Source organism: Canis lupus, chromosome 18 (genome assembly GCF_011100685.1).
Source record: "Canis lupus familiaris isolate Mischka breed German Shepherd chromosome 18, alternate assembly UU_Cfam_GSD_1.0, whole genome shotgun sequence".
Lineage (NCBI taxonomy): Eukaryota > Metazoa > Chordata > Mammalia > Carnivora > Canidae > Canis > Canis lupus.
Window position 1 is genome coordinate 51,947,823 of NC_049239.1, and position 261,512 is coordinate 52,209,334.

At 52.4% G+C, this 261,512-nt stretch overlaps 15 protein-coding genes, 3 long non-coding RNA genes and 1 other non-coding gene across 54 annotated transcripts; 8 read left to right on the plus strand and 11 right to left on the minus strand.

Moving 5' to 3' along the window:
* Window positions 1–6,978: 6,978 nt before the first annotated feature.
* OVOL1 (ovo like transcriptional repressor 1) lies at window positions 6,979–18,764 on the minus strand. The gene is made up of 4 exons (XM_038563904.1): window positions 18,374–18,764; window positions 11,292–11,509; window positions 9,237–9,426; window positions 6,979–9,023 (listed from the first exon to the last, which is right to left on the minus strand). Exons 1-4 carry the CDS (start codon window positions 18,471–18,473, stop codon window positions 8,728–8,730), a joined length of 804 nt encoding a protein of 267 aa, XP_038419832.1. The 5' UTR covers window positions 18,474–18,764; the 3' UTR covers window positions 6,979–8,727.
* Window positions 16,957–29,860, plus strand: AP5B1 (adaptor related protein complex 5 subunit beta 1). 2 transcript variants are annotated; one of them, XM_038563902.1, is made up of 3 exons: window positions 16,957–16,979; window positions 26,992–27,159; window positions 27,263–29,860. In XM_038563902.1, the coding sequence occupies exons 2-3, from the start codon at window positions 27,010–27,012 to the stop codon at window positions 29,741–29,743; spliced, it is 2,631 nt and encodes an 876-aa protein (XP_038419830.1). In that variant the 5' UTR covers window positions 16,957–16,979; window positions 26,992–27,009; the 3' UTR covers window positions 29,744–29,860. The 2 variants fall into 2 exon arrangements, with proteins under 2 accessions (XP_038419830.1, XP_038419829.1); XM_038563901.1 differs by lacking the exon at window positions 16,957–16,979 and adding an exon at window positions 26,595–26,649.
* Window positions 29,861–30,003: 143 nt separating this feature from the next.
* Window positions 30,004–32,637, plus strand: LOC611989 (histone H2B type 2-E1). Its single transcript, XM_038563905.1, has one exon. It carries the CDS (start codon window positions 31,610–31,612, stop codon window positions 31,859–31,861), a length of 252 nt encoding a protein of 83 aa, XP_038419833.1. The 5' UTR covers window positions 30,004–31,609; the 3' UTR covers window positions 31,862–32,637.
* Window positions 32,638–52,181: 19,544 nt separating this feature from the next.
* RNASEH2C (ribonuclease H2 subunit C) lies at window positions 52,182–55,749 on the plus strand. Of its 3 annotated transcripts, XM_038563912.1 has the most exons (5): window positions 52,182–52,427; window positions 52,616–52,803; window positions 52,889–53,008; window positions 54,679–54,797; window positions 55,299–55,749. In XM_038563912.1, exons 1-4 carry the CDS (start codon window positions 52,256–52,258, stop codon window positions 54,787–54,789), a joined length of 591 nt encoding a protein of 196 aa, XP_038419840.1. In that variant the 5' UTR covers window positions 52,182–52,255; the 3' UTR covers window positions 54,790–54,797; window positions 55,299–55,749. The 3 variants fall into 3 exon arrangements, with proteins under 3 accessions (XP_038419840.1, XP_038419839.1, XP_038419841.1); XM_038563911.1 differs by having other exon boundaries at window positions 54,679–55,749; XM_038563913.1 differs by lacking the exons at window positions 54,679–54,797; window positions 55,299–55,749 and adding an exon at window positions 53,309–53,443 and having other exon boundaries at window positions 52,187–52,427.
* On the minus strand, window positions 53,517–61,315 carry KAT5 (lysine acetyltransferase 5). Of its 5 annotated transcripts, none has more exons than XM_038563908.1 (14): window positions 61,060–61,314; window positions 60,894–60,960; window positions 60,505–60,573; window positions 60,278–60,414; window positions 59,843–59,998; window positions 59,679–59,753; window positions 59,498–59,572; window positions 58,377–58,625; window positions 58,210–58,299; window positions 56,697–56,837; window positions 56,525–56,618; window positions 54,357–54,516; window positions 54,151–54,232; window positions 53,517–54,059 (listed from the first exon to the last, which is right to left on the minus strand). In XM_038563908.1, exons 1-14 carry the CDS (start codon window positions 61,069–61,071, stop codon window positions 53,925–53,927), a joined length of 1,542 nt encoding a protein of 513 aa, XP_038419836.1. In that variant the 5' UTR covers window positions 61,072–61,314; the 3' UTR covers window positions 53,517–53,924. The 5 variants fall into 5 exon arrangements, with proteins under 5 accessions (XP_038419836.1, XP_038419835.1, XP_038419834.1 ...); XM_038563907.1 differs by having other exon boundaries at window positions 59,843–60,025; XM_038563906.1 differs by having other exon boundaries at window positions 60,894–61,315.
* Window positions 61,316–95,211: 33,896 nt separating this feature from the next.
* On the minus strand, window positions 95,212–103,734 carry LOC111090998. Its single transcript, XR_005373623.1, has 4 exons — window positions 102,542–103,734; window positions 100,525–100,610; window positions 95,443–95,544; window positions 95,212–95,264 (listed from the first exon to the last, which is right to left on the minus strand). It is a non-coding gene; the product is annotated as an uncharacterized LOC111090998 (long non-coding RNA).
* Window positions 103,735–103,792: 58 nt separating this feature from the next.
* Window positions 103,793–112,659, plus strand: RELA (RELA proto-oncogene, NF-kB subunit). 6 transcript variants are annotated; one of them, XM_038563918.1, is made up of 11 exons: window positions 103,793–103,930; window positions 104,546–104,572; window positions 104,677–104,828; window positions 104,969–105,117; window positions 105,742–105,833; window positions 106,399–106,530; window positions 107,588–107,692; window positions 107,908–108,120; window positions 110,257–110,337; window positions 110,431–110,505; window positions 111,278–112,659. In XM_038563918.1, the coding sequence occupies exons 1-11, from the start codon at window positions 103,924–103,926 to the stop codon at window positions 111,871–111,873; spliced, it is 1,629 nt and encodes a 542-aa protein (XP_038419846.1). In that variant the 5' UTR covers window positions 103,793–103,923; the 3' UTR covers window positions 111,874–112,659. The 6 variants fall into 6 exon arrangements, with proteins under 6 accessions (XP_038419846.1, XP_038419845.1, XP_038419847.1 ...); XM_038563917.1 differs by having other exon boundaries at window positions 103,816–103,930; window positions 104,656–104,828; XM_038563919.1 differs by lacking the exon at window positions 103,793–103,930 and adding an exon at window positions 104,058–104,188.
* On the minus strand, window positions 109,299–113,671 carry LOC111090999. Its single transcript, XR_005373624.1, has 2 exons — window positions 112,893–113,671; window positions 109,299–110,252 (listed from the first exon to the last, which is right to left on the minus strand). It is a non-coding gene; the product is annotated as an uncharacterized LOC111090999 (long non-coding RNA).
* A 677-nt stretch (window positions 113,672–114,348) lies between these two features.
* On the minus strand, window positions 114,349–125,087 carry SIPA1 (signal-induced proliferation-associated 1). Its single transcript, XM_038563914.1, has 16 exons — window positions 124,993–125,087; window positions 121,921–122,681; window positions 121,082–121,209; window positions 120,819–120,995; window positions 119,571–119,745; window positions 118,798–118,901; window positions 118,381–118,538; window positions 117,685–118,300; window positions 117,227–117,501; window positions 115,865–116,086; window positions 115,639–115,750; window positions 115,435–115,543; window positions 115,242–115,343; window positions 115,094–115,148; window positions 114,818–114,896; window positions 114,349–114,727 (listed from the first exon to the last, which is right to left on the minus strand). The coding sequence occupies exons 2-16, from the start codon at window positions 122,591–122,593 to the stop codon at window positions 114,581–114,583; spliced, it is 3,132 nt and encodes a 1,043-aa protein (XP_038419842.1). The 5' UTR covers window positions 122,594–122,681; window positions 124,993–125,087; the 3' UTR covers window positions 114,349–114,580.
* A 711-nt stretch (window positions 125,088–125,798) lies between these two features.
* Window positions 125,799–145,937, minus strand: PCNX3 (pecanex 3). Of its 6 annotated transcripts, none has more exons than XM_038563924.1 (35): window positions 145,737–145,937; window positions 145,194–145,381; window positions 144,867–144,966; window positions 144,712–144,751; window positions 144,517–144,612; window positions 143,146–144,273; window positions 142,519–142,639; window positions 142,257–142,432; window positions 141,716–141,806; window positions 141,246–141,381; window positions 139,866–140,026; window positions 138,699–138,852; window positions 138,380–138,412; window positions 137,940–138,111; window positions 137,721–137,831; window positions 137,291–137,382; window positions 137,022–137,131; window positions 136,738–136,843; window positions 136,542–136,634; window positions 136,211–136,361; window positions 135,317–135,461; window positions 134,822–134,999; window positions 133,757–133,865; window positions 133,465–133,594; window positions 133,017–133,075; window positions 132,697–132,912; window positions 131,855–132,108; window positions 128,815–129,045; window positions 128,561–128,664; window positions 128,114–128,261; window positions 127,788–128,018; window positions 127,428–127,702; window positions 126,911–127,044; window positions 126,529–126,827; window positions 125,799–126,452 (listed from the first exon to the last, which is right to left on the minus strand). In XM_038563924.1, the coding sequence occupies exons 1-35, from the start codon at window positions 145,887–145,889 to the stop codon at window positions 126,255–126,257; spliced, it is 6,123 nt and encodes a 2,040-aa protein (XP_038419852.1). In that variant the 5' UTR covers window positions 145,890–145,937; the 3' UTR covers window positions 125,799–126,254. The 6 variants fall into 6 exon arrangements, with proteins under 6 accessions (XP_038419852.1, XP_038419850.1, XP_038419851.1 ...); XM_038563922.1 differs by having other exon boundaries at window positions 142,257–142,435; XM_038563923.1 differs by having other exon boundaries at window positions 142,519–142,642.
* A 765-nt stretch (window positions 145,938–146,702) lies between these two features.
* Window positions 146,703–162,904, plus strand: MAP3K11 (mitogen-activated protein kinase kinase kinase 11). Its single transcript, XM_038563935.1, has 10 exons — window positions 146,703–148,797; window positions 153,440–153,620; window positions 153,815–153,963; window positions 154,070–154,245; window positions 154,379–154,622; window positions 155,085–155,198; window positions 155,716–155,851; window positions 155,938–156,029; window positions 160,957–161,367; window positions 162,016–162,904. The coding sequence occupies exons 1-10, from the start codon at window positions 148,059–148,061 to the stop codon at window positions 162,351–162,353; spliced, it is 2,580 nt and encodes an 859-aa protein (XP_038419863.1). The 5' UTR covers window positions 146,703–148,058; the 3' UTR covers window positions 162,354–162,904.
* Window positions 162,905–163,051: 147 nt separating this feature from the next.
* Window positions 163,052–167,464, plus strand: KCNK7 (potassium two pore domain channel subfamily K member 7). The gene is made up of 3 exons (XM_038563936.1): window positions 163,052–164,721; window positions 166,452–166,850; window positions 167,129–167,464. Exons 1-3 carry the CDS (start codon window positions 164,403–164,405, stop codon window positions 167,332–167,334), a joined length of 924 nt encoding a protein of 307 aa, XP_038419864.1. The 5' UTR covers window positions 163,052–164,402; the 3' UTR covers window positions 167,335–167,464.
* Window positions 166,120–184,172, minus strand: EHBP1L1 (EH domain binding protein 1 like 1). 9 transcript variants are annotated; one of them, XR_005373625.1, is made up of 22 exons: window positions 183,840–184,170; window positions 181,146–181,203; window positions 180,821–180,916; window positions 180,487–180,540; window positions 180,215–180,393; window positions 179,993–180,135; window positions 179,487–179,522; window positions 179,333–179,401; window positions 179,079–179,241; window positions 176,903–178,910; window positions 176,289–176,446; window positions 176,152–176,200; window positions 175,060–175,722; window positions 170,353–170,422; window positions 170,187–170,242; window positions 169,968–170,091; window positions 169,602–169,701; window positions 168,569–168,642; window positions 168,357–168,471; window positions 167,916–168,226; window positions 167,126–167,259; window positions 166,120–166,860 (listed from the first exon to the last, which is right to left on the minus strand). XR_005373625.1 is itself a non-coding variant. In XM_038563931.1 (20 exons), the coding sequence occupies exons 1-20, from the start codon at window positions 183,941–183,943 to the stop codon at window positions 168,127–168,129; spliced, it is 2,658 nt and encodes an 885-aa protein (XP_038419859.1). In that variant the 5' UTR covers window positions 183,944–184,172; the 3' UTR covers window positions 167,707–168,126. The 9 variants fall into 9 exon arrangements, 8 of the variants coding, with proteins under 8 accessions (XP_038419859.1, XP_038419858.1, XP_038419857.1 ...); XM_038563931.1 differs by lacking the exons at window positions 166,120–166,860; window positions 167,126–167,259 and having other exon boundaries at window positions 167,707–168,226; window positions 178,664–178,910; window positions 183,840–184,172; XM_038563930.1 differs by lacking the exons at window positions 166,120–166,860; window positions 167,126–167,259 and having other exon boundaries at window positions 167,707–168,226; window positions 178,484–178,910; window positions 183,840–184,172.
* A 124-nt stretch (window positions 184,173–184,296) lies between these two features.
* Window positions 184,297–191,206, plus strand: LOC111091000. The gene is made up of 4 exons (XR_005373626.1): window positions 184,297–184,471; window positions 184,841–184,936; window positions 187,026–187,074; window positions 190,820–191,206. It is a non-coding gene; the product is annotated as an uncharacterized LOC111091000 (long non-coding RNA).
* On the minus strand, window positions 186,130–187,675 carry FAM89B (family with sequence similarity 89 member B). The gene is made up of 2 exons (XM_038563939.1): window positions 187,356–187,675; window positions 186,130–186,946 (listed from the first exon to the last, which is right to left on the minus strand). The coding sequence occupies exons 1-2, from the start codon at window positions 187,653–187,655 to the stop codon at window positions 186,668–186,670; spliced, it is 579 nt and encodes a 192-aa protein (XP_038419867.1). The 5' UTR covers window positions 187,656–187,675; the 3' UTR covers window positions 186,130–186,667.
* Window positions 188,570–189,954, minus strand: ZNRD2 (zinc ribbon domain containing 2). 2 transcript variants are annotated; one of them, XM_038563938.1, is made up of 4 exons: window positions 189,799–189,954; window positions 189,551–189,702; window positions 189,336–189,420; window positions 188,570–188,949 (listed from the first exon to the last, which is right to left on the minus strand). In XM_038563938.1, exons 1-4 carry the CDS (start codon window positions 189,815–189,817, stop codon window positions 188,606–188,608), a joined length of 600 nt encoding a protein of 199 aa, XP_038419866.1. In that variant the 5' UTR covers window positions 189,818–189,954; the 3' UTR covers window positions 188,570–188,605. The 2 variants fall into 2 exon arrangements, with proteins under 2 accessions (XP_038419866.1, XP_038419865.1); XM_038563937.1 differs by having other exon boundaries at window positions 189,551–189,860.
* A 12,611-nt stretch (window positions 191,207–203,817) lies between the features above and the next one.
* Window positions 203,818–221,270, plus strand: LTBP3 (latent transforming growth factor beta binding protein 3). 5 transcript variants are annotated; one of them, XM_038563940.1, is made up of 28 exons: window positions 203,818–204,492; window positions 207,419–207,748; window positions 207,889–208,091; window positions 208,243–208,348; window positions 208,571–208,663; window positions 208,840–208,962; window positions 209,465–209,623; window positions 209,707–209,892; window positions 210,441–210,457; window positions 210,537–210,609; window positions 210,773–210,871; window positions 212,730–212,855; window positions 212,938–213,069; window positions 213,198–213,326; window positions 213,559–213,681; window positions 213,924–214,046; window positions 216,720–216,842; window positions 217,086–217,205; window positions 218,075–218,203; window positions 218,476–218,643; window positions 218,803–218,886; window positions 219,151–219,279; window positions 219,367–219,504; window positions 219,603–219,743; window positions 219,882–220,043; window positions 220,131–220,211; window positions 220,318–220,449; window positions 220,604–221,270. In XM_038563940.1, exons 1-28 carry the CDS (start codon window positions 204,165–204,167, stop codon window positions 220,753–220,755), a joined length of 3,909 nt encoding a protein of 1,302 aa, XP_038419868.1. In that variant the 5' UTR covers window positions 203,818–204,164; the 3' UTR covers window positions 220,756–221,270. The 5 variants fall into 5 exon arrangements, with proteins under 5 accessions (XP_038419868.1, XP_038419869.1, XP_038419870.1 ...); XM_038563942.1 differs by having other exon boundaries at window positions 204,292–204,492; window positions 209,468–209,623; XM_038563941.1 differs by lacking the exon at window positions 219,603–219,743 and having other exon boundaries at window positions 203,819–204,492.
* SCYL1 (SCY1 like pseudokinase 1) lies at window positions 221,119–234,434 on the minus strand. Of its 6 annotated transcripts, none has more exons than XM_038563948.1 (18): window positions 234,258–234,434; window positions 233,770–233,910; window positions 233,473–233,595; window positions 233,167–233,393; window positions 232,670–232,760; window positions 232,438–232,593; window positions 229,984–230,142; window positions 227,152–227,259; window positions 226,271–226,384; window positions 224,388–224,543; window positions 223,676–223,864; window positions 223,480–223,555; window positions 223,022–223,186; window positions 222,674–222,816; window positions 221,985–222,053; window positions 221,687–221,899; window positions 221,544–221,598; window positions 221,119–221,387 (listed from the first exon to the last, which is right to left on the minus strand). In XM_038563948.1, exons 1-18 carry the CDS (start codon window positions 234,366–234,368, stop codon window positions 221,263–221,265), a joined length of 2,421 nt encoding a protein of 806 aa, XP_038419876.1. In that variant the 5' UTR covers window positions 234,369–234,434; the 3' UTR covers window positions 221,119–221,262. The 6 variants fall into 6 exon arrangements, with proteins under 6 accessions (XP_038419876.1, XP_038419874.1, XP_038419875.1 ...); XM_038563946.1 differs by having other exon boundaries at window positions 221,687–221,920; XM_038563947.1 differs by having other exon boundaries at window positions 221,985–222,056.
* Window positions 234,435–260,502: 26,068 nt separating this feature from the next.
* Window positions 260,503–260,641, minus strand: MIR8858 (microRNA mir-8858). The gene has a single exon (NR_128809.1). It is a non-coding gene; the product is annotated as a microRNA mir-8858 (primary transcript).
* Between the last annotated feature and the right edge of the window lie 871 nt (window positions 260,642–261,512).

Consider the following 261,512-nt stretch of genomic DNA (forward strand, 5'->3'; position numbering starts at 1 on the left):
CTGGTAGACCTAAGATCCCTTCTCATTCTCTAACTATAAATCCTCTGGCCTCTCTCTACAAGGTCATGGGCCCCTAGAGATCTCAGAGTTAACATAAAAATTGCAATTCCTATCAAAAAGAACACCCCCCACCCCAGTTCTGCAGCCTGAGTGACCTCCAACATCAGCCATCCTCAAACCCATTCATATCCTACCCCTATTTCCACAGTCACCAGGTGGGAGAGACTTGCCGCTTCTTGGAGAAGAGTTCATAGAAACATAATGATTCGTACATTTCCTCTGTCAAAGACTCTTTCAAAGTTACCAAAAAAAATTTTTTTCCAAAAAATTTTCATTGCAAAATCAAAATGGGATCATCGTAGGAAAAGTACAAAATATAGAAAAATAAACAAGACAATAAAATCATAATTCTACCCTTGAGTAATGACTTAGTACTATGAACGCTTCGTTTAGTCTTCTGTAAATTTTATGATGTACACGTGGACTTACTTGTGTTTACCAAAATGTAAAATGCTCCTACCCATAACACTGTTTTGGAATCTGCTTTTTAAACTTAATATACTGCAAACATTTTCCTGTTAGTAAATATTTTTATAACATATTTATGGATATGTAATATTTCATTATAGTTCTTAATGGTACTCTAGAGTTATATATTTAGATTGTTCCTATTTTTTCATTATTATGACCAGTTTTATGATAGACTCCTGGATCTAATTTTAATTTTCATTTCTTTGATTATGAATGAAGTTGAATTTTTTCATATGATTTTTATCATTTGAAGCTCATTCATGAATAGTCCATCCATACTATTTACAGGTTTCAATGGTGTGCATTTATTTTTTTTTACTTTTTTACTGATTTGTAAGAACTCTTTATATTGAGGCTGAAATTGTATCTGCTAAAAACTCATTTACATCATATTTCAATGCACCATTTTGAATTCGAGTACATACTGACTTTCCCTGACAATCCCAACCAGACCATGGACGCTTTGCTCTTTTTCCTCTACTTTTTCTTTAACAAGTTCCTTCCAAAGTATATTTGGTAAAGGGCTCCTCTTCTTGTGCCCATCCCCACAAGCACCCCCCCCCCAACCGCCATTCCTCTGCGTAGGACCGGTAAGGGTGGCTCCCATCCCTCCTGCCCTGACCTCCAAAACCTTACTGCCTCCTCCTCTTACCCAGGCCTCTGGCTGGGGGGTCGTGGTGAACCCCCCACCTCCGCTGTTGCTTAATGCTTCAGAAAACCCTGACACGGGCCTCTCAGAACCCCCAGGGAAAAGGGTGACAGAGAGCACTTAGGGAGGAGCAGAGGAGGGTGCGCATTAGGGAGTATTAGTAGTAGAAGGGGATCGTCTTGCGGGGGAGGAAGTATTAGTAGGTCTGCTGTGGCAAGAATGAAGAGAAACCCACTCTCCAAGGACCCCTCTTGCTTCTGAGCAAGGCCCTCATGGCAGGGGTGCCTTGGCCGGGAGCCTGCAGTCCTCCTCCAGAGTCCCAGGCGGTCCGCTCCTTTGCCCTGTTATTACCGCTGGCAGGTTTGTTTGTGCCTCTGGCAACAGGGACGCAAGTCCTACCAGTTCTCCTGGTGTCCTGCCACACAGCCTCCTGCTTGGGGAGGAGGAGGGGCCCAGGCCTATTACCTGGAGTACCCCCTCCACCCAGAGCAGAGAGAGCAGAGGCGGGGGAGGCCCTAGGCAGGAGCCGGCTGGACAGGACAAGCCCAGGTGGTGAGGACAGGAGGAGTTTCTTCCCTGCCGAGATCAGTACCTTGGAAAACTGGGGCTGCAGGGAGGAGGTCAGGGTACACACGGGGGCGGGCAGATGTTGGGAGTTCACATCAGAGCTCCCTTGGGTTTGGACCGCCCTGACCTGCTCTCACTCCCCTGAGTGTCTCCCCTCCAACCCTTTCTCCTGGTTTGGCATGTTTGGGAGATGGCTGTGGCTGTGACTTGAACGGGAACAAGACACCTGGCATGTCTGTGGTAGGAGCTGGATTCTCACACCCTTGGCCTCTGTGGTCTCTGCAGAGGACTTGGGCTTTTTCCCCCTGCAGCTGGGCTTAGGAGTTTCCAGACCTCCTTCATTTTACATTTCCACACACTTTCTGGGAAGACAGTGTGATGCTCGGCATGGGAAGCTGGGGGTTCTAGCCAGGTGTCCGGTGGCCATGGTGACCTTGACAGCACATGACCTCTTTAGGGTTTACTTTCCTCATCTGGACAGACAGCAACAGTGCTGGCCTTGGGGCTGGTGCCTAGTACACCAGACGGGTGGTAGGTGGGTGCTCAACTGTGTCAGGTTTTCTCCCTTCTTCCCTTTTCTCAACCTACTGATGTGGGTGACATTGGGGAGCTTCAGAGATCTCTGCTTGAGGATGAGACCCTCGGGCAGCCTGGCTCCTTTCCTGCTGTCCTCAGTGCTCACGCACTCCTTCACCTGTCACTTCCCCCTACACGGACCTACCTGCCAGTTCCGTTTCCCCCAGCAGAAGCTGACCCCTGGAGCCCAGGTCCCATGCCTCACTCATCCTAGCAAAGCCAATGCATCAGCACAGTGCTTGACACAAAGTAGGTGCTCAGGATCCAGAGAAGGAATAAAGAACTGAAGGGAAAGGATCTCCCATTTCATAATCATTGAGAATCAGAGAGACAAGAAAGAGCTCAACTTGAAAGTCCAGCAGACCTCGGGTGGAGCCTGGCCTCATCGCTCACCATCCACATGACCTTGAGCAAGATATTTATTCCCCCTGAGCCTCAATTTCTTTGTCTAAAAATAGAACAGTAATAGCTACCTCCTAGGGTCGTTGTGGGGATTGGTGATGATGTCAGAGGGAAGCGAAGCTCGTTGCTGCCTGGTGCATAGTAGGAGCTCATTCAGTGGAAGCAGTGATTAGCTGCTATTACAGGACTGTTGACGTGTATGCCTGAAGCAAACTCGCTTCGAGAGTTCTGGGGTTAGCAGTGAGTAACATCGGAGCCCTGGGGAGCCTCCCTCAGTTTGGTCTCCCACCCGGAATGCCGTGGTCCTTCTCTCAGGAGTGATGAACCAATTGATGCCAGTGGGCAATGTGGCCTGGCAGCCTGGGCACAGAATAGCTCACCTGGTAGCACTTGCTGGCTCGGATTTCTTCTTCATAGGGGTTGAGGGCACTGACCCTAGGGTCTGAAGTCTGAGGAGAAGTCTGAGGGCTGGTGGTGCCCTCCGTTTGCTACTGAGGCAGGTCACATACATCACAACTGGCTCCCTGCCTCTCTCCTGTGAGCACGTTGTAAGAAACCCTGATCTGTGCTTTACTCTACTCTGAAAGATTGATCAAGGTAGAAGTTCTCACCCAGTTGATATAGAGAGAATAAGTGAGGAATAAGTGAGGAATAGAGGAAATCAGTCACTTGATACCCAGCTTTTATATTCAGGAAACAGAACCTGGAAGATCTCATTCTCAATGCACTGCCCTGGCCCAGGACCCAAATCTGCACATCTGCTGGCCTCCTCGCCAGCACTGGCCCCTCGGGGTGGGGGTGGGGGGCAGGGCATGAGCACCACGTGCCATCATCAAGCCCACCACCCAGGAGGAGAGCTGCCAGACAAGAAGGGTGGTCTCAGGGGGAGCACTAAGAGGAGTGGACCTCCTAGTACAGGAACTCAAAAAGGCTAGCAGGTGCTAGCCTGCAGGATGAGGGATGGAATATCAAAACAGACTCTAGAGGGATCCCTGGGTGGCTCAGCAGTTAGGTGACTGCTTTCGGCCCAGGGCGTGATCCTGGAGGCCCGGGATCGAGTCCCACATCGGGGTCCCTGCATGGAGCCTGTTTCTGTCTCTGCCTGTGTCTCTGCCTCTCTCTCTCTGTGTCTCTCTCTGTGTGTCTCTCATGAATAAGTAAGTAAAATCTTAAAAAAAAAACAAAACAAACAGGCTCTAGAAACTCAGGAAGGGGGCTGGCATAAGGAGCAGAGGAGGGTGCGCATTGGTCTGGACATGAAGAGGGTGGAACACCCTGGGTCAGGTCCCGAGGGCAATGTGGCCAGGGCCAGAGGCAGGGAGAAGGGGTCTGCTTCCCCTGGCAAATCCAGGTCTCCATCCAGCCCCCCAGCTCATCTCTTTCCAGGGTTGTCTTTCCCGTTTTGTTCTGTTCAGTAACATTTCACTCTGGCTCTGCTTTGTTGGGAATGGTAAACTGGCCTGGGAGTCATAACCACTGCACTTTGGCCTGACATTTTAGAAAGGTGAGTAGAAAGAGTCTTGAAGGTTGTTTTGTCCAGCTTTTGGTTCCATGACAGAGTCCTCTTAGAAATTGCTAACAGGGCACCTGGGTGGCTCAGTTGGTTGAGCACCTGCCTTTGGCTCAGGTCATGATCCCAGAGTTCCAGAATCAAGTTCTGCATCAGGCTCCCTGCTCAGTGGGGGACTCTGCTTCTCCCCCTGCCCCTCACTCCACTCATTTTCTCTCTCTCTCTCTTTTTTAAAAGATTTTATTTATTTATTCATGAGAGACACAGAGAGAAAGAGAGGTAGAGACGCAGGCAGAGGGAGAAGCAGGCTCCATGCAGGGAGTCGGATGCGGGACTGGATCCCAGGTCTCCAGGGTCACGCCCTGGGCTGAAGGCAGCGTTAAACCGCTGAGCCACCGGGGCTGCCCTCTCCCTCTCTCTTTGTGTCTCTCAAGTAAATAAATAAAATCTTTGAAAGAAAGAAATTGCCAACATATGGTTTTCCAGCCCTAGCTCTCTAGTGACAGTGCCCGGGGCTCCCCTCCACGCCCCCACCCCCATGTAGCCGTCCCATGGGTAAGCCATGCTGGAGCTTAGAGTCTTCTCCCCACAGTGGGCTCTGCTCCTGTCTAAACCTCACCCCTGGGCCCAGGTTATACCAGCTGGAATGACCTGGGCTAAGCCTTTCCCTCTGCTTCAAGCCAGGAGCCCTGTAGTTGGTCTTTGCCACCTACTAAGCAGCTTCTCAGCCTTCGGTCCCTCCCCATCTCCCCTGCAAGGTGTTAGTGAGTCTCTTCAAAGGCCTTCTCAAGATGGGGGCCTAGAGACCTGAAGTCCTGATACCAGAGAGGGACTTTCAAACTCGGGAACCCACCTCATTTTATAGCTGAAGTAACCAGAAAGTGAGGTCATTTGCCCAAGGCCACGCAGACAGCATGAGACAGGGCTGGGGCTCAAAGCCATTGACTGGTGACCAGCCCATCATGCAAGGAGGTGATACCAGCTCTCTTGTCAGAATCTTGTCTCATCAGCTCTGACTGGCACCTGGGCAGGGTTCAAAGCATGCCTCTGGTGTGCTGAGTGAACCAATCAAGCATCCAGATTGCTGATGGAAATAGTGAGACCCCCTGCCCATACCTCCTCTCTGGGCCTGATCCCACTCTTCCCTCCCCAAAACACCTTCCCCCTGCTCTGTTCTATTCAGAACCCCCGTTTTTCTCACCCGGCTCAGCTTGGGCTCCACTTTTTCCAAGAAGTCTTTACTCTTTCAGATGCAAAAGACTCCTTTTTGGGTTCCACTGCAGTTGTAGTGTGGTCACAGGTGTGTCCTTGGTTATATATTGACTTCCATTCCTCTCTTCTCCCTGCCTGGCCCAGGTGCATTTTCCCAGTCAGTGGAGGCCTCTCTACCTTTCCTTTTTCTCTCATGGCACCCATGCTATAGGGGCTGGAGATCATCGTGGGCCCTTGAAATGGGACTGTCTGGCCTGATGCTGCTAGAGAAGGGCTCCTTGGAGAGGTGGCCCATGCTGGACTCCTTCTAAAGAGTGGGAGAGAGAGTAAAAGTTCCCAGGGAGCCCCAGGAACATTCCCCTGCTTCCCCCCGCCTGCCTTTCTAGAAGCTTCTCCCCGGTTCCTAGCTCCTCCTGTTTATACAGCAGTTAATCATTTGGGTTCCCAACAATGGTTTCTGCTCACCTAGGGACAGGTAAAAATAGGATTTGGTTGGCTTGTCATATTGAGAGGCTACTAGAGATAAAAATCCTCTATGCCTGCCTATTTCGAGACATAAGGAGGGGTAGTGGCCCTTTTCAATCATCTGGGCTTCTCACAGGGAGCCTTACAGGTCAGACTCGTGTTTTCCTTTCTCTTCACAGCACTGGGGCACTAACCCTTTTCACACCTCCTGGAACCTCACATCCCAAGCCTGGCAACCACCTCTTCCTCATCCATCTGGAAGGGGCACATTGGAAGAACAGTGAGCTGAGCCTTGGGTATCACAGTACCCAGAGTGATCAGATCTCCCCAGGTGATCCTAGGTAGGTGATAGTGAAGGCCAGTAAATCTCTAAATTCTTGTCTAGTTTGAATTGCCTAGAGGTACATGCTGCCCCCTGGTCTCTGTAGCAACAGAGCACAAGGTGCTTGGAGCATAGTCCCCGAGCCAGGCTGTCTGGTTCACATCCCAGTTCCACCAGTCAGTCAGGAGGCCTTGGGCCCACTACCTAACATCTCTCTGCCAGCAATGATGGCAGCATCTTCCAGACGGTGGCTGAAAGATCAAGTGAGCTAATGTGGGTGAATAAGTGCGCCCTGGCACAGAACAAGTGCTCTGCAAATGTGGCCATCCCTAGAGCTAGGTGTCTGACTTGGAAGCGATGAGACCTTTGTGTCATCATTTGGGATCACAGTCTTCCTTCTATGGCCCTGGCAGGATGGTGGGAAGAGAAACTAAAACTGGAGCCCGAGTGACTACATTGGCCTGGTGGAGAGCCATGTCTGGGTATGAGAGCTTCGGGCCGGTGAAGCAAGCTCAGGGGAGGCCCTGCTGCCACGGCCACAGCAAAGCTATGGCCCAAGGGTCAGCAGGCATTGACTGCCGAGACCACGGGCAGGCTGCTTCATCTCTGCTGGTCAGATTCTTGTCTTGACTCAAGGCTCACTGGTAACTGTACAAGGGTAAAGCTTTGACTAGAATGCAACAACTGTTTTGATTAATTTCCCTGCAGGTGGAAAAAGAGGCCTATGAGACAAAAAAGCAGAAATGCAGAAAACAATAATTCTCTGATTTTAATAGTTGAGGGGAAAGTTATAAAATAAAATAGACAACACAGAGCGTTGGAACCCCCTCAGATTGCAATAACACAGGGATACAGAAATGTAAACGAAACAGAGCCTCCAGATAATGTTATAGAACTTCCAGAATACAGCAGCTCCCAGACACTCTAAAGTAAAATAAGACAGGAGTCTTCCAAAACAATCTATACACCGTCAGAGGGCTGTCCGAGAAAGCGACCCGATTCCTCCTCAGCAGCAGCCTCTGGGCTGGTTCTGCCTCGGGCTCAGCTCCACTGCCCAGTCCAGCCCACTGCGTCCTGTGGACCTCTTTTGAGAGTTCGCCTTCTCATTCTTCAGCCGGCTGCCTCCAGCCCTGCCCCTCTCTCCCTTTTGACCCACACCCCTTTCCTGTTTTTAGCAGAAAATACAGCCAAGCCAGTAGAGCCTGGCCGATTTCCTCAGATGGAGCCAACCAGCCCCGGGGTGGCTCTCCTTGAAGGCTCACAACCCAGCCTAGCTGTTTGAAAAACAGTCCGCAGATAGGCTACAAATAGAACTTGTCAGCCCTCTAATATCGTCCTCCTGAGAGGCTTCTGATGGGTCTGGTTATTATTCTGTCCCAATTTTTTGCTGCGGCCCTAGGGTTTTCCACTCAAGAAGGAAAAGGACAGGCCTTGCAGCCTGGCCCTGTCCTCTCAGTGTCTCAAATGGTGGACTCTGGACGTATCAGACTCATCACCCTGTGGGCTTTCTCCCGCAGCTGCAGCTGGACAAACTCTTGGCCTTCGCAATGGTGAGTTGCTCCACAAAAGGTCTGTTATTAGGAGGCAAGCAAGCTCTTGGTAACCCCCAGGCATGCCTTGAAAGGATGTGGGAGGGAGGCAGCCCTGAGGGTCAAGGAAGAGCCACTGTGGCATGGACCCCAGTGGAAGGGGAAGGAGAGAAAGCACAGCATATCCCTCAGGCAGGGCTGGAGGAGGGTCTTCAGTTAAATATCTCAGGAGGTATGAAGGGTAGGGGTGGCTCGGGGCAGCCCCCTACTCCCCAGAGTCAAGGCACAGAGAAAGTATGAAATGTCCAGGATAAATAGAACTGCATGGAGAGGGAGAAAAGCCAGCTCCGTCCTCTCTTAAAAATAGCCACCATTGGCACCAAAAATATATTAATATCTGTACATTTGTCATCTTTAAAAAAAGGAAATAAGACTTCCTTGGCACCTTGTAGTCAATTTCCTAAAAATGAGGTGATGTATGGAAAGGCCTCCTGTGTGCGCGCACTCGTCCATGTGTGTCTCCCTGTCGGAAGGGTGGACCCTGCCCCAGCAGCCCTGAACGTGAGACACACCGCTGCGCAGGCAGGGGCCAGCTCCCCCAGCACCTAGGTTTGCTGGGCTGCCCTTTCCTCTGCTGTCCACAGGGCACCAGTGGTCCCCACCCCTGGGCTCCAGAGGAAGATGGCCACAGGAGCATCTTCATGTACCTCCTCTGGGAAGGGAGGCCTGTCTCTGTAGGTGTGCCACCTCAAACTGAAGGCAGCCTGGGCCCGGCTCCTGCCACACACTCACACACATCGGCCCAGGCTTGGAGAGACCCCTGCCCACGAGACAAAAATGCAAACGTGAGCAGAGTTCAGCACGGGGGCTGAGTGAGCAAGTGTGCCTGGGGGCTCCAGTCCTGGTCACCACATCCCGCGAGGGGCAGCAGGAGGGGGGATCGGGCCAGGCCGGGCCAGGCCACTTAGAGATGGTGGTTGCTCTGTAACAGAGAGGTGACAGTATTCTGCAAGGCCACAGCCACCTTCTTGGAGGTCTTACGCAGCAGTGGGCTGTCGGGGTGGTGCTCCTTCAGGTGGAGGACATGGCCCTCCTGGCTCTCGGATGTACAGCCACACTCTTCACACACGTACAGCTTGGCCCGCCGCTCCTTGTACGCGTACTTCTGCTGCACGCCGTGGATCTTCTTGAGGTGTGACTCCAGAGAGCAGCGCTGTGTGAAGGCCTTGTCACACAGGCTGCATTTGTAGGGCCGCACGCCTGCAGGGAGGAGGGGGCTGGGTGTCAGGGACTTGACACTGAAAGGCCAGGCCTCCTGACTAGGGGGAAAGAAGAACGGAGGAGGCCTTTCCCGTGTCCCGTGTCCAGCTCCCTAAGTGACAGAACTGATGAGCTGAGGAGGGCTTGTGCCCTGAGCTCCAAGGTGCCTCTTGAGGCTGCCTGTTATCGAAGCCAGGCTGGAGCCCCTCTTACCGGTGTGGGTGCGGACGTGTCTCTTCAGGTCGAACGTGTCATTGAAGCCCTTCCCACAGTAGGTGCACAGGTGCCTCTTGACATCATTGTGACACTTCATGTGGCGATTGAGCATGCGCTGGTAGGTGAAGGCCTTCTGACAAATGTGGCAGGTGAAGAGGTCTCCACTGGGCCCATCCCCCAGGGTCACCTGCAAGTGAGGAGGAGGAGCTGTGGCTGCAGGTGGGCATCTTGGGAGGATACAGCCCCCAGCCCCTCGGGGAGAACCGAGCTCGCCCTGCAGAGGCCACACCTCTGCACCGCAGGCTCACAGATCAGCGGTACTGGGGCTGGAAGGAACCTTTGGGTCCATCGTCCAGCCTCCTGTGGTCCCCAAATCCCCTTTCAAGGCTGCCAGCCAGCTCCTTTACAATCTCTAGAGATGGGCAACTGACTATACCTGTAGAAACAGCCGGGGTCACATCACCTGTTAGAAAGGGCTCCCTTCACTGAGTGAGCAGTGAGCTTGCTGCTGTCGCCCTGTCTGTTCTCATTCTATGCAGTAGGACAGGGGGATGCCCGGGACATGGCCTCTGTGGCAGCCCTCCTAGGCCAAGGCCATTGCTCTGAGCCTGGAGTCCCAGTGCAGGCCAGCTCAGCCCCTTGCTTTTTCTTGAGCCAGGCGTGACAGGGTAGGATGTGAGGACCCTTGCCATCCTCACCACCATCTTGCTTATAAATACCTTCTTCCATTTCTTTTCTAACTACAGAAAATCTCCAATCTTTTCAGATGTGGAGATGAGTACCACGAGTACTGAGACCCCCTAAAGGGCCAATCTTGTTTTATCTTTCCCTCCCAACCTCCCCCTGGCCCTGGATCATTTGGAAGAAAATCTCTGGCCACCCTCTGCCCCTCAAGAAGGATGCTGCTCAGAGTGTCAGGTGTTTGGCCGACACAGGGAGACATGGTCCTGACCCTCCACGTCCATTAATGTCCAGAGGCTGCCTGTGCTCTGTGGGTGGCCCTGTTGCTGGAAACTCCTCTTGAGCTCCCTAGGCTTCCTAGGTCACACCACCCCTCCTCCTCTACTGCTTCTGGCCCCTGGGGAATGCCCCTTGTTGCTGACTAGTCAAGACCTTTCGAGTCAGGACTCACTCCTCAGGCACATCCGCCATCCTGGGCCCTCTGCTCTCTCTCCATGTCCTCCCTATGGACCAGGGTCCAAGGGATGAGAGGAAGGCCACAGGGGTTCAAGGGCATGTGCTGGCTCTCTGGCCAACCAATGAGCACACGTCTGAGTGGTTCCCCTCTAGTTACCACACACGCTTGTCCTACACAGGGCAGAGAGGAAGGAACAGCATTCACTGCCAGCTTTCTTCAGGCCTTTGGCACACAGAAGAGCACTACAAGAACTCTTCCACTAGATCACTGCTGCCAGGTGCTTCCAGATCCTAGACCTTTTAGGAATGCAGGCCTAGCCAGGGACAGCCTTGCTGTCTGTATGCTCCTCGAGAGCAGGAAGTTTCCTTTGCCTCAGACACTCGGGACTGTTCCCACTGCTGAGGCTGAGTACAGTGGGTAGCTCCCCAGACTTTGCCCTAGATTCCATGCAGCTGGAAGTTGCACACCTGGGTTAGGTGGAGACCACTAGGCATGTGCCTCAATGGGTGGTTAACCCCAAGTGCACTCCAGAATTCACTCTGGATACAGCATGGATGGGAACCCAGGAGAAGGTGCTGAGCTGGGCTCACGTCTCCTGCTTTTCTAGGACTTGCAAAGAGGTGGCTCCCCTTAAGGCCAGAAACAAATGGAAACAAGACCTAGAATGGACTCCAAAGGGTGAAATGTCTCTGGAACCCTGCTGCTTCTTCCCAATGCAGGACATTGTTGCTTTAGAGCCACTTCTCTTATTTTCTACCCCCATCTGTGCCCTGCTGGGGTCACTTCTCTACAGAAGCCTGGACCTCGATCCAAGGCGAGCCCTCTGCCTAGCTCTCATTGTGCCTGGTCTTGTGGGCTGGGCACAGGTCTAGAGACACGCTCCTAGTCCCCAGAAACAATGTGAGGCTCAGTACCTTCATCTTGGTGCGTAGGAAGCCATGGTCTCTGTTCTGGGGCTCTGCCAAATGACTGATGTCTTCAGAGGGCAGCTGGGCTACCACACAGGGCCCAGGGACCACACCATAGCTGGAGTCCCGGAGGCTCATGTCCAAAACCAGGGGGCAAGATGAGGGTTCAGCCACTGACGGCTCTGGCTCCTGGTAGGGCTGAGGCGGACAGAAGCCCAGGCTGACTACAGAGAAAAGAAACAGCCAGGTGAGGGGCTAGGTGGGGGGAGAACAGGACTCAGTGGGCTCTCAGGATGGTTGCCTGGCAGTGGGCTGCCTGGATCCCGGAGCCTTCATGCCCTTTGCAGGCACATGGCAGAGAGGACTGCCCCCCACCCATATGTGCTGCCCCTCCCTCCTGCCCCATTAAGGTAATTACAGGTGACGCCCGCCAAGCACCACAGCCCACAGGCCTGCCCGCTGAGTAATTTGTGTCTTAGCGGAACTGGGAGGACTGAACCTGCCCTGCCAATTATCCGTCCGGAGCTGTCTGCCTGCCCCACCTGGGCCAGTCCCTCTGGATTCCAGGCCTCATCCATGCTCCTGCACAGACAAGGGGCAGCATTGGAGGCCCTGTGCCCAGGGATTCATCCCTGCTCCTGAAGGGTCCCTGGTGGCCTACGCCAGCCTAGGCTGCTTCTTCAGGCCGATTTAGCTGCTGGCCTTAGGGGGACTGGGTGGTCCTCCACACTGGCTGGCGTCTTTGGCTGCAGCTCATCAGGGTTCTAGGCTCCCCACTCCCACTGGCCAAGCTTGGCAGCCAAACAGGCCAGGTGAGGTGGAGCAGGGAGGAGGTCAGGGAGCAGCAGGTGGATGCGGTGTAACAGTCTCCTGGGCGTTGTGCCCAGCTATTATGCAACCCTCCCCCACAGCAGGGACCGCTTGCTCGATGTGGCACAGTGAGGGCTGGGCTCCCAACCTCCGCCCTCCAAAGCACCGATACCTGGCAGCCCCTTGACGCAGCCGCTCCCCACGACAGACACCAGACACCTCACACTAAACGGGGCCAGAAAAGCCTGGTCCCAGTTGCAGAGTAGAGAAGAGGAAGAGCTGCCTGAGTGACACAGAGGGGAGAGGTCTCAAAGCTGACCAAAGCTGGGCAAACTAGCTAATGTTTTAATTTATTGGTATTTTTCTTCCCAAAAGGCTAAACTCTATACAGCTGACCCTTTAACAAGGCTGGGGTTAGGGTGCTGACCACCCCCCCCAGGTAAAAAATCCGAATATAACTTTTGACTCCCCCCAGACTTAACTACTCAGAGCCTACTGTTACCCAGAAGCCTTATCGAGGACAGAAACAGTCGAATAACACATATTTTGCATGTTCTGTGTATTATTACAATAAAGTAAGCTAGAAAATATATTAAGAAAATCCTAAAAGAAAGTACATTTACAGTATTGTGCTTTATTTATCAAAAAAACAACAACAACAACAACAACAACAACAACAACCCACGTGTAAGTGGACCTGTGTGCGGACTTGTGTTGTTGTTCAGGGGTCAGCCATACTTAAAACCCATAAGAAAGGAACATTTTTCAAGCTTTGAAAGGAAAAATCAAGAGGGGAATAGGAAAGAATGAATGTGCTTCAGGAGGCCGAAGACAGGTCTCAGACCTGTGAACTAGGCCCGGTGCACCCTGTGCCTCAGAGTCTGGAACCCAGGGAAGGGCGGCCCCAGGACTGCTCCTGGGACCCCCCAGGTGAGGCTGGAGGCAGAAGGAACTACTAATGGAAGAAGCATGAATATGAAAGCACCTAAGTTTCGAAGTTTCCTTTGGGGAGAGGCCCTGGCTCTCGCCCCCTCAAAACACAACAAAGGTCTGACAAGGGAAGAATGCGCCCGTCTGCCGCCCAGAACCCGTTCTGCTGGCACTGGCGTCCGTCTGTCCGGGGGACTTTAATGAGCCACCTCATTCTGGGAGTTGATTCACCAGTGCCTGGCCCTGGCCCGGCCTTGGAGCTGGAGCTGGCTTGGTGCCTCTCTCCAAACCCTGGGAGGCTGGACGTCAGGCCCGAGCTCTGGGGGTCCCTCTGGCCTTCCCGCAGTGATGGCTGGGAGAGGGCAGGGGTGTGTCAGAGTGTTGGCAGCTTCTGATGCCAGTTTACCAGCTACTGGAGATCTTGGACAAGAATTCAAAGCTGAGTGACAATTTCCATTTGTCAATCCAGGTCGGGACACACAAAAACCTCTACCCTCTTCTGTCTTTCAGGCTTGGGTAGCGTGAGTGAAGCTCCTGAAAGCTGGAGCCTGGCCATACCACCAGCACAGGGAGCAGCAGAGGGAAGAGTGGCAGCAGGTGAGGGCTAACCAGTTTGTGCTCAAAATGAGTTGTCACTCTTTGCTCCCATGCTCCACTAATGGGTGGCTGTGTTCCCAGTGAGGGTTCTGAGGATCCAGGCCAGTCTGGGAGAAGACCTATTTCCTGCGCCTGCCTCTCCCCTTCCACAGGAACCTGGACATGATGGTGCGAAGGAGCTGGGGACCGGGAGGGAGCCTGCCCAGTCTGGCCTCTGAACTGCCTCTACTCTGAGCCAGGGGCGGGTGAGGTTGCATGGGCAGCCACAGGGTGCCAGGGTGGGGATATTTGCCTCATCCCATCCACCCCGCCAAACCTGTCTTCCTGCCACCCCCGTGAGCATGCCCCTGCTGCCACCGCACGCACGGGGGATTGCTCTTCGGCATGCTGCTCCTGTCACCGGGTATCACTGGGTGGTAGGAGGCAGGAAGCAGAACTGGTTGGGTCCTGCTGGTGCTGCTCTCTGTCCCCTAATTAGATGTTTCCGGCCAGGCGGGTGGCTGTGGCTACGCATCACCTGCCCACGGCTGTGGAACAGGGCCAGGCCACGCCAGCCTGGCCCTCTCCCTACTCCCTCAGGGGTTCCCGGGTTCCCCTTCTGGCAGTCCAGCTCACCTCTACTGGAGGACACGCAGGCCTGGGCCCAGGGCAGCTTTCTCCCCAAGGGCTGCTACCCCAAGCAGGGCCTCAGGTCAGGGCTGGGCACAAGGCCTGGTGCTGGCTCTCTAGGGGGAGCAGGTGAAGCAGACAGGAGGACGCCTAACCTCTGACCACATGGGGGTGGTGCTGGTGCTGACCTGGTGGGGGGTACGTGTAACTCAGCTCTGAATGGGGGGCCACAGTGGAGACCCACGCTGCTGTTAGATGGCCTTGCCCCCTTATCAGGAAAGGCAGGGGTCCCCTGCGCCTGCCTCCCCTGCCCCAGCAGGTCACCCAGCAACACCTGAAAGGCAGCTAGTGCCAGCCAACTGGTGGAGGCGGGCAGCCCTGGAAACACAACGGGCCTGTTTCTCAGCCTGTTGCTTCTGTGCTGCGGATGCCAAGTTTCTCTCTCAGGCCATCTTTGTCTCCCTTTCCTGACTGCCTTTCACAGCGGGTCCATGTGAAGTCGACGCTGTGCTCCTCAGCCCTCAGCCTCGTGCCAGAGGGGGTGGCCCTGACCAGCCGCAGCCTGCCCTTCCATTTGTGTCTGTTTCCGGCCAGCACAGGGCTGGGCACCCCTGTGCAACCCCAGACCTGCTGAAGGTGGACATCCGCAGTGGCCACGCTTGGCTCTAGCCTTGCCCTGTGCCCGGAGGGCTTGCCCTCTCCTGCTTTCTTTCTGGGACCAGCGGTCTGCAGGGAGTCCATCCAGGGGCACCCCGGTCTGGAGCGAACCACTTGGCAGCTTCTGGGACAGAGCCCTATGGGATAGGCAGGAGCCCCATCCAGGCCACTGCCCAGGCCCAAGTTGTTCTTCTGTCCCCATCCATGGTCTGGCTTTCTGTGCTCCCAGCCTTGCTCCCTGGAGAGTATGGCAGACATGTCCTTTGCTGCCAGCACTTCCCAGGAATGAGAAGAGCGACCCTCAGGCGAGTCCTCATCCTCCGCAGCACCCACTCCCTGCCACCTGCACACCTGTGCTCTGCGGCCCAGAGCCGACTGAGGAGCCTGTCCCACCTTGGCCTGGCCCAAAAGCAGCTCCGGCTCCTGCACTGCCTAATCAGAGCCGGGCTGAGCAGCTCCAGTGTCCCATACCTTGGCCTGGCTGCCTCCCCGGGGTAGGCAGGTGGTCGTGAAGTGGGAGGACAGGCTACAGAGGCCCCAATGCCAGGGGGCCTGGAAGAGGCCCTGGGATGTCCACATCTGGAAGTGCATCATTTCTGCTTCCAGGCTGCTCCCAGGCTCCTCTACCCTCAAGTACCTTACTGGCTTTTGGTGGTGGCTCAGCCAAGGGCTTGGGAGCATGGGGCTTCATCTGTTTCTTCAGCCTCCCCTTCAGTCCAAAAGATGGAATTTAGCCCCTGGGCCCAGGTGCTTAGGTCCCTCCCCAAGAAGCCAGCATTACTCCCTGCACATTAATATTGACATAACAAAGGAGAAATGCCTTGGGAGATGAGGGGCGGGGAGTGCAGGGCTCAGGCCAGGCTCTTGGGCCCAGATGGGATATCCCAGGATAGCCTGCAATCTCCCTTCCACTACGACCTTTCAGCCCCATGTGCCCACTTCTGGGCTTTTCCCTTGGCTTTGACAGGAGAGTGAGGCCAGGAAAAGGTTCTATCCTGGGGGTGGGAACTTCTTGAATTGTGCCCCAGGGAGAGAGGCTGGAGTGCTGGTCAGACTGGAGCCCTGAGCTTCAGTCGGTAAAAATGTCTCCTTCCAGGGCCTCTCAGATGCTTTAAGGGTCTCAGAGGGCCCTGTCAGGGAGGTCAGACTGCTAACGCTTCTCTGTTCCCCAGCTCCCCCAGGGCTTCTCCCAGTGGGAACGGGGTCAATGCTTAGCCGGTCACAACGTGCTGAGTCTGTGAGGTGGGGTGAAGGAAACGTGCCCAGCCAGCTCCTGGGGTCATGGTCGGCTAGTGATGGAATGGCTCAGTCAGGGGACAAGCCACCACAAAACACACTCCCCACTCTCCAGCCATCTGAGGCACCCAAGCGTGGCCCGAGAACATTCCCTTTCTCACTTCCAAAACCTGTGGGAAAACTCTCCAGTGGGCCACATGGCTTTGAGAGGTTAAATTAGTGCTTTGTCTTCTACCCTTTGCTTCACTCCATAGGACTATCCCTCTGCAGAATGACGGGGGCAGATTCTCACCTGCGCCCTCCGCATTTCAACCCCTACCCCGACCGGGGCCCATCCTGTGGAGTGAGAGGCCGGCACAGCTCTGGTCACTTGGACAGCAGCAGCCGGGGGCACAGACCACCCAGAAGCCCTCCTCCGGGTCACCTGATGAGACAGCCCCTGGGGGGTAGGCTTCCCCCACCACTCCCACTAGCTGCTGCCACCAGAACTGTGTTGGGATGCTAGGAAGTCAATGATTTGAACAAACGGAATTTCTTTGTCCTTTGTAAGAGTCAACACATGATCTGTTACTGATTGGGATGTGAAATAAAACTAAAAATAACAGCACACGGAGTCTCCCGCAAGGCTCGGCTCACCTTTCACACAGTGCAAGTTCGGTTTATCAGATCCGAAGGAGTAGCTAAGCAGCAAGACAAACACAGGTGAGGGAGGAGACTGGAGCCGAGGGGGGCTCCGTTCCTCTCCTGGTGCTTCTGGAGGTAGAGCACCCATCAACCCCAACCCTCCTGCCAGCGAACTTGGTCAGGCAGGAAACTACAAACAGAATCCTGCGCCCACACCCTAATCCACCTCAGGTAAGCAGGCAGCTCACCTGCCTTTTGGTCTCAGTTTCCCCTTGTTTTAAGGAGGCTGTAGAGGCAGCGCCAAGGCGCCTGAGATAAAGTTAAGCTGTGAAACATCCCATCAGCTCCACAGGCCATTGGATCCTGGCGGATCAGGCCACAGAGATCTCACCACTACTTCCACTATCTCCACCAATTTATTCAGGGGAGAAACTGAGGCAAGGGCCCTTACAGGGCCCCTCACTGCCCTCATTTCACCGCTTTTCTACAAGGCCTGGGGCGGTGCCACGGAGCCTGCGGATCAAGGGTCAAAGTCGGTTGGTTAATTACAACCTCCCCCCCCACCCCTTGGAGGCGCTGGGCAGGGTGTGCTGCGCAGCCCCCGCCCCACCCCCAAGGCGAGGGGAGGGGGAGTTCCGAGGGAAGCTGGCTTTCTCCTGACTCAAGATTTTCTGGTTGGTGGGGGACAGAAGGCACTAAAGTGTTCTCAGGACCTCCAGGGAAAGATGCCACTGGAGAGGGAAACAACTCGGGTTACTCATTCAAAGGTGACCCGGGCGCTGTCAAGGCGTCCTCCAAAAACAAGCTGGGTGCACCAGCCGCCCCGGGGGCCTGGTCCCCAGGCTGTGGGCCGGGCTCCTTAAAAACACTTTCCACTCAACTGTGTCCTCTGCAACCACGTCCTCTGCAAGTAGGCGCGTTTCTACCAGTGGTGAGACCTGATCCCACCTCGGTCCTCCGGACAAGCCGGGGTAGAGCCGGGCGCCTTCCCCACTATCTCAGCTCACTCTGTGGGGCGGCTGGCCGGGCACCCCTCCCCCCAACACGACCTTCTGGCCACCAGAGTGTGGGAAAATGGAGAGATCAGTGAAGGTGACTTAAATGAGTCTTCTCTTACATTTTGCACCAATTGAGGCCGAAACTTTAGCTCGCTCCCTGCCCCCCCCAAGTGGCATCGCTCCAGTGCCCTCCTCCCGCCTCATAAAAGTCCCAGCTTTCTGGATTTACGACGTGAGAGTGGAGGGTCGCCTGAGCGGTGACACACCCCGTTGCCTCCCCTGCGCCGCGGCTCCGGCCGGTGCAGGGGAGGGCGGCACCGCGCGGGCCGGTGCGCCACGGACCCGCCTGCCCCCAGCCCCGCCGCGCGGCCTGGGAACCGCTCTCGCCCCCTCCCGGCGGCCCCCGCCCCCAGCCGGCGCCTCTCCCGCCGCCAGGCTCCGCTCCCCTCCTCCAGCGCCGCGGGCTAACGGGGCCGCGGCCGCTTAAACATTAAATCGGGCGCCCCGGCCGCGCTCGCCGCCTGACTCGCGCCGCTGCGCTCTGCGCTCCCGCCGCCCGGACGGGCCCCCGCCGCTCGCGCCGCGCACCAGGCAGTGGAGGGCTCGCGGCCGCGGGCTTGGCCTCACCTGGCACGTAGATCTCGCCGCGCTCCTCGTCGGGGAGCTCGCTCCAGTTCCTCTTGCACGTGGAGACGCACGGCTTCTTGACCAGAAACGCGCGGGGCATTTTCGAATCCTCCTGGCCCGGAACCGTCCGCTTCCGTAACTGGAGCCGGGAGCGGTCGCACCTTTCCCGGGCCGACTGGGGCGGGGGAGGGGAGCGTGCGGGTCAGGGAAGGAGTCGCCGAAGTGCCCGCACGTTCTGCGGGGAGACCGTGCCCGGGACGGCGCGCGCCCGTTGGCAACTCCGCGGGGCCGTCGCCGCCCGCCCTCCGAGCGGAGGCCTTGCAGCCAGGTGCGCCGGGCGGCGGGGAGGCGGCAGGTAAGCGTCTCCCGGCTCGACTGGCGTCCCCCGCGGCCGCTCGGGAAGTCTTAAAGTGCGAGCCGGACGGACGGGTTCACGCTTTATTGGCTCGCGGCGGTGTGTGTCGGTGGCTGGGGCGGGGTGGGGGGGTGATCTGAGCTAATTAGCTTGGAGCGTCCGGGGGAGCGACGGCGCATGCGTTGGGAAATAACGGTGACAACCCACCTATTTGTTACCTGTCGAACCGGTTTCCATTCCGCTGCGGGTGAGGTGGCCTCGCGGCCTGGGCGGGGTGGCCGGGCGAGGGCGGGGACGGCGACGGGGGAGTGCGTGCCGGCGCGGGGTACCCAGCACCCGGCTGCCCCGCCGGCCGGGCCGCCGCCCTCCCGGGACCTCCCAACCCGGAGCGCTAGCGTTGGCAAACGGAAGCTTCGGAGTTTCAGAGAGCCGAGGAGCGGCGGGGGCAACGTTATGTGCACCCGCGCTCGCACGCTCTGCAGGTGATGAAATGAAACTCGCCCGACGGGGCCGGCCCGATTCTGCGGGTCCCGGGCGCCTGGGGAGGCACGGAGCCGTCGGGCGGGAGCCGGCGGCCCGCCCACACTTGCTGAACCGGGCCTGGGCCCGGGCGGCCCGGATCCCCAAGGCCCGGCTGAGCAATTCGTGGTTCAGCCCAGAAGTATTTGCTGGGCTCTGGCTCCGTGCGGGAAGGCACGCGAGGCTCCAGGGGCGCGTAGGCCGGTGGGCGGGCCCGCGGGGACAAGGCGGCCACAGTACAAAGCGGAGAGCTGATCCCTGATCACTGCCCAGAGCCGCTCTCTGACCAGGGAAGTGTGGAAGGCTTCGTGGAGGAAGGGGCATTTAAACCTGAGTCCACTGAGATCCGAAAGACCGCAGTGCCTTAGTCCTACACACCCGCAAACACCCTCATCCTGGCCCCGAATGTCCAGATTTCAAGTGCGGCGAGGCCGAGGCCCTCTGAAGTCAGGCCCAACCTCGTTTGCCGTTGGAGCCACTGCAGGCAGAGGGCTCCCGTCTGCTCCACCCCCCCCCCCCCCCAGCCCACCTTTGGCTGAGGTTCAGCCTGGGACACACACACCCTCCCCCTTACCCCCAGACCTTCAGCATGCTCTGCCCAGCCCCCAGGCTTAGCTGGAGGGAGGCCCAACCTCCATCCGAGGGCTTGTTGCCTTCCAAATTACTGTGACACTTTGGCATCTGGGCTTCTCTTACCAGCTGGCCTACTGAAGTCTGGAATGGGACCCCTTCCTCTTTTTAGCTCTCCTCCTTCCCACATATAAAATAAACATTTCGGGATCTCCACCACACAGATACCTTTCCCACCTGTTAAATGTTTCCTGGAACCGATTAAGAGCAAATGAGTCCTATTCACAAAATCACAAAATTCCAAAGTCAGGAGTCAAAGAGGAGCAGAAGGCTCCTGACCGAATTTGGGGCAGGCCCTTGCCATCCCCCCTAGGGGGTCTCACAGGACCCCCCCCTGGGTGGGTGGGCAGAGTCTGCACTTCCGGGGCAGTTGGGCCTCCTCCTACACTCCCTCCTGGGGCCTGTGAGTTTAGCTAAGGGGCTTTCCTCTCCAACCTGTTTCCTAGTCTAGCACCTAAGAATCCTGTCACCTACCTCCTGGGGTCACTGTGGGATCCAGTGACAGTGGTGGCGGTGGGGCTGCTTGCCTCTTCCTCTCCCAGGGCTCTACCTTCCTGCGGCCCAAATGTATTTTATCGGTTCTCCATTTTTTTTTCCTTAAAGATTTTATTTATTTATTCATGAGAGAGAGAGAGAGGCAGGCTCCATGCAGGAAGCCCCATGTGGGACTCCACCCGGGGATCCAGGATCACGCCTCGGGCTGAAGGCAGGCACTAAACCCGAGCCACCCAGGATCCCCTCAGTTCTCCATTCTTACCTGCACCCTTTTATTCAGCTGGCATGAAGTGAGCACCTACTATGTACTTACCTTTTGAATTTTGAATAAATCCTGGAGAAACAACATTGACCAATAGTCTGTCTAGAAGGTAAATTTGGTTAATCAATTCAACAAATATTTATTGAACGTTTCATTATACCAGACCCTGACAGGGGCGTGTTACACAGTAGGTGCTTAGTGGAAATTAAGTCTTCACAGATGACCTTGGACAAGAAGGAATCTTTCTTGTTGGGGGAGTAGGTGGGTGAGAAACAACTCAAATGTCTCCAATTGTGGAAAGAATGTTACACAATGTTCAGAGAGAGGGATAGTCCCATGCTGTCCAGAGGCTGTGTCTCCAGTATCTACAGCTATACCTGGCACTAGTGGATTATCGATAAATATTTGTTGCATGAATGAATATCTCTTTTTCTTGACTCATGTGACCCATTCAGCCTTTTCTGTTCTGACTTTTTGGTAGAGGCATGGATACAGAGTAAATTTATTATAAGGAAAGCAACGGGGCAGGGCTGGTGATAAAAGGCAACTGACACTGGCTGTCAGGAAGAGATAGAGTAGTGGGGATGGTGGAGAATGTGTCTATCTAAAGGGGCAGTGACAATCATGTCATTTGAGCACAGAAACCCAATGTGGCCACATCTGTCCATTTTCAAAAAGAAGCCAAAAATCCAGATTTGTATGTGAAATCTACCAAGTTTTAACCAATGAGCCACCCAGGCGTCCCTGAAATCTACCAATTTTTAAAAGTTGGCTCAAATTAAAACAAACAAACATGGAAGGAAGCTGTCTTGTGACCAGGTGAAACGTGACAAGCCTTGGACCAGGGCGGCATCTGCGGGAATGGAGGTGTGGGCAGAGGCCGGATGATTTGGGAGCTCCCGGGACTTGGCCGTGGGTGAGTCAAAATACCATTATGGGTCAGATTTGCCCCATAGACTGCTGGTGTGTAGTCTGTGGTTCACTAGCAGCTCTGGAACGAGACAATGTGCATGAACTTGGATAAACACCAAGCTAACCTGTGAGCCTCATGGATGAGGGCAGGCACCTTCTGCTCTGTTCACAGAGTGTCAGACATCATCCATTAGGTCCTTAATTCTGTCAACAAATATCGAAAGCCTACCATTTGCCTGGCACTGATGATTCTGTGATGCAAGGCAGAAAGAGAAAGAAGGAAACTCTTAGGGGCACCTACGTGGCTCAGTTGGTCAGGCATCTGGCTTCAGCTCAGGTCATGATACCAGGGTCCTGGGGTTGAGCCCTGCATGGGGCTCCCTGCTCAGTGGGGAGTCTGCTTCTCCCTCTCCCTCTGCCTGCTGCTCCCCCTGCTTATGCACATGCCCTCTGTGTGTGTCAGATAAATAAAATCTTAAAAAAAAAAAAAAAAAAGGAAACTCTTAGTGAGATCCATGACTTTGGTGATGGGATGGTGACAGGTGGGGATGCTGAGATCTGAACAAAAGGTAGGAGCCAGAGTGAGAGTGAGCCTTGTGCATGTGAGATGAACCAAAAGACGAGGTGGTGATATTGGGAGGAGATAGGAGGGTGTGGGAACTGAGGTTGAAGAGGCCGTGTGCCATGTCATGTGAGGCTCAGTGTGGTAGGAAGCCTTGGGGTCGGCTGTGGTAGAACAGAGTAGTAGAGAGACCAGCAAGGAGGCTACTGCAACTGTCCAAGCAGGAGGTGCTGGTAGCCTGGGCCATCTGCAGACAGAGCCACGAGCTCTGATTCTAGGTGTTCTGTGTGGACCTCTCTTGTTGGCATAGTGGACGGGGGTGTAAAGGAAGGCAGAACTCCAGCAAGTGAGCAAGGACCACGCTCCCCAAGAGTGGTGGCCGACTCCAGTGGTGCTGCGCTCTGGCCTGAGAAGCCCAGAGAGAGCTGGGGCAGAAGTTAGATGGAGAAGGCTTGGAATAACCCCTTCCTGTTCTCAGAGAAAGCTTAGTAGGGGAGCCCTGAGGGGGTGAAGGTGGAGCAGGGGCTGGGTGGCAGGGAGGCTAGAGAGGCTGAAGGCAGAAGTTCTTCTGGGCATGAGATGTGCTGAGAGGACAAGCAGGAAAGGGCTGCCCCATACTTTTAGTGTCTGGGGACTCAAGCCAAGCCATCTAACCTATCAGGGCCTCAGTTTAAGCATCTGTAAAGTCAGGCTCCTAGTTCCAGCTCTGTTCCTCACAGCAGTCCAGAGATGTTGATTTGCTTTTGCCCGGAAGTCTAGCAGCCTTTGAAAATGGATTCAGCCTTAAAGCAGGCTGATTGTGCCCTGGCCACCAAGGCTTCTGAGTGGCTCAAACAGTGGCCCTTCCAGCCCTGTTTAACAACAGCCTCCGGAGCTGCAAAGCCCCTGAGAAACCATGAGTGCTGTGAGGACACCAACTCCTCCACCTCTGCTAAGTTCGGCTTGTGGGCCTCCCAACCCTCCCGCTGTCAGGGTGGGCAGAAGGCTCCTTAGGCGCAGCTGGGGGGCAGTAGCCCGAGGAGGAAGTCTCCAGGGCCATCTGGAGCCTCTGGGTCAGTGCAGGGAGAAGCAAAAGGTTCCTGCTGGAGGAGGCCAAGGAGCCAGGTGAGGCTCTCCACAGTGGCCGCCAGACTTTATTCCATCCTCATCGCAGAGACTGGAACCATCAGCTCCCAAGTACTCAGGGCCAAAGACCAGAGTCATCTGTCCCCCTCTTCCCTTACCCTCCACATCAACCCACTGCCAACTCCTGGGAGCACCCAAATCATCCGGCCTCTGCCCACACCTCCATCCCTGCAGCTGCTGCCCTGGTCCAAGACCCGTCCGTCACATTTCACCTGGCCGCAAGACAGCCTCCTGAGCAACCTTAGCCCCCTTCCCACACCCCCAGTCAGCTGTCTCCCCTCAGCTGAAGCCCTGCAGTGGCTCCCTGGCAGGTGGAATAGGGTCTTGGAGGCCTGGTGCGCTCTGGTCCCCACTGAGTTCCTGGCTGCGCGCCTCTCCCTTTCTACTGGTTCTGTGCGTTGTAGCCATGCCGCTTGCCCATCATCCACCCAGCCTGACAGAGCCTGGCCCTGCTCAGGCCTCTCCTCCGTTGTGGCTTCCACGCGGAATGCTTTCCCCCACTTGATGACTGGTTACCTCTTGTCATTCAGGTTCCAGGCAAGTGTCCCCTCTTCTGAGAGGCCTCTCTGAGCACCCCAGCTAAATCCTTGTCCCCAGCCACCTCCAGCCCATTACCCTATTCTGTTGTCCTTGCAGCATCTTTTAGTCTGTGAAATTTTGGTTGGTCCCGTTTGTTGTCTGTTGTCCCCTGTCCCCCTCCCCCCCACCCAGTGTAAATCCTATATACAAGGGACCTCTTTCTTTTAACACCATTTTAATAGCTTTATTTAGATATAATTCACATACTATAAAATTCACCTTTTTAAGGTATACAATTCAAGGGGTTTGATATCTTCACAGAGTCATGAAGCCATCACCACCGTCTTCCAGAACATTCTCATCACCCAAAAGAAACTCTGTACACAGCAGTTGTTCCCCATCCCTCCCTTCCTCTCACCCCTGACATCCATGACTCTGCTTTCTCTCTCTAGATTTGCCTATTGATGTTTTCATTTTAAACCATCCCTATATCTCCAGTGAGCAACCAGTGCTGGGAAGATGGGTTGGTTATGTCCCCATTTTACAAATGAGAAAACTGAGGCTCAAGACCCCTCCGGAAACTGACTTTCCCTTTTTCAAGCCTGGTGTCTGGCATCCCCCTCAGAGCTGGGCTACACTGGGGAAGCTGGAAACTCATCAGAAAGAGAAGGAATGAGGTGTGAACATGGAGTGGGGAGGTCCCTGCTCAGCCATCTGGCTGCAGCCCATACTTGGGCCCTCTCGGGCCAGGAGGTCACTTTCCTGGGCAGGCTCACTGACTGCAGATTCAGGGAGTCTTCCTGCCCTCAGTGCTGGTGGGCTGAGCTTAACTCTGTCTGGCCTGTGCTGGAGACAGACCAGTGCCACCCTCCCACAGGAGAACAGCACAGGGACATGGGGGCAGGCAGGTAAGGGGAAGGCCTATCCCAGTACTTGGACACCCAAGAGGGCTGAGGGTAGCTGGTGCAAGAAGGACGGCCCAGTCAGGGGCAGTGGGGGGCTGTTTGTTGAAGTTAGGAGCTCTGTGACTTTGGGCAGTGACTGCATTTCTCTGGACCTTTGTTGCCTCATCTGTGAATGGTACCCATCCCTGGGGTACACCAGGTTGCTCTGAGCCTGGAAGTCCATGTGGATGCACCCACCACCACATTGGGAACCAACACAGGTTCCCTCCCTCCAGACCCCTCACCCCAAGGAGCCAAGGCTCAGAAAGGCTGGCGACTTGTCAGAGGCTGAATGAGGGCCAAAGCCAATGGTAGATTTCCTGACCCTTTGAAGCCTGTCTCCTCAGCTGTAAAAGAGGTTTAATAATCATTCCTCCCTCCCTGTGAGTGGTGAGGGCTAGGGGTGTGTAGTTATCAGCACCCTCTGGGCCTCAGACAGGGAAACCAGACAGGCTCCTTGTTACCCTCAAGCTGCCTTCCCTCCCAGGGCTGCTCTCATCCTGGCCTCTTTCATCTTAGGTTTAATTAGCCAGGCTGCCCCACCCTGAAGTCCCTTGGGCGGGAGTCATCACTCCCATTTTATAGATGGGGAAACTGAGGCACCTAGAGGGAAGTGGTTTGGGGCTGCCGCCTGTGAGTCAACTATGGAGCCAGGGCCCAGAGGAATTGGGACTGGGCTTTCCAGCTGGACTTGTCCCTCGGGGTGGATCCCTGTCTCCATCCCCCTGGCATCCCCAGCACTGTGGGCACCCAGACAGCCTCATTTCCAGCTCTCTCTGCCCCACCACTCCCTACCACCTCCTATCTGGAGGACAACAGGATGGGGTAGGGAGGGGCCCGCGAAGCCTGGAGAAAGGAGAGAAACTGGTTGGCAGCGCTAACATGGGGGCTCAGGTCTGTTTCATCTTCAAAGCCGCCTAATTATAGCCAAAGGTGTTACTGTAGCCCGTGTGGCCTGCACCCCGCAGTTCTGGGTCCTGGAAGCCTGTCAATGGGGCATCTGCGGCGCAGTCCAGAGCTCAGGAGCCCCAGGCAAGCCCCCCTTAGTGTCCCCAGACAGCTCCGATCCAGCCCTCTGGAATTCAAGAATGCTGGGTCGATGCCCTGCTTGGCCCTAGGTCTTCAGTGGTGAGGTCGCGGTTTCCAGGTCTGGGCTCGCAGGCGTGAGCCCCGTGACCTCCCGGGCCCTGCCACTCTGCACGTCTGCGTCCCGTTGCTTCCCGCCTTCACCCAGGATTAGGGCCTTGCCCTGCCCAGCTGCCCTCCCAGCTGTACCCTGGCGCGGCTGCCGGTGCGGCCTAAGGCAAAGGTCACCAGCTTCCGCCCGCCGTGACCCCGGCGCCGCCGGCTCCGCGCCCCCAAGCCCAGCCGGTGGGGGACCGGGGCTGGCGTCAGAGAAGCGAAGCCAAGCCCTGAGGCGCCCGCCCGACCGGTTCTGCCGGGGCCGCGAGCAGCGCTTCCTGCGGGCGCCCCGGGACCGCACCTGGCACACCCCGCAGCGGGCACCCCGGGAGCCCAAAGACCCGCACCCCACTCCCCCCGCAGGGTGCGCCGCGCCGCGCCCGGACGCCCGCGGGGATGGGGGCGCGCTGGTCGTCATCCTCGCGGGCCCGGCGGGCGCCGAGCCGTGGGAGGCCCTGGGATCGCAGGGCGCGCGCGGACGGGACCCCGGCAGCCGGAGCGCGGGCCCACCAGCCCCACCAGCTCTGCCCGGGCCTGCGGCGGTTTCGGGGAAGGGGCGCTGCGCGCAGCGGGACAGTTACTCAGCCCCGGCGAAACCGGCGAGTCGGCACCTGTCGGCGGGGCGGGAGGGGGAGCGGCCCCGTTACGGCCCCGCCCCTGCCGCCCACGCGCCGCGCGCCCCGCCCCGCCCCTGCCGCCCCGCCCCGCCGCGCGCCGCCGCCCGGAAGGAGCCGGCCGGCCCGAGCGCCCGCGGCGGCTGAGTCAGACGCGGTGAGAGCGCCGGGCCCGTTACCGCGGGCGCCGGGGGCCGGGGCGGCGCTGTGGTTTCGGTGCCGGCAGCGGGCGGGCGGCCTAATGAGCTCTCGGCACGCACCGCGCGCCGGCGGCCCTGCCCCGCGGGGACCCTTGGCTGCCCGCCCTGGAGTCGCCCCCGAAACCTCTCGGTTTCGTCTTGGGGTTCAGGCGCGGGGTCCCCCTGGCGTCTGCGCGGGGCAGGGGGCAGCTGGGATTCGAGAAGCGGCCCTGGGGTGTCGGTGGCCCCTTCGGGGTGCGCGCAGGTGCTCGGGCGCCCTCTGGCGGCCACGGGCCTGACCTTCCCTCGCTTCTTTGCAGGGCCCGGGGTGCGGGACCATGGGACCCCGGAGCAGGGAAACCTGGGCCCAGCGCCTGGGCGCCTTCCGGGCCAGCCCGTCCGCCTTCATGGCCGGTCCCGAGGGTGAAGATCTGGGTTGTGACCTGCTGAGCGAACTGAGGAGTGAGAAGCTGAGCGAACAGACCAAGGTAGGCTCTGCGTGCACCCCCTGCCCTGGCCCATCTGGTCAGCTCCGTCCACCGCGCCCTGAGCCTCATTTCCGTGATTCCCACCCAAATCTCCCATCCCCAGGTTTCCTTGCTGGCCCTGAGCCTGGAGTACCCAGCCCAGCTCTGGCCGGACACCGCTGCGGCCGAGGCAGCCGCCACCTCCCTGTTGGACACCCTGGTCCTTCTGCCCCCACGGCCCTCGGCCCTGCGGCGGCCCCTGCTGCTGGCGGCCACCACGGCCTTGGCGGCGGGAGATGCGCTGGGCCCCACCTCTGCAGCCTCCCTCCGGCTCCTGCCCCTGCTTCTCGGCTTGGCCTCCGGCAGCGATCTGGGGCGAGGCTTTGGCCCCGCCTCGGAGCAGCGCTCCCTGCAGGCCACAGCGTGCGAGTGCCTGCGGGAGCTGGAGAGCTGCAAGCCTGGGCTGCTGGGTGGCCGCCTGGGGCTGCTACGGGGCCTGCTTGGGCAGGAAGGCCCGGTCCAGCCGCTCAGCCTGCTGCTGGCGCTTGCCCTGCGCAACGCCTTGCTGATACAGGCCAGAGCCAGGGCTGGCCTACAGGGCCTGCTCGTGGCCGGGGATGCTCCCGCTGTGGGCATTCCCTGGAACTGGGCATTAGCTGAGGAGGGGGCTGCCCACCTGCAGCCCCAGGCACCTGGCTGGCCGGCCGCTGAGGTGCAGGAGTGTGGCCTTGCTGTACTGGAGCCCAGTCCTGAGGAGGCCCGGGAGCTGCGGGCTGCCGTGGCCCAGCTCCTGGACACCTCCTACCTGCTCACTCCTGTGGCTCAGGCCCAGCTCCTGTGGCTGCTGGGCTGGGCTCTGCGGGGTCTTCGGGGACAGCCTCCAGTGCTCTTCAAGCCACAGCTGGTACGGCTGCTGGGCACGGCACAGTTGACGCTGCTGCATGCCATTCTGGCACTCAAGGCAGCCTTTGGTGAAGCACTGTTCACGGCTCAGGACGAGGCCTTGCTGCTCCGTCGGCTCACCTTGGCTGCCCAGCACCCAGCCCTGCCCCTGTCCGCCCATCTCTTCTACCTGCACTGCCTGCTGAGCTTCCCGGAGAACTGGCCTCTAGGCCCCACAGGTGAGGAGGCCGCTCCACTGCTGCTCGGGCCCCGGCTATGCCGTGGCCTCCTGCCCAGCCTCCTGCATGACCCGATGGCCCTCCTGGCCCGCTTGCATCTGCTTTGCCTGCTCTGTGCGGACGATGAAGAAAAGGAGGAGAAAGCCCAAGATTGGAGCCCCCAGCATTACCTGGAGGAGCTACTGGCTGGCCTGCGGCAGAGGGCAGCCCTGGATGGGGGCCCTCGGGCGTTGGCCACTCTCTGCTTCCAGGCCTCATACCTGGTTGTTCGCTGCCTAGCCATGCAGCCTGCTGTGCTGACACCCTTGACCCGTGGACTGGCCCAGCTGTACCAGTCCCGGCCTGCGCTGGCTCCCCATTTTGTGGATCTCTTGGACAGGGTGGGCCCTGAGCTGGGGGAGCCCCTGAGAGTGGTATTACGGCAGGAGGTGGTGGCCAGGCCAGGCAAGGACGAGGCTCTTTGTTGGCACCTGCAGATACTGGCAAAAGTGGCAGATGGGAATGCTCAGAGTGCCACCCTAGGCTTCCTGCGAGCTGCGGCTGCTCGCTGCACGGACTGGGACCTCCAGCAGGCCCTGCTACAGGTCTGCCGGGCCTTGCTGCGGGCGGGTGTTGGGAAAGGCTTGGCCGATTTGCTGCAGGCACTGGCCAGGCAGTTGGAGGACCCTGACGGGCGGGACCGTGCACGCCTCTACTACATCCTCCTGGCCCACCTTGCGGGGCCCAAGCTGGGGGTGGCCCTGGGACCCTCGCTGGCCGCACCCGCGGCCTCCTCATTGGTGGCCGAGAACCAGGGCTTTGCTGCTGCGCTGATGGTGCAGGAGGCCCCAGCCCCAATTCGGCTAAGCGTGGGGCCCCGCAGAGCCGAGGGCCCAGTCCCCGTGCTACAGCTCCAGGTGGAAGTGCTAGAGCCAGTGTACTCTCTGGAGCTACGCTTCCGTGTGGAAGGACAGCTCTACGCACCCCTGGAGGCCGTCCATGTGCCCTGCCTGTACCCTGGCCGCCCTTGCCGTCCCCTGCTCTTGCCTCTGCAGCCCCGGCGCCCGGCTCCCACGCATCTGGATGTGCGTGCCCTGTACACCACACCCAGCGGCCTCACACGCCACGCCCACCTGCCACCTCTGCTTGTGACCTTTGCTGACCTTTTTCTGCCTTTCCCTCAGTCCCCTGAGGGGGACAAGCAGGGCTTCTTTGAGGAGCTCTGGGACTCCTGCCTTCCCAAGGGCGCTGAGAGTAGCCTCTGGTGCCCTCTTGGACCACAGGGGCTGGAGGCCTTGGTGTCCCACCACCTGGAGCCCTTTGTGGTGGTGGCCCAGCCCCCCACCAGCTACCATGTGGCCATCCACCTGCCCCCCAACTCAAGACTGCTGCTGCGACTGGAGGCGGCCCAGGTGGACGGGGTGCCGGTGGCCCTGCGGACAGATGACTGGGCTGTGCTGCCCTTGGCTGGGGACTACCTCCGTGGGCTGTCAGCCACTGTCTGAACATGGATGCCAGCTCAGGTCCTCAGAGGGGCTTGCCCAAGGAGGGCACAGAGGCCCAGAACACAGTCCTGTGGTTTCTTTCCTAAAAAAACAAGCAACTTAAGTTCACTGATGACATTCACTGGTTTGTTTTCTTTTGAGCCCTGGTTGGGGGCATGCACACTGGGGCGGGGGAGGAGAGGCTCCAGGAGTACTTCTAGACTAGGAACCTCCATACCCCCCTAGTGCAGGGTTCCAGAGTTTCTTCCTGCCCAGCAGGTAGGAGAAAAAATACCCTTATCTCTGCCTCCCTGAGAGAGTTGGGCCTTGGCCCAAAGCCCTGCAGTAGCTTAGGAACTCGAGCCTCCTGGACTTGGGCCTCTTCACCGAGTGGCCAGTGCTTTTCAGTTCCAGAGGCTTGTAGGGTCCCTGCCCCAGGGAGCTCAGGCTGGCTAGGACGGCAGCGGCCCCTTTCCTTGGTGGGGGCTCTCCACACTGTTGACGGGACCCAGATCTAGGAGGGCCCATCAGTAGAGTTTGGGAGCTAAGAGAGAGTAGCCCCATGATGTGGGCTAACTATGAGCTGACATTTCCTCACCCCAACACAACCTGCAGACCTAAGAATCTTCCTGGTGAGAAACGAGTCCCCCTCATCCTCTTTCCAAACATGTCAGATAGTTTGGGCTCAAGTATTTTGAGGCCGACTCTGCTACCAGGCACTGAGCTGGTATTTTCCACATTCACTGCCTTTCTTCGTGCTTGCAACAGCTAGCAGGGCCCCACAGATGAGGAAATCTGTAGGCCAGAGGGGTTGAATGATTTTCCTGTGGTCACCCAGCTGGTTAGCAATCGTATTTTGTCATCTCGGACCAGGTTTCTATTGCCACATCGTCAAAGCGCAACCTGTACGGACCAGAGGGCCACCGAGTCCCCAGGCCTCCCTGCCCTGGGCCAGCCCTCGGGAGCTTGCAGGAGCGGCCATTTGCAGTGCTGGGCGGAAAAGGACCGAGGGCTGGGGCCTAATTGTTCTACTGGCGAAGGGTCTGTTCTGTGGCCCCTGCCTCAGACTCCCAGCCCACAGGTTCCTGGAAGCCATTCCTTCCCCTCTTGATGGTGGCAGGATGGGAACGGGAAGCAGGGCCTGGGACAAGCAGGGCTGGTGCAGGTCAGGTCAGGAGGTCTGTCAAAGGGCTGAGGTACGGCAGTAACTCATGTGATCTGAGGCACATGTGAATCAGGAAGGGGTTGGTTCTAGGAAACAAGCTTGTCCAGCTGTTTGCAGCAGACAGGGATTTAAGATAATTGACTACTTCCAAGGTGTCTGGGAAGGCCAGAGAAGGGGTGCCTCCGGGAGCCAGCCTCGGCACTGCCAAGTTCCAGAATAGACCACCCTGCCTGCAGTCCAGTTCCTCTCAGTGCCCAGATGCTGGGCCTGGACCCCGGAACGTGGGTGGGCCTGCCAGTACCGCCCCTTGACACCCACGAAACCTGAGCGTGCTGGCACTGCTACAGAAGGGCTGAGCTCCCAAAGCTGCCAAATGGCCCCGGCCTGGTTTCCTCTGCCCACATCATTCAGAGGGCATCCAGTGAGTAGGCCATATGTCTCCCACAGACCTCAAGCACAGGGAAGTCTAGAAAATGTCCTCAGATGTAGGAGGTAGTGTTAATCCTTAGTGTAAGATTGAGGTAAAGGGCCTGTGTAAGGGCCCCAGATGGCCTCTGACTCTCCCACCCCCACCACAAATATGCCACAGTGGACCTCCTATTAGGAGGAGCAGGAGGGTGGGCGCTGAGCATGGGCAGCAGCCGCAGTCCAGGGGCTGCAGGGGCCGTGGTTCTGGCGATAAGAAGTGCAAAAAGCGTAGCCGGTGCAAGGAAACCTACTTGATGTATATCTACAAGGTGCACCCGGACATCGGCATCTCTTCCAAGGCCATGAGCATCATGAACTCATTTGTGAACGATGTGTTTGAACGGCTGGCTGGCGAGGCTGCCCGGCTGGCCCAGTACTCGGGCCGGACCACACTGACATCCCGGGAGGTCCAGACGGCGGTGCGTCTGCTGCTGCCCGGAGAGCTGGCCAAGCATGCTGTATCTGAGGGCACCAAGGCCATCACCAAGTACACCAGCTCCAAGTGACCCAGGGCCTTCCATTAATAAAGAGTGAGCTGCTCCAAAAAAAAAAAAAAAAAAAAAACCAACAACAACAAAAAAAACATCGTACTGTAGGTCTTCATAGCCACCTTTTCTTTTTTCCCAGTCACTTCGTTTTTACTACTTCACATTTTCAGCAAACAAATAAAGGTGCAAACAGGGTTTATTTCACATTAATATATTAACTGTTTTTTTTTTGTTTTTTGTTTTTTTGTCAAATAAATAGGGAATTCTCTTTTAAATAACCATCTCCTCCCTTCTCGGCCAGTCCAGAAGCGAATGAAAGCAAATTTTAGTACATCCAGGAGGCATATCACCAATTATGTATGAAGCTTAAATGGACAAGTTTTTTTTGTTTTTTGTTTTGTATAAATACCAGAAGAGGGAAAGTTTATTTGAGATGCAGGATTTGGAAAGGCAAGCCTGGGCTTTTATTGGGAGTTGAAGCATAAACATTTTTGAGTTCCCCTAAGATGTCTGGACTAACGTAACAGACTTCTTTGTTCACAGCCATGACTTCTAATCTTAGATTTGTGACACCCCCGGGGGTCTCCACATATCTCCGGAGGTCCTGTAAAATTACCTCCTCAGAATGCCAAGTAAAATAATTTAAATTCACTTAAAAAATATGCCACACATGTCTGCAGGCAAAGAAGGCTGTCCTGGAGTCACAAGAACACTTCTAAGTATTAGAAAAGCTTGATCCCTGTCGATTCCATTTTAGTCTCAACCAACTGATGAATAAAGGACATTGAGCAAGAGGAGACTGTGCGACTTCTGTTTTTTTTTTAAGGGTTTTTTGTTTGTTTAATACATCTGAAAAGAATGCATATACAAAGAATTGAGACATGAGAAAGCATTGGTTCAACACTAATGAATCTACAAGAATTAGGATTTGGGGAAGGGGGAGAAGATTACCTAAATATTTTTAAAAATTGGAAACTGCGACCAAAATAAGTGGATAATATCCCTATTAACACTTATGAAGAGTCTTCATAAGACTCCATGATTTTTTTATTAAACCAGAGAGCCTTAACGGGCTACTCTAGGGTTCCTCATATGCAAAACAGACATAAGGGGATTCCCCTGACTGGTCCCTATGTTGTTAAATGTTCTCCCCACCCCCACCCGCACCTCCAGCTTCTTCATGAAGCAGGTCTCCATTCTCCCAACTTAAAAGAGGATGTGCATCATTCCATAGACATCTGTCTCCGAGTACCACCTCTCACATTTCTTCAATTCACCAGGTCTTCAGTTGTGTTCTAGGAACACTGTTATCATACACTATTAAGCTGGACATCTATGCTAAGCATATAAGACAATGACTGACAGGGAAAAAATGTTTTTTAAGTACGTACTCAATCCATTTGGTGTATTTCAAAAGGTGCAATACTTTTCTTCATTTATCAGTGAAAGAAGTTAGAAATTAACTTCAAAAAAATTCAGTAAATGGCAAACAAATTTCCCCTCATGTGTCTGTGTGACACTTCCCCTGGGGTACACACTAGGAGCAGAATTACTGAATCCTAAGGCATGCATGTACTTAAATTTGACTAAGAGATATCCAAGTAATTCAAGTGTTTAGTTTCGCCTCCTCTCAGCATGCCTAGGAGGGTAGGGACAGACATGAGTGAGCCAGCCCATGACATCCACCACAGTCTACCCCTTTGCATGCTCGGTGTCCATGTACCTCTGCTCATATTTAAACTTCTTGAAGGTCATAGCAACAGCAACATGCTCCTCCACCAACCCCTCTTACAACCAAGACTTCTTTGCCAAGAGGGAAGAACCCCAAATTCCATCAGCCACTGGCCACCCATCTGGATGTCACCAATGCTCACCAGTTACTGGTTCTCCACTTCCAGGTACATCCATACCCTTCCCTACCTCCCTGAGGTTAGGCCTGGCCAGGAGTTCAGCTCTGGCTAATGGAATGTAGAGTGTTGATTCTGGGGCAGAACACTCACTGCTAGCACTCAGCGTCTGGCCCTCTCTCGCCCTGGCATGGCAGTTGTGGAAGTGTTCATTGATGTGGAGGTGCTGGATAGTTGAGTCACAATCACATCTCAATCTACTGTAACAAACACTGGATTATGAAGGCAATCATCAATAACGTACTTTATATGACACTGGGGAAAGGCATGGGAAAGAATATTGGTTAAGCTATATTTTACTTGCAAGGAAGAAAGTATGGTGGAATGGGCTACAAGGCCATAATGGGGGCTTTAGCAAATAAGAATATTGTACAGCACGTCCCGTTAACTTCAAAGAAACAACAAATAATTTTTTAGTATCAGTATGTCCCAAACATTAGGACAAACTTCTTCCAAAAGAAAAGAGTTTCTAAGAAATTCAGATGTAATTGGGCATCTTGTATTTTATCTCTCAGTCCTAGACGTATTTATAACTTGTTTCTCCTACAATCCACTCTATTTTTTTTTAACCTTCAAGGCTCTTTATCTAGTAAAGTGGCCTTCATCCCTGAGAGACGTGAGTCCTTGGTAAGTCTGCTTGTACTGAGTGTCTTTAGTTTGTTGAGTGAATGTTATCGCTGGGTCTGGCAGTCCTGGGATTCTGCTTCCATTGTGTGGCAGCAACAGTTTCTTCACTGATCACCAGGACCAATCATCCTTCTGGAGCTGTTGTTTCCAAGGCACGAAAAAGGCAAAACGACAAGGTAGCAGTCTTCCCTTCCAGTTCAAAAGAACTACTGCTGTGTCCATCAGCATTCATGCTTGGGTACCAAGGACTCCAAACTAGCAAGGCCCAGAGCTGGAGGGATGAGAAGCAGATATTTTGAGAGAGACTTCAGATTGCTTGATACAATAATGGTAGCAGTGCAGGTTCCCATCTCTCCCCCTCCCCAAAATAATATGGAATAAAGAGAAGAGCAAGATACATTTACATAAAACCAAGTAACCCTTAGTATAACTTGAAGATACAATGCTCAAACTTAAAAGTACCAGTAAGTAAAAACAAACAGAAACAAGTGACAGCGCACCATCTCCCACATCCTTGCCCAGCCTCACCCTGCAGGGCCCTGGGCAGACTGGCAGAGAAACCAGAAGAGAAGAGGGGAGCTAGTGATGGCCTATGCTTGATGGAAGACCTCATAGAAAGACGGAGTCCACCTGAAGTCTGAAAATGTGAAAACATGTCTGGAGAGGTCAGAGCTTTGACTACAAGGGATGGATTTCAAAGTACATGGTGATTTGAGCAATGGTCTTTGAAACACACAGATTTGGGGAGAGCACCAGGCAAAAAGGAAGAAAGAAGTATCTTAGATATTTGGCTGTCAAAGGGGAAGCAAATGGAGAAATGTCATGGCTCTGCTAGACAAAGGACAAAATCAAAGGACACACAACTCTTTCCCCACTCTCCAAACAAATCCATGAAAGCATCTGGACTTCGCAGTATTGGCAGAAGAGGGATCAGTAAAGTAAGGATAAAACACCCAGCACCACAGAAATTAGCAAGAAAAGATTAGCAAGTTCATACGGAGTTATTGCAAAATATCAAAAAATGTATTTCATTACATATCAACCAAGGAAATTTTACACACACCCCCGAATAAACAGCCTCAAAGCAGAAAAAAGCTGAACACAGCACTCTAAACATAACTAAATATACTCAAAACAAGTGTTTGAAGATATACAAAATTTACGATGAGAAAATTTTTAAATAGAAATAGATAAGACCTAGGAAAGAATGAAGGAGGTTGATTGAACTCAGGAGAGAAACGGAAGAAACAGACTATTATCTAGAAATACAGATTACATTATAAGATGCCCAAGGGAAAATGGACTCAAATAAATGTATAATAAGGGGCACTGAAGAAAGACAGAGAAACAAAGAAGAGAATAAAAATGAGATAAAGAAGTAGAAGTCAGAACAAAATAATGGTAGCAGAAGATTGTCAAAGAAGAAATTCTATTTGTATTATTGGAGTCCCAGAAGAAAAACCAAACAATGAACCAGAGCTGATATTTAACATATAAGAAAACTTTCCAAGAGCAACAGATTTGCAAATTGAAAGGAACTGCTGGGAACCTTGAAAAATTAACCCATAACAACCAATGTTGAGACATATCCTCATAAAACTATTAGATTTCAAAATATTTTTTAAAGATTTTATTTATTCATTCATGAGAGACACACAGAGGCAGAGACACAGGCAGAGGGAGGAGCCCAATGGGGCTGGGGAGGAGACACGACTCAATCCCAGGATCCCAGGACCCCAGGATCACACCCTGAGCTGAAGGCAGATGCTTAACCGCTGAGCCACCCAGACATCCCAATTTCAAAATATTTTTTAAAAAGAATTCTCAAAAAAAAAAAAAAAAGAATTCTCAAAGGGATGCCTGGGTGGCTCAATTGGTTAAGCATCCAACTCTTGATTTCAACTCAGGTCATGATCTCGGTGAGGTCAGGCTCTGGACTGGGCATGGCGCATGCTTAAAATTCTCTTTCTCTCCCTCTGCCCCTTCCCATGCTGGCTCCCGTGCCCTCTCTCTCTCTCTCTCTCTCTCTCTCTCTAACAAACAACTCAAGATCTTCAGGAAGAAAGAACAAATAACTTACAAAGGCAAAATAATCATAATGGCATCAGATTTTAAAAAGCCAACCGACATATAATACAGCAATGGGACAGCATTTTTTTTTAACGTTCTATTTTCTAAAGTGTGAACCAAGGATTTTATATTCAAAAAGTTGTTCTTCAAGTATCAAGGTCATATGAAACAGTTTTCTGTTTTTTAACAAGTAATTCTATAATTCTGCACCGATGAGCCAATCTGATAGAAAATGCACTTCATCCAACCAAGAGCTGAAGAATATATATATAAAGGACCTAAGGTGGGCACCCCGGTGGCTTGGCGGTTTGGCACCGCCTTTGGTCCAGGCCCAGCCTGGAGACCTGGGATCAAGTCCCACGTCGGGCTCCCTGCATGGAGCCTGCTTCTCCCTCTACCTCTGTCTCTGCCTCTCTCTCTCTCTCTCTCTCTCTGTCTCTCATGAATAAATAAATAAAATCTTAAAAAAAAAAGGCCTAAGGCTAAAACAAAGGTGGCATGAGGGTAAATAAGTAGAAATATTATATATTGCGATAATTAATGTAATTAAAAGCATGGGAGAAGAAGAGAGGAAGAGAGGAAAAGAGGGTAAAGCTCACTAATGGTTGTATGAGTGACTCTCAGCTCTTGAGTCACTCTTATGGGCTGCTCTGTGAAAATAAATCTGGGCCCTTTAAATATTGGGCTTTGCTTCTGGCTCATTACTAAGCTTTGTCAGCAGAGGGCGCAGAGGAGCCATTGCAGAAGGGAGTTTTCCTTCCACCTTTGATGGACTCACTAGATTATCTCCGGAAGCTTCTCCAGTACCCAAGGCCACAGGCATCAAGCAGCTCTAGCACCCAAGGCTTTGCCAGCACCAGCCTCCTATAGTGCATGACAGTCAGCAGCCGCCAGCAGCCAGCAGCTTCCCAGCACCTTTCCTTGGACAGTTTTGCAGCAGAGTATCTGCAGTGAGACCCCTCCCCATAAACAGCCTTCCCTGGCCCCCTACAGAATGGTTTTCCAGCAAATTCTACCAGCACAGCCCACAGAAACTTCTCTTCACACTGTGAACCACAGGCATGCTTTGTCCAACTGGATCTGGATCTCAGACTTGTGGTTAGGAAGGGAGGTGCTCCTCCAGGTACGGCCTTGCCGTAAATGGGGGGTGAGGAGAGCTACTTCTTATATCTGGTATTTCTGTACTCTTCTATGCTCTTTGCAGTTCTCTTTTCCTATTACTGGGCAATGCCTTGCTACTTCAGTCCCCTGTTAAAGTTGATAATTCTTTATATTAAACTTCTCCTATTCAAATTACTGTGTGATTTCTCTCCTGGTTGGACCCTTACCGATAAATAGGAAGGCTTATATTTTTGTTGTAGTGTTTGCTTTTTCTATTTATACCTTTAAAAATCCTCAATTTTGGGATCCCCGGGTGGCACAGCGGTTTGGCGCCTGCCTTTGGCCCAGGGCGCGATCCTGGAGATTCGGGATCGAATCCCACGTCGGGCTCCCTCCCGGTGCATGGAGCCTGCTTCTCCCTCTGCCTATGTCTCTGCCTCTGTGTGTGTGTGTGTGTGACTATCATAAATAAATAAAAATTAAAAAAAAATAAAAATCCTCAATTTCAAAACCATTTTCAAAACAGATAAGCCACATAGAGTTTTGAAACTGAAGTTTTTTAAAAAGGTATAAATATAACAGTAAACACTAGAACAAAAATATAAGCCTTCCTATTTATCTTATAAAATAAAGATCAGACAATATTTTTGTTTTTTAAAGATTTTTATTTATTTATTCATACAGATGCAGAAAGAGAGAGAGAGAGGCAGAGAGAGAAGCAGGCTCCATGCAGAGAGCCCAACGCGGGACTCGATCCAGGGTCTCCAGGATCATGCCCTGGGCTACAGGCAGCACTAAATCACTGGGCCACTGGGGCTGCCCATAAAATAAAGATCAAAGAAGAGGTGCCTGGGTGGCTCAGTTGGTTGAGCATTCAATTCTTGATTTTAGCTCAGGTCATGATCTCAAGGTCATGAGAGCAAGCTTCATGGTGGGCTCCATGCTCATTGTGGAGTCTACTTGAGATTTTCTCTCCCCCACTGCCTCTACCCCTTCCCCCCACTTGCACTTTCACTTTCTAAATAAATATATAAATAAGTTCTTTTAAAAATATATCAGGGGATCCCTGGGTGGCTCAGCAGTTTAGCGCCTGCCTTTGGCCCAGGGCGTGATCCTGGAGTCCTGGGATCGAGTTCCGCGTCGGGCTCCCTGCATGGAGCCTGCTTCTCCCTCTGCCTGTGTCTCTGCCTCTCTCTCTCTCTCTCTCTCTCTCTCTGTCCCTCATGAATAAATAAATAAAATATTTTTAAAAATAAAAATATACCAAAGAATATACAGATCATAGAGAAATTTCAGAACCAGAAAAGATCCTGAATAACCAAAGTGATGTTGAAAAAGAAAACCAAAGCTGAAGACATCATAATCCTATACTTTAAGCTGTATTACAAAGCTTCAGTCCTCAAGACAGTATGGTACTGGCACAAAAGCAGACACATAGATCAGTGGAACAGAATAGACAACTCAGAAACAGCCCCAGAACTATAAGGTCAAGTAATCTTTGACAAAGTAGGAAAGAATGTTCAATGGATAAAGGACAGTCTCTTCAACAAATGGTGTTGGGAAAATTGGACAGCAACATGCAAAAGAATGAAGCTACTGAATGAAATGCAAAATTGAACTACTGGAACTTCATCAAGATAAAAAGGGGAACCCTGGGTGGGTTGGCACTTTAGTGCCTGCCTTTAGCCCAGGATGTGATTCTGGAGGAGTCCTTGGATCAAGTTCTGCATCAGGCTCCCTGCATGGAACCTGCTTCTCCTCTGCCTCTGTCTCTGCCTCTGTGTGTGTGTGTGTCTCTCATGAATAAATAAATAAATAAAATTTAAAAAGATAAAACGCTTCTGCACAGTTATGGAAATAATCAACAAGACTAAAAGGCAACCAACAGAATGGGAGAATACATTTGCAAATGACCATCAGATAAATGGCTAGTATACAAAATCTATAAAGAACTTATCAAACTCAACATCCAAAAAATAAATAGTCCAGTTAAGAAATGGGCAGAAGACATGAAAAGACATTTCTCCAAAGAAGACATAGAGATGGGGCACCTCGATGGTTCCGTGGTTGAGCATCTGCCTTCTGCTCAGGTCATGATCCCAGGGTCCTAGGATCAAGTCCCACATTGGGCTCCCCGCAGGAAGCCTGCTTCTCCCTCTGCCTATGTCTCTGCCTCTCTCTCTGTGTCTCTCATGAATAAATAAATAAAAATTAAAAAAAAAGAAGACATACAGATGGCCAACAGACATAAAAAAATGCTCCACATCACTTGGCATCAGGGAAATACAAATCAAAACCACAATAAGATACCACCTCCTACCAGTTAGAATGGCTGAAAATAACAACTCAGGAAACAATAGATGTTGGCGAGGATGTGGAGAAAGAGGAACCTTCCTGCACTGTTTGTGAGAATGAAAGCTGGTGCAGTCACTCTGAAAAACAGAATGGTGGTTCCCCAAAAAGTTAAAAATACAACTATCCAGGGTGCCTGGGAGGCTCAGTTAGTTAAGTGTCCGACTCTTGATTTTGGCTCAAGTCATGATCTTGGGGTTGTGAAATTGAGCCCCACATCAGACTCCATGCTTAGCAGGGAGTTTGCTTGAGATTCTCTCTCTCCCTCTCCCTTTGCCCCTCCTCCTGCTCTCTCTCAAATAAATAAATAAATAAATAAATAAATAAATAAATAAATATTTAAAAAATGGAACTACCCTATGACCCAGCAATTGCACTTCCAGGTATTTATCCAAAGGATACATAAATACTGATTTGAAGAGGCACCTGCACCCCAATGTTTATAGCAGCATTATTAATAATAGCCAAAGTATGGAAAGAGCTGAAATGTCCACTGGCTGAGGAGTGGATAAAGAAGATGTGGTAGATATATACAATGAAATATTACTCAGCCATTAAAAAAATGAACTATTGCCATTTGCAAGTTGGGGTGTGGCTGTGGGGAGAATGACCACTTCACCTTGACCACATCATTGCAACAGGTAGGCGATAACCTTCCAAGTACCTATGTTTGTGTGTAACTTACTGGGTGGCACAAAAGCAGGCTTGGGTGGCCAAGCCTGGTAAAACTGTCAGGATGAACATGTGATTCTTTTAAATGTTAAAGATTTTTGTATAGGAAAAAAAAATCCATGATGTGGATGAAACTAGAATACATTACTCTTTTTTTTTTTTTTTAAAGATTTTATTTATTTATTCATGAGAGACAGAGACAGAGAAAAAGAGGCAGAGGGAGAAGCAGGCTCCATGCAGGGAGCCTGACGTGGACTCGATCCCGGGTCTCCAAGATCATGCCCTGGACTGAAGGCGGCGCTAAACCACTGAGCCACTGGGGCTGCCCAGAACACATTATTCTAAGCGAAATAAGTCAGTCAGAGAAAGTCAAATACCATATAATTTCACTTGTATGTATGTAGAATTTAAGAAACAAAAGAGATGAACACAGGGGAAGGGAAAGAAAAATCAGATAAAAACAGAGAGTGAGGCAAATCCCAAGAGACTCTTAACTGTAGAAAATAAACTGAAGGTTGCTGGAGGGGAGACAGGTGGGGGATGGGCTAAAGGTGATGGGAATTAAAGGAGGGCACTTGTTGTGATGAGCACTGGAGTTATATGTAAGTGATGAGTCACTAGATTCTACTCTGAAACTACTACTACACCATATGCTAACTAATTTGAGTTTTAAAAAATCTTGGCGGAAAAAAAAAATCAAATATAACAAACATAATATAAAATATTATGACAGAGAGTTAAGACCAAACATGCCTATTATATTGAGAAATGTAAATGTAAGGCTTAACTCACCTATTCTTAGAAAGTTCTTAACTTGGTTCAAATAGCAAGACCCAACAATACGTTATCTATAAGAGAAACACTTAGAGCAACATGATTCAGAGAAACTAAAGATAAGAGGACAAACAAAGGTATACAGGCACATGGAAACAATAAAAAATCAGAAGTAATGCCCCTGATATAAAACAAAGTAGAATTCAATTTGCAAAGTATTAGACATGACAAAAGAAGCACTTTTAAACATTATAAGCCATAATTTACAACCAAGCTGTGACATTTATCAATATTTATGCACCAAATAGCACAGCAAACTTTCTCTTTTTAAGTAATCTCTCCACCCAATGTGGGGCTTAAACTCACAAACCTAAAATCAAATTCACACACTCTTCTAACTGAGCCAGACAACCCAGTAAACACTTTTAAGATATAAAAACTACAGAGGATGCAAATAAATATAGATGGAAATACACTAATTACAGGAGATTTTAATTCATCACACTTGGTGTAAGACAAATGAAGAAGAGGGACAAAAATAAGGAATGAAAATAAGACATAAACAACATAATAATCAGTATAGTAGATCTCAAGGATGTCTGTTGAACTCTATACACTAGCAATGAACAATCCATAAATGGAATTAAGAAAAAATTCCATTTATGGTAGCATCAGAAAGAATAAAATACTTCAAAATAAATCTGATAAAGAAAATGCAGGAGTTGCACATTGAAAATATAACACATTTCTGAAAGAAATGAACGAAGATGTAAATAATGGGAAGGCAATCCATGTTTATGGATTGAAAGACTGAATTTTATTTTTTTAAGGATTTTATTTATTTATTCATGAGAGAGGCAGAGGGAGAAGCAGGCTACCTGTGGGGAGTCCGATGTGAGACTCCATCCAGAGACTCTGGGATCACACCCTGAGCCAAAGGCAAGCGCTCAGCCACTGAGCCACCCAGGTGTCCCTTGGCAATGGTTTCTTAGATATGACACTAAAAAACATAAGCAGGAACATAGGTAAATTGAACTTCACTGAAAATTCTAAAACTTGTACATCAATTGATAGAGACACTATCAGGAAAGTGAAAAGATAACCCACAGAACAGAAAATATTTGCAAATCATGTATCTGATAAGGTTATAATAGCAACATATATTAAGAATTATATTATGGGGCACCTGAGTGACTCAGTTGGTTAAGTGTTTGGCTCAGGTCATTATCCTGGGATCCTGGGATGGAGCCCGGTGTCTGGCTCCCTGCTCAGTGGGGAGTCTGTTTCTCCTTCTCTCTGCCCCTCCCCCTGCTTGTGCTCCCTCTCCCTCCCTTCCTCCCTCTCTCTCCCTCCCTCCCTCTCTCTCCCTCCCTCCCTCTCTCTCCCTCCCTCCTCTCTCTCCCTCTCTGTCAAATAAATAAATAAAATATTTTTTTTTAAAGTTCTATTACAATTCAACAACAAAGAGACAAACAACCCAATAAAAAAACGTGCAAAGGTGGGTGCCTGGGTGGCTCCATGGGCTAAGCAGCTGACTTTGGCTCAGGTCATGATCTCAGGGTCCTGAGATAGAGCCTTGAGTTAGGCTCCATGCTCAATGAGGACTCTGCTTCTCCTTCTCTCTCTGCCCCTCCCCCTTTCATATTCTCTCTCTCTCTCTCTCTCTCTCTCTCTCAAATAAATAAATAAAATATTTTTTTAAATGTGCAAAGAAATGAGCCGCCCGGGTGGCTCAGCGGTTTAGCGTCGCCTTCAGCCCAGGGCCTGATCCTGGAGACCTGGAATCGAGTCCTACATCGGGCTCCCTGCGTAGAGCCTGTTTCTCCCTCTGCCTGTGTCTCTGCCTCTCTCTCTCTCTCTCTCTCAATCTCTCTCTCTCTGTCTCATGAATAAATAAAATCTTTAAAAAACAATAAATGTGCAAAGAAAAAATAAAATGTGCAAAGGACTAGAGTAGATATTTCTCCAAAGAAAATATATAAATGGCCAAAAAACATATGAAAAGATGCTCAGCATAAGTCATTAGGGAAATGTGAGTCAAATGCAAAGCACAGAGAGAGAACATGCAAGGATGCAGTGAGAAGGTGGCCATCTACAAGCCAGGAAAAAAGCTGTCATCAGAAACCAACCTTGATGGCCCCTTGCTGGACGTTTGAACTCTGTTAATAACAGAGCTGAATTATATCAACATCTTAAAGAGGAAAATGGAATGGAGACAACAGAAAATGGCAAAGCCGGCCGGCAGTGAAGAATGATTTGAAGAACTAAAATTTACTATATTGCATACATATTTTGGGCAGAATTTGATACAAGTACTTTTACAGCAAGATTGTATAGTTACGTTGCCTGGACTGGTTTTTACATTTTAAAAATATTTCAACTAACTTTATCTTTTTTGTATTAATTGTAAAATTGGCACATTTATCAAAAAATATACATTTGAAATTTGTCCTCCCAAATCACACAAATTTATTTTATGGTAAAAGGATGTTCCCTCTCGAAATGTTTTTAAAAAAATTCTTAGGCTTCTCTTTGCCAAATAAAACTATTAAAATTTCTGAAATGCAAAAAAAAAAAAAAAAAAAAAGAATCACTACATCTGTATCTTTGGGATAAATACCTGGTAGTGCAATTGCTGAATCATGAGAGAGAGAGGCAGAGGAGGAAGCAGACTCCATGCAGGAAGCCCAACGCGGGACTGATCCCGGGTCTCCAGGATCAGGCTCTGGGCCAAAGGCGGAGCTAAACCACTGAGCCACTAAACCACTGAGCCACGTGGGTTGCCCTAGAGGTTGTTTTTAAGCGTTATGATTCTCCTAGAAGAGCAACACTGAAATTTTATATTTAAGAATTGTGTATGCAACTTATAAGCATTAAGTTGTTTTCTTTCTTTCTTTTTATGTTACTTGAGATTTGGGGGTTGCTTTAGTTTAGCCCATCACATAATTATAACACCAGGATAGTACTTAGCATATTATAAATAATGCATATGACGAGTAGAGACAAACTGTTTTCTCTTAGCTTGATCTAAGATTGCTTCACTGATAGAAAAATACAGCTGAATTTCTGACTCTAATATTTTTTGAGTTCCTACTATTTCATATATTGATTTCTTTGGGTTTTACCTGGGATAAGATTAAGGGAGTAAAGACCTGCATGGATTTGAAAAAAAAATAGAGAAAATAGAAAATAGATTTCTGTTGTTTAATCCACACAGCCTGTGGTTGTAGCATTATTCATAATGACTAAAATGTGGGAACAACCCAATGGGCATTGATAAATGAATGGATAAACAAAATACGAATATTATTCATCCATAAAAAGGAACAAGACCTGACACCTTCTACAGCATGGAGGAACCTTGAAAACATTGTGCTAAGTAAAAGAAGCGAGAAACAAAAAGCCATATACTATAAGAGATCATTTTTATGAATCTTCAGACTAGGCAAATCCATGAAGACAGGAAATAAATTAATGGCAGCCAGAGACTGGAGGAAGGGAAAACAAGAAGTGGCTACAAGTGGAAATGGCATTTCCTTTTAGCATGATGAAAATATTCTGGAATTGGATCATTGTGGTGGTTTCATTATCTTGTGAATATACTAAAATGACTAGACTTTATACTTTAAAGGGGTGAATTTTATGGTGTGTGAACTATTCATCATTATGAAATTTCCTAATGATGGTGACTTGTTCAAAGTATGAAGGAAGTGAATTTGAAGGAGCTCCCAGTGGCCAAGCCTGGAATGAGTTAAGTAAGAACCTAATAACAATAGATTAAAACCATTAGAATGAGTAAATATCCTTGAGCCCATGTTGATATAAGTAACTGAATGAATAAATGAGAATGGACAGCTCTAGAATTCCAATTAATCAATGTAGAAGGAATGTCTGAAAAAGAAAATCACCACCAGGCAAACACCATAGTAGTAATAGTTTCAGGCAATCATCAGAGAATTCTTTTTTTTTTTTTTTTTTTTTTTTTTTTTACCAGAGAATTCTTAAATAGTGGAAAACGTGTGATAAGGGACAGATTATTTGCATAGTCTCAAAATACTTCCATATAAGACACTTATTATTTATAAAACATAGTAACTCTAAAGGAGAGGACTCTGCAGTCACCACCTTCACCAAGTGATTGGAGTTAACATACTGGTAATAAGGGTATTGATGGAGTGCCTGGCTGACTCAGTCTGACGAGGGTTCAACTCTTGATCTCGGGGTTGTGGGTTTGAGCTCCACATTGGGTGTAGAGGTTACTTCCAAATAAAATCTTTTTTAAAAAAATGCAGTGATATGTGTTGGTAGAGAAGGGCATAGTAGCACTTCTGTGATATTTTTGCCAAAATTAAATATCTTCAATTCAGTTGGGAGAAAACATCAGGCAAACCCAAACAGGGATATTCTACAAAAATTTTTTAAAAATATAAATATAAATATAAAATAAAGTCTGATAAGGCAGAAAGAGGAATGTTTTTTTAAAGTGCCACAAATAAAACAGTAAAAACATGGTTCATATTAATCCAACTGTATCAATAATAATCACTTTCATCATGAGTACACCAATTAAAAGACAGAGACTGTCAGCATGAATAAAAAAAAAAAAGACCCAACTATATGCTGTCTACAAGAGACCCACTTCAAATATAAAGACACAGGGAGAGTAAGACGGATACACCATGCTGACACTGATCCAAAGAGAGCTGGACTAGCTATGTTAATTTCAGACAAAGCAGGCTTCAGAACAAGGATGTTTATAAGGGATAAAGAGGGGCATCATAGAATGATAAAGGAGTCAATTTTCCAAGACCTAACACTCTTTAATGTGTATTCGATGCACCCAACCACAGAGCATCTAAACATATGAGGCAGGGACACCTAGGTGGCAAAGATAGTTAAGGGTCTGGTCTTGATTTCAGCTCAGGTCATGATTTCAGGGTCGTGAGATTGAGCCTTGCATCAGGATCCATGCTGTGTGTGGAGTCTGCTTGGGTTTCTCTCTCCCTCTCCTCTGCCCCTGATGAGGCATGTGAGGCAAAAACTTGACAAAACTGAAAGGAGAGATAGACAAATGCACTGCTTGTGGGAGACTTCAATACCCTTTTGTCAGTAACTGCCAGACCAGCAAGCAGAAAATCAGTAATTATGTAGTTGAACTGAACAGTACCATTAATCAAATGGACTTTTTAAAGATTTTATTTATTCATGAGAGAGAGAGAGAGAGAGAGAGAGAGAGAGAAGCAGGCTCCATGCAGGGAGCCAGACATGGGACTGGATCTGGGTCTCCAGGGCCACACCCTGGGCTGAAGGTGGCGCTAAACTGCTGAGCCACCCGGGGTGCCCTCAACTGGATTTTTTTTTTAAGATTGTATTTATTTATTCATGAGAGACACACACACACACACACACACACAGAGGCAGAGGGAGAAGCAGGCTCCTCGCAGGGAGCCTGATGTGGGACTCCTTCCCAGAACCCCGGGATCATGCCCCAAGCCAAAGGCAGATGATCATACTGAGCCACCCCGGCATCCCTAATCAACTGGATTTAATTATATAATACTTCTGTAGATTATAGAATATTTATAGATGATAGAGTATTGCATCCAACAGCAGCAGAATACATGTTCTTCTCAATTGCACATGGAATATTCACCAGGAAAGATCACATTTGGGGCCATAAAATACACCTTAATGAATTTAAAAGAATAGAAATCTGTTCTTGGACTGAATGAATTAAATTAGAAATCAATGACAGAAATATTGCTGGAAAGTTCCCAAATAGGGACGCCTGGGTTGCTCAGCAGTTGAGCATCTGTTTTTGGCTCAGGGTGTGATCCTGGAGTCCTGGGATCAAGTCCTGCATCGGGCTCCCCACAGGGAGTCTGCTTCTCCCTCTGCCTATATCTCTGCCTCTCTCTGTGTGTCTCTCATGAATATATAAATAAAATCTTTACAAAAAAAAAGTTTCCAAATATTTGGAAATTAAGCAACACGCTCCTAAATAACCCATGGGTCAAAGAAGTCTTGAGAAAAATTTTAAAATATCTTGAACTAAACGAAAATAGAATATAACTTGCCCAAATCTGTGGAATTCAGTAAAAGTTAAACTTAGAGTGAGGTTCCTGGCATTAAATACACATATTAGAAAAGAAGAAATCTCTACGAATCAATAATCTAAGCTGCTGCTTTAGGAACCTAGAGAAGGAAGAGTAACATAAGCCTAAAGCAGGCAAAGGGGAAACAATAACAAAAATCAGAGCAGAAACCAATGACATCAAAAGCAGGAAATCAACAGAGAGCATCAATGAAACCAAAAGCTGATTTCATGAAAATCAGTAAAAATTGATAAGCCTCTAGTCAGACTAAGAAAAAAAGAGAGGACAGAAATGACAAATACCATAAATAAAAGAAGAGTCATCACTACTGATCCCACAGCCATTAAAGGGATAATAAAGAAATATTACAAGCAACTCTATGTCCACAATCTGATAACTTAAATGAAATAGACCAATTCCGGGGCACCTGGGTGGCTCAGCAGTTAAGCGTCTGCCTTCGGCTCAGGGCGTGATCCCAGGTCAGGGCTGGAGTCCCACATCGGGCTCCCTGCATGGAGCCTGCTTCTCCCTCTGCCTGTGTCTCTGCCTCTCTCTCTGTTTCTCTCATGAATAAATAAGTAAAATCTTAAAAAAAAGAAATAGACCAATTCCTTGAATGATACAAAGCAAGAAAACTAGAAGAAATAGATTATCTGAATTGACTCATATCTATGAAAGAATTTGAATCAATAATTAATAAGTATATAAAATACAATAGTTACCATTATATACTCTTAATATATAACATATAATTATATATTATATGTATATAAATTATATATATTTATAACAATAAACATGTGGGGTGATGGAAGTGTTACTTAACTGGATGGGAGGAACTCTCTCACAGTGTATACATGTATCAAATCATCATGATGAACAATTTATTTCTTTATTTCTTTTTTATTTTTTTTTAAGATTTTATTTATTTATTCATGATAGTCACACAGAGAGAGAGAGAGAGAGGCAGAGACATAGGCAGAGGGAGAAGCAGGCACCATGCAGGAAGCCCGACGTGGGGTTTGATCCCAGGTCTCCAGGATCGTGCCCTGGGTCAAAGGCAGGCGCTAAACCTCTGCGCCACCCAGGGATCCCCAACAATTTAAAAAAATCTAAAAAAAAAAAGACTCCCTCTCTCTCCCTCTTCCTCTCCTGCTCTAGAATGAATCTTAATAAATAAATCTTTAAAAAAAGAATAATAACCACAGTTAGCTAAATTATATCAAAATGTTAAAATCTATTACTTAATATTTTTTTAAAAGGTCACAGTTGGAGCATGCCAGGGAAACAACTTACCATTTTAAAAACGGAAATAAAAGGAAAGTATATATATATATATATGTTTTTTTTTAATTTTTATTTATTTATGATAGTCTCACAGAGAGAGAGAGGCAGAGACACAGGCAGAGGGAGAAACAGGCTCCATTCAACGGGAGCCTGATGTGGGATTCGATCCCCGGTCTCCAGGATCACACCCTGGGCCAAAGGCAGGCGCCAAACCGCTGCGCCACCCAGGGATCCCAAAAGTATATATATATATAAAAAGGAAAGTATCAAGCATTTATTTTGCTTTTCTTAAAATTACTCTATCAACCAGGTAGTTGATGAGGGGGAGTGGTCTTTAGAGAAGTATTATAGACAGTGAAAGAAGAATGATGGACTTAGAATATTGGTTTTGTAGCCCCTATGAATGAAGGGATCTGGGTGATGATCATCTATGACTGCTAACCTCACAAAAAAGAGATGAGGTATTATGTAACCCTGGCAGAAAAAGACGCCACCCCTTGAAATTGTCTTGCCCCCCCCTCCAATAATCTGATGAAACTTCTATATCTCACTACTAATTTGTAGGACAGATGACCATAGAAGTAGGAACACAATCACTAGAATCCAGACTATGGGAAAGTTGCAGAATAATAAATACAAAAATATGGGGATCTCTGGGTGGCTCAGCGGTTTAGCCCCTGCCTTTGGCCCAGAGCGCGATCCTGGAGTCCCGGGATCGAGTCCCGCATCGGGCTCCTGGCATGGAGCCTGCTTCTCCCTCCTCCTGTCTCTCTCTCTCTCTCTCTCATAAATAAATCTTAAAAAAAAAATACATAAAATAAATACAAAAATAAAATCCAACATCTACAGTTAAAAAACAGTTAGTAGTATAGTATATAGCAAATCAAAAGGTAGCTTCACAATTATTGGTGAAATAGCAAAGCATTCCCATGAAAATTTCAGGAAAAATAAAAGGATGTCCCCTGATACTAGTAACATGTAAGATTGTTCTGAAAGTGCTAGAAAGCGCTACAAATTACACAATGCAATGAGGAGGCAAAGTTATCATTGTTTGGAAGTGGAAAGAACTAACTCTGGACAACCCAAGAAAGTAAAGTGAAAATTCTTAGAAATAAGAGAAGAATTCAGTACCTATCTGGTTTAAAAACTAATGTGTAAGAATCATCAGCTTTCCTGAAAACTATGCCTGCAGACCAAATCCAGCTCACTTCTTGTTTTTGCAAATAAAGTTTTTTTCTGGAAGACATCCATGCTTATGTATTGCATATTGTTTATAGTTGTTTTATTTATTTTTTAAAGATTTATTTATTTATTTATTTATTTATTTATTTATTTATTTATTTATTTATTTATGATAGACACAGAGAGAGAGAGAGGCAGAGACACAGGAGGACGGAGAAGCAGGCTCCATGCAGGGAGCCCGATGCGGGATTCCATCCGGGGACTCCAGGATCGCACCCTGGGCCAAAGGCAGGCGCCAAACCTCTGAGCCACCCAGGGATTCCCCTATAGTTGTTTTAATGCTACGACAACAAAGTTGAGTAATTGTGACGGAGATAATATGTGAAATTTGCCAACCTCTGCTTTAGATAACTGATAGTTAAAAAGAAAATGCAAAATGGGGCGCCAGGGTGGCCCACTTGGTTAAGTGACCGACTCTTCATTTTGGGTTAGGTCATGATCTAAGGGTTTTGAGATTGAGCCCCACCTTGGGCTCTGAGCTCATCTTGGAGTCTGTCTCTCTCCCTCTGCTTGTCCCCCTGCTCTCTCTCTCCCTCTCTCTTATAAATAAAAAAGTCTCTCCCCTCTGCCCTTCCCAACTCCTCTGTCTCTAAAAGTAACAAAATAAAATGAAATGGAAAAAATCTAATTTATAATGGAAACAAAAACTACCTAGCAATAAACATAAAATACATAACTATTGGGATCCCTGGGTGGCGCAACGGTTTAGCGCCTGCCTTTGGCCCAGGGCGCGATCCTGGAGACCCGGGATCAAATCCCACATCGGGGTCCCGGTGCATGGAGCCTGCTTCTCCCTCTGCCTGTGTCTCTGCCTCTCTCTCTCTCTCTCTCTCTCTCTCTCTCTGTGACTATCATAAATAAATAAAAATTTAAAAAAAAATAAAAATAAAAAAATAAAATACATAACTATTATATACAACAAAAAAACAACTTTAGAGTTGCACAGGCAGACATTAAAGGAGATAAGAATAAGGGTGGCTCAGTGGTTTAGCGCTGCCTTCAGCCCAGGGCTTGATCCTGGAGACCTGTGATCAAGTCCCAGGTTGGGCTCCCTGCATGGAGCCTGCTTCTCCCTCTGCCTGTGTCTCTGCCTCTCTCTCTCTCTCTCTCATTAATAAATAAATAAATAATCTTTAAAAAAAGAATAAATGGTATTAAAGAAAAAAAAAGAACAAATGGTATTATATATCTTATTCTTGATAGAAAACTACAGCAAGACGCTCTAATCTGTTAGTACCCTCCAGCCAAAGACTACCAGGAAACATCTATAGTTGAACAGACGTGTTTATTACTCTTGTACTGTTGGACATCTCAGTAAGATGGTGTTCAGAAAGGATTTACAGGATTTGGCTTGCGCTAAGTGATTTGGGGGAGGGTTTAAGAAAGCCAGAGTTTTTCTCTGGATTGGATACTGTCAAGAAGGGGAAGTATTTCTAGGATGGGATATGTTAACAGATCTTACCCAGACAAAAGCTAAAGCTGTAATTGGTAAAGTTCACTTATATTTCCCAACATGGTCGATGTTTCATCATTCTTGTGGTTTGGACAATGTTCCTCTCTTTGTTGGTGATCACATGACTATAGAGTGATCTTGTTTTTGTCTTGATCCCTCACATCACGCAGTGACTTTGTCCAATGTTGATACTCTGTGAAATTGTTCATGTTTAACAGAACACCACGGCCAGTACCTGGATGTCTGGAGGTGTGTTTAACTTTCTCAAATCTATAAATTAAATGCAATTTTAAACTTAATTGCCAGTTATGTCTGTTCTTGTTTTACGAAAGAACTTGACAAAACATATTTAATTTGGGTATCTGAACAAATAAACATTAGGAAAGAGTTAAGAAACCAAAAAAGAAATAGTATTGCGTAAACAAAAAAGACGTAAGAAGAAAAGATTGATTAATCTACTACAAAAAAAAATAAGTCAGTTTGGAGAACAAATCACAAACTCGGATAAAATAACTTCAACGCATTTGAGGAAGTGATGTCCCCAGTAAAACAAACAAGCAACTCTCCCTACCAATAACATAAAAAGAGTACTTTTCGGAATAGTTTCGATTTTTTACCATAAGAATGTACTCCTGAAAATCATTTTCAAGAAAAAAAGACTGGGATTTGAACACATCGAGGCAGGGCTCGCAGAGGCTCAGAGGAGCCTCAAGGAAGGACTACGCTTCCCAGGAGGCTCTGAGCTGAGCGTCCCCGGACTCCCGACAGGCTCCGCGCGCTTTACGCGCCAGCTTTGGCCTTGGCCACCGAGCAGCGGAATCGGCGGCGGAGAATGGAGAGTAGCGAGGAGGCAGCAGTCGAGAAGTGCCGCGTCCACTTGCGCCCCGGCACGCTGCGCGACGCCGCTCGCGCCACGCTGCATCTTCTGCCTTGCGAGGTTCTAGTTAACCGGCCCGCCCCCGTGGACCGCTTCTTCACCCCAGCCATTCGACAGGGTCCCGACGGTGAGTGCTCACCGCCGGACTACGACTCCCGGCAACCCCCGCGCCCACGCCACGTTCTCCTCGGCGAGGAGTGGCGCGAGGGCTCCTGGGGATCGTGGTCCAACGGAGGTGGCGGGAGGGCCCCGGGGGGCTTGCCCCGCAAGCCCTGAATCAAGCCCGTACCGAGGTCCCGAGCCTGCCTTCTGCAGGACTCGAAGTGTCGTTTCGGGGCCGCAAACTACGAGGCGAGGAGGTGGTGGTGCCTCCTGGCCTCGTGGGATACGTGATGGCGATGGAGGAGCAGGGAGAGGTGTCGATGGAGAAGGACTTCTCGGAGGGTGACGAGCGAGAGGAGCAGGAGCGGGCAGAACCCCGCGAGGCGCTGGAGCGGGACTTCGTGAGCACGGGGGTGGAGGGGCAGGGCTGGAGAGTGGTGCGGGCGGCAGCGGTGGCCCTCATGCTGAGCCGGGCCCCTTCCTCAGGACCAGTTTATCGGAGCCATCGCCAGTTTCAGCCGCTTCACGCTATGGGGTCTGGAGACCATTCCTGGTCCGGACGCCAAAGTGCGCGGGGCCCTAACCTGGCCCAGTCTGGCCGCAGCGGTGAGTAGGGGGATGGGACCTCACTCTTCAGGCCCCATCCATTCCCTTGTGCCTTCAAGGGTATTCCCTGGACTGTCCAGAATCTTGTCCGAGTGGACTTGGGGCTTCAGGGCCGGGGAGTACAATGGGGTACAAGGAGCCTGGGTCTGACTGGATTAGACTGGTCAGGGGCAGGGGCGCTTCCCTACCTCTGACTGGTCTAGAAGGGGTTGTCATTCTGAGTAGCTGGGTCACTCCCAGAGTATGTGGGCCACCCAGTGTGTGTCAAAAACCCAATAGTAGAGGTGACTCCTGTTGCAGATTCACGCACAGGTGCCTGAAGACTGAGAGCCGGAACTTGAAATTGAAAGCCACTGGTTCCTTCACCCCAATAAACCAGCTCTTCATTTTGGAACCACTGATTCCATCACCCCAATAAACAAGCTCTTCACAGCACCTGCGAGTTTGTGGGCACCTTGGAGTCTTCTAAGCTGGCACTACCCCTTCTCCCACAAGAAACTTTCATGGCTCAGTCTATAGAAATGATTTATTGCCAAGGAGCAGTGAGGGCAAGAGGCCAGAATTTTGCTGCCAGTACCCACCCCTCCTCCCAACTCCTTACAAAAGAAATTTTTACAGCCACTAGCCCTCTGTACAGAGTGCACCCACCCCCCATCTCACTGTACATAGCTGCTTGGCTCCGTCCAGTCCCTGCTTCATAGCAGGCCCAGACCTGCAGCCAGTTGACCTTGGAGTTGACCTGAGCCCTGAGCTCGCCTTGGTGCTGGGCAGCTAGCCCCTACCAGGCCTGTCCTCTCCTTATGAAGCTGTCCTCAGCCCCACCTCCCTTGGTGTGCCTCTTGGGGGCCCTGGTGGGGGTGGGATGTGCTGTCAGCCCCAGTTCTGCTTTGTTGCCACTGCTATAGACAGTGCCTGGTCACCATTTTCCCCTCTTGCTCCAGTCCTTGGGAGTGAAGTGCAAACACTTGGAGTCGATTCGAAGGAGCCGCTTGAGCATAGCTCTTTCATGCCCATCCACGATGTCCTCAGACAGTGTGAGGATATACTGGCCCTGGATGGGAGATAGGACCGGAAGGGTCAGCCCATGTGGGGTGCACACTCTGCAGCCCTACACACACGTCTCCCCCTGCCTGCCTCCCTACCTTGTAGTAGTTGATGAGATTGAGGTACTGTAGAGTAGAAATGACATCTTCCTTCTTGATGCTGGTGATTTCACTGATCTCGCTGTGGGAGGACAAGGATCAGGTCCTCTGGAGGCCTTCCTCTCTGCCCCAAGCCCCCAGGAGCCCCAGGAATGAGGATGGGCCATGCCATGCACCCCCAGGGTCAGAGGTAGGGCCAGGCTCACTTGATGGTGATCTGTGGCCTCTCCCCGCTCTCTGACTTCAGCCCCATCAGGATCTCCAGGATGGTCTGGGACCAGTAGCTTCGGTAGGATAGGAGGCCAAGGTCTGAGAGGGGCTTCTCAGGGGTCCCCGTTTTCCCTTCCACTTTGGAGAGTTCATAGCCTACAGCAAGGCAGCAAGAAGGGGTGGGTAAGCGATCACACCTTCATGCAACTTTCAGAATATGGTTACAGGAGTAAACTGCCTGGTTCCCATCTCACCCTTGCCATGTGGTAGTTCTGTGACCTGACATACGTAGCTAGTCTGCTGTGTCTGTTTCCCCAGAGAGCTAATGAGCATTCACTCTTCATCTCTGTGCTGTGGAGGGTACTGAAAGGAACAGCTATAATCCACCTGGAGAAAAACTCAGGAACCAGGGAAGTGCAGAGAAAATGACAAGAAAGGCAAGTGCCTGATTTTCATCATTCCAGACCATATCTCCTGGGTATGTGAGAAGGGAAGGCAGCCCCCACGTGTGGTCTGGGCCTCAGGATGTCTGGATTTGCAGTCAAGTCAGTCCCCCTAGCTGTGACCTGGGGAGCATTGGCTGCTCCAGGACCAGGCTGGCCTGACTAGGTGTTGATAAGAAGCAAGGAGAGGCACTAATGTACTTCCCAGGTCAGAAGGCGGCCATTCCACAGCAGGTAACTCACCTCTCCAGAGGCACTCTCCGACTGCTCTGTCCTCCTCTACCCTGCTGATTACTGGGCACTAGCAGGCAGTTCCTAGGGAGCCCCTCAGGCTGTGCAAAATCCTATATGGCTTCGTGTCTCTTGGCAGAGTCTTCATTCTCTCCCTCAGGGTCCTGGGGTGTCCTTCATTACCTCTATAAGCCCTTCTTCACCCTCAGTCACAGCTATGTAGGCTCACAGCCCTTTTTGCCTACCCCTCCCAATCTTTATCAGCTAGTCTTGCCCAATCTTCTGTGACTTCCACCAAGCAGCCTGCTGGGGAGAGGGACAGAAAAGCTCCTGCTTTAGAGAAAGGAAGCCTGGAAGAGGAAGGGAGCACACCTGGGTCCCTACTTGACTTTGCTGGGCCTGCCAGTGCATGTGGGATCCTGCCACATCAGCCTCCCCAGCTGCAAGGAGCTCCTGGCCCCTCCCCAGTGAACATCCACCTGCCCTCAAGAACTGCCCGGAATGGGCACTCCCAGTGCACCTGTCTGCTCCTGCTGGGCAGAAGTGAGCACATCACATTGGTGTCCTTGCCCACATCCTATCTCCATGGAGGTCTGAGCTTCAAGGCTTGGATTCATTTTAAGTATCCGCCCACATATCAGGCTGAGGGCTTCCTGAGAATGTGACCCCATCTTGGCATCATTCTATTAATAAAATAACTCAAATGGATCATGACCTTATCAAGTCAAGCCACTGTGACTTCACCAAACAGCTAAGGCTCCCTCCTGTCTCTCAGGTCAGAACTTAACTATCCCAAGGGTTCAGTGAGTGGTGAGTTGAGTGGAGTGATGTAAGATGCTGGGAAGCAAAAGGGGGCCTTGCGGGTGGGGGACATAGAAGAGTTCACGGATGATGAGGGGCAGAGTCCCTTGTGGGCTTTAAGAGACTGACCTGCCTGAATCCAAGGAGCAGAGACCAAATCCACACAAATCAGTGCTTCCTTATTTTTGCTGAGTTAACATCACTTTAGCATTTTGAGCATCCACTATCTGCAAGGCTCAGGTTACAGCTGGGATAATGAAGCACTGGTCCTCACTCAGGAATTTGTATGGTGGCATATGAAGCACTGGTCCTCACTTAGGAATTTCTATGGTGGCACAGAACCAGGCAGATGAGCAACAGTGGCTCACCTGGTTTCTGCTGATGGCTCCCTGGATGGGAGCATATGAGTCAGATTTGTGAAAAGTTGGGTGGTGCTTAGAACCTCACCCAAGGAAGAGTGAGGAGCTGAAAACCTAGCCCAGACAAGCAGGGTAGTTGCCCTGAGAATGGAGAAAGCCTTGGGAGAGTCCCACCTTTATTTCTGGCCAGCTACCCTGGTGACAGCAGGGTTAACAATCATAGCAACCTAGCTTGTCTACAAGGGAGGCACAATGGCAGCACTGGCACTGAGCCTGGGCCCGCATGTACCCACCCCGGGGCCCCTGGCCGGGAGCAAAGGTACTACTCACTGAACTCGATCAGCAGCTTGCCGTAGCCCCGGCGCTGGTAGGGAGGCAGGGTCAGGATGCAGGCCACATTGTAGTCTTCTGTGGATTCCTTTTCCTGGAAAGGGGAGGAAGGTGAGTGAGGAGGGGACACAGCTCAGGGCAGGGCCAAGAGATGATCTGGATGAGCACTCACCTTGGAGAAGTAGCCGACGATGTGGAAGCCCTTGCAATCATACTCTGTCATGACATAGAAGAGGAAGGGATCTGTATCATAGTACAATGTCTTGTGGTCGAGGAAACACTTGGCCAAAAGACACAGGTTCTGGGAATAACTCTGCAAAGGAAAAGGCGTGTCACCACTCTGGGTACCCTGTCTTAAATGTGGTCATTTGGTTTCTTTACCCAGGGCTGATAGATGATGAGTCTTCCTCCCTGGCACCTGACCCGTTCTATTAGGCTGTCCCTCCTACTCAGGCAGAGCTAATTCTCAGAGTCAAGGAGCCCATGTACCAGCTCTGTGATAGTGTCTGACCTCCTGTCTTGCTGGTGAGCTGGGCAAGTTTACCCCTGTTCCCCATACCTCCCCCTAAGTCTTGTCTGGGGGGTTTCCACTGCTCTCTGCTGCAGTAACAAAAGTCAGTAGGTTGTGGCATGTCTAGAAAGACACTGCCAAGGCTTAGGAGAGGACCTCTACCCTGGTGACAGTCTTAGGAATCTACCTTTTAAAAACCACAAAACTAAAAAAATAAAAATAAAAAAAAATAAAAAATAAAAACCACAAAACTCTCCCGCCTCCAGTCACACATACTGGAGACTGATCTCCTAACCTACAATGGAGATCAGGTGTTCTGAAACTGAAAGTAACTGCCTTAGGGGTCTCCCCACCAAAAGGATTCATCTTGCTGCTTTGCTTTACCTCTATACACATTTTCTGCATATGAGGCATGACTTTTTAGCCAGATGCTGGGCCATCAGGATGCCCAAGTCCACACAGAACAGTAGTGAAAGCAGCCTCCTTCCCTTGAGCTTCCTCAGCACCCAGGCCAGAGCTCTACCCTGTAATTCAAGATGCCCTGCTTCTCCCTTACTGCCCCCTCTTTGCCCCAGGAATGGTCCCACAGTCTTAACGGTCCAGATTACTCCCTTCTTCCTTCCCACAGACTAAGGCAGGTTTGAAGCCCAAAACCTGCAGTGACCCCTACTCCTCCCCCAACTGGCCACCTTCTCCCCACCTGAGCTCTGTATCTTGGAACAGCCTTGCCTCATCCTCTCTGCTTCTCAGCCAGAATGATCTTTACCTTTCCCACCATCTGTACATCCACGACTGCCCTTCAGAACCCCACTCCTTGGGCTTCCCTTACCTATCTTATCCTTCATGTTAAGGATCAAAGATCATCTCCTATGTGAAACTGCTGGCTACCTCTGGGTCCTGATAACCCATCCTTTGTTTCATGACACTTATCCCTGGGATCTGAGTGGATGTTGGCAGATCTGTTTTTGCCATGAACTGTGAACTCAAAGATTCTAATTACTGGTCATCTTTATACCTCCCACTAACTACCTCACAGCAGAAACTCAATAAAAATGGAATGAGCTAATCTGTTGGCCAGACTGCCTAGTATTTTCCTGAGCAGGAAAAAGCTGCTCGTTTAACTTCCCCCAGACCACCAGTGCCAATGACTCCCCACTGCCCCTCAGCCACAGACCTTGTTCTTCCGTCCATCAATCTCAAAGAAAGAGATGGTACCCTTGCGGTAAATCTCATTGCCTGGGGGGTGTCGCAGGTCACACTTGGTCTGAGGAAGAGAGGAGGATCAGAGGCAGGGACAGGGTGGGGGATGGTAGTAAAGCAACCTCCTTGGACCCTTCATACCAAGTGACGCTGCAGACACTTGAGACTACGGCCGTATTTGAGGCAGAACTCGCAGAGGTAGAGGACGGGCAATGTGGTAAGTTCCTGTGGGTATGGGGAGAAGTACCACGGCTTCAGGCGGTGCCGGCCCAGCTCGATACACTCAATGTTCTTCATCCGGGTGACAATGTCGTCGTGGCTGCGGTCAGACACCAAGCTGCCAGTCATGCGTGGAGCGGACGGTATTCCATCTGAGCTGTCCTGGGAATCCTGCCCAGGCCCAGTGGAAAACACCAGGTTACAGAAGACAGCTCAAGCAGGACACCCGACAGCTCACACAACCCTTACATAGCTTTCCTTATTTTCAAAGTGTAACAACAACTCTATGGCAGAGGAAGAAAAAGGCTGGTACTACATTGTATTCCCCACTTTCCAGATAAGGGAAGGGAAACTAGGTAAATTATCAATTGCACTTTGAAAAAGATCACCAATGACTGATCTGAATCAGCTTTGCCTGGCTCCTAATCCTGCCAAAAACCATCACTGCCTACCACCTCTTGTTTATTTTTTTAAGTTTACTTATTTATGTATTTTTAAAGTTTTTTTTTTTCTTTAAGATTTTATTTATTCATGAGACAGAGAGACAAGCAGAGACATAGGCAGAGGGAGAAGCAGGCTCCATGTAGGGAGCCCGACATGGGACTTGATGCCGGTCTCCAGGATCACACCCTGGGCTGAAGACAGTGCTAAACCGCTGAGCCACTCGGGCTGCCCTATTTTTAAAGATTTTATTTATTTATTCATGACAGACACAGAGAGAGAGAGGCAGACACACAGGCAGTGGGAGAAGCGGGCTCCATGCAGGGAACCCGACGTGGGACTCGATCCTGGGTCTCCAGGGTCATACCGCGGGATAAAGGCGGCGCCAAACCGCTGGGCCATCGGGACTGCCCGAGTTTATTTATTTTTTAATAATCTCCACCCAAGGTGGGGCTCGAACTCACAACCCCAAGATCGAGAGTGGCATACTCTTCTGACTCAGCCAGGTGCCCCTTCTTGTTTATTTTTAAACCCATCAGTAAACTCTCTGTGCTACCTATATTTCCTCCTTTTCACCTAGCTTCCCTCTTCCTCAGACCTACCTCGTCAGTGCCCAAGCAATTTGATTTTCGCTTCCGTCCTGGCTGAGCTGCCACTGCCCTACGGGCCGATCCATTCTGTAGGTAAAATAATGAGAACAAGAAAGGAGGGTTGTGAGAGGAGCCTGATCGGGGCTGCCAGAGAGTAGACAAGAGGAAGAAAAAAAGGGTTTGGGGGACTCACCTGGGGAAAAACTGAAGCTGGGGCTGTCTCGCTGGGCACTGGAGTTGCTGGTGAAACCACCTCCACCTTCCGTTTCTGTAGAGAGAAACCAAGAAAGGTGGGTCAGACGGTAGAGAAGGTGGGACCTCAGAGGAAAGCAAGGTCCCTGGAATTGCTGAGGGTACCGTTGAGCGGTGGTTGGGCTGCAGGCAGGAGCTGGAGGAGAGCGGCTGGTCAGGCTCGCCACCGGGAATGGCCTCCCGCTCCTTGGGCAGGTTGAAGCGGAGTGTGATCTGGACCGGGATTGGCAAGGTCTTCCCGCTGGCCTGGGCGGAGGCCGGCTGTAGAGATAGGTCCAGGGTCTTCCTCTAGGGTGGGGATGGTGGTGGGATGGGAAAGGGGAGTAGGGCCCCTCAGCATGATCAAGTCCCACCCTCTGCCCTCTCAAGGACACAGGAACAGCTACTGGACTCTGGAAGCTACAATTTGGCCCCCATCCTTTTGCAAGCTAAAGCCAGAGTAGAAGGGTGCAGACTTCTACCCATCCAAAAACCCCTGAGGCCAAGAGATGAGAAAAGTAGGAGGCAGGAGAGAAAAGGTGAAGCAGGGGACCTACTCACCACCTCTCTCTCTGGAGAGCCGGGGCGAGACCCAGGAAGTCCGTTCTTGGTGGGGGTCTTGGCCTCTTTCTTGGGGAACTGGATCTTCTTTAGGTCCAGCCGCTCGTGGGTCACCCATTCATCCAGGCGTTTGTTGACTGTAGCAGTGGGGATGGCTCAGGAAGGAATGCCAGAGACTGTTTCCCAACCCCTCCCCGCAGCCCTACCTCACCCAGCCCAGGACTCACAGTCAATGTAATGGACGTAGAAAAGCTTGCGGCCACTGATGTCCTTCACGCTCAGGATCTCGGCCAGGGCTGTGGAAACAACACAGGCAGGAGCCTTAGAGGAGCCAGGCGAGGAGAATTCACCCTCCTAAGACCTGATCTCCACCGTCAGGCCGATACCTAAGCCCCAGGACTTGGAGGCTTTCGCCCAAACCCCCTTCAATCACCAAGTGCCGCCCCCTTTCCAAGCCCCGCCCTACCCATTCGGAGCGGCAGAAGGCCACGCCCCTCCTGGGTATCGGCGCCCCGCCCGCCCCAGGATTATAGAGGCCCCACCCCCTCCCGAGGGTTCCGTTGACTCCCGCCCCTCGCCCTCAGGTTCCTTAACCCCGCCCCCCGACGTCACTCACGCCACTCATCTTCGTTGTCCTGGTTCCGCCGAAGCACGGGCAGGCGGCAGCCCTCGATTATCTCCCCCTGGGGAGACAGCGCGGCGCCAGGGTCGGCTACTGGGGGGCCTCGGGTTCTACCCACCTCCCCTGGCTCCCTCCGCCCCGCCCCGGGCACCGGACTCACCACCTCCGCCATCTTCCCTCCCTCCACTGCCACTTCCGGCCCCTCTGGGAGACGTCACTTCCGGGACTGAACGCGCTGTAGGCCCGTGCCTCCTTAAGCCGCTTTAGAAGAAGACTTTTGAGAGACACCGCGGCTACCCTGGAAGCAGGCAGCCGCGCCGTTTGGCTGGCGGGAGAGTGGGGCGTTTTAAGTTTCGGCCCGAGTCCTGGGCAGAATCCCCGAAACGCGCTCGATTGGCGGAAAGCTGAGTCCGTCACGTGACGCCCACCGGGTGCGACGCCGGTCACGTGGATGCGGCGCGGGTCACGTGCAACTAGGTTTGTGCTTCGAGGACGGCCCGGCTCGCGCGTCTCCTAGTGGCAGCAGGAGGCGTCGCCGGGAGCAGCTGCGCGTGGTTGGCCCCGGGGGCGGGGAGTTGGGGGAGGTGTCCTGGGGGGACTTGGGAAGCTGGAGAAGGGGGAGCACTGCAAACGGACCTTGTGCCTGGCGTTTTGTGGACTTCTTCCTTAGGGTTGGGATTCAAATACTCAGGCTTGTTTTGTATGTTTTTAATTTTAAAAATAATACTCATGCATACATTCAACAGATATTTGGTGATCTAGCATGTACCAGGCATTATTCTAGGAGCTTCTACTACACTAAATATAATAAGCCTGATCTCATGGAGCTTACAGTCTTGGGGATTGGGAGGAAAAAGGGGCATAGATAATAAGTGTATTTAAAATTAAATTACTTAGGGCAGCCCCGGTGGCGCAGCGGTATAGCGCCGCCTGCAGTCCAGGGCGTGATCCTGGAGGCCCTGAATCGAGTCCCGCGTCGGGCTCTCTGCATGGAGCCTGCTTCTCCCTCTGCCTGTATCTCTGCCTCTCTGTGTGTGTGTCTCTATGAATAAATAAATAAAATATTTTTAAAAAATAAAATTAAATTAAATTATTTAGTATATGAAGAAGTGATACATATTATGAAAACAACCCCCCTCCCCCAAAACAATGCAGGCCAAAGGAGATGGGTAGGTGGGTTGGTTGCAGTTTTAAATAGAGTGCTCAGGGCAAGCCTGACTGGAATGGAGTACTTGAGCAAAGCTTTAGAGGGCCGAAGGGATGAGCCATGCAGGTATCTGGGAGGAAACTGTCCCCAAAAAAACACCACAATAAAGGGGAGAAAAGTATAATCTCAGATCATCACAAGAAAATACCTGCAGTGAACGTTTTGTTTGATTGTCTTGGAGACCTGAGGTGGGCAAACTAAGCTGGTGGGCCAAATCCAGCCCTCTGCTGGTTTTTTTTTTAAAGCCAGTGGGATGGTTTTGTATTTGTTAATGGTTGTGGAAACATCGAAAATAATATTTTGTGATACATGAAAGTTATGTGTTCAAATACTCCTCATTTACATTTTATCTATGAAGCCTTCACATTAAGATTGGATGATTGTGCTTGGGATATGTCCCATAAAACCTAAATTTTTTACTCTCTGGTGCCTTGCAGAAAATGTTTGGCAACCTCTGCTTTATAGACTGTTGTGTTGTCTGTTCAGTACAAAAGGATATTCTTGATCGTGTATGTTATGCTGTTCCCAACTCATTTGCTTAGCAACATAAATGGAACACTTGTCACTACTCTTCAGCAGTACTTCAATGGGTATGTAGTGTTTTGTTGTTTAGATGCATGTTAGCCACCATAACCAGTTTCCAGTTGTTGAATACTCCAAGTTACTTCTGATTTTCCCTTATTACATAGTACTACAAACAGCATCCTTCCTTATACAACTTTCCAGCTATTCATCCCAGCATGATTTGCATTGAAGATATAAGTGGGGGAATGATTTTATCTGCATTTTGAAAAGATCACCCTGGTGGCACTGTCCTTGGGTTGAAAACCAGAACAGAACCAATCAGAAGATTGTCAAAATTGACTGTTCACTAATAAATCAGTAAATGTTTATCCAGGGGCTGATATGTATCACAGTTAGTACAGGTTCAGTCCCTGCTGCCTTGTCAAAGTCACCAGTGACCCCCCTGTCAATCCCATGGCTGCTGCTCTCCTCCAGCTCCTGTCTGCAGCCCAACCACCGCTCAACGGCACCCTCAGCTGAGTTTGGTGGGGAGAAATCTAAGCTGAAGATAGGAATTTGGGAAACCTTGGCATGTGAATGGTATTTAAAGCCATGAGCCTGTAAGGGGATCATGAAGGGAGTGGAAACAGACGTGAAGTCCAGGACTGAACCTGGGCTCCGTGGACATTTAGCAGTCATGGACAGGAAGAGGAACAAGCAAAGGAGATAAGGCACAGCCACAGAAGTTGGATGGGAACCAGGAGGGTCTGGTATCCTGGAAACAAGGACAACAGTGTTTCAAGGATGAGAGAATGACCAACCATGCCAAATGCCACTGACAAGTGGATCAAGAAACAGGTATGGGATTGATTTATCTTTATTTTTTTAAAGATTTTATTTGTATTTAAGAGAGAAAGAGCACAGCACGGGCAGAGGCAGAGGCAGAGGGAAAAGTATGCTCCATACTGAACAGGGAGCCTGACACGGGGCTCGATCCCAGGATGACGACCTGAGCCAAAGGCAGACGCCCAACCATCAAGGCCACCCAAGCGCCCCTCCCACTATCTTTCTTGTCCCTGCTAGTGATGATTTATCCATCCAGTTTCTCACACCAAGAACCTTGAAGTCATCTCACTTTACCTTTCACTCAACCAGTCAGCAGATATTCTAGGCTCTATCATTTCTCTCTGCCTTCAACACTACTACTCTGCTGCAAGCTACCACCATCTCCTCCCAGAACTATTGCAATAGCCTCATACATAGAAACAAGAGGGATCATTCAAAAATATAATTCACACCTGGGTGGGTCAGTCAGTTAAGCATCTGACTTCAGCTCAGGTCATGATCTCAGGGCACTGGGATCGAGCCCCTTATCAGGGAGTCTGGTTCTCCCTCTGTTCCTCCTGCTTGTGCTGTGCTCTCTTTCTCTCTCAAATAAAAATTCTAAACATTATATGTATATAATTCATACCATGTCACCCTGATGATCAAAGTCCACCAGTGGTTTGTCATTTACTCAGAGTAAAACCCAAAATCCCTGTATAAATCAGCCCCATTACCACTCTGCTTCTTGTTCTTCTGTTACCTTACTCACTACACTCTATCCACACTGCCTCGCCATGTTTCCAGGACATAGCAGGAAGTTCCTTTCTCTGGTCCTTTGCTGCTTCCTACGTACAACATTTTCTCTCCATTTATCCACTTGGCTTAATCTCCTACTTCATTCAAGCCTTGGTTCAAATGTCACCTTCTCAGTGATGCCACCTTTGACCTCCCCAGGTAGGTCTGCCCATCCCCCACCCACCTCATTCCCCACCCCCCTTCCTTTGCTTCATTGTCCTACGTGGCATTGATTAGCTGTTGAACCATATATTTTGCTTATTCACTTGTTAACTGTCTTTCTGTCACTAGAATATAAGATCCCTGGACACAGTGTTTATATTGTTTTGTCCGTGTTGTTTTGTAGTGCTTCTTTTCAGTGCTGTTTTCCCAGCTTCTAGAATCGTGCCTACCGTCAAATGGATTAAGTACATGGTCTCCCCAGTGAGCCAGAGATGTGAACTGATACTTACTATAGAGAGTGATTGGTCTTGTAAGATGGAAAGGAAAGCTAGGGCTCAGAGAAGACAGATCCAGGAAGGGATCCCAGAGCAGCTGAGATCTGACCTGCAGTTTAGAGGATGACTGTTGGCCAGAGGAAGGACTTGGGGACATCCCAGGAAGTGAGGACGGCAATTGCAAAGAGGGTAAAAAAGGAGAAAAGGAACAGCTGTTGAACAGGGCAAAAGGCATTCAGCAACATTAATTGAGCACCAACCGTGTGCCATACCATGCAGGAGCAACTTGAGTGAAAACAAAGGAGGCCCCTGTTTGAGGGGGATAGACATGAGCAGTTCACAAAACAAAACAAAAATAATCCATGTGGAGAGTGTCAGTGATAAAACAGTGAGAGCTGGCTGAGATTGAGGTACTGGTCAGTGTGGGCTTCTCTGAGGGCAGCCAGTCAGGATCTCTACCACCCAGAGTCTCACAATGCCTTGCTTCCAACTGGTCGAATGTCTTGGCCCAGGTGGCCCGAAGGCCTACAGAGCTGAATTCAGGATGGCTTCATTGTCAGTGTCATCAACAACGAAGTTCATGTCTTTCCACTGCACCTTTGTCATGATTACCTTCCTCCTACATCATGGTGGGTTCCTCTCATGATCACAGGACAGCTACCCCTAGCTTTCAGGCCTACATGTGTTTGAGGCCACAGCCAAGGAGAAAAATATCTTACCCACCTACTGAAGGGAAGTCCTGAGCTTCCCTCAGGGTGAACCATTTTAGGGCATGTGCCTCTGCCTCAGCCAATACCTCTGGTGAGGGGATGGAATTCCACCGGTTTGGACAAAGCAGGGTCCGTCCATCCAAGCAGCACAGCAGCTGGAGCGGGGAGAGGTTAGAACAGCTGTTGAGGTGGCCAGGATGGCCACTGCAGAAGCTGACCCATGACCTGAGACCTGAACAAAGAGGTAGATGAGTGGACAAAGAAGATGGGGTACAAACATACAATGGAACGTTACTCAGCCATAAAAATAATGAAATCTTGCCATTTGCAACAACATGGATGGAGCTAGAGAGTATAATGCTAAGCAAAATAAGTCAGAAAAGACAAATACCATACAATTTCACTCATGCGGAACTTAAGACAAAAAACAAATGAACAGGGCACCTGGGTGGCTCAGTTGGTAAAGTGTCTGCCTTCAGCTCAGGTCAGGATACCAGGTTCCTAGGATCAAGTCTCACATCAGGCTCCCTGCTCAGTGAGGAGTCTTCTCCCTCTCCCTCTCCTCCTGCCCCTACCCCCTGTTTGTGTGCATGCATGCTCTTGGCTCTCTCTCTGTGTCTCTCTCTCGCTGTCTCTCAAAATAAATAAATAAATAATATCTTAAAAAACAAAAACAACAAATGGACAAAGAGAAAAAGAGACAAAAACCTTGACTCTTAAATACAGAGAACAAACATGGTTACCAAAGGGGAGGGGTGTGGGGACTGGGTGAAATAGGTGCAGCGGATTAAGAATACGCTTCTCACAATGAGCAGTGAGTCGTGCATAGAATTGTTGAATCACTATATTGTACCCCTGAAAATAATATAACACCATAGGTTAACTATACTGGAATTAAAAAATTTTTAAAAAGTAAAGGCACCCTTAGAAGATCTGGAGGACATGTGTTTCAAGCAGCAGGAATGGCAAGTAAGGAGGTCAGCTTCAGCGGGGAAGAGAAGCCAGTGTGAGTAGGGGGGTTGATGTTCCAGGAGTCAGAGAGCTAGCAGGGCCCAGTCACGGAGCCTTTCATGGCACATGTGTAAGGAAGTCAGATTTTGCTTTAAGTGCAGTGGGAAGCCATTGAAGAATTTGGAATAAGAAACCAAAGTGTCTGATTGAAGTTTTATTTTATTTTATTTTTTAAAAGATTTTATTTATTTATTCATAGAGATGCAGAGAGAGAGAGAGAGAGAGGCAGAGACACAGGCAGAGGGAGAAGCAGGCACTACGCAGAGAGCCTGACGTGGGACTCGATCCAGGGTCTCCAGGATCACACCCCAGGCTGCAGGCAGCGCTTAGCCGCTGCACCACCGGGGCTGCCCTGATTGAAGTTTTAAAAGATGACTGAGGGAAAGAATGTTGTTGAAGACACAACACACAAGTAGCAGACTGAATGCAGCTGGTTCTTACTGCCATGGGCAGGGACTGAAGCTGCCTGCAGACTGAGGTGTAGCCCAAGCATGGTGAGAGAAAAGTCCCTGCCTGGCAGGGCAGAGGGACAGGGGTCCTGATCCTGTTGGGGGAGCTTGTGGTTCTCCACCCAGGCCCCAAAACTCTGGGGGGGGTCTCAGATCCTGCAGGAGGAGAATACTTATTCCAAGAGCTTATCTCTTCAGAAAAAATTAACATGGACTTGTATTTTCCAAAAGCATGCACTGCAGCTATGCCTAATAAGATCCCAATCCATTGGAATGCTTGCTGAACTCAAAGTGAGGATAAAGGATGCTTGGCATGGGGTCCTAGGCTGAAGGCTTAGGTCTGGGAATCCCCAGCCTAGACAGCAGCAAGGCCAAGAAAATGCCCACTGGACTCAGTAGAGTGGCCAGTGTAGATTTCAGGGGGGGCTCTTTGCAGAGGTGGCGTTAGGTGAAAGCTAGTATGTGAAAGGATTGAGGAAGTGGAAGCAGCAGACACCCCTTTAGGGTAGTTTGAATTTGAAATGTTAGAGAAGCTTAAGTGAAAAATGGAAGAAAATTATAAAAATCTTAGCTGTGGGGTGCCTGGGTGGCTCATTCGGTTAAGTGTCCAACTCTTGATTTTGGTTTAGGTCATGATCTCAGGGTAGTGAGATCAAGCCCCACATCATGTTGGACATGGAACCTGCTTAAGATTCTCTCTCTCCTTCTCTCCACTCACCAAAATCAGGGGGGAAAAAATCTTACAATTCTACAATAGTTAAAGCTTAGCAGTCAACGTGGACACATTAATGCTTAGTGGGCAATCGTTAACTCACTGATGCCCGGTTGACAGCAAATGCAGAAATAGGAGTACATAAGGGAGAAGTCATCGTGATGAAATTAGTTTTGCCTTTAGTTGTTTCCATTTGCAAGTGTGGGTTCTCATAGTCCTATTTCTTCTAACAGTGAGGCATCGTTTTTTAAAATTAATTCTGGTAAAATATACATAACTTAAAATTTATTTGTTTTTTGAAGATTTTACTTGTTTATTCATGAGAGAGACAGAGGCAGACACATAGGCAGAAGGAGAAGCAGGTTCCCTGTGGGGAACCTGATATGGGACTCAATCCCAGGATCATGCCCTGAGCCAAAGGCATATTCAACCACTGAGCTACCCAGACATCCCCAAATATACATAACCTAAAAGTTAACATTCTAACCATTTATAAGTGTACAGTTCAGTGGTATTAAGTACATTTACATTTTTGTGTAACCATCACCACCATCCATCTCCAGAATATTTTTCATCATCTCCAACATGACTCTGTACCTATTACCCAATAACTCCCCATTCTCTTCTTTCCTCAGCCTCTGGGAACCACTGTTCTACTCTCTCTCTAAGAATTGAATTGCTCTTGGTAACTGATGTAAGTGGAATCCTACAATATCCATCTTTTTGTAGCTAGTTTACTTCACTTAAATAATGTTTTTAAGATTCACGCGTGCTGTAGCGGGTGTCAGAATTTCATTCTTTTTTAAGGCTGAATAACATTCTATTTCATGGATAGACCACATCAGTGAATCCTTCTTGCAACTCACATACTAATAAGTCTATATGCAAAGTATCCTTTATACAAATCCTATGAATAGTGTTCCAAGATCTAACACCTTTTGGAAGTACAATAAGTCCTTAAATTGATTATTTTGACATGGCATTCCATGCCATTACATGGCAGTGTAATACTGTACATCTTGCTAGAAGATACAAATGTTCATTATTCAAATACCACCTAAGAATGTTCACTGGAGTATTCCAGCATTTAAGTATCAGCTGTAGGTGGGGTGCCTGGCTGGCTCAGGCAGTAGAGCATGCAACTCTTGATCTTGGGGTTGTGTTTGAGCCCCACGTTGGGTGCGGAACCTGCTTAAAATAAAATTAAAAATTAAAAGATACATATATTAGCTGTAGGCTACAGCTGTTGCAAAAACTTCAAGAGGAGAAATCCAAGGAGATGAAGAAGATGTGAATGTGGTGAAATACTGGCAACAGGAAAGCAGAAACTGGTCTGAAATCTGAATTAACAATATTGATTTCAACAACAAAACCAAAATCAGGGCAAGCAGACAAAAGATACTCCTCATTAAAAAAAGGAAATGATGCTTCAACATGGATAGAACTGGAGGGTATTATGCTGAGTGAAGTAAGTCAATCAGAGAAGGACAAACATGGTTTCATTCATTTGGGGAATATAAAAAATAGTGAAAGGGATTAAAGGGGAATGGAGACAAAATGAGTGGGAAATATCAGTGAGGGTGACAGAACATGAGAGCCTCCTAACTCTGGGAAACGAAAAAGGGGTAGTGGAAGGGGAGGTGGGTGGGGGGTTGGGGTGACTGGGTGATGGGCACTGAGGGGGCCACTTGACGGGATGAGCACTGGTGTTATCCTATATGTTGGCAAGTCGAACTCCAATAAAAAAATATACAGGGCAGTCTGGGTCGCTCAGCAGTTTAGTGCTGCCTTCAGCCCAGGGTGTGATTCTGGGGACCCGGGATCGAGCCAGCCAGGCACCCCACCTACAGCTGATACTTAAATGCTGGAATACTCCAGTGAACATTCTTAGGTGGTATTTGAATAATGAACATTTGTATTTTCTTCCCTGCATGGAGCCTTCTTCTCCCTCCGCCTGTGTCTCTGCTTCTCTCTCTTTTTGTCTCTCATGAATAAATAAATAAATAAAATCTTTTAAAAAATTTAAAAAAGAAAAAAAAAATTTTAAAAAGGAAATGGGTTTACATGAAGGATATATGCCCAAGTTGAAGTTGCTTGTGGACACCTTTTCAACAATTTGATCAAGGTCAATGAAAAATGAAAGGGAGGTTTTTACATCTAGAATATTTGTCACAAAACAATTATCAGGACTATCAGGTAGGCCAGTTAATATTTTGTATGTTCTATGTTTTCGTTTTAAGAAGTGGTAACCTCTAAAAATTAAGTACTCATTATATTTATTTCTTGATAATTGGCTTTTAATTGGCATTGAACTTATTCATCTCCTTTTTTAAAAAATTGTATTTATTTATTTATTTATTTGAGAGAGAGAGTGCACAGCAGGAGGGGCAGAGGGAGAGGGAGAGAGAATCTCAAGCAGACTCTGCACTGAATCCCACTTGGGGCTCCATCCCATGACCCTGTGGTCATGACCTGAGCCAAAACCAAGAGTTGGGTGCTTAACCGACTGTACCACCCAGGGGCCCTTCATTTCTCTTCTTTTAATCTTTTCTGTAATCAAATGTCTGAATTAGAGATTATTTTTAGTTGTCATTGACATATATAGTCTTGTGATATTGGTTCATAATGATAAACCTTTCTTTTTTTTAAAGATAATTTATTTATTTATTCATAGAGAGAGAGAGAAGCAGAGACACAGGCAGAGGGAGAAGCAGGCTCCCTGCAGAGAGCCTGACGTGGGACTCGATCCTGGGTCTCCAGGATCACACCCTAGACCGCAGGTGGCACTTAGCCGCTGTGCCACTGGGGATGCCCTGATAAACCTTTCAATTACTATATCTTTTTATAGAAAGCTCTGAAATTCTTAGTACAAGTCTATTACAGGAAAATGACTCAATGTTTATGTTCAGTCATTTTTATTTAAAAATACATAAAATATTGTGAAAGATACAAAATGACTTGTGCACTTGGTAGGATCATACATGGGGCATGGGGAATACATAGGTAAGAGGAGGGTGTTGGGGGAGAGAGAGGCCCCCTAGAGGCTGGAGACAGACCAGAGCTGATGCCTCTCACAGGAGATCCAGGACACTTCCCTTCCCATCTGGAGCCCTCCTTCTTTTTTTTTTTTTTTTTTTTTAATATTTTATTTATTTATGACAGATACAGAGAGAGAGAGAGGCAGAGACACAGGCAGAGGGAGAAGCAGGCTCCATGCACCGGGAGCCCGATGTGGGACTCGATCCCGGGTCTCCAGGATCACGCCCTGGGGCAAAGGCAGGCGCCAAACCGCCGCGCCACCCAGGGATCCCTGGAGCCCTCCTTCTGACCTTTTACTGCTCTTCCTATTTGCCCCCTCGACAGTGTGAAAATGCTTTCTCAGCTCAGATGACTCTTCCTCTGGGCCTCCCAGCCCAGGTTGCTTGTCATCTGGTAACATGTCAATTTCTTTCCCCACCTTCCCAAACTCAGGCTCTGTGGAACCAGGGACATTTCTGCATCGTCCATCCCAATTTCCCCAGTGCCAGCATGGCACCTGCACAAAGGAGGCTCTCAGTGAACATTTACTGGAGAAATGAATCTGACTCCACAGTTATCCATAAATGGATAAGCCACAAAAGCTCGGAGCTTTGGGGACTTAACCAAGCCATAGAACCAAGGATTAGCAGAGACATCATTTGGACACAGACCCTACCTTCCAATCCACTATCGCACCTACTGCCAGCCCTGCTCCAGGAAACCCAGAGCCGATGGGCAGGGACCCTGGGAGCACAGATCCCCCACCTCAGCAGAGAAACCCAGGGTGTGGTCTGAGTGGCTACAACAGTGACTGCTGGGCAGGAGATCCTTTAGGTACTGTGAGTAATCTTAAAGTTTATCTGAGATTTTTAAATTTGAATTTAAAGGAGTGGGCTTTCATTGTGTTGTTTTTTCATTATTGTTGTTACTAGGTAGCATTCATCTGGTGCTTGCTCTGTTTGTCCTAATAAACACACTTCTGCACATCAGGTAGTTTTCTGAATCGTAAGGTTGAGTAGGGCTCTGCCTAGAATCATCCTGAAGATGGAGGGTTCAGGAAGGCTTTTCACAAGTTTTATTTTACCTCATGGGGTACCTGGGTAGATTAGTTAAGCGTCCAACTCTTGGTTCCGGCTCATGTCATGATCTCAGGGTCCTGGGATCAAGCCCCATGTCAGGCTCCACGCCCAGCATGGAGTCTGCTGAGGAGTCTCTCTTTCACCCTTTGCTCCTCCCCTCTGCGTGAGTATGCACACACACACTCTCTCTCTCTCAAATTAATTTTTTTAAGTTTTATTTCACCCTCAATATACTTTTTGCTTAAAAATATTTCTATTCTTAAGTTTTAAAAACTATTTCTATTCTTTGATTATAGACAACCATTACAACACCTGGTCTACCCTCAGTGTTACCATTCTGTTGGGTTTGTTTCTCTGGAGAACCTGATGAATTAGTGGCCATAACACATGTGTTTTTACGCCTATGTAGGATTGTAAATATGTGCAAATGTTTATACACAGGATATGTTTTCATTTGGTTTCTTAGTCACTCTTAGTGCTTGGACCAAATGTACTTTCCTCACTCAGCAATACCTCGTGGGACCCCCCTCAAAGCCAGGTGTTCAAGTCCTGCTTCATTCTTTAATGCCTATAATATTCCACAGGTGGAAGTCAGCTCTCTGGGGCCTTTTGCTTTGCTCTTGGTTTTATGCCAACATGAACACAGCTACAGTAAATCCCTGAGTCTAAGGGATGGGTTTCCATGAGTGGGATTGCTGGGTTTGAAAGATTTTTCAGTTAAACTCATTACTAGCTAAGTGAGTGGGATTTTTTTTTTTAAGCAATGAAAAATGTGGGATCCCTGGGTGGCGCAGTGGTTTGGCGCCTGCCTTTGGCCCAGGGCGCGATCCCGGAGACCCGGGATTGAATCCCACGTCGGGCTCCCGGTGCATGGAGCCTGCTTCTCCCTCTGCCTGTGTCTCTGCCTCTCTCTCTCTCTCTCTCTGTGACTATCATAAATAAAAATAAAAAAATAAAAAAAAGCAATGAAAAATGTGTGAAAATTCCTATTTCCCTATATCCCCATCAGCAACAGGTGTTAGAGGCCTTTTTAATTTCTGCCAGATTGATGGGTAAAGTGATGGAGTAGCATAACTTTAATTTGCATGTTGTGGCCTTTTGTCAGGTTAGCATCTTTCCTTCTGTTTGTTGGCCACTGGAGCTTCTCTTCTGTGAGTTGCCTTTCTATATGCTTAGCTCATTTTCTGCTATGTTGTTTGTCCCACCTTGATGGTAGAAATTTTGCTTTGCAAATATCTTTTCTAATTTTTTTTTCTAATTTTTATTTATTTATGATAGTCACACAGAGAGAAAGAGAGGCAGAGACACAGGCAGAGGGAGAAGCAGGCTCCATGCACCAGGAGCCCGATGTGGGATTCGATCCCGGGTCTCCAGGATCGCGCCCTGGGCCAAAGGCAGGCGCCAAACCGCTGCGCCACCCAGGGATCCCCAAATATCTTTTCTAAATCTATCCTTTGTCTCTTTGCTTTGTGGCTGGCATCTGTGGCATGTGTACATTGAAGGTTTTTTTAATTTAAGTCAGAGATGGCAATCCTTCCCATGATAACTTCTGGGTTTGCAGGCTTGATTAAGACAGTCTTCTGGGGCAGCCCGGGTGGCTCAGTGGTTTAGCGCTGCCTTCAGCCCAGGGGCGTGATCCTGGAGACCCGGGATCGAGTCCCACGTCCGGCTCCCTGCATGGAGCCTGCTTCTCCCTCTGCCTGTGTCTCTGCCTTTCTCTGTTGTGAATAAATAAGTAAAATCTTAAAAAAAAAAAAAAAAAGTCTTCTCATTTTTTTCAAGTTTCTCATGAGATTTTTATTATGCTATTTTTAACATTTAAGTGTTTGATCCTTCTGGAATTTATTTGGGAAACAGGTGTAAGAGACTGACCCAACTGTATTTTCTTCCAGATTAACAGCGAGCTGTGTGCCAGTACCTTTCATTACATAATTCAGCTCTTTCCTGCTGAATCAAAATACTCTATGTGTCATATATTAATCCTAATAAAATGGATTTGAACCCAATATATTTTTTTAAGATTTTATTTATTTATTCATGAGAGACACAGAAAAAAAGCCAGAGACACAGGCAGAAGGAGGAGAAGCAGGCTTCATGCAAGGAGCCCGATGCGGGACTCGATCCCAGAAATCCGGGATCACACCCTGCGCCACAGGCAGATGCCCAACCGCTGAGCCACCCAGATATCCCAGCTGGAACCCAATATTATGTCCCTGATTTGGCTCCATAAGTTTGTTTGTCTGCTTCTTTGCAAATTCTATATTGATTGTGTCATAGTGTCCTTATAATGGCTTCTTTCTGGGTAGGCAAGGCCCCGCATTATTCTTTTCTATATATTTTGACTATTCCCAGGCTTAGTATTTTTCAGGTTAAGAATTAGGATCATTTAAACCATTTAAAAGAGAAAACTTGTTAGAATTCTAATTTATTTATTTATTTAATTTATTTATTCATGAGAGACACACAGAGAGAGACAGAGACACAGGTAGAGAGAGGAGCAGGCTCCACACAGGGAGCCAGATGTGGGACTCGATCCCAGGGCTCCAGGATCACGCCCTGGACCAAAGGAAGGCACTCAACTGCTGAGCCACTCAGGCATCCCTCGAATTCTAATTTAAATTGTGTGAAATATATCTACTAATTTGGCGACACATGACTACTTTATGCTATTTTGTCTAGCCATGTCAAAACCTGAGATACCTATTTGTTCTTTTTTTTTTTTTTTTTTGGAGAGAAAGTGTAAATGCATGCATGAGTGGGGTGAGGGGGTGGAGGCAGAGAGAAGAGGAGAGAATCTTAAGCAGAGGCTCCATGCCCAGTGCACAGCCTGATGTGGGACTCAATCTCACACCCTGAGATCCTGACCTGAGCTAAAATCAAGAGTTAGATGTCCAACCAACTAAGCCCCCCAGGTTTGCATTTTTAAAGTGTCTTTCAATGTGATATTATAGTTCTGTTCATATTGCTACATGCTTTCCTTAAAAATTTAGATTTATCTTTGATCCATTTTGAGTTAATTTTTGTATATGATGTAAGTCAAGGGTCCTACTTCATTCTTTTGCATGTGGATATTCCGCTTCCTTGATACTATCTGTTGTAAAGACTGTCGTTTCCCCCATTGAATGGTCTTTGTACTCTTGTTGAAAATCCATTGTCCACATATGTGAAAGTTGTGGGGGTTTTTTTGACAGAGAGAATGAGTGAGCACAAGCAGGGAGAGCAGCAGGCAGAGGGAGAGAGAGAAGCAGGCTCCCCACAGAGCAGGGAGCCCAATGTGAGGGTCCATCCCAGGACCCTGGGATCATGAACTTGAGCCAAAGTCAGATAATGTTTAAGGGACTCAGCCACCAGGTACCCCCTATATGCAAGAGTTTTTTCTGGGGTCTCAATTTTTTTTAAAGATTTTTTTATTTGAGAGAGAGAGTGCACAGGGAGGAGCAGCGGGAGAGGAAAGAGAGAATCTCCAGCAGAGTCTATACTGAGCTGAGCGTGGAGCCCAGGTTGGGGCTCTATCCCATGATCCCTGAGATCAAAACCTGAGCTAAAATCAGGAGTTGGACACTTAACTGACTGGACCACTCAGGAGTCCCTCTGGGGTCTCCATTCTATTCCAACCAGTCCATATGTCTATTTTTGGACTGCCAGATTATACTACTTTTGGCTGTTTTTTTTTTTTTTTTAACCTAATCTGGTAATTTACCTTTTATAGTAAGCATTTCAGTCCCCCCACGTTTTGTATAATGAATGATATACTTAGCTTATAATCTGTCAATGTTATATTATGGTTTGAATTTATTTTGTGTTATTACTTTTTTTACTTTTATTTTTTTGTTTAAAATAAATCTTATCTATTTTAATGTTTTAATGTACTATTGAGAGTAAAAGTGATGTTACAGAAAGAACCCTTGCTTTGCCACTTACTAGCTATCTGATTGGACAAGTAATTTAACTTCTCTGGGCCTCAATTTCCTAATGTATAAGGTGTGAATAATTACACCTCTTTCCGTTGGTGGTTGTGACAGATAAATAACTATTGAATGTAAAGATCTCAGTAGCATAAGTACACAATCATAGTAGCTAAAATAAGTTTTGTTGAATTAAGGCATGTTTAGTTTGTGATATCATGGGGCCTTAGCACTGGTGAGGTCTTTTGAGTTTGAGAACCCTTCCTTGGTATCTTTTTTGGGGGGAGTGGTTAACCAGGTGCTTTGTTGAGGATGTGCATGAGTGTAGAGGCAAAAGAGGTTTGGGTTTGGAGTAGTTGACAATAAGAACTGGAGAGGGAACTGCCCAAGGGATGGGCTAAGAACAGGATGAAAAATGACTTCACTTTAACAGTCAGGGGGCTTCTGGTGTCCTTAGAAGATGGATCAAAGGGAGCAGGAACATTGCTGGGCAGAGTGTGGAGGACCTGGATGGAAGAGGATGTGCAAGAGAATCTGGGAGAATTGCTGGTTAAGAGTTGTTTAGGGACTCCTGGGTGGCTCAGTGGTTGAGCGTCTACCTTCAGCTCAGGTTATGATCCTGGGGTCCTGGGATCAAGCCCCACATCAGGCTCCCTGCAGGGAGCCTGCTTCTCCCTCTGCCTATGTCTCTGCCTCTCTTTGGGTCTCTCATGAATAAATAAATTAAATCTTTAAAAAACAAAAAGAGTGGTTTAGAATTCAAGAAAGAAGCTGCTGCTGTGGAGTAGGTTGACTAACAGGGAACAAAGGAAGAATAGATGGACTTTGTGACATTAAAGAACATGCATCCTTGGGCAGCCCTGGTGGCTCAGCAGTTTAGCCCCGCCTTCGGCCCAGGGCCTGATCCTGGAGCAAGTCCCATGTTGGGCTCCCTGCATGGAACCTGCTTCTCCCTCTGCCTGTGTCTCTGCCTCTCTCTCTTTCTGTGTCTCTCATGAATAAATAAATAAAATCTTAAAAAAAAAATAAGGAGCATCCATCCATCTATCCATCAATCCTTCTATCTGTGCAGTAGTCACAACACTGTTGAGAAAGCAGAGAATCTTTATTTTTTCCATAACTCAGCTTCATCTCTGCCTTGGGATCCACCATGCCTGGAGGGTGGGGGAACTAATCTTAGTAATTTTTGTGATGTGGTCTTGAATCTATGGTAGAGATGGAGAGAAAAGGGCCTAACGTGGAGCCATGGTATTGGTCATTTGACCTGATAGTTGAATGCTATAACTCTCTTTGGAAGAAAATATATTACCAGGGATAAAGAGAGACATTTTATAGTTGTGAAAGGGGTATAGCATCAAGAAAATATAGAAGTCCTAAGTGTGTGTATTCAATAAGAGTTTCTAAATTCATGAAGCAAAAACTGACAGAACCAAAAGGATAAACAGAAAAATGCATAGAAACATTAGCACTCATCTCTCAGGAATTGATAAAAACAGTACAGAAAATAGCATTCGGTATATAGAAGACCTGGTAACACTATTAACCACCTTGACCTAACTGATATTTATGGGCCAAAAATAGTCTCTGTTCCCACCAGTCAGAATGAAAGACTTCATAATACATCGGTCCTAGATGGGTCTTGCCTCAGTAGTGAGGAATAATTAGCCAAACTAAATGTTGCTCTGGTCCCACCTAATAGATCTGTGTTATAATAAAAAATATACATTTAGTCTTTGTCTTGGTTCCTGGCACAGAGCTCATAAAACCCTTGGAATTTACTGAATGATAGGAATGTCTTTTGTTATTCATAGTAAGCTCCTTAAAGTGATACTCAAATTTGTGCTATAAGGTGACTGTTGGTGGGCCCCTTAATAGATTCAGGATGGGAACTGGTAGCCAGAGGAGCCAGCCATGTGATTAGAGGGTTAGAACTGTTAACCCCACCCCCAATCCTGAAAGAAGGGAGAGGGACTAAAGATTGAATTAATTACCAATAGCCAATGAGTTAATTACCAATGGCCAATGATTTAATCAATCATGCCTACATAAGGAGATCTCCATAAAAACTCCTAAACAATAGGATGCGGAGTTCTTCTAGAGTGGTGAACATCTACACAGTCAGAAGGTGGTGAGTCCAGAGAATGCATGGAAGCTCTGTAACCCCCATACCCTCCCTTACACATCTCTTCTATTTGGCTGTTCTTGAGTTATGTCCTTTTTAATACACCAGTAATTCTAAGTAAAGCATTTTCCTGAGCTCTGTGAGTTGTACTAAATTATTGAACCTGGGGGGGGGAGGGGGGCGGGGCATGGGAAACCTCCAAATTTGTAGAACACCAGGCAGAAATGTGGGTAGTTTGGGCATCCCATCTGAAATTGGCATCTGAAGTGAACTTAGTCTTGTGAGACTAACCCCTTATCCTGTAAAGGCTGTGCTAAATACAAATAGTATCAGAACTGAAATGAATAGTTGGATATTCAGTTGGGGCCAGAGAACTGGTTGGTGTGAGGGAAAAAAACTTTCAAAATCTTAAAAGCAAGACTCAAAAGGATCAAACCATTTTAAAGTAATTTAACTGTGCCCCAAAACACAAGTTCAAGAATATTTATAGGTATACAAAAATATTCTAGTCTACCAAAAGGCAAAATTCATAATGCCTGGCATCCAACAAAAGATTACAAACATGCAAAAATGTAGGAAAAAGGACCCATAGAGAAAAGAAAAAAATCAATCAATTAAAACTGACCCAGAATTAACAGATGTTAGAATTGACAGATAAGGATACTTAAAAATATAACTATTCTATATGTTTAAAAAACTAATAAGAGGGGCACCTGGGTGGCTCAGTGGTTGAGTGTCTGCCTTTGGCTCAGGTCATGATCCTGGGATCCAGTCCCGCATCAGGCTCCCCGCAGGGAGTCTGCATCTCCCTCTGCCTCTGTCTCTGCCTTTGTCTCTGTGTCTCTCATGAATAAATAAATAAAATCTTTAAAAAAAAAAAAAAAGCTAAGAAGAGACATGTAAGATATAAAAATTCCCATATCAAATTTCCTGGGATGAGAACTACAATATCAGAGATGAAAAATATGCTGAATGGGATTACTAGATTAAACACTGCAGAAGAGGGCAGCCCTGGTGGCTCAGCAGTTTAGTGCCACCTTCAGTCCAGGGCGTGATCCTGAAGACCCGGGATTGAGTCCCATGTCAGGCTCCCTGCATGGAGCCTGCTTCTCCCTCTGCCTGTGTCTCTGCCTCTCTCCCTATCTCTCTGTGTCTCTCATGAATAAATAAATAAAATCTTTTTTAAAAAAACACTGCAGAAGAAAAGATTAATGAACTTGAAGATATATCAAAGAAATTATCGAAATGAAACAGAAAAAGAATACAAAAACTGAAGTGTATCAGTGAGCTGTGAGACAACCTCAAGTGGCCTGAGATGTGTGTGATTGGAGTCCTTGAATGAGGGGAGTGGGACAAAAAATATTTGGAGAAATAATAGCTAAAGATTTTCTAAATTTGATGAGAACTGTAAACCCACAGATCCAAGAAGTTCAATTTACTTCAAGCACCAGAAACATGAGGCGAAAAAACCCCAAATCAAGACAGATTATAATCACATTGTTCAAAGCCAGTGATTAACAGAAAAGCTTGGAAGCAGTCAGGAAAAAAGTAATTTGTTATATACAAATAAAGATAAGTATGGCAGCAGATTTCTCACTGGTAACAATGCAAGCAAGAAGACAGTGAAGCAATATCTTTAAAGTGTTGAAACAGAAAAGCTGTCGGTATAGTAGAATTCTGTACCCAGCAAATGATGACAAATAAAGATTTTTAAAGAAATGAAATTCACACCATAAGAAATGTTAGGGAAAAAAATGTTAAGCCTTTTAAGTGGAAGGAAAATGACATCAGATGAAAGTGTGGGTCTACAAAAAGCAATGAAGTACACCAAAAATGGTAACTATGTGAATAAAAATATAAGATTTTTAATTATTATTTAAATCTTTTTAAAAATTTATTGATTTGTTTATTGATTTATTGAGAGAGAGAGCATACACAAGCAGGGGGAGCAGCAGAGGGAGAGGGAGAAGTAGGGTTCCTACTGAGCTGGGAGCCCAGCTCAGGGCTTGACCCAAGAATCTTGAGATCATGATCTGAACTGAAGGCAGATGCCCAACCAACTGAGCCACCCACATGCTCCTACTTAAACTTTTTTAAAAGATAAAAAAGGGTAACAAGTAAATATTTTTAACATTATGTTAATATATTCAGTAATCTATGTGAAATGGACAAATTCTTTGAGACACAAATGACTAGAACTGATTCAAGAAGTAAAAAATACAGAATAGTCCTATGTCTATTAAAGAAATTGAATTCATAAAACCTTCCCACAAAGGGAATGCTAGGTCCTGTTGGTTCACTGGTGAATTCTACCAAAGTTTTTTTTTTTTTTTTTTAATTTCCTTTTATTGGCATTGTTGTCTTTTTTTTTTTTATGATAGTCCCACAGAGAGAGAGAGAGAGAGAGAGAGAGGCAGAGACATAGGCAGAGGGAGAAGCAGGCTCCATGCACCGGGAGCCCGACGTGGGATTCGATCCCGGGTCTCCAGGATCGCGCCCTGGGCCAAAGGCAGGCGCTAAACCGCTGCGCCACCCAGGGATCCCAAATTCTACCAAAGTTAAAGAAGAAATAATACCAACCCTACACAAATTCTTTTGGAAACAGAAGAGAAGACACATCCCAGCTTGTTTTATAAGGCCAGCATTACCTTGCCTTCAAAGCCATGGCTATCACAAGGAGAGAATACATGGATCAGAATCTGGCATGAATATAGACACAAAAATTCTTTAACAAAATATTATCAGATAATCCCTTCTCTCCATTACATGTATCTCTACTTGATATATTGCTACTGTACTTGATATATTACCTGTATCTTCCAAGTAGAATATAAGTTCCCTGAGTGCAAGGACTTTGTTTTGTTCATGGCCATTCTCTCCACACCACCATCCCAGAATTTAGAACAGTGCTTGACCAATACTAGATGCTAAATAAATATCTGTTGACTGATTAAGAGATGAATTCCCAGGTGATTTCAAGAGACACATTGTTGCCCTTGTGAGCTCAAGTACAAAGGAAGATAATGGGACACATTTTAAAAAGATTAAAATGAGGAACCCCAGTCCTGGCCCACACTTCCATTTTTAAAAAGATTATTCATTTATTTGAGAGAGAGCACAAGCAGAGGGAAAAGCAAAGTCCCCACTGAGCAAGGAGCCTGATGTACAGCTCAATCCCAGGACCCTAGGATCATGATCTGAGCGAAAGGCAGATGCTTAAATGACTGAGCCACCAGGCGCCCTGGGAATACTATTCCATTTTTATTTTTTATTTTTTATTTTTTATTTTTTTTACTATTCCATTTTTAAATGTAACTAGGTATATGCCATTGGTTCATTAATAAAGATTTAGTTTTTATTTTGGTAAAATATAGCATAATATTTATCATTATAACCATTTGTAAATGTACAATCGAATGGCATTAAATGCATTCACAATGTCGTGTAACTATCACTGCTATATATCTTTTTCATCATCCCCAACATAATCTCTGTATTACAAACAATAATTCACCATTTCCCTTTTGCACTCCCGGTAACCTCTAGTCTGCTTCCTGTCTTTATGAATTTCCTTATTCTAGGTCCTCATATAAGTGAAATCATACAATATTTGTCCTTTTGTGTCTAGCTTACATCATTTAGCCATAGTGTCTTCAAGGTACATCCATGTTGTAGTATGTGTCAGAACTTCCTTCCTTTTTATGGTTGAATGAAATTCCATTGTATGGGGACATCTGGGTGGCTCAGGTCATGATCCTGAGTTCCTGGGATTGAGTCCACGCCGGGTTCTCCTCTGGAGAGCCTCCCTCTCTGTCTCTTTCATGAATAAATATATAAAATATTTTTAAAAACTCCATTGTAAAGATGTGGTATATGTATACAATGGAATATTACTCAGCCATTGGAAAGACAAATACCAAAAAAAAAAAAAAAAAAAAAAAAGGAAAGACAAATACCCACCATTTGCTTCAACGTGGATGGAACTGGAGGGTATATGCTGAGTGAAGTAAGTCAATCGGAGAAGGACAAACATTATATGGTTTCATTCATTTCATTTCACTATAAAAAATAGTGAAAGGGAATAAGGGGAAAGGAGAGAAAATGAGTGGGAAATATCAGAGAGGGTGACAGAAATGTTCTGGGAAATGAACAACGGGTAGTGGAAGGGGAGGTGGGTGGGGGGTTGGGGTGACTGGGTGATGGACACTGAGGGGGGCACTTGACGGGATGCGTACTGGGTGTTATGCTATATGTTGGCAAATTGAACTCAATTAAAAAATATACCCAAAAAATTCCATTGTATGTATAGACCACATTTTGTTTACACATGCATCTGTTGATGGATATTTGTTTTTGTTTTTAAAGTTTATTTATTTATTTATCCATGATAGAGAGAGAGAGAGAGAGAGAGAGGCAGAGACACAGGCAGAGGGAGAAGCAGGCTCCATGCCGGGAGCCCGACGCAGGACTCGATCCCGGGACTCCAGGATTGCGCCCCAGGCCAAAGGCAGGCGCCAAACCACCGAGCCACCCAGGGATCCCCCTGTTGATGGATATTTGGGTTATTTCTGCCTTTTGGCTACTGTGAATAATGCTATTATAGACATTGGTGTACACCTATCTGTTTGGGTCCCTTCTTTCCTTTTTTTTTTTTTTTTTTTTTTTGGATATATGCCTAGGAGTGGAATTGCTGGATAGATCATATGCTAGTTCTATGTTTAACTTTCTGAAGAATCTGGGAACTGTTTTCCATAGTGCCTGTACCACTTTACATCCTCACCAGCAATGCATAAAAGTTCCCATTTCTCCATGTCCTCACACTTATTTTTTAATAAGGATTTAAATTTAATAATTATTCAGATTAATTAAACATTAAGTTTGATGGCTACAGTTAATAATTGTATATCCTAGAAATTTGATTAAAGAGTATACTGTTTCTAAGCAGCCTTTTCATTTTGAGAATGAGATTCAATTTTATAGACTCAAAAAAGTAAATCAGTCAAAATCTCAGCAGGCTTTATGGGTAGAAATTGAGAAGCTGATTCTCAAATGAATACAGGGGCAGCCTGGGTAGCTCAGCGGTTTAGCGCCGCCTTCAGTCCAGGGAGTGATGCTGGAGACCCGGGATCGGGATCGAGTCCCACATCAGGCTCCCTGCATGGGCCCTGCTTCTCCCTCTGCCTGTGTCTCTGCCTCTCTCTCTCTCTCTCTCTCTCTCTCTCTCGTAAATAAATAAAATCTTAAAAAAATAAAATAAAATGAATACAGGGGCACCTGGGTGGCTCAGTGACTTGAGCATTTGCCTTCAGCTCAGGTTGTGATCCTGTGATCGAGTCCCACATTGGGCTTTCTTCGGGGAGCCAGGTTCTCCCTCTGCCTGTGTCTCTGTGTCTCTCATGAATAAATAAATAAAATCTTAAAAAAAAAAAAAGAATGAATAAAATGAATTCAGAAATTCAAAGGACCTGGAATAGCCAATATAATTTTTGAAAAAGAAGAATGAGATCAGAGGACATACAGTGCAGTGTAATATTAGCATAAGAATATAAATATATGGGCAGCCCCGGTGGCGCAGCGGTTTAGCACCACCTGCAGCCTAGGGCGTGATCCTGGAGACCCTGGATCGAGTCCCCCGTCGGGCTCTCTGCATGGAGCCTGCTTCTCCCTCTGCCTGTGTCTCTGCCTCTCATTCTCTCTCTGTGTCTCTATGAGTAAATAAATAAAATCTTAAAAAAAAAAAAGAACATAAATATATATCAAAACATATCTATGGAACAGAATAGGGTCCAGAAATAGATCCTCACATATACAGTCAATTGATTTGAGACAAAGGAGTCAGGATAAGTTAATGAGGAATGGATAGGCTTTTTAACAAATGAAGCAGGACCAGCTGTATATCCATTGGTGGGGGAGGGGGAGGAGGAACTTTGATCCTTCATTCTTAACCTATACAAAAACTAATTCAAAATAGATCATATAACCTAAATGCAAAACTAAAACTAATAAGGTATAAACTATAACTACAAAACTTCGAGAGGGCAGCCCGGGTGGCTCAGCAGTGTAGCGCCGCCTTCCATTCAGGGTGTGATCCTGGAGTCCTGGGATCGAGTCCCCCATCAGGCTCCCTGCATGGAGCCTGCTTCTCCCTCTGTCTGTGTCTCTGCTTCTCTCTCTCTCTCTCTCTCTCTCTCTCTCTGTCTCTCATAAATAAATACAAATCTTTTTAAAATAAATAAATAAATAATAAATAAATAAATAAATAAAACTTCTAGAAGACAATGTAAGAGAAATTTTTTGTGACCTTAGGGGTCTTTGATAGGACATAACAAGCACGAACCATAAAAGAAAAAATCGATAAATAAAAATCGACCCTTAGGGATCCCTGGGTGGCGCAGCGGTTTGGCGCCTGCCTTTGGCCCAGGGCGCAATCCTGGAGACCCGGGATCGAATCCCACGTCGGGCTCCCGGTGCATGGAGCCTGCTTCTCCCTCTGCCTGTGTCTCTGCCTCTCTCTCTCACTGTGTGCCTATCATAAGTAAATAAAAATTTAAAAAATAAATAAATAAATAAATAAATAAAAAATAAAAAATAAAAATCGACCCTTAGACATCATTTGCAAAATGAAAAGGCAAACCACAGCCTGGAAGAAACTATTTGCAATACAAGTATTCAGACTTGTATTCAGACATATAAAGAACCCTAAAAACTCAAAACAAATACAGAGCAAAAAACTTGAATGGAAACTTCACAATAGAGGATATATGAAGCCAGCTATAAAAGAGTACTGATTGTATTGTATAATTACATTTTATGAAATTTTAGGAAAGACTAATTGAATTAATAGTATCAGAAAGCAGATCACTTAATGCCTGGAGCATGGAATGGGTATGGAGATTGACTGGGAAGAGGCACAAGGGAACATTTTGGAAAAATGGAAGTGTTCTATGTCTTGATTGTGGTGATGGACATTTACGTTTGTCAAAATTCATCAAACTGCACACTCAAAATATATGCATTTATTGTATGCATATATGTCTTAATAAAATTGATTTTTCAAAAAATATTTTATTTATTTATTCACGAGAGACACAGAGAGAGAGATAGAGGCAGAGACACAGGCAGAGGGAGAAGCAGGCTCCATGCAGGGAGCCTGACGTGGGACTCAATCCCCTGTCTCCAGGATCACACCCTGGGCTGAACGTTGCGCTAAACTGCTGAGCCACCAGAGCTGCCCTAAAATTGATTCTTTGAGTGAAAATACCTGCCCTGCCACTCGTGTACTGTGTCCTTGAGTGGGTGTCTTCACTTTTCTGTGCTTCAATTTGTTCATCTGTAAAATGGGAATAATAGTATCTCACAAGGTTGTTTTGAGATGTAGATGAGGTCCATTCACATGAAGTGTCATGTTGTGAGCACTCCACAAAGGCTAGGTAATATTATTGGGGGAGGGCTTCCAGCCCCTGCTGGCACCTATGGGAAGTCTACTTGGTCCCTTCTGCATCTTGGCCCTCCCTGTCATGAAGGCAGGGCCATTCCAGGTCTACCAACTCTTGATGCCAAAGCCATACAACTCTTGGTGGCAGGAGAACCCTTCTGTGCCCCATCCCTCTTGAAGCCCAGGGACTCTGAGTCCCGTCAGATCACAGGGGCTCCCACTGACCATCATCCTTGAAGATATCCTTGACCTTGGCTCCAGCCCAGAAACATGACACAGACATGGGGCTGTCAGCAACCCAATCTCTCTGGGTCCTATTTTTATTTCTGTACCTCAGCCAGGGTGGGGATTGGTTGGGGGGGGCCTGGGATACAGGGGGACACCCCAACTTTTTGAATCCTTCCTGAAACCTCTGCTGTTCCTGTCATCTCTGCTCCTCATTGTCTCATGATTCCCTTCGGTAGGCATTCATTCTTCCAAATCTATTGTTATGACACTGAAACCAACATCATGAGTTCTTTTGTTCCACTGTGCCCTGAGTCAGTGACCAGAGAGTCACAGGATAAAAGGAAGTGTGTGTGTGTGTGTGTGTGTGTGTTTGACCTGTGATACTATCTCAGATGTTCTCCTATTCCAACTATCTGTTGGAGTAGGGTTGGGGAGGTGAAAAGGAAGGATGTAAGTCTGAGGGAACAGTGCCAACACTTGATCTTGGGGCATGGCTGAAATAGAGAGATTTGGGAGGCGGAAGAGGCCAGAAGCCTGGGGGAGGGTAAAGAGGACTGAGACAGGGAGTGGGAGGCAGTGAGAACAGGCAAAGAAGCTTTGGGCTGAAGAAGAGCAGAATGTGAGTTTAGTCAGAAGTGCCCATGCTTTCTGGCTAGGAGAGGAGCTGGGGACAGGTGTAGGAGATAGTTGGCAGTGGTAGGAGTGGGAACTCTGGAGTTTGGGAGAAGGTAGGGAGGCCAGTGAATTGGGCTTGTTTGCTGCTTGCTTGTTTGGTATATGGAGACAAGATTTTCTTTCCTTTTTTGCCAGAATTTGGACAGAATAAAGCTTTGGGATTACCCTGGACCTATGGCCCCTCCAAACCCCAGAAATAAGCCAGAGCTTCTTACGTGGGCTCATTAGAGCCAGCCCAATGTCCTTGCTCTTTGTATTGCTACCTAATTTGGGACCACATTTTCAAAGGATCTTAAATTTGGAAAGCTGGAATAATCCAGAGAGACTAGAAGTGTGTGTGTGTGTGTGTGTGTGTGTGTGAGAGAGAGAGAGAGAGAGAAAGAGAGAGGGAGGGAGGGAGAGAGAGAGAGACAATAAGGAACTTATTGTCTGTCTCCCCTTTTAAAATGCCAGCTCCACCAGGGCTACAACTTTGTCTTGCTCAGTGCTCTGTCCCAGGCACATTGTGGGTACACAGTAAAAATCTGGTAAATGAATGAGTCGAGATCTGAGGGGATTCCCTAGGATGGGGACTAGATTTATGTCTTCTATAAGGCCCCATAAGGCAAAAGGCTGACCATCTAATGGAAGCCAAAAGGAGGCAGATTTTGACTTTATATCAGAAAGGGCTTTGAAAACCCAGAGCTGGGATCCCTGGGTGGCGCAGCGGTTTAGCGCCTGCCTTTGGCCCAGGGCGCGATCCTGGAGACCCGGGATCGAATCCCACGTCGGGCTCCTGGTGCATGGAGCCTGCTTCTCCCTCTGCCTGTGTCTCTGCCTCTCTCTCTCTCTCTCTCTCTCTCTCTGTGACTACCATAAATAAATAAAAATTAAAAAAAAAAAAAAAAAAGAAAACCCAGAAGCTACTTTGAGCATCATGTTGCTTGAACTAACCATATTGGAGCCAAAAGTAAACATGGAGGGACACTAGGGAAGATGACTCGCTACAAGGCAGACCTGAAGGGCCCCAAGGGTCCTTCCCGCCACTGCATCTGGAATTTGGCCATGGTCACATACACTGTGGAAGGTAATTGCAACAAAATGTCAGCTTTCAAGTCAGACAGAACTGGGTTTTAATCTTGGCTTTTCCAGAAGCTGTGTTACCTTAGGCATGTTACCAATGTCTTTGAACCTGCTACTTCACATGTAATGTGGAGATGAATGGTGCAACACCTACCTCAAAGACTGGCTGTGAGCATTAGATTCAAGTGACTACCCATGTACAGTATTTAGTGCAATATCTGGCACACAACCAATTCTCAATGTTAGCTATTGTTACAATGCTGGAAATGGGCCAGGGGAGCTAGTTCCCAGGGCCCAGTGAACTAAGACAAGTCACATGTAAAATAAATCAACTGGTTGGCAGCCAGAGAGGTGCAAGGCAGTGATTTCTTTAAATATCTAGGTGTACTTTTTTAGTTTGATATAGTTATGATTCATACATCCCCAAATTACCACTGGGAGGACAATACCAAGAGATAGGGAAGACGCCATTTTTAGGAGATTTAATAGAAACAGATACTAAATCCATAACTGGTATAGATATTTCTCATATATGTCAGAAAAACTGACAGATAACCTGGTTCTAAGTCCCTTACTTAAACTGGAAGGTTTGAGGTGCTTGGCCTGCTCAGTCAGTACAGCATCTGACTCTTGATCTTGGGGTTGTGAGTTCAAGTCCCATGTTGGGCATAGAGATTACTTAAAAATAAAATATTTTTAAAAACAAATAAATAGGAGTGCCTGGGTGGTGCAATCAGTTGAGTGTCTGGCTCTTGGTTTTGGTTCAGATCATTATCTCAGTGTCATGAGATTGAGCCCCCTGTCAAGCCCCACATGCCAGCTCCATGCTAAGCATGGACTCTGCTTAAGATTCTCTCCCCGTCTGCCCCTTCCCCTCACAAATAAATAAATACAACTTAAAAAAATAAATTAGTAAACTAGAAGGCTTAAGGACTAGTTCTGGGACATCTGGGTGGCTCAGCGGTGAAACGTCTGCCTTCAGCTCAGGGAGGTGGTCCCAGGGTTCCAAGATCAAGTCCTGCATCAGGCTCCTGCATGGAGCCTGCTTCTCCTCCCTCTGCCTGTGTCTCTGCCTCTCTCTGTGTCTCTCATGAGTGAATAAATAAAAAAATTTTTTTAAAAAGTACTAGTTCTGCTCTTCTTTATTAGAACAAGCAACTCCATAGGTGTTTACCTGGCTCAGTTGGTAGAGCATGTGACTCTTGATCTCACAGTCATGAGCTCAAGCCCCACATTGGACATGGAGCGTACTTAAAAGACAACAACAGGATACCTGTGTGGTACAGTCGGGTTAAGTGCCCGACTCTTGATTTCAGCTCAGGTCTCAATCTCAGGGTCATAAGTTCAAGCCCTATGTTGGGCTCCATGCTGAGCATGGAACCTACTTAAAAACAATACAACAACCAGCTCCAACAAGAAAACTATTTAGATGGTTTCATAGACAATATTTACATTGTTTTATTAAGCTCCTCTGTTCATATTTGTGCTAATCTTTGTGTTAAATTTTGTGTCAGTCATTTGTAGAAACAATGATTTTATCAATAGAACAATAAAATTGCAGTATTTAGCAAACACAATTAACATTAGGCCGTACTCTTAAATTCTCAGAACAAGAACAAAGATAAAATACTGATTTTGAGACTTCCAGGTAGAGCTAAACTCACAAGAAAGGCTGAATTAGGGAAGCTTTCTCAAGTTAAGCCTACAAGACTATTGTTTGATTTCTCAAACCACCACCAAACATGTGAATGTATATACTACTAGCAGTAAATCTCAGCAGAGACAAGAAATCACTTATTGTATATGGTATGAAGTAAGGATTAAGTTTCTTTCCTTCCCACCCCATCCCCTGTCTCATTATTCCAGCACCACTTCTTGAAAAGATTAACCTTTCCCCATTGAATTGCCTTGGTCCCACTTTTGAAAATCAATTGATCATGTATGTATATGAGTAGATCTCTTTCAGGTCTCTCTAATTTGTTCCATTTACCTATATTCTGTCCTTACACTAATATCACACTTTCTTGTTTATTACAGCTTTTTCTTTTAATTTCAAGAAATCTTCTTTAATCAAAGTCCAATATACAGTTTTAAAATAAATTTGAGGGGCATTTAGGTGGCTCAGTCAGTTGAGCATCTGCCTTTGGCTCAGGTTGTGATGCCAGACCCTGGGACCAGGCTCCCTGTTCATGGGGGGCCTGCTTCTCCTTCTCCTCCCTGCTTGTCCTCTCTCTCTCTCTCTCTCAAATAAATAAATAAATAAATAAAATCTTAAAAATAAATAAAATAAATTTGAAATCAAGTAATGCAATTCTTCTAACTTTATTCTTTTTCAAAGATGTTTGGCTATTATAGGTCCTTTGTATTTCCATATAAATTTTAAAATCAGTTTGTCAATTTCTATGATAGATTCTACCAGTGTTTTAATTGAGAGTGCACTAATTCAATAGATAAATTTGAGGAGAATTGATAGCAGTACTGAATCTTCCAATCCATGAACGTGTTTGCTAGTTCAGTGGCTTAACCTCATCTTTGTCACACTGTGGCTGCTGAAGTTGCCCATACATACTTATCGATAGGCATGGAAACACCAAGAGGCATGTCAGTGAATCTCTTGAGTTTCAGCGATGTTTCCACTGTCCCCACACCCCCCAGCCCCCGCCCCTTATATAAAAGAACCCAGGCAGCCCCGGTTGCTCAGCGGTTTAGCGCCACCTTCAGCCCAGGGCCTGATCCTGGGGACCCGGGATCGAGTCCCACATCAGGCTCCCTGCATGGAGCCTGCTTCTCCCTGTGCCTGTGTCTCTGCCTCTCTCTCTGTCTGTCTTTCATGAATGAATAAATAAAATCTTTAAAAAAAAAAAAGAACCTTACCTTCTCATAATAGGTTTAGTTACCTCTGTCAGCATAGGAATTCCTTTCTTTGGCTGCTGGCTTACTGGCACCAGGAGCACAACATGACTGAGTGTTAACCATAGCTTTAGGTTTGGTGGAACTTTATGTTCTTGGTAAAAGCATATTCCCTTTGAAGCTATGTTATGGCCATATACTACACCTTGAAGGCAGTGTCATTCCCAAGCTGGTACATTAACTAACTTTCAGAGGTCATTCTAGCATTCTCTCAGGTCTAACTCCTGGGTGATGCAGTATATGGTAGCACTAGAGGATTCTGTAATGTGGTAATGTGACCATCATTACATCTCATTCTCTATAAAGTGGGTCACAGGTTGGTAGACCAAATGCTCTTTAAGCTCTCAGACAGTGGTACTGGCCAAGGCACTACAATGTATGGAAGGCAAATCCATACCCAGAATGCACGCCAAGCCTAGTAGGAAAAAAATTACAGCCGCTCCATAGCAGAAGGACTCAATGTAATTCACTTGCCACCAGATGTGATGAAAGGGAGCCTACATTATTGGGCCATAGGTAACGTGCATCCCTGCCACTGTAGTACTCTACTAATGAACCCATTGTAGAAACACTAGAGTAGCCTAAAATAAAAGCTGACTTACGTCTATGAGACAAGTCACCTTTTCCACCATATTGTTTATTTTCTCTCTGTGACAGATGCTGTAGGCAGTAACACTAGACACGAAGATCTATGCACTTTGTTTCCACTCTCATAGGTCCACTTATAGGCTTCTTCCTTACATCTCCTTGTCTCTAACCTTTCAACCTTGCTACTTCCAGGCCCCTGACCAACCAGTTCATCACTGCCTGGGAATCCATACATATCCCTATTCCAGGACATTAATTTCTCACTCTACACCAAGTTGATGACCAAGGCTACTACTTGAAGCTCTGCCCACTGTGAAGATTACCCCTAACCACTATTTTTTACCCTGGGTAGGTCTGTAGAACAGCAGCAGACCATTTTTGGTTCAGTCAAGCTTATCATACTGACCCATCAATGAACCAAGCCTGAGTTTTTCCTTGCTGTTAGCTGGTAATAGAGAATCTCCAAGAGGCCATAGGCATGAGCTGAGGGAGAGGTATTGATGCCACAGATACAGGTGGAGGTCAGGCCATATTGTCATGAAACTTACATTTGCCCTTTGGATCTGTGCAGGCCCAACCTTGAATATACCACTCTGAATTTGGTGGGGCTGACAGTTCATAGATCATGATAGGCAGAGACCCTCGTACCTTAACCTAACATACATAGAGCTCTCTCTTGCTCTGGGCTCTACTTAAACCTGGCAGCCTTCAAGCGGCTCAGTGAATGGATCAGAACAGAATTCCCAAATGTTGTATGTACTGTTGTCTAAATCTAAAAACTGCCTAGCTGGGGCACCTGGTGGTGGCTCAGTGGTTGAGCCTCAACCTTCTGCTCAGGGCATGATCCTAGGGTCTGGGATTGAGTCCTGCACTGGGCTCCCCATGGGGAGCCTGCTGCTCCCTCTGCCTGTGTCTCTCTCTCTCTGTGTCTCTGATGAATAAATAAATCAATCTTTTTTTAAAATAAATAAATCTTTTTAAAAAATCTTTTTAATAAAGAAAGAGAAAGAAAGAAAGAAAAAAAAAGAGAAAGAAAGAAAGAAAGAGAGAAGAAGAAAGAAAGAAAGAAAGAAAGAAGAAAGAAAGAAAGAAAGAAAGAAAGAAAGAAAGAAAGAAAGAAAGAAAGAAAGAAAGAAAGAAAACTGCCTAGCAGACACTGTGCTGCTTTTCCATGGCAGAAAGTGCAAGGTGCAATAACTGTAGTCCATCGTGTGACTATTCCACAACTTGTTTATCCATTCACAAATAAATTATTACTGATGGACATTTAAGTAATTTACAGGGTTTTTTTTTGTATTATGAAAAAGCTTTAAACACCCTTGTATATTTTGTGAAATCATTTTTTAAAATTCATTTTTGGAAAATACATGAGAGTGAAATTGCTGGTCATAGAGTGGGTGAATGTATATTTAACTTTACAAGTGCCAAACAGTTCCCCAAAATTGTTGTACCACTTTATATTCTCACCAGCAAGAGTTCAAGTTGCTTCACATCCTCTTCCTCATTTGATGTTTTTTTTTATTTTAGTATATATTATAGTGGTATCTTAGTATAGTTTTAATCTGCAATTCTTTGATGACTCTTGATGAATACTCTTTTGTGTGTTTATTGACAATTCTTTGTGTATGTTCTGTTGTGAAGTTTCTGATCAATTCTTTTTTTGTTTGTTTAAAGATTTCATTTATTTATTCATGAGAGACAGAGAGAGAGACAGAGAGAGGCAGAGAAACAGGCAGAGGGAGAAGCAGGCGTCATGCAGGGAGCCCCATGGGGGACTTGATCCCAGGACTCCAGGATCACACCCTGAACAGAAGGCGGAGCTAAACCGCTGAGCCACCTGGGCTGCCCTCTGTTCAATTCTTTTGCCATTTTTATTGTTTTTCTTTTTATCATTGGCTTTGAGGAGTTACTTATATATTCTGGGTATAAGGACCTTCTTAGTTATATATGTTGTAAATATTTTTTCCCCTGAGGCCTATCTAGTTATTTTACTAATAAGTCCCAGAAAGAATATAGAGAGAGCATAGAGGAAAGGTAATATATTTAGAGATAATGGATATAAAGTTTTCAAAACTGATGAAAAACATCAATCCACAGATCTGAAAAACATAATTTATCCCAAGGAAGTTAAGTAGAAAGAAATCAATGCCTAGACAGATTCTACTGGAATATCAAAGACAAAGAGGAGGGCAGCCCCGGTGGCTCTGGGGTTTATCGCCGCCTTCAGCCCAGGGCGTGATCCTGGAGACCCGGAATCAAGTCCTACATCGGGCTCCCTGCATGGAGCCTGCTTCTCCCTCTGCCTGTGTCTCTGCCTCTCTCTCTCTCTCTTTCTTTCTGTGTGTGTGTCTCTCATGAATAAATAAATAAAATCTAAAAAAAAAAAAGAGGAGATCCTAAAATCAGCCAAAAAGAAAGGATAGATTTCTTTTCTTAGAAAAAAAGATTTTGGGGATCCCTGGGTGGCGCAGCGGTTTGGCGCCTGCCTTTGGCCCAGGGCGCGATCCTGGAGCCCCGGGATCGAATCCCACGTCGGACTCCCAGTGCATGGAGCCTGCTTCTCCCTCTGCCTATGTCTCTGCCTCTCTCTCTTTCTGTGTGACTATCATAAATAAATAAAAATTTAAAAAAAAATAAAAAAAAAGATTTTTATTTATTTATTCATGAGAGACACACACACACAGAGGCAGAGACACAGGCAGAGAGAGAAGCAGGCTCCATGCAGGGAACCCAATGTGGGACTCAATCCGGGGACTTCAGGATCATGCCCTGAGCCAAAGGCAGACGCCCAACCGCTGAGACACCCAGGCATCCCAGGATGGATTTCTAATAAAGAAATAAGAGTTAGAATAATAACAACCTTCTCAACACAACAAAGGGAGCCACAAGACAATCTGTAAAATATTGAGAGGATAACCAAGAGAGAATTGTGTGCTTACCAAAATTATCTTTCAAGAATGAGGGTAAAATGAAGTCATTTGCAGATAATCAAAAATTAAGAGCTTAATAGCAGGAAATATGTACAAGGATCTTTTAAAAGATATGTTTCAAGAGGAGAGACAATTATCCTAGAAGGGTGACTTGAGTTGTGAGAAGGAATGACCAACTATAAAAGTGCATACATGTAGTTAAATCCATATAAACACAGATGCTTAGAGCAATAAGAATAGTGTCTACCTAAAAAAAAAAAAAAAAAAAAAAAAAAGAATAGTGTCTACCTGATGTAATTAAAACAAAAAGTGAATCTGAGATATTCTGCTACAATTCTATATTGATCGTGAGGGGTAAGACAAAAAACCAAAGAGTTTTTTAAGGTCTTTTTATTGTAGGGAAGTGAATGAGGCAGTTCAGATATTGTTTTACATTAACACTTTTTGAAGTTAAAGATGATCATCTCAATAGATGTAGAAAAAGCACTTGACAAAATCCAATAATAATGATAAAATTTCTCAGCAAAGTAGTAATAGAAAGGAATGTCCTTAACCTGATTAAAGGCATCTATAAAAAACCTGCAGCAAACATTTTACTTGATGAAAGAGAATGCTTTCCTCCTAAGATCTGGGAAAAAGTAAAGATGTCCACTGCCACCACTTTTATTCAGACTTATACTGGAGGTTCTAGCTAGAACAAGAAAGCAAGAAAGCAAAGAAAGGAGGAAGGAAGAGAGGGAGGAAGGAAGAGATTAAAAGGCATCTAGATTAGAAAAGAAAAGGCAGAGATACCTGGGTGGCTCAGTGGTTGAGTGCCTTCAGCTCAGAATGTGATCCCAGAGTCCCGAGATCAGGTACAGGGATCAAGTTCCGCATTGGACTCCTGGCAGGGAGCCTGCCTCTCCTTCTGCCTATGTCTATGCCTCCCTTTCTGTATCTCTCGTGAATAAATAAGTAAAATCTTTTTTTAAAAAAAAAGGAAAAGGCAAAACTGACTTTATTTGCAGCATGATCATCTATGTAGAAAATCCTAAGGAATTTACAATAAAGCTACCAGAACAAAATATGAGTTTATCAAACTGGGATGCAATATTCAAAAATAAATTATATTTCAGAGCACCTGGGTGGCACAGTTGGTTGAGCATCTGACTCTTGGTTTCAGCCCGGATGGATTCAGGGACATGATATTGAGCCCTATGTTGGGCTCCATGCTCAACGAGGTATCTGTTTAAGGCTCTCTCCCCCTCTGTCCCTCCCCTCACAAATCCCCATATGCAAGTGCACATGCACGTGCTCTCTCTCTCTCTCAAATTAATTAATTAATTAATATTTCTATAAACTGGCAACAATCAAAATTTTAAAATACCATAAAATGTTGAATACCTAGACATAAATTTGACAAAAGATGTGCAAGACTTGAACATTAAGAACTATGACATTGCATAAAAATTTAAAGAAAACCTAACCAAGTGTAGATCATACCATAATCATGGACTGAGAGACTTGATATTAAGACGTCAATGTTCCCCAAAGTGATCTATAGATTCGGTGCTGTTTTATAGAAATTAACAAGCTGATTCTAACATTTATAAGGAGATGGAGGGCAGCCCCAGTGGCACAGTGGTTTGGTGCCGCCTGCAGCCCGGGTGTGATCCTGGAGATCTGGCATCGAGTCCCATGTCGGGTTCCCTGCGTGGAGCCTGCTTCTCCCTCTGCCTGTGTCTCTGCCTCTCTCTCTCTGTGTCTCAATAAATAAATAATATCTAAAAAATAAAAATAAAAAAATAAGGAGATGGAAAGAAATGTAAAAAAAGAGGAGAGTTGGAGGACTTACACTCTGTTTTCAAGATCTATTCTAATGCTACTATAATCAAGACTCTGTGGTACTGGCATAAAAATAAACATAAGACACATATAACATAATAGAAAATCCAAAAGTACCTGAGATATGTATTGGCCAATTGGTTTTCAACATGGTGCTAAAGGGACTCGATGAAGAAAGGGTAATTTTTTCCAACAGATAGCTCTGAAACAATTGGATAGCTGTATGAAAAAAAAGGGGGAAGGGAAAGTACATCCTTACTTCAAATAACCCTTACTTCAAAATAACCCAATATGGATCATAGACCTAAATGTAAGAGCTAAAACTGAATATGTTTTAGGAAAAAAAATGGAGAAAACTGGGGATCCCTGGGTGGCTCAGTGGTTTAGCGCCTGCCTTCCGCTTAGGGCGTGATCCTGGAGTCCCCAGATGAGTCCCCAGATCGAGTCCCCAGATCGAGTCCCACGTCAGGCTCCCTGCATGGAGCCCGCTTCTCCCTCTGCCTGTGTCTCTACCTCTCACACTCTCTCTGTATCTCTCATGAATAAATAAATAAAATCTTTAAAAAAAAAAATTGGAGAAAACCATAGTGACCTTGGATTTGGCAAAGATTTCTTAAATATGACCAAAATGAATGAAATACCTTCATGGACTTCAGCAAAATGTAAATGTTTTATTCTGCAAACAATATTGTTTTGAAAATGAAAAGGTGGGGCGCCTGGGTGAGTTAAGCATCTGCCCTCGGGTCAAGTCATGATCCTAGGGTCCTGGGATTGAGCCCAGAGCCCAGAGTGGGCTACCTGCTCTGGGAGAAGCCTGCTTCTGTCCCTACCCCCTGCTCTTGCTCTCTCTTTCTTTCTCCCTCTCTCCCTATCTCTCTCTCTCAAATAAATAAATAAAATCTTAAAAAAAAAGAGGGGGGGGGGCAGCCCCAGTGGCGCAGCGGTTTGGCGCCGCCTGCAGCCTGGGGTGTGATGCTGGAGACCGGGGATCGAGTCCCACATCGGGTTCCCTGCATGGAGCCTGCTTCTCCCTCTGCCTGTGTCTCTGCCTCTCTCTCTCTCTCTGTGTCTATGAATAAATAAATAAAATCTTAAAAAAAAAAAGAAAATGAAAGGGCAAGACACAGACTGGGAGAAATATTTGTAAAACACATTCAACAGCACTTGTGTTTAGAATATGTAAAACTGGGACACTTGGGTGGCTCAGCGGTTGAGCGTCTGCCTTCAGCTCAGGGCATGATCCCAGGATCCTGGGATGGAGTCTCACATCAGGGTCCCTGCAGGGAGCCTGCTTCTCCCTCTGCCTGTGTCTCTACCTCTCTCTCTGTGTCTCTCATGAATAAATAAATAAAACCTTAGAAAAAAAAAAAAAAAAAAGGGGATCCCTGGGTGGCGCAGCGGTTTGGCGCCTGCCTTTGGCCCAGGGCGCGATCCTGGAGACCCGGGATCGAATCCCACGTCGGGCTCCCGGTGCATGGAGCCTGCTTCTCCTTCTGCCTATGTCTCTGCCTCTCTCTCTCTCTCTGTGTGACTATCATAAATAAATAAAAATTTAAAAAAATGTTTAAAAAAATAAATAAAACCTTAGAAAAAAAGAATATGTAAAACTTCTTATAATTCTAAAATATCCACTCATTTTTTTACATAGACAAATATTTGCATAGATCCTTTACTAAAAAAGATATATGGATAGCTAATAAGCATATGAAGCATAGGAAAAGATTCTCAAAAACCTCTGGCAAGGTGTATACAGAAAAATAGAATGTACAAGTAAATAGCATAATGAATGAAAAGAGATAACTTTTCTCTTTTGGGGAACCTGGGTGACTCATAACTATAGTTACAGCAGATGTTAAAAAGATAATAAGAGAACTGTCATCAGTTTAATACCAATAGATTTAAGAATTTAGATAAATTCCTAGGAAAATACGCCTTCAAAATTGACTCAAAAAAGTGGAATAGTCCTATAAATACTAAAGATTCCTTTATACTGAAGAAACAAAGAACATTTTTTTTCCACAAAAATGTTGGTTTTTTAAAACAATAAATCCTTAGACATAGACATACATAATTCTGTATTTATGAGTTAATGTAATGGTGGCTTTTAAATACTCCACCACCCCCTAAAACAGTGAGGACAGAGATGGAGCAAAAACAGGAATGTCAATAACTTATGTAAGCTAAAGGCTGGGTATGTGTGAGTTAATTATGCCATTCTCTCTAACATTGAGTGCATGTGAAAATGTTCATGATTAAAAGGTTAAGATAAAGAAAGTGTACTGAAAAAATAACAGCCACAGCCAGTTTTACTGGTGTGTTTTACCTATCTTTCAGGGAGTAAATCATTCCAAATTTATATGGATTCTTCAAGAGAATAGAAGAGGGGGATTTTTCCTCCTCCAGTCATTCTGAGGCTGGTACAGTTTGTTTTTTTTTTTTTTTTTTTAGAGATTTTATTTATCTATTCATGAGAGACAGAGACAGAGGCAGAGACACAGGCAGAGGGAGAAGCAGGCTCCATGCAGGGAGCCCGACATGGGGCTCGATCCCAGGTCTCCAGGATCACACCCTGGGCTGAAGGCAGCACTAAACCACTGAGCCACCCAGGGTGCCTAAGTTTTGATACCAAAATTAAACAAGGCCAGGAGGAGAAGATTTAAAAAAGGCAAAGCCACGGCCATTTCATTTATAAATATAGTTGTAAAATCCCTTCCTCAGATATCAGGGAATCAAAGTCAACAATATAACACACTGTGACCAAGTTAGTTTTATCCCAAGAACACAGGATCGTTTACTGTTAGGAAATCTACATCATACTTTACATTGACAGACAAAGGACAAAAATCATATGATCTTTGTAGATGAGGGAAAAGCATTTGAGAAAATTAATACCCATTTACCATACATTTTCTTAGTAGAACTAGAACTAGAAACGAGCTACCTTAACCTGATCATGGACATGTGCCCCCAGGTTATATATACCTAAGCACAAGCACTGCAAAGAATATTCTCTGTTTTCAATAACCACATTATTGGTGGCAGTTGGTGGTGTTATTCTGAGAGTGTTTTGTGTATAGTGTAAAACACATCAAATGAGTATTTGGTGATTTGATCACTGAGAACAGATTTTTTAGTGGGGTAAAATACGCATTGTATAAAATTTACCATTTTAACCATTTTAAGTCTATAGTTCCATGGCATTAGGTACACTTACATTGTTGTGCAACCATCACTGCTATCCATTTCTGGAGTCCTTTTCATCATTCCCAACATAAGCTCTGTACTCACTAAATACTAACTCCCCATTCCTCTCTCTCCCCAGCCCCTAGTAATCACCATTCTATTTTCTGTCTCTAGGAACATGACAATTCTAGGTACAATCATATAAGTATAATCATACAATATTTTTCTTTTTGTGTCTGCCATATATCACATAGCATAATGCCTTCAAGTTTCATCCACATTATATTGTAGCATATATCAGAATTCCACTCCTTTGTAAGGTTGAAGAACATGCCATTGTATGTCTATACCACATTGTTTTAATCCGTTCATCTGTCTGGGGACATTTAGGTTGTTTCTATGTTTTGGCTATTGTGAGTAATGCTGCTATGAACATTGGTATATAAATACCTGTTTGAGTTTCTGGTTTCATTTGTTTTGTATATACACCCAGAAGTGGAATTCTGGATATATGCTATTCTGTTTAATTTTTTAATTTTTTGAGGAACAGCCGTACTGTTCTCCACAGCTCCATTTTACATTCTCATCAGTAACACACAAGAGTTCCAATTTCTCCACATCCTTGCCAACACTTGTTATTTTGTTTCTCTAATAGCAGCCATCCTAAATGGTTGTGAAGTGGTATGTCATTGTGGTTTTATTTATTTATTTATTTATTTATTTATTTATTTATTTATTTATTTATTTTTAAAGATTTATTTATTCATAAGAGACACACACAGAGAGAGGCAGAGACATAGGCAGAGGGAGAAGCAGGAGCCCAATGCAGAACTTGATCCCAGACCCCCGGATCACAGCCTTAGTGGAAGGCAGCCACTCAACCACTGAGCCACCCAGGTGTCCCTCATTGTGGTTTTATTTGCATTTCTCTGATAGGTATTATGTTGAGCATCTTTTTATGTGCATATTGGCCACTTCATATCTTCGTTGGAGAAATAATCTAAGTGCATTGCCCATCTTTTGCATTGGGTTTTTGAGTGGTTGTTGAGTTTTAGGAGTCATTATATATTCTGATACTAATTCTTAGCTGATCATGCCTTGTAAATACTTCTTCCCATTCTGTGGGTTGCTTTTTTACTCTGTTGATAGTGTCTTTTGATGCAAAAAAGTTTTCAGTTTTGATAAAGTCCAATTTACCTATTTTTTAAAACTATTTTTCTTTCGTTCCCTGTGCTGTTGTGTCACATCCAAAAAATCACTGCCAAATCCAATGCATGAATGTCATGAATATTTTCCCCTCTGCTTTCTTCTAAGAGTTTTATGGTTTGGGGAACCTGGGTGACTCAGTTGGTTAAGTGTCCAACTCTTGATTTCAACTCTGATCATGATCTCAAGGTTGTGAGACTGAGCCTGGCATTGGGCTCCACACTGGGCATGGACTTTGCTTAAGATTCTTTCTCTCCATCTCCCTCTGTCCCTCCCCCAACCCCATCCTCACTCTCTCCTCCTCTTTTAAAAAAAAGTTTTATGGTTTCAGCTCTTTAAGTCTTCAATCTATTTTGAGTTAATTTTTGTATATAGTTTAAGAATCCAACTTCATTCCTTTGAAGGATATCCAGTTTTCCCAGCACCATTTGTTGAAAAGACTGTCCTTTCCTCATTGAATGGTCTTAGCACTCTTATCAAAACTCATTCAGCCAGGGGCACCTGCGCCGCTCAGCGGTTGAGCGTCTGCCATTGGCTCAGGTCAGTTTGTGATCCCGGGGTACTGGGATCGAGTTCCACATCCGGCTCTCTGCAGGGAACCTGCTTCTTCCTCTGCCTATGTTTCTGCCTCTCTCTGGGTCTTTCGTGAATAAATAAATAAAATCTTTTAAAAAAATCATTCAACCATATATGTGAAAGTTTCTTTTTCTGGGCTATCTATTCTATTTCTTTGATCTATATGTCTGTACCACATTGGTTTGATTAGCATTTTTTGTAGTAAGTTTTGAAACCAAGAAGTATCACTCTTACAACTTTGTTCTTCTTTTTCCAGATTGTTTTGGCTATTCGGGGTCCCTTGAGACTGCATATGAACTTAAAGATGGATTGTTCTATTTCTGTAAAAAGAGAATTGAGATTTAAAAAAAAAAAAACACAGGAGAAATACATAAGATGATTGAGGTTAAGTTTTTTTAACCCTATAGGACTAACCCTGTAGTCCTGAATTTGAAAAGGAGATCAATGTGAACTCTTAATGAGTTTCATATTATATATATAGACTCTTTATTGAAAAGATGTCCAATGACTGACCCAGTGTCAATACTTATTGATATTAGCACTCAGACTGTGGCCTCTAAATACCATTTCTTACTAAGAAGAACCAGGACTCCTTGCAAAGCTTTCCAATTCCAGATTTTGGATGCTAGAATTCTGGAATTGTGTCAAAAGGACTTAACAAAGTTGAAAAGGTTTCCACTGGCCAAAGATGGGACAATTCAAACTTCAATAACGATAGATCAAATATTAATAGGTCAAAGCACATTGGGTATGTTTAAATCTATGTATTCATTACGATTTTTTTAAATGGGGGCACCTGGGTGGCTCTGTCAGTTGAGCCTCTGACTTTTTTTTTTTAAGATTTTTTTTAAAAATTTTTTTTGACTTTTTTTTTTAAGATTTTATCTTATTTATTCATGAGAGACACAGGAGAGAGGCAGAGACTTAGGCAGAGGGAGAAGCAGGTTCCATACAAGGAGCCCGTTGTGGGACTCAATCCCAGGAACTCTAGGGTCATGCCCTGAGCCATCCAGGTATCCTGAGCCTCTGACTTTTTTTTTTTTTAATTTTATTTATTTATTCTTTAGAGACAGAGAGAGAGAGGCAGAGGGAGAAGCAGGCTCCATGCAGGGAGCCCGATGCGGGACTCGATCCCAGGTCCCCAGGACCACACCCTGGGCTGAAGGCAGGCTCTAAACCACTGAGCCACCTGGGCTGCCCGAGCCTCTGACTCTTGATCTCAGCTCAGGTTGTGATTTCAGGGTCATGGGATCAAGCCCCATGGCAGGCTAATCACTGAGCAGAGTCTGCTCATCCCTCTCCCTCTGCTCCTCCCCCTGCTTGTGCTCTTTCTCTTTCAAGTGGATAAGTAAAATCTTTTTAAAAATACCCATTGATTGGGATCCCTGGGTGGCGTAGCGGTTTGGCGCCTGCCTTTGGCCCAGGGCGCGATCCTGGAGACCCGGGATCGAATCCCATGTTGGGCTCCCTGCATGGAGCCTGCTTCTCCCTCTGCCTGTGTCTCTGCCTCTCTCTCTCTCCGTGCGACTATCATGAATAAATAAATAAAATCTTTAAAAAAAATGCCTATTGATCAATTTTCAAGGATACTAGAGAATCAAAGCTTTATTTAGAAAATTACTAAAGGGAAATTCTATACCCTAATAAACCACTTTTGGGTATATATCCAAAAAAACCTGGATACACATACACCAGGGCACGTTCAAGGGATGTTCTTAATAACACTGTTTATAATAGCAAAAAACTAGAAACCCAAGTGGCCATTCTCAGGATGAATAAATAAACTGTTGTATATTTACACAACAGAATAGTATACAGCAGTAAAAAGTGAATGAACTATGGAACAGATGAATCTTAGTAATATATTGAGTAATAAAAGCAAATACCGAAGGACAAGTAATATAACTCTCTTCTTAGAAGTTCAAAACTAATCAAAACCAAACAACATATTGTGTAGACATGTATATGATTACATTATTTTTCTTTTTTAAGAAGTGTCAAGAGAATAACACAGAATACTGGGTGATGGTACATGGGACACAAGGGTAAGGAGGGGATGAATAGGTGAGGACAGATGGGTGGACACAAGTCCCAGGGGTGTTCTACCTACCTAACCCCTTAAATTTTGCAATAGGTTTGCTGCAATTCAGTGTGTTACGTCACAAGTATATGTGAATTTTTAAAAGAGGACCACACAAGGATTAATAATTGTGTCATTAACCAAAGATTATAATTAATCCATTCTGTTAACCTGAAGTCGGCCTCCTCAAAAAAAGTGAGCTGACTCTTCAAATCCGGGCCAGCCACAGTTGAAACTGAAATGAGTGGGAGGAGTGGTTAACTGTTTTCACTTTTCTCTTCCTGTTTTTTCAGAGCCTGGGAAAGCAAGTCAGAATTTCCAGTCTTTTCCAATTCCCACATGATTCCCTAATTTAGAACGGTCTTTCTCCATCTGGGGAAGAACATACGGCCTGCCACCGAGCATCTTCTTCCTTTGGGGATGAGGAAAAAGCCTGGAGTGGGGGGTATTCCAGCCTCCTCCCTCACACCGCATACTGGCCTTGAGCTCGGCCTTGGGGAAGATACCCGCTGAGAGGTCATTTGGTGGGTAATTAGTGGAAATGCTTTGGACCCTAGCAGTAGGCCCTGGAGAGACGAGCGGAGGCGGGAATGACCCTGTCGGTTTAGGCGGCCCCAGAAGTACCGGACTTTCTAAGAAGGATATCTGGCTGCAGAGACGAGGCTCCGAAGATTTACCCCTGGGCGCCTCTTGTCCATCCATCGCCCCCGAGGGCCGACAGTATGGAGGAACCGTAAACGCACAGGCTTCTTAACCCTAAAAGCCCTCAGGTGCCCCCTCGCCAGCGGGAGCAGACGCGGCGCCACCTGGGTCGCCCTCGAGCAGCAGGCTCCACAAAGCCCACGGTGCAGGCGCTGCCAGGTGGAGAGATCAGGTCGTCCCCCTTCGCCCCCACGGCGGTGGGTGGCTAATTAAAAAATGCTTATGCCGCGACCACCACCAAGAGGCACCTTTAGCGGTCAGAAGCCCCGTGGAGTTCGGTCACCTGGCCTTTGCGGGCGAATTAGGCCCGGGCCTTTCCCTGCGCAGGGCAGGCGGCCGCAGCCAGCAGTCCTGGCTGGGCTCCAGACCGGGCCCGGTGACATCACCAAACTCCTCCGATCAGCGGGAGGGGGCCCCCGAAATCCCCTAAAAACATTGTGAGTAATCACCGGGCCCGCCCTCCAGACGGAGCCCAGACCGGGGAGGGAGCCCAGCAGCCCTGCCAGCCCCGGAGCGGCGTCGGGACGAGCAGCCTCTTAGTCCCCGGAGCGGCGCAACCTGTCCCCAGCCTCGGGCCGTGGCGTCCGGCGCGCGGCCTCTCCGTCGTCGGCGCGGGGCACAGTTGCCCCCCGCCCCGCCCCGCCCCAGGGTGGCGGCGGCAGCGGCAGCGGCAGGGGCTGCGGCGGCCGCGGCGGCGGCGGAGGTGGCGCAGCGCGCAGGCGCGGCCGGATTCCCGGCAGTGACGCGGCGGCGGGCGCGCGCGGCGCATTTCCGCCTCTGGCGAATGGCTTGGCTGTAGCGCGCGCCGCGGGCCCAGCTGCGACCCCGGCCCCGCCCCCGGGACCCCAGCCATGGACGGTGAGGGCGCCCTCTGACCCCGCGGGGTGGGCGCGTCGGGGCCGCGGGGATGGCGACGGGAGCCCCCGCGCCGCCTTCCGCCCCTTCCTGCGCCGGCGGGTGCTGCGCAGGGAGCGGCCGGCCGGATGGTGGCGCGGGGCGGGGCGGGCTTTGAAGGGTCTGACTCAGTTTCCCCACTGGGTGGCGGGGTCTTGACTCCGTAATCTCCGGGGTGGCGGGGAGCTTCGGCCCAGCTTCACTCCGGGGCCCTGGGCGCAGGTCTGACTTCGTTTCCTCGTTAGGGGAAAGTGTATCCGACTCCGTTTGCTCTCAGGATGAGGCGTGGGGGTGCCCTCCGTAGTTTTCCTTTTGGAAGTAGAACAGCCTCTGACTCCGTTTCCCTCAGTAAGGAGAAGGCGCTCTGGCCAGTTTTCCCTCGGGAAACAGCTGTTTCTGCCTTCTTCACCCCTTCCCCTTAGTTTCACCGCAGGTTCCAGGGAGCGGGCCCTGCCCCAGTGCCCTTGGCGGGGAGGGAGCCTGGCGCTCTGTCCTCTCCGTGAGGAAGCAGGCGCTCCCCGGTAAGGACGGAAAGGGGGAAAGGGGGCTTGTGCTGATCCTTGTCTCCCTCCCTTTCAGACCTGTTTCCCCTCATCTTCCCAGCTGGTAAGTGGACCGCCTTCCCTCTCGGTGATTGGGGGAGGAGTGCCCTGGGGTTAGGGGCGAGGAGGGCAGCCGCCTGATTGGAGCTGGTCCGGGTCTGGCCACAGAGCCCGCCCAGGCCTCTGGCCCCTATGTGGAGATCATCGAGCAACCCAAGCAGCGGGGCATGCGCTTCCGCTACAAGTGCGAGGGCCGCTCAGCGGGCAGCATCCCGGGCGAGAGGAGCACAGACACCACCAAGACCCACCCCACCATCAAGGTCAGCATGACTGTTAGTGGTGGTGTGGGGGGCACAGGGTGGGTTTGCCGCCTCCAGGTGGGGGGTGGGGCTGGGTGCAGTGTCTGGGAGTTAGGTTTGGACTTCCCGGAGTCTCTAGAAGTTCTCTGTACTTTGAACAGATCAATGGCTACACGGGGCCAGGGACAGTTCGCATCTCCCTGGTCACCAAGGACCCCCCTCACCGGCCTCATCCCCATGAGCTTGTGGGGAAAGACTGCCGGGATGGCTTCTATGAGGCTGAGCTCTGCCCCGACCGCTGCATCCACAGGTGAACTCCTGACCAGCCGGGTATGGGGGGTGAGGTGAGGAGACGGGAGGCTGGGTGGGTGTGTAGCTGTTATAGTGTTACTCCATTCTGGACACTGGGAAGAATTCTTCACTTCTAGCTTTGCAAGCAGATTCTCTTTGCCTTGAAATCATCTGTGCATCTCAACTGTCAAGTAGATATGAGCTCCATGGGATAGGAATGGATCCCTAATAACCTCTGAACCCCCAAAGTAACTTCACTGATGAAAATAACATAGTTAGGTTGGAAGAATAGCCCACTGGTGGAGGGAAGGTCGGCAAGTTGGAGGTCAGGAAAAGCCTCTCTGTTAAGGCTTGAATAGTGAGGAGAGCAGAGAAGCATGGGAAAAAACATTTCAAGCAGAGTGAACAAATGCAAAGGTCTTGAAGTGGGGGTGAGTTTAGGGTGTTTGGGAAACAGAAAAGAAGCGGCTGTTACTGAGGGTAGGGAGCCCAGGCAGCAGGGCACAGATGCTTGTCAGCCAAGGTAAAGAGTGGGTTTCTTTACAGCACAATAGGAAGCACAGTGGTGATTTGGTGAATGGGGAGGGGAGGGAGGAACAGACTGGGCAGAGACAATGGGACTAATACATGGAGAGGGACTCAGCTTCCAGAACCTGGGGATCCAGTGTGTAAAGAAGCGGGACCTGGAGCAGGCCATCAGCCAGCGCATCCAGACCAACAACAACCCCTTCCAAGGTGAGGGCTGAGGGATCCCTGGGTGGCGCAGCGGTTTGGCGCCTGCCTTTGGCCCAGGGCGCGATCCTGGAGACCCGGGATCGAATCCCACGTCGGGCTCCCGGTGCATGGAGCCTGCTTCTCCCTCTGCCTATGTCTCTGCCTCTCTCTCTCTCTCTGCCTGACTATCATAAATTTAAAAAATAAAATAAAATAAAATAAAAAACAAGTTGAGGGCTGAGGGAGCAAAGGCTGAGACCTGTCCGAAGCACCCCCACCCTCTCTGGTTCTTCCAAGCCACCTCCCTTATTGGCCAAGACTCTTAGTACTGATGGAATTTTGCTGCCCATTCAGTACCCACTCCCATTTACCACTGGGGAAACTGGGAGCCAGTGAGGGGGCATAACACCCAGGGGCACAGGTGGGTCACACAGTTCAGTGATGGGTCTAGAATCTTCTCTCTCTCCTCCTTTAGGACTCCCACTGTTTGACACACCCTCAGACAATGCTCCCGGGTCCAGAGCTCCCTGCCCCCCTCATCCCCTGCCACGCCTCCCGGTCCCCTGACCGTCTATTCTTGTGGCAGTTCCCATAGAAGAACAGCGTGGGGACTATGACCTGAATGCGGTGCGGCTCTGCTTCCAGGTGACAGTGCGGGACCCGGCAGGCAGGCCCCTGCGCTTGTCACCTGTCCTCTCCCATCCCATCTTTGACAACCGTAAGTGACCAAGGAGCCATGGGAAGGGTAGAGGGAGGGACAAGCCTGTGAGGAGGAAGGGGTTGGTGGGGAATGGCCCACTAGAGGAGCTCTGGCTTCATGCAGGCATCTAGTGTATTTGTCACCTCTTCTGTGTCCAGCTCTGTGCTGGCTGTGGTGGGGGTTGGGGGGGGGGGCGGTTAATGAGACAAAGAAGACCTGGATCTGCCCTTAAGGTGTTAGCTTCAAGGCTGGCAGGAAGTCAGATAGAAGACAGGTACTTGGAATATGTGATGGGAGGATGGTGTGCCCGTAACTGTACTAACGACTCTGGGAAATGAACTCCTGGGAACAAGATGATGTTACAGAGTAGTACTTCAATGATGAAGCTCATAGGAAGTTCACAGATGGGGACGCCTGGGTGGCTTGGCAGTTGAGCGTCTGCCTTCAGCTCAGGGAATGATCCTGGAGTCCTGGGATCCTGGGATGGAGTCCCACATCAGGCTCCCTCTATGGAGCCTGCTTCTCTCTCTGCCTATGTCTCTGCCTCTCTATGTCTCTCATGAATAAATAAAATCTTAAAAAAAAAAAAAAAAAGTTCACAGATGAATTGGGCCCATGTTGATCAGTTGTAGTTTTAATCAAGTAAACAGCAAGGATGAATGAAAATAAAAGGACTCTGGAGCCCTTAGGACAGGAAACCAGGATGAAGTGGAGGTCAGGAGGGAAGGGTTTGTGGCCACACAAACTGGGCCTTGAAGGTTGCTTGGGTCTGGTGGAAAGAGGTGTGACCAGACTGCTTCCCTGGACTATAAGCTCCATGAGGTCAGAGATGTTTGAGTTTTGTCGTGTTCTCCGTTCCTAGAATGGTACTGGGTCCATAGTGATACCAGTATGGAAATAGTTGCCAAATAAGTTGGGGGTGAGGAGCCATGGGATTGGTTGAACCTCAGCTGCAGAGGTATGGTCAGCAAGCTCTGGACAACCTTGACTGTGGGATGGATAGGGAATATTGCAACTCCTGCAGGCCGGTCCTGGAGACCTCTGAAGGGGGCTTATTTTCTCCCCACACCCTCAGGTGCCCCCAACACTGCTGAGCTCAAGATCTGCCGAGTGAACCGAAACTCTGGGAGCTGCCTCGGGGGGGATGAGATCTTCCTGCTCTGTGACAAGGTGCAGAAAGGTACACACCCAGAAGGGGGCTAGACTCTGGAGCAGGAGGTGAGGGGCAAGGCTGAGCAGAGATGGTGAGTGTCAGGAGGCTGGCTTTAAACACTCCCCACCAACACCTCGGGGGCAGCAGATTGATGTATCTCGGGAAACAAGTCTCGGCAATTGTGGGGGCAGTGAGCTGTGTGAGTTGAGTGGTGACCCACACTGATGCCCCATCTCCCACAGAGGACATTGAAGTGTATTTCACGGGACCAGGCTGGGAGGCCCGAGGCTCCTTTTCTCAAGCTGATGTACACCGACAAGTAGCCATTGTATTCCGGACACCTCCCTACGCGGACCCCAGCCTGCAGGCTCCCGTGCGTGTCACCATGCAGCTGCGGCGGCCTTCTGATCGGGAGCTCAGCGAGCCCATGGAATTCCAGTACTTACCAGACACAGGTACACAGCTGGGGAGGGAAGCAACAGGGCCATCAGGCTGGACGCCTGAGGCTGTAGTTGAGGGTCAAACACCCAGGCCGGGGCAGGAATGTCTGCAGCTGGGGCAGGGACTGTCTGCCTCTTTCTTGCCTCAGTTGATAGGAAGAATACCCAAGACTTACTGAGTCCTTATTACCTGTTTGGTCCTATTCCAAGCCTATCAGTGAATTAATCTGATTTTGGAAGATAGCATCTAACTTGGCCCAGGGTCACAGAGATAGTTGCAGAGTTAGTATTTAAACCCAGGCTCTCTGGCTCTAGGGTCCTGTCGCCACACTGTGTGTCTCTACCACATAGTCATGATCTGATCATGATCATGGGTTTTGGGCACCTGACCACATTAGGAACAGCCAGCATCATCTTCAATCCAAAGCCCATCGTTTAGCCGGAGGCTGTTTTCTTGCCCTCAGAGCAGTCAAATAGAGTTTGGAAAGCAGCCCCTGAAACAGCCATCATTTCCTGCCACAAATAATTACCAAGCACCCACTTGGTGTCAAGGCCCATGGCAGGTAGAGGGAATACAAAGATGAACGCAGTGTGTTTCCTGCACTCTGGAAGGTCAGTCACATGAGAAAGACAAACCTGCAGAACAGATTCTTAAGTGACAGAATGACCTGAGCCGGAAGGAGGTGGTGCAGAGAACTGGAGACGGCCTCACAGAGCGGGAGCATCTAAGGTAGAGAAAGACCCAGAATTCTGTGCATTCTCCAGGCAGGTGGACAGGCACCTGGAGGTGCAGGCGTGTTGGAGGGTGCCCACTGTGTTTGGGGGGCAACTTTGTGGGAGCTGTCAGTGGGCAGTGATCAGGCGCTGGTAGGAGGGCCTTGAGTGTCAGACTCGAGGCGTTCATCCAAGATTTCATCCTAAAGGCAGCGGGGAGCCACATAAGGTTCAAGCAAGGGGAGGGGATATCAGTGGATCTGGAAGCTCACACTGGCAGGAGTATATAGAGGAGCTGAGAGGGAGAGACTCAGGGCAGAAAGGCCATGGTGGAAGGTGCTGCAGTGGTTCAGGAGAAGTGCTGTGAACCTCATGGAGCCGATGGCAAAGGACCCCTCCGCTGCTGTCCTCCCTAGGTACTCGTGAGCCCCCAGGCCCTTTTGTCTGAAACACACTAAGCTCAGTCCGTCCTCAGGACCTGTGCTCCAGCTCTTGACTTTATTTGGAATGCTTTGGCCCAGATCTTTACATGATGAGCTTCCCATGGCCACATCTAAACTCAGCTCTCCAGCCTCACTTCAGGTTCTGTTATGTCACCCTGTGTCTCTTCCTCAGCATTCCTATCATTGTATATGGTTGTGTCCCTGCCCCGTGTAGCTAGGATGTCCACTTCTGGGGGAGCAGGAGCTTTGCTTACTCCCGGCCATAGCCTCTATGGCCAGAGTGGAGCCTGCACAGGGTGGGTGCTTGGTGAATGTGTGTCATGTTAGTGGACAGTGGGGAGTGAGAGAAAGGAAGATGTTGATGATGATTTCAAGGTTTCTAGTTCGGGTGGTGGGGAAGATGGGTGGCGAGCGGACACTGGAGGAGGAAGAACCAGGTTTTTGAGGTGAGATGATGAGGTTGGCTTTGGACCGACGGTGTTGAGTACTTTGGGGTTACCCCACATGCCACAGTACTTAGAAAGGCAGTCCTGGAGGTTGTGGACTGAGCTAGCCAACCATCAGAAATGAATACGGGTCTCTGTTGGTCTTCAGCAAGCCCGTCGTGCCTCAGCTTCCCCAGAGCACAAAGATCATGGCCAGGCCTGGATCAAGGCTGTGGGTGAGCTAGAATCTGGGCAGTGCAGGTAAGAGAAGAAGCTGGAGACAGGGCTCCACGAGGGGTCCTGTTCCCTAGAGCCTGGCCGCTTCATTTGGAGTCATCCCTGTGGCCTTTGGTCTGTCACATTCAGCTGATACAGGCCTTCTCAGAAAGCTGTGGGAGTCTCACAATTGTGTGTCAAAGTATCATGCAGCTCTTCTCCCTGGTGGGGTGGGTTTGGAGAATGGGTCTTACGGAAAGCTTGTCTCATCCTCTTCCTCCTGATGGTCCTTTGAAAGCCTTGGGGATCCATCTGAAAAGAGCGAGGCCCACTTCTCCCCATTACTTTTCTAGATGATCGTCACCGGATTGAAGAGAAACGTAAAAGGACATATGAGACCTTCAAGAGCATCATGAAAAAGAGTCCTTTCAATGGTGAGGGGGCAGTGGAGAGCATGAGAGAGGTGGCCAATGGGGGAAGGGGACGAGGAAGTGGGGGCTAGGAACTGACCCATCCTCACCCCACAGGACCCACTGACCCCCGGCCTCCACCCCGGCGCATTGCTGTGCCTTCCCGAAGCACGACTTCCGTCCCCAAGCCAGGTGAGGATTTCCTGTTGTCCCACCAGAACTACAAGCTCAAATCTGTTCAGCCTGTGGTTTAGACACCTTCTGGGTTGGGGGGATAAGCAGTCAGCTTCACCAGCAGGTGTCTGAATCCTGCTCTCTGTTGGGCTCATGTTTCTCAGGGCTTGAGGCCTAGTTACTACATCAGAGCCATTTGGGGTGTGGTGAAGACATGCATTCCCGGGCCCCTTACTGACCTGTGCAATCAGGCTTTGGAAACATGGCCCAGGAAGCAGCTAATGCACTAGTGAGCACTGAGGTCTGAGAGCCACTGTGTCAGCTAGGTCCCATATTGGATGCCTTGGGAGATAGTTTAAAAATGTAGTCTTTGACCTCAGCTCTCAATCGAATTAGGGAAGCAAAATCCCCTCCAATGTAGTAGAGTGTATATGCTGGTAGCTGGTAGCAGAGTAACAAAAAAGAGTAACAAAGTGCCCTGCTTCAGGCCATGACACTGGATGCTACTTGGGCTCAGTGTCCAGGCTCCTGGTCTCTTGAAGTTTTACCAGCTGATCTCTGACAGCATCCCTTTCTCTTAAAGGCTAGGAGAGCTTTGTGGGGCCCCACAGGAGGGGGTGAGGATAGAACTGCACAGGTCAGATGGAGTAAAAGGAAGGAGTGAGGGTGCTGGCAGGGAGCTCCTAGGGAGGTGTTGATCCTAATCCCTAGCACAGGGGCTAGGGCACAGACAACGGGGTGGGTCTCTACAGCTTCCTCTGGCCCCTGATTCTCTGTCTCTTTCTCCCAGCTCCCCAGTCCTATCCCTTTACGCCATCCCTCAGCACCATCAACTTCGAGGAGTTCTCCCCCATGGTCTTTTCTTCGGGGCAGATCTCAAGCCAGACCTCTGCCTTGGCATCAGCCCCTGCCCCTGCCCCAATCCTGGCCCCGGCCCCGCCAGCCCCAGCCCCTGCCCCAATCTTAGCCCCAGGCCTTGCTCAGGCCATGGCCCCCCCTGCCCCCAAGACCACCCAAGCCGGGGAAGGGACGCTGACAGAGGCCCTGCTACAGCTGCAGTTTGATGCTGATGAAGACCTGGGGGCCCTGCTGGGCAACAGCGCTGACCCAGCCGTGTTCACAGACCTGGCCTCCGTCGACAACTCTGAGTTTCAGCAGCTGCTGAACCAGGGTGTATCTGTGGCCCCCCACACAGCCGAGCCCATGCTGATGGAGTACCCTGAGGCAATAACACGCCTGGTGACAGGGTCCCAGAGGCCCCCTGACCCAGTTCCTGCTCCCGTAGGGGCCTCTGGGCTCCCCAACGGCCTCCTCTCAGGGGATGAAGACTTCTCCTCCATTGCAGACATGGACTTCTCAGCCCTTCTGAGTCAGATCAGCTCCTAAGTGGGTGTTACCCTGCTCAGAGCACTGGGTTGCAGGGGATGGAAGCCCTCCCAAAGCAAGCACTTATGGATTCTGGGGGCGGGGGGGGGTTGTATGTGCTCCAACTGCCCCCACCTTCTTTGGGTGATGTCTTGGGGGGGGTGCATTTTATTCTTTTATTGGCAGTGTCTCTCTTTTTGGAGGTGCTTAAGCAGAAGCATTAACTTCTCTGGAAAGGGGGGAGCAGGGAGGACTCAAACTCTTCCACTATCCTAATGTTCAGCTCCCTTCTCTTTATAAGGAATTCTGGGGGCCCCCATCCCTACCCTCCAGCTTCTAATACTCTCCTAGAGAGGGCCGGGCTGGAGCTATGGCCTTTGAGGCCACAGAGCCTTATCACCAAGTGTCTTCCTCAAATCATGGATTCATTCTCACCTTGTGCCAAAATAATGCCCCCTACCAGCCCCTCTGTGGTGCTGGCATTGTCCTTAAACTAACACCAGCATTTGAGGGCCTGTCCCCCTGGCCCAGCAGAGGTCTCTACCAGCTCTTCCCTTGCTCAACTGTGGCCCAGGGGGACTGGTGGGACAACACTGGCCCTTTCCAGGATCCAGGGAGGTTCAGTCCGAGACTTTTCTGTTCCCCCTTTTCTCAAGTGCCTTAATAGTAGGGCTAGGTGTTTGGAGAGTAGGGGGGAGGGCAGGCTGGCAGCTCTCCAATCAAGAGGCTCGGTTTTTACTGAAGAATGAAAGCAGTTGGACTCTTGCTCTTTCTACTCTGAACTAATAAATTCATTGCCAAGCTGGCCGTTGGTTTCCCTTCTTTTAGCAAACCGAACACTCTTGGCTGGTCACGTCAGGCTGGACATTAGTGAGAGCTGGATGAATATTTACAGTGCCTTCTAGAAGTCTGAGGATCAAAGCCCGTGGGTCAAGGCAGGCAACTAATGTGGGTGGGGGCTCAGCATAGAGAAGAAGGCCCAGTGGGGCCCACTGGCTGTGGGGATGGAGTAGTTTCAGGAAGGGCATCAGAGGCCATACCAGCTTTAGGTCTTAGATCAACAGAGGCAGGAGAGTCTTTACAGAGCCGCTACCAGCGTTCCAGTGTGAGACAATCTTGAAAAGCTTGGATGGGGCCAGGCTATAAAGGTCAAGGACTCTGAATTTAAAAACGGTTTGAATTTCATCTCTTGAGTGGCCAAGGGAAAGTCCACATCTGTTGAGGAAGAGGAGATTCCAGGTAAAGGTCTATGCTCTGACATCCTGTTCTGCGAGGGCCGAAGAAATAAATCAGCGTAGAGAGGCCTAAACAAAAGCCAGGCCACAGCCCGAAGCGGCGGAGCTCTAGTACTTCCTGCTCAGCCCCACGCAGGCGCAGTAAAGTCGTGTTCGCGAAAGGGCCCAGCCCGCTAGCCTGCCTTCCAAGTGCGCAGGCGCAGACAGCCTTCTGCGGGGAAGCCGGTATGGAGCCCGGGGGAAGCCTCTACCCACAGTCCGACGGCATCTAAGTTCTGGGCTGTGCACAGGAGGGTGTGTGGGAGGGTGAAGCAGAGGCGTGCGGGTGATCAGTGGAGCTTGCTCAAAAGCTAGTGCGTCCCCTGGGAACAGCAGGCCCTGGCTGCGGACTCCCACGGAGCGTGCCGCCTGGAACACGCCAGCGGGCCGCGGAGCGTCGGGGTACCGGGGAGCGCCGGGAGCGCCGAGCGTCCCCCAAGCCTCTGGCCCGGGGGGCGGAGCCACGGGCGGGGCCTGGAGTAGGGCGGGCCACTCGGGGGCCAGGCCCTGGGGCGCTTCCGCGCATGGGCGGTCCCGAGCGTGGTCGTCAGGTCAGGACCCCTGAGAACCTTCCGAGTAGCACCCCGAGAGGCGGGGCGCGATGGGTCCCCAGCACCCGGGCCGTGGCCAGGCTGCAGCTGGACCACGAGTGGTGAGGAGGCTCCTCACCAGAGGAAGCGGGTGACAGCCGAGAGCGGTGCGCGCCGCCTAAGGCCCCAGGGGAAGGAGTGAGCCCGTCCTCTCGCCCAGGCCACGCCCCTCCCTAGCTTTCCCAGTGTCACAGTCACCTCTCTCGGGGCCAAGGGAGCACGGGCCTACGCCTTAAAAAGTCAGAGCCTTTACATCCGAGCATAGTCAGGCTCTCCTTCATCCCTAAACTTCATCTCTCCCTCCCCCGCCCTGCAGGTCCACTGCAGGTCCACGTCTGTCCCTCTGCCCCTGATCTCCATCCCTCACGTTTGGTTCCAGGAAAAGGGCCTAGCTGGGGCTGGCTCCCCCGACAATGCAGAATAGGTGTGGGATGTGACCATCTGCTTCCCAACAGACCAGTGTTTGTGAGAGAAGCCAACGGGTGGCCTAGCACCCGAGAAGCCCTCAGTGAGTGCCAACCTAACCCCGAGCCAGTGTTCCAAAGGCCTGTCCTGAGTGGTCCTGGGGACTTGGCTGGAGCCTCTGGGGGCAAAACCTCTCCCCCTAGTCATGTCATGAACACCCGCACAGACACAGAGTAGTGGCTTCTTTACTCCCTGAAGTCCCCTTTTCTCCACAGAATATTTACACACAAAGGATGGGGGAAGGGCAACTTCACCACCAAGTATCCAGCGGGGGAGTTGGGGGGCAGTGCTAAGAGAGAGTTCCTGAGGAGGGCCCAGGGCCCCAGGGGGCCCAGGTATCCTGATGACCTGAGCAGTTTCAAGCAGGTCCGTGGCCAGGCTGCAGCTGGGCCAGACAGCTCAGACCGGGTCGGTGGTGGGTGAGCCCAGCTGCTTGGAGGCCAGGAGCAAGCGGGTGGCTGCGCTCTCCGACTCCGCCTGCAGTCTCTGGTTGTTGTGCCGCAGGCTCCGCACTTCCTCCTCCAGGGCTGCCCTGTCTGCCTTCTCCTGGGGTGGTGGAAGGCGTGTGTCAGAGCGCTGGCTCCTTTCCCAGGGCAGCCCTGTAATTCCCTGCCGACCCCCAGCCCACCCTGTCACCTTCTCCAGGTCTTCCTGCAGCTTCCAGAGCATGGACTCCAGGTGAGAGACCTTCTCGGACAGGCTCCCAGATTCTGGCCTGAGGACATAAGGGTCAGGTCATGGGACCAGGTCGGCAGCAGTACCTCTGGCTGGCTCCCAGGCCCACTTAAATGAGATGGGCGCGTTTGCAGACTTGTATATGGGGGAAGGCAGAGCCCTGCCTGGGACAGTGCTTAACTCGTGTATGGTCACATGGGCACAGTGAAGGGGCTAGATCACCACAGGGAGGCTTACTCAGCATCAGACTTTGGAGTTTCCTTCACATCTCCACTCTCTGGGATGGGCTGTCCTGTGGGGAGACAGCGATCATTAGAGCAGGTAGGTAAAAGGAGAAAGAGCCCTACCCTATCCTGGCTCTGACCCCCAGTGCCTCGTGCCTTACCATCCCGAGACAGTGACTCCAGGATGGTGTTGCAAGAGGAGGCGATCTCCGAGATGGACTGCCACTCGTCTTCCAGGGTCTCACTGCCCGCCTCGGATATGACTATGGGCACAAGGAGGTGGGCTCAGCCAGGGAAGCCCAAGCCAGCTCCTCTGAGCCCCCACCCCCATACCCCACCTTGCTTGAGACTCACTTTTGCTGATGGAGTTCTGCAGAGACAAGGTTCGTGGAAGGAAGGAGGCCCTCAGCTCGGGGGCCGGGTGTCCACTCTCCTCACAACCACTGGAGCTGTCTGGCCCATCCTGGACGGTATTAATGAGTATGGATGCAGTGATGTCCACCATCACCACTGTGCCCACCCCTGTTCTTTGGGCTCCAGAGTCCTGTTTCTGCTTACCTGGGTGGGGGATGTCTCTCTGCCAATACTGGGTACTGCCGGCTTGGCTGTGGCGGCCAGGAGGAGGTCTGGGGTGGTGTTTGGCAGGACTGGGGCCTCGTCTGACAGGGAGCTGGGGAGAGCAGAGATAGCTCAGCAAGAGAAGCTGCACCCCATGGCTCTGGTCTTTACAGACCGTGCCTGTCCAGCCTCACCGGGCTGAAGAGGGAAGGCCGAAAGACGGCACCTGTGGGGTGATGGTGAGTTCTGGCTGTGCAGGAACTCAGTCCTCTCTTCAGCCAGATCCCCAGGCCCTGTGGGAATGCCACCATCGTGCAGGCACACTTCCAGCAGCTGCTTTGTGTTGGGCAGCAGGGTCACCACCCCCAGGGCCTCATCCTGCACCGGCTCTGGGGCCCCCCGCCGGCTGGGCTCCTGCAGAGATAGCGTGTACAGCTCCGAAAAGCTCCTGCGGGGAGGAATGGGCAGTGTCAGGCAGGAACCCCCAGTCACCAGTGTCCTGCATCTCCAAACCTACTCCCAAATGCGCCTGAGGCTCACTTCCAGGAGGAGAACTCTCCAAACTCCCTAACAATGGAAAATGTTTGCCTGACTACTAGCTATTTTTCCAGACCCAGTGCTGCCCCTGTGTATCCTGGGCAACTCACTCCAAACATTGATTTCTCCATCTGTGAAATGGGGATAAGAGTAGATTTATAGCTTGCTGTGAAGCTTTCAATAATAACACAGGTAAATCACTTAGTATAGAGATCTAAAACCTGCCTGGGAACCAAATCCAGCCTGTGCCTTTTTCTGTTTTAGCAGCTATGCCTATTTTTGTACTCCTGTGAGCCAAGAGTGGTTTGTACATTGTTAAATAGTTGAAAGAAATAAAAAGGATATTTCATGACATGTGAAAATCAATAAAATTCAAATTTCAGTGTCCACGAATAGTTTTAGTGGAATAAAGACAACTCCTGCATTTACCAATCATCTAGGGATGCTTTTGTGCTACAGCAGAGCTGTGTAGCTGTAGCACAGACCAGATAGCCCAGAAAACCTAAATATTTACTATCTGGCCCTTTACAGAGAAAGTTCACATATACTGGCTTAAGGCAGCAAGTCATTAATCATGTATGTTCTGTGGATAATCCTTTAAAAAAAAAAAAAAGATGGGTTGTAGGGGCGCCTGGGTGGCTCAGTCTGTTGAGCATCTGAGTCTTGATTTTTGACTCGGGGCGTGATCTCTGGGTCGAGATCCAGCTGGCGTGGACTCTGCACTCAGCTGAGCCTGAAGTCAGCTTGAGGCTCTCTCCTTTGCCTCTGCCCTTCCCCCTGCTCCCGCTCTCTCACTCTCTCTAAATAATTTTTTTAAACTTAAAAAAAAAGTTAGGGCTGCTGTTAAATAATGAGCAGTGAAGACAGCCTGCTCAATTGGCTTCACTCCACGTATGTGACTCAGATTAAGAGACGCGGGGTTCTCCCGAGGAGGCGAGCCTTCCTCATGGGATCGTGTATTCTCGGGCGAACGCTCATGGCCACGCGGGAGGCACAGGCTCCGGGGGGCCCGCTGCCTGCTCCTCCCACCTCCCCGCGTCCCCGCCCTGACCTGCGGGGCCGGCCGCTCTCGTCGGGGGGCAGGACGGTGACGCAGACCTTGGGCGCCGAGCGCAGCAGCCGGGCAGCCCCCTCGGGGCCCAGCGTGGGCAGCGTCTGGCCGCACACGCGCAGCAGGCGCGCCCCGGGCCGCAGCCCCGCGGTCTCTGCGAACGTGAAGCGCTCCACGTGTGTGACGAAGCCCTCGGCGTCCACCTCGAAGCCCAGGCGGCCTTGGCCGTCGCGGGGCAGCGCCAGCTCGCGGGTCTCGCAGCCTCGGCTCACCACCTAGGGCCGGCGGGGCGTGAGCGGGGCGCGCCAGCCCCCCGCCCCCCGCGGGGTCCCAGGCAGAGGGGCCTCCTGGGGCTCAGAGCGCCACTTGCCCCGGGCCCCCTCCCCCTTCCCAGCTTGGCCAAGCGCGGGCCGGCCCGGATCGCCTACCGCCCTATCGCCCCCACCGCGGGGCCTCACCTGCAGGCGCGTGACCACCTCGCCCACGGCTTGGCCGGGGGCCCCGTCGAACCGCAGTGTGATCGCCTCCCCGCGGCCGTGGTACAGGTCGAGCCGCTGCTCGGAGAAGGTCCAGGCCAGCACGTCGCGACAGGCGCAGTTGAAGACGACGCGGCCGTCGCGCGGCGCCACCAGCACCAGCGCCTCAGCCGAGACGCCCAGCAGGCAGGGCACCTCGGCGTCGTCCAGCCCGCCGGCCTCGGCCCCGGCCCCCGCCGCGCCCCGCGCCCCAGGCGCAGCTCGCACGCCCCACACCAGAGCCCCCGCCGCCTGCAGCTCGGCCCCCAGGCCCCGAGGGGGCGCCCGCCGCCTCCCGCCTAGGGAGGGCAGGCCGAAGCGCGAAGCCGAGTCCAGGGACGTCGTGGTCACTTCGTTGGTGGCCAGCTCCTGCAGGTACTGCTGACGCGTGCGCGTGGCCATGGCGTGGAACTGGCGTGCGTGGCCTGCTGCCTGCTCGCCGTTGAGCGCCTTGGCCAGCAGGAAGGCACGGAAGTCGGCATTGGCGGCAAAGGGGCCTCCGCCCTGGGGCAGAGCTGGCCCAAAGGCCGGGGTGTCCTGGGTGCGGCTCACGGCCACCCTGGGGGGAGGGAGGCGGGAATTAGGGGCAACTGGGAGGATCCCTGACAGCGGCAGAACCAGGAGCACTTAGGCACCCACCTGTAGGAGGTGTGCGGAGTGCAGGGTGCGTGAGCCCGCACCACTAGGAACACGTGCTGGAAGTGCGAGCGGATGGTGGTAGGGCAGAAGGGCTTGCTGTCAGGTTCCTGGAACACGATCGTCACGATGTCATTCCCAATGTGGCGTTTGCGCAGGAGCTGGGAGTTAGAACGGTGGGGGATGTAAGCTGGACCTGTCTGTCCCCCAGGCCCCTCCTCATTCAGTCAGGGCAGAGCCTGGGTATCAGTGGCTCCCCGACCTGCCCCTGGTGAAGCCTGGGTGTTTGTCTTTGGGGAGGGTTGTTAAAGCTCAGGAGAACTTAGGCCAAGGTTCAAATGCCCCCGCCCCCACAATACCTCTCCCTGGTCCCCCAGAAGCCCTTGGCATTCCCCCAGCCCCATCGTTGCCCCCTCACACCTGCTGCTGGTTATTGGGGGTGTAAGGCAGCATCGTGGACACGTGGAACATGATCTCGTGGTCCTGGTATGTGGTATAGAGGGAGTGCGTGCCTGTGGAATCCGCTGTGGCCGCAGAGGGAGAGGAGGGGGGATCTGCTTGAACTTGCCATCTCTACCTGCAGTCTGGAGCTCCTATGACCCCAACCAACAGATGGGCTACCCCTTCACGCCACCAGGCCCTGAAGTCTAAGGGCCTCAGATTTGGCTGCTCCCTTTCCCTCCCCACCAGGCTCCGGCCTCCAGGCTCCGGTCATGGGGTTGCTGAGAGAGAATGATGACCCAATGAGGAATGGCCTGCTATGAGGGATGAGGGGGTGGAAGTCCCAGGAGAGGATGGATATTGGCCCAGGCACCAGCATGTGTGGAGCTGCTGAGAGTGGGAGGCAAGACCGGTGCTCCAGAAGGGGCCCTGGGGCCCTTCCAACCAGGGAGGCAGGGGCGCTCCCCAGGAAGCTGAGCTGGTGGAATATGTGTATTTGAGGGGCAGGCGTGGTGCCCGCAAAACCCCCTTGGCTGCAGCTCAGGCAGCAGGGGCACCACCCTAGTTGCTCCTTCCAGCCTATGGCTTGCTTGGCCTTTGACCCGCGTCCTCAGCCTACCCAAAGAGCTCTCCAACCCCAGCCCCAGGCCCGGGACAATGCGGGACAGAGAAATGACAAGGCAGTTGGTTCTCATGGAGGCTGTCTGCCCCTCGGCACGGGTCTGCCCCACTCCCCAGCCCCTGGGCCTCACTTTTGGTGTCCAGCTGGGCCCTGTAGCTCTCAAAGCCTTTGAGCCGCACCACGTCGCCCAGCAGGGTGAGAAACTGCATGAAGGCCGGTCCCGCCTCCTGGTTGTTGTACATCTCCTCCTCCGAGCCCTGGCCCGCGCGGCAGTACAAGATGCCCACCTTGCGCTGGAAGCTTAGCTGCAGGGGAGGGCACAGTCAGAAGGCCCTGTACCCACAGCTTCTGGGGATGCCCAGGGTGGCTGTGCTATCTCTGTGCAGGGCCCTGAGCATCACCCTCCCTATGCTGCCTCTGGGTCTCTACTCCTAAGATGCCTGCTCCCAGTGCTCAGGAAGGTAGTGAAGTCACAGGTGGGAAGGGACTGGGAGGCGGTCAGTTCTCACATGATCACAGTGGAGGTGATTGGTGGAAAGGATCCTGAATCCCAATAAATGTTCACATTGTCACCCTCTTTATCTCAAGGCTAGCCTGTCCTTCCCTCCCTGGAATCCCGGCACCCCCAGCCCAGCCCCTGGAGGCCTTGACCCTGTACCATCTCGGCTCACCCTGCGCCCGGCTCCTTTGGCTTCTTTTCATCTGGGGTCAATCACGCACAGCTCTAGGTGCTCTGGCCCCTCTGGCTCTGGCCCTGTCTACAGCACAGCCCCTGCTTTCATTTCATCCCTCCTAAGCCCTGCAGCCCCACTTCCACTCCAGCTCCTAAACCCCAGCTTCCCCTGAGGGCCCACAGCATGGCTTCATCCTGGCACACTCTCACCATAGGGAGCTGGAACTTTACTTTGCCTGAGCCCCTAGCGACCCTGTTGTCTCAGGCCTGGGCCTCTTCTCTACCACAGTCTTCGCCCTCAGTGACTGCAAGAGCTGCCTCCATGGGAACACACTCCAGTCTCTGCCCCCAGCCCACACCTTTCTTCTGAGCTCCAGACACCCTTCTCCAGCTGCCCAGATGTCCTTTCCTCACCTTGGCACCTCATCTTCTCACTGGATCCTCCCATCCCACCTATCTATCCCTGGACTGTCACCTCCTCTTCACTTCTGCCATCATCACCACCAGGTCTGGCCTGGATGAATGCAACAGCCTTTGGCCTGGCCTCCCTGCTCCTCCAGTCTGGCTCCCATACTACAACCAGAGGGCTGCTCTGCCTCTCATATTTTCCATGGCTCCCCAGTGCTCCCCATCTGGACAAGCTGGATGGCAACCAGGTATAGCCGTTAAGCTGAGGGTGGGGGTGGGGGGACACTGGCTACTCACTACTTGTTCATCCAGAGTGAGTAGCGTGCGTGGCACCTTCGGAGACGCTGAGCCCAGGCGCAGGCAGGTCAGGCTCAGCCGCGGAGCCACGTGCTCCAGAAGCTTTCTAGGGGACAGGCCCCTTGGGGGCCCCGGCGGCAGCACATCCTCAGAGATGGTGCCGCGGAGGGTCCGGAGCTGAGGAGGGGAATGTAGGGACCCTCAGAATCCATACAGGTTTCCGAGGAGGCAATCCGCGGTCTGATCCCATGACCCCGGCCCACCTGTGTGGTCCGCACAATGATTCGATAGCTGTGCAGAGTGCCCCCTCCGCTGCCTTCCTTCTCCTCCCGCCGCAGGCTCACTGCCACCGGACCCAGGGCCTCGTCCAGTCCGAAGAAGTTCTGGTGTTCTGACGAGGAGGGGAGCCAGGGCAGTGGATGACCGCTCCTGCGCCCCTGGGAGTCCCACTGGGGCTCGACCACACCCATTGCTAAACCCTGCCCACGCCCCATTTCATCACCTAGTGATGACTCCTGAGACTAAACCATCAACCTAGTCTAGACCCTAGACTAAGGCTCATTCCCTCTGCTGCCAAATCCCTATTCGTGCAGGCTCCCTGACACTCCAGCCGACGCCTAGCCGCCTTGGCGGCTCTGTACACATCACACCTTGCCCCAGACGCAGGGGACCAATGCCTGTTTGCTTCCAGGCCTAGATCCTCCCCTAGGAGGCTTGGTCCCATGCCTCGCCCCCTTGGCAAGGCCGTGCCCGCCACGCCCAGATTCTGAGGCAGGATGTCTTGGACCCTCCCTTCTGGACACTGACGAGAACAAGGTTCTCAGGTGCAGAGGTATTCAGGCCTCAGTTCTCACTTCCCACAAACGTTGATTGGAAATCTCTCCCCAGCCCTCAGGGATAGGAGGATGAATCAGATGGAGGCCAAAGGCCTTACTTAGGGAGGTGGTTAAAGCGAGGCTCCGCAGCACAGCCTTGGCCTCAGAGGCAGAGCCTGATCCTTCATGTGGCCGGGAACTTAACAGGGAGAGGACAACTCATGAGCTCTACCGTGTGCTCCTCAGGTGACAGGGACGGCTGCCCAGCCAGGAAGCCCTCCCCTTACCTTTGCCATAGAAGTACTTGCGGTAGTAGCCAGCACCCAGGTCTGCATGCTCCAGGCTGTAGGCTGAAGTTCGGTTCTGCGGCTCCTCCAGAACGGACACGGCCGCATTGGGCAGCGCAGGCGGCACAGGTGGGGCCACGGCGCCACCCAGGCCCAGCTCGCCCTCACCCCCAAGCTCACTCACAAAGCCGGGCGCTTCAAGCAGTAGGTCCGAGCTGGCAGATCGGTCCTCGGCAGAGGCCAGAGTCCCAGAGGCGGACTCTGCATGGCCCCCCGTCCCCCGCGGCCTCGGAGCCCAGTCAAAGAGCAGACTCTGCACATCATAGTGGGCAAACCAGTGGGGCTCAGGCACTGGCGGGAAGGCGGGCTCTGGCTCCTCGGCTGGCAGCCCCAGCAGGGCCAGCGGGTCAGTGAAGAGCCGGGTAGGGCCGGCGGCGGGGCGGCCGGCCTCCTCGTGGCTGTGGGCACGGGCGCGGGGGCTGGCCGGTGTGGGGGGCCGGGCCTCGCCAGCGTCGCTGCCGCTGCGGAGGAGCGGGCCCCGGGCTGGCCGTGGCTCAAAGGTGTGCGGGGTCAGCGGGGGCCGGGCCGGCTGGCGTAGCTTGCGGGCGAAGAGGTCATCAGTGGGCGCAGGGGCGGCGCCCCGCCGCGGGCTCCCCACACCGCCAGCCCACATGGGCGTGCCGTGGGCCTGGCTCGCCGGGGGCCGGGTCGCATTGGCGGGCACAGGTGGTCGGTGCCCGAGTGGCAGGCCAGCTCCTGCCCTGAGGGAGGAGGGGGCTGCTCAGAGGGGCCTGGGGAGAAAACAGGAACCCGGGCCACCAGCCTGGTCCTCCACCACGCACAGGGTGGCTTCCGGCCCCCTCCGCGACCATCAAAGCCGCTTCCGCTTTCCTGGCCACTTCCTTGTCTGCCTAAGGCTGAGGTTTCCAGCCCCCTCCTCCACGGAGTGCTGGGCAGGGCTGGGGACTGGGCTGTCCTCGCCTTAGCCCTGGGGATCTGGGAACCTGGGTGGCCCTGGGGCTGCCGGGCTCCCTCGGTTCCTACTCACACACCTCGGCTTTGGCCTGGGACCAGAATAAGGGTCCCCACCAAGTCCTGGCCCAGTTGGACAGATGATCTGTCCATGGGGCCACTGGTGTCTGGGTCCTGCCCGCTTGACAAAGGGAGGACGTCCTGTCCCCAGAGACTTGCCCCTCCCACTTCCTCCAGGGTCCCTGAGGAGCTGGGCACCCAGAAGCTGGATCTCGGTGCCCTGGCCCTCTGACTCCAATACCTCAAGGACACAGGGGTTCCCAGGGGACACTGGCAGGGCAACAGAAACGGCAAGAGGACTTCCTTCAGCACAGGAAGTGGCCCCAGCTCTGAGCCCGGCCCCTTATCCTGAGGAAGGTGTTGGGGTCACACCAGCTCAGTCATGGGACCCATCACCCTGACCTAAAGGACAGGCCCAGGCTCACTCTCTGCAAGCTACTGTGGCCATGCCTGGCGGCAGGGGGAGGGGTCACAAGGCTGGAGCCCCTTTGCAGGAACTGGGACCCACGGGTCCTCTGCCTACCTGGACTCACTGATGCTGACAGGGAAGGCTGAACCTCATGTGACAAAGGGTCACACTGAGGTCCAGAAAAGGGGATGTTCTCTCCTGAAGTAATTCCATGTTACAGCTAGGATCTGGGGTCTGTCAATCTCTGGGGCCTAAACAGTGTAGTACCTGCCCACTCCTGTTTGTGGGTGCTGGGTGAGTGGGGGTTGGGCTGAGGTTCAAAGTCTCACAGGATGTAAGACTGAGACACCCAAGGCCCCAGGGACCTGCTAGATGCGGAAATGTCGCGACCAGGGGCAGGTGCAAAGGGTAGTGTGAGAAAGTGAGGGGAAGCCACCCCAAGTGAACCCCAGCAGGTGTGGGCAGGCAGGGAAGGGATGTGGGACGCTCCACTAAGAACACAGACAACTGCTGGCAGGTCTTCATGCATCCTCCAGTGACACTGTGAGTGGCTGGGGTAGGACAGGGTGGGGGCAGGGGCTCCGTGTACCCCTCATCTAAAGCTCCAGGACCAAGCAAGTGTGGGCCTCCAGGAAGCTTGGAGTGCCTCCTCCCGTTTCTCTTAGAAGAAAGAGTCCCGTCTTTGCCACGGACCCGGAGCCTCTGTTCTCTCATCTCTAAAATGGGGTTAATCCTTCTGCCCTTTCCCAACACCATGGGGAGACCGCAAGAAGGTTCAAGAGTGTAAAGCTGACCATGTGTTAAGGACGTGGTGGTGAGGCAGGCGCTCGCTCCATGGGCCGAGCTCTTCGGCCTGGGCTGTGATGTGTGTGTTGGGGTGGGAGGGGACATGAGAGGGAAGCCGAGTGGGCCTCTGCTCTGTGTGGGCTGAGCTCTGCCTATGTGTGTGTGCACAGCCCATGAGCTGCCTCTTGTTCCGGCCCAATGCTGGGCTCTGGCCCTGCCTTGGGGGGTGTTCTTGAGCTCTGCCCCCCACCCGGCAGCCTCACACAGGGTCCATTGAGGCCGGGACATTCCTCTCAGCCTGTGTCACTGGGGGGAGAGGGCCGGCCCCGCCCCCACAGATCCGGAAGGCCTGGCTGCCCCAGGAGGAGGCGCTGGATGCTTCCCAGCACATCTGGAGGTCATGACCCCATTTCTGCTGCCAGGGGGTGCGACAGATGTTTCCTCCCAGGCCAGGCCCGAGACTAGGGGCCGGCGCGCAAAGGCTGGGGAGGAGGCCGCCTCGCGACAAGGGGAGCGCCGGGACAGCGGGGTCGTCCCACACACGGCCGGCATTAGGGGCAGCCGCCAGCGCCGCCCAGAGGAGTCAGGGACCGCCTCATCCAATCGCCCGCACACTGGCCGGACCGGGCCGGGCGGTCACGCCGAGAAGTGGGGGCCGCCGGTCGGACTCAGGGGAGTGGACGCGCTGACTCGGAACTGGAGCTGGAGCCCAGAGGTTAGGAGGGTGCAGGCGGCGAACGCGGCTAGGAACCCCCTTCCACACATCCACCCCCCGGGCCCACGCCAAGCCTTTTCCCCTGTCCGGCCCGACCGCGGTGCTTCCACTCCCCCGCTCCCGCCGGTACCTCTGGGGCTCCCGCCTGGTGGCCTCCTCCCGCGCTGGGGTCCCGCTGCCTCTCCCGCTGCTGCTCCAGCACCGGCTCCGCCTCGGGGGCGGGGCTCGTCGGGGGGCGGGGCCGCGCGGAGGGGGCGGGGCCGGCCTGGGAGCAGTCTGCGGCGGGAAGCCCCGAGGGCGGGGACTGCAGACCAGGCGCACTCGGGCAAGAGAACCGAGCCAGGCCCAGTGCAGCGCGCGGTTGGGTCCCCTGCGTCGGCTGAGAAACGCAAAAACGTAGACCTGCCTTCCAGACCAACTGGGAGGGCTACAGCAGGATTCCTAGTGTTTAGCAGCCCCTTCCCTCACACCCCTCCACCCCGCACCGGCCAGCACAGAGCAGGTGCCCAGAAAACAGTTGACCATTTATGAGCACTTAACTAAGCACTGGACCCTGCTCTCCACACGCTCTCGTTCTTAAAAACACCTTAGACAGGTGTTTTCTCCTCTGCTTTATAGCTGGAGAAATTGAGGTTCAGAGAAAGGCTTTTGCCAAGGTCAAGGCTGATAATTTTAGGCACTAGCCTCATGAGGTAGAAGTCTTTGAAAATTCAGGGGTGAGAAACTGAACATGAACTTCAGGCCAAGGCTTAAAAAGGAACAAAGTTGTGAGGAAGGGGACCTAAGCCTACTTGAACCCCACCTGGGTCTTACCTCTGTCTCCATCATTACCCAGCCCCAGATTCTTGATCTCCCTCTCTGCTCATCTACCCTGACCTGGCCACCTGCCTCTATCTTCCACCCAAACATTCCCAGACAGAAAAAGAAAACACCAACCAAAATCAAAAATAGTGTTATTAATTCTGGTGTCTCCGAAGCACGAAAAAAAAAAAAAAAAAGAAAAAAAGAAACCACCCTTCCCACATTTCAGCCCCAGGTCCAGGCCAAGGGCTGCCGCCTCTGAAGGCAGAGCGGGCCCAGGGGCCAAGTCCAGTCAGTCCTGGCCATGGGCTCGAAGCGGGACCAGCCCATGGATTTGGCTTTTAGGGCCTGGCTGGGAGGCTGCCTGCCTCAGTTTTGGGAGCCCAGGCCCTGGACTAGGGATGAGAGATCAGGGATCAAGGTCAGAGGTCTGGGCCACTTAGTTCTGATACTCTGGCTAAGGCAGCCAGAGGTCAGGGTTCAGATGTGGAAGCCAAAGCCACTCAGTTCTGTGGTCCAGGAGAGAGGGCCAGAGGCCGGGGATCCAAGTTACTGAATCCTGGGGCTGGGATCCAGAGGGTACCAGGCCACTCAGTATTGATGCTCCAGCAGGGGCTGAGCGGCCGGGCTCTCCCGCTCCTCAGCAGGGGCAGGCCAGTCCCCCAGGGTCCCAGTAGGTGTGCCACTTTCAGGAGCACTACTGTCCAAGCAAGGAATGTCCTTGGCTGCTCTGGGGGGCGAGGAAGCATTGGTGCTGATATCCGGGCTGAGGCTGAGGTCTAGGGGCGCCTAGGGGAGGGGAGAGCGGTTGGTGGAAGAGCAGACCTGAGTAGCTCAGGACCCAATCCTTCCACAGAACCCTTACCTGAGATTTGGGGGTGCCTCCTTTGGGGCTCCCTGAGGCTGGTTCTGCCTCAGATCCCCCTAGCCCCTTTCGACCCCCCAGGCTCCACTTCCCACTGGGACCCTCAGAACTGAGGAGCCCAGGGCCAGGGGGCCTTGAGGGCCGGGGACCCTCCGTGGAGGCAGGGGAGGCAGGGGTTGGTCCAGGGAGCCGAGGGGGTGGCCACTGCAGCAATGGAGGGGGTCGCCCATCACCAGAGCCGCTCAGGGAAGGCCGAGGGCCCCAGCCTGGGCCCGGAGGGAGGGCCTGGTCGCCACTGCCTGTGGGAAACAGGTAAGAGGGTCAAGCTCTCAGCTAGGCTGTCCTCCTCACTCACTGGCTTAGGTTGGCCTTGCTCACTCACCTGCTGTGTTCTCAGGTGTGGAGTGTGCCAGGGCGGGGTTATTGCTGAGGGAGGTTAAGCCACCACCTCCGACACAGTCCGAGTCATCCACGTTCCCACCGCTGTTGCAGCCGGCACCACAGCCCTTATGAAGCCTGGAATAGGGGGTGGCAGGGAGGGACAGGTTGGCAGGCGGAGGGCCTAAGACTCCAGAGGCGCAAGTCCCCAGCTCTAGGACAAGCCAGCTAACATCTCTGAGCCCCAGGATCCCGTCTCTAAGAGATGTTGCCATCTCCTTTTCAGGGTCTTCTAAGAGAGGTGTCATTGACAGCTCAGAAGGCAAAAGGCCACCACTAACTTTGGGAAAGCAGCATGAAGATGGGTCAGCTCTAAGGCAGTGTCACCTCTCAGGACCCAGGCCTGGCTCCAGCACTTCTTCACTCTGAGGCTTAGGAGGAACCTGCTTCACCTCGCTGAGCCTCCGCTTCCCACTCCAGGACCTCAGCCCCACAGGCTCGGGGCAGCGTTCAGGGCTCACCTCTCCCAACTGCGCAGAAGCCAGCGGGCAATGGCACTCAGGCTGACTGGGCCACCCCACAGAGCCCGCAGCTGGGGGTGGCTACCAGCCAGCGAGGTGGTGAGGGGCGACACATAGATGGGGTAGCCCAGCGGCTGGTCACAGGAAGAATTAATCATGTTGCGGAGTGCCTGCTTGGCATTCTGGATACTGCCACGTTCAGGGTTGCGGTTGCGCAGAAACACCAGCTCCTGCTGCTGCCCGGCCCATAGGCCACGGACACACTCACGGTTCACCTGCGGGGGGCCATGCACAAGGGTCAGGGGGGGGGCCAGTGCCTGGCAGGGGGCCAGGTGCCTGGCAGGGATGGGCCATCCGCACCTTGATGACTCGGAAGCTGAGGTGGCGCCGGTTAAGCATGATGATCTTGTACTCGTCGGAGGCATCATCTAGGACGTGGCGCAGAGCCAGCAGTGAGGGTGTGTTGCTGAGGATGGCACTGCGCCAGGCCGGGTCACCCTCATGCGATATGACCAGGCGCTCCTCATTGGCGGCGATGGCATCATACAGAGCAGCCGGCTCCTCGTACTCATCTGGGGACGTGAAGTGGTCCTGGGGGGCCAATGGGAAGCCTGGTCAGTGGCCCCTGACCCGGGGAGGGCTTCATCCCCCAAATGCCCACCCTACCTGGGCACACTTCTCCCCACCTGGTGAAGCTTGAGGGCCATGCGAACCCCAGGTGCCACCACACGATGAAGCAGGTCCATGTCTGCAAAGACCCACTCGTCGCGTGGGGAGGTGATGCGGAAGTCGCCCTTGAACAGGGCGTGCAGGCCATAGAGGAAGGGCTCCAGGCTGGGGATGAGAAGGAACAGGCAAGCATGAAGGTTTCTGAGCCCTGGCTCTCCACATGGTGGTCTGAGCTGAGACCATTCTTTATGCTGAGCCTCTGTTTCTCCATCCTGACAAGGCCAGTGTCTGTCTAGGTCCCTCGTAGGGTGGTGAGGAACAGGCAAGGTCTATAAGTGGGAGGTACCCTGCCCGAGGAGAAGAGCCACCCTGAAGGAAGGACTGAGGTGGCTCCTGGGGGCTTCTGGCCCAGAGCTCTTTGTGGAGGGGTTAGAGGGGAACAGGGCCAGACCTGTGGCACTCACCTGGCCGACATGCTATGCGAAGCTGTCCCCAGGGCCCGTCGGCCCAACACACACAGGCCAAAACACAGCGTGACCAGCGGCGAGTTCCAATCTTGGTCCACGGGCTGTGGCACAAGGACCCCGTCCCCAGAGCCCAGCTCAGACCCAGGACAAGGAACCTGGGATGGGGGCCAGGGCCCAGACCAAGGGAGGCCGAAAGAGGAACCCATCCAGGGAAGGGAGGGGGGGCAGCCCCAGGGTAGTGGTGGCCAGACCTGGCTGCGCCGGGAGGCACAGTACTGGATCCACTCGAGGTGCACCGCACAGAAGGAAGGCAGTGAGAGGCCAGAGAGGCGAAGGTCATAGTCCTCATCCACACTCAGTGAGAAGGTGGGGTCCGAGTCAGCATAGCCGGGCGCCCTCACTGGGCGCAGGGCTGCCGAGATGCCCTCATGGCTAAGCCACGCCTCCAGCTTCGGTGAGCGGCTCACGTAGTAGATGATGCTCTGGGAGGAGAGGGCAGGCATCAGAGCTGGGGCCAGTGACTGGGGTGGTGCCCTAGCCTCAGAGGACAAAGCACCAGGATGCTTCCTAGGACACCAACCTCATGTCCCCTCTGAGTTCTCTGAGGCCACATAGGCTAGTGTGCTCCCCTCTCCAAGGCCAGGGAAGAGGAGTGAGAAAGCTACCAGGAAGCACCCTCCACCCCCTGCCTTATAGAGCATCCCCCGGAAGGGTCTGCACTGTGGCAAGTGCTCACCTGCTTGCTTCAAAAGATTCCCCCCCGCCCCGCTTTTTTTTTTTTTTTAAGATTTTATTTATTTATTCATGAGAGACAAAGGGAGAGAGACAGGCAGAAACACAGGCAGAGGGAGAAGCAGGCTCCACGCAGGGAGCCGGATGCAGGACTCAATCCCAGGTTTCCAGGATCACACCCCGGGCCGAAAGCGGTGCTAAACCACGGAGCCACCTGGGCTGCCCAAGATCCCCCATTTGTAAGACAGACTGAGGCTTGGGAAGACAATGGACTTGGGGTGCCTGGGTGGCTTGGTGGTTGAGCATCTGCCTTTGGCTCAGGTCATGATCCCGGGGTCCTGGGATTGAGTCCCACATCAGGCTCCCTGCAGGGAACCTGCTTCTCCCTCTACATGTGTCTCTGCCTCCCTGTCTCAAATAAATAAATAAATACATACATACATACGTACATACATACATACATACAAAAAAATCTTTAGGAAAAAAAAAAAAAGACAGCAGACTTGCCTGAGGTTAGTCAGCAGGGCAAACTGAGCTAGGATTGGAACCCCCAGGATCTTACCACATCATAATGCTATGGGATCCATATCTCAGAGGCCTTGGAAGGCCAGGTGGGGGCTGCCTGCAGGCCAGTGGGCCTAAGTGCCTGAGTCACGGGTCCCTTTAGGCAGCCGAGGTGTGACAGCCACAAGGCATCCCCTCAGAAAAAAGGCAGAAGCACATATCGTGTGTCCAAAGTCAGAGGCTCTTGTACCCCTTAAAAGAATGCTGGTTGCTAAACAGGGGTTTGAGCAAATGGAGAAGAGCTTTTGGAAGGCGGACAGGATGGATAGGCAGTGCAAGGCTGGCGGCTGGCAGCCAGCAAGGTTATTAAGATTCCATGTGCCACCCTGGGATGGAGCTGATGGGGCTGGCCCTATGCCTGGGTACAGGGTGAGAAGTCCAGGGCCGGGGAGGGTGCTACAGCTGGCCACGAACAGAGGCCACCCAGGCAGCAGGAGTAGGAATGTCCAGCCGGGTAGCTCTGGTAGAGTATGCAGGCCCAAGGGGCTTCCCTGCACAGCTGCCACCCCACCCAGACACTGCCGCTGGCACCCCCAACTCATCCTTCCAAACTTCACCTGACACTCTCTCTTTGGCAGAGCATTCCCCAGGTACCCCGGACACCTCTACCCAGCTCTGACTGTGCCCAACCTTTGAGGCTGCTGGAGCCATGGAGAGTTAGCTTCCCCCAGGGGATATTAAACTTGGCAGGGGTGGAGCTCATCTCAGTCTGCCAGCCTGAGACTGGCTGGGTGCCTGGTGTGCTACCATGAGGCTGCACTGGCCTTGAACTGGGTTTGTGGGAGCAGGGTGACCTGGGTAAAAGCACTTCTCTGACAACAGGGGAGGAAGGTGGAGAGAACTGTGACCCCTGCATGACCTGAGGCTGGGAATGTCCCCATTTGGACCACAGCCTCTTTCTTGGAGAAGGCGAGGGGCACAAGATTTGCAAACCCTTCCCTAGGAGTGGATGGGTGGATAGAAAAAATTACAGGAATTATAGCTTCTCTGACATGTGTCCCAGATGGGATGTCCATGGGGTAGTAGGACAGCTGGGAGGTGCAGAAGACTGCCCTGGAGAGAACCTCAGGTGAGCAGGCTTCCCTGGGCCCCTCCAGGCCTCCCCTCCAGGCTCTGCATGGGGAGCCCCAGGGTAGATGCTAAGAGGACACAAGGGAATGTGGACAGGAGCCACCCTCACCCCACTCCCATACTAATCCCTCTTCAAGGAGATACACTTAGGCACAGGAGAGGAGGTGACGGAGGTGACAATCCAAAAGAGGCTTCCTAGAACCCAGTCCAGGGCTTCTGCTGGACCCCACACTGCCCACAACCCTCAACAACCCTGCGGGTTCTCAGAGCATCCGGAGTCTGATAGGGAGGCCCAGGCTTGGGTCTAAGCTTGCCTCTGCCACCTTCACCTTATCTGGGGCCTCAGGCTAATCGTTTTGTTCTCCCAGCCAGCTTCCACAGCTGAGACATCGGAACCTCTCTGGGAGGGTGTGGTGGGCTTCACCCAGCTCAGGAGGGTTGCCTGGCACAGAGCTTACCCCTCGGTAGGCATCAGTGCTTGGTAGCCACTCCTATGATTATCATTTACCACTACCACTGTGAATATTATCGTCACTGTCCGCTGGTGGGAGTTGGGCAGGGTCCTGATGGTCTAGAAGGCTGGCCTCAGCAGCTGCCCTTCCCAGCACCATGGATTCCCAATGAGGGGATCCATGCACAAGCTGCCCACCTACCCCCAATACTCACTGTCCAAGGTACCTCTTCCAGGAGGGTGACAGGGAGCCCTACCCCAGACCCCATTAGAGCCACATAAGCTGCTGGGGCCCCTGAGGCCTACTGGCCAGTGGCAGGTGGCACTTTGCAGGATGCTTAAACTCTCTAAGGCTCCTGTTTCCCTTGGGCAAAATGGGCTCCCAAACATCCTGGAGATGACACTCAGGATGCTCCCAGTCAGTGAGTGCTCATTAGCAGGGACTCTGCTGCCCAGCCACCCGCCGGCCATACCTTGACATAGTAAGTGATGAGGATCTTGCGGAGATCAAACACCTGCAGCATGGAGGCAGCGTTATTGTCGCTGATGCTGTAGCCTTCCAGCACATACTTGCTGGCTGTCACCTCCCAGGCCAGCCAACGCTGCCCAAAGGCGGCATTGAAGGACAGAACCCGAGGCAGGTGGCCAGGCTCACAGCAGCAGCAGCCCTCATCCTCCTCCACGCCCTCTGTGATGGCCTCTACCTCACGCTGCTGGCAGTACGTACCTGGAGGCAGAGAACGGCCAGTCAGGGGGCTGCCAAGACCTCCCTGCCTGCCTTTCCCTCACAAGCACCCAGGCCTTCACCGTTCCCTGCCTGGGGATGCCGTGTGAGTAATCGTTAAATGCGGGGGTCAACAAATGAACCCTTTTCCTCCTGACTCCCAGAGGCCATGGTGAAGACTGCAGTTCAGAGAGGAGTGAGCGGTGGCTTGAGCCGTTCTGTACCCTCAGGACCCTCTTCTGAAACTGGCATCCGACACATACATCTTCCTGAGGGCAAGGAGCTAGCCCATTTACCAGGGGCTATACATGGCGCCCAGCCTGAGCCAAGCCCAAGAAAAGAGAGCAGGCAGGGGGAGCCATGGGAGAACCCAGAGCTCCAGGCCCGAGCTTCCACCAAAGCCACCCACTCGGGCCAGTGGACCCAGAGTCAGGGCAGGGATACAGTGTGGCCACAGGAGACCCTGCTACCTCACCACTCATCCTATGAACCCCATGCCTAGGGAGGAAGAATGCTCTGCTCTAAGTCACTCTGCAAACCAGGGCAGGGCTGGACTAGAATCCAGCACCAGGCCCAGGCCCCACAGCTTACCCCGGAACTCAAGGCCACGCAGCTGGAAGGTGACAAGGCCATTGCCGACCTCAATGAGGTGCACCAGGGCGTTGAGGTAGTCAGAGGCCAGGACGAAGCAGTCACCGGGGCCATAGTTGCCCCAGCGGCCCAGCACCAGGTCCCCACACAGTGTGTGCTGCAGTGAGCGTGTCAAGTGCTCGTAGAAGATGGAGTTGAGGTTGTTGTCGTCAGCGCCTGAGACCCAAGACAGACAGACAAATGGACAAAATGACAAATAAGCGAGGCCCCCTCCCCAGGGAGGCACCGCCCAAAAGTCCCCTGGATGGCCGAGTACACACCGGGGTTCCGATCCAGCTGTGTGACCAGGCGGGTGTTGGAATGATCCACACGTTTAGTGCTGTTCAGACAGAATGACAACACAGTTGGCCAACAGGGTGAGGCTGCCAGGGTTCAGATGATGATCCTGCCAGCCCACCACCACATCCTCATAGCCCACACCCCTGTTCTCAGGGCAAATGCCATGACAGTCCCATTTCACAGGAGGCTGAGGCTCCAGGACATGAGGGGACTCCCTCAGGAGCACCCAGCCAGGAAGCCCAGGGTGTGAGCCCAAGGCTTGGCCCAACTCAGGTTCTGCCCTCATCAGATCAGTCACCTGAAGCCCACTGTGCTTAAGCACTTGCAACCCTGCTGTGCCCTGTCTCTGCACCCCACCTGGCCTGGGCTCCAAGCTCCCTTTCCTTCCAAGGCCCCTGTGGGTGATCCGCCTGGTCCCTCCAGACTTACTTGTAGTCACGCTCCCAGAACTTGAGGGGCCGAGCATAGGACATGATGAAGACGGCGCTGCCCAGCAGGGGGTTGAGCGGTGTGGAGAAGAGTGCGGAGAGCAGAGCTTGAACAAACAGCATGGCCGAGTCTGGGCACGAGTCAAGGAGGCGGCGGGCATACGGACCCGCCCTGGCCTCCCTCACCACCCCACCCCGTGCCCCCCATCAACCCACCCCACACTCCCTCATCCAGTCCCCCTCCCCACACTCCCCCAGCCAGGCGGCGGGCAGCAGGCCGGCAGGCTGGGTACGTGGCACGGCAAAGGGCTGGGCAAAAGCATGGAAAGCTGAGCCCCAGGTGATCTGCCAGGGCGCGATGTAGGTCAGCACGAAACGTAGCTTGTACAGCAGGTCCCACAGCTGGCAGAGTCAGAGGAGGTAAAAGTAGACAATACGCAGGTCACACAGAGGTGCAGTTGGCCAAGGACCCATTCAGAGCCTCCACTACCCCAGTGGCTGCCACGTGGGAGTCAAGCTCCAAGCTCACGCCCAGCCCTTTCTCTCTGGACCTGGCTCAAAGCACCTGTTCCTGTTAGCAAACCCTCTAAGGGAGCATTAGCCATCTATTTGCAGGACCACCCTGTGAGCTTCCTATTCTTGCCCCGTTTCACAGATGAGAAACTTCAGAAAAAGCAGAGCAGGACAATGAGTTGCTCAAGCTATCAGTGATGAGGCTGGGCTTCCACCATGATGCTGAAAGTCGAGACAAGCCCTGCCCTCAGAGAGGGGCACAGTTTGGATCACTACCGTCTGGAACCAGACCAGAAAACTGGACTGGAACGCCCACGTAGAAGAGAAAAAGGCTCAGGGCTTTGCCGGGATCCCACTGCAGGCAACCCTACAGGCCTTCCAGACAGTGCCAGAGAATGGTTCTTTGTTTGGTGATCCCCCTCAACCCCAGATCAGGGCACACCACAGCTTGGCAGATTCAGGGAGCCCCACCCCATACCCCGATCCATCCAGGCCCCAGGGGCTTGTGAAACTCTGTTCTTAACTGCTCCCCAGGGCTGTGGCTGGGAGAGGGGCAGAGCTCAGAGGCTGGTTCCCAGAGGACAAGGACAAATCCTCACCATCTAGTAACTGCTTAAGAGGAAGATGAGAACAGGCAGTGAAGTCAGAAAGACCGGCTCACCAATTCTCTAGGGAACCCGAAGCAAGTCACTTTAGCTCTGTAAACCACAGCTTCCTCTGTGTCCCTCGGGAACCTGGGGCTGATGTGGCGCTGCAGGCCCCTGGGGAAGTTCTCCCCACCACCAAGGCAGAAAAGTCCTGCTCTCCTGTACAGCCCAGAGCCTACAACTCAGCCACCAACTCACCTTGCTGCAGAGCAGGGACATGAGGAAATAGTCAAGCAAAAAGCCCTGGGAGAGGCGCGGGTAGTCGAAGTGGAATAGCAGGACAGTGAAGGCCAAGGTCAGGTACTGCTGGGGTGGGCAGCAGAAGGCTGAGCGCAACAGCTTCAGCCCAGCCACAGTCATCAGCAGTGCCCGGCAGCTGTGGGTGAGGAACAGACATTGTGTGCCAAGTGGGACTCAGGGGGCGGAGGCGGTGGGTGCCCATCCCTCCCGAATCCTGGACTGGGCTCTGCTGGGCTGGGCCCTACTCTCGGGGGGCCAGGGACTCTCAGTCATCACTGTTTTAAGACCCATCTGGGAGACACATGTTTTCAAACAGAAGGGTATCAGGATCCAGAGCATTGTGATAGCTTGCTGGGCAACTGAGGCAGGTTGCATTCCCTCCATGGGCTTCAGCGTCCCACGGGCCCCTGGGAATGTGGACTGTGAGATGGTGGGGGGTGGGGCCGTCCTTACGAGAGGCAGAACTTGTCTGGGTGGCTGACAACAGTGTGGGCGTCCACCGTGAGGGCGTTGAGCACCACGGCAGGGTAGATAAGATACTTCTCGATGCACTGAAGGCTGGCATAGAGCTTCTCAAACCACATCACCTGAGCAGCACCTGCAACAGAAGGCAGGACTGTTGGTCCTCCACATCCCCCTCTCCCTGCAAGGTCAGGTCAGGTGCCCTCTTGAAGAGAACCCGAAGGGAGGGCTGAAGGGAGGGCGAACTATAAGATGTGGCTCTCCAGGTTCCCAGAGAATTTGTGGCAGCTCAAATGAGGGCGATGAGGCCCGGGCAAGGCGTGTCAGGGTCTTCGGGTACATGCTTTTGCCTGCTCTGCAGTCTATATAAACAAACCTAAGGAGGATGTCCTAGATGCCCACTGGAGCCAAGGCAGGCTAGGTAAGGCCCACATCCTCAGAGACCCAGGTCACTGGCACCTGGCTTGAGCTGACTGTGGGAATGCACAGACCAAATGAAAACCAGCCAGGGAGATCTAGTCTATCGACAACCAGTTGATAATTCTGGACAACAGATCCCTACAGGGCCCTTGGAATTGTACATCCTCCATCTCCCCACAGAAAGCAAGATGGGCAGAGAAAGGGCAGGGTGGGCAGGGTGGAAGCGAAGCAGGGGCCCAGCCAAGGCACAGCAGGCATGAGGAGAGGACAGGGGCAGGGCTGCAAAGGGGCCCCGCAAGGACAGCGCGGCTGGACGGAACCAAGTGGACAGGGCAGTGTGGGCAGAGGCTGCCCCCTGCTGGCACTCTCAGCCAAGAGAAGGCTGCCCTCTCACCAGGCTGCAGGTCCTGCGGGAAATCAGAGCAGCAGGGGTGCAGGGGCCCCAGTCCCAGGGCAGGGACTCACCTCGAACTTCATACTGGCTGTACTCCGATGGCTTCAGCACGGGCTGTGACAGGCAGAACCAGGGCAGCTGTTTGCGGAGCTGCGGCAGCAGGTAATGTGTGAAGAAGCCCACAGCCCCGGCCAGAGCATACAGCACGAAGCCCAGGACTGACTGCAGGGGAGAGGCCAGAGGCTCAGCTTAGAGGAGCGGGCCAAGGAGCCCACAGGGCCTGGGCACAGGCCAGGAAGGGGTGGAGAGGAACATGAAGCCATGGGTGCCCAGGGCCCTCAGGTGGAGTGGGCTCCTGTGAAGACTGAGGGGGCAATGGGGGCGGGGGGGGGGCACACGCACCTTCAGGGCAATGAAGACAGTGCTGGCACTGATGGCAAAAGTGAGGACAGCAATCACCACACACATCACCAGGTCAGAGTGCAGGACCTCACGCTGCAAGGCCAGGAAAGACTAGCTTGGGTGCCCACCACCCAGGGCAACCACACACTATTAGCCCTCCGCCCCGAGAGTAGAACCCCACACTTCAGGCTCTCACCACCGACTGGCGCATCTTGTCTGGCAGTGGGTCTGGGGGCTCAGCCCGAGCAGTCTCTAAGCTCCGCTCCTCCAGCTCGGGGAAGAGCTTGCTCCGGATCAGAGACCTGGGTTGGGTGAGAAAAGGCAGGAGCCCGGAGTCTGCGGAGGCCATTCTTCCTCCCACAGATTCCAGGGTCAGTTGGTGACAGGCACATGCACAAGACCACCCCTCCAACCCTTGCCATGCACAGACACTCACACAAACACACACATGCGCACAGACAGGCACATGCAGGCACCCACCAGAGCACAGTGGGGTCACTGCTCTGACGGCTCAGGTGGTAGGACAGTGCCACCAGGAGGCCACAGAAGACCGAGAAGAGGACAGGGACGTGCTGCTCCGGCCAAGGAGTCTGGGGAGAGAACCCATGCTGGTCAAGGGAGGCAAGGGTAAGCGTGGTGGTAGGGGGATCCCCCCACGGGAGAAGCCACTGCTGAGCCCACTTCGCAGCCCTATCCCACCCCACCCCCCAGGTCTCAGCATGCCCCCCCACCCCATAGGTCATCCCTACCTTGATGGCCCCAAGGCAGAAACCATAGAGCAGGGCAGCAGCCAGCAGGCTGCGAGAGAGGCTGAAGACTGCAGTGAGTGGACTGGTGGCGGCTGTGAGGGGAGAAACAGCAGGTAAAGCCTAACTTCCATCTGCTGGCACCTCACCTCACCCCCACCCCACTGCCCCTTGATTCCCACAAGCTAACCTCCCTGCAACCCATCCCCAGCCCATTCTCCTCTGGTCCCCAAGCCTTGAGAAGCCTTCAGATCTTCTGGCATTCTTGGGTTTAAACCATTGCTTGGGGAGGGGGCAAGATGGGCTCTTGAAATCCACAGTATAAACAGAGGAGAAGGATCAGCAAAAGGCTGGAGCCACATACCTAAACCACAGCACTTCCTGGGCCTCACGCTGCCCCCCCCAACCCCCAAGCCACCTATGGGCCCCATACCTGTACCCCCGAAGCCGTGCATATCTATCTGCTCCAGCAGGTACATGAGGCAGGTGTTGACCTGGGGCAGGAGGCCCAGGAGGAAGACGAACGGGAAGCACAAGGTGAATACTGGCAGGGAGGGAAAGCAAAGGCCCAGTCGGTCAGCCCGCAGGCCACCCCCTGGCTCACCCTTGGGACTTCGCTCCCCTGGGCCACCTCAACGTGGCCCAGTCTCACCAGTGGCCACGTCCCGGGCACAGAAGAAGAAGGAGGCGGAGAAGAGCGTGAGGCCATACAGGGAGACGGGTGGGAAGGGCTGAGCTGAGCCCAAGGCGTCCAGTAGCCAGATGAGCAGACAGCAGATGCAGAAGTAGACAGGCCGGCTATATGCGATCACCCAGTTGTGGCCCTGGGAAGTGGGACTGTGAGGAGCCAGATCTCCCTAGCTGACCAACCCACACACACGTACACACACACACACACACACACATGCATGCACGCACATGTTAATGCATGCTCGTGTACCCTGTCCATGGCCCTGGATCCAAGACAGAAAGCTTGGCAGGGTGAGGGCCACGGGACTGAGGATCTGAGGACCTCCCAGGACCCTCCCAGGACCCTCCAAGCCTATCTCAGCCCCCTGCCTGAGCCTCCTGGGTAAAGGCACAGGTACTCACGTGCATGGGAGATGCCGCATCAGGCTGGACACTCTGGAAGAGACAGGAGCTACATTGGCAACAAGAGCCAGAGCCCAAGAGAGGGTCAGAGACCCCCAGACTGCTTAGTTCTACCATTGGGACCGTCAGGAGTGACCAGGGCAGGAACCTAAACCATCCTGAGCCTCAATTCTCTCATTAGAAAGATGGGGGGCTGATTACAGGGGCTTTTAAGCACCTTATCTGCTTTCTAACTCACACTCCTCAAAACAGGTTGTGGGAACAGAGACGTCTGGAAAGAGATGGGTGGGGGAAAGAAAGCCAAGGAATAAAGCCTGACCTTCAGCAGGGAATACTGGCAGGAGGCAATGACCAAACAGAACTGGAAGACCCAGATATCCGTGAAGAAGCCCTTGAGCAGCAACAGGTAGCCCAGGAAGGCAACAAGGCTGCTGAGGCCGACGCCAAGTATGTTCTCCACCAGCCCGCGAGTCCTGGAGAGACAGCAGGGTCAGGGTACATCCATCACCTTCCCGGCTAATGGGGCAAAAGCAGGTTGGGTGGGAAGACAGGACCCAGCCACAAGGACCCACATTTGAGGCTGTGCCCACACCACCCCTCATCCTCTAAATATCTGAACCTATATACCTTTTAGGGACAGGGCCAGGTCGCACCTGTTCAGGAAGCTGCCCCATTGCTACCCTGCATACGAATCTTTGCCCCTTCTAGACTCTAAAGGCTCCAAGCACCACCACCCTGGGGCTTGCCTGGCTCCAGCTAATGTGTGCCCCATCAAGCATGCCCAACAAACACTGTGCCAGGGAGGAAATCCAAAGTGTGGGAAGCCAGGACCCAGGCTCAAGGCCCAAGTCATCCACATAGACAACAAAAGTCATCTGACTTCTGATCTGACTTCCCCAGCCTCAGTTACCCCATAAGAAATGGGGAGATTGAGACAAAGGGTTTGCTAGTTTTTTTAGACCATAAAACTCAACTTTGTCAAATCTAATTCAGAAGAAAATAAAAGCAAGAGACTAGATGAGAATCGTTTGTTTTGAGCAGAACTTTTGGACAGGGGGACGCCTGGGTGGCTCAGCGGTTAAGTGTCAGCCTTTGGCTCAGGTTGTGATCCCGGGGTCCTGAGATCGAGTCCTGCATTGGGCTCCCCACAAGTAGCCTGCTTCTCCCTCTATCTATGTCTCTGATTCTCCCTCTCTGTGTCTCTCGTGAATAAATAAATAAATCTCCTAAACTCCTAAAAAAAAAAAAAGAAAACACATACACAAAAAGAAACTTTTGAACAGGGAATAACCACAGCAGCCCCCACTCGGCCACCTCTTTTCACCCCAGAGGAACCTAGTAAAACCCCACTGCAGACCCCACCCCTCAATGTACCTTCAGTGACCCCCGGCAGTTAGATTCTCTAATGCAATAACGGCTTCCACACGTTTAGAGGGTCCAGAAGGCCAGGGGCCAGGGACTGGGGACCAGGCAGGCAGGCACTCACCGGTCCAGCAGGGCCAGGAGGGCCAGCCGCTCGTAGCGCACAGATGTCCAGCGGCCAGGAAGAAGCCAGTACTTGTAGCTGTGCTGGGCGCGGGGCGGTGCCTCCTCCATCAGCGTCTGCTCCTGGGATTCGTGCAGGGAGTCCTGGTCCAGCAGGTCAAGCTGCGGTCCCCATACCGCAGCCATCAGCCCCTCACCCCCCAACCTGGCCCACTGCCACCATTCCCCTTCCCAGGGCCCGCTGGCTCGTCAGCTATTGCCTTGGGCACAGGAAGTCCCCGCCATCTAGTGGCCCTATGGCCTATCCTGATCTTCCACCACAAAGGCATGCTCCTTTCTTTCTCCAGGTCCCCAAGACACGGCTCAATGGCAGCTGGGGCTGCTAGGGTTGCTGAGGGCCAGAATCGCCAGTGCCTGTGCCTGTTCTCGCTGCTCGGGTACCCTCTCCTGCTTCTTTCTGGGCTCAGTGAAATCCACCCTGTCCTTTGGGACCTGGTACAAATGCTACCATCCTCCCGGACAGAGCATCAAGGTCACTCTGACCACTCTACCGCAGAGCACACAAAGTACCAGCCCTGACGACAGGCCCGCTGATGGCTATGCTATGAGGCCCGAGACAAACTACTGGATCTCTGGGAATTTCTTGTGTCCTTCATTCAGTAAATACTTAGAGGGCAAGCTGTGGGCCTGACCCTGTACCCAGCCTTGGAGATACCATGCAGAGCCAAAGTTGCACAGCCCCCGCCTATGGATGTGGCCATCAGCTCTATCAGGACCATGGTGGCTACCCTGTATGACAATTAGGGACAATAAGTGCCTCAGTAAGGGAGACATGGGGCTTCCAGACACTGCATGTGCTCTATGACCCTGAGCATTAGATGTGTGGGTACCTCTTTTACCACTGTTCTTCAAGTCCCGAGTCTGTGTTTTATGTGTCTTTAATGCTTCTACTATTACTACAGCGACCATGTGAATTATTGTTCAAACTGGGACACTTCCAGGAGTGAAATGGGAGGGTACGGTAACAAGCACAGAGTACCCCAAGCCGTGCCATGAGCCTGGGCCCAGCCCAGTAAGCTGACCAGTCTCTTCTGCAGGTTTCACCATAGATACCCACTGCCCCCTCTACCTATGGGACCCTACAGAATAAAGATACTCCAGACACGCTTGTCTGATAAGCAAACGGACAACTCCTTGAATCACAGAGATCCAGAGCCTGCACACCCAGTGCCAGCTGTCAAAGGTCAGGACAGACACCTAGGGCCCCCTAGAGCCCTCACTCGAGTGGCCAGTCCCCCTGGGTGCCTGGGCAACTGCTCTGCGACCTGCTCCCCTGCTGCTGCCCCTCCTGCAGGTCCTTCCCTGACCATTGGCTCCTCACCTCTGGGATCTCCAGGGGCACACGGCGCACCTGCATGCCCTGCAGAACCACGGGCCTTGGCTGCAACAGGTTCAGGCTGCCCGCTGCCTCAGGGACATCAGCCGAGTGGAAGCTGGAGGAATGTGAGTGGCGGTCCCTGTGGGAACAGCAGCCATGAAGACTGGGGCCACTGTTGAGCCCTGGGACAGCGGTGGGATTAAGGCCACAGGGGGCTGCTCAGATACCCAAAAGGAGGATCTGGAGAAAGCAAGTGGCAGAAGTGCCTCCCTCCCAGGCCCTGGGCTTCCTGGAAGCCTCCTGCCTAGAAAGGTCATGTTCCTACAATGTCAAAGGATCCCTGTAAGCCTGGCCTTTGCTGCTCCCCACTCCCTTCTAGAAGTTCTGAGCTGCCCCTGCGAAGAAAGAGAAAATCCCCAGAAATGGCAACCCACCAGGCTGCTGGCCAGGAGAGCTCAGGACTGGGGACTCACCACGCTCCGTTGGCTGCCTGCTCCCCCTGCTGCCCCACGGGGTTCTCATAGCCGCCTCCAGCTAGGCCAAAGGTATAGGAACGCCGCACGCCTGGGTCAGGGGTGTGGGACACAAGGCAGCACGTCAGGGACAGGAGCCCTGGACCTGACCCAAGTGGACCATCTGATGAGGAAGAACCCCATCCCCTGGTCCCCTGCATGACAGCCCAGCCCCTAGGGACCACAAGCTGGAGCAGAGCGGGCCTGTGGGTCAGCCTGCCCTGGGTTTGGGTCCCTGTTCTGCCATTTGCTCAACTGTCACTTCAGGTTGTGCCTCAGCTTCCACAGAAGCAGAGCAGGGATAACGAGACCACCCACGTCTAGCTGCAAGTGTGACAGCAGGCAGCACAAGTAAAGTGGTCGCTACAGACCCGAAAGGGTGCTAAGTACCCAATAGAGCAAGTACTACCACTGGGGCGACAAAGACGTGCAGCAGAAAGGGGCGGGGGGTGGGGAATGCTGGGATCAGGGGCTTGGCCACAGGACTCAGAGAGGGGCTCACCGCTTTCGTCGTAGAAGTAGTGCACAGCACCCTCAGACGTGTCATCGAAGGTGCAGGCTTCGTGCACGGTGGCACCGGCCCGTGTGAGCAGCAGCGAGGAGGCGAAGTGCAGGGCAGAGGGCAGTGTCAGCGCCCGGGAGTGAGAGGCAGCCCGGCCACGCTGAGCCTCCTGCAGGCTGCTGAGGAGGGGTCAGCACTTAAGTGAGCGCCACTCAGAGCCACTGGCCCCCACTGCCCCTCTGACCAACCAGTAGGTGCTCACCTGGGTGGGGAACCCATGACAGAGGCTGGAGGAGTAGGGTTGCTGCCTGCATTGTGGCGTCTGCGGATGGCCTGAGTCCGCCACACACTGCTTGTGCGGTCCCGTTTGCCAGGCTCCTCAGCTGCTGCCCAGAGAGAGGTCCCATGCGTAAGCCAGAGAGACTTGGACACAGCCTTGGACATGGTTGGGGCGAGGGAGGACAGGAGGGGATAGCTGCTCCTGCACGGAGCTAAAGGTCAGGCCTAATCCAACTGTGACCTGCCTCTGGGGCCTAGCCAGGTCACCTAACCACTCATGACTCAGTTTCCACATTTGGAAATAAGGACAAGATCTTCCCCTGCCCTGCTGACAGCCCAGGAGAATGAATGTGGATGCTGAGAGTTGTCGATGGGTAGGTGCTTTGTGCAAACTACAGGACCTGGAGCTGAGTGTCTGAGGTCTCCCAGCCCTGCTTATCTGAGGGGTTCGGCAGGTGTCACTCAACCACTCAGTCCACATCCACCTGCTGCCTGAGACAGAGGCTAAGATGACTCTGACTGGCTCCACTCCAGCGTAGCCCTTGTCCAAACCCACGCCCAAACCTAGCTCGCCTCCCTACCCCCACCCCCCAGCACAGCAGGCACTCACCTCCCCCCACAGCACCTTCCTCTTGCAGCTCCCCCCGCCAGCCGGGTTGGTTGGCAGCAGGTCCCCTGTGGACCTCAGCAGGCAGCAGAGCAGGCTCAACAGAAGCCAGCTCCACCCCCGCCTGGGCCTCCAGCTCAGCCTTGGAGCCAGCCAGGGGGGCCCTCAGGACATCACCCCCTGCCCCATCCATGCTCAGCACACGGGCATGTGTTTTGGCGCTGGCGGTACTAGGCGTCCGCTGGGTCCCATAGGGCCGCTTGGGGGGTACAGCAGTCCCCTCCTCAGCCCCATGAGGGGCCCGTCGCTTCCGGGGTCCCCCTGCTGCACCACGGGAGCTCTCAGGGGAATAACAGGAAGTAGAAGAAGAACTGTCAGTACTGTAGCGGCGCTGAGATCGGAGGCTAGAGGCTGGGCTCAGTTCACTGCCCTCGCTGGTGTCTTCATCCTCAAAGAAGCCCCCACTTTCAAGCAGGGGCCGCCGAGGGGCACGGCCAGGAGGAGAGTGTCTTCGCATGGGTGGCCGCCGTTTGGTGGGTCGCAGCAAGGCCAAGTCCTTGGGCCGCACAACCAGGAGTGGCTCAGCTGGGCCCGGTGGTGTCCCTGCTCCTATGACTGTATCAAAGGAACGCAGCGTGTCATCTGAGGGGACTCCAGCATCTGGCGATGCAGGCAGCTCAGCCTCAGAGGGTGGGTCTGTGTCGCTGCCCTCCGGGGCTTGCCCACCGGGAGGGCTGTCCAGGTGGGTTGAGTTGGTCTTCTCACTCTTGAAGCTGCTCAACGTCTCCCTGTCAGTGCCACTGAAGCAGGAATCTGAGGAGCCTGCTTTCTGGGGCGTGGGCTCACCCGAGCCCCGCCGGTCCAGGGGCTGGTAGCCGCCTGCTCCCCGGCGCTGTTCCCGTCGACTGCTGGTCCTCACCAGGGCCCGCTCAGGCCGGGTCAGGGTCAGGAAGCTCTTGCTCAGCTCCTGGCTGAGGCTCCCCTTCAGAAGGGGGCTCATGGGAGTGTCGGCCACACTGCTCCCACTCCAGGGGGCTCCATCCCCAGCCAAGGGAGAACGTTCTGAAGAGTCTGTGCTGGGGAGAGAGGGGTCTGGGGCAGCCCCCGGGGGTGTCTGGGGAAGGTCTCCAACTATCAGAAAAAAGGAAGACAAAATGAGGGGAGGGCATGCTGCAAAAGGAACCAGCTGCTGAGGGGGTCCTGTGGCCAGGCCACAGGATGAGGTAGGCTACAGGACGGGGCAGATGGGGCAGGACAACGAGAAAGCCCCATCCTAAAGGACAAAGAGAGCTCCGGAGAAGCAAAAGTTGAGGTGACTCAAAGACCAGATAGCTAGTCCTCCCCCTAAGCCCCTGCCACGTCACCCCCACTCACTCAGTTTCTCCTGTGAGCTTAGCTTCAGCATCTCTCGATCCGCTGAGGTCACGATCACATTATTGCTGCCCTGCTCTCGCACCAGCTCCTTGATGTCTGCAACCACGGCCCCACAGGTGTCAGCAGGACTTCGAGGCATCGCTGTGCCATCTCATTCCACACCGCCAAATTCAGACCTGAGCAGCAGCCACCTACCTCTGAGGGGCCCAGAGTCCTCCATCCGGGGCAGCAGCTCCTGAGCAAAGAGAAAAATGAAGGAACAAAAAGAGTAAGAAGTAGACTCAGGACATACCCCAATGGGGATGGGCTCCCAGGAGAGGAGTGGGACGGGGTAGCTATGGACCACTCACCGAGACCTGGTTGAAGCCAAACACAGAATGCTGGGAGCTACAGCGTACCGGGGGTGTGGAACTCACTTTCCGAAACACTGTCATTTCCACTCCAGGGTCCCTAGCAGTGGAGAAAAGCATCAGCTTTCAGCTAACCTCCTGCCCCTTTATACTATACTTCCTCCACTACCCCAGCACTCCTTTCTTCTCAAAGGTCCTCTCACAAGTCTGGGGCTGACCACAGAACAAGTGCCCACCTGCTCATGGACCCAATGTCCCTAAGGCCCCAGTGCTTAAGCCCAGGCACTAAGCACCCTTAATTCCCAACACAGCCCCTCCGAGACTCACCTGGGCAGACTGCTGTCCCCCTGTGCAGGCTCCTCCTCTGGCTCCCCCATGGTAGAGTTACGCTTCTCCACAATCTCGCCCTGATCGAACATAGCGTGTAACCGATAGTTCACAGTCTTGATGGTAGTGAAGATGACAGCCACCACGAGGCAGTACACGCAGGCCACCATCAAGCTGGGGGGCAGGACCTGGAGGTGGCAACAAGTCAGGTTCCCCCTCACGCAGCCCTGTCCCTATGGGGTAGACCTACCACCAAAATCATAGCTAGTTCACAAGAGTTCATCACCCATCCCTCGGAACTGCTACAAAGACCCTCCTCAGGGAACTCTGTCCTCTTACTGAAGAGAAATTAAGTGAGAGACTCAAGGTCACCCAGCCCAGGAAAGGAATAATTTGGCCACTTCTCCATATACCCCCAAACTCTGCAGGGGGTCCTCTGTCTCCACAAGGCATATCCCCAAATCCCTGCCAGCTTGGCACCCCTCCGTGACATCTGCCCTCCCTTTCCCCAGAGGGGGGTTACAGGTGGCGGGAGCATCTCACCATGTACAGCAAGAAGGGAAAGGTGAGCAGGAAGATCCAGACATAAAGGTGGAAGCAGTTGGAGAAGGTGCTCTGGTGCGGGTCGAAGAACCAACCGCCGGTGAGCGAGGCCCACACCCCCTGGCGCAGGATCTGCAATACCTGCGACCCCATGGCCCCGCCGCTGCTGCGCGCGCCCCCCTCCCGGGACCCTCATGGGGGCGGCCGCCGGCCCACGCCCCGCCTGGCGCCCGAGGGCCCCGGGGCCCGGCCTCGCGCTCACGCCATGGCCTCCCACAGCCGGAGAGAGGGGTCGGCTGGGCGAGGGGGCGGGCAGGGGGCGGGGCCGACCCGGGCAGTCAGCGGTGCGAGGCCTGGACGCGGGGGTGGAGCCTCATCAGGGGCGGGGTCCAGGCCCCCACCCCTGGCCCACAACTGCTCCGAGAGGCCGAGCCGGTAGACAGGCGCGGGGCACGGGCCAGACCCTCGTCGGCGGCATCCAGAGATGGGCGTGGGGTGGGTGCTCCGGGGATGCAGGCGACGGCTCCCTCGGCTCCGGCCCGGGGAGAGCCCCGGGACCCTGAGGTCCACTTCCGGGGTTACAGGTCACTCGCTTCGGTCTCCGCGATCGCCCGGCTACTGCGGGACCCGGCCCAAGGGGGAGGCCGGAAGGAGCAGCGAGCCGCCAGCCAGCAGTGGCGCATGCGCCCGACCGGCCTAGTTGGGACCCGGAAAAGGAAAACTTGAAGGCATGAAACCTGACGCACGCGCAGGAAGGTCGTGGAGCGCTAAGACGCGGCGGAGCCCTTTGGGCGTGCGCGGAGTCCAGGCCTAAAAGAGCTCCAAAAGTGGTAGCGCTAGGGCGCATGCGCACGCCCAGGCGTTGTCCACCCAGCGGACACCCCTGGGCGGAACCGAAGGGATAGTTGAGTGGCCACTGAGTAATGGCGGGATTAATTGGCACAAAACTCTCTCAGTGAGTTACAGGAGGTGGAGCAAAAGGAGGCGTGGACTTCTCGGGGCTACTGCGATAGTTGTGCACCACCGAGGCACGCCCCTCTCGGTCCGCCCCTTTCAGTGTAGGACCGCGTACCCGCACTCACGCCCCAAGCAGCCTCTACTTCCGGGTCAGAGCTCAGACTTAGCGGGTGGAGAGCTACCCTCCAGAACAGGCATGAATAATAGAAATAGGATAGCGTCGCTTTTCTTAAAGTGACAGGCTCAAGGCAATGGGGGGGCGGGGTCTGTCCATCCAGCAGCTGTAAGGGCAATTTGGCTCTTCTGAATCCAACCACTGGGCGAAGTTCAGAATTACAGTCTCAGGTTTCCGCCCACTTGGCTTGGGGTGAAGAAGTGGATTGTTTCCCAGGTAAGGGGAAGAGGACAGTCTTAGACAACTCGTTCCAAGAGTTTGAGATGCAGCCAGTTCCGTCTTCCAGTCTTGCCCACTCCCATCCCAAGCAGAGCTTCTGGTCCCTATTTCAGCTATGAAGGGAAGGAGGCGAAAAGATGAGTTATGCAGTCCTGCAACTTCGGAGCCAAGACTAGGCTTGCCCCACTCCCAAGCCAGGTTCTTTACCCCGTTTTGCGGATGCGGATGCGGAAGGGATGGCCTGTCCTTAGCAAAGACCAACCCTGACCCTGAACCTTCTGCGATGGGTGTTCGGGGCGATCATCCCCTCCTGCCCTTCATTGCCCGCCTACCCGGGAACTCCCGGGACCGGCGCCGGCAGCCTCTGGGAGGGGAGCAGCGCTACCCGCCCGCGTCATCTGATGCTGTTTCCTGCAAGAAGGAGAAGAGCGGAAAAAAGTGAAACTCCACCCTCCACCTCTGCCTCCCGCCCCCGGGGCCAAAGTACAAAGGGAGGAGGAAGAAGGGAACGGGGTTGGAGCCGTCGGGCTGAGGGAGCCGGACTGGGAAGCGGCAGCTCGGCCAAACTAGGAACACGCCAGCCACCCCCTGCGCAAAGAGACCCAACGGAGTCCCCGCGCTGCCCGTTGCGGACCCCACCTTGCACTTGGCGAGTGCTGGAGCCAATCTCCCAGGACTGCTCTGGGACGGAGGGACTTCAGGCCCCTCCAAGCTGGCCATGGTGAGACGCAGGAGGCCCCGGGGTCCCACCCCCAGAGCCTGACCACACTGCCCTGGGTGGCCCTCTAGAAGCCCGAGATGCGGGGGGCCGGGAGTCAATACTCCTGGCTCCCCAGAGAGGTGTGGGTCTGGAGCTGAGGGCCAGGGCCCGGATGCCCAGGTTCCGGGACTAGGGCCTCAGCAGCCAGCAGGGGTGGGGACCAGGGGCACCCAGGGAAGATACCCTGCTTGCCCCCAAATCAACTCCAGCCATGGAGCCCTTGAAGAACCTCTTTCTCAAGAGCCCGCTGGGGTCATGGAACAGCAGTGGCGGTGGGGGCAGTGGGGGCAGTGGCGGAGGCTGGCCAGAGGGGTCCCCGAAGACAGCGGCTTATGCCAACCCCGTGTGGACAGCCCTGTTTGACTATGAGCCCAATGGGCAGGATGAACTGGCCCTGAGAAAGGGCGACCGTGTGGAGGTGCTGTCCCGGGATGCAGCTATCTCAGGCGATGAGGGCTGGTGGGCCGGCCAGGTGGGTGGCCAGGTGGGCATCTTTCCATCCAACTATGTGTCTCGGGGCGGTGGCCCACCCCCCTGCGAGGTGGCCAGCTTCCAAGAGCTGCGGCTGGAGGAGGTGATCGGCATCGGTGGCTTCGGCAAGGTCTACCGCGGCAGCTGGCGAGGTGAGCTGGTGGCTGTGAAGGCAGCTCGCCAGGACCCCGATGAGGACATCAGTGTGACAGCCGAGAGTGTGCGCCAGGAGGCCCGGCTTTTCGCCATGCTGGCACACCCCAACATCATTGCCCTCAAGGCCGTGTGCCTGGAGGAGCCCAACCTGTGCTTGGTGATGGAGTACGCAGCTGGTGGGCCCCTCAGCCGTGCCCTGGCTGGGCGGCGTGTGCCCCCCCACGTACTGGTCAACTGGGCTGTGCAGATTGCCCGTGGGATGCATTACCTGCACTGTGAGGCCCTGGTGCCTGTCATCCACCGAGACCTCAAGTCCAACAACAGTGAGTTTTGGGGAGCATGGTTGGAGGGTGGCATAGCCCAAGCACACACCAGCCAACTTCTCAGCTGAGTCCCCTGGGGATCTACTCGAGGCAGGAGCTCCTTCCCTAGGGGAGTCCTAGTAGAGTCGGGGTGCCATTTACCCACACTGGCCGCAAAGCAGGAGACCCAGGCACCGAACAGTCCTTCAAGCCCCAGCCTCAGGAGTCTTTGACCCTGGCTCACAGCCACCAGGTTAAAAAATTGGGATCTCTCAAGTGAGCCATAAGTGTCCTGCCTAACATGGGCACCACTTCAAGGCAGTAGAGCTCTGGATGCTGGCAGTCATCTTCTTCCCCCCCTAAAGTTCATGCCCATGCTGTTGATGCTCTGTTCTTGGGGTAGAAAGCTCCTCCAGAACAGAGATCTTGGAGAGGAAAGCCCCCACTAAACCCCGTGGTGGTCAAGGCTGGGGACAGGGCTGGAATTCTGGCTCTGCCCATACCCCTGACTACATGACCTTTAACTGGTTATTTCAACTCAGAGCCTCAATTTTGGACTCTGTAAAAAGGGAGTGACCAGGAAGGTGAAATGGTGTAAGGGGCTGGGTGAGCCTGGTGTCTGCTGCCTGGCACACAGTGGGTCTGCAGCTATGTGGGGGAACATTCGAGGGCTGGATCACCTAGAGGGCTTTGCCTGGAATTAGCACTTAGGGTGGGCCTGGTGGGGTTAAGGGAGACTCAAGCAGTCCAGTACAGCATCTCCAGCCATTTCAGGCCCAACACACTGCCCAGCATGGGCCCAAGACAAGCGAGTGACAGGTTCCGAGGGCTTCCTGGAGCAGATAAGCTTCACACCAGGCCCAAAGCAGGCACCCTGTTGGATGTTCAGGTAGAACACGACCAGAGCAAAGGCAAAGAGGCAGGACTCAGAGCCACCTACCGTGCCCCCAATAGTGGGGACACAGAGCTAGATTTGCCAGGGAAGGGGGGACCAGGGTCCAGGCTGTAGAGCAATAGGAAGTGCAGAAGGAGCTGATGGGTTATTGGAGAGGCTTGGGCAGCTCTTGGTGGGGGGTGAGCATAGATATTTTGGACCGCCTGGCTTGGGCTGGCCATATACAAGTGGCTTCTGGGGAGTAGGACGCCATAACCCAGTAATATCCGAGTCCTTGCCAGGCCCGGAGGGACAAGGAAAGGCCTGCCAGCCACCCCACCTACTCCTCTCATCCAGTGGGGTACTTCTCACTGCTCAGCCTGGTGCTAGCCCTCCAGGGACCCCCACTCCCTGCCCCAATCCAAGGGAGATTCCCCGAAGGCTTTGGGGGAGGGGACTCCCTTCTTCTGTTTTTCCTCCAGTTTTCTTTCCAGAAAAAATGGAACAATAGCCCAGGCCCCTGCTCCCCACCCTCCCCACTGCTTCCTGCGTTTCCTGCTGCCCCTGAGCCGGCTTCCTGCCCCTGCTCCAGCCTCTGCTCCCTCCCCACCCCAGCTGCCTGCCGGGGAGGAAAGAACCAAGGGAGGGGGGTGCTGTGGGAGAGGAAGGAGCCAGGGATTGCATCCCCCCCCTTCCCCTGTTTCTCTCCCAGAGTCTGGGTGATGGTGAAGGACAGGCCAGGTGCCCTCAGCCTCGCTGAGCCTGGCCTCCCACCTTGGAGACCCCAGTCCTCGGCTTGGGGTGCTGTCTGTGGGATGGTGGGGGGAGTCCCTGGGCTGGGGGGGGCAGAGGCAGGAAACAATGGCGTGATTTTCCTGGACAATGGGGGCCTTGTGAGGAAGCCTGGCGGGGAGTGGAGGGGGAATTCTCTGGGCCCACGAGTCACAGGACTGACCAGCCAGCCCAGCCTGGGTCAGACCTCCCCCAATTTCTCCCCCAAAGGACTCCCTTCCCAGTTGGAGACCTGGTCTCAGCCTCCCAGAAAGGAGAAGTAGGGACCATGGGAGGGAAGCGGAAGAGGCGTGAGCTGCCCAGGCCACTCCCTGGCCCCACAGAGGCTGGCCTGGGGAGGGGGGTGGGGGCCAGGGCCCTGAATGGGACTGAGCTTGGGGTCTCCAGCCTTCTCCGCTCCAGGTGGCCCCTGACCACCCCTTCCCCAAGGTCCATATCAGACACCAAAGGGGCAGATCAGGTTGGGACAAATTCAAGGCACTTGGAAAAAAGCAGGGGATGCAGAGGTGAGGATGAGGCTTCAGAAGTGTCAGGCCAAGTTGGTGGTGGGAGGTGACAGGCCATTAGGACAAAGATGTCCCAAGATTTTGGATGAGAGGCTGCGTGTCTTTGGGCTTCAGATTACCTGATGGAAAAGGGGAGGCTGGCCCCCCAGCCAGAGAGGCTGGTGCAGAAGCCCTTCACTGGTCTGTGAGGTACGAGTGGCTAGAGACCTGACCAGTTGGTCTTCAAGAGGATGGGTGGGTCCTGTTACCAGAGGAGATGGGAGTTCCTCTCCAACCTCCATACATAGACCCCTTTGCCTGGTCCCACTCCAGCCACCTGCCCCCACCCTGCTGTGGTTCTGCGTTGGAATGAGCTTGTGTAGTGTCTTCTAAGTGGTCCAGTTCTGAGCTTCCAACAGCCAGGACAGAGGCTGTTGCAAAGCCGGGAGGACCCTTGACAGAGGACAGCAAGGAGAGTCCATATGAGAAGGTAGAGGACTAATCTTTAGGACAGCTGACAATCTTTAGGGTACTCATACTAGATGTCACCCCCTGGGCTAAGGATTTAAGAAGTATGATTTTGTTTGGGTGTCTGGGTTGCTCAGTCAGTTGAGCATCCAACTTGATCTCAGCTCAAATCTTGATCTCAGGGCTGTGAGTTCAAGCCCCATGTTGGGCTCCACACTGGGTGTGGAGCCTACTTAAAAAATAAAAAAGTGTGATCTTGTTAAATACTTATGACAACCATCTGAGGTGGGTTTTGTTATCATCCTTAGCTTTATTTTTTTTTTTCATCCTTAGCTTTATTAATTGTTTGGGACTCAGCGTCAGTCTGGCTCAGAGGAGAGGGTGGATTGTAGGACCATTCTCTGAATCAGGAGAAATTGTAGGAAGATTTGCTGGTATGGTAGGATGATGAAGGTGGTTGTTGAGGGCCTTTGGACATCAGACAGGGCGATGATGGGCAGCTGAATTGGTTTCCGACCTAGAGCTCCAAATGTGGGAGAAGCCAATGGGGAGTGGGCAGTGGGGCACTTGGGAGAGGCCAAGACAGCCTGAGGGCAGTGGGCAGAGGTTGAGGAGAGGCCAGGCTCTGAGGAACACTGGCACTGGAAAGGATGAGGTTAGAGGAGGGCCTAAGGAAACAGCAGAAGGGGCACCTGGGTGGCTCGGTGGTTGAGTGACTCAGGTCATGCATGATCCCGGGGTCCTGGGATCAGAGTCCCACCAGCAGTGAGCGTGCCTCTCTCGGTGTCTCTCATTAATAAATAAATAAAATCTTTAAAAGTGGGGGGGGGGGCAGCAGAAGCAGGCAGAGGCCCCAGAATCAAAGACAGAAGGGAGCAGGTGGACAGCAGTGCCAGTTGCCCCCACAAGGCCCAGAGAGTTTGGCCTGCGCAGGATCGGGGGTTATAGCTTTATGCCTGGAAAAGTGAATATCCTAGTTCCGCCACCAGCCCTGAGAAGTCCTCCATTTCGCCAGGTTAGGTTAGGTGTCCATCCCCTCTGCCCCAGCCCCAGTACCTTGAGCTGTGCCCAGAAGGGTGCTGTCACCCTGGACAGGAGAGCTGAGAGGTGCATGTGCCCTAAAATGACATATGTGCAGGAAGGTATTTGGCTTGGATGTCACTTCTCTGCAGTAAGTAGAAAAGTGAGAGGCCCTTTCAAACCCTCGATGAGTCTATGACTTTATCCCCTTTCTGTCCTCAAAACCTTCTCATTTGAGCCATGTTTGTCCTGATGAGAGATTTGCAAGTTGCTGCTTCTCCTCTCTGTATAGAGTTTGGTGGCCCCATCTGGGTCAACACCGTGAGCCCCTGCCAAGTCTGACCATCCACTCCTACATTTGTCCCCAGCTTCTTTCTTTTCTAAGAACCTTCAGTTCTTAGACCCCCTATTTCTTTACATCCAACTGCATCAGTAGATGTCTTTTGTTGGAGTCTTTCTCTCCCGGGAGTGGTTGTACTAGCCAAGAGGCGATAAGGGGACCAGGGGCCTGCTGGGCTTCCTCTCTCACCAAGGAGTTCCCTCCTGCTCCCTCCTGCTCCCCTCCCAAGAGAGGTTCTAGTTCATTCTCCTGCTTCAGCAACATGACAAGACACATTGGGTTTCTATCCAATGCAGCACTAGAGAAAAGTTAGAACACTGGATTTAGAACCACATAGATGTGGTGGAAATTTGTTCTTTATTTGCAGATGATCTTGGCAAGTTCTCTGCCCAGTTTCCTTTTCTATAAAATGAGGATAATGGTGTGTACCTCAGAGATTGCTTTGTGAGTGTTAGAGCTGAGTGTATATGCCCCGCCCCAAGTAGCCCCTCCACAAGTTTCCCAGTATTGCTATTTCTCTCTGATTTTACCCCAACCCCAGCTGTGAACTCTCCAGAGCAAGATCACTTCTATGCTCCCAGTACCTAGCCTGCATGTCTGTCAGGTGATGGCTTGCTCCTAGCTCCTCCCCTGTCCCCACTACCTGATGTGGAGCACCCACAATCCAGCCCCCCTTTTCCCCAGTTCTGCTGCTGCAGCCCATTGAAGGTGATGACATGGACCACAAGACCTTGAAGATAACGGACTTTGGCCTGGCCCGAGAGTGGCACAAAACCACACAAATGAGTGCTGCGGGCACCTATGCCTGGATGGCTCCTGAGGTCATCAAGGCTTCCACCTTCTCTAAGGGCAGCGATGTCTGGAGGTGAGGCCTGGGTAGAGACTGGGCAAGGCCATCTGTGGGGCTGAGGAGGACACAGGTGGCTGCCAAAATCTAGGGCTGGGTAGAGAGGCAGTGCCCAGTGGAGAGGGACCCGTCATTTGGTTCCTAGTTGTTTTGGGGTGAAATGGCAATGAGTAGGTAGAGGAGTGGATACAGACCTTTTGTCTCGCCCACAGTTTCGGGGTGCTGCTGTGGGAGTTGCTGACTGGGGAGGTGCCCTACCGTGGTATCGACTGCCTTGCTGTGGCCTACGGAGTAGCCGTCAACAAGCTCACGCTGCCCATCCCATCCACCTGCCCTGAGCCCTTCGCACAGCTCATGGCAGGTAAGGGGAAGGGGCTGGAGGAGGCGGGGCAGAGCTCCTGGGCACAAGACACATCCACCCACAGACCCCTTCTCATTCTGTCCCCCCCTCCACTCCGTGTCCCCAGACTGCTGGGCGCAGGACCCCCATCGCAGGCCCGACTTTGCCTCCATCCTGCAGCAGCTGGAGGCGCTAGAGGCGCAAGTCCTGCGGGAAATGCCGCGGGACTCCTTCCATTCCATGCAGGAAGGCTGGAAGCGCGAGATCCAAGGCCTCTTCGACGAGCTGCGGGCCAAGGAAAAGGTGGGGGGTCACGAGGTTGGAAAGGAACGCCGGGAAGTGCCTCCCCGGTTTCCTTGGGGCGGGGCAGGGCGGGGGGCGCCGACGCTAGGGCCCAGACCCGGCTGATCCCACCGCCTTCGCTGTTCGGGCACAGGAACTTCTGAGCCGCGAGGAGGAGCTGACCCGCGCGGCGCGTGAGCAGCGGTCACAGGCGGAGCAGCTGCGGCGGCGCGAGCACCTGCTGGCCCAGTGGGAGTTGGAGGTGTTCGAGCGCGAGCTGACGCTGCTACTGCAGCAGGTGGACCGCGAGCGGCCGCACGTACGCCGCCGGCGCGGCACCTTCAAGCGCAGCAAGCTCCGCGCGCGGGACGGCGGCGAGCGCATCAGCATGCCCCTCGGTAGGGGGCGGGGGCGGGGGCGGGGCGGGGGCGGGGCGGGGGCGGCGGCGGCCGCGCTGGCCACACTGGGATTGGCCGGCGGTGTTGGCGGGCGGGCCGGGGGCGGGGCCCACAGCGCTGTTTCCGTGTGTGGGCGGGCTCTGGTGGAAATCTCTGCTGGCGGCCGGGCAGGGGCGGGGTCAGGAAAGTGCCGGTGAGGCCTTGGGGACCCGGACGGTGTCCTCCCGGGAATCAGCGAGTCCGCCTCACTTATGGTGGTGGCGGCGTCCAGGCTGGCTGCTTCTCTTACCGAGAACCCGGGGCCCGTGAAGGTAGTGATGCTGGCCTCGGTCACAGCCACCGTGCCAGGCCCGGTCCTTGCGCTGCCTTGGTGGCCCGGGAGCTGGCCGAGAGGACCCTGAGGGTTGGAATCCTGGCTCTTGTCCACCACAAACCTGTACCCTGCTTCCCCCCCAACACCAGATTTCAAACACCGCATCACTGTGCAGGCCTCACCTGGCCTGGACCGGAGGAGAAATGTCTTCGAGGTCGGAGCTGGGGATTCGCCCACCTTCCCCCGGTTCCGGGCGATCCAGTGTAAGAAACCTCTTCCCGTGCTTCCCCCCGCCCCTTATCTTTCTTTCAGACCTTGTCTTAGGAGGTGGATTCCACCCACTGTCTCCTCCTCTAACTCCCCACATCCAGGCTCCCTTCCCTGTCTCTAGACTGATAGCTCCAAGTTCCCTGGACAGCATTCATTTTATCTAAATTTGGAGAAGAGAAAAGTGAAAAAAGTAACTTGCCTAATGTCACACAGCTAATGATGGGCAGGGCCAGAATTCAAACCCAGGCAAGTTTGCCACAGTGTGCTAACTATTAAGCACAGATGCCAGCGGAAGGACTAGATGAGATGTCCCACCCCATTGCTAGCCCAGGACACAAACCCACCTACTCCATCTCAGTTCTGCTCAAATTCTCTGTGGCCCCAAACCCACCCTCAGAATGGTATGGGTTCCAGCCTCATCCCCCATCCTCTAAGAAGTTGTCCCTGGTGCCCACCTCTCATGATAGGGTTCTTGACCTCAGCTCAGACTCCCTGGTTTTCCACCTACAGTGGAGCCTGCAGAACCAGGCCAGGCATGGGGCCGCCAATCCCCCCGGCGTCTGGAGGACTCCAGCAATGGAGAGCGGCGAGCATGCTGGGCCTGGGGTCCCAGTTCCCCCAAGCCTGGGGAAGCCCAGAATGGGAGGTGAGCGCCTGAGTGCCCCCACCCCGGCATTGTCCACCTCCCAGTAGTTCTGAGATTCATGAAGTCCAATCCCCTCCACTCCCCAGGAGAAGGTCCCGCTTGGATGAAGCCGCGTGGTACCTGGATTCAGATGACTCATCGTCCTTGGGATCTCCTTCTACACCCCCGATGCTCAATGGTGAGTGGTTTTATCTACCCCACAGCAGACTCTTGCTGTACTCCTGTGGCTACTGCAGGGAGAACTATAGGAAGTTAATCCTGGGTTCAGGCCTAGCCTGCAAGAGGGAGCTTTCCTAGCCCTGTGGAAGCTACTGTGCCTCAGCAGGCTGTAGGGAGGGAAGGAAGACAGGGAATGGTACTCCCCATTTGGGATCCAAAGGAAACTGGATTCAGAGAGGGGAGGGAGACCACCCATGCATAGTGGAGCCAGGCAGGTGGCTGCCACACTGGCACTTCTCAGAGTCCCTTCCAGGGATCCTCTAGGTAGAGAAGAGGATAAGAAAGCTGAGCAGGTGGGGATCCAGGACCCACTGTCACTGTATCTGGGGCAGTTCTGAGCTTCTCTGTCCTCCACGAGGATAGCAGCAATTACTAGGTGCCAGGCATTCCATCGGATCAACAGCCCTGTGAAGGATGTGCTATTATTATTGCCATTTTAGATGAAAAAATTGAGGCTCCAAGAGGTAAAGTAACCTACCTAGAGCCTTCAGCTAAGAATTAGAACTCAGAGAGACTTAGAAGCTTTTTGAAGAAAGAGTTGGGTACATACACACTGCTTGGGAAGCTAGGGGGTTGGGCAGAGAGCAGGGCCCCGGTTTCAGAGGGATAAGGGCTCAGCTCAGGATTGGCAAAGGGTAGGAAGCTGCATCCTTCCTTGCCTCTGGGTCCCGTCAGAGCCCCTGTCACCCCACCCAGCATATCACCTCCACCCTTACTTGAGTTATACTTGATAGTAGTAACAACGGGTAACATTTACTGGGTGCCTCCTACGTGCCAGACAATGCTGTGAGGTGGGTATGATCATTAGCACCATCATAGAGAGGCACAGAAGGTTATGTGGTTTGATGTAGGGCACACAGCAGAATAGAGATTTGAACCAAGGTCTGACTCCAGAGGCAGGTCCTAGACATCTGCAGTACCACTCCCCAGTCCAGAAATTTTACTGCCCCCAGCTGGCTGTGCTGCAGGGACTGAACTGAGAATTAGAAGGCCAAGCAGGCAGCTTGGATTCACCTGCTCTGGAGCATACCAAGCTAGAAGGGCCAGGAGAGAACTTAAAGTACCATCAACCCAGGTGTGTAGGTTGAAGCAGCCCCTACCATATTCTGCAGAGCCCTCTGGAGGAAGCAGGACTAGGGACACAAGGGCCTGAACCCCTCCTTCTCAAGCTTGCACCTTATCTGGAAGGATCTCACCAACCTCAGCCCAACTGCTGGCCGAGCACTGGGTTCCCCGAGCATAAGCCCACACTCCTGTGGCTGTCTTGAGCCCACAAGAGTACATGAACTTGACCTACAGCCAGAACCAGAAGCCTGGCTGAGAATCAAAACAGATCCTGTGAGATTGCCCTAGGCGTCAGCCATACTACTGGGGAACAGGTCGCAGTAAGCTGCCTGCTGATGGATGCAGTCAGCCTCTACCGAGAGAACGAGAGAACGTCCCTGTGCAGCACGTTGTCCTCGAGCCACTGTCACATGGCACCTCCTCTCTGTGAGGCCCCATGGAGGCGATTTCACCTTCATCTCTGGGTCAAGGGTCTCTGGGTCTCTGCTTTATCCTAAACTACAGGGTTGCCAGCTCTTCATGCTAGGAAGCTTAGAGGCAAATTCAAGGAACTCCTTGCTGCATTACCTTGAGCAAGGCACTTAACCTTTTGGAAACCTGTTTCTCAGGCCACTGAGCACAGGAACGTCTTTATGCTCTCATTTTGTGCGGGTACTGATGTCCACCTTCCCTTAACTTTGTCTCATTTCTCTTCCTGGTTTTGTTTTGTTTTTTTTTTTTTTAAGATTTTATTTATTGGGCAGCCTGGGTGGCTCAGAGGTTTGGCGCCGCCTTCAGCGCAGGGTGTGATCCTGGAGAACCGGGATCGAGTCCCACATTGGGCTCCCTGTGTGGAGCCTGCTTCCCCCTCTGCCTGTGTCTCTGCCTCTCTCTCTCCTCTCTGTGTATTCTCATGAATAAATAAATAAAATCTTTTTTAATTTTTTATTTTTTTAAGATTTTATTTATTTATTCATGAGAGAGAAAGAGAGAGGGAGAGAGAGAGAGAGAGGCAGAGACCCAGGCAGAGGGAGAAGCACGCTCCATGCAGGGAGCCCGACATGGGACTCACCCGGGTCCCCAGGATCATGCCCTGGGCCAAAGGTGGCGCTAAACCGCTGAGCCACCTGGGCTGCCCTCTCTTCCTGGTTTTAAACATGTTTTCCCCTATTCTGTTTAATATCACTGTAAAGGGTGAGTTCCTTCACCTTAAAGTGGTATCATAACAGTCACCTTAGGTGGTTGTTGCTAGGGTCATAAGAATGGACCCTTCCATCAAACATGTATTGATGCATTTTATGAGCCAGGCATGGACCTGTAAGAAATCAGCCCTGCCCTGACCCGGGAGAGGGCCTAGTCTGGTGGATGGGGCAGCTCAGAAACAAACAAGTAGAGCCGACCGTAGTAAGTGGTGGGGCAGAGGCAGAGGCTGTATCAGGCATGCATGCTGTGAGCAATAACTGCTCAGGTGAAGAGGGGTTCAGGGAAGGCTTCTAGAAGAGGAAAAAGCTCTTGTTCTCCTCTAGGTGTTGCCAACTCCACTTCTGACACCACAGGTGTGGCTCATGTTCAGTCCTGACATAGTCTAGCTGGAGTTATTAGCATCAGACCCCCTGGGTGAAGGTCAGTGCCATAAGCCTGCCCCCCACCCGAGTTCAGACTCTGGTCATGAGTCCCAGGTGTCACCTGTGCTTCTGACCAGCCAGTTCTAAATCTCAGGTTCCTCCCCCTTGGGCATGATAATTGGCTAGAGGAGCTCACAGAACTCAGGAGAGCAGTGTACTTATTAGATTACCAACTAAGTGTAAAGGACCACAGACCAAGCACAACCAGAGAGAAGAGATGTGCAGGGCAATGTATGTCGGAGGGGGTGTGGAGCTTCAGTACCCTCTCTGGGCATGCCGCCCTCCAGCACCTTGATGTACTGACCAACCTAGAAGCTCTCCGAACCCTCTGGCTGGGGTTTTTAGGGAGCCTTCATTATGTGCACATGATCAATTGATTAATCATTGGCTGTTGGCGATAGACCTCAATCTCCAGCTGCCTAGTCATGTGGCTCATTCCCCTGGCAACTAGACCTCCATTTTTTACAGGCTTTCCAAAAATGACTTTGTTAATATGAACTTAAATGTGATTCATAGGGGCTGGTTAGGAAGAGCGGAAGATGCTCCTTTTACTTCTACCCACCTATCACTGAGTAAGATCTGAGAGTTTTAGTTAGAAGTTCTGTGCCAAGAATGAGATGAAGACCAAATATATATTTCTTACTATAATTAACAGCACCACAGCTTCACAGAGGAGGCGCCCTTTCACCTAGGTGTTAAATGGTGAATAAGAGATCATGGAAAGCCAAGGTGGAGAAGGTGTGCTGGGCAGAGGGAATAGCGTGTGTGCAGGCACCGGGCTTATCACACCCGAGGAAAAGGAAACTTGGCTGGAACTCAGAGAAGAGCTGAGAGCCAGGGAGTTGCAGGCCTTCATCCCCCAGGTCTGTGGGGCCCAGCCCAGTCCCAACAGATGTCAGTTGAGTGAATGAGTGGGTGAAGCTGGAAAAGCAGGCAGGAGCCAGTTCTGGAACGGTGATGGGGAATTTAGCCAATTTGCATTTTAAAGGCAGGGGCCTGGATAAGGAGGGATAAGTCAAAGACTGGATCAGGGTTGTAGCTGAGAAAAGGGACCCTGAACCAAGTCTTGGTAGTAAAAGCTCAATTTCCCCAGCATTGCATTTCTTCCTCTGGACACTCAGCCCCATGTCCCACTCCAGGCCTGGCCCAAGGTACGTGGAGTAAGGGAAGGCTTTGAAAACCTAGCCGAGGAGCTTGGACTTTATTTTAGTGGTAATGGAGAGTGGCAAGTTCTAGCGCCAAAGACGACTTTGGGCTTTGTGGGAGGCCATCATAGGTGGTGCTACCACCACCCCCTCCTCAATGTCAGGTTCCCAACACTCACCCCTGGTGGTCTAGAATGGAGTCAGGCCAACTTTAGGCCCATAGGTAGGACACTGATGTCCTGAAATCCAGAGCAGAGTCTGGCTAGGAAGTAGTGGAGAGCAAAAGACTCCGTTGCCTCCACCTGGAGTGAAGCCATCTCTAGCCCTCACTGGCTGTGCAGCCTTAGACACACCCTTAACCTCTCTGAGCCTGGAACCCCTGGGGCACGAGGATCAGACAACATAATGCCCCTAACTCACTGAGCTCAGGCCTGGCACAAACAACTGACCACCCGAGTCTCAGTTTCCTCATTTCTAGAATGAGGACAGTGATGTGTGCCTCTCCGGGCTGTTGTGTACAGTATAATTGACCTGTGTGCCCAGTTCAAGCTACGGATGGAATAAGAGCAGGTGGGCAGAAGGACCAGGGCTGAACAGCCAGGAAGGAGGTGGGCACAGGGCACAGGTCCCAGCTCTGTCCCTGGAGCCCTGCAGATGCCCCTGGCTGCCCATTAAGGCCACTGAAGTCAGCTGGGATCTGGCCTCAGCTTACCTCCTGGTGGACCTCAGCTTACCTCCTGCTGGACCCAGCCCCACCCCTTCTCTTCAGCCCAGCCCCCAGCTCTGGGCTCCAAGGCACCTAGCTGCCTCCCAGGCTTTGCTCCTGCTGGCTCCTTAGCCTACACTGCCCTCCCATACCCACCCCTTCTGAAAGGCCAAAGTGAGAGAGAGAGAGAGAGAGAGAGAGAGAGGTGGGGGGAGGCCGGCGGGGTGGAGGAACTGGGTGGGGGAATAAGGGAGTCAGGGGAGACGTTGGTGGGGAGCAGAACTCAGTCCTTGTTCCAGGGCCACTGAGGGGTCCCTGGGGTCCCCGCCCGAAGACGGCCTAACATGTGCCCGCCCCCGCTGCCAGGTAACCCCCCGCGGCCGAGGGGGAGCCCGGAGCCTGAGGAGCCTCGGCGCCCAGGCCTGTCGGAGCGCGGGAGCGGCTCGGGGACGCCCAAGCTGATCCAGCGCGCCCTGCTGCGCGGCACCGCCCTGCTCGCCTCCCTGGGCCTGGGCCGAGACCTGCAGCCCCCCGGGGGCCCGGGCCGGGAGCGCGCCGAGACCCCGCCGACGCCCCGCGCACTGCCCTCCGTGTCCCCGGCCGAGCCGCCCCCGGCCCCGCTCCTCCGCCTCTCCCCCAAGACGCCTGACGCCCCCGCCTCCCCGCTGAGCCCCGATGCCCCCGGCCCGCCGGCCCCCGCGCCCCTGCTGCTGGAGCTGGGGGTCCCTGTGGGCCAGCGGTCGGCCAAGAGCCCCCGGCGTGACGGAGAGAGGCGTGGTGAGTGGCCAGTGGCCGCCCGCTGTGGGGCCGGAGGGGAGGGGGCTGCTGGATGCCAGGCCGGGCCCTCGGGCACTGGGGGCGCCTATGGGGGGCTGACTGCCAAGTTCAGTCACCCGGGGGGGTGGGGGGGGATGGGGTGGGGCCCGGCCTGGCGGGTTGTGAAATACTAGGAATAATCATCGTGGGGTGAGGAGAGCAAACGCCTACTGGTTGCTAACTGGCGCCAGGTGCTGTTCCTACTGCCTAGAGACCTTGTCTCACTTAACAACCGGGGGAGTGGGGGGGACCCTGTGCGCAAAGCACTCCAGTCATACCCATGTTTTAGATGAGGAAGTCGAAGGCACAGAGATGGGGGACTCAAGGCTCCCACCAGTACCAGGCGGAGCTGGAATCCAAGTGCAGGCCCCTCTACCCCAGAGATCTTGCTCTTAACCACTGCATGGTTAAACAGATGCACACACACACACACACACACACACACATACGCACCCAGCAGAGCACAACAGGGCGGGGGGCATGGAAGTTCAGAGTCAAGCGCTCCCTGTGCAGATGGTAAAACCCAGGCCCAGAGCTGGGCCGTGCCTCGGGTGGATGCCCAGGACCCGCTGGCTGCCTGACCCTAGGCCCCCTCTCCCCACTCCCTAGGAAGTACTGTCTCACCCCCACCCGGGATATCGCGCTCGGCTCCTGGCACCCCAGGCACCCCACGCTCACCACCCCTGGGCCTCATCAGCCGACCACGGCCTTCACCCCTTCGCAGCCGCATCGACCCGTGGAGCTTTGTGTCAGCTGGGCCCCGGCCTTCACCTTTGTCTTCGCCACAACCTGCGCCCCGCCGGGCACCCTGGACCTTGTTTCCAGACTCAGACCCCTTCTGGGACTCTCCACCCGCCAACCCCTTCCGGGGGGGCCCTCAGGACTGCAGGGCACAGACCAAAGACATAGGTGCCCAGGCCCCGTGGGCGCCAGAGGCAGGGCCGTGAGTGGGCCGGGCTGCTCCCCCACGCTCCAGCTGCCCTAAAGGAGCCACAGTATACACTGGAACAGGAGCCGGGCAAGCCTCTGTAGCTGCCTTGGTTTCCCCCAGGGACCCCACCCCTTCTGGGGGTCAGGAACACTACACTGCACAGGAAGCCTTCACACTGGATGGGGGGGCCTACGTCCCCCGACACACCTGAAACCTGTGGGTCCCCCGACTTACCTGCCCCATTGGGGCCCAACACTGTACCCAGCTGGTTGGGAGGACCAGAGCCTGTCTCAGGGAATTGCCCCCAGGGTTGGTGCAGGAAGGAGGGGATGTGCCTGGGAGAGGGGCCAGCCTCAGCTGTCACCAGCACTTTTGACCAGGCCCTGCTACTCTAGCCCCTGCCCCAGGGCTCAGTGCCTGGGCACCCCCCCCACCCGCCCTCACCTTGCCCTGGGGTCATTTGGGGCTAGGACTCTCTGGGTGCCTTCCTGCTGCCCCGGCCAGGGTTGGGGCCTCGGCCTCAGGATCCAATGAAGCCAAATAAACTCTCCAAGCTGTCTCCCCAGGCATAGCCTGTCACCTTTCTGAAGGTAATGGGGCGGGTGGGGGAGATCCAACCCATCACACACACCTGGTAACCTAGTGCCCCCAGCGCGATGAGCAGTTGGCCTGTGTCTAGGCTGGAGTTGAGTCCCCTGGCCTCAGCCAGGTGGTCTAGGCCGGTTCTCGGCATCCACACGCACTGGTCTCACCCACCTTTACCCTGCCCTTGCCAGGCCTTTCCTGCCATTACAAGTGACTGGTGACTATTCACCCCGATTCTTCCTGCTGCTGGGCAGTCCCTGCTTGTCGTCAGGGCCCAGCTCCAACATCACCTCCTCTGGGACATCTTCCCTGGCTGTGCCGCCCCCACCACAGTTAGTTTGCTAAGCTTGGGGGGCTGGAGCCCTCTGGGCAGCACCTTGGGGATTTGTCCCAGGTTTGTCTGTTCCATGGTCTGGAACTGGAAAGAGTGACCCACGCTGGCACCCAGCTCTGCCCGTGCTTCTACTGCTGCAGGCTTCTATGGGCAGCAGCCGCCCTCACATCATGCCCCAGGGCAGGGCCCTCCATGGTTCAGGGGAGTCACACCTAGGCTCCTCCCCTCCCCTACACACTTCCTAGCAGCCAGGCCCTCTGGGTCCTCCATGTTCAGTGGGGCAGGACTCAGGAGGGCCCAGCGCAGAGGGTTCTCAGGGAGGACTCAGAACGGAGGTGTGAGAGCATCATCTGTCCAGGGTCCTCTGGGCATCCTTGGCTTCTCTTAGTTCACCACCCTGCCCCTACCTGGCCTGTCCCAGATCCTGCCACTCCCCTCCCCTCTTCCTTCCTACCTACGGTAGCCCCCCAGAGGTCTCCCTAGGCTATTCTTGTCCTCAAGACCCCATGTCTTTACCCTCTCTCCCCCAACAGCCAGCCCGCTGTTCCTCTCACACCCCAAGCTCTCCCCCACCTTGACTGGCCTCTTCTGTTCCCCAGCTGAAATGTCACTCTTCACTCCTCCAAGAGCCTTCCCAGGGAGTCCCCCCCGCCCCCAGAACTTCAGGCATGTGTAACTGTGAACTTGTCACATCTCCTTGCTAACAGTTTTCTTGTGGCAACACCAGGAGGGAAGGGACCTGTGTCTGTCCTCTTCTTAGTGTCTTCAGGATCAAAGTGTGTGCTGAGTAGGTGAATGCAGTGTGTGTGGCAGAGGGGTGAGCTCCTCCTTGAATAAGCCACCACAGTGTGATTTTTGAGCCAGTCGCTATCTCTTGGGGCCTCCTCCTGCCTCACCCCACCCGTATCTCCCCAGCTGCAGGGAATTGAGCAAACAACGCCTTGCCCCCGGAAACCGGGCAGAGGGACTCAGATGCCCTCCAAGCTCATTCACACTCTCCCTTGCTGCGTCCTAGGCATTGCTCTGTCTTCAGCCACCCACGTAGCACCTCCTCCCTACCCCACCCTGCCCAGCCCCTCCGAGGTAGGTGCCTGTGGTGGCGCCGCCATCAGCTTTCACAGCGGATCCAACCCTGGGTAGCTCACCATGGGGACTCTGAAGCCTTGGGCCCGGTTCCCACTCCTGGTGGCAGCCCACCTGCTGGCCCTGGGGATCGGGGCTGCTGTGCTTCAGGCCCTGGAGGGGCCTCCAGCGCTCCAGCTCCAGGCCAAGCTCAGGGCAGAGCTGGCTGCTTTCCAGGCGGAGTATGGGGCCTGCCTGCCACCGGGGGCGCTGGAGGAGCTGCTGGGCACTGCCCTGGAAGCCCAGGTACACGGGGTCTCCAGCCTGGGCAATGGCTCAGAGGCCAGGACCTGGGATCTGCCCTCAGCTCTGCTCTTCACTGCCAGCATCCTCACTACCACGGGTAAGGCCACCAGACGGCCCAGCAGGAGGGGTTCCTGGGGGCACTGGGGGTGTAGCCCTTCTGCCAGACCCAAAATGCCAGACTGACTAGGCCTGACGTCACAGCTGGGGCTTCCCACCCCAACACCCCAACTGGTGCCTCAACTTCAGCTGCCAGGTGGGGTGTGGCCTACTCAGCCACACCCTCTTGCCTGCCCCCCAGACCCAGGAAAGATGCCCAGACCCCGTGGCCTGAGGCCAGGTAAGGGACAGATACTGTGGGACGAATTCTTGAGTGGAGGAAAATGGAGTAGACCCAGGAGTACAGATTCGGACCACCAACTCAGGAGAGTGTGTCCAGGGGGAGGAGGCCCTGATGACATGTTAGCCATGGTGAGAGGGCACAGAGATGAGGGATTCCTGGCAGATGAAGGGATTCCTGGCAGAGGGAACAGCATGTGCAAAGGCCTGGAGAAATAAAGGAATGGGACCCACAGCCCTGGAGGTTTCTCCACCTGCCAAGTGTCTAAGTGTTTTTTTGTTTTTGTTTTTGTTTTGTTTTGTTTTTATTTTTTTTTTAAGATTTTATTTATTTATTCATGAGAGACACAGAGAGAGAGAGGCAGAGACACAGGCAGAGGGAGAAGCAGGCTCCATGCGGGGAGCCCAATGTGGGACGCGATCCCAGGACTCCAGGATCACGCTCTGGGCCAAAGGCAGGCGCTAAACCGCTGCGCCACCCAGGGATCCCTCTAAGTGTTTTTTGAATTAAAATCTATATTGCCAGATTCTTTTGAACAATCAGGAAACCTACTTGCACAGAGCCAGAAACCCTGCAAGGGATTCCGTATTGTCTGGAGTGGAATAGGCCTGCACTTTGGGCAGAGTGTGTCCTCTCCAGGCCAGCCCAGTCCCCACCACTCCCTCTTGTCTCACAACAGGCTCCTCAAGGCATTTGAATTTACAACCTCTGGACTAGCTGGTCCTGTTTGCCCAGCACACCCTGCTCCCCTACCTCTCCCTAACTTTGCACATGTTTTTCCAGTTTTGAATGCCTTCTCTCAGGCATGCTGGCTCTCTTGCCACCCTTCACATGAAGTGTCTCTACTGATTTTCCTGCCTGTCTCCAAATGGCAGGGCCTGAGCACACTCAGATTCCAGTGCAAGGCCTGGCACACAGGATGTCTCAGTACACCTTTGGGAAGTGATAGACTGGGTATTATTCTTCCTAGGGGATTTGGAAGTATCAAGGGCAGAGCTAAGGAATCTGAGAAAACCAAGCTTCCTCTGGGGCAGGACAGCAGTTCTCAAAACTGTCCCAAGCTACAAGAGGCCTAAGGTGACTGCTTCTTTTAATCCTTACATTTTCCAGAAAAGAGTGGCCAGAGACGCTGGTTGGTTTGTTTATTTAAGAGTAGGGGAGGTTGGGGAGGAGGATGGTGCCCAGAGAGAAAAGGAGAGAGAATCTTAAGCAGGCTCCAGGCTTTGATCTCATGACCCTGAGTTCATGACCTGAGCCAAGATTAAGAGTCAGACACTTACCTAGGAAGAGCAGTTACAGAGGTTAAAAGACTGGTTAAAGGACCCCCAGCAAATGAGGAGCAAAGCCAGCCAGAGCCCAGGTCTGAACAGTTCCCATCATCTCAGCCACCAGAGGGCAGCCTTCTGCCAGCGGCCTTGTTGGGGGAAGGAGGGGAACCACACCTGGCACCCCATGCAAGTGACCTTGCCTACCACCTCTCTCCTTTCCAGGTTATGGCAACATGGCCCCACTCTCAGCAGGTGGAAAGGCTTTCTGTGTGGTCTACGCAACCCTCGGGCTGCCAGCCTCCCTAGCACTCCTGGCCGCTCTGCGCTGCTGCCTGCTGCCCCTGCTAAGCCATCCTGGGGCCTGGGTGGCCATCCACTGGCAGCTGGCCCCAGAGATGGCTGCACTGCTGTGTGCAGCTGGATTGGGCCTGCTGGTGGCTGGGACCTTCGTGCTGCTTCCGGCACTGGTGCTGTGGGGGTTGCAGGGTGAGTGCGACCTGCTGGAGGCCATCTACTTCTGCTTCAGCTCACTCAGCACCATCGGCCTGGGGGACCTGTTGCCAGGTGGTAGCCGTGGCCTTCATCCAGTACTTTACCACCTTGGCCAGCTTGCACTTCTTGGTGAGTCCAGCTGCCACAGAGTGTGGGAGAAAGGAGAGGAGGGAAGAGGAGCCTGGACTAAAACTCCCATAAGCCACCAGGAAGGCTGAGCCTCAAGGGTGAAGGAGCACTGCCCTAGGCTGTGGAGTGGGAGTTGTAGTTGGAAGAACCCTGATGGTGGAGTTGAGAGAGTTGTGACTGGCACTAGGTACTGGTGGGGAGGGGGTCACCTGCCTGGGAGGTGGGCAAGGAGCATCACTGGCACCCCAAGAGCTGCCCTAGCAACCTCTCCTCACCAGGTTACTTGCTCCTTGGGCTCCTGGCCATGCTGCTGACTGTGGAGACCTTCTCAGAGCTGCCACAGGTCCGTGCCATGGTGAAGTTCTTTGGGTCCAGTGGCCTGCTGACTGCTGAAGACCAAGGTGGCATCCTAGGCCAGGATGAACTGGCTCTGAGCACCCTGCCACCCTCAGCAGCAGCCCCAGAACAGGCCGCAACCTGCTGACGGGTGTCAGGTGATGGAGTGGAGCTCCTCTCAAGTGGACAAGCCCCACAACGAAGCCTCCAGAGATGGGAGGGGGGATTGTAAGGACCTCAGATAATAATGTGTTTTAAAAAGGGGGTGGTGTAAGAACCCCAACTGTTTTTGTCTCTTCCTTCAAAACGGGACCCCTAGAGCGATCAACGACCCAAACCCCATCATCCTTAACCACCTACCCCCAGTCCTTTGAAAGTGAAAGCCGGGCAGAGCCCTCCTCCGCATCTGGGAACCTCAAAGCCCGAGCAGGCCCCACTTGGGATCGCAGATAACCTCTTCGGCCTCTGCCCCACCCCCTTCCGTCTATTGAAAGCCCCCTCCTGAGAAAGGCCATTGTGGTGTAGCTTCGTCCAACTTTATTGCTCACGAAGATCAAGAATGGGGGAGGGCGGGGGCGCACGGTCCAGCGGCCATCCCAGCTCCCCCGCCCGCAGGCCCAGGGCCCTCGGCCTGGGGGGCGGTGTCGTACTTCGGGACACTCCTGGGACCCTGGGACCCTGGGACCCCCCCCCCCCCCCCGCCCCCGGCGAACACACGCACACACTCACACGAACAAATAAATACGGCCCCGGACTGCACGGCCGTCCAGCCGCTCCCATCGGTCGGGCTCGGGGGCCGCCCTGCTCCCCGCCCTGTGGGCGACGGCGGCCCCACGAGTGGAGCGCGCTGCGACCACGTGCGGTCCTCCAGGCGCCAGCCCCGGGGCGGCGACCCCGTGCTGCGCTGCGGCGAGAAGGGCTGCGGTGCGAGCCGGAGGCCTCAGCTCAGCGAACAGCGCTCGCGCCGGCTCAGCTGGCGGCTCAGCTTGCGGCGCCGCTGCTCCAGGCCGCGTTCCAGGCGCTCATCCTCCTCCAGGGCGCTGCGAGGGAACCCCATCCGGTCAGAGCCGGGGCGCTGGCCCCCTCCGCCCCCTGCCGCCGGGCCGAGCAACCCCCGGGAGCGCGCCCCAGGCCCTCCCCGCCTCCCCGCGGCGACCCTACCCCACTCACATCCGCTCCTTGTGGTCCAGGTCCCGGACCAGCTCGTCGCGCTGGTTCACCAGCGACACCAGCTCCTCCAGGAGCAGCTGCTCTCGGTGCTGCTGCGCCGCGGTTTTCAGCCAGTCTGGGAGCGGAGGGGGCTAGGAGTCAGGAGGCGCCGGCCCGGCTGGGTCCTGCTCTCGGGCCCCCTCCGGCGCCATCTCCCAGGTCCCATGTCCCACCTTCGATCGCCAGCATGGCCCGTAGCTCCCGGCTCAGCAACTCAAACCTCCGCTCCAGGTCCTGCTCCTCGATGCTGGGGTAGGGGTAGGGGGTGGGGGTAGGGGGTGGGAGTAGGGGTGGGTCAGGAAGAGGGAATGGGAGGGGGAGGGGTCTCAGGGCTCTGACCACTCCCTGGCCCCCATCCCACTCCATGACCGATTTGCGCGGAGGCCTGGGCTGAGAGCAGCGCTATACCCCGTCCCTGCTCCAAATCGTCTTCCTTCCAACTCTTCTCCAAATGCTGAATGTTTATATTGTCTCCTCCCATCCTCGCTGCTCTTTTTTTTTTTTTTCAATTAAGAAACAATCTTGCAGGATTGTTTGGATGAACATTATTCACAAACAGCAAGTATTAGACAAAATTATTCTGAAAATTGATCCAAAATGCAAAAGGGAAGAAAAACCACCTTCATCATGCCGGACTATAAAAAGAAGAATCACGTTTGATCCCACTTGGGAAACCAGCTCAGATCTCCCTGGGCCTCAGTTTTCCTTATTGTAAAAGAACAAGGTCAAACTGGGGCACTAAGCCCTGACCCGCCTGTACTATGTTTTTCTCTTGGGTTTTGGATTCATAAAACAGTTCCAATTTAAGAGATATGTAACTTATACTGGACTTTTGAGAAGAAAAAATAAGGGGATCCCTGGGTGGTGCAGCGGTTTCACACCTGCCTTTGGCCCAGGGCACGATCCTGGAGACCCGGGATCGAATCCCACATCAGGCTCCCGGTGCATGGAGCCTGCTTCTCCCCCTGCCTGTGTCTCTGCCTCTCTCTCTCTCTCTCTCTCTCTGTGACTATCATAAATAAATAAAAATTAAAAAAAAAAGAAAAAAAAGAAAAAATAAGATGACTGAACAATTTTTCAAAAGAATCTTTGAAGAAAGAAGAAAGCTGTGAATATTTGTAACCAATGTAGCCAAGATTCCCTATTCTGCAGGCCCTGGGTTGGGGTGGTGGACGCCTACCCCAGGCGGGGCCTGCCTGCACTCACAGCAGCTGCAGCTGGTCCTGCCTTCTGATGAGAGCATTCTTCTTGTTGACCAGTGTGAACCACTCCTGGATCAACATCTCCTCCTGCAGCTTGTCAGCACCTGAACCAGGCCAAGAGTGTCACCAGGCCTGCCACCAACCCAGGTGGCAGGGTAAGGTGGCTGGAGAGTGGGGAAGGGGCTTGCTTCATTATGGCATCCCTGAAGCCAGTGTGCCTCTGGCAAGCTGCTTCCCTTACCCAGCTGTAAATGGGGACAGTGACCCCAGCTTTGCCCTCTCCCAGCTCCTCCCCAGAACAGGAAGTGCTGCAGGGCTAGGCAGATCTGGTACATTGTGCTGGGGAGTGGACTCCAGGCGCCTGCCCCACCTGACTCCATAAGTCTCCTCAGTTGTGTCTCCACCTCGGCTGCCCGCCCATCAATCTGTCTCTGCTCCTGTTCCAGGGCCTGCAGCTCTGCACACACATACTGACTTGTGTCCTGGAACCGTTGCTGCAAGAAACGGGGGCAAAGGACAGGGTGGACTCAGCCCGAGCTCTGCCTAGGAAATGCCACCCACCAGTTCCACCCACCTCGGCCATCCTTACCAGCCCAGCCTCTTCCCCTGGACTTGGGGGTGGCTCCTCTGATGGGAGACTCTTACCTGCAGACAGAGACCAAGCTAAGGCACCTCCAACTGACACCTGCCCTCAGGGTATCCCCAGTTCAGGATCAGCCAGAGCTGAGCTCGGTCACTACTCCAAAACTACTCACCAGGGGACTGCTGTGGGGCTGCGGTTGTGGGTGGGCCAGGGACAGAGCTGGGGTCAGGGCTCAGGGCTTCCTGTAGAGAAAGAGGCCAGTGAGGCTTGTGGGGGTTTCCCAACAGCCCCACCCTGGGGCCAGCCAGAGGCTCAGTGCACACACAGGGCAGGAGGGGCCCTCAACTCCAGGCCCTGGCCACCCCAGCTGCTTCTCCAGTCCTGCAGGCACAGAACTCCACCCCCACCTCCTTTAGGAAAAATGCCTCCTCAAGCAAAGGCCACGGCCTTCACCCTCCCTGGCTCTGTGGTCCTGGGCCAGTCCACTCCCACTCTTGGAGCCTCACAGTCCTCATTCCCTGGGCTGGGCTGATAATCCTGGCTTTATAGGGATTTTGTGAGAGTCATCAGTGAAAGGCTAAGAAGGGCCTGAGTGGGGCCTCTCCTTCCCTGTCTCACCCCTTCCTCCATGGATCTCCCTCAGGTCACCTCTGACTCCCATGACCTAGCTCTTGCATCTCCAGCATGGTCAGAGGACTACACAGTGACAGTGAGCTGACCTGACTCACCTCATCTCCAGACCTAGGCTGTCCTGAACCACCACCTCCATATCCTGTCCTAAAGGGGGCACCCTCCCACCTTATCAATTCCCATGCTAGGGACCGTAGTGCTCTTCCTAGAACACTCAGAACAGGACAGGTTGGCTGGACCTACCACTTTTAGCCTGGAAAGGCAGGGCTGGCCCCTACTGTGCGTTCCCCACGGCCCCCTGCCCCGGCAACTTGCTGGGAGAGTCAGCGCTGGGGACTTAGATCTGAAGACAGCCTAGCCCCTTTGATGGCTCCTGCTCTGGCTACCCTTCTAGGTCACAGGGTGGGAAGAAGAGGTGGAACCACTCTACTGTCCACTCCACCCCACACTTCTCTGTGAGCCATCGCTGGGCAGATCCCACTCAGGTGCCATCTTCTCTGGCCTGGGCCAGTAGCAGCCTCCTCACCAGCCACTGCCCAGGCCCTGCCTGCTGACGCTCCCCTCAAGCCATAACGGAGGGATCTCCCTAAAAGCTTCACCCGATGGTGTTCCTCTCCCCCGAGCCCTCTCAGCCCCCAGTATTGTTGCCAAGGCCTGGGGCCAGCTCCAGCCTCAGCTCCTAGTACCCCACACAGCACCCAGACTCCGCCTAGCCATAGCAACAGGCTTGGGCTTTCACTTCCCCAAACAGTTTCCTCAGCCTGGGCTGGCCTCTAGCAGGGGCTGCCTCACTTCAGCAACCTCCATGACCCAGCTCAGCTCAGCCTCTTCAAGCACCCTTCGGGTTCCCACTTGGGTTTCTGTATCTCTTCCTGACCTTCATGCCTCCCAAGGCCGTGATCCCCAGGCCGCACGATGCTCCCCTCACAGCTTCCCTGGCCTTCCTCAGCACAGCTCCTACCCCAGTCAGGGCCGCTGGTGAGGTGACCCATGTCTCCCTGCCCAGAGGTCACCTCTGCAGGCAGGGTGGGGCCCAGAGCCGGCATTCAGGGCCGCTGATGAGAGCTTATTGACCACAGTTATGCATTGGACCCCGCGCATGTACATTGACTCCTTCAGTTCCCCCAACAACCCTGTGAGTCATGGTGATCACCATCCCGAATTCACAGATGAGGAAACTGGAGGTCAGAGGTGAGGCTCATACAGAACCCGGCCTTGGACCCATGGCTGTCTAATCCAAAGATTTGCTCCCAAGCTTGGCCACCAATGTACTGTTTGCCTCTGGGCCAATCACACCCACAAGGCTTCCATTTGTGTCTTTGTATGTGAGAGAAATCCCAGACTCATGTAACCTGGGGGCTGCAGGGCTCCTGAAAGGCATCTGGGGGAGAACACAGTGCCGCTTTTTTGACAGCACCCTGAGCTGGTGTCTCAAGGCCACTCCATAAGAACTTTCATGTGTTTGGCTCTCATCCTCAGGGAAAGAGCACAGAGAGGTTAAATGGCTTGCCCGGGGTCACACAGCGGGTCAATAGCACAGGACCTAGTAGAGAGCACCATTTAAGAGTTCTGTGTTCACAGGTGTTCTCAACTTCCTTTGCCTCTGTCTTCACCTCCCTAAGTCTCAATGTTCCCACCTGCAAAATGGGGTAATGGTTCCTCCCTGGAAGGGGCATTGTGGAGTCACTTAGGAGCTGATGAGGGGTCATGGAGCTGGGCCAGGCACAGAGAAGCAGGCACTCTACCCACAGAGCAGGCAGGGGCAGGGGAGTGAAGGAGAAACCCCAACCTCAGCAACAACAGAGCTTACTCACACTGGCCCTGATGGGAATTCATTCCAATGCTTCCTCATGTCTGACCCCAATTCCCCTTTTTCTGCACCTTCATGTGTGGCCCCTCCTCCAGGAAGTCTTACTGGGCTGCAAGAGAGGCACCCTGCCCTGCTCACAGTGTTGTGTCAGCCCTATCCCAGCTTCTGGTGCCCGACTTTGTCCCATCCAGGATTCTGGGAATTGCCAAGGGCGCAGCAGGGCCTGACCTCCTCCCACCACAGGCATAGGGCATGGGGGATGGGACTGGCCAACATGGAGGAGTCCCAGGGTGCCTGGGTGGGTCAGTCAGTTGATCTTGGTTTCCGCTCAAGTGCTGGTCTCGAGGTCATGGGATTGAGTCCTTCAGCGGGCTCAGCACTCAGCTGGGAGTCTGCGTGAGATCCTCTCTCCTTCTGTCCCTCCTCCCACTTCTCTCAAATAAATAAATCTTTACGTGGGCGGGCGGGGGGGGGGAAGGAGTCCTCTCCAGGCCTGTGGGTCAAAAACCTCCTGTGGGACAAGGGCTAGAGAGTGGCCTGGCTTGGAAGGACCAGACGCTGGGACTTGGGCAGAGAAGGGTGTGGGATGGAGCCTTCCCTCTTAAGATTTGCTGAGCCACTGACACACATGAACAAGGCTGCGGTCATGGCCACAGCCATGGACGGCTGTGTCCCCCTGACCCCAGCCTATCACATCTCCTATGGGTGCCCCAGGTAGCCCTCCCTGTCTCCCATTCACAATGCGGTGCCTCTGACTCTGTTCTCAATGCTTCAGTTCTATAAGCCAGCCTCACCACCACTGCCGCCTGCTGACATTCTGGGAGGGGAGTGGCAGGCAGACCCCAAAACGAAACCTGAGCCTTCCTGCTAACACACTTTTACTTCAGCAGGTCCCTCCACATGAGAACTACCCCCTCCCAGTTTTCACCTGGAGAGCTTGCCCACCTTATCAGCCTCGCTCACATGGTGGCCGCTTCCAGAAAGACCTTCCCCATTTATTCTCGCTTTTTTAAAGCTTTTATTTATTTATTCATGAGAGACACACACAGAGAGAAAGGCACAGACACAGGCAGAGGCAGAGGGAGAAGCAGGCTCCATGCAGGGAGCCCGACACAGGACTTGATCCCAGGTCTCCAGGATCACACCCTGGGTTGAAGGCGGTGCCAAACCACGGAGCCACCTGGGCTGCCCAATTCTCGCCTTTCTTTAGCACTCAGGGGTCATCCCTGGGCAGCTGAAGGCTTGGAGTGGCCTGACAGAGCTGCCCCTGTTGTCCCAGGCAGGACGGGTACAGTGAGTGGAAGGAGCCCCAGCTCGGAGGCTACTTCAGTGGCTCTGAGTCCTTGAGCAAATCTGTACCTTCTCTAGGACCATCTCCCCTTCAGTGCAGTGATCATGTGACACCCAGGGAGACCCTGACCTGAGACCTGCAGGGGCTGGGGTGAGGGACACGGGCACCCGGTAGGGTCTACCATCCCCAACCTCCCATTATTAGAGAAGAATGGGTTTCCAGGATCTTGAGTTAAGGATCCAAGTCAGAGATACTTGGGGTTGGGAGGCCCTGGATGGTCCCCTGGAGCACAGAAGCTCTGTCCCAACTTACAGAACAAATAGTGGCTGCTGGTCGACCCCTGCAGGGAAAGAAACACCCCAACCCACTTTACAGTCTATAAAGAGCAGTGCACTGAGTGCTGAAAACCTAGAGCCTTCTACCCACTACCATGATTCTACTCTACCTGGATGTCAAGCATTAAAAACCATTAGTATAGGGATCCCTGGGTGGTGCAGCCGTTTGGCGCCTGCCTTTGGCCCAGGGCACGATCCTGGAGACCCGGGATCGAATCCCACATCAGGCTCCTGGTGCATGGAGCCTGCTTCTCCCTCTGCCTATGTCTCTGCCTCTCTCTCTCTCTCTCTCTCTCTCTCTCCGTAACTATCATAAATAAATAAAAAATTTTAAAAAAATCTTAAAAAAAAAAAAAAAAACATTAGTATATATGGGCAGCCCGGGTGGCTCAGCAGTTTGGCGCCGCCTTCGTACTGGAGACCCGGGATGGAGCCCACATTGGGCTCCCCGCATGGAGCCTGCTTCTCCCTCTGCCTGTGTCTCTGCCTCTCCGTGTGTGTCTCTCATGAATAAATATATAAAATCTTAAAAAGCAAAACACATTAGCATATGTCCCAAGGTTGGCAGCAAAGGTGGAGACCCTGCCCAGGCCGCTGCTCGTCCCCCAGGGGGCCTCGGCTTGCATGTGTCCCCAGAGCAGGAGCTCACTACCTTGCCAGGGTACTCTTCCGTGGCACCATGGTCCCTCCACTCAGAAAGCACTCCGCGGGGTCCAGCTGAGCCCTGCTGCCCGGCAGCGGCCACCCCTGGGCCAGCTCCGCCCTTGGGGCTTCTCTGCCCAGCTCCCCCCTATGCCGCAGGAGGGCACTCACTGCCGCCGGGGCTCCGGTCGCTCCGCTGGCTCCAGCCGCTCCCGAGTCCGGGTCCTCGGCCGAGAAAGAGTTGCTGTTCCGCAGCCGCGAGCGCCTCTTCCTGAGGAGGTCGGCGTCGCGCACGTGGGAGAAGGAGCCGTGGGCGCGGGGCGGGGGCACCGGCCCGGCCTCCCCGTTGACCGACGGCCGCCGCTGCCTCGCGCCGCCCCCCGCGCCCGGGGCCCCGGACCCGTTCACCAGCCCTTGGGCCGGGGGCGCGGATGGCCGGGCCCCGGGGCCGTCGCCAGGGGCCTCCGCGGAGCGCGCTTCCAGGGCGGGCTCGGCGCCGCCGTCCTCGGAGGTGGCCTCGGGAGCCGCGCGGTCAGCGCGGTTCTCGGGCTCCTTGGGCTCCGCCGGCGCCTCGGGCCGGTGCTCCCGCAGCCGCTGCGCCAGGCCCCCGGTGTCCAGGCTGTCGGGCGGGCCGGGCCGGGCGCTGGCCACACAGTACGTGCCAGCGCCGCCGCCGCCCTCCAGCTGCACCAGCTGCAACTCCTGCCCCGTGCAGAAGGCGCGGATCTGGCACAGGTACGTCATGACGATGAGCTTGTCGGGCACCGACAGCAGCACCATGTCCGCCGGCTCCAGCAGCCGCGACACGCCCAGGGCCGCGAAGCCATCGAAGGCCTAGGGACCGAGCGCTGATGAGCGGCGGCGGGCGGTACCCAGGGACGCCGCGGCCCCCGCCCCGCCCTCGGCCGCCGCAGGCGGAGTCCCGCGACTCTCAGGCGGGGGTTTGCCCAGCGAGCCTTCACCCTTCTGCTGGGGAGATCCAGCAACAGGGCCCGCCCTCCCGCCACCCAGCAACTGCACACCAAAGGGTGGTTTTGGAAAAACCATCTGGTGGAAATATGCTTTAAAACAAAACTAACTAAACTAAGGAAAACGAACAATGTAAAGACCAAGAGAGTAAAAAGTGGCAGAACTTCTAAAGTCCGCTCTGGGGGCCCTGCAGCCCATAGATTCCTCTCCCAAAGACCGGCCGACTCTAAATCTGGGATCTAGGGCCTAGCTCGGGAACCTTTCCCTCCAGGCCTTGGTCCTGTCCCATCTCACCTGCTTGTTGTTCTGTTTGATGTTGAGCGGATCCAGGGAGGCGTAGTCACTGCAGGGAGAGGGCTGGTCGGAGGCTGGAATCACACTGCCCTCCCAGGAGACTCCCTCCTTCATTCCCACCCCCTCTGGCAGCTCACATCTTGTCTGGGTGGAATCGGTGCAGGATGGCACAGAATGCCAAGCCGTTGCGCCAAGACGTAGTAAAGTTGGTGACTCGGACACCACGGTAACCAGCAGTGACTTCCTGGCACCACTCCAGCAGGGATTGACTGGAGCTGACCTGGGCAGGTGGTGCCTAGAGACACAAGGATGCACTCAGGGAATGTGAACATAGGACTGTGCCCTCTGCCCCTTGGACACAAAATAGCTCCAGCTCTGGGTTTACAGGGGTCACCAGAGACCACTGGCCAGAGCCCTGGGACCAGGCAAAGGGTTTCCAGCTCTGTGGTTATCTACCAAGGTCACCTAAAAGGCCAGTGGCCCCAGGTAAGATCAGAGGTAACCAGCAGCCACACCTAAAAGTCAGCCCAGAAAATCAGGGGGGGGTGTCTGGCTCCATGCAGCCCAGGGAAGACAAGATGGGGGAGCCAGGGCATCCTGAGAGAGGAGAGGGTGAGGGGGGCTCCTTGTAGCTGAGCCCCGGTCCTACCACACCCCAGTTGACCAGGTGGGTCCATGCAGAGCCGCCGTTAGCTCAGCCCCAGGTTAGCGGGAAGCAGCAGACTGGGCCCTCGGCGGCCCCCATCCCTACCTGGCTGCCCAGCAGCCTCCCGTCCTCTTCAGGCTCCTCTGGGGAAGAGGCCCCTGAGGGCTTGCGCACCCCAGCCCCCGCCCTACTGGCCACCTGTGCCTCAGTCAGGCTGGCCTCTGGGAGGTTTAACTCAGCGTCTTTTCCCTTCTCAGTTCCTGAGACCCCAGTTTCTGCATCCTGGGGCTCCAAAATACTTAATTCGTTCTTGGGAGGCCCTAAACCCTCCATCTCTGCTTCCTGGGCCCCCAAAACCCCAGATCTGGCCTCTGAAACCCCCCAAACCCCAGCTTCCACCTCCTGGACCCTCAAAACTGTAGTCTCTGCCTCTGACTCTACCCCCTGGGGCACTACAACTCCATGCTTAGTGATGGAGTCCTGTAGAGCCTCATATTTGAGGGTCTCCCAGAGCCCAGGCTCTGCCTCCTGGGCCCCCAAAGTCTCTGCCTTCACTTTCTCAGTCACTAAAACTGTAGTTTCTGTCTGTTGAGTCCACAGTCCCTCCATCTCTGCCATTCCAACCTCTGGTCTCAAAACCCTTGAATCAGCCACCTCTGTCTCCTGGGCTCCTGCTACTTCATTCTCTATCCTTGGGACCCCTGCACCCCCAGCTGCTACCTCCTGGGTCCCCAGTATCTCAGCTGCTGCTGTCCTGGTCTCAAACCATGGAACCTCTGAACCGCCTATCTCTGCTTCCTGGGTCCCTGCCATCTTGTATTTTATCCCTGAGCCCCTTACTTTTGTCTCTTGGGTCCCCAATATCTCAGCCTCTGCCCTCCCAGCCTCGATCTCTGGCATGCTGGCACCTCCCACCTCTGCCTCCTGAGCCCCCCATATTTCAGATTCTGCTGCCTCAGCCTCTGTCCCCAGCATCCCTGAACCACCAGCTGTCTCCTGGGTCCCCAATATCTCAGTCTCTGCCATTCTAGTCTTTGTCTCCAGAAATCCTGAATCCCCAGCCTCTGTTTTCTGGGTCCCCAGTTCCTCAGACTCTGCCATTCCAGCAGCCTCTGACTCCAGGACCCCCAACCCCATGCTCTCCGTCTCCTGGGCCTCCAGGGCCTCAGCCTTTGCTGTCCCAGCCTCTATCTCCAGGAATCCTGATCTCCCCACTTCTGTCTCCTGGGTCCCCAGTACCTCGGACTCTGCCACCCCAGTCTCTGTTCCCAGGATTCTCGAATCCCCAGCCTCTGCCTCCCAGAACTCCAGATCTCTAGACATCACCCCTTGGTCAGCTGCTGGTGGGGCCCCCTTGTACCTGCTCACCTGGGGCCTGACATCCGCTGCTCCAACAGAGGGACCCTGCTCCGGGCCTGTCCCCCCAATACCAGGGACTCTGCCTCTCACCTCTGTACCCTCTCTCTCGTGTCCTGCAGCAGCCTTGTCACCTTTGAGGTCACCAAGATGCCTGGTGTGCCCTACAGGCTCTGCTGCAGGTGTGCTCAGGATTGTAGGAGCCTCATCCCCAGTCCTGACCCCTGTCCTCCCTTGAGAGCCTCTTGGTGGAGCCTCGGGAGTCTCCTTGAATCTTGTCTCAGACATCACCCCTATAGCCTCTGGTCCCTTAGTGTCCACATGTCTCACCTTTGACCTCTGCTCAGCATCCACTTGACTCACTTCTAAACTCTCTTCAGCCTTCCCAGCTCTGATGTCTAATCTCTTAGTGTTCACCTCTGTGACTTCTGACTCATGCTCTGTGTCCACCCCTCTAGCCCCTGGCCTGTCCCCAGGGCTCCCCTCTTCAACCTTGTTTTTCTGCCCTACCAGAGAGTCTCTGGAGCCTTCATCCTCAATGCCTGGGCCCAGCCTGGCTCCCTGAGCCTCTGTCCCTTCCTGAGGGCTTTCCTGGACTTGGATCTCCCCAGAAGAACCCACTCCTGCTAGGGGGGCCCCTGAGGCTTTGGAAGCCTCATCTTCCCCTTGGGGGCCTGGGGGCCAGGGGGCATCAGAGCCTTTCCGGAACCGAGGGGCTGGAGTAGGGGCCACATCCTGGCGTGGCTGTCTTGAGGACCTGAGGAGAGAGCAGGAGGAAGCATTGGGGAACCCACTTGGCTACCTACTGTCAGCCCCATCCCCACCCTTCAGGTTGCTAGGGCACTGGAAAGACAGGTTGGTAGGGGGAATGCAGCTTTCTAACAGTAGAGCAGGGGATGGAAGTGGGGCTCATTCCAAAGCTCACCTCTCCTCTGGTGGGGTTCCCAGGGGCCTTGGGGCCTTGAGCCCCACCTGGCCCCCTGCTACAGTAGCTGGTTCTGGCCCCTGGCCCCGGGAGGCCCTGGCTGGGGGCGCAGGGGCACTCACAGGGGTGGGACTGGTATCCTCCGCACTAGAAGGGCTGGCAGCTGGGGAGGAAGGAAGGGAGGGGCCCTGAGGCCTGGGCCCCAGACTGGAGGTCCATTCCCTCCCCAACCCCAACCCCAGCCTGGGCCTCACCTGCCTGCCGGGACTGTACCCGGCCCTCCTCGTCCTCCTCACAAAGTGTCTTCAGCTCCCGAGAGGGATCTGGGGTGGGGATGGGGGGCAGGTCAGCCCAGGGGAGGACCCCACAGGTCTGACGGCTTCCCCCCAACCAGAGTTTTGGGCCTACCTGGGAAACGCCCCAGCCTCAGGGCACTGCCCCGACCTGCGAGAAGAGACAGGCCCTCGGATGCAGACAGAAAGAGAGAGAGAGAGAGAACCACAAGGACAGACAGAAACAAAGCCTTAACAAGCAAAAAGGAGGGATGAGAAAGCTAGTGGCTGAGTACCAGGGTGGGTGGTGAGGCCTGGAGAGAGTAGACTGCATCTCCCCACTGTGCTTTTGGCCCAGCCAGTTCAGGGCAGGTACTGACCCAGTCAGGCACCCACTCAGGGCTGAGGACAGGGCCTGTGGGACTCAGCTAAGGACCCAGGCCGCCATGGGACTAGGAGCCAAGTTTGGATAGTCAGAGCTGCTGGGCAGGTTGGGACTGCCTGGGCAGGTGAGCCCCCCGACTGGGCATGCGCAAGCACCACCCCGTCCCCCCCACTGCACAGCCAGCAGCTCCTGGCCTGGCTTATCCCCAGCATTCCCTACGTCCTGGTGATCTCATCCATGGCAGGCTGTGAGCCCACCTGGCTGGGGGACATGAGACCGTGTCTCAGGGGCCCCTGGGCCATTAGCCTCCTCCTCGTCACTCTCAGCAAAGTCATCCAGGTTGCCCACATCGCTAGGCTTCACGCTCATGAGGCTCGCAAGACTCTGCATGTCATCGTCCCTGGGGGGTCAGAGGTCAGGGTTGAGGGCTGAGGTCAGAGGTTCCAGACTCAGGCCAAGGAAGGAGGATGGGCACTCACGTGGCACGGCCCTCCCGCAGCAGTACCCCCGAGAGAGTGAGGCTCAGCTCAGCTTGTACCACCTTCACGGACTTGGGCTTTAGCCGCAGCCGCAGGGGTGCTCGGGCAGGCACGGGCCCCGCGTAGTGGGCCAGGTCCACCTCAGCAGTGGCCAGCACCTTCCGTTGTCCCTTAGATTCCTGTGAGCCAGGAAAAGAGGCGGGCGGGGAAGGATAGTCAGTGCTGCCCCAGAGTCCCCAAGAGCCCAGGTCCCAGCCTGCCTGGCCACTCACATTCTCGATAACAAATGTCCACTCCTTGGCCTCGTACTGGTCCACGTGAGGGTCCTAGGAAACGAGGGCACCAGTGAGTACAAGGGCTCTGGGGTGAGAGCAGTGTGGGGAGAAGGGCCAGCTGTCTCTCACTGTGTGTGACAAGTATGTGTGCATGCCACCCCCTCCGAGGAGACCTCTTGGGCCACCCCTACCCCATCTTGGTTCTCCATCTCACCCCTCTGTTCTATCCTATTTGGATGGATAACTCAATGGGGATCCCCCGGGGCTGCCTGGGTGGTAATCGTCCCCCCACCCCCGCATTCCCACCTATGCAGAAGGGCTAGAGACTCACCCTGTAGAGAGTCACAGAGATGTCCACATTCTCTGGCACCATCCACACCACGGTGCCCCGGTATGGGTTCTGGATGCCTGGCTGCCAGCTGTGGGCCTGCAGGGAGTGGTGGAAGGCCTCCCCTGACTCTTAACTCTCCCCTCACCACCTGCCCTTAGCTCCAGACTTGATCTCATCTTTCTCTCCCTTCTATGGATTCTAATCCAAACCTGAACCTGACTCTACTCCCCCATCAGTTCTCATGTACCCACTTTCCCCACACCCTCTGTTAGCCTCACCCACAACCCACAACCTGGACCCCTTTCCAGTTGACAACCTCCCCCACCTTGGAGCAGATGCGTCGATTCCGCCGGGTCCACACCACCACCAGCTTATCCGGTTGCCTGGGAGTTGGGAGAGGGGGTCTTCTCAGTCAGGCCCACCCACCCAGCCTCTCCATATCCTCCAGGGTCTTCCTTCTGCCCACATCCCCCTCCCCCAGGAGAGGGCCCCCCGCACAGCCCCTTATCTGGAGCCACCAGGAGCAGGGTGGGGCTGTGGAGGCAGGGTGGGGCCCAGGGCAGAAGGGCAAAGGCTCCAGTGGGTCGGCAGGGATTACGAAGACTGACAATGAGAGACACAGAGACATACAGAGAGACCAGCACACACAGAGAGAACCACATGCACACAGCAAGGACCCTCCAAGAGACACACTGACTCAGAGAGACAGACATGGAGTAAAACAAACCCATTTGCTCACAAATATTTGGGCAGTGTGGACTGTAAACCCAGCCCAGTTTAGAGGCAGAGCAGGGCAAAGGAGAAGCAAGACCTTCTCAGGCTGAGGACAACAGAGGTTGGGGAAGAGTGCCAATCGAGAAGGGAAATAAATTAACCAGCTGACTTTAGGGAGATAGGAGAGAGCCACTGGGGTCTCCTTGAGGTTGGGGTGTCTGAGCAGAGGCTCAGGGGAGGGATGGGCTATGTGAGTTGTCTAGAGAAGGAAGGCTCAGGAAGAAGGAATGGTAAGCACAGAGGTCTGAGATTGTGGGGAGATTTCAGGGTTAGAGTGAGAGTCAGAGGTTGGGAGGTGGTCAGGGAGGCAGAGCATCAGCTTGTCATTAGACAGCCACCCAGGGCCTTCTATGTCCAGCCCTCTGCTGAGCCCAGGGGCCCTGAGAGTCAGCCATGCTCCCCACCTCTCAAGCCCCGAGCCCGGGACTCTAGCTTTGCAGGGCCCCTGATTCCCACAGGGGGCATCAAGGAAGACTTCCAGAGGGTGACCTCCAAGCTGAACTGCATATGCCAGGGCAGACTCAGAGGAGAGGCAGAGATGTGAAGAGAGCAAAGAGTTGCCTGAGCAGGCCCGGCCCCACAGAGCTAATGTGTGGCTGGGCCTGGGAGGGAGAAGGTTGTTTTGGGTTAGAAGGTCCAGCTCCTGCTCAGGAGGGTGGAGATGGTTGAGGGGACCATGAAGCCGAGGACAATGCAGGAGCCCTTCTTGCCTGCACCCAGCCCCATGCCAGGACACTTAGGTACACCCACCCCCCTGCCCCTCTGCAGGCTGAGCCAGGATAATTGGCTCTGCTGTCAACCCCTGAGAATGCTGAGGCCCAGAGAAGTTGGGAGCCAGGGTAGGTCACAAAGCCGAGCCCAGAGCTCTCTGGCCTATAGCCAAGCTCCCCTCCCGAACCCTAAATTGCAGACAATGCAAACTGCAAACTTCCCAGAAAGGGGAAGCAGACAGGGGGTGCCTAGAGAGGGCGGGGCCTGGCTAGGCAGCCTGACTCAGGCTGGGCACGCCTTCCTGGGGAGCCAAGACCTGGGCAGGGGCAGCTTCCTAGCATGGGCTCCTGGCTAGGAAGCCCAGGAAGCCCTGCCCACCCCCGTGACTCAGATGCATTGATACTGCCCGCACCCCAGGCCTGCTCTCTGGGACCAAGCCCAGCGTCCCCTTGGCCTCACCCAGGATGCTGGGGCAGAAGGCAGAAGCCAGAGACCAGAGTTAAAGTCCTAGCTCTGTGCTGTGCTACTTTAGCTCTTGTCTTCTCTGGGCCGCACCAAATGGAGTGAATGGCTTTCTGGCTGGCCCAGTGAAAACCAGGGACATGGCTGCTGCCCAAGGGACCCTAGCCTCCTGCTCACTACCCCCCTCCCTTTGGACCCCATGATCCCTTCCTGCCCCAGCAGCTCTTCCTCTTGGGAACCTAAATTTAGCCCCGCCTGACGGGTGAGGCCCCCACAGCTGTGCCCTAATCCAGCCAAGGGAAGCCGACACCAGTGAACACGTATATTTAGGGTGTGACGCAGGGGTCCGGGCAGCTGCGGGTGGGAGCATGTGGACAAGATGCCTCTGGGCCCTTAGGCAGTCCAGGCCAGGTCCTGTACTCTTCTCACAAATCTCCCCGCACCAGGCCACCTCACCAGCCCCAAGACCTCTCCTTCCCGACTCACAACCTTCTAGGCCTGCAGGCCCCTTTAAGCCATCCCTGCCTCCCTCCTCATCCGTCTTGATGCTCAGTTTCCCCTTTTAAGGACATAGTGGAAACATATCCAGCCTCCCAGCACCCACTCAGCTGAAGTGGGTGTGTGGGTTCCTTTGGCTCAACAAGTGGGTGGGGGAGGCAACATCCTTGTTCTGGGCTGTACCGCAGTCCATGAAGGTTTCAGCCACAGCCTGGCCACCAACAGACCTCAAAATTTGCTACCTTTTCTGATGTTATCCCGAACCATCCCTCTAGTCAAAAAAAAAATGAGGCCTCCCTTCCCCCAGTGCTGCATGCAGCTGAGGAAGGTGTGAGCACAGACAGATTCTCAGGCCTGCAAGTTCTGACCTCAACACCCCAAAAGCTACCCACAGCCCCAACTCCGGGGGTCCCACAAGCTGCAAGGGCACTTTTGAGTCTCTGTGTCTGGGACACCAGAGCCCAAGGTGGGGGCGAGGGGCCTAGTTGGCCAGGGGGCTGGGGAAAGGTTCTCTCTGGCTCCCAGCAGCGCCATGGGGTCCCAGCCGAGTACCCCAGGCCTCCCAGCCACTCACCATTTCTTGGTGCACTCCACCACCAGCTCGTGGTAACAGGCCACAAACTGGAACTTGGCGGCCCGCTTGCCCACGCGCTGCAGGCGCTTCCACACCGAGGTCATGGCCCCCGCCGCCCGGCTGCTGGCTCTTCAGACTCGGGGCTTCCGCTGGCCCGCGACCGCCGGCCCGGCCTGGGTCCCCATGGCCTCCCGGGCTGCTATCCGCGCCGCCCGCCCCGTCCGTCGCAGATGTCCGAGGCTCGGACCCGGGGCCGATCTCCCCGCTGCGGCCGCTGGGGCCCGCCGGGGGCTCTGGCTGAGTCGGCCGCCCGGTCGTCCGGGGCGCGTCGGGTCGCGGGAGCGCTGAGCGGCCCGCGCGCCGTTTCCTGGAGCCGCACCCCCCGTCGGGAGGCGGGCGGGGCCCGGCCGGGGCGGGAGCGGGAGCGAGGGGCGGGGCGGCCCGGCTTCCGGGACTTCGTGCCGTCGCCGCGGTTGGGGGGTGGGGGGGCCGTACCAAGGGGGAAGCCTGGACCGCAGCGCCCGCTCGTAGCGCGCGGCGGCGGTGTGGACGCGCAGGCCGGGGAGAGAACCTAGTGCCGCCCTCGGGAGCATGGCCCGGAACGCCACCCTTCCTGCCCGCAGCCCTGGGAGGTACGTACTGATGGCCCCATTTCACAGGCGGGGGAAATAGAGCCCCAGAAAGAACAGACTTGCTCAGGGCCACACCGAGAATCTGGGCCAGAGCCAGCTGTTCTCAACATCAGGAGTCTCTGCCACCCACGTCTCAACCTCAATAGGAAGGAGCAGAGTCAAGGATCAACCTGGGTGGCCCTACCTGTGGGCAGCACCCATTTGCCAGTCTCAACCTAGTTCCTTAGCTGTCAAGTGGGAGGATGGTCCGAACATCCCACAAGCAGCCGATTTCCAAAAACTATGGGACCTTGGGCAAAGCCTTACACTCTGAGCCTCAGTTTCTACCTCTGTTAAATAGAAATAATTATGTTTCTGTCTCTTACACAGCCACTGAGAGCATGAAATCTTGGGAAGCATTTAGTTCGGAGACTGGCTGGTTTTCTACAGTCTCATTAGAATCCGTTATCGCGGACGAGAAAGTGCGTGAGTATGCGCGCCTGCGCAAACACGTGTTTACTCTCCCCTAAGAAGCCTGCCCCAGGCGGTAGCCGCCCTGTTCACACCTCGATTAGAACCCTTATCGCCCACCCGCTGGCCTGGCATGGTAATGAGCACCAGCAAGTATCACAGCCGGAGTTAGAGAACTGTCCTGGGGCAGCGCATCAGCTTCTTTCCCTCTTGGCCAGCACTCAGCAAGGGTTGTGAATGAACTGGGTGCTTAATACTTGGTTTGAACAGGGTATCTGTCTGATCTGCCAAGAGTGATCGCGGTTGTCTCCAGAGGCAAGTGACTGTGCATAGGGTGTGGGGATGAGCAGCCTGTAAGCCTAAGTGTGTAACTTCGAGGTCCTCTCCTCTTCGTCTCAGGGAGTTGCGGGGGTGTATGTGCCCAGATGTCTGAGCATCCACCGTCCCCAAATGTGCAGGCTTCTTTTAGCGAGCCTGACACGTGGTCTGGCTCCCAGGCCCAGGGTTGTGGTCCTCGGTTTCCTCTGTAAGAGAAAGCCTTTTACATACAGACCAAAGGCTCCAAGTGCAAAGGGGGGCAGCCAGGAGGCCTGTGCAGAGTATCTGGCACCCAATCACTCCTCACCGAAACTGGGTCTCAGGTACCGAAGCCCAGGACCCTGCCCCCTTCTCTCCCCCGCCCCAGGGTTTATGTGGCCTCCAGGGAGCCACGGGCCAATGCAACTTCACCCCCTTCAGCTTCTGCAGCGGTTTCCTCCCACTCAAAGAGCACTCACTAGCTCCCAGGCCCTTCCGGGAGGCGCCTTCCCCTCTCCCGCCTAGAGGCCCTAGGCCCAAGGGCTCAGGCCCACCCATTTCCTGTGCCGCCCCAACTCCGCCCCTATTCGGGGTGGAAAGTTTCTCTCAAGATAGGCGGTTCCTTCTCCTTCCTTCCCGCCGGGAAGGACCAAAGCAAGTCGGGGTGGGCTCCCAGATCTCTGGCCAGAGAGGGGAAATTACTCGCCCGCCGTCGCAGAACCGCGGGACTAGCTCCGCCAGCTGGATGTGCTCCCCAACCTCGTCAGTGGAGGGAGGACTCGCACTCCTTCGCCGGCAGGCCTTTCTTCCACTCGGGGGTCTTGCGCGCCACCTGCCGGCAGAGCGCGGGGCCGCACTTGCCAGAAACACCGCTATCTCCCCGCCCCAGAGCCAGGCATTCAAAACACAAGAAAGCCGAGAGAGGATTTATTTAACTACGTGCCCAAGAGTCTGGCCCCTAAACTTAAATATCCAGCACGGAGCCTTGGCCCTCCCGGCCGTGGGTGGGTGCAAGAATGGGAATGCCCTGGTCTAGAGCAGTGGAACCCAGGGACCAAAGGTGGGATGCCCCTGAGCCAGCAGCTGCCATAGCAGCAAAAGGTGAAAAGATGGGAACCAAGCACTCATCCCAATCCCAGAGACGTCAAGGGGAGTGCCAGATGCTTTGGGCCCCACCACTAGACTGAAGGTTGGCCAAGCTGGGGTGCACACATGTGGGAGTAGTGGAGGTCCAGTGCGGTGGGCAAAGGCTGTGGCCCAGGTGCCTGCCCCAGTGTTAGCTAACCAGAGTCAGAAAAGAGGTGGTTGGCAGTTTTGCCTCTGAGGGGCTCGAGGCTTGCCTTGTGAAGTGGGTATAGGGGAAAGCAGGCACTATAAGTCTGAGTACTTACTAAGGGGTGAGTTTCTGAGCCTTTTGCATGGGTGCATGTTCCCCCCACCCTCAGCTCTTCAGAGGCTGATGTGAAAGGCGTCCTGCAGCCACTGGTCACGGGCATTGTGTGTCTGGGGCACAGTGAGGGGTGGTGGGTCCGGGGGTAGGCTGGCATCAGGAGGCTCATCGTCATCAGAAAGGCCAGCATCAGGTGGATAAGAGCTGTCTGAGTGCAGGGAGGATGACAGGTCCTGGCACAGGCTCAAGTCTTGGCACAGGTGCTTATAGTCTTGGATTGACTCGTACAGGCCCCACAGCTGGCACAGCAGGGACATATCCAGCTGCCGCAGCCCCACCTGCAAAAGACTGAGGGTGGGCTGGGGTTGGGGTCCAGGCCACCCTCAGCCCTAACCAATCTTCCTGCACCTTTTTAAGCATAAAGATTTGTGGACATCAGATTGCCACCTGCAAGCTGACTCCTTAGGTAAGTCACTGATCCTCAACTGTAAAAGGGGATAACATTTACCTAGCAGGATGCAATGAAATAATATGAGTAAAGCATTTAAAAATACATGGTAAGTACTGCCATAGGTAATAACTATAATCATTGTTACTATATCCCCTCTGACCCAAAGGGCTTTTGTAGATCTTCTGAAACTCAAGCCATGAGTTCCCGGTTCCGTGCCTCTGCGCTGCGCCCCATCCTGGGACCCTCATATTCAGCTGCGGCCCCCCGCCCAGCTGGCCCGGGGCCCAGCTACTCACCATCTCTTTGCGCAGCGCTGCTAGTGCTGAGTCGAGATTAACAGGACGACGCGGGCCGGGGGGACCTGCGGCGGCTCCCGCGTTGGTGGCGCCCGCCGCGTAGCGGGGCCCATCTGGGAGGCGGGCGGCGCGGCTCAGCTCGTCGTGGATGCGGCTGCGCTGGCTGTAGACGCGCTCCAGCTCCCGCCACGAACCCCCGCTTGCGTTGAGGAGACCGCTGAGGCCGCGCGGTAGCGGAGGGAGCCCGGCCAGGGCGCAGCCAGCGCCGCCCGGCGCCTCGGCCGAGGGCAGCCCATTCATGGCCTGGCCGGCGCGGACCGCGACGCTGCCTACTGCCCTTCAACGCTCCGCCCGGGCCGCAGCCCGCAGGCTCCGCACCGCGCGGCCCCGCCGGCCGAACCCAGCCGCCGCCCGCAGGCCGCGCTTTGTTCCTTCCCCCGACTCCTCCGACTCCGCCCCTGCCCCACCCCCTTCGCATAGGCAGGGCCTCCCTTAAAAGGGCTACGTTGGTGGGCCCACAGTGCGAATCCTGGGCAAGGGAGTGGGGCAGCCGCTGAAAGGGAGCCAGAAGAAGGGGCGTGGGGGGGGGGGGGGCGGTGGGGAAAGACCCCAAAAGCGACGAACACGTCTCTTTTACGGCTCGTTTTGCTCCCCCCACAACAACATGTTTAGTTATTCTGCCCAATTTTAAGTCTCCAGGGTAAGATCTAAACCTGGGGTTGGGGCGGAGGGAGGGCGGGGTCATGAGACTAGGGTAAGTCCATACTTGGTCCCCAACGTGCAACCTGATGCCCTGTCAGTGTCTCAGTGTCTGAGACAGGGGCATGAGGTGGGTCGGGATGATGGTATCAGAATGCTCAGGGGAAGAAGACCCCAAAGGGGCCTGGAACCCAAAATCTCATTCAAGGGTGGGAACTGAGCATTGGAGGGCTGAGGAGCCTGAAGGGGTGCTGTAGTGGTCCATCTCTCTTGGTTCTGCTTTTAAGAAGGTTCTGACTTTCTCCTCAGAAAAAAACTATCACATAGTTCTCTCCCTCCTCCCTCATTCTGAGTGGGGAATCCAAGCTGAAACAAGCCCAATTAATCTCTCAGGGCATCAAGGAGAGCAGAACAGTGGCAGGGTAAGAGGCCAAAGGCAGGAAAAAGGCAACCGGAACTGGAGCTGGCATGCACACTCAGAACCAAGGAAAGAACAAACCACACAAGAGGACAGCTGTTTTTCTAGAGGGTTTTTCTCAGGCGGGGCTTTTTTAGTGTTGAAGCTGCCGAAGGCTGCGCAGAGCCTCAGCACAAGCCCGGATCAAGCTACACAGCTGGATGCTAGTCTCCAGGGAGGTGCTAGAGCCCAGGTCAGCTGAGGCCCAGGTCAGCTTCTGCAGGAGGGCCTCCTGTGTGCAGGCCAAGACATCTGCATTTGGAGGCACAGCAGGAGGGGGTGGCCCCTGGGCTGCCTTGAGCCCTGCTGCAGCTCCCTCACAGTGCTCTGGACGGGGTACTGGGGGCTGAGGGGCTGGCCGAGAGCCCGAGGGGAGCTCCACGGCAGAGGCAAGCTGGTGTTCCCGAGCTTGGGAGAGAGCGGCCTGGGCATTCAGAGCTAAAAGAGGAGAAAGTGGGTGGAATGATCAGGAAGCATGTCCCGCGTCAGCCCTGGACCACTTCCTCCTTACTGCTCTGTTCATTCTGTACTTGAGATGCCTCTCTATAAGGTAACTCATCCATTTTCTTCTTGGGGTCACAGTTATTTATGCCCTTGCTTCATCTCTCCCATCAACACTATGCCCGACTTAGCTCAGACTTTTCATACTGTCTGGCACACAGGTGTTTAGTGCCCCTAATAAATGAATGCTCCTCTCTAGAGCCGAAAGTAGAAAGCACCTTACCTCCGCTTCACCCACAGACTCCACTGTCACCTCCCAAACCTACTGTTACCGGGCCTTTATCACCCCGCGGCTTCTCCACCAAGCACACTCGGCCCCTCACCCGGATTATCTTTATCCACGTCTGAGTCGAGCTCCTGACAAGCCACGCAGTAGATTTTCCGCTGTTTGTCTTGAAGGAGGATCGTCTAGAAGCAGAAAGCACGGGGACATGGGTGAGACGCAGGGCGATGCGGTCCAGAGGGGAGAGCTGGGGTAGGGCCGTGCGGCCTGGTCCGCGGCCCCATGCCCGATCCCAGGTCCCGAGCCTCTCCTCACCCCGCAGTCCGCGCACGTCTCGCCCAGCATGCGGTAACCACGCAGCAGGTAGTCGCCCATGAGCCGAGAGATGCGATCCTGTCGCTCCCTTCGCGCTTGCAGAACCTTCGTCTCCGCTTCGGTTGGGGGCTCCCAGGAGAAGTCGTCGACTTCTGGGGTTAGAGAGGCACAAGAGGCAGAGGGGTCTTGCCCGAGCGGGCTACCTCCTGCACCCCGCAACCAGAGGCCCCCACGGCCCAAGTCCTCACCAGCACCGTTCAGGGCCATGTTGCCGTTGTCGCCACCAGGCTCAACGGACGTGACGTACCAGCGGAGCGCTGGACGCTCGGCTCCGCCCCCGCCGCTTAGACCTGGGAGGAGCGCGGAGAGAGCGCCTCGGGCGTGCGGATGCCGGTAGCGGGGCGTGTCTGCGGCGGGAGATCCCGGCCTAGGGGCGAGCCCTCGGCCCGAACCCAGTGGACGAACCGGGCTGGCGGGGCCGCAGGAGGGCAGTCCCCGGGGTAACGTCGCTCGGGTCGCAGGACCTGAAAGTGGCTGCGCGGGGTCGCCCTTCCTGCCGGCCGCAGATGGAGAAGCCGCCTTGGCTTGAGAAATCCACGCTGGCCTCCGCCTCCCCTTGGGTTTCCCGTTCCGCACCGGTCGGACCTGGGCCAGGCGGGGCAGCGGCGTCATCACAACACCCCCTGGATAACAAGTGGCCACTGAAGTCCCTTCAGTACTCGGTGCTTTCTCACTTCAGCCGGCCAGGCGGGCCAGGCGGGGGTCCTTCTCCCTTCCTATACCTTTCAGCCTATTTCAAGACACCCTCACCCCCTTCTGCATGTTCAGAGGCCCAGTCTGCGGATCCCCTTAACTCCGCCCCTAACTTTTTTTTTCTGTTTTAAGTTTAAGGCCCCCAAACGCAGGCTGCTTGGAAAAGCACTGCCCTGGGCTTGCCCAGGTCCGGGTCCGCAGCAGCTGCAGAGGGGTTCCTGGTGGATGGTGAGGCTGAAGGACCTAATAGTTACGCTTATGACCGTTATGCTTTTTTTAGGTGGGCTCTGTTAAAATTACTAGTGCTCCCTGAGCACTGGCCTTAATGTTGCCCCTTCTTCTGCGTTCTCTTTCTTTACGCATCCTCTCCCTTATTAGATTTGGAGAAGCCAGATAGGGCAGGTAGTGGTGCCCAGATGTGCCGCCTGAAGTGCCTTAAGGCGGCACATCAGGGCAGAGGAGAAGGAGCTAGGATTTAGACCGTACAATCTCACTGCAGCCTCCTTTTTTGACTAGACAGCCCGTGCTTCTGCATTCTTACCTGAAGAGCGAATGCCCTTCTGGTGCCATCTTCCTTCTTCATAGACTCCATGGAACTGCCATCATCTGACCCTTGCTGCCACCTGCTTGCAGAGCCTTGTGCCCCTCTTCACTCACCAGCAGGCTGTCTGCCAGCGGTGTTCCTGACTCAGGGTCTGACCCTAGGTCAGTTCTGCCAAGCTGATTAGAGGAACTCTTGGACTCTAGCCTGCGTGCACAGACCCTCCAGGTCCGTACTGTCTTCATCTCCCAACACCATCCGAAATTCCTCAGTGTACCCTTCTGGGTCATCATAATGGCCAGTATCCATTCAACAGCTTATTCTTTCTGGAACCAAATAAAACCCTGGCATTTGTCCTCCTATTTATTTTTTTTTAATATTTTATTTATTTATTCATGAGAGACAGAGAGAGAGAGAGGCAGAGACACAGGCAGAGGGAGAAGCAGGCTCCATGCAGGGAGCCTGATGTGGGACTCGATCCTGGGTCTCCAGGATCACGCCCTGGGCCAAAGGCAGGCGCCAAACCGCTGAGCCACTCAGGGATCCCTGTCCTATTTAATCCCTGTCATTTAGTCCTCATGACAGCCTTACCAGGAAGATACTACTGTTATCTCCATTTAACAGAACAGGAAACAATAATCCTTTATTTATTATTTTTTTTAAATATTCTATCCATTCATGAGAGAAACAGAGAGAGACACAGAGACACAGGCAGAGAGATAAGCAGGCTCCATGCAGGGAGCTTGATGTAGGACTCAATCCCGGGACTCCAGGATCACGCCCTGGGCTGAAGGCAGGCACTCAACCACCAAGCCACCTGTGCGTCCCCAATAATCCCTTTAAAACAAAAATCAGGGACTCCTGGGGGGCTTAGCAGTTGGGTGTCTGCCTTTGGCTCAGGGCATGATCCCAGTTTGGGGATCAAGTCCCGCATTGGGATCCCTGTGGGGAGCCTGCTTCTCCCTCAGCCTCTCTGTGTGTCTCCCATGAATAAAAAAGACAAACAAAAATCATAAATCAGAGGGTGCCTGGGTGGCTCAGTGGTTGCGCATCAGACTCTTGGTTTTGGCTCAGGTCATGACCTTGGGGTGATGGGATCAAGCCCTACACGGGGCTCTTCACTCAGCTCCCCTCCTTTCTACCCCTCCCCACCATGCTCTTGCGCACATGTGCTCTCTCAAATAAATAAATCTTTTTTTTTAATTTTTTTTAAATTTTTATTTACTTATGATAGAGAGAGAGAGAGAGAGGCAGAGACATAGGCAGAGGGAGAAGCAGGCTCCATGCACCGGGAGCCTGATGTGGGATTCGATCCCGGGTCTCCAGGATCGTGCCCTGGGCCAAAGGCAGGCGCCAAACCGCTGCACCACCCAGGGATCCCATAAATAAATCTTTTTTTAAAGATTTATTTATTCATGAGAGACACAGAGAAAGAGAGAAGCAGAGATACAGGCAGAAGGAGAAGCAGGCTCCCCACAGGGAGCCTGATGTGGGATTCAATCCCGGATCCCGGGACCATGCCCTGAGCTGAAGGCAGATGCTCAACCGCTGAGCCACACGTGTCCCAATAAATAAGTCTTTAAAACATAAATTAGGTCAAGGGTGCCTGGGTGTCTCAGTTGGTTAAGCATCTGCCTTTGGCTCAGGTCTTCATCCCAAGGTCCTGGGATCAAGCCCCAGATCTGGCTCCCTGGTCAGCGGGGAGTCTGCTTCTCCCTCTCCCTCTGCCCCCTGCTCATGCTCTCTCTTATGCTCTCAAATAAATAAAATATATTTTTAAATATTTTACTTATTAATTCATGAGAGACAGAGAGGCAGAGACACAGGCTGAGGGAGGAGAAGCAGGCTCATGCAAGAAGCCCCATGTGGACTTGATCCCCGGAATCTGGAATCACACCCTGAGCCAAAAGCAAACACCCAACCGTTGAGCCACGCAGGCATCCCTAAATAAATAAAATATTAAAAAAAAAAAAAAACATAAATCAGGTCAAATCACTCTTGCTCAAAACTCTCTGGCATCCCCCCATCACACTTAGACAAAAATCCAAAGTCCCACAAATCTGGTTCCTGGCCCTGCTCATCCCTTCCCACTCCCCCTACAACCCCTTCTCACTACTCAAGGGCACTCCCATCACCTTTCTCCCCTCAGGGCCCCTGCCTGCCTCAAGTTCTGCAAGAGGATGGACAAGGCACAGGCCTGGAATTAGGCTGGCTTGGGTTTGATCCTGGATCTGCTGCTGTGTCCCCAGGAGTAATTCACTTCATTTCTCTGGACTTCAATTCCTCATCCGTGAAACTGGGTCAGTTATGCCTACTTGGCAGGGGTTGCCGTGAGGATTTAGTGAGATGTGAGGAGATAGGTGGTAGGAGACAATTGACTCCCAGTCTCTCACATGAATGCAGGTTTAGTGAGCAGAGACACCACCTTTGTTCTGGACTGTCTTTTCCAGAATGCTTGTATAGTGAACAGCCTTGGACAACAGAGATAACTGGCTCCCTCCAGAGCAAAGGGCAGGCATACTTACTGCCCATTATAAAATACCTAGATGCCCCAAGCTCAGAGTTAGTCCCTCCACTGTAACACAACTCACCGCTGTGTGTAGGCATTCATATGAGTCCACCTGCCTTGCTTTGGTGAGACTTGAGGATAAGGGGAAGTGACAAATATACTCATGTTCATAACACTTGTGTGCTGGGAGGAATGAAGTCCTTTATCTCTGACCCACAAGTCTCATGTCCTCTGCCAGTATCCATGAAATTGTGTCACCATAACTTGTTAATCTGAAAGTAGGCTGAAATGATCTAAAAGGAGGGGGGACGCCTGGGTGGCTCCTTGGTTGAGCATCTGCCTTTGGCTCAGGGCATGTTCCCAGGCTCCTGGGATTGAGTCCCGCCTTGGGCTCCCTGCAGGAAGCCTGCTTCTCCCTCTGCCTGTGTCTCTGCCTCTCTGTGTCTCTCATAAATAAATAAAATCTTTAAAAAAAGATTAGAGAAAATCAACTAACCTACAAATTAATTCATTGAAAAGAGCAACAAAATTGACAAACCTTTACCTAGACTGACCAACTCAAGCCCAGCTTAGCCAAAGGATATGAACTTTGCAGCTCCAACTGGAAAGCAATGTGACTGTGGTTGCTAAGTCAAGGAGTCCCCAGATGTGAGGTAAATAATGTCAGTGACCACCCAATAGGGGGTTTTAGACAGTAACATTTCCAGCTGACTGTGGAAACAAATTACAGCTGATCCATCTAGAGCACTTAGGTAGATGCCCATGCTAATGGGTCATTCTCTAATGAGACTGACAGGAATCAAGCTGTTGATTGACACTGCATTGCCCAGATTGTCTCCATTTCTGCCTGGGTCCTTCATCATAACAGACATGGCAACGTGTCCACCATCACAGAGTGGGAGCAAAGTAAAGGACTCTTTACTTCTGGTGCAGAGCCCACTGCCCCATGCCAGACTTGTGATTCCTGACAACTTTCATCTGTATGTCCCGGAACTAGAGAGGCCACATTGTATGCAGTGTTGCTCCTGTTCACTCCTAAGGGGTTTAAATACATAGAATCTTTTACTCCTCCTTGGGGCTATGGGTGATGGCTCACACTTTTCCAGGTTACAATGGTGCTGCTCCAGTCCAATCAGCCAACTTCAGCCACATCATTGTGGTTCCTGAGACTTATCTGTGTTTTTTATTTTCTGGGTGATTTCATTTAACAACAGTGCAACTTTTATCCCAAAAGCTACTCAACAATGGGCTGATAGTCTAAGTATTTTGTGGTCCTTCCAAGCTCTCTATTATCCACTGTTGAGTAGATACTGTTGAGTGTTGAGTGTTGAAGTGGTCTCCTCAAATATAAACTCAACGGATGCCTGGGTGGCTCAGTGGTTGAGTGTCTGTCTTTGGCTCAGATCGTGATCCCAGAGTCCCAGGATCAACTCCCACATCGGTGTCCCTGTGAGGAGCCTGCTTCTCCCTCTGCCTGTGTCTCTGCCTCTCTCTCTGCCCCTCATGAGTAAATAAATAAAATCTTTAAAATATATATGTAAACTCAAAAAAGCATTCAACTCTTGATCTCGGGGTCATGAGTTCAAGTCCCACATTGGGGATAGAGTTTACTTAAGAAAAAACTCAGAAAGATTTCTGGCCCTCCCTCCTGGCCCACACACAGTGCAGCAGTTCAATCACTGAATGTAGCTGTCCCCAGGATGAAGCCATCTCCTCTTGGTCAGGTCCTTTGTTAATGATCAGGATACGAAGTATGGGGTTTAGATAGACCAGTGTTAAAAATTCACTGGGGCATCTGGCTGGCTTGGTCAGGAGAGCATAGACCCTTAATCTCAGGGTTGTGAGTTTGAGCCCCACATTGGGTGTAGAGATTACTTTAAAATAAATAAAAAGGGATCCCTGGGTGGCGCAGCGGTTTGGCGCCTGCCTTTGGCCCAGGGCGCGGTCCTGGAGACCCGGGATCGAATCCCACATCGGGCTCCCGGTGCATGGAGCCTGCTTCTCCCTCTGCCTGTGTCTCTGCCTCTCTCTCTCTCTCTCTCTCTCTCTCTGTAACTATCATAAATAAAAAATAAAATAAAATAAAATAAAATAAAATAAAATAAATAAAAATTCAGGCTTCTACACTCACCATTCATGGACATAGGATTCTTTCTTCCCCCTCACACTAGCCCCAGCCTGGTTGGTGCATCTCCTGGGTGGCAGCTCAGTCAAAAGGGGGCCTACACGATTTACACTGAATTGTGGTTCAACCACTGAGGTTCTCTTGTTGGACTGCTATGGCCCTGGATCATGAGAATAACTGGAGTGTTCAGTTATATCTCTTTGAGTCAGTGGCCCACATGTAGACTGGGGGGACATAATGAGTCCCTGTACATTGTATAAAAATTTCCTTTGGGACACCTGGGTGTCTCAGTGGTTGAGCATCTGCCTTTGGCTCAGGTTATGATCCCAGAGTCCTGGGATCAAGTCCCTCATTAGGCTCCCCGCAGGGAGCCTCCTTCTCCCTCTACCTGTGTCTCTTCCTCTCTCTGTGTCTCTCATGAATAAATAAATAAAATCTTTTTAAAAACAATGTCCTTCTTGTGCCATATCCTTCCAGATGAGAGGTATAAGTAGGGAATGTTTAGGAAAAGGTGAAATTCTAGCCACTGGAATAGAATAGATTGATTTTATAACAATGGAAGGAAAACCACCACCTCAGCAGCTGGGGAAGGAGTTTGTCAAACACAGGAGACATAGAGGAAGAAGAGACTTTAATGATCTTTGTATTTCCAAGCCACCTGGAGTCTCCCTTACTGAGCAAAATATCTTGGTCCAATTTGTATGAGTTGGACTGTCACTTAAATTTAACTGACTGCTGGGTCTGGTATCCTCCACTAGACAGTCTGACCTTGATTTGATTGCCGTTCTAATCCTACTGAAGGCATGGAAGCAGCAGAGGGCATCCTCAGCTCCAATATTTCCCACATAAAATACTATGCCAACGCCAGCACCTCCAGGTGCCCTCCTCATCCCCCATCTTGTAGCCGTCATCACTCACAATTCCCTGGGGCAGATGAATGCCATTTGGCTAGTGGCATGGACAAGCAGGACAGGCTGGGCCCTCAGTGGGTCCATCCCAAAACAGGGACTAGACTCAATTCTTTGGCTCGGACTGGAAACTCAAAGGCTACTAATGTGTGGAGTGGCCACGCTGGGGGCACTGTCAACCTGGGCTCCCCAGCTGATGTAGGTCTGTCCCACTTGGGGGGTGCCAGATTTCTTTCCAGAGGCACCATGTGCACCTTTAAGACCACACAACTTGTATGGAAGTCAAACAGAAACCTGTCTCTTTCTTGAAAACAGGATGACTTGAAACTTATCCCCAACTTTAGTTGAAGTAATTGATGGCAAATGTTGGCCTGGAAGGCTCTTAGGAGCCCTTTCATTCACTAACGTTGCTATGGATGATAGAAATTCCCTGGTCTTCTTCCTTGCAGGTCAGGGCAGAGTCTGTGCGACTGTTAATATATTCTGCTATGCCTGGGTTAACACTTTTGACCAAGTGGAGGGGCTGATACAGAGAACTAAGGAGCAAGCAACCTTGCTTTTTAAGGCAGATCTGATGCTTCAATGAATTTGTTCAGCTAAGACCCTGAGGGGTCTGGTTGAGGTGAGTACTGTAAATTGGCCTCATCCTGCTGCTTAAAGTCCTGTTGAGAGCAGCCTTAAGTAATGCTGTGTGACAAATTGAATGGGTTTGGCTCCAGACCCTGTTGATCAGGTTTGCCAATAGAGTGATGCAGTCATGGGAAAATCTGCCAAAATCAAAGACAGTTCAGAAATGAGGGTTGGTTATTATCACAAAAACAATTTTCCAGGACTCGCACATTATGCACTGACTCCCTTGTCCTGGACTCTTCTCAGGAATGTTTGTGTAATGAGCAGCCATGGAAGATGGAGACGATGTCTCCTCCAAAGCAAAGAACAGACGTGCTTGTTAACCATTTGAAAAGACTTGGCGTTCTCTAAATTTAGAGTCCTCTCCACATTGCAATGCCCTGTGTGCAGACATCTATCTGGCCCCCTAGTGCTCTTTCCATGGGACTTAGGGACAAGGGGATTGATGTCAATAGGCTGATGATCACACTGTTTACTACATCATGAGTAATAAAGTCCTTTGTCTCTGACCCAAGAATCTCGTGTCTTCTGCCAGCACACACAAAGCAGTGGTGGGCTCACTTATTAGTTTGCAAGTAGGGGACGATCTCAGCCCCTTCCCAGTCCTTGACAGGGGTACACAGAAAATCCTAGAAAAGCTGACAGTAAAGCCTTTTCATAGCAATCGTGGTGGGTACACCAGTTGTCTGGGAAGCAGTGGGCTTGGGCTCTTTCAGACTATTCCCTCACCAAAGAATCTATCACACCCTGAAGTGAGGCAGCCCAACATCTGCCCCTACCTGTGGCATTGTTGACGTGGTGGTAGTTAGGCCCATTCCTCAGGGACAGCAAACACCATGGTGGCACATATGCTCACACAACTCTATTCCAGCCACCGCTTGACTGCCTGGTTTGGAGGTCAGGTTCACACAGTACCAAGTGGTCTATGCTGAATAGCTGTGAGTCTGAAAAACATAACTTACGTTATTGTAGTTTCACACTAACAGGCACTCAAAAGGGGTCAGTTTTTCTTCTTGTTTTTCACCAAGATGTGAATTGGCCTGACGTTTCTGTGAAACAGGAAAGAGGGATCCCTGGGTGGCGCAGCGGTTTAGCACCTGCCTTTGGCCCAGGGCCCAATCCTGGAGACCCGGGATCGAGTCCCACGTCGGGCTCCCGGTGCATGGAGCCTGCTTCTCTGCTTCTCCCTCTGCCTATGTCTCTGCCTCTCTCTCTCTCTCTCTGTGACTATCATAAAAAAAAAAAAAAAAGAACACAAAGCAGTGTGTTTAAAAAAAAAAAGAAACAAGAAAGAGCTAGATGATGCAGTGATAGAAATAATACTATTCAGCTTTCGGAGCACCTCGGTGGCTCAGTTGGTTAAGCATCTGCCTTTGGCTCAGGTCATGATCTCAGAGTCCTGGGATCAAGCCCTGCATCAGGCTCCTTGTTCAGCGGGGGATCTGCTTCTCCTTCTGTGCCTCCCCCTTCTCCCTGCTCGTGTTCTCTCTCTCTCTCTCAAATAAATAAAATCTTTTAAAAAGAATACTATTCAACTTTTGGTGCCTGTTTTCTTTGGCGCTGTATGAAGGGCTTTGCATGAATTATCTCACTTAATGCTCAGGACAGCGCTGTAAATTAGGTCTTATCATCATCCCCCATTTATAGACTAGGAAGCTGAGGCTTGAGCAGGATAAGATTTCTCCACCATCACTCAGCTGGGATGTGGCGGGGCTGGGACTCCATCCGAGCAGTGCACATCTAGAACCTGATTCTCTCAGTGGGGTTTTCCTGTGTCTGAAAGGTGGAGAAGGGTAGCAGGGCCTAAGATCCCGTCTGATTGCTCCAGCATGAAGCAAGGTTCATTTCATTGTCCAATCCCATCTCTCAGTGCCCTTCATCTCTTGGTGGCACATTGGACAGCCATGCTCAGCAGAGTGTCTTCGGAGAGAGATGCTTCAGGGCAGAACTGTCCCCTCCAGGCCTCTGAAACTTCCCACCCTCATCTTCAGAACTGATGAGGAGCCTCACCCCCCCACCCTCCAGAGCCATGTCTTTCTTCAGAACCCAGAAGCTTCCCAAAGACATTCAGAACTCTGAAGGTGGCCCAAAGGCTCTCTTTTGGGGGCTGTGGCCCACAACCCCACAGGCGGCCCAGCTCCCACTGGCCAGCATGTCATGGTTCCCAGACCCAGATCACAAGGATAAGAGCTAAGATATATTGTGCACTTACTATGTGGCCAGCATCTACCAAGGGTTTCCAAAGTGTCAGCTCATTTGATTCTGGGTTTAACAATGAGGAAATTGAGACCTACAGAAGTTGAAGAATTTTCCCAATTTCCATAGTACAGGATGCAGCCAGGAAAATCTAAGGCCAGAAAACGACTGCTGTGCTATGCCGCCTCCTGAAATAGAACCTCCTTATGCAGGCTGCTGATGCCCTGTCCGGCCAATTCCCCTCATGAGCCATCAGGAGCCCTGAGTTGGAGTCCTGGCTCTGCCGTTGACCAGCGGTGTAACCTTGGCCAAGTCCCTTGCCTTCTCTGGGCCTCAAGAACCTCTGCACAAAGGAGCCTTTCCTAACCTTGAAGCAGTCTTAACATTTCCTGAGTCTGGGTCCCCTGCTTCCTTTTTGCCCTATTCCAGTGGAGCTCCTCATTGCTCTCAGGGCCCCATTCACCTATCTTCAGGACATTTGTGGGACCCTTCCCACTCCTCCTTCCCAGGAGCACTGTCTAGGTTTTGGATCAGGCAGGCTGGATTTCAGTCCCCATGCCTTCCTGATGACCTGAGTCTGTTTCATCTTTCAAAGCCTCATTCCAGAGGGCCAAGGGTTGTTTTAGAGAAATATGTAGGGAAATGCCTCCTACAGACAGGAACCCTAGACAAGAAGGATCATCCCCACCACCCCATCCCACCTCCCAACCCCACAAAGGATCCTGTGGGCCTAGGCCAGCAAAGGGAAGCCTGGAGTTTTTTTTTTTTTTTTAATTTTTTTTTTTTAAATTTATTTATGATAGTCACACAGAGAGAGAGAGAGAGAGGGGCAGAGACACAGGCAGAGGGAGAAGCAGGCTCCATGCACCGGGAGCCCGACATGGGATTCGATCCTGGGTCTCCAGGATCACGCCCTGGGCCAAAGGCAGGCGCCAAACCGCTGCGCCACCCAGGGATCCCTGGAGTTTTTTTTTAAAGCAGGGGGTAGCATGGTTGGAATCAGGTTTTAAAAGGCGACTCTGGCACCAGGTAGAGGAGGGACCAGGGCAGGCAGAAGTGGCAGTGGGGAGCCCTCTTAGGCGACGGAAATTATCTAGAATGACAGAAGAGGTCATGTCTCCTTGGACTTGCAGAACTCCGTCTAGTGGGCGCGGAAGCATGCCGGTAGATTCTAGGGGAGTGGATGGCTGGTGTGGTGACACAGGAGATAAGGACAGAGAGTGTGCTGGCCAAGGATACCTCGTGGGTTGGACTGTCACAGTCTGCCCTGCTGGTCCACTCTGCCTCCTTGTCCTCCCTGCTCCATGGCCAACCTCGTGTGCTAAAACCCCCCAGGGGCCTCTGCCTGCAGGCTTCCTTTGGAGTTCAGACCCTGGGAGGCCTGGCTCAATAAGAGGAGACTAGGGGAATATTTATTTCCCCAGCCCCCCTCCCTGCAGACAGCAAGAGGGTCTCTGCTGCAAGCCACAGGTCCAGCTCCTGTGGCTCCAGGCTTTAGTTAGTGGGGCACTAGATCCCCCTCCTAGTCCCTTCAGCGGCCAGGGCTTCCCTCTGTTGTCCCTGGTGGTCTCCTAGCCCTCTTTAAAACTCCCTCCAGGGCAGCCCCAGTGGCGCAGCGGTTTAGCGCAGCCTGAAGCCTGGGGTGTGATCCTGGAGACCTGGGATCGAGTCCCACATCGGGCTCCCTGCATGGAGCCTGCTTCTCCCTCTGTCTCTGCCTCTCTCTCTCTCTCTCTCTCTCTCTCTGTGTGTCTCTCATGAATAAATAAATAAAATTCTTTAAAAAATAAAAATAAAAAAAATAAAACTCCCTCCAAGCTAGTCCCCTCCACCACCCACTCCTAGCCCACTGTTCCCTGCTGAGCTTTAGGAGTTTTGTAATGACAATAAATGACATTTACTGAGCTCGCAGTATGAGCCAGGCAGTGGGCTGGGTGCTTGCTTGCACTGCCCCAAGTCACCACCCTATCCTGCTTTCAGCAGCAGGAGACACCGTTGGCCACGCACTCCTCCCAAAACACTCCTCTGACTCTTTCCAATCATGTCCCTGGTTTTCCACTCTGCCCTCCCCAGCTGCTCCTTCTGAGTCACTTCTGACTCTGCCTTTTCTCCCTGATCTGGGAGTGGGGACCTCCCTGGGTCACCCAGGGCCCTCTTTGCTCCCAGGCTAAGCCCGTCCTTTGCCACCGCCATCGATGCCCCTGTATGCTGGGGACCCTAAGTCTGTGTCAGCAGGCTGCACATTCTGTCTGAGCTCTAGGCCTCTGGGTGGAGATGTCTCTATTTGGATGATACAAGCATCTCAAACTCAGCAAGCCCCAAACAAAACTCCAGACTCTTCCCCATGTCTCCCTCTCTTCTGCCACCCTCCTCACCCACCCACGGGCTCAAGCCAGAAACCTGGAACCATTCATGCCACCTGCCTCTCCCAGTGTCTGGAGTCCACCTCCCAAATATATCTCTGTGTCCAAACTGTATCATCTCTCCAGGGATGATGGCAACAGCACCCCCTCTTGCCCTGATACAGTCCCATTGCAATGAAAAGGAAACCCAGATTCCTCATGGTGGCCTCCCATCTCCATGTTCTCTCTCCCCCTTGGAACCCTGTAGCTTTGCTTGCCTTCTATTAGTTCCTAGAAGAACGGAGCCTCTCCCCTCCCATCCCTCAGACCTGCAAGCCGTCTGTAACTGTCTCTTGATCCCCTGACCCTCTCAGGCCCGCTGCAGGCTCCTCTCCAGCGTGGCCGGCTTCACATACACCCTGTGCACCCCTGTTCCTCTGCCAGCTTCCTGCTTACGAGTCCCTCTGTCCAGGTCCCACACCCTTGCTCTTCTCTCACAGCACCAGTCTCTTATACCCACAGTCACGTGTGAACTGGTTTGTGTCACATGTCAGTCCCCTCCTGTACAGAGGCTTCAAGAAGGCAGGGGTTGGTTCTATTTCTTGGCAACAGCTCGGTATGTGGTAGGTTTTCAATTTGTTGTACAACTAGATCCCCATTTCACAGGTGAGAAAACTGAGGCTTGGAGAGATTAAGACTCTATCCCTGGTCTGTCTGTACTGTGTTCCCAGGGGAGCCACAGCCTGCTCAAGGTCACCGGGGGGTCAGGTTCAAAGGAGTGTGAGGAAAATATGACTGTAAAACGCTCAGCCTTGCCTCTGGCAGGTGGTAAGCACTCAGTAGTATTCCCTGAACCTGTACCCTGAGGGAGGGTGGGGCTGCCCCTCACACCCTCTTTGGGGTTCCAGCAGTAGGGATCCCCTGAGGATGTGGCCTCACCCCATCCCTGCAACACCAGACTGTATGAACAGGTCAGAGACCACTGAGCAATTCAGGTAAGGGCACCACTTTAAGGGTCTCCCTTAGCCCCATCGGAAGCTACCCAAATAAATCGGTCTTCAAAGTAAAAAGCAGGAGTTCCTTGGACAGGTGTTTCTAAAAGCAAGTCTCCGAACCCCCTCTCCTCAGTAGAGGGTTTGGTGCCACTCTGACTTAGCAGTGTCCCCATCCGGATACCCTGGTCACACACACACCCGCACCCGCACCCCCAACGTGTTCTGTGAGTCAGACCCTGAATCCTGGGGTTTCCTGGCCAGGCTCTGTCACTATGGCTGGGGCCTCAGGACACTGCAGCTTTCTGGGCCTCCGTTCCAGATGAGTGGACAGGCCTGGCCCCTCCTCAGCCCCTGCCAACCCCTGCCCTGGGGCCCTGCTGTGTCCCTCCTCAGCCCCCTGGGCCTTCGAGCTGCACCCCCCTCCTCCCGGCTGTTAGCCTGGGAAGGGGGCCAGGCCCTGAGCTCAGACCTTGGCGATTCCAGAGTGTCTGAGGCCCCGAGCCAGCCCCGCCAGCCCGGCCAGACAAGGCGAAGGAGGTGGGGGCAGGGTGGGCACCAGGAAGCCATGGGGGGGGGGGTGCTCGGCAGGGAAGCCTGGTCTCCAGCTTTGTTCTTTCTGCCCCCCTTCTGGACCCCTCACGGAGCCCCTGGCCAAAGCGGTGCCCTCTGCCTTGGGCCCCCTCCGCAGAAGGGAACCGACCGGCACTAATGAGAAGTGACTCTGGGGGCGGTGAGCCCCCCGCGTGCGCAAGGGAGGCTGGGAGGGTGCCGAGGGCCGGGGTTCGGCCCCACCTGGCCGCCGGCAGCCGCGTGACCTCGCGGGGCCCCGGGGCCCTCCCCCAGCCTCGGTTTCCCGCTCCGACGCGGCCGCCCGCCCCGCCCCGCCCCGCCCCGCCCCGCCCGGAGGAATCTGGGGGCCGGCGGCGTCCCAGGTGAGGGCCCTCTGGAAGGCGCCCAGCGCGGCGGCGGCGGCGGGTTCCGGCGGGGCGGGCACGTGGGGCGGGCACCTGGGGCGGGCATCGGGGGCGGGCACCGCCCCCCGGCCTCCGCCCGCCCGCACGCCCTCGCTCCTCCGGGCAGCGGCGGCGACGCTCGAAACAGAAAAAAACTGTCTCCCTGGCCCGGGGCCAGCGTCCCAGCCCCCCTCGCCGCCGCCGCCGCGCCGCGCCGCAGCCAGGGAAAACAACTGCTCACTTCTCCCTGCGTCCGCCCCGCGCGCTCCCTGCTTCCCGGCGGCCGCGGGAGCCCAGCCCGGCCGGGGGAGGCGCGGAGCGGGCCGGCCGCCCGGCCTTCCTCTCGCCTCGCTCCTCCTCCGCCTCAACTCGCTCGGCCTTCGCGCGGCCGCCTCAGTTTGGGGCCTTCGCAGGCCCCCCGCCCCCGGCCCCGGTTCGTGGCTGGGCTCCCTCCCGGGGCTCTGGAAGTTTCCGGGCTCCCCGCAGTCCAGCCTCCATCTCTTTGCCTCGCGCCGGGCCCGCGCCCGCGCCTGCCGTCCCCTCCCTGCGCGCTTCCTCTGTTCTTCTCCCTCCCGGCCCTCGCTCCCCTCTCCCGGGGCTCCCGGCTTGCTACCCCAACCCCCCACCCCCGGGCGCCGCGACTATAGCCCGGGCGGCCCCGGATGCCCCGGCCCCGCGGGGCTGCTGGCGGCCGGGCCCCTGAGATGCGCGGGGCGGGGGCGGGGGCGGCGGGGCTGCTGGCGCTGCTGCTGCTGCTGCTGCTGGGCCCGGGCGGCGGGGCCGAGGGGGGGCCGGCGGGCGAGCGGGGCGCCGGCGGGGGCGGGGCGCTGGCCCGCGAGCGCTTCAAGGTGGTCTTTGCGCCCGTGATCTGCAAGCGGACCTGTCTCAAGGGCCAGTGTCGGGACAGTTGTCAGCAGGGCTCCAACATGACGCTCATCGGAGAGAACGGCCACAGCACCGACACGCTCACGGGCTCCGGCTTCCGCGTGGGTGAGGGCCAGGGGGCACGGGTCGGGGGAGCGGGAAGGCAGGCGCCGGGCCGAATGCGGGAGACACGCCCGGGTAGGGTACATGACGCCGGGGGCCAGGGGCGCGGAAAGCAGAGCTCTGGGGCCTGGGGCCCCAGTGACCTGAGGAGCTTGGGAGGCTGGAGTCCTGAGGCTAGAGTCAGAGGGCTGCATGGACCCCGCCTTACAGCTTTGGGGTAGGGCTGAGACCTAAGGTATGGGGTCATGCTGGGGTCCCAGATGACACAGGCCACTGGGAAGGCGCTGGGTTCTGAGAGGGAATCGAAGTCAGCACACAGGGGCTTTTGAGGGATGTGAGCTGGGGCCCGGAGGTCACAGAGAAGGGATAAATATTCCCTCAAGGAACAGATTTGCTGGAAGAAACGAAAAGTCCTTTCAAAACGTCTAACGCAGGGCCTGCCAGGGGTAGACACCTGCATGCTCTGGGAGGAGCCAAGGCCAAGGCTGGGGGTGAAGTTAGATATTGGCAATGTCTTGAAGGAAAGAAGTGCTGAGGCCTAACAAGTGGAATGCAGGCTTGGAGGTGGGGGCTGGTTTGGTTCCTCAGTCCTTCTTTTTCACGGTGTCCCATCTATGCCTTCCCCTTAAGCTCTCAAGAGCTCTGCCTCAGAGTCTCCCCTCCCTAACAAGCCCTCAGGACTCCCCAGTTCCAACTGGAGCCTGCCCCTTCCCCGGCATCTCTCTTCAAAGGGCCAGCCCTGGCGCTCCACTCTCCTCCTACCAGGGCCCTGTGGGCCAGGCTGGGGGAGGTGTCCCAGCAGTAATTACCCTCCTGGACAGGGTAATTAAGCTGGGCCCAGGATGGCACCAGCAAAACGGCCCCTCTTACACATTCCTATACTCACATACAGACTCACAGACCCAAAGGAACCCCACTGATGTGGTCCATAGTTCTCGTGAGGTGTGTGTGTGCGCTTGTGTGCGTGCATAGGCTTTGGAGTAACACTCTGTGATTAATTACATGTTTCTTTGTGTTGTCTTGGGTGCATGTCTCCAGTCACTATGAGAGTGTTTCTGTGAGCTTGTGTTGGTGCCAGAATGAATGTGTGTGTGTATGTGTGTGTGTGTGTGTGTGAGAGAGAGAGAGAGACAGAGAGAGAGAGACAGGATGACCGTGCGTGTGAGTGTATGTGGGCCCAGCCTCCCAGACCCCCTGGCCATACTGCCCAGGCTGCTGTCTCCATCTGTGCTGCCCACATCCCTCAGGCTTGGTGCCCAGGCCACAGTGGGCGGGTGTCATTGAGAGGTCACCCTCACCGCTATGGGTGACTCACTGGAAGGCAGGAAGAAGCGGATCCTGCCTCCCCCAGCCCAAGACACGCCTCTTCTGCCCTGACAGTCCTGGCAGGATGGGCTGGGCTGGGATGCTCTTAGCCAGGCCCTGATGGCCATAGATGTGAGTTGTCCCTCTGAGGCACTGCAAGTGTCCAGAAGAACATCACCCTCATCTTTCCATTCTAAGAAGTGAGAGCAGCCACAGGGCAGGCAGGAGAGGGGCTGGGGCTGGTGTGAGAGCTCAGGGCCCCAAGGCTGGATGTGGGATGTGAGTGTGTGTTGCAGAAAGACATAGATCTCAGCCTGTCACTCAGTCACTCCTTCATTCATCCCCCCTGAACCTCCTCTGGGGGGAGAGGCAGACCCAGAGCTGAGGCAGACCCAGCCCTGCCCTCCAAAGCACCCTTTACAGTGTGGGAGACAGACATAAATATAACCAAGTCAAGTGCCAGACAGAGCTGGGCGGAGGGTGATAACTCAGGAGAGGGAACAGAGGTGAGAGGGGTGGGTGTATGGGAAAAGGCTCCCTTCCCAGAGGAGAAGCTGAAGCTGGAAGGGTAATATTTGAAGACGTAGAGGTGGAGGGACAGGGCCCCAAGGGGAGGGAGTGGCATGAATAAAAAAAAGCCATAGTGGCAGGAGATGTGATATGTTTTTAGGAGGAGGGAGAAGAGTGCTAAGGCATGGGGTGCATGTGGAAAGAGCAGAGGGGGATCAGCTTATAACAGATTCATTCTGGGCCATGGAGAGCCTTAAATGTTTGGATGATGAAGCAAGCAGTGGGCAGGGGTGTGATATCAGGGCTTTGCCTGAGAGGGGTTTCTCTAGGGGCAGTAGTCCAAGGTGGGAGGGGAAGAGGGGGAAGAGGATGTGGATTTTTGACAGCGTTCCCTGGATGGAGGTGGCCAAGAGAGGTCCCAGAGAGGTAGTAGCTAGAGATGTGGGCATCGCTGATAGTGGTGAGGTATAGGCCCTGGGATGGCAAGGCAGAAGGAGGAAAGGAGGGAGGGCTCAGAGAGGGCTGAGGTCTGAATGAAGGAGAATTTAGAAGAGGAGGAAGTGCCAGATAGAGGTCACATTCCCAGGAAAGTCTGGAGGGGAAAGCCAGAGGAGAAAGCAGCTGTTCCATCACCACCAGCACCATCATTTGCTAGTACTTTTTAAATACCCTCCATGTGCCAGGCACTGTGCTGAGTATTTGTACAGGGATTACCTCCTTGAGTAGACACAACAAACATCCCTACAGATGAGATCGCTGAGGCACAGGGAGGAGGAGCAAGATGCTCAGGGCCACACAGCTGGCACATGGCCTCCTTGCTAGGATTTAAATCCAGGATTTAAGACTCCAGAAGCTACATTGGGTAGAAGGATGTTGGGAAGACCGAGAGAGCAGTTTCTACGGGTTCCAAAACCAGCTTCTCAAGGAGGACAGAACCAGTGGGTGGCAAGGAAGTGGGGAGGAGGGGAAAGAGAGGGAGTGGATGAGGAGGGACCCGGCTGGGGACTGGGAGCTGGGGACTGGGGGCTGGGGGTGCCGGCTGGGGACTGGGAGCTGGGGACTGGGGGCTGGGGGTGCCGATGTGCCTGGACCCTGATCTACCTCCCCTCCTCAGTGGTGTGCCCTCTTCCCTGCATGAACGGTGGCCAGTGCTCCTCCCGAAACCAGTGCCTGTGTCCCCCGGACTTCACGGGTCGCTTCTGCCAGGTGCCTGCCGGAGGAGCTGGCGGGAGCACCGGCGGCTCGGGCCCTGGGCTGGGCCGGGCCGGGGCCCTGTCCACAGGTGCGCTGCCGCCCCTGGCTCCAGAGAGCGAGTCTGTGGCCAGCAAGCACGCCGTCTACGCGGTCCAGGTGATCGCTGATCCGCCGGGGCCTGGGGAGGGACCCCCTGCGCAGCATGCAGCCTTCCTGGTGCCCCTTGGGCCAGGACAGATCTCAGCAGAAGGTACCGGACCACACGGGGCAGACCCGGGGAGGCCGAAGGGGGCGGACACACTGGTGGTGGGACCTCCAGGAGCCCCCGCCCCCTGGCTCCACAACCTGTAGTGTGGGGCAGCACTGAAGCCACCGTGCACCGCCCCTCAGTGCAGGCCCCGCCCCCCGTGGTGAACGTGCGCGTCCACCACCCACCCGAGGCCTCGGTCCAAGTGCACCGCATCGAGGGGTCGAATGCCGAGGGCCCCGCCCCTTCGCAGCACCTGCTGCCGCACCCCAAGCCCCAGCACCCCCGGCCACCCACCCAGAAGCCCCTGGGCCGCTGCTTCCAGGACACACTACCCAAGCAGCCCGTGAGTGAATCCACAGTCCAGCTGGACCAGCCCTTGGGTCTCAGGGTTATCCTGTCCCAGCTCAATGCGGATTGCGCAAAACAGGGGTCCCCTGAGGAGGGAGGCCGGGTGGGGCTGGGCCCCCTGTGACCCCTGTTCCAACTTCCCCTAGTGTGGCAGCAATCCCCTCCCGGGCCTCACCAAGCAGGAGGACTGCTGTGGGAGCATCGGCACCGCATGGGGCCAGAGCAAGTGCCATAAATGCCCTCAGCTGCAGTGTGAGTGCCTGGGCTCAGGGATACCCGCTGCTGCAGGGGGGAACCCATGCATACCTCCTTCTCCCCTACAGGGGGAGGACCTAGCTTATGCAGCTTGAGCCTCTCACTGCCCACCAAATTACCCCTCTCCCAGCATCCCACTCTGCTCCTCCCCAGCACCCTCCTTTCCCTCCCCGCAGGACCCCCAGTATCCTCCCCTGCCATGCTGTCCTCTCTCTGCAGACACAGGGGTGCAGAAACCAGGACCTGTACGTGGGGAGGTGGGCACCGACTGCCCCCAGGGCTACAAGAGACTCAACAGCACCCACTGCCAGGGTATGGGCCAGCCAGGAGATTCTGTGGACTGGAGGGACAAGCCAGTTGTCACTGTGGGAGGTCCCATGGTGGGTGACAGAGGAGGTGGGGCTGGAGCAGGACCTTGAGGTTCTTGGAGCAGCTTGCTGTCACCCTGTGGCCCCACACTAGAGAGATCACATTCCCACTTACCACAGACATCAACGAGTGCGCGATGCCGGGCATGTGTCGCCATGGTGACTGCCTCAACAACCCTGGCTCCTATCGCTGCGTCTGCCCACCTGGCCATAGCTTGGGTCCCTCCCGAACACAGTGCATTGGTGAGAATGGGGGGCTCAGGTCCTGGGGAGGTCACAAGGCATGGACAGGAGAGGTAAGGCTCCAAGCAGCAAGGATCAGAGGTCACAAAGGTCAGAGTGGGGTCAGGGTTGATTGGAGGAGGAATAAGGCCCAGAGCCGATAGGATCAGGGATCAGTGGGCTCAGGAGTCACGTGAGATCTGGTTAGAGGTCACATGGGGTCAGGGGCTATACAGAGCGAGGGTCATATAAGATCATGGGCTGGTTGGGTAGGAGGGATAGAGTCTAGAGCAACTAGAATCAAGGGCCAGTGGGGCCAGTTGATCACAGAGATTTCAGGGGTCACATGCGGCCAGAGAAACACAGGTTCAGGGATCACATGAATTCAGGGTCATGTGAGGTCAGAGGCCACATGAGGATCAAGGGTTGTCTGAGCCAGAGAGGCAAGGTCTGGAGCAGTTGGTAAGAGGGACATGGGCAGTGTTCAAGGCAGGATGCCCATGCCTGCCCCTGGCCCCTGCAGCAGACAAGCCAGAGGAGAAGAGCCTGTGTTTCCGCCTGGTGAGCCCGGAGCACCAGTGCCAGCACCCACTGACCACGCGCCTTACCCGCCAGCTCTGCTGCTGCAGTGTGGGCAAGGCCTGGGGTGCGAGGTGCCAGCGCTGCCCCACTGATGGCACCGGTGAGCCTGAGGCATGTGGGGCTGAGGGGCCGTCTGTGTGCCTATCCAGGAAACACTCATTTCTCTGCCCCTTGCTCTGGCAGCTGCCTTCAAGGAGATCTGTCCAGCTGGGAAGGGGTACCACATCCTCACTTCCCACCAGACACTCACCATTCAGGGAGAAAGTGATTTTTCCCTTTTCCTGCACCCCGACGGGCCACCCAAGCCCCAACAGCTCCCCGAGAGCCCTAGCCGGGCACCACCACCTGAGGACACAGAGGAAGAGCGAGGTCTGGCCTGACCCTTTCCATTCCCTGACAGATGCCAAACACCTAGAACCTGACCCCTGGACTCCTGACCTGCAGATATGACCTCAGAGTCTAACCCCTAACTCCTAATCCTTGACCTAACCACTGGCTCCCAGAGCTAACCCTCTTGTCCCTAAGCAAGGTTGCAACCCTAGGATTTATCCCCTGATCAGCAGGATCTGACCATCCATTTTCCTCCAGATTTATTCCTCTGAGTATGGAACCCCTTTGATTTCCACCAGGGCATTGATCCAGCTCAAATGTTGTACCTAGATATGACCTTCTGACTCTTGACCCAAGGACTTTGACTCTAGAGATCACCTCCTAAGCCTTATTCTATAACCCAAGGACCTTGACCAGCCATTGCTCCCTATAACTGTTTCCCTGACCCTAGGATCTAACTCTTGACACTTGACCCAGAGACATGATTGTTGAACTCTTAGAGACCCTAACCACAAATAACTGCCGATCCTAGTCTTAACTCCCTCCTCCCAGCCCTGCACTAATTGCCCCATCATCTTCCCTTTTAGGGGTGAGCACGGACTCAGTGAGTATGAGAGCCTGGGCGGGAGGAGCAGGGAAGCTAAGGAGACAATGGGAAGCTAAGGAGACTACTGTCCTCACAGCCAGTGATAGAGGAGGAGTCAGCACAGCAGAGTCACCCGACTGCCACCATGTCTCCTGCCAGGCCATACCCAGGTGAGCTGGGCACTGCAGGAACCAGTCCTCATGGGGGTGGTTGACAGAGGAGCCACAAAAGGATAGTGGAGCTGGATGTGAAATCCTAGCCAATGGCTTGCCTAGAGAGGGGTGGCTTTCCCATTGTTCACAACCCCTGATGGATCTACACTTCTGCCTACAGAGTTGATCTCTCGGCCCTCGCCTCCCACTGTGCGCTGGTTCCTGCCAGACCTCCCGCCATCCCGCAGTGCAGTGGAGATCGCTCCTACTCAGGTCACAGGTAAGACCTGTCCACCTAGGCCACGTCCCAGAGAAGACCCCTCCCTGGCTTAATTTTACTCCTCCCTCACCACCTCCCCAATCATTCCTGAGCACTAACATTTATCCTGGGGTTACTCTGTGCCAGGCTGTGTACCGCACTGGCCTCTGGGGAAGCCATTGTGTGCAGCAGAGACCCCATTCTGCCCTTGAATAACGCCAGTATTTTGGTGCTCAGCTCAGTCCGAGGGTAATAATCCACTCATCCAACAAATATTTATTGAGCACCTACTACGTGCCAGGCACTGTTTAGGTGCTGGGGATACAGTAGTAAACCAAAGCCAGAAATTCTCTGTTCTTGCAGGGCAAACAGACACCAGACAGATCAGTGGTAAAAATCTAGTATGTCTCATAAATGCCGTGGAAAAATAAATCCAAGAAGGAAAGAAGTTTGGGAGTTGTGATAATATGGAGGGTGGCAAGGAGAAAAGGTTTTCTGGGCAGGGCCTTGAAAGAGTGTTAGAAATGAATAAGAAGTGGGGAAGGAATGGGTGTGCAGGTTGGGAAAACTGACATTCCAAGGGAAGATCAGGCAAAGGGTACATGAAACATTGGTGGATGGAAAACCACACACAGCCCAGTGTTTTTGAACCAAGGGAGGGCCAACTCACAGAGCCTTGTTAAGAGGCCTGGGTTTGATCCCAAAGGCTGTGGGAAGAGTCCGGAGGGTTTGGGGCATCATGATAATTGCTAGCTATGGCTGAGCAACTGCCTTGTGCCAGGCACTGACTGAAGGGTTTTACATACTAAATATCATTTAACCTTCTCCTACTGTGAATGTGGGTATGGTTAGCTTCATCATCCAGATGAGAATACAGGGGCTCAGATTCAATAGCTTGTTCCTCCGCCGCAGTCAGGAGCCAGATTCTAGTCTGTCTGGGTGGGCTCCAGAGCTGATTGGAAGGAGCTACCAGCTGATTGGAACCTAGGAGGCTCTGGGGTGAGGGCCCAGGGTGGCAGTCCTGGAGGCCTGTATGGGCTAGGACAGCGCAGTGACAGCTCCCTCAGGGCTGTGGGAATGTGGGGGAAGAGGCACCTGGGGAGGCTTCTCAGGGGAGGGGGTGTTCAGGAGGCTGGGGAGCCAGATAGTCTAGGTGAAAAGAGCAGCCTGCTGGGTGTGTTTGGGGGTGGGGCAGAGCTCAGGATCCAGTCCAGGGTTTCAAGGAGGAGGGAATTGAGGGAGGAGGAGGAGGAACATAGGAGGCAGGGAGTTCAGGACTGGTGACAAAGAGTGCAAAGGGGGTTTCTGGATCTGACCACTTCTGCACAACGAGGGGGCATGCAGATTCCCAGGAAATGAGCTCCTTGCCTGCCTTGGGAGGGGGAGGAAAGCAACCATTCTGGAATAGGGGACCCAGGTCCCTGAGGCAAAGGTGTTGGGGTCACTGGGCTAGAGTATAGGGGAGTGTCTAAGGCTACAGGGTTTTAAATATTGTGAGTGGAGGGGGAGGGTCTCAGAGCCTGTTGGGTAGGGGTATTGGGATGACTGAATGGCCCTGAGGGGAGGTGATGGCGTTTGGGGTGCTGGAGATGGAAGGCAGTAGGGATAGAAATATCAGGGATGCTAGAGTTGAGGTTAGGAATGGAACCTGGGGTTGCCCTCTGGGGTCGTGATGTTGGGGTTATCTGGGATGGAGGTGCAGGAAATCCTAGGATTGGAGTATGAGCTGCAAGGACCCGAGGTCATGGTGTGATCAGGCTCGGGTATCTGGGTCATAGGATAGGGCATCGAGGTCTGCCCGGGAACCGGAACCGAGGCAGAAAGTGAGTGCTCCCTGCTCGGCCCCCTGCTCAACCGCCTCCCCCCTCCCGCCTCCCAGAGACAGACGAGTGCCGTCTGAACCAGAACATCTGTGGCCACGGAGAGTGCGTCCCGGGCCCCTCGGACTACTCCTGTCACTGCAATCCCGGCTACCGATCGCACCCGCAGCACCGCTACTGCGTGGGTGAGCGCGGGGGAGTGGGGGGCCCCGGGGCGGCCTAGGATCCCAACGCCCTGAGACTTGTCCCCGCCCGGGTCCTTCTCAGACGTGAATGAGTGCGAGGCGGAGCCCTGCGGCGCCGGGAGGGGCGTCTGCATGAACACGGGCGGCTCGTACAACTGCCACTGCAACCGGGGCTACCGCCTGCACGTCGGCGCCGGGGGGCGCTCGTGCGTGGGTGAGCACGGTGGGGGCTAGCGCGGGGTAGGGGTGGGGCAGGGCGGACGGGGGCCTCTCCTCTGGATTGCCGTGCAACCGCCTCCACCGCCCCTGGCAACCCCCTCACGCCCTCTTCCTCCTACTCAGACCTGAACGAGTGCGCCAAGCCTCACCTGTGTGGCGATGGCGGCTTCTGCCTCAACTTCCCCGGCCACTACAAGTGCAACTGCTATCCCGGCTACCGGCTCAAAGCCTCACGACCACCCGTGTGCGAAGGTGGGGGAGACCCCCTCCAGACCGACAGGGGGTCCTCTGCTGTCCCTCGACCCGGGCTGGGGGCAGGAGGCCTGGACTCCAGCTCTGGGCCTCTGAGGTTGGGCTGCGGGAGCCCAGAGGACCGGGTTGGCCTTGGTGGTCTGTAACGGAGGGAGGCCCCACCCAGGACACTGAGCGCCTGGCCCGCCACATTGTCCCCAGATGGGTCTCCCTCCTCCCCCGCCCCGCACAGACATCGACGAGTGCCGAGATCCCAGCTCCTGCCCGGACGGCAAATGCGAGAACAAACCCGGGAGCTTCAAGTGCATTCCCTGTCAGCCCGGCTACCGCAGCCAAGGGGGCGGGGCCTGCCGCGGTGAGGGGCGGGGCGTGGAGCCAGACGGGGCGGGGATTCGAAGGCTGATGGGCGGGGCCCGTGCGGAAGTTGTCTCCGGGACCCAGCAGTTTCCGGGTCCTGTTAGGACAGGGGCGGGGCCGATGGCGGTGAGAGGCGCCTGGCAGTGGGGGCCTCCCCCATCCCAGGCAGAGGAGACCCCCGCCCCGGCACCACGCGGGGTCCAAGGGGGCGGCGACCGAGGCGCGTGTTCGCCGCTGCAGACGTGAACGAGTGTGCCGAGGGCAGCCCCTGCTCGCCCGGCTGGTGCGAGAACCTCCCAGGCTCTTTCCGCTGCACGTGCGCCCAGGGCTACGCGCCGGCGCCCGACGGCCGCAGTTGCCAGGGTGAGCCCCAGCCCCTTCCCCGATGCTCCCGCACCCACTCACGCGTGGAAGCTGGGGACCGAGTAAGCCTGTCTGTCCCATGTTGGGCAGGAGATAGCTAATTCACCCTCCAGCTCACTGGACCTGGCTGATGAAAGGGCCACCAGAATTTCTACAGAAGAAGGGTCTTAGGGAGGCGAGGCTTGAAGCTGCTTTTGCAAAGCACATTTCTTACATTTAAAGGGGAAAAAAGATATTAAAGGACAAGGAGGGGCGTTAGTAGTTCTGCTGCACTGTTTCTTAGGCACCAAGAGGTGGGCTGGGGCTGGGATTCAGAGAAACTGAGGAACATTAGGCACAGACTGGAGAATGCAGGGCTGTGGGCCTGGCTGGAATGTGGGTTCGGGGGCTGGAGGAGGGGAGGCCAGAACTGCCCTGAAAGAACAGTAGGAATTTAACCAAGCAAAGAAAGCCAACACCAGGGGACTCAGAGGTGAAAATCAGTGCAGGATGCACAGAAAACTGAGGTGTAAGCAGAGGGTGGGGGGCTGAGTTCTGGCTGGTGAGGGGCAGGGCCCCACCCTCTAGGAGGCCCCCTGAGCCCTGCCCAGGAGGCTGAGCTTCATCCTGAGGGTGTTATGAGGCACCTGAAGCATTTTAAGGGGAAGGCTGATGAGATTCACCATTGGCTTTAGAAAGTTTCCTGCTGCTGAGTGTGCAGAGTAGCTGACGGTTTGCTGGAGACTCAGGACACAGATGGTGGTGGACATGATGAGGGTAGTGGCCTCGAGATGGTCATGGGGTGATGTGATATAAGAGAAATATTAAAGCAGATTACCTGGGCTTGTTAACTGGATGTCAAGGTGAGAGAGGCGGGGAGAGAGGGACCTCCAGGTTTCTGGTTTGGGTGACTCTGTGGGTGGTGCTGTTTGTTGGGATAGGGCCTCCAGGGGTGGTGCAGATTTGAGAAGGAAGACACTACATTTCATGCTGGACAAATTGAGTAGGTGGTCCCTGTGGGCCTCTGAGCTGGAGATGCCAGCAGAGGGTGGGCGGTACAGATTGGAAGCCTTGGCCAGACACAGTCCCCTGGAATTGTGGACTTCTGGGGACTGTGGAGCCTTGGGGTGCGCTTGCTCAGCCAAAGAGGGTGGGTCCAGTGAGTGGAGCCTCAGCAAAGCCTTGTGGGCAAGGCCACATCAACAGAAGGTAGGGGGATAGGAGTGGGAAGTGGGGGCGGATGGAAGAAGGCTCAGCGAGTATGAGCTGAGAAACTGGGGAGAGGCTTCCAGGGCAGAGGAAGATGAACCAAATGCACAAGAAACATTCTTGTAAAGTAAAAAGTGAGTAGTGAGATGAGAAAGTCCCTGGTAACCTTGGTTGGGTGGCTTCTGTGGCATGAGGGGGCCAAGAGATGCAGGCAGCAAGTGAGGAAGAGTGGGACATGGGGCTACCAGAATGGGGTTTAGGGTTGTAGGCTAAGGAGATACCAGGAAAGTGGGCCAGGGGATGATAATCGCAGCTGGGGGAGGAGCCATGGGCAGGAGAAGGGACATCTCTTGCTCTAGCAGATGTAATAATTTTCAGGAGGTTAAAGGAGATTACCCTTAGTTTTCTCAATGAACATTGGAGGAGGGCCTGAGTCCAGCAGGGGACTTGCAATGACCAGTAGAGGTTTGGGACTGCCCAAGGGCATGGGAGCTGCCTAGGGACTTTCCAGAAGTCCAGACTTGGAAGGAGGGGCAGGGTGGTGCTAGCCACGCTGAGTATCAGGCAGGGCCTAAGGCCAGAGGGAGTGGCCATGGCCCAGGGTGCTCAGCCTGGCCGTTGCCTGCACCCTACTCAACATCCTGGATCTGGAGGCCCAGAGGGAAGCATGGCCTGGCAGAGCAGTGCTGAGGGAGGAGAGGTGTTGCAGGCCTCTGAGGGAGAAGGTGGGATAGGGGACTTGATAACAGCAGAGGCCAGGGAGCGGGGGTGGGGTGGGGGAAGCAACTGCCACTGAAGTGAAGGTCACAGAAACTGATGGTGTAAGTAAGGTCAAGGCTAGGCCTGGCTGACCCTATGGATGCTGAAAAGTACTCGAGTGGGGAGCAAGACTGAGAAAGGGAGACTAGGAAGGTGGGTGCTGACAGCAAAGAGAAGGTGAAGGCTGGCATGGGGGCCAAGTGCACCTCGGAGGCAGAGCACGTTTGGAAGGGGTCTGAGGTGTGGCCAAGAACCAGCTTCTGCCACAAGGGACTGCAGAGAAGCATGCTTTCAGGGGAAGGCCAAGTTCCTTTACTGCACAAGCGGAAGACTTTATTCCGTGAGAAGGACAAAGAGAGGGGCTTGTTTACGTGGGAAGAAAGGGAGCCATGGCAGATGAAAGGGTGAGAGCAGCTGGGGCAAGGAAGACCAGGGCAGCATGGGAAGAGGAGATGGGAAAGGTGCCCTTGTCTGATGAGGATGGACGAAAGCTGGGGAAGCTTGAGCTCTTTGGAACCAGACACAGCCCAGGGTCCCTGGCAGCACCTGGCCTGGTCACCAGGGCACTGTGTGCCACACAGAGGGGTGTTAGGGGCCTGTACTTCCCTTGAGCACCCCTGGCCTCAGCTCCGGTGCTCCATGCCACAGGCATGGGTGGGGAAAGGGGATCAGAGGCCTGAGACCATCCCGTGCTGGCCCTCACCTCCCCTCCCCCATGTCCTACAGATGAGGATGAGTGTGAGGCCGGGACTGTGTGTGACAATGGCATCTGCACCAACACGCCAGGCTCTTTCCAGTGTCAATGCCTCTCTGGCTATCATCTGTCAAGAGACCGGAGCCGATGTGAGGGTGAGCAGTGCCAAGAGTTGGGAGTTAACCTGTTCCTCCCTACCTCAGGACTTCCACTGCGCAGGCTCCAAGCCCAGGGGCTCCCTGTAAACAAGCCAGGCCCTTTCCTGTCCAGCCCCAATCCGGATCAGAGATGGGGCGTGAGGTGTGGGCCCGACCCAGGGGTCTGGGGGTAGCCTTGGCAGCCTTCTGCTGTCTGAGTGGAGTCAGTCCCTGAGATCCCCTACCTTTGATCCTCTACAGACATTGATGAGTGTGACTTCCCCGCAGCCTGCATTGGGGGTGACTGCATCAACACCAATGGTTCCTACCGATGTCTCTGTCCCCAGGGGCATCGGCTGGTAGGCGGCAGGAAGTGCCAAGGTATGGGGGGATTGGCTGAGAGTTCCTGAGGAGGGATGGCTGGGAATGGCAGTCATCTCCTAGACACACTGTTGATCTGTCTTGATCTGTCTTTCCATCCATCCGTCTGTCCACACATTCACGCAGCCTTCAACTCCTTCACCTAGAATAGCAACAGTAATAATGAAAGTAATTATGTGGCACTTACTCTGTGCCAGCTCACCCTTAGGTGCAGTAGCCAGCAGGAGTTTACTGAGAACCTACTATTTGCCACCTTCTATCCTATGTACAGGTGTGGAGCAACCACCCAGGGTTCCCACTAGGGGAGGCTGACATATAAACTGATTCCTACCATTCAGGATGCCAAAAGAGGTCTGGACAAATGATTAACTGGCAACAGAAAGGTGACAGTTGAATTGGAACTTGGAGCATAAAGATGGTCCCCTAACACATAAATAAGTCCCCATGCAGAGAGAAGCACGGATGGTATTCCAGGCCCAAAGAACAGTGTGTTCAAAGCACAGAGATCTGGAAGGAGCTAGTTGTGTTTTGTGAGGAGAATGCTCCTAACATAGAGTTGGGGGGTGCTGGTGTTTAAAGGATAAAACTGAAAGATATCAGGAGGCCAAACTGCAGGTCCTCAAATGCCGAGTGGAGGACTCCATTTGTTGTCAGTGACAGCCATCGTAGGTTTCAGGAAGAAGACAGTGAATGTGCACACCCCTACCCACAGGCACAGACAGACACGAGCAGACTTCCTATTGTGTGTACTTTGAGATCAAAGTGGAAGTTTGAGTTGGGAGCTTGTGTGAGTCCCTGGAGGCACATCCTTAGAGAGGAGGGGCTGGTTCCCTTGGAGCAACTATTTCTGCTTCCCTCCCTCGCCACAGACATAGATGAGTGCAGCCAGGACCCGGGCCTGTGCCTTCCCCACGGGGCCTGTGAGAATCTGCAGGGCTCCTACGCTTGCATCTGTGATGAGGGCTTCACGCCCACCCAGGACCAGCACGGCTGTGAGGGTGAGTGCCCTCCAGGCTCCTCCTCAGGCTGCACCACTTCCCTGAGCTGCAGCTTTGGTGCAGAGATGGACTCTGGTCCCACCCTCTGGAATCTGGGGAATGGGGAGAAGTGCCTTACAGGGGAGCCCTGAATGCCACATTGAGGATGGAGCTTGACTCTGGACAGGGCAGCTGAGGGGAGCCAGGGAATGTGAAGGAGCAGAGGAATGAGGTTGGTGGGGAGGTGGGTTGGCGAGACTGCAGGGCCCTGAGCTGCCCTCCGCTCCCCTCAGAGGTGGAGCAGCCCCACCACAAGAAGGAGTGCTACCTTAACTTCGATGACACGGTGTTCTGCGACAGCGTACTGGCCACCAATGTCACCCAGCAGGAGTGCTGCTGCTCACTGGGGGCTGGCTGGGGAGACCACTGCGAGATCTACCCCTGCCCAGTCTACAGCTCAGGTCAGGAGTCTCCATTTCTTCATTTTGGAAACAGAGTAGGGGAACGGCCCTCCCTGGGTCGGTGGGACCTGGGGCGGAGACTTCCGACCTGCGCCCGACGCCTAGTGCGCACGCGCTCAATCCTGCCTCCTTTCCTTCCCACGGCCGCTCTCACCACAGCCGAGTTCCACAGTCTCTGCCCAGACGGGAAGGGCTACACCCAAGACAACAACATCGTCAACTACGGCATCCCAGCCCACCGCGGTAAGCCCCAGCGCGGCTCCGCCCGCCGAGGTGTGGACCGCCCCGATCCCGCCCGTGCTCTCTAGTTCCGTAGCGAGCGCCGGGTAAGCCCCGCCCGCGCCCTCAGCGCCTGCCCCGCCCCTATCCCCGCTCACGTCAGCGTCGGGAAAAGCTCGCGCTGAGTTTGCTCCGCTCCCGCCGCAAGCCCCGCCCACACCCCCCTGACCGCGCGCAGAGCCGCCGGGCAGGTGGAGGCCACAGGCACCGCGGCTTGTCACTCCGCAGACATCGACGAGTGCATATTGTTTGGGGCGGAGATCTGCAAGGAGGGCAAGTGCGTGAATACGCAGCCGGGCTACGAGTGCTATTGCAAGCAAGGCTTCTACTACGACGGGAACCTACTGGAGTGCGTGGGTAAGGGGCCATTGGACAGTGGCCGGGACGCGCACAACCATCCGACTTCGGGCCAGTACCCTCCACTCGCGCTCTTCCTCCCCGCAGACGTGGACGAGTGCCTGGACGAGTCCAACTGCCGGAACGGAGTGTGTGAGAACACGCGCGGCGGCTACCGCTGTGCCTGCACACCACCTGCCGAGTACAGCCCGGCGCAGCGCCAGTGCCTAAGCCCCGAGGAGATGGGTGAGGCCCAGGGCTGCTGGCTGGGGAACCAGGAGGGGAGCGGGGACGGGCCGAGCTGTGACCGCCACCCCCCCCCCCCATGCCCTCGCTACCCGTAGACATAGACGAGTGCCAGGACCCGGCAGCCTGCCGCCCTGGTCGCTGCGTCAACCTGCCGGGCTCCTACCGCTGCGAGTGCCGCCCGCCCTGGGTGCCCGGGCCCGCCGGCCGAGATTGCCAGCTCCCAGAGAGCCCAGCCGGTGAGGGCGAGTTGTCCTGGGCCGACTCCAGGGCCCGGACCTCCACTGTGTGGTGTCCAGGGGTCGCAGCCCCGCAAGGGTAGGTTGGAACCGGGAGCTGACTGTCCCCCCTAGCTGATGCCTGGTGTTCCTCCACAGAGCGTGCCCCGGAGCGAAGGGACGTGTGCTGGGCCCAGCGTGGAGAAGATGGCATGTGCGCCGGGCCCCTGACCGGGCCAGCCCTCACCTTCGACGACTGCTGCTGTCGCCAGGGCCGCGGTTGGGGGGCCCAGTGCCGCCCCTGCCCACCTCGCGGCGCTGGTGGGCACCGCCTGGGAGCAGTTGGCAGGAGTATTGGGGCGGGAGCCAGGGTGCATCCCAGTCACTGACCGCCCCTGTCCCTCCCAGGGCCCCAGTGCCCGACGTCGCAGAGTGAGAGCAACTCCTTCTGGGATGCCAGCCCCTTGCTGCTGGGGAAGCCCCCTCGAGGTGAGTGTAACAACGGGGAAGGGACAGAGGCGACGAGGGTCATCAACCATCAGCTTAGCTTGGTGGAGGTGGAGGTTGATGTCCGCATTCTCCCCGCCCGGCGCAGAAGAGGACAGCTCTGAAGAGGATTCAGATGAGTGCCGCTGCGTGAGTGGCCGCTGCGTGCCCCGGCCCGGCGGTGCGGTGTGCGAGTGTCCCGGTGGCTTCCAGCTGGATGCCTCTCGTGCGCGCTGCGTGGGTAAGCGAGCGAGCGGGGCGAAGGGGGCAGGGCAGGGGCTGTGGGGGGTGGGGCCAACACCCAGGCCAGCTGCAGGGGCGTGGAGGGGCACACTAACGGGGTTGCGTGCTCTGGCGCCCTTGGTGAAGCCCGCACCTGTTGCCCTCACTTCCAGACATCGATGAGTGCCGAGAGCTGAACCAGCGCGGGTTGCTGTGCAAGAGCGAGCGCTGCGTGAACACGAGTGGCTCCTTCCGCTGCGTCTGCAAAGCTGGCTTCGCGCGCAGCCGCCCGCATGGGGCCTGCGTGCCCCAGCGTCGCCGCTAACGGAGAGCCACATCTTGGCCATCAGCGAGGGGCTTCCACCTGACCCTCTGGGCGAGCTCTGCCTCTATCATCTGCCGCAACTCGGGGCTTGGACCCAGAGCTCTCCAGGGCCCGCAGACCCCTTCCTGTGCCTGGAGTTCCAAGGGCATCTGTAGCGGGATGCCACCCAGGTCACAGGCGGAGATTGGGTCTGGGGCACTGGTGGCTTCCTCCCAGAGGGCATTTCCTGGAAACTGATAAATCAGATTGTGCCTCTTTACTCTTGGCTTTTGAACAAATCGATGTTCACATCTGCGATGGGCATGGACTCCACAGGGCAGCACCAGACCCAAGCCTCCTAGGAGGGGCTACACTGAGCCCAGCACCGGGGTGTGAAATAGAATTTATTGTGGCTCTGATTATGTACACGTGAGATGTGTCTGGCCAGGGGGCCAGGCTGGCATGGTTTGTACAATAAATACATCTGTGGGCCTGCTCTCCACAGCTGCAAGCGCCCACACCGACAGTTCAATCCAGCTTGCGGGTCCCCAGCTTCATGGGACCCTTGGCTGCCTTCTTCTCTGCGCGTTTGGCCTCCATCTCTCGCCGCCGCTCCTCGCGCTTTTTCCGGGCCAGCTCAGCCTTCCCTTGCCCTGGGAGCAGGAGGAAGAGGTGGGCTGAGGGCTTCAGGACCACAGGGGTCTCGGCTTCCCAGCGTGCACCTGCCCAGGGCCCTGGTCCCCCCCCCCCCCCCCCCACCGCCACTGCCACCCCTGCCAGGGGAAGCACTTCCCAGGGGAAGCACTTACGGCTCTCTGTCTCCAGACCCTCCCAGTTGTCATCGCCCCAAGAATCAGGTCTCAGCTGAAAGGGAAGTGTGGCTGGAGTGGAGGTGGACTCCCAGCTGAGGTATACCCCAGTCTGTACCCTCAAGTGGATGGGTGCCAAGTACCTGGGTGCCAGCCTCCCGTCGTGCAGACATGGCAGCAAAGGGATCACCTTTGTCACTGGGCTCCGAGCCACCCCAGTTATACTCGCTGGCCAGCCTTGTGCCCTCAGGGGGCGGTTCTGGGGGACTTGGCTCCTGCCAGCCCTGCTCCCATGAGCCCTCGGCTTCCCAGCTGCTCCAGTCTGACTCAGGGGATTTGGGGTCCACATTGCTGGTCTGCAGGTGGAGAGGTAGTGCCTGATGGGATGGGGGGGGAGCTGACCCCCCCCACACAGGAACTCCCCTGCCCCACCCCACTTACCTGCCCACCACGGCTAGCCTGGCCCCCAGTACTCCAGTCTTCCTGCTGGGCCAACACAGATTCGGCCTCCTGCTGCAGTGTGGGAAGGAGAGCATGACTATAGACACTCCAGCCCCCACCCAAAGGGCAAGGAGCCTGCCAGCCTCTTCTCAGCCATGGGCTCTACCCTTTCTTCTTTTGCATTCCATCTCATTTGCTCCTCAAGCCTTGTTTCCCATCTACAGAGTGGATGTGCCATCATTCCTCCGAGGCTGGGGAATGAGATCTAGCAGTTCCACACCCCTCTCCACAGCCCTGGGCCAGAGACTGCTGTCAGCAGTGGAGAGGTCTGCCCCCATTCCCTTCAGGGTAGCTCTACTCCATAGGCCTGGGAATGGCCTCTCCTTACTAACCATTGGAGCTACTGGGGGAAGGATGGGGAGCAGAAGAGGGTGAGAAGACCAATGGGCTGCCCCCAAAACCACCCACCTGGACTTTCATTTCCAGCCCTGCTCCCAGAGGCCCTTGGGTTTAGTGAGTGTCAGCTGCCAGCTCTTATACACCAGGGCCACTCCATGACATCTACTTACCAGGGATGCTGTGCAGAGGAGGCCAGGCATGACTCCAGCCAAGCTCACCTGAGCTCTTTGAAGGCAGCCTATAACCTCTGAGCTAGAGTGGCCTGAGGAGACCCTTTCAGCCTCACTCACCTCCAGGCTGCCCCAATCTTCATCATCCCATCTGTCGGCAGCACTGCTGTCCTCCGCTGTGTCTGTGCTCTCCTCTTGTGTCTCCCAGTGGCCTGAGGTTGTGGACGTGGCAGGGACAAGGGTGGGGGCCAGGGCAGGAAGTCCTGAGGAGCAGAGGATCACTGAGCTCCCATACACTGGAGCCCAGAAAGGTCTCAAAACAGGGAGAGATTGCTGGGGTAGGGGGGAAGGTAGGGAGGAGAAGACCCTGCCCTGTCTCCCACGTCCCCACCACCACCCCCGGGGAAGCCAGACAGTAACAACTCCTCTGAGCCCTCTCAGTCACTGATGCAGCCCTGGGGCACTCACCCTCAGGTGTGGGTCTCTGGGGGATGTTGGGCTCAGCCGGGGCAGCTGTTGGGTGCGCACGGATCAGCTTGGAGGTGAGCGAGGAGACTCCTGTCACAGCCCAGCCTGCCCAGCTGGCTGCGGCTCCTCCCATTCCTGGGCTGGAGGCCGCATGGACATCCTTTTCTAGACAATGACGAGAGAGAGAAACAGGTATAGTCACCCCAGGGCCTCATGGGGAAGATGACAGGAAGGCAATAACTGACACGGAGCAACTTGTAGTGGCCCTCTCTTCTCCAGACCTGTGCACCCGCACCCCATCTGTGAGATGGGAGTGGGGTGGGTGAGGAGCAATGGTGTCAGGTCTGCTCTCTGGGGTTCTTCCAGCTTTTAGATACTCCAGGGAGGTGGAAGGGGGCCATGTCAGGTGATAGTCGAAGATGTGGGAGAAAGAGGGAACATGAGTGTGGGCCACTCACCCACTTCAGCCAGCTGGGTGGGGTCCTCTGACACAGACTCCAGTTTGGACAGGAAGCTTCGAATGGCCTTGAAGGCCTGTGGGGTAGTAAGGGGCAGAGCTGGGGCCTCCAGGGTTCCCGTGAGCCCACCAGGCCAGCTAGAGCCCAGATATCCCCCGAGCCTCAGCTCCAGAGCCCGGGCCCAGCTGTGCCTCACCTGGTCTCGCACGGATTTCTCGGGATCCACGGTCAGGCCACAGAGCACAGGCAGGATCTTGTGGGCACAGTCGTTCATCGAGTAGAGGTTGTGGGTGGCAGCAAAACCCAGGACCCCCGCCACCCGGGAAGGTGCAAAGGGGTCCTTAGTGGCACGGCTGAAGGCGGAGGTGAGGACCCTGTGCCTAGTCTGGGAGGGGCAGGGGAGAGGGCTCCTGAGTGTGGGGTCAGTCCTGGGACCCAGAACTGCCAGACCTGCTGCAGAGCAGAGGCCATCCACAGGCCCCCTGACCCCAAGTCTGAAAAAGATGAGCAAATCACTAACAAAGGAGGAGAATTTTTACTTAAAACTCCAGCTTGGCTTCTCCCAGTTCAGTGGGTTCATGATGCCTCAGGACCATAGGGGCCAGAGCAGCGGCTTCCCTGGAGCCTGTGCCTCTCTCCCCACCTATACCATTGACATCATTCATTCATTCATTCATTCATTCATTCATTCCTGCTGTCTGTGCATTGCAGTCGTCTCCATTTACAAACCCCGGCTGAGGGAATGCACATGGGTCATGGGGCCAGGCAAGCCCAGGTTCAGTTCCCAGATTCACCACCATCTACCCCTCAGACACTGGGGCTGGGAGGATGTCAGCCCCTGCACAAGGAGGCCTAGCCCTAGAGGATGCTGGGTCCTGAGACAGGGACAGAGGTCCCAGGGCACTCACACTGGCATTGAGGTAGGAGCCGATTTTGCCCAGGCAGACGGTAGTGTTGCAGCGAATGGGGCCCTGTTCATCCTTGGCCTGCAGCCGCGCGAAATGCTTCATCAGCTCCACATTGAGGTTGGCCTCGTTCAGCTTTGGGGCCAGAAGCAGCATGGACTGCAGGGTGGGGGAATGTGGAAACTGTGGGCCACAGCCAGCAAGGGTCACATGTAGGAGTGGCCTCCTGGGAGGGTGCGGAGGCCAGTTGGGACACTGGGCTCTGGCAGGACCTGCCAAAGCCCTCCCAAACCTCCCTCCCTCCTGGTCCTGGCCCCTACCCAGAGTGTCAAGGAAGGGGACACTTCTCTGTCCCCTTTACAGCAAAATCTCCAAAGTTTGTTCACATTCTCACCTCCCATCACTCTCCTTCTGCTCTCTCTTGGACGCACTCGATTCAGACTTCCACAGAAACACCCCTGTACCACACTCTACCAAGTGGCTCGAGTAGAGGTCACCAGGAACCTCCATGTTGCTAAATCCAATGACCAGTTCTCCATCCAAACCAAAACCATATCTGATCCCTCAGCAGTTTTGACACCCCCAAGATCTCCTTCCTCCTTGAGACTTCCATCTTCTGGCCCTCCAGGACCCCACCCCCCACTCCTGGTTCTCCTCTGACCCCAATGGCTGCTCCTTCTCAATCTCCTGTGGATGAGACTGTTCAGACCCCCAGATCTGTTCCCCAGGCCTCTTCTCTTCTACCCCTCACGCTACGTGATCTTACCTCCTTTGTGGCTTTAAATGCCTTATTAGCGGACAATACCTAGGTGAGCACCTCCGGCCTAGGCTTCTTCCTTAAACTTCATACATGTATAACCAGCGGCTGAACAGACACCTGCACCTGCCCAACTTACGTGGCCAAGACCAGACCAACCGCTTCCTGTGAAACTGCTGCTCCCAAACTTCTTGATAAATGGCAATGTAACCTTGCAGCTGCCAAGGCCAGAAACCTCAGAGCCACACTTGGCTCTACTGCCACCCATCAGCATATACTGTCTGCCCCACCTTTGGGATGTGGTCCCTTCCACCTGCTACTACCGTTCCGGATGGGAGCCACTGTTACCTCTCTCCCCATTCCCCTTCAGCTATGCTAAACTTCCTGCTGCTACTTCACTCCAGGCACAGGCTGGCCTCAAGACCTCTGCACATGTTCCTTCTACAGGGAGCACATTTCCTCCCAAGCACCCTGGAGCCTGATCCCTTGCCTCTTTTCCTTAAATAATACCTCCTTAGCAAAGTCTTCCCTGATCGCTGTTTTTAAAACTGCAAACCCTTCTCTTTATACTCTGTGACTTTCTGACATATCCTTTCTTTTCCTTATTTTTTTTTTAATATTTTATTTATTTCTTTGAGAATGCAGGCTTGGGTAAGCAGGGGGAGCAGCAGAGGGAGAGAGAGAGAAGCAGACTCCAGGCTGAGTGCAGAGCCTGATGTGGGGCTTGATCTCAGGACTCTGAGATCATGACCAGAACCAAAATCAAGAGTCAGGCTCAACCTACTGAGCCACCAGGAGCCCCCTAACATACCTTTTCTAATCCAGTTTACTGTCTGGCAAGCCCATTCCCTGTGACCTCAAAAAGCAGCTTCCCAAGACACACTGCATCCCAGCATGGGGCACAGGGCTGGGCATAGTGAGATGCTCAGCCAGGGTCTGCTGTACAGAGGACTACAGGCCATGCCCACCCTGCAACCCCCACCAGCTGCTGAGCTAAGCCCAAAACCTGGACCAACATGCAGGATGGTACCTGCCCCTCCCAACCTGCTCAGACGCCCAGGCGAAAACCAAGGCCTCTGTGTCCTCATGTGAGCCCCATTCAAGACCTGGAAAACCAGGGCTTAGCTACCTTGACTGTCTGCTCTCGGATGGCAGGGTTGGTGTCCAGGAAGCCATGTACAACGTGGGGGAAGATCTGTGTGTTGACTGTTGGCTCATCAAGGTACTGGATAAACTGTTCCATCTGTGGTCCAGTAGGAGTGAGAACACAGTCAGCCCTTCCTACCTGACCATGGCTACCGGCCCGTTTCATGGCTCAGTTATTCCCTCTACGCAGCCAGTGGCTAAACAAGTGAGTCTCCTAAACCCTCCAACTGGCATCTGGCCCTTCTCTGGCCTTGGACCTCGTGGAGTGATGAGGAGAGCCCAGGAGGGTACTGGGAAGAACCAAGGACTAGGAGCTGGAAGGTCTGGCCTCTGGGCCTGCACCACACCCCTTCTTAGAGCCTCCACTGTATTTTCTATAAAAGGGGTTATAACCCCGACCCAGAAAGTGGCAAGGGGAGAGCTAGCATGTTTGGCAGTTAGACAGAGAATGATACCTGGGAACCTCTAGGACTTCCTGGCTTATCAGATGCCTCCACCCCCGATCCCATAGATTTGTCTGATACTTCCAACTGACCTAGAGTTGGCAGGAGAGACACTATACTATCCCTACTCTAAATGGCTAAAGTGACCAAGCCAAGAGATTGGATGGCAGGGGTAGGGCCTGCAGTTTGGGCAGGCTGTGCCTTCCCAAAGCTGCCAATGAGCCCTGTGATTGTCTCCATTTCCTAAGAGCCTAGCCTTACCAGTATCTCACCTGTGTGTACTTAGGGAAAGGTTTCTGGGGTGCTAGGGTGGGGGCTTTGGCTACCTGATGGGTGCTGGAGGTGAGGCAGGGGTCTCCCCAGCAGCCAAGGTGGGGTCTGGGTTGGGTAGAAGGGGACAGGGTCTAACTATAGTCCCTACCTGCTGTAGGAGGCGGATGCGCATGGCCCGGTCAGTGGATGAGAACATCTTGACCACAACAGGGATGATCTTCTGCTGATACTCCTCAGCGTTGAGAAACTTGCCCACCTTCAGGAAAGAGCAGGAAGAGGGAGCTCAGCTACTTCCATAGAAGTGGGATGACTTTACTAGGCTCACTTACTTTCCTGGAACTCCCTGCTGATTTCCCAGGGTGGGAATGGGGTGATGGTAGAAGGAGTCAGGCACTTTCCAGCAGCTCCTCTGCCCATACTCCATCTCAGGCAGCCCTGCCCTTAACCTTTCTGGGTCAAGGCAGCCTCCCAAGAGGTTGATGAAAGCTCTGTGCTCCTCCCTATAATCAGGCACCAATATACCACATGCACACAGAATTCTAAAAATAATTCCTTTTTTTAAAAATCTGTTATTTTGTTTTTAATTATCCTAAGCCTTATCACATAATTTATAAATTTGTGCTGATGATATATCACCTCTATTTTAACCCTTCTAATGACTTGGCAAAAGCACCATTACCAATCATACATATATGGTAATTCTACAGTAGTGTCTTTGAATGGCTGTTTAAAAAATAATCCTGAGGGATCCCTGGGTGGCGCAGCGGTTTGGCGCCTGCCTTTGGCCCAGGGCGCGATCCTGGAGACCCGGGATCGAATCCCACATCGGGCTCCCTGCATGGAGCCTGCTTCTCCCTCTGCCTATGTCTCTGCCTCTCAATCTCTCTCTGTGTGACTATCATGAATAAATAAATAAAATCTTTAAAAAAAAAAAAAAAAAATAATCCTGAATTATAACTTAGTCTTGGGGATCCCTGGGTGGCGCAGCAGTTTAGCGCCTGCCTTTGGCCCAGGGCGCGATCCTGGAGGCCCAGGATCGAATCCCACGTCGGGCTCCCAGTGCATGGAGCCTGCTTCTCCCTCTGCCTGTGTCTCTGCCTCTCTCTCTCTCTCTCCCTCTTTCTCTCTCTCTCTGTGACTATCATAAATAAATAAATAAAAAATAACTTAGTCTTGATTTAGTAAAGAATTCACAAGCCAAGTCTGCTGCTTTATCTTGTCACACCGAATTTTAAAAGCAACTGACCGTACAGATCATCTGTAAAATGTGAGACGTGTTAAATATTCTTCATTTAATATTACCACATAAACCACACTAACATGCCTTTCATTAAGCAAAAGGCAACATTTAGATGCAGAGAATTTTAATTAAATTGGCATGGTTAAGACCAAAAAGATAAAGTGGACACTGCCAGCTTATCTTCAGTCCTTGCCTCTAACAGGCAAAGCAAAACAACTTGAAACACAGCCGAGTCTTGCTGTTCTGAGACAGTGAAGGGATTTCCTCAGCATTTAAATACATTAATATAACCAGTTATATAAGTTTAAATATAAAACCACTCTCCTATAAGTTTAGAGATGGCATTTACCATCACTGTGAAAAGCTGAACATCAATAATCAATTCCAATCATACTTTTAGAAGGGGGAAACAGTGACAGCACTTGCTGAACCATAATTACTATCAAGTTCAAAAAGCTGATTATATTCATTTAACCACAAGCCAGCCTTATTTAAACCAGGACTGTCCAAAAGAAATATTCTATCAGCCATTCATGATCTGAATTCTGGTCTTTGAGACCCATTTGAATATGGTACACTTAAATATCAAGTTCAGTCTTTCCTCCGTCTTCTTAATGTCAGCAAAGATCATTTTTATTCCAGGAATGTGCTTCTTGGGATTCTGCAAACACTCCATCAGTGTCTCCTCTCCCCAGGTGGTACCTTCATTCTGGTGGGCATCCTTGTAAGAAAATCCAGGGGCTTGACCTGTCTTTCACCCAGATAAACCACAGAGATCTGGCCCAGTCCTGCGCTTGCCTCCCTTTCCTATGGTATAGCACTGGGCACACCTCTGAACCAAAATCTTCTTGCCCTTCTCACCATCACCCATTTTTTTTTAAGATTTTATTTATTTATTCATGAGAGACACAGAGAGAAAGAGGCAGAGACATATGCAGAGGGAGAAGCAGGCTCCATGCAGGGACCCCGATGTGGGACTCGATCCCAGGTCTCCAGGATCACACCCTGAGCTGAAGGCGGTGCTAAACCGCTGCGCCACCGGGCTGTCCCCATCACCCTTTTTTAAATTGTTCTTTTGTCCCCCGGGAAATGAAGGTGCCCGCTGGCAAGCTGGATGTCCCTCTAACTCTAATTCTGTAATTTCTGGAGATTCCCAGCCATACAGGATTTGCTTGCTGTCTTTCCCCCCTCAGGGGAAAGGGTTCTCCCAGGCTAGATAGAGTAGGGAATGGCAGGTGTCCAAGTAAGAGTGGGCTGGGGTCTGAAGAAGGTGGGGAGGATCAAACCCCTAGAAGTCAAATGAACAGAGGGCCAAGTGGTCAGGAGAGAGGACGGAAAGTGGGGTTGGAAACTAGAGTGCACAAGTCAGAACAAGGGCGTTGTCTTGGGGAAATGGAGGAAGGTCTAGAGGCTCTGAAGTAAGGGGTTTTCGAAAAAAGAATTTTAGAGGCATAAGGTTTCACCTCCTCAAGGACAAGAAGTCCCCACAGCCTCCCTGAGATCAAGTGGCCCTGGGTAGCTGAACCAATGAGATATCAGCAGTAGCTCCTCAAGTGCATGCGTGTGTCTCTGTGTGTGTGAGCGTGGTCTGCCCCCTGTGTATATGTGTATCTGTCGTGCATGTGTGTGTGAGTGTGGGTCTGCCGTGTGTGTGTGAGTGTACACCTGCAGTGTGTAACCAGGCTGTCCCTCCCCAGAGCCTTCTCTTTTGCAATGGACACCCACCCAGCCCCCGCCCACCTTGAAGAGCGGTGTGAGGACCACGGCTCCCGCATTGCCAAACTCGAAGGCGGTCAGCAGCTGGGGCAGTACCCTGTGCCGGCAGAAATCCTCAGGGAAAGAGTCTAGGCTCTTGCTCAGCTCTTGGAAGAACTTTTGCTTCTCAGCCGGCTCTTTGATCTGGGGGAACAAGGACAGAACACAGGTAGGAGTTCAGCGTCATCAGGCCATTCCTCAGCTATGGGCAAGGACAGAGGGTCACCAGCCCCCACTCCGAAAAAGAACTTAAGCTTATGAGCTGAACTGGTCCGGGCTCAAATCCTTGGGCAAGTTCCTCCATCTGTGAAATGGGTTAATAACAATACAACCTCACAGAACTGTTGTGCACAGGAAAGCTGCCAGCACAGTGCCTGACACAGCATGGGTGCCTGGTCAGTGATCGTCACTCCCATCACTGCGCGTGACCTGTTGCTGGGAAGCCAGCCGCCTGGGGCATAGGCCCTTTGTCAACATGGCCTCTTCTCCTCCCAATAACCCAAGGTGTGGGTACCATGAACCCCAGCACAAGGATGAGGAAACTAAGGCTCAGAGGGGAGAGGGCTTAGTCCCCCCATCCCCATGGCTCCAGCTGGGTTGGTGTTTGTGGCAAACTGAGGGGAAAGCAGGGATTAGGTGCAGTTGACCTCCAAACCTGGTCTTCCCACTGAACCCAAACAGGCCAGGCTGTCACCTCAATGATCCCCCAACCTCCTTCTGAGGCCGTGATCCCCACAACTCACATTTCCTGAGGATAGACTACAGGCCAGTCAGAGTGATATACTAAAACTTTTACGCAGGTTAAATAATCTCGTCACAACTTGATCTAGGTGCCAACATAGTCCACGTTTAATCCACCAAGAAAGCTGAGGCACAGAGAGGACAAGGAATCTGTCCAAAGTCACATAGCTAGGAAACAGTCAGGGAAGAGTGTGACTTGGTGGTCTGGTGCCTCCACTGTGCTGCACCTTGTGAAGAAACACTCATCCCCTCATGTACAGGCAAGGAGGCTGAGTCTCAATGTCACTAGCCAAGAGTGACAGAGCAGGGATTATAACCTAGTTCTGCATGCTTCCAAAGTTCCTGAACTCACAATCATACCTTCATTCCCCCAAGCCACCGCCTGGTGCAGAAGAGCTGACCTCTGGCTGGGGAGGAAGAGGACCTGGTTGGCACCTGAGCAGCCCAGTCGAGGGTGGGAGGGAGGCTTCGTGCTCTGACAGCAGGGCTCGTGGGGCGCCAAAGCCCAGAGGAAGACCCAACCACACTCAGGGTTGCCTAGCTAAGACCCCTCCCCTGGTCTGCCCTGTGACAGGAAGAGGGGCCCCCTGGCACTGCCCTCCCACATTCTCCTCAGGACTGGCAGACACAGCCCGTTTCCTATGGAGCACATTTTTTAAGAAGGGCAGCCTGGCAGAGTCAGCCATGTGAGCATTCCATGTAACAAAGATCCTGCCATCCCCACACTGCCCAGGAGGCACGGGGCTCGGCGTCTCTGGTGCCTCTGAGCCAAGATGCAGCTCAGGTTCCCCCCCGCTCCATCATGGTCTGTGCAGGGGGCTGTCACTCTTTTCCCGCTCCAGACTCTCTGTCACCTTTCTGTGTGCCCCACACATGGCCAGGTCAGAACGGGTATCTGGGGCTGAGCCTTCCTCCTTCATTCCCTACAACCACCTACCGGCCAGCAGAGACTACTATTATCCCCATTATACAGACCGGGAAACTGAAGTCTAAGGAGATTAAGCCAAAGATTCCTTCCTCACATCTTTCCATGTGCTATTCCCCCTGCCTGGAATATTCATTCCCAGTTATCATCCCTATGGCTCCCACCTTCCCACTCTTCAGGTCTCAGCTCAAATGTCAGCCCTGAGAGAGCCCTTCCCTGGGCGCCCTGACCCACTATTTTCCTTCCTGGTACTTACCCCTGTCCTGGGGAGTTCAAATTCCCTTATTTATGTATTTTCTGTCCCTCTCCACCAGCTAGAATCCCCGAGAGGGGGTACCTGGCCCATTTACTCCCTGCTTGATCCTTGAGGGCAGGGATCTGGGTCTGACTCCATCCCCACCCCACCACCCCCTGCCACAGCACATCGCAGCACTGGGCACAGCATATATCAGAGCCAGGGCCACTATGCACAAGTGGTTACTGGAGTGCCAGGGGAGTCCCTAAGTACCTACTATGTGCCAAACACTATGCTGTGCACTTCAGACTCACTGAATCTTCACCGAGCTCCTCTGAAGTAGTAGGTACGATTATTAGTAACAAGTGTCAGACAAGTCACACAGTAAGAGTCAGAACCAGGGTCTAGACCCAGAAAGCCTGGCTCCATAATCCATGGTTGCCTCCCAGGGTCTAGTCATGGGGGAGCCCACAAAGTGGGTAGGGAGGATGGAGTGAAGAACCCAGGACCAAAGCCCAGGATCGGCTGGAGGGCTCACCTGAATCTCTTCCAAAAAGAGGTTGGTCTCCACAAAGCGGTTGTTCATGAAGCCGCCGGGTGCCCGGCAGTTCTGCAGGAAGCGGGCTGGGTTGGGACGCACCTTGGGGTTGGCTCCAACTAGTTCACAGTAATGGGGCACCAGCGATTTGGGGATCTGTGGGAGAAGGGTCAGTGGCAGGGCAGGGCTGGTTGGCTGGCAGAAAGGGGCTGGGGTTGGGTCAGACACTCACCTTCCCAGGGTTGCGCAGGGCAGCCGCCCGAGGTAGGGGCCCATTGAAGACTTCCCAGATGAGGCAGCCCAAGCGCCACATGTCAGCTGACCTGAGGCAGGGATCAGAGCTGCTCCAGGCCCTGCCACCTGCTAGTACAGGCCTCCAACCTGCCTCAGGCACCAGACACTAACTATATGGCAAACCCTGAACTACGTCCCTCAGCTGATCCTCTCATCGGCCCTGAGAAGCAGGGTTCATTAGTCCCATTTGACAGATAAAGAAAGTGAAGCTCAGAGAAGGAAGGACATCCACCCCACATCACACATCTTTCAAACTCAGAACCACCAAAACACACCCAAAGCCTGTGTTTATCCTGCCCTACCTCTTGGAGGACCCTGGTTCCCTCCCCAGCTGGGCAGCAGGGGACAGGGGAGTGCCAACTAGTTGAGGGGTCCTGAGACTACAGGAGCTTCCAGAATAGGGTGGGCTGGGGCATGCTGCCCCCAGTCACCCACCATTTCTCTCTAACTGCTCTGCCACTGCCATCAGCCAACTCCGGGGGGTCATACTGCTCAAGTTCGGGGACCCCCTTCCGGGGGGGTCCCCCACCATTGCCCTGGGCCGAATACATGTAGTCCAGACCCCCCAGCTTCCACTCGCCGGCACGGTCCACGAACACGGCAGCCATGCAGATGTTGTTGTGGATGAGGCTGCAGTCATTTACCAGGAAGCTGAGGGCTTTCTGGGGGCAGAAGGAGCCATCACACTCCAGCAACTGAAGTCCCCCACCCTGCTCTCATCACCACTGCCCCCCACCTCACCACAATCTGGTGTAGGCCCCAGGAGAGCTCCAGCTCCTTCAAGCCACCAGCCTCCGCTCGCTCCTTGAGGTACATTCCCAGTGGGGTCACTGCCTCTGTCACTACATGGAGGCATTTGTCCGTCTGAAAAAGGAGACATGGTGTAAGAGGAAGGGAAGATGAGGGGCATGGGGAGACAGGTGGAGAAGGGGATCAAATTTGCGGGTGCTGAGGCAGGAGGGTGGAAGCGGGAAGGCATGACAGGGAGACTGGAAGAAAGCGAGGGGGCAAAGACGGGGCAGCGCCCTGGGCGGGTACCTCCAGCCCATCGATGTAGGCCAGAATGTTGGGGTGCCGGAGAGTTTTGAGGCGCTTGAAGGCAGCCTTGGCCACCTGGGTCTGCTCATCGGCCCCGGGCTTCACGTCATACACGAAGATGGACACCGGGCTGCCTGTGGCCTGAGGGAGGAGGGCAGAGGAACCTGAGGGATGTGGGCCGGGCCCAGGCGACCACGCCAGCTCCGAGATGGTGCCCAGAGCTGCCAAGCGCGGGGGGAAAGGGCCGCCGCCAGTCTCTCCCCAGGTCAGCCCTCGGGGCCTGAGTCGCGCCACGTGACCCCGGTTCCGTCCGCCTGCCGTCCCTCGGTCCTCCGCCCGCCACGTCGTCACTGACCGTCCGCCTCCCGCGGCCCGTTGCCCCGGAGGCTCCGCAGCCACGTCAGGCGGGGCGCGACGCGGCGGGGCCGGCGGCGCTGACTAGGCGAGGCCGAGGTCGGCCACGGCCTGCAGAGCGGGGCGGTGCTCACCTTCTTGCGGCCGCGGTGCAGGACCCAGGGCCCCGGCGGGCCGCCCTCTGGGGGGTCCGGGCTGAGCTCGAACGGGAAGTCCCGGACCGGGTCCCGGGCAAAGAACCACATTGTCTCCGCCGCCGCCGCAGGCTGGGGCGCCTGTGCTCCGGGTCCTCAGGCCGCCGAGCCGGGGGCGGGGCGAGGGCGGGGCGGGGGCGGGGCCGGGCGGGGGCGGGGCGGGCGGCGCGTTGACCAACTGCAGGCGGCGCGGCGGGGCCTTGCCGGCCAGGTGCCGCCGGTTACCAGGTGCGTAGCTCTAGCGGGCCACCCCAAATCTCTGAGCCTCTATGTCCTTGTATCTAAAATATAGGTGTGGTAGAGTCCACCTCCCCTCACTACCATGGGGATGAGAACTCGAGAAGGGACAGGGGATGGAGAAACCGAGGCGTGGAGGGAGCAGAGATACAGAGACAGATGGAAGAGGAAGTCATAGGCGGACGCGAAGGGGTGAAGTGAGAAGTGGGGTAGACAGAGAACTGGGGAGGACGACTGTCCCCAAGCCAGATGTTCTCTCCCACCAGCCAGTGGGCGGCTCCGGGATCCAGTGAGGCATCGGTATTGGTGGAATGACTGATCAGGGAAGAAGCCCAAAGAGACAGAGGCCCTGAGAAGCAGGGCCAAGGGATGGCAGAGTGAAGCAAAGGCCTAGGGGAGGTCCAGAAACCCTGTGGCAGGGAGGGAAGAAGCAGTAACTCTGGAAAAGAGAAAAGTGGAGGGGGAACGGCCCAGAAAGTCCAGAAGATGCCAGAGGGCCAGGAGGGGCCCCTGCTCTCCTGGGCGCAGCAGACCTGGCTGTCTGGTTTACAAGGCCAGCATCTTTTCCAGGCCCCACACTGCCTGTGCAGGCAGGCATATCCTGTGGCAAAATGGTGTTAGCAGCTCAAATGCCTGGACACTGGGCAGGCAAAGACCCCCCCCTTCAGGGGGGGATCTCAGGGGACCCAGGGTTGGGGATGGTCCTGCAGCCACACCCTACAGGGCATGGGTGAGATCCTAGAACTGATTATGAAATGTTAGTTGGGAGGCCCTCCAGAACAGATTCAAGAGCAAGGATGTCAAAGTCAGGAGAGATGGGTTCAAATTCCTTGCCTAGTGGCTCAGTCGGTTAAGCGTCTGCCCCTGGCTCAGGTCATGATCCCAGAGTCCTGGGATTGAGTGCCACATTGGGATCCCTGCTCAGCAGGGAGTCTGCTTCTCCCTCTGCTTCTCACCCCACTCGTGCTTTCTCTCTCACTCTCAAATAAATAAATAAGTAAAATCTTAAACAAACTCCTGCTCAGCTCCTCTCACTGGCTCCTCTCACCTTATCCTCTGAAAGCCTTGGCTCCCTCGTCTAATAAATCGGAATAAACAGTCCCTGCAAGTCACGTGACAGAACAGCCACTTGGCACAGACTCCTGGTCTCCCTTTCCTTATCCAAGCCCCTGTGACGGATGGTCACACAGAGGGAGGGTTGGACAGGGTGCTGGCTGCTCAGAGCAGAATAGAAATAACCACTAGAGATTTTCCCGTGCAGCTTCTATAGGAAGACAGTGAGGACTGTCTTGTAAATATGGAATTTGCAATATTGTGGGGTGGAGATGGGGGCAATTTGAGGTCTTGAATGCCAGAATACAGAGGCCAGAAGAGGTAAGCCAGAGCCTGAGCTGTGTGTTTGTGAGTGTGACATGATGGAGATGACATTTTGGAGTCATGGTTGAAGGGGACAGTTTAAGAACATAGGGTTCATATAGTGGCATTTAGTTAGTGGCATGTTCTCTTAAGCACCTGCCAAATGATTTGTCTGTGCAGTGCATGGGGCCACACCCAGAGAGGAAATGGGTGCAGAAAGAGAAAGCCAGTGGTTGGGAGAAATCTGGGAGTTCCCAGTGCACAGAAGGACAGCAGGGAGGTAGGGGCTGAGCCTAGAGCAGACTAGGGAGGGCACACCAGAAAGCACAGCTACAAATGAAGAATAAAGTCTGCTCACGTACATCTACCACTTAATCCCTGGACCCTGTGAATGTTACCTTACATGGTAAAAGGGGACTTCACTGTTGTCATCAAGTCAAGGGTCTTGAGATGGGGAGGTTTCCTGGTGATCCACGTAGACCTGATACAATCACGCTCCCTCTGTGCGGGAGGCAGGAGGGTCACATTGAGTGACAGATGTACCAGTGGGAGCAAGAGGGCGAAGTGGTGTGAGGGAGGGGTCATGAGCCAAGGAATGCAGGCAGCCTTCTAGAAGCTGGAAAAGACAGACTCTCCCTTGCAGTCGTCAGAAGGGATGCAGCCCTGACAACACCTTCGTTTTAGATTTTGGAATCCGGAACTGTAAGATAATAAATTTAAACTGCTAAATTTGTGGAAACTAATACAACAGGTACATTGGAGGGTTTGTGAGTTACTGTATGTAACTGCTTCAGTGCATAGCATGTAGCTGGTGCTCAGTAGATGTGGATCAGAGGGCTGCTTGTAATAATGGAAAAGTGGAGTGATCTACATGTCCAGCAGGAGTGGAGGGATTCAAAACTCTACCCATACTAGGAAACCACAGCAATGGCTAATACAAAAGAGGCTGTTCTATAGGTATTGGTGTGGAGACATGATGGTGACGATGACAATGATGATGATGATGATGTCACTGCTGTTTTCTTCTTTTTTTAAAAAAGATTTTATTTATTCATAGAGACACAGAAAGAGAGGCAGAGACACAGGCAGAGGGAGAAGCAGGCTCCATGCAGAGAGCCTGACATGGGACTCGATCCAGGGTCTCCAGGATCACCCCCGGGCTGCAGGCGGTGCTAAACCGCTGTGCCACCGGGGTTGCCCTCACTGCTGTTTTCTGAGTCCTCCCTGCATGTCAGGCACTGAGCTGGGTGCTCTCCCTCCTTGCGATCCTCATAACAATAGATAGGGTCAAAAAGTAATTTGAACGGGGAAAGTCTAACATAAAGAATTATTAACTGTAACGGGATCGGAGTAACAGGGATTGGCTAGTAAGAAGGAAAAATACTCTAGAGACGGTCATCCCAGGGCAGAGATAGAGCACTTCCTCCCCCAGCCAGAACTGCCCACATCCAGGCCCAAGTCTGAGGTACAGACCTGGTTGGAGAGGGAACATCTGTAGCTCACTGAATAGTAGAGAAGTTGCTGAAGTACTGCGCAGGCCCCATGGAACTTGCTGGTAACATACTTTAAGGAGGCTGGGGAAGAGGCCCTCCACTACTCCCAGGGTGGGAGTGGGGTGCTAAGGGGAAGCAGCTGATGGTGGGTCCGGCTGGCTACCTGTGCTGGAGGAGCCTGGAGCTGGAAAAGCTGTTCCCTGGGGGCCGGAGCTGAGCTGGAGAAGCTAAGCCTACTGCAGAAGCCCGGTGAGAGAAGCCTCATCACTAGGAAGCAAAGCCTCTTCTTCAAGCAATGGCTGTCAGCGCCCTCTGCTGGCAAAATTTACCATTGTTCCACCGGGCAAAGAAAACTGTTTAAAGGGCCCAGATCCGTTTTTCACAGGCAGATACAATGAATTTGGAGCTGAGAGGCAATAAACAACTGGCACAGAAACCTTCGTTCCATTTCCACAGATGAGGAATGGAAGCCCCAGAAAGGGGAAGCAGCACAACCAGTCCTAGGATTTGCTTTACTCTACAAAGTGTTTAGAAAGTGGGTTGCAACATCCATGCTATGTCCTTGTGGTAATAACTCCACTAACCATGAACATGCACAGACATACTCTCCAGCCTGGAGAAATACATACCAAATGCCAGTGGTTCTCTCCAGGGCATGGAGATTACAGGGAATTCTTTTTGCTATATTACTAGGTTGAACAGTATAAAATCACTGTGTTTGTAGGTCAAAAAATAGTGAAATATTGGAAATTTTTTTCAGATTTTATTTATTTATTCATGAGAGACACACAGAGAGGCAGAGACACAGGCAGAGAGAGAAGCAGTCTCCATGCGCGGAGCACAATGTGGGACTCAATCCTGGGACTCCGGGATCATGCGCCCTGAGCCAAAGGCAAATGTTCAACCGCTGAGCCACCCAGGCATCCTGAAATATTGGAAATTTCATACAGCTCAATACAGTATTTCTGTGATGTGATATTTGAAGTTTTTATGAGTGTTTACTTTTATAAACAGAAAATTATATATATACACGAAACATATAATTACACATGCACATATATATACATTATAAACATATGTATTATGTATGTGTGCTTTGGAAAGTCCTTCCTCTGTCTTTTTTTTTAATATGCACCCCTATGTTTATTCCAGTATTATTTATAATAGCCAAGATATGGAAGCAACCCTTCCTCTGTCTTTTGCATGCAAAGTTATCTTTCCCTTTCCTTTCTATTCCCATAAAATAGAAACTTTATGGGACACCTGAGTGGCTCAGCGGTTGGACGTCTACCTTCGGCTCAGGGCGTGATCCTGAGGTCCAGGATGGAGTCCCACATCAGGCTCCTTGCAGGGAGCCTGCTTCTCCCTCTGCCTGTGTCTTTGCCTCTCTCTCTTTCTGTATCTCTCATGAATAAATAAATAAAAATATATTTTTTTAAAATAGCAACTTTAAGCTTAGCTAACAGGGACCCACAAAGACTTTAGGAGAAAATAATTGTTGTTCAACCCACTATAAGATTTCAAGAGCTGGGGATCCCTGGGTGGCTCAGCGGTTTAGCGCCACCTTCAGCCCAGGGTGTGATCCTGGAGACCCGGGATCCAGTCCCACATCAGGCTCCCTGCATGGAACCTGCTTCTTCCGCTGCCTGTGTCTCGGCCTCTCTCTCTGTCTGTCTCTCATGAATAAATAAAATAAAATAAAATAAAATAAAATAAAATAAAATAAAATAAAAATTTCAAGAGCTACTTGCTAATGGTTCATACTTTCTTTTATTTTTTTTAAGTAGGTCCCATGCCCAGCATGGAGCCCAACAGAGAGTTCAAACTCACAACCCTGAGATCAAGACCTGAGCTGAGACCAAGAGCCAGAGAAGCTCAACCAACTGAGCCACTCAGGTGCCCCCCACCCCGCCCGCTTTTTCTTGACAGCTTACCATATGGAGAACCTGTCATTTGTGTTCTATTTATTTTATGACATTTAAGTCATGAAACAGAAAAGCTGCTGTTAAACAATGGTGGGTCTTATGTGACAGTTAGCAAAACTTCATTTTAGAAAGTATTTGGGGCAGTCCGGGTGGCTCAGCGGTTTAGCACCACCTTCAGCCCAGGGCCTGATCCTGGAGGCCCTGGATCAAGTCTCATGTTAGGCTCCCTGCATGGAGCCTGCTTCTCCCTCTGCCTGTGTCTCTGCCTCTGTGTGTGTGTGCGCGCGTGTGCGTGTGTGTCTTTCATGAATAAATAAATAAAATCTTTTAAAAAAAGAAAGTATTTGAATTGTATTTTGTCCTAAGTCTAAATATTGAGAATTTAAAGAAAATACTTCAATGTCTGCAAAAACATGAGAATAATTTTAAAGTAAAAGTTACTTTGCCTCCACACTATTGCCTTCCCCTGGCTATGTGGGAGGGGAGATTTGTTTTGTTTTGTTTTTGGCAAACATGATACCCCAAAAAGAAGCTTCATATGGTTCCTGCCTACTTTGGTAAGCAGAATAATAACCCCACCCCACCCTCAAATGTCCATATCCTAGTTGACAAAACCTGTGAACATTGCATGAAAAAGGGGGAACTAAGGTTGCAGAGGGAATAAAATTTACTAATCAGCTAAGCTTAAAATAGATTATCCCAGTTTGGGCAGCCCCGGTGGCGCAGCGGTTTAGCACTGCCTGCAGCCCAGGGTGTGATCCTGGAGACCCTGGATCGAGTCCCACGTCAGGCTCTCTGCATGGAGCCTGCTCCTCTCTCTGCCCCCCTCTCTCTCTTTCTCTGTGTCTCTATAAATAAATAAATAAAATCTTTTTAAAAAGATTATCCCAGATTATCCAAGTGGGCCCAATGTAATTATAAGATTCCTTGAAAGTGAAAGAGACCCAAAACAGCAGAATATACATTCTTCTAAAATACACATGGAATGCTGTTCAGGATAAACCACATGCCAAGCCAAAAAAATAAAACCTCAATAAATTTGAAAGTTTCTCTGAATACAGTTGAATGAAATTAGAAATTAATTATAGCAATAAATTTGGGAAACAAATTTGTGGAAATTAAAAACAAACACCCCTAAATAACCATATTTCAAAGGCAAGGGAAAAATCAATAAGGAAATTAGAAAATATTTTGAGATGAGTAAAAATGAAGGCACAGCATATACCAAAGTTTATGGGATGCAGCCAAAGCAATGCTTAGAGGGAAATATATAGCTGTAAATGCCTGTATTAAAAAGAAGAAAGAGCTCAAATCAATAACCTAAACTTTCACCTTAAAACCTGGAAAAAATGAAGAGAAAACTAAACCTGAAGCATGTAGAAGGAAGGAAATGAAGATGAGAGTAGAAATGAATGAAATAGAAAATAGGAAAATAAAAGACAAAAATCAATGAAACCAAAAGCTCACACTCTCTCTCAAAAGAAAAAAAGAGAGAAAGAGAAAGAAGACATAAAGATCAGGAGTCAAAGAGGGGACATTATTAATGCCCTTACAGAAATAAAGAGGATTGGGATGCCTAGGTGGCTCAGCGGTTGAGCATCTGCCTTTGGCTCAAGGTGTAATCCTGGAGTCCTGGGATCAAATCCCACATCGGGCTTCCTGCATGAAACTGCTTCTCCCTCTGCCTATGTCTCTGCCTCTCTCTCTCTCTCTCTGTGTCTCTTGTGATTAAATAAATAAAATCTTTTAAAAAATAAATATTATAAGTAATTGTATGCCATTAAACTAGGTAACTTAGAAAAAAATGGACACATTCCTAGAAAGACACAAACTACTAAAACCAACTCAAGAAGAAATAAACCATCTGGATACATCTCTAACACATAAAGAGATTGAGAATTAGTAATCAAAAAAACTACACACAGGGGGTGCCTGGGAGGCTCATTCGGCTAAGTGTCTGCCTGTGGCTGAGATCATGATCCTGGAGTTCCGGAATAAAGCCCTGCGTCTGGCTCCCTGATCTCCTTCTGCCCCTCACCCTGCTCTTGCTTGCTCTCTCTCAAATAAATAAATAAACAAACTTAAAAAAAAGTTTTAGGCGATCCCTGGGTGGCTCAGCGGTTTAGTGCCTGCTTTCGGCTCAGGGCATGATCCTGGAGTCCCGTGATCAAGTCCCACATCGGGCTTCCTGCATGGAGCCTGCTTCTCCCTCTCTCTCTGCCTGTGTCTCTGCCCCTCTCTGTGTTTCTCATGAATAAATAAATAAAATCTTTTAAAAAAAAGTTTTAAAAAACAGCACACAAAGTCCAGGCCCAGATGACTTCAATAGTGACTACCACCAATCATTTAAAGAAGAATTAATACCAGTTCTTCACAAAAACTTCCCAAAAATTGAAGGGAACATTTCCCAACCCATTGTATCGGGCCAATATTGTGCTATACCAAAATCATACAAAACTATAAACTCTCCAAGAAAGCTATAAACTAAAACCTCTTGTGAATATGGATGTAAAAATTCCCAAATCAAGGGCTCCTAGGTGGCTTTGTCGGTTACGTGTCTAACTTCAGCTCTGGTCATGATCTCAGGGTCCTGGGATCGAGCCCCATGTCGTACTCCCTGCTCAGCACACAGTCTGCTTCTCCCTTCCCTCTGCCCCTTTCCCACTCATGTTTGCTTTCTCACTCTCCCAAATAAATAAATAAATAATCTTTTTAAAAAAACCCAAATCCATAAGCCAAATCTAGCAACATGTAAAAAGAATTATATACCATAACCAAGTAGGATTTATCCTTAGAATGCATAATTGGTTTAATATCTGATAATGGATGTAATATATATGAATACATCGTATTATATCAACAGAATAAAAAATAAACACGTGATTATCTCAACAAATGCAGAAAAAACATTTGACAAAGTCCAACACATTTTATAATAAGAGCTTTCAATACACAAGGAATAGGGGATCCCTGGGTGGCTCAGAGGTTTAGTGCCTAACTTTGGCCCAGAGCGTGATCCTGGAGTCCTGGCATCAAGTCCCCCATTGGGCTCCCTACATAAAGCCTGCTTCTCCCTCTCCCTCTGCCTGTGTCTCTGCCTCTCTCTCTCTCTCTGTGTGTGTGTGTCTCTCATGAATAAATAAATAAAATCTTTAAAAAAAACTTTTAAAAAATACACAAGGAATAGAACACAACTTCCTTACCCTGATGAAAGCATCTATGAAAAATCCACAGCTAATATCACACTTAATGGTAAAAGATTGAATAGTTTCCTTGTAAGATTAGGAACAAGACACGGATGTCCACTTCACCACCTCCATTCAATGTTGTACTGGAGGTTCTGGGCAGGGAAATTAGCAAAAAGAAATAAAAAGAATCTATATTAGAAAGGGAGAAGATGTGATCTTGTATGTAGAAAACCTAAGGGGGTGCCTCGTGGCTCAGTCGGTTAAGCATTTGCCTTTGGCTCAGGTGATGATCTCAGGGTCCTGAGATCGAGCCCTGCGTCATGCTCCCCACTCAGTGGGGAGTCTGCTTCTCCCTCTCCCTCTGCCCTTGCCCACCATTCATGCTCTTCCCCACCATTCATGCTCTCTTGTTCTCTCTCGTTTTCAAATAAATAAATAACATCTTAAAAAAAAGAAAACTTAAAGAATTCACACAAAAGCTATTAGAATTAATAAAGGTATCCATCCAGCAAGTTTGCAGGATACATGATAAATATTTTTAAAATCACATTTCTATAAACTAGCAATGAACTTCTAATGAAATTAGATAAAAATGAAAATAAGGAAACAGTTCCATTTACAATAGCATCAAAAGAATAAAACATTTGGGAATAAATTTAACAAAAGAAGTACAAAACTAATACTCTGAAAACTACAAAAACATTGTTGAGTGACATTGAAGACTATATAAGTCAATGGGAAAACATCCCACACTGACGGATCGAAAACTTAATATATACATTTTTAAGATTTTATTTATTTATTCATGAAAGACACACACAGAGAGAGGCAGAGACATAGGCAGAAGGAAAAGTAAGCTCCCCTCAGGGAGCCCAATGCGGAACTCGACTCCTAAACTTCAGGATAATACCCTGAGTGGAAAGCAGAGCTTAACCACTGAGCCATCCAGGCGTCCCCATCGAAAACTTAATATTATTAAGATGGCAATACTCCCCAAATGGATCTATAGATCAACACAATCCTTATCAGACTTCCCCAGCTGGCTTCTTTGTAGAAATTGACAAGCTGGTTTTTAAATTCACACGGAATTGCAAGGGATGCATAGTTGCTAAAGCAATCTTGAAAAAGAACAAAGTTTGAAGAACACATGCGTGGCTCAGTGGTTGAGTGCCTTTGAGTCAGTTCATAATCTCCAGGTCCTGGGATTGAGTCCCACATTGGGCTCCCCACAGGAAGCCTGCTTCTCCCTCTGCCTATGTCTCTGCCTCTCTCTGTGTGTCTCATGAGTAAATAAATAAAATCTAAAAAAAAAAAAAAAAAAAGAACAAAGTTCAAGGACTCATTCTTCCCGATTTCAAAATTTCAAAATCAAGATGGTGTGGTATTGGCATACGGATAAATGTATAGAGAAATGGAATAGAATTAAGAGTTATAAAATATCTTGATGGTAGTAATAGTTACGAGGGCATATATATTTGTCAGAACTCATCTACCCGTACACTTAAAAAGTTATGAATTCTATTGTATATAAACTGTACCTCAATAGAGATGATTTTTTATTTTATTTTGTTAAGATTTTATTTATTTCTTCATGAGAAACACAGAGAAGAGAGAGAGAGGCAGAGACACAGGGAGAAGCAGCCTCCATGCAGGGAGCCTGACGTGGGACTCGATCCGGGGGGCTGGGGGCGGCATTAAACCACTGAGCCACCTGGGCTGCCCGAGATGATTTTTTTAAAACATATACCTCCTGACTCAAACAGTAAGGCCAAAACAAATGGAATCATGACAAAGTACACACATGGTGTGGTGTTTTATCCAGTCCGGAGGACCCGCACATTTACCCACAGGAGCTTGGTGTATGACAACATTCCACGTCTTTTGCTTTTGGCTTATCTGATGACAGTTGTTTGTAGATAACAATCTTTCCCAGCCAGTGAGTCCTGTGGAAGACTTGGAAGGCGCCCTTGGCTTGAGATGGGGAAGGTGGAGCCAGGAGGTGGGCAGATTATGAAAGGCCCCTTGGTCAGATAATGACAGTTGACAACTGGAAGACCAAGGCCATTGAGGTGGGGGGCACAGATTGCACATTAGAAACATCTATCTAAAAAAACAAAAACAAAAACAAAAACAAAAGAAACATCTATCTAGCAACAGCCTGAGAAGAGACTAGGAGTAAAAGAATCATCTAGGGCAGCCCCAGTGGCTCAGCGGTTTAGCGCCACCTTCAGTCCAGGCCTGATCCTGGAGACCCGGACGGAGTCCCACATCAGGCTCCCTGCATGGAGCCTGCTTCTCCCTCTGCCTGTGTCTCTGCCTCTCTCTCTATCTCTCATGAATGAATGAATGAATGAATGAATGAATAAATGAATAAATAAAATCTTAAAAAAAAAAAAAAGAATTGGGGATCCCTGGGTGGTTCAACGGTTTAGCACCTGCCTTTGGCCCAGGGCGCGATCCTGGAGTCCCGGGATCGAGTCCCACGTCGGGCTCCCAGTGCATGGAGCCTGCTTCTCCCTCCTCCTGTGTCTCTGCCTCTCTCTCTCTATCATAAATAAATGAATAAATAAATAAATAAATAAATAAATAAATAAATCTTTTTAAAAAATCATCTAGAGTGCAGTTGGGATGGGTTGTGGATGTCCAGTGAGGGGAGCTGGGGTTGGGCCTGGGTGGAGGCAGTGGGCAATGCAGAAACTATGGAGGGTGTGGAAAGTCAGTAATGAAAACAAAGAACCAAATAGATGTTTCTCACATAGGCTCTGAGTATTGATCCCTCAGAAACTCTTGCTGAAAAAATTTTCAGATGTACCTTACAAAGAAGCACCTTGAGGCACCTGGGTGGCTTGATGGTTGAGCATCTGCCTTGGGCTCAGGTTGTGATCCCGGAGTCATGGGATGAGTCCCACATGAGGCTACCTCCGCAGGGAGCCTGCTTCTCCCTCTGCCTATGTCTCTGCCGCTCTCTCTGTGTCTCTCATGAATAAATAAATAATCATTAAAGAAGAAGAAGAAAAAGAAGGAGGAGGAGGAGGAGGAGGGGGGCCTTGAGCCCAGAAGGAGGGAACAGGATTCAAGAAAGCAGACAAAGGGACAGGAGTGGGTCAGGCATAAAGGACAATGATTAGCATTGTCTTGGGGACATGGAAAAACAAGGTGGTGCTGGATCCTCGACAGTAGTAGGCAGGGGTGTGCTGAAGTGCTTGTGCTGGGGCTGAGGGTTCAGAGCCCTCAGATATCAGTGGTTTTAAGTGCTCTGCTTCCAAATGCAAGGGGACACCAAAATATTATAAATAGTACAAGTTTCATAGCAATGAAAAGAGAGACAAAGGAATCAAGAGAAGATGAAGGTAGGAGAGGCTGGGGAGAGGCAGCAGGGTGGGCAGTGGGAAGGATCCTCAGCTCAGGGGGAGTGTAGAGCAGCTCAGGACAGAGGAGCATCTGGAGCTGAGGGTGTGACCCACAGATAGATAGCCTTCCGGCCTCCTGCCTTGGCTCATGCTGTGCCCCTCCCTTGGGGTGATCTGTCCTCACAGGTGTGAGCCCCAACATTTCACTAAGGCCTAACTCAGATGCTTTCTCCTCCAGGAAGCCCACCCTCCTTCCAGCCTACCAGGCCCTTGTCCTGACTCCCAGGAACCCATCATTCTTTTTTTTTTTGGAACCCACCATTCTTAAGTGTAGGTCAGGGCTGATGGCATGGGACCCACATCTGCTCTGTCACCAGCCTGGGCCACAGTTGGCTGGCGAAAGTGCGCAGAGAGTGTGTATGGGTGTGTGGCAGGGTGCCTGGCTTCAAATCTCAGCCACTACCTGGTGGTAGTACATGTATTCCAGTCAAGGGTATGGGATCCCTGGGTGGCGCAGCGGTTTAGCGCCTGCCTTTGGCCCAGGGTGCGATCCTGGAGATCCGGGATCGAATCCCGCGTCGGGCTTCCGGTGCATGGAGCCTGCTTCTCCCTCTGCCTATGTCTCTGCCTCTCTCTCTCTCTGTGTGTGACTATCATAAATAAATGGAAAAAAAAAAAAAAAAGAAAAGAAAGGGTGAAGGAGCGGGCTAGTGCAGGTTGTGACCCAGGGCCAAGGCAGGGCTTGGATGGGAAACCAGAAGGCCAGCTTCCAGGAGGCTCAGAGAACATGCAGGATGGAGGAGAGCTGGACAGCTTCAGCGAGGGCAGAGGGCAGTTGGGGAAGGCTTCATCACTTAGGGAAGCTCTGAGCTAGACCTTGAAGGAGTGGGATTTACACATGGAGATGAGCAGGGCAGAGAATATTCTAGAAGGGGGTAAAGGCATGAGGGAAGGCCAGAGATGGGACAGTGAGGGGCTGTGTGTGTGGGGAGGGTGGTTCTTTTAGGGGCAAGGAAGGGATTGCCAGTCAAGCAGGGACGTAGGTGTCAGAGGTCAGGGGGAGGCAGGTGAGGAGGGCGTAGACAGAATCTGGATGGGAACCCTACCAGGGTCAGTGACAGTGGATGAGTGGGGAGCAGACAAGGGTCTCTGGAAGTCCAGTGGGTCTGGAAGACACCCTGGCAGCACTAGCCTAGGAAGACCACATTGAGGGCAGCCTGGTGCTAGCACCGCAGTGAGCAGGGCAGGGTACCGACAGGAGAGGCATGTGAGAGGGAGTAGGCAGGATGGGCTGCAGGATCTGTGATGAGGGGAGAGACAGAGCAGGTAAGGAGCGCCTGGTGCAGAGTGGAGGGCTCCTAGGTGGAGGAGGCATCCAGCCCGGAGCTGAAATGGGGGTTTGAGATGCTCCACGCAGGGTACAGTACATGTCAAAGCCGCCGGCAGAGGGAGAGAAGGTGGGGTCCAATGGTTGTGCCTCTGCTCACCTCCCAAGTCTCCATCCCAAGCCCCACTTCCTTTCCTTCTGGCGTCTGTGACCATGGAGTAGTCTCTGTCATTGGGTCATCCCTCAAGGTGGCGGCTCCACTGGGGTGCGATGCTTTCCGGCTGCTTCCTCTCAGCATCTCCAAGCCTAGGATAGTGCCTCGCTCGTGCTCAGCCAGTATTTGTGAATAAGCAAATAAATGCATGAAATTACATTCAAGAGGCAGGAGGAAGAGGACATAGAGCCCAAAACTGACGGAATTGCATGGAGAAGCCAAAAGGGTCTGTGCAGGCCCCTACTGCACATGGTCCTCAAGGGTCCAGCCCCTGTAACATTACCATGGTGGGGAGGGTCTCTGAGAGCTGGTGGATCCCCCCAAGACCCATGTTTGGGCTCTGGCGCATCCATTCTGATCACCCGGACCCGTCCACTCGGACATCCCATGGGCCTCAGACCAACAGTCCAGCAACACTCACCTCACGGTCTTCACCTGCCCGGAACCTCCCCACACTCCTTGCTGCCCCGCTCTGCCCCACTCTATCCCCTCCACCCCTGAAGCCAAAGACCAGGGGCCTTCCTCAAAGCCAGTCTTCCTGAGACCCAGCCTAAGTATCTCGCTCCCTCAACATGCCTCTGCCTCTCTGAAGCCATTCCCTGAATCCTTCAGGATGAGAGCATTGCCTCCGTGCTCCTCCTGTGTGTGCTTCGCAAAAAACACTGTTAGGCCCTTTGATTAAGCTGGTACTCAGAATAAATATATATAATATATATGATAAACATATGATATATATAACTATAATAAATACGTAAAAATAAATATACATATGATAAATATATACATAATATATATATCCTGTTCTTTGTGACAGCATCCTGGGTAACATATTATTCTGGCCATTTGACAGAAGAATTAAAACAAGGCCTAAAAGAGGTAAGTAACTTTCCCAAGTGCACACAGCCAGTGAGTTCAGGAATCAGGACCGGAGCCCGAGTTTCACACTGCTGTATGGAGGTGTATGATCATTGTTTTTTTTAATCATTCTGCTTCAAGACTTGGAGCTGCTAGAGACAGTCCATTATTTTCCTGTGCGTCTTCACACAGTAAAGTGTTCCAAAGGTGCTTTTCTTTGTGCATTTCCTTTCTCCTGCAGGTTTATTGGTATACAATAAACAAAGTATCCAAAGTGTATAATTTGATGAGCTTTGACATCAGTGCACATCTACAAAACCAACACCACAGTCAAGGCAATGAATACATTCATCACCCTCAGGCTTTCTTTATGCCCCTTGGTAACTCCAAATCTACTGTTATTTCAGGTTAGTCCTCATTTTTTGAGAATTTTGCATAAAGGGAGCCAGACTACATGTATTTTTTAACATTTTTAATTTAAATTCAATTAGTTAACATATAATGTTTCATTAGTTTCAGAGGTCGAGGTCAGTGACTCATCAGTCTATTTTTTTTAAGATTTTATTTATTTATTCATGAGAGACACACAGAGAGAGGCAGAGACCCAGGCAGAGGGAGAAGGAGGCTCACCTCAGGGAGCCCGATGTGGGACTAGATCCAGGGACCCCAGGATCATGCCCTGGGCCGAAGGCAGGCGCCAAACCGCTGAGCCAGCCACCCAGGCATCACTCATCAGTTTTTAATTTTTTTTTTATTTTTTTAAGGTATTTATTTATTTATTTATTTATTTATTTATGATAGTCACAGAGAGAGAGAGAGAGGCAGAGACACAGGCAGAGGGAGAAGCAGGCCCCATGCACCGGGAGCCCGACGTGGGATTCGATCCCGGGTCTCCAGGATCGCGCCCTGGGCCAAAGGCAGGCGCCAAACCGCTGCGCCATCCAGGGATCCCTACTCATCAGTTTTATATAACACCCAGTGCTCATCAGATCACATGCCCTCCTTCATGCCCATCCCCCAGTTACCCTGTCCCCTCACCCTTCTCCCCTCCAGTGACCTTCAGTTGGTTTCCTATGATTGAGAGTTTTTTTTTTTTTTTTAAGATTTTATTTATTTATTCATGAGAGACACACAGAGAGAGAAAGAAGCAAAGACACAGGCAAAGGGAGAAGCAGGCTCCACGCAGGGAGCCCAACGCGGGACTCCATCCGGGTCTCCAGGATCAGGCCCTGGGCCTAAGGCGGCACTAAACCGCTGAGCCACCTGGGTTGCCCCTAATTGAGAGTTTCTCATGGTTTGTCTCCCTCTCTGATGTCGTCTTGTTTTATTTACTTATTTTTTTAAATTTATTCATGAGAGACACAGAGAGAGAGGCAAAGACGCAGGCAGAGGGAGAAGCAGGCGCCCACCAGGGAACCCGATGCAGAACTCGATCTCAGGACCTCAGGATCATGACCTGAGCTGAAGGCAGACCCTTAACCAGCTGAGCCTCCCAGGTGCCCCTCCATTGGATATTCCTTCCTGCTTTGTCGAAGAGTAGTTGACCATAGAGTTGAGGTTATATGTACTTTTTTCCCCCAGATTTTATTTATTTAGAGAGTACAAATGGGGGGAAGAGCCGCGGGAGAGGGAGAGAATCCAAAGTATGCCCCATCCTGAGCATGCAGACCCTGATGCAGGACTCAATCCCACGACCTCAAGACCTGAGTCAAAGGCAGCCCCGGTGGCTCAGTGGTTTAGCACTGCTTTCAGCCCAGGGCGTGATCCTGGAGACCCGGGATTGAGTCCCATGTCAGGCTCCCTGCATGGAGCCTGCTTCTGCCTCTGCCTGTGTCTGTGCATTCTGTATCTCTCATGAATAAATAAATAAAATATTTTTTAAAAAGACCTGAGCCAAAATCAAGAGTTGGACACTCAACTGACTGAGCCACCCCGGCGCCCCCAAACTGCATGTACTTTTTAAAAACTAGCTTTTTTCTTTCAACATAGTTTGAAATTCCTTCATGTTATTGTGTATATAGTTCATGCAAGATTTAAGACTTTTACCTTTTTAAGACAGAAAAAATGAAAAGGCAAAGCACATAGTCAAAGAAATATGTTCAAAACATACATGCAGGGCAGCCCCAGTGGCGCAGCGGTTTGGCGCCGCCTGCAGCCTGGGGTGTGATCCTGGAGACCCGGGATCGAGTCCCACATCGGGCTTCCTCTATGGAGCCTGCTTCTCCCTCTGCCTGGGTCTCTGCCTCTCTCTCTCTGTCTCTTGTGAATAAACAAATAAAATCTTTTAAGAAAAGAAAAGAAAAATGCAATTCGGGCGCCTGGGTGGTTCATTTGGTTAAGCAACTGCCTTCAGCTCAGGTCATGATCCTGGGGTCCTGAGATCGAGCCTTACATCTGGCTCACTGCTCAGCAGAGAGTCTGCTTCTCTCTCTCCTTCTGCCCCTCCCCTCTACTCCTGCTCTCTCTACCCCCCCAAATAAATAAAATCTGTAAAAACAAAACAATTCATATACCTATCATGAAACATATCAAGAAAAAGAAAGCATATGTCCACACAGACTTGTACACAAATGCTTATAGTAGCTTTATTCCTAATTTCAAAAAACTAGTAATAACTCAAATATCCATACAATGCAATACTACTCAGCAATAAAAATGTTTGTTGAACGTTCAAGTGTTATGAAGTATTCCAAGGACAATGCCTGCAATGCTACATTCATTCACTAGATGGCAGGAAAAGCTCATTCGTTTCCAGTCCTATTACTGTGTCGGGTCTTCCTTACCACAGCCGGCAGGCAGATGGCATCAACCCCATTTAACTGGTAGGAAAACAAAGGCCTGGAGAGGGCAGGTGACATCCCAAGTTTGCCAACCTGCCAGAGCCACATCTCCTGGACTTTCTGGGCTTCTGAATCGACAACCCAGATAGACACTCCCACACCTTGGTCAGCATAGACCCTGTCCCCCTCGACCCAGCCCACCCATCCAACCCCACCCCTCCAAGCTCTCATTCTCCTAGCTGTCACCCCTGTACTGAAGTCAGAAATCCGCTGCTTGGGTCCTAGGCCTGGGAGGCCTGAGGGGAAGCTTGTGAGGCTGGGAAATGTGGAGCTACCACTTGAATTCAGGTTTGTTTTAGCCACTACTAGGATTAGCAAATCCAAAACAACTGGTATGAGCCCTTTGTACAGCTTGAAGGGTTATATAAATACCTATGGTTTGTCTGTTATTATGACCCAGCCCCTTAACTTGCATATAATCTTTGGGAGAATTTTATGTTGGCCTCTTCTGAGTTCCCTTTTTGTGCTCAAAGGGTAAGAAGTAGCTTCCGGCCTGCTTTTCTATCTTCCGGTTAGCTAACCCCGTGTCTGGTCTTTACATTTCCAATCCTGGACAATTTAAAATCTGCTCAGCATCAGGAGCCATGTAGTCCCTAGCAAGTAGAACGCTTTCCTCTCTTACTACCTTGCTCTCCAATGAAGTCTTGTGCTTCTAGGGGGCCTTTCAACTCTGGAAAAACATCGAAGACCTTTCTCCAAAAGACATTAAGACAGCAATTCAGGGATCCCTGGGTGGCGCAGCGGTTTGGCGCCTGCCTTTGGCCCAGGGCACGATCCTGGAGACCCGGGATCGAATCCCACATCCGGTGCATGGAGCCTGCTTCTCCCTCTGCCTGTGTCTCTGTGCCTCTCTCTCTGTGACTATCATAAATAAATAAAAATTAAAAAAAAAAAAAAGACAGCAATTCAGAACAGGCACGTAATCAAGCTCAGGGAACCATGGTTCAGCTTCCCTCTATCCTCTCCCTCTATTTCAGATGCAACCCTTCAAGGAAAAAGTCTCCCTGCCTGCACAGGATGGGTAGGTTCGAGGCTGGTCTGCTGACCTATCTGGACTGTGGCTTCATGTCAGATGTTCATGAGCTGAAAAAAGCAGGAGTTTAAGTGTTGCCAGACCAGGAATCAAATCCCAGCCCCGCAGCCATGACAAGGACCCAAAGCCTGCTTCTCCACTTGTAACACCTTACCTTCCTGAGTTGTGAGTACAGTAATGTAGAAGAGTTCTGTTCCCTGAGGCCTCCTTCACTGGGCTGAGTGTGGCCAACAGTGACCCACGATGGGAAGCCTCTGGTGGGTGTGAACTCTTTAGACCTGGGTTCCCCACTCTTCTAAACCTGGCTGGGTGGAAGGCTCCTTCAGGCAATAGGGTCACTTGAGAGTAGAAAGCAGGGACACCTCAGGGATTTAGTCACCAGGTAAGACAAGTATTTCATTTAGAGAGTATGTGTACGTGCGATCTCAACATTTTAGTTGCAACCAAGGCAAGATCACGAGGTATCCAGGCCATTCCACAGAACAGGAACCAATGGCCAATTTGTTTGAGGCACTGACAAGGATTAAGGACGTTATCAGTCCAAAACTTCAGAGACCCCACAGCACAGGTTTTTATTAGCACTTAGGGGCAGTGCCCCTAGGCCTGCAAAGGGTTTTCACAGAAGCAATGGAAATCGGTGTGCCCCCCCACCTGTTTCTCCATGCTGTGGGCCCAGCTCACCAACTGCTAGACAGTACAATGCAAGCTTTCCTATGGGGAAAGTTACTGGATCCTTAGGTTGCTGACCCTATGCCACTTTCCCCAAGTCCCTCTCCCTACCTGAAGATCATGCTGTATATCATGGTAACCAGCAACAAACAAGGTGGAGAACCTCCCCACAAAACACCCCATCTTCCCTCAACTACCCATGATGGACAGGATTTTTTTAAGATTTGTTCATGAAAGACAGAGGAGAGGCAGAGACACAGGCAGAGGGAGAAGCATGCTCCATGCAGGGAGTGGGACGTGGGACTTATCAGGATCATGCCCTGGGCCGAAGGCGGCACCAAACCACCGAGCCGCCCGGGCTGCCCCAGGAGTTTGGTTTATACACAAAAGAATCACACCAATGAAAAGCTTTAATTTTTTTTATTAATATGAATTTTTAAAGTTTTCCATTTTTAAAGACTTCCAAAGCAAGTCTTCTCCAAACACTAGATGCATGGGGACCACCTGAAAATTAAAGAGACAAGGCAGTTATCATTAGGTTCCCACATAAATAAAAACAGATTTAGGTTTCTGGCTGAATTCCACGAAGTGTTTTTCCATCTCCCCCAAATCCCAAAGCCTAACATCTAAAAAGAGGAAATGGAAGGAGGCCTGAAGACAAGAGATCGTAGTTCAAGCAAAGACACTGCAAGGATTTGAACCCTGTCCTGGAAATCCAGGAGTGCCAACCACCAGCATCTTTTGCTTTTTTTTTAAGCTAGGAAAAGGCTAAAAAGCAAAACCTGAGAAAACAAAAATTTGTTTTCTCAGGAAAAGAAAAACCTTTACAACCCTACTGAAGAACACTGGAGTATCTGCTTCAGCTAAGATGCTAGCTTAGCCAAGTCTCTTATGTTCACCTGAAAAAGTCTTAGCAGAGAATTTTTGCAATCCCACCCCAACAGTCCTCAATACTAAAATGCCTATCTCTGATTTGTAAGGTCTATGTTCCCACCCAACATTACAGTCTCAAACATTATTCTCCATTCACTGGCTTAAGTGTTCTAACCACAAGATAACAGTGTTATAATATTTAGTCGTGGTTTTAATAACATTTAAGCATTTGCAGGCAAATTAATGGCCTTTTCTAGTAGTGCAACCCACCAGAAGACCTCAGCACCACTGTTACCTTGAAACCGATTAGGGGTCATGCCCTCAAGGATCCAAGCTACTGGCAGCATCGAGGTGAGGGGTGAAGGGTCTGCGCTAGGCCAAAGGCAGGGAGTGGCGATGTGGCAGAGTAGTCACTTGTGGGGAGGCCTTGCTTTTTTAACAGGCTTCTGGAAAAGCTAGGGAAAAGTGGTTGCCCTCTTTCCCCATTTCCCTCCCCTTCAACCATCACTTGAGGTATGGGCTTTTTAAATAAATAGCTGCTATAAAAGCAGCATAATTGTCAGGACAGGACAAGCCCAGGGGTACAGAAGGTACTCAAAACATTCCTTTAGATGCTCCGTTCCCCGAAGAAAGCCTCAGTGCATGTCTGCCAAGTGTTGAGGCAAGTCCTCATTTCTAACAGAAGCTGGGGTTAGGAGGCTGACACCATTTTTATTGACCTTAGTGTAATAGCGCTTTGTTGTCTCTCTTGCCACAGGAAGGCTCCATGGTTGTCCTACTTAAGCCTTCGGTGCCTTTAGAGGGGTACCTGAAAAATCTTAAAAAAAGGCTTAGCGCCCACCTTACCCCTCCACCCCCAGGCCAACAAACAGCTGCTCACATGCTATTTATTCCAGCATAAAGCTGGAAATCTATTTAACACTAAATTACTTATTCATAACGGATCTGACTTGGTATGTAAACATAGAAAAAAGCGTGTTCACCTGTTGTCCTCATTTTGTCCACTGGTGAATTCAACTGGAAGCTCCTTCTATAGTCTGAAGAATACCATCTGAAAGAACTAGTGGTTCCCAATCCCCACATTTAAAATGGACTGTTTATTTAAAGTAAATAAGCTATTTTTTTTCCTTACTGGTCTGGCTTCTCTGGCCCTTCGCATACGTCTGCTGTTTTGAATGTTCCTGTGTGTAAGAATTAAGACCAAGGGAGGGGAGAGAGAAACCCACACAAAGAAAATGCACTAAGACCACTGAACTGATAAAACGTTTCCACTTGCCAGTTAAATTTCTCGAAGGCTGTTGCTTGTTTGGAATTTATTTCTTGTCACTGATTTTAAGGTGCATCTGGAAAAGACTAAAGGCTTCAGTACCCTCCCCACCCCCCTACCAGAAGTGAACAAAAAGCATTTTACCTAAAGAAGCACAGCAAAAGGTACTTGGCTTCAATCACAAACACGAATGCTTAAAAGCTGCAGAAATTTCCTCAACACTCAGCCTTTATCACTCAGCTGGATTTCCTTCAACAATCACTACTCCAAGCATTGGGGGAACACAACTTTTAATCATACTCCAGTCGTTTCACAATGCATTCTAATAGCAGCAGATCAGAACAGTACTGCATTACTTGCCAACAGAACAGACAGACCTGAGGTCAAGACAACTGCATTCTGTGTGGTCTGTAAAAAAAAAGCTAAAACAAGTAAGCCCCTCCCCCTCCTCCCCTCCAAAATCAGGGGAAAGTTTACTTGAATATTATGCTGATACACTGCAAGGTCTCACACTCACTAGAACAGAAGGAAGAGCCAAGCGCTTATATGCAAGTCAAAATCCTGAACAGCTTCATGAAGGATGAAATGAAGCCTCTGCAAAGAAAATTCTTTAAAAACCCACATGCCCCCCCCCCAAGTACCTATATGAAAAGGCCAGTTGTGTCAACACTGGCTAACATCAGATGAGATGATTAGAAGCATTTAAAGTTCACATGCAACTCTGGAAAAGTTGACAGTATTTTATTACTCTACCACTGTCAAATTTAGAGACCCCTGACTTTCTGGAAATAGTGTAGGTGTAGTTACCTGTTATTCTGATCATAATCTCCCACCTGTCTAAGAGGTATTTATTCCTTATTTAGAGGGCCTCTATTGCCATGTGCCTGGAATTATTAAATGCTCATCACTTTACGAAGGATAAAATGTTTTTCCTGCCTTAAAGTTAAATTCGTTCTTCCGCTCAATTCCTGATCTTGTCCATTAAAGAGTGCTCGCAGACAAAGTTTCTGAAAGATTAGAGAAGAATCCCCCCAAGATTGCCCAACACTAACTACAAACAAACAATACTTTATTTAAATGAGGAGACAGCTTTCTAAAAGCATACATTCTCTAGATTAAAATGTTTTATTTTGAAGTATTTAATGTTTTCTATACAACGTACATCATGACACAAAACTTAAGCTTTAGCAAGATTAACAACATCGGATTCTTAACAGCACAATATGCTAGCCTTTTGTAGAATTTAAGAGATTCAATTTTCTTAGTTTTATCAACATTGCCTTATGATTAAGGCACTACTACTCTTCAAAGCCTTTAAGGAATTACTTGCCTCTGAACGAGGTGTGCTATCCCATCATGGAAGCCCACGGTAAGTCCTAATTTTAAAAGGCTAGATGGGAAAATTCCCCACAATCCTGAAATCCTCTAAGGAAGGGATCAGGAAACACAGCCAAGTTCAATACTTAAGAGCTCCACAGTTCTATTAAAAATAAGCACTTATCCCTAACATGCAATACTGCAGATTCAAATTAAACTTATCTGTTAACAGCTGCCTGCTGTTTTCTGCTCCCAGATGAAATGAAGCAACTCTTCTGATAATGAAGAGAAACCTGTCTGAGGCAAACGAAAGATTGGCAAACAGCACAGCCTTCTCTCAATCCATTTGATCCCACTCTGAATTATTTCAGCTTCTTTTATTCCAGGATTAATGTTGATTTTACCATTTTTCATTTTGTTTTATTCTGCTTTTGTAAAAGCAGTATTTTGAGATGGTTATTTGATCTTCGTTGTTATTTCTCATCAATTCATTATATTACAGCTCATCAATTCTTTTTGTGGGTGTGGGTATAGCTTGATAGGCCATAACTTTTAAATGGTAGATTCCATTAACTTTAAATTGGTAGTTTCACTTGCTTAATTTTTTTTGCATATGCAGATAATGCGTTCATCAGTAGTTAAGGATCTCAGGGTTATGCTTTTTTCCCCAATGGAGGTATGAAACATAATCTTTTCTGCCTTTACTTATCATTCACCAAGATGCTGTTCCCTCTCCATCTAGGTCATCGTATTTGCCAGGCTGGTTATGACTCAGAAGTTATCTGAAAAAAGTCTACAGAAAAAAAAAAGGTTTCCCCGCCCTCATCCACAAAACCCCACCCCCTTTTTTATCAGAAAGGATTAAAATATACAATTTACAGTAATTTTGAAGCATACCTTAACATCTTGTTTGCAGTTAATGGAAAAATACTTTTCCTACACTAGAGAAAAGAAATTTGCTTATACACAACTGAAAATAGAATCTTACTTGATAATATAAAAGCTACCACCAGGAAGAAATCCCTTCAGGATCATTAAGCCACTTCCTTTGCTCTGAAGCTCCTATAGTAGTATTAAGTTATATTAAATCACCTGAAAAAAATTCCAAAAGAGAACCACACACTACCATATCCAAACAACTTTAGCCATTTTTTAAAAAATTCCCAAGATGATATCTAAGTCAGCCAGTGGGCTAGACCAACCCCCAGTCCTTATACTTTCCTTCCCCAGGCCTTACACTATGAATCCAGTGGATCTTCATGAACTTCCCCAGCTGCCCAATTCAAAAATTGGGGGAAAACAAAAACTAGAGGATTGGGAGTTACTTGCCAACTTGGAAGTTGAGATTTCTTTAGTTTTTCCATCCTAAGTATTTAAGTTCTCGGGCATGAGTTATCTGAAATCATAAACTAAACAATTACCTAACCCCCAACCCTCCCCAATCCCAACCATTAACAGGCCACTGCCAACTATCAATTGCCAAAATTTGCCCCTCCCCTTTAATAAAAGTTAAAGATCACATTACTTGAAAACTTAACTTCAACATCTGGCCTAGTCAAGCTCTTCTGAAGTGCTCCTGAGAAGACTGAGTATGAACCAAAGCTGCACTGTGCTGTACCATTTCAGCTTCAACTGGGAATACTCTTCCAAGGAAAAAAGCAGCTCCAATCCCTGAAGGTGTTCGTGCCAACAGCATAGCAGTACAATCCTTCTCTAACCCAGTTTGTCAATAGTACTATAGCATCTGTGGAAAATCTTAGAAAGAAAAATTTCTCCCCCAACCCTCTTCCCTGTTAAGACCACCCCAAAGTTAAGTAAATGTAACGAATTTAAAGGGTTATGTATTAAAATATCTGATGAATAAATGGAAAAACAAGAACTACCAGCCATTTCTCCAATGGACAGCTCCGCCACAGAACTCAAAAGTGAGAGCTGCTCGTGCTCTAGTTTCTAGAACTGTAAACCTGTGGTGTTCTGATTATCCTGATACTGGATTTTCTTTTTTCCTGTTACCTTGAGTCATTTGCCTTTGGGACTCTAGACAGACCTAAGGGGAAAAGAACTCAAAACATATTTTTGCGCCCCCATCCCCACAAAAAACTCTCCCCCCCATACACAGCCAAACTCCACATTTAGAAAACTTGAATGCAGGGTGAAGGAAGAATAAGGTCATCTATTCAAAAAACTGAAAGGCTTCATTACCCCAAGCTAAAAACTTCTTACAAAACTTGCCAGAATTTGGTCTCAAGGTTGATCTACCAAATTCATTTGGTTTCCCTCAAATTGGTTAAAAACAAAACAAAAAAACTTGCCATCTACCATTCCTCCAGGCCTTGGAAGTCTGCCCTCAAAAGCTTCAGACAAGATGAGAAAACAAGCCTGAAAAAGAGAAACCTACGACACCCGGAAATCGGCCTACACCCCCATAAATCCCTTAGCGCTTAAGTACCACAATTCCCCCGTTACCATTAGAAAAGCAAATTAACGTTACCATACTGAAGTTACAAAAACCACGTTAGCCCATCTCTGGTATTTTTACCACACCACTCGTCCTCCCTGGGGCCTCGCACACTGGGATGCTGCTCTAGGATCCTCTATCTATCCTCCACAGCGCCTGTTCGCCGCCTCCGCGTGGTCGCCAAGCCAAGCTGCCAAGCTGCCAAGCTGCTCGCTAGCTTCATCACCACATCGCACTGGCTCCTCCTTTCTGGAATCCTCTCCTAGCTTCACCTCCAAATCGTTAGGGCTCCTTCTTTCTTCCTAGCTTCCTTCCTTCACCAAACAGCACTGGCTCCCGGACTTCGCCTTCCTTCCTATCTTCACCACGAACTGCAGCTCGCTCCTCAGTCCTAGCTTCACCGACACTGGCTCCTGGAATCCTGTCTGCCGCTCCTGTCTTCCTAGATTCACTGAATCCACTTCTGCGTAGTACCTGGGTCTGCTGCCAATTAACGCTAGTCCTCAGGATTTAAAAAACCATCTTAGCTCAAAGTCCAATGGGAGAATGTTAAATTGGTAGTTATTCTTGATCTTGCATTACTTCAGTTATGAAAGTTCTTTAAATTCTCCAAGAACACTAAAAGCTACCATATTTAAAGACCCTCACATTTTTAACTCCAGAAATATTCTACTTAAGTAACTTAAGTCTTTTTGGTAGCAAACGCTGTTAATCTGATTTTTATCTTTCCCTTCTAGCTCCTGGGCTAAGCTGGGTCTCGGTCTACAGTAATTTTATCACCCTCAAATCTAGCTTCTGCACCAGAAATTAAATTCATGGGCTTTTGGAAAGATTCCATAACTACTTAAAAATTCTTAGTTTTCCTGTTTTTACTTTTTCCAATTTTTTGGCTTTAAACTTCTCTATCTTCTTTTTGACGTCTATCTTATGTGCCTATATTCAGCGGTTGTCCTAGCTTTTCATTTTCTACCTGATGTACTTTCCCTGACCTTATTTTCCACCTCGTTTCCAATTTCTGGCTTTCTCAATTTGTATCTGAGACCTTGTTGCCTTGTTCTTCTCTAAATATTTTTTTCTTCTGCTTCCTGCCTTCGAGGTTTAAATTATTTTTGTCTTCTAAAAGGCGTGTAATTTTTCTTCCAATTTTCCTATCTTCTCTAAGTCTTTTCTTCACCTTTACTTCTGGTCTTTTAAATCTTCACCTTCCTGTACTTCGGTCTTGCGAGTTCTCCACTTCAATTTTCTAATCTCTTCAAATTTTCATCCTACCACTAATTAATATTTGCAAGTTTTAGCAAGGATTAGCTTAAGATCTAGGTGTCAAATGACGCAATCACTAACCCATGAATTTGAAGGGCTCCTAAAACACCTTCAAGTTAAGCTTTTTAAAAGACAAACTTTTTAAATCTTTACCATCTACAACCGGTCTAAAACATTTAGGCTCTACTTAGGTCATTTACATTTCAACGACAACCTGAAAGGCTGCCCTCAGATTTAAGGATTTATTGAATCCCGGACTTTGCAGTCCTCTCAACAATTCTTCTAAAATTAGATTTCTTTCCACTCCATTAAGCTTCATCTCTTAACCTCCGTCTTTTTCTACAAAGAGCATTTTCTTTCTCAAGCTACTCTTTAAAATCTTCATTGCTTTCCTTTTAAGCTCTTTTTAAGATTACAATACTACTCTACGAATTTAATGCTAAGCAATATCTCAAGAAGTATTATCCCTATTTACGTTTCCTAAAGATTGCTTTAATTCCTAGCTTTTTTTTTTTTAAGAAAAACTTATCTGCTGTCGCCTTAAGCAGTCCCTCCTCCCTCACCAGCCGTCTCTGCGCTCGCTGCCTGAAAGCCTGCAGCAGAACCCGGGAGAGGCATATTTATAGACGGAAGACAGCTCACACCGCGATTTCAATAACCCTCCGCCGCCTTTGTGAGGGGAAGCAAAAATAGTTCCATGGCCGGGTTAAAAATAGAACCTAGCTTTACAAGACTTTCTGGAGCTTTCGTGACAGTTCAGGCAACTTGATTACCCCCCGTGTACCCAGGAATAGTCAAAACTTACTAGCAAGTAGATTTGAACTGAAGACTTAGGCACAAAAATCACATTTAAGTAGATCAAACAGCTTTCCCTAACTTCAGATCCATTACTTAGGAATTTTTTTAGTAGCTTTAAAAATACCTCATGTTTTCTTGGCAGTACAGTAGATACTATGAAGTGCTTTATGAAGGACGGTTGAAATGGAGTTGTTGACGGCCTTTTATTTCCATTATGTAACCGAACCTCAGCCTCGTCAGGAGATGGCGGCCATCTTAGCCGCGGCAAAGTGTCCGTTTGTCCCCCAAATAGCCTCGGGGCCTGCCAGTCGGTTCTCAGGTTAGCCCCGACATTCTGATTACCCTGTTATTGGAGAAGCCCGGCGGTCCGGGTTATCTGCTTAAGAATTCTACTAAACGTGGAAATCCACTTCTAGAAAATGTCTCAAGTAGTTCCGGGGCAGGGCTGCCTCCTGCGTCCGAACCAACACGAAGGGGGCCGGGGGGGGGGACTTGTGTTACTTCACGGGCTCAGTGGTCCCGGCTTTGGGGTCCCTAAATGCTAGCTCGACCCCCCCACATCTCTGCCTTTTTTATTTTTTTTTTATTTTTTTTTATTTTTTTTTTCTCTTCTCTGCCTTTTTTAATATCATGCCCACACTTTTTGTTCTGCCCAAATGTGAACCGTTTCTGAGCTTCCAAGCTTCTCGTCAAAGTTACCAAAACCCAAAACTGTCAAAGTCAGGTTTTAAGCGT

What these genes read in the sequence shown, in the direction of transcription:
- OVOL1 (XM_038563904.1), bottom strand. Translation starts at nt 18,473, where the DNA reads ATGCCCCGCGCGTTTCTGGTCAAGAAGCCGTGCGTCTCCACGTGCAAG. An exon ending in TCCTACGCACCAAGATGAAG is followed by an intron (nt 9,427 to 11,291) that starts GTACTGAGCCTC and finishes CCTCACTTGCAG; the next exon opens with GTGACCCTGGGGGATGGGCC. An exon ending in ACACGTCCGCACCCACACCG is followed by an intron (nt 9,024 to 9,236) that starts GTAAGAGGGGCT and finishes TCCTCCCTGCAG; the next exon opens with GCGTGCGGCCCTACAAATGC.
- AP5B1 (XM_038563902.1), top strand. Translation starts at nt 27,010, where the DNA reads ATGGGACCCCGGAGCAGGGAAACCTGGGCCCAGCGCCTGGGCGCCTTC. An exon ending in AGCTGAGCGAACAGACCAAG is followed by an intron (nt 27,160 to 27,262) that starts GTAGGCTCTGCG and finishes TCCCATCCCCAG; the next exon opens with GTTTCCTTGCTGGCCCTGAG.
- LOC611989 (XM_038563905.1), top strand. Translation starts at nt 31,610, where the DNA reads ATGTATATCTACAAGGTGCACCCGGACATCGGCATCTCTTCCAAGGCC.
- RNASEH2C (XM_038563911.1), top strand. Translation starts at nt 52,256, where the DNA reads ATGGAGAGTAGCGAGGAGGCAGCAGTCGAGAAGTGCCGCGTCCACTTG. An exon ending in CATTCGACAGGGTCCCGACG is followed by an intron (nt 52,428 to 52,615) that starts GTGAGTGCTCAC and finishes TGCCTTCTGCAG; the next exon opens with GACTCGAAGTGTCGTTTCGG. An exon ending in GGCCCAGTCTGGCCGCAGCG is followed by an intron (nt 53,009 to 54,678) that starts GTGAGTAGGGGG and finishes CTGTTTCCCCAG; the next exon opens with AGAGCTAATGAGCATTCACT.
- KAT5 (XM_038563906.1), bottom strand. Translation starts at nt 61,071, where the DNA reads ATGGCGGAGGTGGTGAGTCCGGTGCCCGGGGCGGGGCGGAGGGAGCCA. An exon ending in AGCCCAACCACCGCTCAACG is followed by an intron (nt 59,754 to 59,842) that starts GTACCCTCAGCA and finishes TTCTCTCTACAG; the next exon opens with AAACGGAAGGTGGAGGTGGT. An exon ending in ATCTCATCAACTACTACAAG is followed by an intron (nt 54,060 to 54,150) that starts GTAGGGAGGCAG and finishes TCTCCCATCCAG; the next exon opens with GGCCAGTATATCCTCACACT.
- RELA (XM_038563915.1), top strand. Translation starts at nt 104,245, where the DNA reads ATGAGGCGTGGGGGTGCCCTCCGTAGTTTTCCTTTTGGAAGTAGAACA. An exon ending in TCCCCTCATCTTCCCAGCTG is followed by an intron (nt 104,573 to 104,655) that starts GTAAGTGGACCG and finishes GCCTGATTGGAG; the next exon opens with CTGGTCCGGGTCTGGCCACA. An exon ending in CCCGACCGCTGCATCCACAG is followed by an intron (nt 105,118 to 105,741) that starts GTGAACTCCTGA and finishes AGAGGGACTCAG; the next exon opens with CTTCCAGAACCTGGGGATCC.
- SIPA1 (XM_038563914.1), bottom strand. Translation starts at nt 122,593, where the DNA reads ATGTGGGCTGGCGGTGTGGGGAGCCCGCGGCGGGGCGCCGCCCCTGCG. An exon ending in ACTCCGCACACCTCCTACAG is followed by an intron (nt 118,301 to 118,380) that starts GTGGGTGCCTAA and finishes CCCTCCCCCCAG; the next exon opens with GGTGGCCGTGAGCCGCACCC. An exon ending in GAGAGCGGCCGGCCCCGCAG is followed by an intron (nt 116,087 to 117,226) that starts GTCAGGGCGGGG and finishes TCCTCCCCGCAG; the next exon opens with GAGCTTTTCGGAGCTGTACA.
- PCNX3 (XM_038563921.1), bottom strand. Translation starts at nt 145,889, where the DNA reads ATGGGGTCGCAGGTATTGCAGATCCTGCGCCAGGGGGTGTGGGCCTCG. An exon ending in ATGCGGCATCTCCCATGCAC is followed by an intron (nt 138,112 to 138,379) that starts GTGAGTACCTGT and finishes CCCACTTCCCAG; the next exon opens with GGCCACAACTGGGTGATCGC. An exon ending in GCACGGCTTCGGGGGTACAG is followed by an intron (nt 137,383 to 137,720) that starts GTATGGGGCCCA and finishes CTCCCCTCACAG; the next exon opens with CCGCCACCAGTCCACTCACT.
- MAP3K11 (XM_038563935.1), top strand. Translation starts at nt 148,059, where the DNA reads ATGGAGCCCTTGAAGAACCTCTTTCTCAAGAGCCCGCTGGGGTCATGG. An exon ending in AAGGGCAGCGATGTCTGGAG is followed by an intron (nt 153,621 to 153,814) that starts GTGAGGCCTGGG and finishes TCTCGCCCACAG; the next exon opens with TTTCGGGGTGCTGCTGTGGG. An exon ending in AGCTGCGGGCCAAGGAAAAG is followed by an intron (nt 154,246 to 154,378) that starts GTGGGGGGTCAC and finishes GTTCGGGCACAG; the next exon opens with GAACTTCTGAGCCGCGAGGA.
- KCNK7 (XM_038563936.1), top strand. Translation starts at nt 164,403, where the DNA reads ATGGGGACTCTGAAGCCTTGGGCCCGGTTCCCACTCCTGGTGGCAGCC. An exon ending in CAGCATCCTCACTACCACGG is followed by an intron (nt 164,722 to 166,451) that starts GTAAGGCCACCA and finishes TCTCCTTTCCAG; the next exon opens with GTTATGGCAACATGGCCCCA. An exon ending in TGGCCAGCTTGCACTTCTTG is followed by an intron (nt 166,851 to 167,128) that starts GTGAGTCCAGCT and finishes TCTCCTCACCAG; the next exon opens with GTTACTTGCTCCTTGGGCTC.
- EHBP1L1 (XM_038563927.1), bottom strand. Translation starts at nt 183,943, where the DNA reads ATGACCTCGGTGTGGAAGCGCCTGCAGCGCGTGGGCAAGCGGGCCGCC. An exon ending in AGCCCCACAGCAGTCCCCTG is followed by an intron (nt 170,243 to 170,352) that starts GTGAGTAGTTTT and finishes CTCTGTCTGCAG; the next exon opens with GTAAGAGTCTCCCATCAGAG. An exon ending in CAGGACCAGCTGCAGCTGCT is followed by an intron (nt 168,643 to 169,601) that starts GTGAGTGCAGGC and finishes CCCCTACCCCAG; the next exon opens with CATCGAGGAGCAGGACCTGG.
- FAM89B (XM_038563939.1), bottom strand. Translation starts at nt 187,655, where the DNA reads ATGAATGGGCTGCCCTCGGCCGAGGCGCCGGGCGGCGCTGGCTGCGCC. An exon ending in CAGCGCTGCGCAAAGAGATG is followed by an intron (nt 186,947 to 187,355) that starts GTGAGTAGCTGG and finishes AGTCTTTTGCAG; the next exon opens with GTGGGGCTGCGGCAGCTGGA.
- ZNRD2 (XM_038563937.1), bottom strand. Translation starts at nt 189,817, where the DNA reads ATGGCCCTGAACGGTGCTGGTGAGGACTTGGGCCGTGGGGGCCTCTGG. An exon ending in AGACGTGCGCGGACTGCGGG is followed by an intron (nt 189,421 to 189,550) that starts GTGAGGAGAGGC and finishes TTCTGCTTCTAG; the next exon opens with ACGATCCTCCTTCAAGACAA. An exon ending in CGTGGATAAAGATAATCCGG is followed by an intron (nt 188,950 to 189,335) that starts GTGAGGGGCCGA and finishes CTCCTCTTTTAG; the next exon opens with CTCTGAATGCCCAGGCCGCT.
- LTBP3 (XM_038563940.1), top strand. Translation starts at nt 204,165, where the DNA reads ATGCCCCGGCCCCGCGGGGCTGCTGGCGGCCGGGCCCCTGAGATGCGC. An exon ending in GGGCTCCGGCTTCCGCGTGG is followed by an intron (nt 204,493 to 207,418) that starts GTGAGGGCCAGG and finishes TCCCCTCCTCAG; the next exon opens with TGGTGTGCCCTCTTCCCTGC. An exon ending in GCAGCACCGCTACTGCGTGG is followed by an intron (nt 212,856 to 212,937) that starts GTGAGCGCGGGG and finishes GGTCCTTCTCAG; the next exon opens with ACGTGAATGAGTGCGAGGCG.
- SCYL1 (XM_038563945.1), bottom strand. Translation starts at nt 234,368, where the DNA reads ATGTGGTTCTTTGCCCGGGACCCGGTCCGGGACTTCCCGTTCGAGCTC. An exon ending in TCCTCACACCGCTCTTCAAG is followed by an intron (nt 227,260 to 229,983) that starts GTGGGCGGGGGC and finishes TCTTTCCTGAAG; the next exon opens with GTGGGCAAGTTTCTCAACGC. An exon ending in CACCCAGCTGGCTGAAGTGG is followed by an intron (nt 223,187 to 223,479) that starts GTGAGTGGCCCA and finishes GTCATTGTCTAG; the next exon opens with AAAAGGATGTCCATGCGGCC.